Here is a 278,713-nt window from a genome sequence, read left to right as displayed (position 1 = left end):
TGGGTGCCTGTCTGTGAGTTCAGACTCAACCAGTAGTCTGTGTCTCCAGATGGCCATTCCCTAAGGCATACCTGCAGGCCGGACTGAATGAAAGAATTGCAGCATCTTCCGTTCTTGTGTGCCACACCTTGCAGCCTCGTTGACTGCGTGACCAGGCTTCTTCTTCCCCAGTCTGCTCCTACCAAAAATATCATTACTGAAGGCTGAATTTGAACTTCCAGCTGATTGCATCCATTCTGTTAAGGATGTGTGCCAGTTACCAAAGGGTCTTCAGAAATGGTCACTCTCACAGCTCTTCTTGTCTCAACAACTCTCAACTCTATTTGCACTATTTTTCCTTTCTATAATTGTTCCACTGAAGTGACAACTATCAACTAAGGGAACACATGGTGGGGGGGGGGGGGGGGGGTGTGGTGTGGGGTAAAGTTATCCTACAATACTTTTGTGTTTCTGGTTCTCGTAAAAGGTATTGAGCACTAAATGAAATACTCAAGCGCAGCAGTTGCTCTCAGTAAGAGACTGTGGGAATGGTCAGTGCAAGTTGGGACTGGTCCAAATACGTTACAATCTGATCCTACTGGCGTCATCTAGCTACATAGTAAGCTCAAAAAAACTCATCGTTGCATTTGCAAATTTAAGATTAAATATGAGGCATACTACATTATCAGTAAGATATTGACTTTTTTTCCCTCTCTTACAAACATTCTTTTCAAATGAAGTACTCTCACAGGGCTGAAAGAAAAAAACATAGAATAATAGTGTTACCAAATCCTTTTTACTATTAAAATTAAATGTGGCAAATATTAAACAAGGAACTTAGCAAGGTATTTAAAAGGTCAAATGGTTGTCAAAAGCAATTTGTCTTGATTGATGTTTCGGCCTGTAAGTATCTCTCCAATGCACAAAGAATCTTTATGTTCGGAAAGGTGTGTATACCCAACGGCAGAGATTAACAGGAAAGAACCCGACTTACTGTCTGCACATTGCTTGGTCTCTGAGCCTTGGCATGTGCCTGAAGGTGAAGCTTTGCAAAAGCAGAAAGAAACATTTCAGAGCTGGAACATCTCAACGTCCGAAGGTTAATCTCATATTTTTAACAAATCTTCATAACCATTTTTGCTCATCTCTCTTCTGAAAATTAAATATATAGATGCAAGTCACAAATATTTTTATGTATTGAATGAATGCAGTCAATAAAAACGTGGATTTTCAAAGCAAATTCTTGTCTATGAGTTGTGATAGCAGTAACACACTAGTCCAAGTTAAAGCTCAACTTAATTCTGCAGGAACAAAAAGTCTATTTTCTGGATTTCATGTGAAATAAACTGGGTTAATCTCCATCCAGTTGCTATTTAAGAGAGGGAGAATTATATTCAATTTGCATCAAATGCACCTGACTACAGTATGATCTTCTGGAGGTTCGAGTCAGATCAGGTTTGTGAGAGAGTGATGAATAGTGATTTCCTTTGGGGAACATTGCCAGGAACCTCTTATATTGAGTGGCCAGAAGCAGAAATTGTATTTTCTCTCTGCACTGGTAGGCATCACATGAAAGAAAGAAATTTTAATAATTTAAAAATCTAGACATACAGGACATTTCAGCCCATGAATCTGGGCCAGCCAATTTACACCCAATTAATCTACACCCCCGGTATGTTTCGAACGGTGGGAGGAAACCAGAGCTCCCGGAGAAAACCCACGCAGGCACGTACAAACTCCTTACTAACAGTGTAGGATTTGAACCCTGGTCCCAATTGCTGGTGCTGTAAAGGCGCTGCGCCAACCGTGTCACCCATCTGCGACTATAAATGGCAAGCTTCAGGGAAAAAAAGTAAGCGTTGCTTTGGGAAGTGGAAAACAGACTGCAGAGAACATGTCGGCAAATTTTCTCTTCTTAGATTTTGTGCGATAATTCCTGCTTTATGTCCTATTCCACTGCAGAGTTTCATCTTTTGTCAATTTTTCGTTGTTTTGGGACTAGCTTCTCGTGAAAAAGGATGAGTACAAAATTTGAAAGGGAAGAAATGAAAAATTTCTCTAAGGCACACATAACAAAAGTGGTTGATGTGTGCTCGCTTCGGCAGCACATATACTAAAATTGGAACGATACAGAGAAGATTAGCATGGCCCTGCGCAAGGATGTTATTAAAAAATTTTTTAAAAAGTGGTTGATGTAAATGCAAATCAGTAGAGACATTTTCTTTGCTTCTTTGCACTAAATGCAAAACATTTATCATTTCCTGGGTTTCAGTTGCATTGATGTAACAACCATTGAATTCCTGAGCCCAGAAACAAATTTCTGACCCTGAAACCTATGAAGAATCTTCCTTTGCTTTGTAATTGACAATAGCACCAAATCCAAACATCTCTAAGTGTTGGGACTTTCCAAAGATCCAATTTGTCATTAAAGAATTTCCACCAGATAATCCCACCGAAATTGGTTAAATATCCCCCCTCATGAAAAGTCAAACCCAATTATCTGGAACTTGAATTCAATAGTCCAGTGCTGAACCTGCAAGAGTATTAAGTGATCTTGATTTGACAGCTGACAGATAGACACCTCACCAGCAAACATGTCTGAGTTTCAACGAAGATGACACATCTGTTATTCTTCAGTTTTGAAGAATCTCTTTTTAAGAGTGAAATTGAAGAACTTCAGTAACAAACTTATAATAACTCCCATGTAACACGTACTTAAAACTGAAAATTTTCCGAGATTTGGCTAAGGAAAATTTTAAAACTGAAAATTTCCTGTTGAGAGAGAAAAAGGGTGTTTCCTCTCGCATTTTCATAAGAACGAGACAATGTTCGAGATAAAGTCTTTAAATTGCAGTGAAAGAGAAAGGTAGAGAAAACAACAAGCCTCCAAAAGGGTATGGGATTTGTAGATTAATTGGTATATTCGGGGCGGCACAAATGAGGCTGTTACGGCACTCTAACTTTTAAAAAAGTTTTTGCCATGTGTTGTCACTGAAATAAACAAAGAGCAAAGTTAAAAAGTTTCAAACACTTACAGCTTCAGTTCCATACTGTACACTTTATGCATATTAATCTCCTTCCAATTTGAACTTGTGAAAATTGTTCCAAAAGAACTCTTAAATAGAAATATCTTGTGCATATCTTTTAAAACTACGGCTATGCACTAACCTGAGCTTTTTATCAGTTTGTATGTCATGATCCTTTTTACCTCATTTCTAATTAATGCACCTGTTATAATTAATGCTTCAATTTCCAATCATTTCGCTGCTGAAATCGCCAAGAGACAATGTATATTGAGGAACTGCAAAGAGAACGCTGCAGTGCAGGGGGAGAAACCAGTCAAGAACAATAACGAAACCGGAGTCAAAAGAGAGACCAGCTACATCAAGAGTGGAATATGGATAATGAGGTCAAAACCGCTGAAATCAAGATGGAGAGGGATGGAGGGGAAAGAGAAAATGGTGAACCAAAGAGGATGCCATCACAACTGTACTTAAGGCTATTTTGCTGTTGCAGTAGAGGAGAAATCCCGATAGAAAGGATTCAAAATTGTAAAGGGAAAGATGGGCTTTTGTTTGGGAGGCAACAAAGTGTTTAAGGAAAAGAAAGAGTTTCTTGGTAGGACATTGGGGACTGTTTATTGGAAAAAAAATTGAAGAGAGAAGAACAAAAATTTTAGAGGAAGGGATGTAACAACCAGTTTTGAAAAGTATGTTATCAGATCCGAGGGAATCATTGGGCACCGTCAGCAAAGTGGGAGTCAATGGAAATGACAATGGGGTAAGGAGGCCTCGTCAAAATGGTGAACTGAATGAGCCATGATAGGAAATAAGAAAATTAAGGGAATTTATTAAAGAACCAAATTTGGAGTGTTGACTGCAGAAAAGATATTAGTGAGATTGGGAGAGGGCAGAGAAGATTTACTGGGATGTTGCCCGGACTTCAGGAGATGGGTTGCGGTGGAGGGGGGGGGAGGGGGGTTAAACAGTTTGGAACTTTTTCCTTGGAGCATGGAAAAATGGGGGGAGATTTGATGGAAGGTTTAAAGTTGTGGGGGTATATATGGAGTGGGTGTGAGTGAGCTCTTTCCACTGAGGCTGGGTGGGGTGCAGATTAAAGGAGAGGGGTTGGGGGTCAGGGGGGAAAATGTTTCTAGGAGGTATTGAGGAGAACTCCTTCACACAGAGAGTGGTGTGGAGGGGGCTGTTAGTTGAAGTGGCGAATGCGGGCAGGTATATCGATAGGAGGGGTATGGAGGGCTATGGATTGAGTGCAGGCCAGAGAGACTATGGTAGAATAATAATTCAGCACAGACTAGAAGGGCTGAAGGACCTGCTTCTGTTCAGTAATGTTTTATTGTTCTAACCAGTGAACATTCATATACAATGATGCAATGTATACAACTGAATGAATAAGTCTGAAGTATTTAGCATGAATTTAAAAATTTACCAAATAATGTTGAAACAGGCCACTCTGCCAAACATGTCTAAGCCAATGTTTATCCCTATTTTACCTTCTTTCATCCCTAACCATCTAATCCAATTAACAAAGTCATCTACATTTTTCTGCTTTGTTTACTTACCTAGATTCCCCTTGGATTTATCTACATCATTCATCCCAACTGCCCAATGAGGTGGTGAGTTCTAAATTCTAGCCAATGGCTGGTTAAATAATATTTTCCTTATTCCCAGTTCAACGTATTATCTTTTGGCCCCTGGACAATGGAAAGAAGATGAGGCTTGTTTTGCTTTCCAAGTTGATTCCAGTTTTGGCTGAGGCAATTCATGTTTAATTTGGTCCAGCTGAATTTTGGAGTATGAGAGTTGTGTGCCAAGAGCACTCACTGAAACCAAAGGAGTGAGAAATAAAAGGCACATGAAGGGAACAAACCGAGTTGGGACAGGAGTAGATGTTTCCACTGGAGAAGGACATACAAGTTATAAGTCAGTCAATGGTCGAGCAAAGGAATGGATGTAGAAATACAGTGGTGGATTAAGGCCAGAGTCTTGAAAGTTGTCAACTTGAAAACAGTTGTCCAAACTGCATAGATCATATTTCAAGAATGAGCTCAGCAGAAGTGCGGTTATACAGGTGGGGAATGTAAGCCCATGAGGGAGGCAAGGAAGTCATCGGAAATGCCATGATGATTGGAGCAGAGCCAACAAGTTAGAAGGGTGAGAAATAGCCATGACTGGGGGTGGGGGGAAGAGATAGGTCAAGGCGTTGGCTCTCAACCAGTGGTGGTGTGTCGCAGGGTGTTTCCATGTGGGTCTTTAAAAATGTTAAATAAAATAATAGTTAGATAAAGATGTGTTTCTTATAAAGCTGCCTTTGACTTGAAAATATTGCTCAGTCATTGCCTCTAGTGGGCTACGGCATGTTAGGGCTGGAAAACCATGTGGGCCTTGGACAGAAAAAAGCTGAAGAGCAACATTAAAATGAGGGTAAAATCATTCAAAAGAAAGTTCCCATAAAACTTGCTGCCCAATAAAGCTGCCTAAATTTAAAAATCTGAATGACATTTTAACTAGTTTCCAACAGGGCCATCTAAAATCAATATAATTATCTGGGTCAAACTGACCAAATGAGAAGTAATATCGTGCCATAGGAGCCGACAGCGCAAGGGTTTTATCCCGAATAGTCATGAAACCAGCTTCTGGTTTACTGCAGGCCAATGGAATCATAAAGAGGAATCCAGATACTTCTCATTTGGCCAGTTTGATTCTATCTTTGTAATTCGTTGTATTTTACCCAGTTGGAAATTGAAATCAATTAAAATGTCATTTATTATTTTTAAATTTTGGTTCAGTAAATATGTGGGAGTTTCATTCTACAGCTAATCAATCGCCCATCTACACTGTCGCCACTGACCCCACATTCCTCAGATTTCACTTCCATCCCCAACTCAACAACCCAATTGGCCAGCAGTCTTCCAAATAAACATTTCAGTTAAACATCCATTGTCATTCCATACAACACCAATAACAATTTCCATTCAAACCCTTTACATACCACCAATATGAGCCCTCATTTCAATCCTATGACATCAGCCTCCATCTCTACTTGTATTCCTATACAGAGCTGTGATGCTCATCTTCCCCCTTCATCCCTTTACCCTACGATGAAATCTATAACCTCACCAGGATAAGCAACCCCTCACAGAAGTTTCTATCTCACAACCAAGCTTCACACCCTCTTCTGCTCAATCCTCATCAATTTCCATACCCTCGAAAATGCCACTTTTCCATCTCAACCCTCCCACTGACATAACACAATCCTCCTGTCTAAATGGTCATGCAGGCAAGGACCAAAAAGACAATTTATCCATTGCCCACTTTTCCAAAAGAGAAAAATCTAAGCATTCATTACATGCCCTTAACATCTTATGATGTTATGCACTGTTTGCATAACTCCCTTTCCAAAGCCGAAATGTTCCTCATCAGGAATTTGGATAATGGAACTGCATTCAGCTGGCATTGCCCAAACTTAAGGGTAATTATGATGTGCAGTCAACCCCATGCAATTCTCCCACCCTTCATTAAAGAACTCACCGGATGGTGGTTTTGTCAGTGCCCGACAAATTGGAGGTCATAACTTACAAATTTGATATTCAGTACATCAGGTAAAGTGCTGGAAATACTCAATATGCCAGAAAGAATTTATGGAGAGAAAACTGATTTAAGTTTTCAAGTCAATGGCCTGTTCCAAACAACCAAGGGATAGCTGTCACCCTTACTAAGTGAGCCCACAATGTGGATCAGATGCCAACTCCATTCTCCAAGCATTTTAATTCACAGAAAGTAGGCAAAAGCAAGATCATATTATTCAATTCTCAGAGCAAACATTTAAAAACATAACAGACCCTCACGTTAGCCGATTTCTCCTTGAGGAAGAAGGTGATCCATAATCAATGACAAAGAATAGCTTCTAAACTCAACGATTCTATTCCAAATTCAGCCAAGTCATTAACTAAATTAGGAGTAAATCATGCCTTTATTTCTCTCAGTCAGCTTTCCACTTACATTCTCCGCAAGGCTAGGTTTCCTGTATACAATTCCATAACAGAGTCATCACTATTCTCCTTTTGTTTGCAGTTCCCCAACACCAGGATCGTTGTTTGAAAAGGGAGCACAAAATCATTGAGGACCCCTTCCACCCCATGCATCTTTCATCTACTCCAGTCAAGAAATAGATACAGGAGGATCAGAGCCAGCACCACCAGGCCAAGGAACAGATTCTTCCCACGGGCAGTAAGAACGCTGAACAACCAAAGGAACTGCTCCCTCTAACCATCCCTCCTTATTCACATTCTCACATTCACAAAGCAATATTTATTTGTTTGTATATATGAATACTTGTCCTGTGTATGTATTGTTCGTCTGTACGTGTGTTATGTCTGGTTATGTGTCTGCATGTTTTGCACCGAGGACCAGAGAATGCAGTTTCGTCGAGTTGTACTTGTGCAATCAGTTGACAATAAAGTTGATTTGACTTGACTTGCTCTTTAAACCTACCTCTTGTTTCATTTCCGATTTCTTCCTAAAAGCCCAGAATTTGTACTCAATATTAATGAAGAAGAATCATGCCTCAGTGGAGAGCACCAGAAGAGATACTACTAAATATAATAGCTTCATCACCATTAGCAAGGACCTGTTAAAGAACCTTATGCAAAAAAAAAATCCTATCACATGATGGTGATCTGTGGGTGGGGATTGATGAGGTAGGAATGGTGGCAGAATGAACATTGTGGGAAAAGATTGGGAGGTTGGTGGGTTAGAAATTGGCCATGTTGAGAGTAGTGGAATAGATGATATTGATGGTGGGCTGTATTGATAGAGTAGGAATTGGTAGGCTAGCATTTGATTGGATGGTAATTGGTAGAATAGACATTGCTTGAGTTGGGGGATTTGTGGGTAGAGATTGGTGGAATGTTGATTGTTGGGGTAATTTGGTGAAATAGTGATTGGTTGGGTTGACATTGGAGGGACAGAGAATGATGGGGTGGAAATTGATGTGGTGTGTTTGGTTGGATAGCTATTGGTGGGATGGGATTGGTGGATTAGAAATTGGTGAGATGGTTATTGGTGGGGTAAAAATTGGTGAGATGAGTATTGTTGAATAAGTTCTGCCGACAAGGATGGAAAAAAACTACCTCAGTCACTTATCTAGCTAATTATAGCTTTAAAGAACTTTAAATGCTTCCAACATTTGAAAATAATTAAATATGCACAAAATCAATGAGAATATATCGTTTTAAATGATTGCATATTTCTAAAAAAATGACAACACAGATTTTCAAATTAATTAATTAGAATGATTCCAAAAACATAAATTAAATAAGACTTACTCTAGCATCTGTGGTTGGGAATGCTTTGAAATTTGGTATTTTTCTCTGTCCACCGTTGGAATGCCCAGTGGTGGAATCCACGATGAGTGGCTAAATGGCTACTCGAGAGTTAGGGGTTTCTATGTCCATGTATGCAGACATGGAGATTCCACACTTGCTGGCATTTGCACAAGGTAGAATTGTTGGCATTTTCCTCAAAAATCTAGACTACTATTTACTCTTGTTTTTAACTTATACTCTGTAGGGGGGAGCTTTCTAAATTGCAGATTTTATTAAAGTTAATTATTGTTATTATGGAAAACATAATCCCACACTGAGAGCAATTCTCAGAGTAGATACACAAAGGCTTCTTTGTTGTCCGTGTCGGGCAGGGCTATTCACCACATTCACAGTGAAACGTGCTCTGATGTAGCTGGGGATGGCAATAGCGTAGAATTTATGTTGGTCACATTCTAGTTCCAAATAACACTATTTTTTATTTTGTCATTAACGTCAAAACAAAAGCAAGTTGCAAACCTTGTGTATGAGAATTATTTGGTCACATGGCAGCAATGCAGGAGTCTTTGCAAGAGGTTATTCCTGGCCACCTTCAAACATTCTCCAGCATAGTGTAGTTCGTGCTCTGAGTGTCAGGGAGAGGTGAAAATTGGAAGAGTGGAGACACTGATTCAATCTGCATCCACATTAAATACCATTTAACTTCACTGGGCAACAAAGAGTTTTCTTCCTGAACACTTTTGGATGTATTTTATTTATTTTGGGCTACTGATCATGAAAATCACCTTAAAGTTTTCCTATCATGTATCATTTTTTAGATATAACCCATTTCTGTGATTTCCTGCAATATTTTAACCTGCTTCAAGCATATAAAATCGCGAAGTGCAGCATGTCATTGAAAATTCAGTTTTTGCACTGACACTTGGACGTCTTCCCTGCTGATCTTGTTGAAGTCGGTGACGAACGCGGTGAAAGGTTCCAACAGAACATTGCGAATGTGGAAAAGCGGAATCAAGGCAACTGGAATCCATCATTGCTGGCCGACTATTGTTGGACACTGACACGAGAGGCATCCGATGGCGAATATAAATGAAAATCAATTGCAAATCATTTTTAGGTCATTTGAACTTATGCAATATGTCAGCTTTAAATATAATAAATTCAATAAAAGTTCATTTAATGTTTCTCCAATTTCCTACATGATACAGAAAATCTGAAATGATCTTTGTGTTCAGCTTCAAGTTTTGTATTGTGATCCCCAATATTTTTCAGGAAGCAAACCTTTAGAAAATAATGTTTTGTCCAGTGTATTCTAGTCAGACCAATATTGGTCTGACAATATAGGTTGACAAAGGCTTCCGCTACAAGCAGCTGATCGTTTTGTTTAACTCATAATGTAGGGGTTGGGGGAGGGGGGGTTGGAAATCCACTGTTATCATAAAATTTCATCTAAAAGTGCACAAAACGCTTCTGATCACAGTGTATGGTGGGGTGGGGGGGGGGGGGGGGGAAACGACACAGTAATTCATTCTTCACCTTTATATATTCCGCCCTGCTCTCAAGCCCTCAACTCTCATCTTACACACATTCCAAGTTTTGCATCCATAACATGCACACAATAGGAATATTCCTCCCTCTCAGTTGCTGGAGAAGAACTGCTACCAAATGGCAGGGGGGTCTATAATGTGTATCAGGTCCAATCAGATGAATAATTATGGTGCGACATGTTGATTAAATAGAAATCCTTGTCTTTGGTCTTGGTCCAAATTCATGCGTTAGGACTAAATGGGAGCATAACTAATGTTCTCATTTTCTTGATGATTACAGTCATTCCTCACTTGAGTTCTAATAATTGCAGTGAACATAATTGTGAAGCAATGAGCCATTCTGCAACTGTATCCCCAACAAACGTGCAACTAATTGAGGATCCCTTTAAATAGCACATGGTGAAATTGGTCTTACTGCTGTTTCATTCACATGACACTTGAAGTGGTGCTGAGCTAGATGAATTTGTCAGGGCAAACATCAAATCAAAATGACATTACCAACTGGCCACTCCACATACTTCCAGTCTAATATGCATGTTCCCCATGCAGTTCAATAAACAACACAATGTGTTCTACAACCATGTGATTGTAATTAGTGATCCTTTAGGGACCTGAAGGCAAAAACATGTGGCGCATTAGATGATTTTTTAGGTAAATGCTGTACCAAAAATAAATATGATAGCCTTGCCAACATCATCTACATTCTAAGAACAAATAAAGAAAGCTTTTTTTCTAATTGAAGCAAGAGTTAACTGATTCAGCCCAATTTAAAAGTTGTTCAAATTACGATGAGGTCTGATTTATCTTAGCTTTCTGGCAGAGTTCAGGTGATGGTCAGAAAGCTGAAATTACGACAGACTTCCACAAATTTAAACTGTAATTGTTTCCCCAGACCATGAACCTGACTGGGACTAAATATGATATTCTTAACTAGATTCTGGGAATTTTCATAGGTGAATTGAACCAAGTTCTCCGTGACCTATGGACTAAAACAGCAAGAAAGTTGACGAAATCAGGTGGGTTTTTTTGGTGATTCTACTGAAGCATGTGAGTATATTTGAATGCAAACCGGGCGACAGTCAAATCATGCATCTTAGATTACCTTCAGGCATTGAATATCCATCTCTAATAGATTGTTTGGAAGTATAAAGAATCTACTCAATAGTGCAAGGCAGAGAATTTGAACCAGAAACTGTAATCCAGCATTTTTTGGAAATGGAAAAAGAAATAATTCACAGAAAAATGATGCAGATAGGTTCATGGTCAATGGTGTTGAACTTCAGCGGAACAGTAGAATCAGATAGTGGTCTCCCACAATGCTAAATCGTAAGCAAAATGCTTTGAATTTAAAATAGTATGACTTTACTGCCACAAAACAGAAGAGGGAAAACAACTATTATTATAATAAAGTAATAAATATTTTATATTATATTATATTTCTGTGACAATTATGTGCTGTGTGATAAATGCATCAAGTTTGTATGTATGCACATTGTGGGCCAGATAAACACTGTTTAGCCTGGTTGTATGTAAATGATAATAAACTTGAACTTGATAACTTTGTTCAAAGTGGATATCCAGAAATATAAGGGAGAACATGCAAAATATGAATTCAAAATTCTGTGCATTCCACATAATAAAAACAGAGACCAAAAGGATAGTTCTCTCTTTATGATTAATAATCCTGGATAACAATTTTTTCAAAAGATTTGTTTCCTGAATAAAAATGGGGATATTGATAGACAACTTCAAGCTGAACACAAAGATCATTTTAGATTTGTTATATCATGTAGGAAGTTGGAGAAACATTAAATTAACTTTTAATGGATTTAGCATGTTTAATCGCATAATGTGCAGTACCTATGAGCTAAGCTCTCAGGTTGACTGCACATATTGCTCAACAAATGTGATGAAACCAAAGGTTGTCTTGGTCACCAATTTTACAACCGACGTAGAAGTCATAGGCTTTGTTTAATAAGTGCAGTCATGTTGCGTCTTTGAGCCTTAAGCTCAAAATTAACAGAATGTATCGCAGCTCTTGTGACATTGACAAGACATTTCTGCTGTATTGAATCTTCCTGAAAACAATAAATGCTATTGTTACATACACTCATTATGCTATTGCCTGAAGAACATGTACATCAACATATGTTCAACCTATAACCAATGTAATGCACAGCATCTGTATATGTGAGCTGCTTTTATAGCCTGTCTGCATATATCCTGACTAAGCATGCCCAGACTTAAGACAACATTTGCATAGCACCTGCACTGATTGCATCCCAGGCATTCTCGGACTGACCAAACAGCTTGCATTGTGGGCAATATACTGGTCGACTTAAAATATGACATGAAAATGCATCCCATAAATAAAACAACTATCGACAGAATTATCATTCTCAGTTAAGAACAAAGTGATCTGTTCTTTAATCAAGGTAACAAACTCTGATTTTTTTCAACAACATTGTGTTAAATCTCCATCTATAAGATGAACGTACCAAATATAAAGAATGGTCCGATATAACCCTACTTTTATATTCCGCCTGTAATACTCTTCCTTGTAAATGTGCCAATACTAAAAAAAAATCTATTCTGGAAAATGAATCATGTCAAGACGAATAAAAGGAAAAATCCTTCTCCATAGGATTGACCCTTCTCCAAATATCCACCAAATTTAAGTCTTTCATCAGGGCCCCAATTTGTACCGCCATCTTTGATTTCTTTATACTTTTTGGAGATCTATCTAATAAAGGATCCAGAACACAATTGAAATCTCCCCCAACTAAAATATTTTCATTATCTTGATTTAACAACAAAAAAGCATCAGAAATAAAACGCTCATCCTTATGTTAGGTGCATAAACATTAAGCAAAGTCCAAGATTCAGCAAAATTTTTACAATTCACCCTTAAAACCCCCCCAGCGTTTCTGTCCATAGATTGTAATTCAAAAGGCAAATTCTTATGAATTAAAATCACTAAACCTCTTGCCTTGGAATTAAATGAAGAAGAAAACACATGACCAACCCAATCGCTCTTCAATTTGAGATGTTCTTTTTCAGTCAAATGTGTTTCTTGCAAAAAAGCAACATCAATTTTCATTTTCTTGATGTTAGCCAAAACTTGTTTTCGCTTAATTGGGTTATTTAACACCTGAACATTAAAAGTTGCAAATTTCAGATTAGACATCCCTACAAATTAGCAATATAATCACTCACTACAAATCGCTCCCCTTATAATATCTTAAAATCACTATCCCTCCCCTAAATATTTTTTTAAATTCCAAAACAAAATTTTTTATTAACCAAAAAAAACTACCCAAAGGTAGTAACGCCCTAAAAAAAACTGGGTGTGGTAAACCCTACTAGTGCCATCCACACCCCCCCAGCCTGAAATACATTATTTACATCAACATAATCAAATATAATAAATATATTCAACCCATTGACTCCAATCCCAATGATTGTTCCAGGTCTTCAATGTCAATAAGACTTTGAGTTAACACTTCTTTCTTTCCATTCTTCTCATTGCTCCTATTCTTCCCATTTCCATTTCCATTTCCCTTCCTTTTAGACGACAGCAGTGAAAATCGACCATTTCCTCACAACTCTGGTAGTGAATTAGCAAAAATTGATGTATCATGGTCATTTTCAAAAAATTGAGATTGAAAATTACCATAAGACTTTTAACACTGCAGGGTAACAAAAAGCAAATTTGTAACCCTTCCGCCACAACATTGTAGCCGAATTGAATTCCTGACGTCGCCTAATAATCTCCCGACTCAGATCTGCGTAAAAAAAATACCGTTATTTTGAATCGTCATTGGAGTTTGACCTTGTCGTGCCTTCTGCACCGCCAACCGTAGTATCATTTCTCTATCCTGATATTTCAGATAATGAATTAAGAATGCCCTTGGCAGTTGTCCCGGAAGCGGTTTCCTCCGCAAAGCTCTATGTGTTCAGTCCAACTCTAGGCCTTCCGAAAAAACTCCTTGCCCAACATCTCGGGAATCCATTTCTTAAAAAATGTTATTGGATCGGAACCTTCAATATCTTCTGGAAGACCCACAATCTTCACATTATTTCTTCGACTTTGATTTTCCAGTGAATCAATTTTTTTCAATAATTCCTTCTTCTGAATTCCCCAATCCACAAAAGAATCTTCCACTTTCTCCATTTTTTCCCTATTACGTTCAACCTGATTTTTACATTCGAAACAAGCTGTTTCAATTTTTTTAAAATTTTCTTGCAGTGTATCCACGGATTTAATACATTTATTAACATCACTTTTAACTGTAGTCATATCTTCAGACATAGTATTCATTTTAGTTGTCACTTTCAAAAATCCTTGAATCATTTGTTTAAACATATTATCCATTAGATAAGCAATCCCTTCCAAAACAGCACACCCAGACTCCATTCCACATTCCAATGCCTCTCTTTGAGGCCTACCTTCTCTAGTCTCCACTTCCAGTTGCTCCTGTGTGGTGCCCAGTAAAGGTAAGTCTTCTTCCTCTTCAAATGTCGTTGGTCCCTTTCCGGTGCAGCTGCAGGTCTGAACACCCGACGACAGCACCCCGACCACATTGGGACGCCGCCACTCGGGCCCCCCAACAGCCCACACCCAATCCAACAACTCCCGAACCCTAGAGACACCACGTATGCCCGGTAAGGCCAAGGACTGCGCAGGTGTGGCTTCCAACACCACTCTGCACGCCCCCAGCCCACCCGACAGCAGCGTGGGCTCATGGGCTCCTCTCTCAGCCGAGTCGCCCGTGCGCCTGGCATCACAGGTGCGTGGTTCGGCACCAACAGAGCTCATCGTAGAGCCGGCGCCATCTTGCGAAGGCAGGATCGGCACCAGCATCATACTCAGCCGGGCAGGTGTCCTCTGTGCCTTGGGAATTCCCGGTTGACTCCGTGGCTTCAGTTAAGCAGGTAGGCCTAAATTCTTCAGCACTCTTAAAAGGTAGTTTCTTCTGCAATTGAGTTTTTGTTTTTTTTTTACATTAGTAGCCATTGAAACCCACTAATGTTCCAAAAAATAAGAATACAATTTTTAATCACTTTTATAAACTTTAAAAATGGGTACTTAAAAAACTAGCTGAGGAAGGGTGGGATCGCACATCTGTCATCTTGCCACGACCCCCGCTTCCTCCATTCCTATGCAGATCATGACACAAAGACAATGACTTTCTGCTTTGTGACATTCCTCTAAAACTATGCAAAGCTGATTAATACAGGTGAGATGTCTTGAATTCATCTAAAAAAAATGTTTTTCTAAGTTTCTTGGGAGAATTTGTGAGAATATTTTATGATTTTATTTCTCCTTTTGAAAACAATGGCCTAATATTCTTCAATTTTATTTTGGAAAAAAAAATGTGCTACTTTCTTTCATGTTGCCTTTCTTGTTTCAGGGTCCTTCATTGACTAGAGTGTAATTTATCAGTAGAAAATCATTGCTTTTGACTCATGATCAGCTGCAAAAAAAACTCATTTAAATTTTTTTAAATGTAGACATACAGCAGGGTAACAGGCCATTTTGGCCCATGAGTCTGTGCCACCCAATTAACCTACACCCCCAGTAGGTTTTGAAGGGTGGGAGGAAACCAGAGCCCCCAGAATAAACCCACGCAGGCACGGGGGGAATGTACAGACTCCTGATACTGCGGGATTCGAATCCTGGTCCCGATTGCTGGCGCTATGAAGGAGTTGTGCTAACTGCCATGGCAATCGTGGGGTTTTCCACAAGTTTGCCAGCTTGTCCTGTTCCAGTCCCAGCTGCTGCTGCTGACTGTAAAGCTGTTGAACTGATCTCTCTCTCTCTCACACACACACACACACACATATATATACACACACACACACACACACACACACACACACAGCCTGTTTGACTCTCCCTGCTTACAAAACCACATGACCCTCTTAGAACATCAAGTTCCCCTCCAGACAATCTGTGGCTCCAACAAGTTCTTTCATCTGTTGCCTTTTAGTAAACAATAATCCATTAGTGAAGTCTCTTGGGCACTCTACAAAACTTTTGCAAAGGCTGTTGGCTTCGACATGTCTAACATGAGCAGAGATCCAAGATTTTAAATAAGATCTTTTTTAAAGTGTTTGTATGTGACCTACACTAAAAGAAAACCTGCCCCAATTTATCTCCCAAAAACATATCTATATTCTGTCACACCAGGGTTTTCAATTTTAACTTCTTTAGACAATGCACTTGATTAAAATGCCCTGTTGACCATTGAATGAGTGAGAGCAACTGAAGACTACAGTAGAATAAGGCAAGTTTGATGATAATCTGCTGACAGCTACATCTCACAATGTGCCTTGATGGTCAGGTTTCTTTCCTCAACTTCCAGTTTTGATTATCAAATATCACTGGAATTTCAAGTTGTTATTGGAACATGTGGAAGCAGATTTGACCGGATTTTGCCTCAGTGAGAGTCAGGAAATTAGAGGAAGTTTATCATCAAAATGAAACAGGGTGAATTGGAGTCAGTTCAAGTATAGAAATAATAATTAAGAAAGAAAGCAAATTTGTCCAAGAGAGAGATTAAAGCAAGAAGGAACAAGTAAGAAAACGGTGATCTGAATCAGATTTCAGAATTCAGATTTATTGTCAGAGACATTACATTCAACCCTGAGATTCCTTTTCCTTGTGGAAGCAGCAGAATTACCCCTAAATAGTAGTGCAAAAATAAACTGTACACTGAGTACACATATAAATAAATAAAATAACTGTAAACAGATAAAGAATGTAAGCAAATGGATTGTGCAATATTGAGAGAACAAAGAAATTCAATCAATAATTTTTTTCATGAACATTGACAATTTGCAAATAAAATATCAATGTTTTTGCTGAACACATGCATCTTGGTTTTTGCAATACCGGTCATCATTGATAAATAATTTGGATCTATTCTTATTTCATGCATTCCTTCCGCATTTCTGTCATTACAGTGCACCCTGTGCCATAGTCTGATATTTGGATCCCAAACCCCACAGCTTGGTATATGCAGAGATGAATTTCCCCTAGCTGTGGTGTCTAGAAGCAGAAGGCACCATATCAATACAAGGAACCAGACATCCAGAGAGTAGTGAATCTTTGGAATTTCCACTTTATGTATATATATATATATTCATATGTCACATATTTAAGACATAAATCATTAGAATTTTAAATGTTAAGGTAAACACCTTTGTTAAAAGTTGATTTTGCCAAATAGCCTACTTTTTAAATATTTTATTTAAGTGTTAAGAAAATATATTAACAATATTGAATATACAATCATAGAAAAATATTCATAAGGTCCACAAAAATAGGAAAGGAGAGTCCCTCTTTTCCCTGCACCCCCTCCCAAGATTCGAAACAAAAGGGGACAGACAGCAGGGAATAAAAAGAAAAAAAGAGCAAAGAAAACGCAACAGGAACAAGGTTCGACATCTCAGAATCGCATCATTTTAAAAGTATAACATTTCTAATAAGGAGTGTACTAATTGACAAATATCAAAATATATATACAATCTGGGCATTTAAATAATCCAAATAAGGTTGCCAAATTTCGACAAACATACTATATCTATTCCTAAGACTAGAAGTAATCTTCTCAAGGGGATATAACTTTGTACTTCCAAGCTCCAATGATCAATGTGAAGTAGGGAATCAGATTTACCACTATATATTTTCTGGATATTGACAATGCAATTTTAATAAATTTAGATTTACTTCTGGAGAAGTTAACTTTTATAACTGCCAAATTCAATAGGAGAAACAATTCTGGGTCTAGAGGGAAGTTCACCCCTACAATTTTTGTCAACACTTCTCCCAATTCTACTCAAAAGGGTCAGAATTTTGTGCATAACCTGGTGGAATGTAAAAAGGTGGCAAAATCAATGCCACACCTAAAACACCAATCAGATAATTCTGGCTTATTTTTATGTATCTTTTGAGGTGTGAAATATAATTGGTGCAGAAAATTGTAATGAATTGTTCGAAATATAGAATTAATTATGTTAGTTATACAGACTGATCTGATCAGCATTGTGGATCAATTGCAATGCCCTAATCCGATTCCCATCTCCCCCTCGATCAATGTCATCCAGATTATGGCCTTTGATCTTGGATCAGAGCATATATATTAGAAATAAATTTGGTTGCATTCCCCTTTAGAATTAGAATTTCCCTGTCTGAACATTGGTAGGACCATTAATGTTCCCCACTTTTCCCTCAAAAAAAGATTGCTCTTGGAGATAGTAGAAGAATGTGATGTTAGGTAAATTATATTTATTTTTAAGACCTAAACTGCCGCTGTTGATCATAACAATCTTCAATGCATCTGATACCATGTTGGTACCAGATAGCCAAGACTCTATTACCAAAGTCATGGGTATTAAACTGTTTTGAGATAGAGGTGTCTTGGAGGATAATCCCTCTTTTAAACCCACAAATTGTTTAATTTTATCCCAAATATAAATTACATGTTTCAATCATGGGTTATTTGTTTTGCTAAATACCCTTTTTTAATTTTTATTTTCTTTTTATCGTAAGCCAGAGGAATTTTAAGTAATTTTATTTCTTCTAAATTTCTTCCATTTCATTTTGCCAGTTACAAGCCCAATTTATTTTGTCAATGAACTATGACTCCATTTGGATTGAACCCACGTTTATATCTTTTAATAAAACACTAGAGCTTTCGATCTTTTACAGTCAGAACTCTATAATCAATCCAATGAAATGTTGAAATAGAGTTTGTCTTTTTTTTTATGTTGAATAACACCGACTGCAGTTTTCAATTAAATGTTCTTCTCGTGGGTTTTAACAACAGAAGCATTGTAATCAGGCATGTTGTACCTATTTGAACAGGACTTCTGGGAAATATATGGTTTGGAGTTTTGTATTAAGGTTGCCCAGTGAAACTACAGTCGTATTGTATTACCCTGTCTCCTTTAAAGCCATTTCTCTGACCTCTAGACGGGAAAATTGCTTATAATCTTTCACTAAAGAAACACATCTACCTGGCAGCAAATCTCTCTTAACACTGTTCAGAACTGGATAAATATTTGTATTCACCGCTTGGGCTGCGCAGATCACCAATCACTACTGAACACAGCAGATGTTCATTTCATTAAAATCAGGCAAGTTTTACAATGGAAGAGTGATTCACTCTCTGAGGTTACTACTTAGGAGATGAAGACAAAACACATATTTTACCCCGTCACCCCAATAAGAACAAAATAGAATCTTCCTGAACAGAAGGAGGATATTCAAGCTCTCATCTCTATGGCAATTGGAAAGAGTTGTTCAAAATAGTCCTACACTCAAACCATTCCCCACAACCCAGCAAATTGTTCTTCGAGGATACATAGAACTGCCCTTTGAAAGGCTTTACCCATTTTTCAAATAATGTATTCCAGACCAGCTGTATGAATAAAAATCTTCATTTGCTTCCAGTTGAAATGCCAATTATTTAAAAACCATATCACAGAGATTATAATGAAAAAAAAGGAATTAATGACCTTTTTCAGGTGAATCATTCATGAAACCTCAACTGAATACATTAAACCGAGAGAAAAGGTGACAGGAAAATGAAGGCAGGCGAAGAACGGATATGAGAATAGAATGGCAGTAATCCATCAAGAACTCTTGGGCCTCCTCCTGGCATATAAATAGTAGCTAGATTAATAAAAGGATAAGGTCGATTAGGTGATTAATTCATTTGAGCTGGAGCACACAGCTGGGATATTTAATGAGTACTTTGCAACAGTTTTCACCAAGGAAAGGGATGTTGCCAAAGAAATCACAGTAGAATAATTTAGAAGTGGGTTGAGGGTTGGAATAATAGAGATAATAAGTAGGGTGAAAATGGCTAGGGAGGTGGGATTAGAATGAGTGGCCAGGCTTAATGTCACAGGACAGACATCCTAGGTATCTAAAGGAGGTTATGGAATTTGCCGAATCAATTTTTTTCCCCCGATACAGATAAAGGGGTCAGATCATTGGAAAAAGGCAATTTCGTTCCCAAAAAAAGGTGCAAGTACGTGCTGGCAAAATACAGATTGGTCACGTTCACCTCAATGGAGGGAAGGATTTTAGATGCAATTAATTCATACTTGAAGAAGTTTATAGATGGCAATTCATGCTTGACTAACCTGATGGAATCTTTTGATGAGACTATGAAAACTGATGGAGCGTATGCAGTAGATGTCATCTACAAACTTTTTTTGTGAAGGCTTTTCATAAAATCATAAATAGATGTTAGCAAAATGAGGCCCATGCAACATGGTTGCTTAAGTAATGGAAATTTGTCTTTACAGAATTCACAAATTGCTCCCCAAAGATTTGAGATATTAATAACATCAGTGGACAACAATTTTTTTCAAAGGATGTCTCCCTGAAAAAAAAATTGGGTATTATGATAGATAACTTCAAACTGAACACAAAGATCATTTCAGATTTGCTGTACCACGCAGGAAGTTGGAGAAACATTAAATTAACTTTTATTGAATTTAGCACATTCAATTGCATGAGTTCAACTGACCTAAAAATGTTTTGCCGCTGATTTTCATTTGTACTCAACATCTGATGCCTCTTGTGTCAGTGTCTAACAGTAGTCGGCCAGAATTGTTGCCCTGATACCATTTTTCCATGGTCGCAATGTCCTGGTGAAACCTTTCACCATGTTCGTCATTGGCTGCACCAAGATCGGAAGGGAAGATGTCCAAGAGAGATGGCAGAAAATGAATTTTCAATGACATGTTGCACTTCACGGTTTTGTACGCTTGAAGCATTTTAAAAATATGACTGAAAATCACAAAAATAGGTTAAAAAATGGTATGCGATAGGAACATTTTCAGATGAGCAGCACAAAATCCATAAAATACACCCAAAGGTCTTCGAAAACCAAAATCTTCGTTGACCAGTGCACTCATTCTCATGGAATTTATGTGAAAATAAGTAAACAGCCAAATAATGCTCCTTCAAGAAACAAAATAAATGAACAGAATGGACTATTTTCGAGGAATACAAATCTTCCATAATGTGTGAATCCCCGGTGAAAGGGTCAGTGGTACTCCGGATAAAGAAATGAGTGAAGAAGAGACATTGTTAATAGTCTCAGACTGTTGGGTAGTGATATTCCACAGAAGTGAGGATTTTTTTAGACATACAACAATTGCTTAAATAGGGGAAGTATTTATAATAATATAGATAAAACTAAGCCTGGAGTGAGGAAAATGCATTTTTTAGCCTCTCTTTGCCAGGTATTTTTCAAATGACTCAACATGGATCTCTTCCAGATCAGTATCCTTTCCTTTGGTACGATGAATGTAACAAGACATTTGGAACTCGTGCCCTCAAATGCAGAACACCACCAGTCACCTCAGCTCCCCCAACCCTCTGCTATTTCGTACATTCTCGTGCCTCTTTCACTCCTCCCCATCCTTGATGGAGGTCAGGTCTCCCACAATGGGTCACTTCTGACAACATCCCAGAGTTGTCATTGCCGCTATTCAAACAGCTTGCGGGTGCCATGTCCACAGGAAATTCCCACTTTGCCTGCTCCTGCTACTCTGTGGGACAGCTAAACTATTCTACTCGTGGGGTGAACCAGGAGCTCGTGAACAATTTACTCCTGATTAGTTATACTCTGCGAGGCCAATCATTGTTTGCAATTTTATGTATTCCTATGCACAAGTAAACAGAAATTGTTGGATTGTGCAAAACTACATGAATCATGATTTTTTTTCCTTTCAGCTTAGGGCACGAAGCCCACTGTCAATTAATGTCAATAGCATTGACTGAGATCTGGTAAATTTGGAGAGTGTGGTTCGACCTGTGGACTTCTGTGGTTTATTTGACTCAGTACCACGTTATTGCTATGGATTTATGCAGGGACCCATGAGGCCCCTAATTCTATTTGGTAATATTTAAATGTGCCTAACAAATTGCCCTCCTTCCAAGAGTTCATCAAAGTGACCATCTGTGCTGGCACCAAAGCTAATGAAATGAACTAGAAAGGACGGGGTATGAATTCTGATATGCGGCAAAAGCCATAAAAACAACTGCATCATTGGATGTGAGTTGTACATGCTGTCAGAAATCACTGAAACAGTTGACAGCTACATTTCATGCAAGTGAACTTTGAGTTAAGGGATGTTGTTTTACTAAAATTACTATAACGTAACTACAAAATGAATTATTATTATCAGAATGTAATTGCAATTAAATGAGTATGTTAAAAATTAATGACTTTAGAGAGAATGATCACCATTATAATAATTACACCAATCAGTATAACTTTGGTAATTGCAGAAATATGAAATGTTTTCCTGACATTTTTATATTGATGTGAGCAGGCTGGGGGGGAGGTGGGGGGGTCGATGGTTAACTGTGCATTACTGATAATACCACAAGATAATGAGCCCCGCTCTGGGATTTTGAGTAAACTAAATCCCATCAGTGAAGTACTTTCCATCACACATCTTGTGCATAATACCTTGTTCAGGACAAGAACAGTGGAGCCTTTTTTTTTAAAGTACATTGATTGGATCTCTTGCATACTTAGTTAACTTATTTTCAGGAATTTTATTTCTGGGAGGTGATGAAAGGAGTGTTTTGATAGAGGTACCATCTTTCAGGGGAGCCATTAAAACAAAGCCCCTTTTACTGCAGAGGCAGATGTAAAACATTAAGGGTTTTCCTGACTTTCCAACCAGCCTGGAGGATACACCATTCACTTGCTGTGAATAGTGTGTCTGCCATAGGTGATACAAGATGCTTTGAGAAACTGAGGAAATGGTAAGCTACATCTTTTAAGATTGATACCGTTGAATGCGTAGCGATTTCTTCCAGTGGATGGACTATAATTAAGTGTTGGTTCTAGACCAAAGTACGTCAAATTATGACAAATGTGCATAATACTGGACTTGCCACTAGGCTCAGACCACTAACAGCATGCAACTGTTGATTTAAGAAGTGGTGAAATTAGAAGTGAAAGATGGGCAATTGGCAGAGATGATGTTGCAGCCCTTAATTCTCAAATGATCTACTGAAACATTAACATTATTTATGCAATTAATCAACTATGCTGTTCATGGCTATTTTTGCCTGGTAAGGGCATCATGTCGCATAATGAAGTAGTGCCACTTAGCATTTTAAAAAGGCAATAGTGAACACACTTGGTTTTCTGCCTCATTTGCAATGGGATTTTTTTTAATTAACAAAAGTAATTGTGAGGAGAGACATATTTCTTTTGTTTTTTTTTTGCAGGAAATCATCTTGTTGAAATCTCTGAGGCCTTCTGGCACTCTCAGTGGGTGTAATATCTTTGACTCAAATCTCTCTTTGATGCCTTGAGCTCCATGCCTTGGACTTACTTTCGAACATTGTTGCTATTTTAAATTTAAATATTGCTGAGACAGGGAAACAACCCACGAAGCAGAATATGATTTTCGTTCTTCCAGATTAAATAAAACATCTCATGTCAATCAGATGTTACTATTTTATTTACCTAGTTTTATATGCTGCAGGAAGAAGTTTTACAGCTTTCTCCAGGTTTTATAGCTTAAGTGTTGCGGGAAAAAAAGTAACTGCTACGTGCACACAATAGGAAGTTAAGTCCCTGTACAGTTCTGAAAAATAAATGCTTGATTATTTAAGTTCTGTCAATCAAATAGCTGGGGAGTCGAGTCATTGTTTCTAGAAATTCTTCTCAGATGTTTACAAAGTCTCCTCAAAGTCCCTCATGGAGTTCTTTTCACCAGTACCTTTGAGGGATTTACAATTCCTTCATTCTCTTGAAAACAGCAAAATCTAGCCAGATGTAACCTGATAATAGGCAAAAGCCACGGGCCACATGTCAACCACTGACAAACGTTACCCCCAAATTCATGATTGCATTAGGCAATGAGATGGTGGGGTGGCCCTGAACAAACTAATTGTGTTCAAAACAATTAAGAAACCCATGTTTAAGCCCATCGAGATTTTAACCCCTCTGGTTTGTGAAAATGGGGCTGTAGTGGAGTTAAAATCATTTCATTTCTATCCTGGCACAGAGCCCAACCATGACTACCTGGAGCTTTCCTGCATGGCTGAGTCAGATGAGATCATCAGAATCCATGTAGGTCCTAGTACTCAATGTGTGATAGTTATTTGTCATAGGCAGAATGCACTAGCTTAATCCTTATTGCAGGTTTGGGCACATAGCCCAGACACATAACATTCAAAAAAGGAAGAAAGAAGAGTGAACATCCACCTTTGTTACTTGTATATCTTTCTTCCTTTAACTGCACATTAATTAGCACCCAGTCTCAGCCAACATGTTTAGGTGATTCTCCCTTGACATCCACTGCTAAATTCCATTCCAACTTCATTTTCTAAGTTCACTAATGGTGCCATAAATATCAAATAAAGCTGAGACTGAATACGGAAAGGAGATTGAAAGTGTCAAGAGGAAATCTTCTCCCTCAACGCCAATAAAACAAAGGAGTTGATCATCGACTTCAGGAAAAGTGGTGCAGAAGTGGAAACAGTAAATAGCTTCGAGTTTCTTAGATAAACGTTTCCAATGTCCTGACTTGGACCAAAAGGAAATCAATTATCAAGAAAGCAAACCAACACTTATTTTTTTCAGAAGACGAAGGAAGTTTTAAATTTCCCCGATTCTCTCAGCAACTTCTACAGATGCACCACCCAAAGAATATTAGCTGGATGGATCCCAGGGTAGAATGGGAGCAAATCTGTCCAAGATTGGAAGAAAGTCAAGCAAACTTCCCTACCCTACATCAACACCTCCCACTGCCTATGACATACAGGCAACAATATTGGAGGACCCATCACAGCCCAGTCACAGTCTCCTCTCCCTCCTCCCATTGTAGATGAAACCCACAGCGGGGCTCTCAAGTCACTCTTGTTGGGTACAAAATTATCTTTTTCATTGTAATTGAATACCCTATGCCCTTGCCCTTCTTCTTTGTATATCGGTATGCTCTACTCCCTTTATACTCTACTGGCTGCGTGGCAAGGCACAATTTAAATTCCATCTACAAATTTGCCGACGACACTATGGTTGTCAGCTGAATCACAGATGGCAATAAAGCAGCATATATGAGAGAGATAAATCAGCCATTAAAGTGGTGTCACCACAACAACCTTGCACTCAGCATTAGCAAAACTAAGGAACTGGGATAAGGAACATCAAATTCCTGGGAGTTGACATCTCTGCAGATCTCTCCTGGGCCCTTCATGTCAAACCAATCATGAAGAAGTCTCGCCAGTGCTTGGTTTGGAATTTGAGAAGATTCGGTATGTCTCCAAAGACTCTTGCAAATTTCTACAGGTGTAGCATAGAAAACATTCTGTGTGGTTTCATCATTGTCTGAAATGGAAGTTTCAATGCATAGGATAGGAAAAGGTTTGTAAACTCGACCAGTGCCATCATGGGCATTAGTCTTCACTCCATTATGGACAACTACAAGAGGTTCTGTCTCAAGAACACAGCCTCTCTCAGCAAGGACCCTCAACACCCAGGCCGTGCCCTCTTCTCACTGCTACCCTCAGGAAGGAAGAACAGGAGTGTGGTGGTACATCACCGGCCTACTGCAGGAGGCAACCTCTGTACCTGCAGGAGTGTGAGGAGACAGGACAACACCTGGCCGGCTGCCAATCAGTTGGCCTGAATGGATCGAGCCCCACCCAGACGGGAGTCAATCACCCTCCGGGATATAAGCCTGTGCCAGCCTCCCGAGGCCTCACTCAGAGTTGCTGCAGCCACAGCCAGCCTGGCTCTGTGGAGGTTTTTGTGGATTAAAGCCTGTTGTCCAGTCTTCACCTTGTGTGTGTCTGATTCTGTCTAACAGTGCACCACAGTATGGATTGAAGCCTTGAGGTTCATAACCTAAACTGATGCTACAGTGCAATAGAAAGCAGGCTAAGTCAAATGAATGTTTGACTGAAGGGGATGGTGCATAAGAAAGCATTTTAGATTTCTGGACCATTCAACCTATTTTTGAGGAACTTGGGATCATTTAGATGAATGGACAAAATACAAATGTAACAGGTACGATTAATGAATCTGCAGGTGGCATAGTTGATAGCGAGAATTATAGCCTTTGCCGAGTTGACAAAATTGGCAGAGAAAAAGCAGCTGGAATTTTTATAATTCAAGACAAATAAATGTTAAGGTGATCGATTTTGAGAGGATTAAAAGTGCTGGGATATACAATGAATGGTACAAATGAAACCTATGGAGATCGAAGAAAGCGGAATCTTGGTGTACATGTCAGCAGGTTGAAAGAAGGTGTACAAGGTACTTGACCTAGGATCTGAAGCATAGATCATATGTTAAAACCATATAAATGATCGGTTAGGCCAGAGCTGGATTATTGTGTGCCACATTATAAGGAAGAGTGTCATCACACCAGAGGGAATGCCAGGATTCACCAGGATGTTGCCCTGGCTGGAATGGCGGTGCTGCCGGAGCTGCTGTTAACAGTAGCAGTGCCACTGGTGCGGATCCCAGGAGAGCGAGGAGCAGAGAGACACAGGACTCTTCAACAAGGTCCTACTGCCAAAAGAAAGAAAAAAAAAAAAAAAAAAAAAAGAAAGAAAATAAAAAAACAAGGTCCTACTGCCCAGTCCTCCTGCCAGCGACTCCTCACAAGCTTTAAATGGCCTGTCAAAGGAGCCCACAGTGATTTACTTAAAATCCTGCGACCTCAGGGTCTGGGTCCATGAGGGGGTGCAGACTCCGGGGACCAGCAAACTGGTGCAAGGCACCAGTAATGGGATGAACACCAGTAATGGGGAGAACACCTCCTGTTGGGGAGAAGCAGGGGAGACAACCCGAACGATGGTGACCAGCTTGGGACACCGTGGATGAAGGATTCATTCCAGGCTGCGTGCTGCTGGAGCTGGCTGATGGAAACCAAGGAGACTGCCTCATTAAATAAAATGAAGGAACAGTTCAATGGTTCTTTCCACAGTAGGTCAGAAGTGATCATACTGATTAGACTCGAGGGGACAGATGGCCTACTCCTGCTTTAACCTTACATATTCTATGTTCCTCTATTATGCATATCAACAGCAAATCAAAATGGCTGTGTATCATCTCGGCATAGTTAAGGAAGATTTTTATGACTCTCATCTAAAGCGGTAATGTAAACTTTCAGTCAGTAAGTTAATCAACAATTCTTTTCTTTCTTATGCCTTGAAACGTACCAAAATGTACCAGGTGTTGTAGGTTAATTGTGTGTAATTGAGCATCATGGGCCAAAATGGCCTGTTACCGTACTGTATATCTAACTTTAAAATTTGACATACACTTTGTATTAACACATAACCACGAATTAACACTTTGATTCCTTCCTTTTGCGGGACATTATTTCTGTGTTTTTTCTCTAAAGCACTGCAAGTTGACTCAGTTCATAACTATATTATCTGAGATCATAGTGTTCCCCACAAGGTCAGTAGTGAACCGATTATTTGCACTGTGCGATATCCGTATTATGGAGTCTAATAAATTTGGTTGCAATTGGAACTGCAGTAAAAATAACATGGGTTACAATTGTCTCTCAGTAAGCTTTCCAATGATATTAAATTTAAACCAAAGTTGATTCTATATCTTCCTTTTACAATTATCACCATGTTCCATTTTATGTTGGAAAGGAACCAAGGAGTTATATAGTCAGTGAACGGGGTGGAAACAGCATATGTCTGCCTAGAAACTACCAAGAGTTTCCAACTCTGAACAGAGGAAAATTGTTTTAAACTTTGTTCTGGCACAATAGATTAAATAGAAAAATATGTATGTTGGTTGTTGGCCTACCAAATAAGAGTGACTCATCAAGAAAAATTACTTCATTGACAGCTGCATTTTCTTGGACCTGAATTTCTTTCCTGATACTGTATATACATATCATTAAAGTGAAATTGGACTTAGGCATTGAGATCTGCACCAGTCCTGTCCAGAAGCTTGGCATCTTGGGGACAGTTCTGTGGCTTAATAGTGGTCCAAGCTCAAAGTGATATTTTTGGTCATTTGAATTGATTAATAATAATCTTTGAGAGGAATGGGTTGAATCACAGGTGAATCATGGACGAATCATCTACTTGTGACATAAACAGTCATCTGAGTGAAAAGGAGTGAGGAAAATGAAAAGTAAATGTTTTATTTGATTTCCTAACTGTCCAAAGTTTGTTCATGTTCCCTACTTCAGTCTGGTTTTTTTTTCCTCAAGAATAAAATAAGACTACAGGATTATAAACCATATATACTGATACAGTTAGGGACCTTGATTCATTGTTACTCGTTTCATGGCATGTTTATATTGTGTTGACGAAAAGTCAGGATTTTATTAATCCAATATCATTATTGATCAAAATTTTTAAAGAACTGCACATTTGGTAAACTGTACTGAAGTGAAGTCAGGCATAATCAGTTTCTCTGCAAATGGGGATCACTCCATGTTCAGACACAAATCATGAATTAAGACACCAACATGACCTTATGATCTGCAGATTATAAGTTCCTCAATATCTATCTGAACGTCTCCTGAACAGAGCCGGTTATTTTGAGATAGAAAGTTAAATGAAAGATACCTTGTCCTTTTGCTAACTATACAATTCTGCTTTCCTAACATTCGATCTCTTACAATAGATCGGTTCTAAATGGTATGATGCATAAATAATCATCGTTCTTTCCTTCAGAGTAAACCATGTGCCTGAAAATGGATGGGATCTCACCTACTCTCTCTTTCCCCACTCATTGGGAAAACAGAAATCATCAGTTAAACTTATGCAAACAAAACACAGTAACTAACAGATTGCATTTAAACCAATATTAAGACTTGAAAAAATATTCAGATGTTTGCCATTCTCCTATGGAACCTGTGAACTTTTACATTTGAAATCTTAATGAGCCTCTTTAATACTACCTCAAAGGATTCGTTCCAATACTGAGAAACATTAAGCGAGTCTGCTGCCAATGGCCACTTAGCCCAGAATCCAAATCTTGCTGAAGGGTTCCGGCCTGAAACATTGACCATTCTTTTTCTCCCACTGATGCTGTTCGGACTTCTGAGTTTGGTGTGAATCCTCAAAATAGAGTTGTTTGCCTTACTGCAGACAAAAGTATACTGCATACTGGATTACATTTTTAATGAATAATTATGTGACAATAAAAGGAACATTTAAACCTTTGAACAACTAATTGGAAGCTGTCATCTCTGCAAATAGGATTATTTTCATTCCGTACACTCGAAATGAATGTTGCTTCATTCATTCAGAGTATAGTTTATGACACGGCACAGCGGGACTTCAGTCTTGGCCACAAATACTGGAGTGACGATTTGTTGCCCTATCCTACTAACTCTCTGCTCATAGGCTACCGAGACGTTTGCTGGCTCACTGAGGTATCACGGAAATCAAAAATTCATCAAGCTGCAATCCAAAACAAGGATGACCTTCTAAAAACTATATTATTATTGCTCCTACTTTGTACAAATTGGTAAATAACGAGATGGTCCAGTCCCACCAAAATAATTACAAACAACCTATTTTTCCTCGTTTCACGTGGAAAACATAAAGATGTTAATAAATTAACAGCAAATCAATCTCATGTCATTTATAAAATGACAACTGGCATATTTAGATAGCCTGTAATTAATTCCGCAACATCCCCATAACACACAGAGATTCAAGGCAAGTAAGGAAGTAATCTCTTAGTGACTCATTATCAATGAAACTAATGTTTTGGCTATTTGGTCTCTAAATGCTGATCTGTTGAATCATTGTCCTCTTTGGTTTGTTAGTCATTACTGATGCCTGGTGTTAATATGATACAGAATCATGCTTGATTGAGTCTTGATGTAAACAATTTTATTTTCCTATCACTTGATCCTGGCATGGACTAAAGGTTAAACATGTCACTGGAGAGGAGATATAATTGTTGGAAGAATGATCTCATCACCTTCGTGTATTGAAGTGACCATCTTTCAAGACCAAAGGACGAGAGAGGATGAAGCGCAAGAATAGATCATGAGAAGGTCAGTCTTTTATCTCCCAAAGTAACCATATAACTGTTTACAGCACGGAAACAGGCCATGTCAGCCCTTCAAGTCTGTACCGGTTCACTTGAACTCCACTAGCTCCTCCGCAAACTTCTGAGGAACCTGAAAAGCTTAGAACTGAGGCCACGAAACATGAAAAAAAAAAGGAAAATCTTCTTGGCTGTAATTCCAGTGGACTCAAATTAAAAATTAATACTCTGTTTCCGAATGTTTTTCAATTTGAGAAAGCAGAGCACACATAAATAGTCCTTTTGTCATTTTTGCATTTCTTATTAAAGATGAGGAATCTCTCTGCCCCACTGGTGTCTGATTTTTCTTTCTCTGGGGACAGAGATGCCCAACATGGGATAAAATCCGTTTTTGCATATTTTTCAAAGACTACATTAAGAAACAGCTATTCCCCAGGCATTGGAGCATTTGCCTGCTGTAAATCTAGTAAAAATCCATGGTAATAGTCCATGTGTGACCTGCGCCAACTGGAAAGTAAAGCATAGAAAATGTCCTTTCAGGGTTGCAATTGGATTTAGACATTTTGTGCAATCGAGTGGACCACTGGCAAATGAACAGTAAGAAATGTAAAATAATGCATATTTGTCAAAAAATATCATTCAATCAGTGGAAATGAGCTCTGTGCCATAATTATCAATGTATCCTTCCAAAAAGAAGCTATATAAATTCTTGACTATTCTTTGGCTTGGCTTCGCGGACGAAGATTTATGGAGGGGGTAAATGTCCACGTCAGCTGCAGGCTCGTTTGTGGCTGACAAGTCCGATGCGGGACAGGCAGACACGGTTGCAGCGGTTGCAAGGGAAAATTGGTGGGTTGGGGCTGGGTGTTGGGTTTTTCCTCCTTTGTCTTTTGTCAGTGAGGTGGGCTCTGCGGTCTTCTTCAAAGGAGGTTGCTGCCCGCCGAACTGTGAGGCGCCAAGATGCACGGTTTGAGGCGAGATCTGCCCACTGGCGGTGGTCAATGGGGCAGGCACCAAGAGATTTCTTTAGGCAGTCCTTGTACATCTTCTTTGGTGCACCTCTGACACGATGGCCAGTGGAGAGCTCGCCACATAACACGATCTTGGGGAGGCGATGGTCCTCCATTCTGGAGACGTGACCTACCCAGCGCAGTTGGATCTTCAACAGCGTGGATTCGATGCTGTCGGCCTCTGCCATCTCGAGTACTTCGATGTTAGGGATGAAGTCGCTCCAATGAATGTTGAGGATGGAGCGGAGACAACGCTGGTGGAAGCGTTCTAGGAGCCGTAGGTGATGCCGGTAGAGGACCCATGATTCGGAGCCGAACAGGAGTGTGGGTATGACAACAGCTCTGTATACGCTAATCTTTGTGAGGTTTTTCATTTGGTTGTTTTTCCAGACTCTTTTGTGTATTCTTCCAAAGGCGCTATTTGCCTTGGCGAGTCTGTTGTTTATCTCGTTGTCGATCCTTGCATCCGATGAAATGGTGCAGCCGAGATAGGTAAACTGGTTGACCGTTTTGAGTTTTGTGTGCCCGATGGAGATGTGGTGGGGGGGCTGGTAGTCATGGTGGGACATTTATCTAGATCAAAATGATCAGAAATGGCATGAAGCACAATTGTCGAAAAAGTAGATTTCATCTCTTCTGATCCATCGAGCTCATGTCAAATCAGTTTCCACTGAAAAATTGTAAAATTAATTAAAAAGACTGCTTGGATGCTTTTAACACACACAAAGAGGGATTGAAATTTTACCTCTATTCTTGTCACGGCCACACTCAATTCAGCACAGCTGCTTACATTAATGGTAAAACATCAAGACGCTAAGGCACCAGTCAACATGCTGAGACTGTCATGGGGAAAAGAAACTGCAGAGGAGAGGGAGAGAGCTCCATGGTATCAGAGATCGATATAATGTAAGATCAGCTCATCAATGCAATATAGGCCAGGAAGAAGTTCTATGTGCTGGGGGCGCTAGAAGACTAAAGAGGTCTATCTGGCCTGAGGTGCCTTGAATTCCATCTCACAGAGGAGAAAGCTCATGATCAATGAAGCTGCTGTGCAAGAAATTTTATGACTTCACAAGATACATCAAGGTAAGGTGCAAACCACCAAAATCACTCGTCACATAACGCGTGTGGCCATGCATATGTGTGCACACACGCACACAAGAACCAAATCCAAACTGCTATCTAGTCTTTACCACCCAGGAACATACCATCATAGGAGCAATTTAATCTCATGGAGAAATGAACTGGCATTCGTGAACAAATTTTCACGAAGTTGCTACCTGTGAATATCTCGCCACTCTCCTGCCACAAAGAGAGGGTGCACCTGAACAGCGAGCATTGTCCAAAGGCAGGTGCTATGTATTAGTAAAGAGTTCTTCTGCACAGGCAGAGAGATGCCACAAGTTTACAGAAATGATGTCTCCATGGTTAGAGAGACTTGTTAGAGAGATATGGCCAAGGTCAGTGAGAATGACTGTGATCTTCAGTTCTACACAGTGACCAGTCCAAACAGGGAAGTGTGGCTGAGACATCAGTGAGGCCTACATGAGCTGCAGTATCTTCATAGAACCTCTGGCAATAGGCTCTTACTGAATGAACATTTCCATGTCTTCTGCCCCTGCCTTAGTGAGCTATTAAATGCTTCCAGTGGCATTTCTGCTTAGGTACCCGGTGAAAGTGCAGCTCAGCTGCTATAATTGTAGCAATAGGCACTCCTTGGTCGTATCAGCAGACTCAGTAGAACGTTTGAGCTGTCTGCAGTCAGCTCTGAAAGTGCCCTGTGAGATCTTTTAATTTCACCAGAAGATCATGGGCAGATCTAAAAATCTAGCACGTTATGGTCTCCTTCTCCATGGACTAGAGTTAGTGTCCTTTCTGTCATTTTTAACTCTAATTCAGGTCACTATGCGCTGAACCTTATGTTCCTATGTTATTTGATGGATGACTAAATTTAGGTAAACATGAATCTCACCACCTTGGTCCATGACCTCAAGTATCCAGTCCAATTTCCCGATTAAAGCAATTTTACCAGATGTACAATTTACTCCAGGTAATATCAAGTTGTGATCGTGCTGCTTTGATTAAAAAAAACACCATTAAATGATGACACCCATAAACTTTGGAATGATGGTGATCCAGTGCTTAACTTCAAGTGTAGCACTTAATCTTTATCACGAGAAATAGAAATACACTGGAGGTTGGCTCAATGAGCTTTGCTGCACAGGAAAAATATAAATAGAATTTTCACACTAAAAGAAAATAACTGGAAGGATAGAGTTCATCAAAGAGTCAATTTTACATGGTTGTGAGGGGGGGGGGGAGGAGGAGGAAGGACAATATTGATGAAAAATATTGTCTTTTATTTTCTCTAAAAACACAGAAATACTGGAGGAACTCAGTTGGTCTTGCAACATCCATGGGAGGTAAAGATAGATTACGAAGTTTCGGGCCCGAGCCCTTCTTCGTCAGTAATATATCTTTACCTCCTTTGGATGTTGCGGGACCAACTGAGTTCCTCCAGCATTTCTGTGTGTTTTTACTACAATCTCAGCGTCTGCAGACTTTTGTGTTTCACTCTTTTATTTCCTCATCTGATTTTGTATAAATATGCTAATTTTTCCTAGTAAATAAATGAGTGTAATATTTTGATGTTGCTTTTGCCATCAAACAGGCTGTTCCTAAATGCTGCTCCATTCTGGCAGATACATAAACTGGTTTACTTAAGTTTGACTTTTCATAAAATGTTGATTCCGATTCCATGGCCCACTCTACTAATGTTAATTCAAATAAACACTAGATTCTAACCATTTAATCTTGAGTTTCTCATCAGTGTGTTGGTCAAAAATCAGAACAATGATCCATTTTTTCCATTGGATTTGGCACATAACTGCAGTTTCTGAAGCCAATCAGATTAGATAAAATTATGTGTTTGCATTTCTCCTCAAAGCTAAAGTGGGGGACCTGGAATTAATCGTGGGTGGAATGAACCATAAATGGAATTGATGTCTGGCCTAGACCATTGCCACAGGGCCTTATTTCTATTCCGTTTCCCCACAATTGCTTTCATAGGCAACCTGCCAAGTCTTGAACTCTGACCCGAAGTGAAACCATATCATGGCAACAGTTGCTGTATTATTTAATTTGCAAGAAAAAGCGTGCATTTGTTCCTACAGCACAAAAAATATACAAACAACAGACCTAATAGTTAGAAGAGTAGCTGTGCTAAGATACAATTTACCTTGTTGCAACACAAGATTGGCAAATGTTCAAAAATGTAAAAGCCAAATCCACAATTTACAGATGAATGGCGATGTAACAACAACTCCTTTACAAAATGGCTAAAAACATTGAGAATTTGTTTTGGATGAGGATTATCAACATTTCTTTTTAAAAGATAAGATTAGACCTGACCTTTTTAACAATCTAACATTAAAATCTCCTTTCCTTTACCCACTTTGGCACCTTGATTGTATGAATGACAGATGAAAAGCTGTGCAATTTTGGATAAGGTCTGGGAAATTCTGTACAGTCAGAGGCACTTACTTCAATACTGCATATCAAACTGGAAACTTGCATCTGCTCTTGCTGACACATGATACTTTTATAATCCAATAAACCTCGTGTGAGATATGCTCTATGAATTTTAACATTACTATTGAGATATTCCTGAAAGGTTCAAAAATAGATAGTTTAAAGTATATGATGTGATCATAATAATTCATAAAAGTGAAATCCTCCAATATTTGTGTCAATAATTTGTTCTTTGTATTCAGTGGCGAGGGGTGTGTGTGTGTGTGTGTGTGTGTGTGTGTGTAAGCTAGAACCCTTTTCTAGACCACTGATAGAAATTTTTGTTTGATGGGAAAATATTTTAAGAATTTACACATTTTTTTTCACCATATTTACATATTGCTTGTTTATTCCATCAGTGGTATTTTTCATTTGCATTTTATGCATTCTCCTCAATCCAATTGTGTATTATATTTAAAACCGTATTTCTTTTAAAAAATACACTCATTAAATAAACGTCCTCCTTGTGACTGCAGGATCACTGCCATGTTGCAACGGGAAGCAGCGCAACATCGCAGCCCCACTGGCAGTGCTGACCTGGCTCCTCCCTACTTCCCTGGTAAATCCCTCAATCATGCTTCTAAATTTAACCATTCCAATGATCTCCTGCCCAGCCTCTGATCCTTCACACCATCTAAGATCTTGAGCTCCTCCAGAACTCAATTTCCTGTGTCTGAACTTCCATGATGCTGCTCGCTCACTCAACGGTTTCCAGGAATATCAGTGGGAGAAAACTCTTTCTGGAAAACTTGGGGACAGTCTCTAGCAAAAGATACCCAAATCTCAGGCCAAAATTGGCCATGAGAGACAAGCTACATGGTTAACCTGTGTCCCCTGATTTGCTTGCTCACCTTCATGGATGCTCTGTTCAGCTAGTATAGGAGTATTGTAGTTGGGATGTTATGGTAAAGTTATAGAAGACATCGGTGAGGCCAAATGTAGAGTATTGTGTGCAGTTTTGGTCACCCAACTTCACGAAAGATATCAATAAGATTGCAAGAGTGCAGAGAAGATTTACAAGAATGTTGCCTAGACTTCAGGAACTGAGTGACAGGGAAAGGTTAAACAGGTTAAGACTTTATACATGGAGCGTAGAAGAAGAAGGGAGATTTAATAGTTATTTAAAATTATGAAGGGTTAGACAGAGTAAATGTAGGTCGGCATTTTCCACTGAGGCTAGGTGAGATATAAACCAGAGGACATGGGATAAGGGGAAAAGTTTTGGGGGAATATTAGGGGGAACTTCTTCACACAGTGAGTGGTGGGAGTATGGAATGAGCTGTCAGCTGAAGTTCAATCTAAAATTGAGTCTAAACAAAAATGAAAGTCTCCTCCTATCATAATATTGTCATGTGCCTCTTCTAAATTCAAAAAAGTTTCTTGAATAAATCTCTCATCATATAAATTTGGTGCATACAGGTTCAGAAGCGTCCATAATCCCGAAAATATTTGACAATGTACCATCACATATCTCCCAGTAGCATCTATTAGTACATTTTGTATTTTAATTGGAATATGCTTTTTCATTAAAAATGCCACACCTCTTGCCTTGGAATTAAAAGAAGAAGCTACTTACATGTCCAACCCAATCTCTCTTTATCTTCAAATGTTCTTCTTCAGTTAAATGAGTTTCTTGCAAAAGAAAAAGCTATATATACTTCCATCTTCTTAATATGTTAATGCTCTTTTCCTTTACATAGGTCTGCTTAACCCATTAACATTATAATTTGACTGTATTACTCATCTTAATAGACCACTATTTGCTTCGCCTCTACCTGTGAACCTTCCTCTCACAAATCCAGTATGCTTGCACATATCTCCTAAAAAGAAAAAAGAAAGAAAAATACAAATTAAAGTTTACTTATAACCAAACTTGTAACTCTGTATAAACAAAAAAAAAACCCTCCCCAGTAGGTGTTGCAATAATAAAGTCCAACACCACCTCCCTCTATTTGATGGGCCGTGACTGGAGTCACAATTATCCACGTGATCCAATAGAAGTCAGAACCTCCTACCCTCCCCAATCCCCCACCCCAGTACATTTTCCTTTCATTCCTTAAATCTTACTTAAAAGTTTATTTAAGAAAACCATAGACTAAACAAAGATAATAAAGCTGAAGATATTTAGTATACAACATTCTAAATTACTTTGCCTTATGAAAACTACCAAAGGAATTAAATTCTTCATCAAAGAAACAAAAACATCAACCAACCTTATTCTTCACTCCTTCTGAACTGTTGGAAGATGCTGTGCAAAATCTTCAGCTTCCACAAAGGTCAAAAAGTCTTCACTTTCATTCTCCATCAGATATGAAGATCTTCAAGGGCACTGGATGGCGTAATACAAACCAATATCCTTTCTCCCATAAAAATCTTCTAAACCAGATTAAATTCTCCTCTTCTTTTTAATAAATCTGTGCCTATATCAGCATAAAATAAAACTTTGGTCCCCTTCATACTCGAGTGGACCTCCTGTTAATCTTGCCTTTTCTGCTAGCAAAGATAAACTATTCTCTTTATCTTGGTATCGAAGAAATTTAATTATCACAGATCGTGGATTTTGATTTGGAAGCTGTTTTGGTCTAAGAGCTCGATGTGCTCTTTCAATCTCTGCAGGACACTCCAAACGTTCAGCTCCCAACATTTCAAGAATCCATTCCAAAATAAAAAGCCAATTAGGTCTTGTTTTTCTACACTTTCTTTCAGACGAACTATCTGCTGTAAACTTTTTATTCTCCATAGTTAAAACAGTGGTTGTATCTTCCGCTCCAGTCACTCTGTCTTCCACATGTTGCATACCTTCTTGCAATTTTTTAATTGAACCTTCTAATTTGTCCAGTTCTTTTCTTCATTTTGTTTACAGCTTCCAAAACTTTATTTATATCTCCCTTTACATCTGACAGTAATTCAATATTAGATATATCAGTAGCTTTGCTCTTGGTTCTGCTTCTTACAATTTTTTTTTAACATTACCTCTTCTTCCAGCTGCTGCTTTCCTTCTTGGTTTTCATCCTCTTCGCTGCTAGATGCCTGCGAGCCCACGTCACTTCTGGTTCCGTCTTGGACGCCACCTCTCTGTTGCTGCAGGAGAGCGACGCCAAAAAAAGCTCCCGCAAGTGGATCACTCACCCGGAGAGCAGATCAAATGCCAGCTCCCTGCTTCTCACCAACGGTAGGCCTCAAATTTCTTCTTGTCTTCTCTTCACGTCGGGCTCCAGGTAAGGCTGAAACCGTTTTCTTTTTTTTTTTGGAGACATGTTTAAAGGTGTTGTAAATGTATTTAAATGTGCTTCAGTAACATTGCTTAGTTTAACTTTTTTATTACAGTTTTTCCAGGAGGGTTACGTTCCACGTCCTAACCCTAGAGCATCATGTGATGTCCCCGCCAAACATTGTTGCCTGTTGTGCAGATCATCTAACCAAGATGAAGAAAGGAATGGCATAATGTGGGAGAAAATATGTTGTAAGCCATAGATAAGGCAATGAAAGTCTTGGGAGGTAGAACACATAAGGAGGCAGGAAGCCCTCCAATGCCACCTCTTCTAAGTAGTGTCCAAAGGATCACTGTGCCACATGCTGATCAGCTGATGCAAGCCCAAAGCCGAATTCTTCCCCAACCACATTGCCAGCTGTTTCAATGAACCACTTCCCATCACTCAACACCAGCAATCCATCCCCAATCCTGACATGAATTTGCTGTTTTGCACGCTGAGTACAGATGCAATCTTATGCACACATCCCACAGCTGACACACAGCCAGATATTCATCCACAATAAATCACATTATGCAAATAGATTGTGCAATGCTCACTGACACACTTTCACCTCTCTTGCTTGACAAGGTGTCACACAGCTGGATGAGCAGGTGCAACTGTCTGCCCTAACCCAGAAGGAGAAGGTTCTGTTACTGCTGACGTTTTCATCAGCGGTGATGACAGCTACTGGGTGGATACGGCAGCGTAGCGCAATACAAAGAAAGAGGCACGGAAGCCAGTCTCTCAGGATATGGTCCCATGTGATTCGTTGATGTTTTTACAAAACATGAAATCAATTCAGTAATTAATTTATTTTGGAGAGATTACTTTGTGGTGGGTTTTAGTTCTGCAGCTGACTTTGTGACAGTCAGTGAAGAATTGCTGAGGGCTGGTGAATTGTGGCTGTAGTTACTGTCACCATACTCAGATCAGTTCTTCATTTAAAGGCGCAAAACACAAAGGTCTACAGACACTGTGATAAAAGTAGGAAGAACACAGAGACTCTGGAGGAATTCAGCCAGTCTCGGAGCGTCCGTAGATATATGACCGATGTTCCCGTCCGGAGCTCTTCAAAGAATAAGCAAAGGACAGGAAGGCTTGTAAATGAAGACTGAAGAATGGCAGAGAGAGGGGTCCAGGCCAACAGCCAAAATGTGTCGCCTTTCCCCCAGCTTTGTCTCTCTCTCTTCCCTTCTCCCTTGGTCTCCTTTCACAGAGCCAAAATCAATTCTCGTCTCTCCTCGTATCCAATTAATGGTCTGTTGGTCAGGACTCCTCCCCCTAACACCCTTCATTCTTTATTCAGATGCCTTCCTGTTTTTTTTGCTTATACTTTGAAGAAGGGCTCAGGCCCGCAACATCAGTAATACATCTTTACCTCCAATAGATGCTGGGCTCCTCCTGTATTCCTGTGGGCTTTTACTTTTTTTAAAGACCATCAGAAAGATCTCGAAGGCTTCTGCCTCCCATTTATTTTTTTCTTATTCCTCCTCCTCCAGCCCCATCAGCTTTTTCCTCACCTTATGGCTGGTCCTGATCTTCATGGACTTATTTTTTTTTTAATCCAACATAATTTATTAAGAAAAAAATAGTAATTGACAAACAAAAGGTTCTTGTCTTTCTGAAAACTGTAGCCACTTGCTGATTACATCCAATTTTGTTTCCTCAAAGTTAAAATCTAGAGATTGTTGAAGGTCTCTTCACCTTAGAGTTGCTGCATCTCTTATAATCTCATTTTCCATGTTCTTCTGACCCTCTGAACCTGCAACAGCGGAAACAGGGCCTCTGGGATCCTATCTGGAAAGAATTTTCGATTGGGTCGAAACGTGATCCCCAAGCAGCCATGATGGGTATTACTGAGCCCAATTTTTGACAATCTTAAAAATTATGGGGTCAACATTTATACATGAGGGTGGACCAAGGCACAAATTCCAATGTTAAGAAAATACAAAAAAGTTGTCGATTCAGTATATAACAACAAAGTTAATCATATTTTGAAGGGCTTTTTATATTCAATATCCCAAAGCAGGACTAACATTTATACATGTGAAAACACAACACTGGAGAAACTCAGTGTATGTTATCTTTGGCTTGGCTTCGCGGACGAAGATTTATGGAGGGGGTAAATGTCCACGTCAGCTGCAGGCTCGTTTGTGGCTGACAAGTCCAATGCGGGACAGGCCGACACGGTGGCAGCGGTTGCAGGGGAAAATTGGTTAGTTGGGGTTGGGTGTTGGGTTTTTCCTCCTTTGCCTTTTGTCAGTGAGGTGGGCTCTGCGGTCTTCTTCAAAGGAGGTTGCTGCCCGCCGAACTGTGAGGCCGCCAAGATGCACGGTTATATAGCAAGGATAAAGATACATCACCAATATTTTGGGCTTGAGCCCATCAAGATATGAGCAAAATGTCGAACATAAGGTTCACGCACCTCCCTATATTTTGCTCATACCTTGATGAAGGACTCAAACCCGAAACGTTGGTGATGTACCTTAACCTTTGCTATACAGAGTACACTGTTTGACCTGCTGAGTTTCTCCAACGTTGTGGTTTTACTTCAATCATGGTGTCCTCCATGCTTTACTCCTCACATTTATACACAGCTGTGATTCCTATGTACTTTACCCTTAATGTTGTGGTCAGAAGTGCTGCAGCCTATTTCCACCCAAAATCCGATAGGAAAATGACTAATCAGATTTTTAGTTATTTTAATTGAAGGATAATTGTTGGACGAGATGCTAAGAATAGCTCCAAATCATGCTTCAGGGAGACTACCCAACAATAGAGAGGGCCCGAGTTAATCTTTTCATCCAGAACTGCTCTGGCCGTATTGGGCGCCCTCTACTCCACTGGAAGCCCACGACTTTAATAACCAGACACATTCCTCAGTCGCACCTTCAAAACTGTCCAGTCCAATTTGTCAATCACGACCCTGCCTTCTCTGACATGCTGAATATCTTGAAAAGCTTCCCTTATTATGAGCACGACCAATTTCACAAGACCAGATGTTCTGCTAACTGGCCTATTATTCCCTCGGTTTCTTTCTCTCCTCTTTCTTCAGCAAAGAGCCACCGTGCACATTTCCAATCTGGGTTTAAATGTGCCACCGTCTGTTTTGGAAGCAGAAGAATTGTGAAAATTCACTCCAGGTGCTTGTAATGTTTTCACAACTTTATTTTAATATCCTGAGATATAATCTGCTGAATCTTTTTTCTCTTTTTAGTATCATTAGTTTTTTTTTCATTACTGTTACGAGTTATTAATCCCATCTCTGATTTATTATTTAATTTAGAATTTTACAGCAGGCTATCACCATTTTCAACTGGAGCATTATTTAGAACATTTGGTTAAAGCATATTTTCATTCTTAAGATCCCAAATTTTAAGGGACTTGTGCTTCTCCTTCTAATTGTGCATGTTATTTTATAATGATTTTGATCTCCTGGCAAATTTCATTTCATCCCTTCCTTTCTCCACCTCTTGTAGCTTTTCTCACATTTTGATGCTCTTTTCATCCTTCTTATTTTCAGTCATTCATGAATGTCTCATCACCGTTCTCCATTATTGTTCAGTAAAACCCCCGGCATCCAGCACCTGTGGGAATTAGTAGATGCCGGAGAAGTGAATGGGCTTGAGATTGCATGTCGGGGGTTTCCTCCCGACCTCAGCACCGAACTCAGAAGCCTGCGCTTGGGGACTCACGTGACGCCCTGGTGATGTCAGGGCCCCCCAGTGCAGTTATCAGCCTGGTCTGGGCTGGGAATATAAGACCAGCTAGGCAGCCTGCAATAAATCACTTTTTGCTCACTGAACTCAACCCGTCTGGTTGTGCGATCCTTCAGTTAGCAGTGTAGCTGCCGCTACAATTGGTGACCCCCGACAGGTTCAAACATCTTTGAACCCAACATGAATGACCCTTCGATCAACACTATAGCCATCAAGATTCCTGACTTCTGGGTTCAGGAGCCGGAGACCTGGTTCAGCCATGCAGAGGCTCAGTTTCACCTCCGCCAGATTTCATCGGATTCAACCAAGTTTTACCATGTGGTCGCCGCCCTGGACCAGGCCACCGCCAAACGAGTGCTGCACCTCGTTCAGCACCCACCCGCGGAAGATAAGTACGGGGCCATCAAGCGGGTGCTCACCGACTCCCTAGGCCTCTCCAGGCACCAGCACGCCACTCGGATGCTGCGCCTCGATGCCTTGGGGGACAGAACTCCAATCGAGTTGATGGACGAGATGCTCACGCTCATGGGCGATCACACAAAGTGCCCACTCGTCAAGCGCATCTTCCTCGATCATCTGCCTGAAGGCATTCGGCCACTACTGTCCCAGGAGAGCTTCGTCATCCCAAGAAAGGAGGTGTGGCTCAAACGATACCTGGAGGGCTCAGCAGTCCAGCAGGTTATGAGTCACGGGCATTCCAAGCCTTCCTCTAGCACTGCGGTGGAACACCCGGCCCCTGCAGGGGCCTCAAAGAGCATAGCCAGAAGCAAGTCATCCACTTCAGGCCTCTGCTTCTTCCACCAGCGCTGGGGAGCCAAGGCTTGGAAGTGTTGTCAGCCCTCCTCGTTCCAGGGAAACGAGCAGGCCGGGCACTGTTAATGGCTGCGGCAGCTGGCCAAGAACACAGCCTTCTCTACCTGCAGGATTCAGTCAGCGGCCGATGCTTCCTCGATGACACCGGGGCCCAGATCAGTGTCATCCCAAACACAGTCATCAAGTCCCAAAACCGGCCTCAAGGACCTCCCCTCCATGCAGCCAATTCGACGGAGATCTGAACATATGGAGACAAGACCGTCCACTTCCAGATCGGCCAGCAGAAGTTTTCATGGAGGTTCACCGTTTCGTCCCTTCCAACCGCCATCCTGGGTGTTGACATCCTCCTCGCCCACAGTCTCCTGGTCGACATTTGAGGTAGGCGACTGGTAGATGCCCATACCTTCCAATCCGTTCGCCTCAATGCCTCCCGCACAAAGCAGCCACAGATGGCCACGGTCAGCACGCCCAAGGACGAGTTTTAGCGTATCCTGGATGAGTTCCCATCCCTCCTCAAGCTGCAGTTCTCCGCTGCCTCACCACGCCATGGGGTGTTTCATTACGTCCCCACCCAAGACCCGCCAAGGCACACCGGTTCCCGCTGGATAATTCCAGTTAGCGAAGGAAGAGTTCTCGCATCTGCAGGAGCAGGGGATCATTCGATGCTCTGACAGTCCTTGGGCCTCACCACTCCACCTGGTCCCGAAAGTCTCTGGTGACTGGTGCCCCTGCAAAGATTATTGATGGCTTAATAATGCAACAGAACCTGACCGTTATCCGATCCCTCACATCCAGGACTTTACAGCCAACCTGCATGGCGCGAGGGTATTCTCCAAGGTCGACCTGGTATCACCAAATCCCTGTGCACCCCGAGGACATACCCAAGACGACCATCATCACCTCCTTTGGCTTGTTCAAATTCCTTCGCATGCCATTTGGGCTCAAGAACGCTGTCCAGACCTTCCAGCACCTTGTGGACTCAGTGGGCAGGGATTTGACATTCTTGTCGCCAGCAGAGACCGGGCACAACACAAGTCTCACCTGCGCACCCTCTTCTCCCGACTGACCGACTTCGGCCTAACAATCAATCCGGCCAAGTGCCAGTTCGGGAAAGAGTCCATGCAGTTCCTGGGCAATACCATCATGGCTGAAGGAGCCACACCTGCCGCTATGAAGGTCACTGCAATCAGGGAGTTCCCACACCCGGACAAACTCAAGGGGCTACAGGAGTTCACGGGTATGGTCAATTTCTATAACCGCTTCATTCCAGGCACTGCGCGCATCACGCAGCCGCTCTTCGCCCTCATCACAGCCAAAGAAAAGTCACTAACCTGGACTCCAGAGGCCAGCAGGGCATTCGAAGTCACGAAAGATGCCCTCACAGAGGCCACCCCTGCTCGTACACCAATGCAGCGACCTGCATGTGGCGCTCTGCTTCGATGCCTCTACCACAGCCGTCGGCACCATCCTGGAGCATCAGGTGAAAGGACAATGGAAACCATTGGCATTCTTTAGCCAACTTCTTCGCCGCCAGAGCTCAAGTATAGCGCTTTCAATAATGAGTTGCTGGGCATGTACTTGGCGGTGCGTCATTTCTGCTATTTCTTGGAAGGGAGGCCTTTCACCATTTTTACCAACCACAAACCCCTCACTCAGGTGCTCGCTAAGGCAAGAGATCACTGGTCGGCCCGCCAACAGCGTCACCTCTCCTTCGTGTCGGAGTTCACCACCAACATTCGGCACAAGGTGGGGAAAGACAACGTGGTCGCCGACGCACTCTCACGATCAGCCATTTGTGCGCTGACACCCGCCTCGACTTCAACCAGCTCGCCCAGGACCAAAAGTCTGACAAGGAGATGCAGGCCTTCAGGACTGCCATCACGGGCCTGCGGTTCCAGGACCTCCCGACTCCTCATGGTGAGGGCACCATCCTGTGCGATGTCTCCATGGGCACCCCGCGACCAGTGGTTCCCCAGCAGTGGCGCAGGCAAGTCTTCCACCATATCCATGACCTTTCCTACCCTTCCATCAGGTCCACAGTCCGTATGGTGGCAGAACGTTTCATCTGGCTCGGGCTTTGGAAGCAGATTGCGGACTGGGCCAGAATCTGCACCCATTGCCAGCTTTCCAAGGTACACAGGCACAACAGAGCGCCCGTACAAGATTTTGAACACGTCCGGGAATGGTTCAGCCACATACATGTGGACATTGTCAGACCCTTACCCATTTCCAGAGGTAACCATTACCTTTTCATAGTGGTAGACCACACCACTCATTGGCCCAAGGCGATCCTGATGCTAGATACCTCTATAGACTCCTGCTCCCGAGCACTTTTGAATGGCTGGGTTACCCAGTTCAGCATCCCGAACCACCTCACCAGTGATCGGGGCACCCAGTTCACCTCTGCGCTCTGGGCACAGCTTACCAACAGGCTGGGAATCGAGCTACATCACACCACGGCCTATCACCCACAGGCCAATGGGCTAGTGGAGCGATTGCACCGCCACCTTAAGTCGGCACTTATGGCCCACCTCACCTGCCCTGACTGAGTGGACGAGCTGCCTTGGTTGCTCCTGGGCATCTGCTCGACACTCAAAGAAGACCTACAGGTGTCATCAGCCAAGCTGGTCTATGGTGCCCTGCTAGCCCTACCCGGCGAGTTCGTCAACGCACCTCACAACCCCCAGCAGTCACCGCATGGTCTACTTTCCCGCCTCCAGGCCCAGTTGGACTCCTTCACACCCCCACCGCCGCTCAGATACAGCACACGGGCCTCTTACATCCCCAGCGAGTTGTACTCCGCAGAGTACATTTTTATCAGGCGGGGCCCGTCCACAGGACCTCTACAAAGACCATATGAAGGGCCGTACAAAGTCGTCCACCGTTCAGGATCTACTTTCACACTGGACATCGGTGGTAAGAGGGAACTGCTTACAGTGGATAGGTTAAAGCCAGCCCACCTTGACCCCACCAAACCAGTAGTTGTGGCCCAACCCAAGAACCGAAGCTGCCCGGCAAAAAAGGGCATTGGCGTCAGTTCTGGGGGAAGCCTGGGGGGCCATACGCCATTAGGCAGGTGAACCGGCCCCGCTGGTCATGCACACAGCAGAGCAGCTGGCCAAATTTGCGCTGTCGGGGGTTTCCTCCCGACCTCGGCACTGGGCTCAGAAGCCCACTTTTGGGGACCCATATGATGCCCCGTTGACGTCGGGGGCCCCCAGCACGGTTCTCAGCCAGGTCTGGGCTGGGAGTACAAGACCAGCCAGGCAGCCTGCAATAAATCAGTTTTTGCTCACTGAACTCAACCTGTCTGGTTGTGCGATCCTTCAGTTAGCCCCCGCTACAGTGGAGTATTTTATGATGAGTGCAGTAAGGGGAGGTTGATTGCAAGAAATTATTCTTGAATCAAGGGATTTACCGGAATGTTGTCTGGACTGGGGGGTGTGAGCTACAGGAAGAGATTGGACAAATTAAAGATGAATTCCCCTGAGCTGGAGGCTGAGGGGAGACCTGATGGAAGTTTAGCAGATTATGAGGGGTATTGAGAAGATAGGCAGTCAAAATGTTTTACCAGTGTAAAAATGTCACATATTGGAGGGCTTGTCTAAAGATGAGGAACAGAATTTTTAAAGGAGATGTATGGGGATTTCCCCCACCACCACCCCCCCCCCCCCCCCACCACCACCCCCACATACACATGATGGCAGGTGACTGGAACAAGCTGCCAAGAGTAGTGGTGGAAGCAAATGCAATAGCAGCTTTTAAGGGGCTTCCAATTAGACACATGAATATGCAGGAAATAAAGGGTTTGCATCATATGCAAGCAGCAGAGCTTTGGTTTAATTTGGGCATCGTGTTTGGTGCAGATATTATGAGCTGAAGGGCCTGTTCCTGTGCTGTTCTGTATGGGTACTTCTCAAAAATGTAATTTGGCTCTTCTTCTGCTACGTTCCCTCTGCTATAAATCACCGCTCCACCCAACTTGTAACCATTAATCTGGCCCAGCCACTGCATCCTAATTCTAGTGTCCATCTCACTCCAAACCTTTACCTTAGAGCACAACCTTGCCTTGGCTGCCATATCCACACTCTCTAGCTCTCTCTCTCTCTCTCTAACTATTTCTTTCTATCTCCATTTCTCTCTATCTAACACTACTGCTCCTTTGAGATTTACGACAACTCTCTACCCTAATAAGCTGGTACCAAAAACCAAAGAAAAAAACCTGTTTTGGCCAATTTCAGGAAAATCTTTGGAAAATTCCTCCCTGACTCCCTAATGGCCATCAAGCAGAGCTCCAGGAGATCACTGAAATCTAATAACTTAATCTAATAACTAAAATATCAAAATTGACCCTCACTCTCACCTCGCTCAAACATCCTCTCCTCTCGCTCGAAAACCCGCTCCTCTTGCTCGAACTCCCTCTCCTCTTGCTCGAACTCCCTCTCCTCTCGTTCAAACACCCGCTCCTCTCGCTCGAACTCCCCCTCCTCTCGCTCGAACTCCCGCTCCTTTCGCTCGAACTCCCTCTCCTCTCACTCAAACTCCTGTTCTTCCCTCTCCTCTTGCTCGAACTCCCTCTCCTCTCGCTCGAACTCCCGCTCCTCTCTCTTGAACTCCCTCTCCTCTCGCTCGAACACCTGCTCCTCTCGTTCGAACACCCGCTCCTCTCTCTCGAACTCTTGCTCCTCTCTCTCGAACTCCCTCTCCTCTCACTCAAACTCCCTCTTCTCTTGCTCGAGCTCTCAATTCTATAGTGACTCTAAAGAGACTCCATTCAAATCTTATACAATTTTTTTTTATTTTAAGCTTAGTATTACATTCAGGTCAGACAGGGTTACTCACATTGTGAAAGGATCTGTCAAAACCCAGTCCGAGTGGGCAGCAGGCACTTCAACAGAGCAAAGTAATATATATCTTGCTCAACCGCAGTGTTACATCAACCACCATTTACGTTTATACAATGCTTTCAGTGTTCCAAGGCACTTCACTGATTCATTGTAAAACACTGAACCACAGAGAGGATGAATAATGTCACTAAGTCAAAAAGATGAGTTTTTAAGAAACAAGAAGTGGGAAGAGGGTTACAGAGAGAGTTCCAGAAAATTAGAAAATATCTTAAAAAGGGCCTAACAATTGGATAAAGAAATAAAATTTGCCATTTCTAAATGTATCGTATTTATGAACAGCTGTCACACAGACATGGTATCAAACAAGCATTAATAAAACGGGATTTGAAAGACAAACCTGAAATAAAAATGTAATTTAATACCCCAAAATATTTTACTTTTTTTCATGCCTAGCTGCCATCTGTAGTTTGATTAATGCCAGTTTGCTAAAAGTTTATTAAATAGACTGTCTGTGAATATAAACTCAGATGATACGAGTACCACAGTGTGACAAAGAACAGAAATGTCTCACGTAGGTCATGTGTGGTTCATTGTTTTCAATAAAAAGTATGACACATTCTAAACTTCTAGGGCTGGACTGCATTGCCCCTTCAGGCATCGTGTTTGGAGTACATTGCATCTGTGTGGTATATGTCATTAGTGGTGGTCTGACTGTACATAGTGCAGGCAGCGTTGCAAAAATAGGTTGCGATAATTGTATTTTAATTATGTGTATGTCTCTTTTAAACCTTATTTAATTCACTAACCCTTAACACAAAATAAGAAAATGTGAAGTAAAGAAAAAGAGGCAACTCACTGTTGGCCCAAGAAATTCCAACTCAAATTCAAAGGCCTACATTTTAACCTGCTTCAATTCTTGCAAAGGTGACTCTGATGCTGGAGTTTGCAACATAATAATTTCAATGATTTTTTAACATTATATTCAACTCTATGCAGGTAAAATCAAGATTTTAATAAAATGACAAGTCAGAAGTCGAGTTTAATTGCGACACTCAGGAACGTCTGGATATCTCAACAGTAGGAATGATTGAGAACCTCAGGGCACAGAGTTGACAGGGGAAGCTGGAAGAGGGGGTGAGTGTGTAGTTTTTCCACCTCCAATCAAGGATGCCTGTTGGAGAGTACGTTGACAAAGAGCCTTTATGATATCCACGGAAATTACCACAAGTGGGACACAGATGAGGAGGTGTTGATGTGAAGTGTTAAAGGAAAAGAAAGAAACACAAAATGTGCTTTTGTAATGTATGTCTGTAGTTAATTATTTCAATCCATTGGGTTCAAAAGTGATAAAAATAGATACATTGAAGAAGGCCACTGTTATGTATTAATGTTAAAAGTTCACAGAAGCTGTGAGAGGAACATCTTGACAGTTGTATTCAAATCTTTGGTCTTACTTTAAATAGGCTCTGGTCAGATAATCATACTGCTCTAATTTTAGAAAACAAAGCTTCAAATATTTAACATTAAAGCTGTTCTTTATAGTTGTGTGCTTCAGAAATAGCCCGCGTACTTTACATATGACACATGATGAAATTTTACTTACAAAGGTGTCTTTTAGCATAAGGAACTAAAATGAAATGCAATTAAAAAAAAATCAAATTACTGGAAGGCTTTCTCCAAAGTGATTGGGGCTGATAAGCTTGGACCAATACACGAGTGCCACTAAGTTCCGAAACTGCCATTAATTTTCTACAATGCAGCCTGTGTTTCACACCAGATAAAACCCTGCGATGAAAGTAGATGGAACTAATTGATGGAACTAGAGTTAAACTGTCCTTAACAACCCAATTAAATAAACAGGAAGCGATTGCTTTTTAATGGCATTTAATTTGAAAACTGATACCAATAATGGAGCACTCAGCAGCATCTGATTTCAATTTCCGTGCATTCTGGTTAAAAAAAAAGTCCTTTTAATAGGTGCAATGATGCCCAGAACAGGATCTACAAGGGCCTCATACGGAGCGATTGGTATAGTTGTGCCTTGGTCAGTGATTGATGAAACCTCAATATATTATTCCTGCAGTAAAAATACCAAATAATCTGGGAATATATGCACAAAGAGAAAATGATCCTCATTTAGTTTCTAAACCTGGAAGGAGACAATAACTGAATATAATTATTAATTTTCAGTAATATTGATGACTATAAGCATAAATCATATTTATCACTGTTGGAAAAGAGCATCTGGCTCTTTCTTGTGAAAATAGTCATCTCGGATCGTTTGTAGCCATTCCTGAGGTTTCTCCATGCCAGGTTATCAAACTCTGCGCACTCACCCCATCCTCACTTTCACACTTCGAAGAACCGTCAGAAGAACATCCTTGTCTCGGAGCAACAATGAAGCTTGAAATCAATGTACAATCATTTCTTTCTGCAAACCTGGTTACTAGAGGCAATTAAATTTGCCATTGAGATCTGGAGGAAAAATAACGTACTTTCAACCAGCCATCAACAAACCTGCAAAGAGAGGCTTTGAGGATTGGAGAGCACCATCCTGCTTCACGGGCAACTAGGTGCATCTGTGATAGTACAGATCTATCACCAATGTACATAGTGTATATAGTTACTGTATCTAGACTGTGCTTACAGCGATTGGCTGAGAGCTAAGCCACACCTATTGTTTGGGCCTTAAAGGGTTGTGTCCCTAGCCAGGTCGGATCATTCCGGACTGGTCGGCCACCTGTGAAGAGCTCCGGTCTTTTGCTAATAAAAGCCTTGGTTTGGATCAACAAGTCTTTGGTTCTTTCGACGAGCTCTACAGCATCATTGAAGTCTAATTTGGGGTCCACAAGTTACAAATGCCACAGAACTGAAAGGTACAGTTGCGATCTTGAAATTCCACCAAGTGGCTCAATTTTGGGCTATAATTTGTGTCAAGCCATCCCACAATGACATTCCTTCTGGATCCTCCTTGTCTCTAAGTTCTCCATGTGCCAAGACATATGGAGGGACATTTAGACATACAACACTCCTTTGGACTCCATTTCCCTGATCTTCATTGACTCATGAATGATCCAAATGAAGCAGTAGTCCCTTGTGCGGAAATCACCTTCACAGGTTAAAGAACCCCGACTCTGGATGGTCCAACACTGCAAACTGGATTTAACTTGCCTGTGGCAGAACTTCTCCTTCAGAACCCCCATCCTCCTATCATCCCACAAGCCACCTAACCGTCACAGTTGTGATTCTCCTTTCCCAGCTACAATCTGAACTCCAACAAACGAATGCAACTCCAATATTAGGTGCTGACCCAAGGTTTAAATAATCTCGCCAACTGGTGCCCCACCTCACTATAGGCCTCTCTCCCTCACAAGCACCTGTGACTCGTGTGTTGGAATCGCCACCAACCTACTTGTTTACCTTTACTCAGCACGCAATGACAGAAACCATTCCGATGCATTGCAATTAGCATCCTGGGCATTAATAGAATTATTTTCAGTAACATCCTCTCAAGTACAATGCATTAGTCCACCAAAACCTACTTGTTTAATGCTGTTGTTAACTTCCCGTAAGGTTTCTAGTTGACCATTTCTTCTGGGATGTTGAGTATAAATGGACACACTCACGATTATATTTCACTCAGTTACCTTCTGATTAAAAATATCACTCCTGTTTTTGAGTGAAAAGGACTATCAAAGAGAATAGAAGCTCCAACAAATAGTCAGCTTTGATATTTTTTTAAAATAGATGTTGCTACACTTTTCTTTACAAGTGAGCTTTGTCAGTGTTCTTTGAATACAACTTTTAAAAAGGCAAATGATACACTTTCCTTATGTGACTTTGAAAAGAATATCTTATGCACATATATCGTGTATGTCACCGTATAAGATGGTATTTGAACCTTAAAAATGTCACCCCAAAACTAAGGGTAGTCTTATAAGGCAAGTATAAATTCTAGTCCTTAATATCCTGTGGTCGCAGTTTCCCTGACGGAGAATTACGAATGTCAACAGGTTCACTGTTAGCAATCCAACAAGTAGGTTGGTGGTGATTCCAACACACAAGTCACTGATGTTCATAAGGGAGAGAGGCCTGTAGTGAGGTGGGACACCAGTGGGTGAGATGATAGCTCAGTGGTTAGAGCACTGGTCTTGTAAACCAGGGGTTGGGAGTTTGTTCCTCATTGGAGCCTCATTTCTGTGAGGGGCGCTGGACAAAGTGACGTCACTCTGTCTTCCTTATGGTAGACAAAGTTAAAGAATTTCTTGTATGTTACATTCTAAATATATTATTACTTGACAATAATGGAACCTTCACTTTTACTGTGGGAAACAAATCAACATTAACATTGTAACAACTCATATATGTCAAATGAAGCACATGTCAACAAAAGAAACTCTTATGCATTTCAGTTTGTGTTTGTCTTCAGCCTTTAAACCTATGTACAATCAGACATGAATAAATGCGTTGACATCGCTCCCAATCAGCTTTTTAATCATGGAATTCAGCACAGGATCACAGCAGCTGTCTACGGATGCACTGAAAACCTGCTGATAAACAATGGATTTTATTCCCCCGGTTCTCACTCCTTTAACAGCATCTCTCCCCTGTCAGTGAGATGGTTGGTAAAGGACTATTGGGGCAGTAAACTCTCAGTAGTAAGTGCCAGACTTGGGGTAGTCTTATACAGCAAGTGTAGCTCAAAACTAGTATTAAGTGAAAATTCTGGGGTCATCTTAAACACCAGTCATCTTATAAACTGCCATATATGGATTTCTATATGCCATATAGGACAGCCTAAAGAATTCTCTTGGTGCCTGCCACATTGACCACCGCCAGTGGGCTGATCTCGCCTCAAACCGTGCATCTTGGCGCCTCACAGTTTGGCGGGCAGCAACCTCCTTTGAAGAAGACCGCAGAGCCCACCTCACTGACAAAAGGCAAAGGAGGAAAAACCCAACCCCAACCCACCAATTTTCCCCTGCAGCCGCTGCAACCGTGTCTGCCTGTCCCGCATCGGACTTGTCAGCCACAAACGAGCCTGCAGCTGACGTGGACTTTTACCCCTCCATAAATCTTCGTCCGCGAAGCCAAGCCAAAGAAGATAGGACAGTGGTTCTCAACCCTTGTCTTTCCACTCGCATACCACTTTAAGTAATCCCTATGCCATCGGTGCTCTGTGATTAGTAAGGGATTGCTTAAGGCGGTATGTGGGTGGAAAGAAAAAGGTTGAAAACCACCGTTTTAATGGTCCCTAATCGACTCATTATGTGCATGGTTTCATAACTCCAAAGGAAATAGGCCAACGACAATTTTTCTCAAGCAAAAATATTTCAGTAACAATTGGGTCTAGAGCAGTGATGCTCAATCTTCCCTTCCCACTCACGTACCACATTAAGCAATCCCTTACTCATCACAGAGCACCGATGGCATAGGGATTGCTTAAGGTGGAATGTGAGTTTGGGTGGCAGTTCGAAAACTACTCGTTTAGAGGGATACAAAGTTAGAAACACTGCCTGTCATATTCCTTTCAAGTCAATTTAGGAGAATATGTTTGCTCTATCAGTGTGGTGGATACTTTAAGTTGATCAAGCGATTTGGAATGTTTAGATTATTTAGATGTTTCACCTAAAGGTGCGCCACAATTTACAATCACACCTTCGCTAATTTTGTTAGGTCTGTTCAGCTGAATGAAATCAATTTACAAGTAAAGCAATTCAGATAAATAAATAACACAAATCATGTCAACAATGAGGGATGGTCATGTGACTTTGATCAGCAGGACAAATATTACCGATCACTGCTGATTAATGGGAAAAATATTGTATTAAAGTATGAATAAGGTTCCCCCTTGTTATAAATGCAAGATTGTTATTTGTATTTACAAAATCTCACACACTATTAAACCAATAAAGGAGTTTGTGCATCTTCCCTGTGACCCTGTGAGTTTCCTCCAGGTGCTCTGGTTACCTCGCATGTTCCAAAGATGTATGGGATAAGAAGGTTAATTAGTCACATGGTGTGGGCTCATGGGCTGGAAGGTCCTGTTACCGTGTAGTATCTCCAAATTTTAAAATGTTTTAAATTTAAGTTGAGTTGCCTTTCTCTTCTTTAACTTGTTCTGGGTTCTCTGTTCTTACCTAATGTTTAAGATAAAAACCATTCATTATACATTTTGGAAATACATGGCTTGTGGTCGGAAAATAAACTCAACTCTTTTGTCAGATTTAAGCCTTAAAATATAATTAACTCTAGGAACAACAAAATGTAACAAATGTTCATGAGGAAACCACCTCAGGAGAGTCTGTTGGGATCAGAAATCAACAATCGTGTAAAATACACCTTCGAGACTGTATGGATTCCAGAGAGATGCAAATGACCTAAACTTTGATTTTCAGATTGCCTTTCCTCTGATTAGCACCTGGAGAATATTTCTTGGCATTAGCACAGGAAGTGGAGCTGGGAACCTATGTTACAGAACTCCCTTCACCTCAATGTTGCCTTATGATTTAATGAGTGGTAAAAACACAAGAGTGACTCAAATTATAATTAATACCATGATGTGGGGAAAGCATTTGGAGGGTGAGGTCTGATGAGTTGAGTTGCCTTTCTCACCCTTGACCTTTCTTACATTCTGATGCTGAACTGAACTATTATAACAATTATGTCACCCTCAGCTCTTTTCCCCTCCTCCTGACAAGCGCCAGCACATGCTGCCAGGGTGGTCTATCAATGCCCAGCACTGTTATTCCATTTGTTGGATTTCCATTAGGTAATGTAAACAAAGTAAGTGTTGCAGAAGTGCATTAATATATGAACTGAATCAGACCGCCGTGTCTGCAAATACTTGGAGTTCAGCCTTTTGTGACATTTCAAACAGGCTCTAATCTGCTGCTTCACAAGCACAAAATAAGGAAATCGAGGGAAAACCCAGTTAAAGAAAATAGTTGGGGTGGCATTCACCCAGAATTTCCTGATCAGTTTTTTTTTTCCTCCCTGGTTCTTGAAGGCAGTTGCCTGCTGATCTCCTTCTTGTCAGCAAACTTCTATGCACACAGCTGAGAGTCAAAGTCAACACTTAAAGAGCTCTCTCCACGGCAATGAAAATCGAAAAGTCCTCAGATGCTGGAAATCATGAATAAAGTCTCCCTGGCAGCAGTATAGATGGCGGAAGGATGCAAAATTCTTTGGGTCCGAGAGTCCCTGACTTAATGATAAGAGTCATTTGAGCCCACATGCAATCAGTGGCCTGAAGCTCTATGGGGTGGGTCTCTTGCAGGATGGAAATGCAATTGGCCTGTTGCTCCACTGCTTGGTTCAGCCAGCAGTCTATCAGCAATTCCATTTCATACTGAGCCCCTCAACTATCAGTTAGCCATTGTAGGGATAGCTGGTGATTCCACATTGATTTGAATGGGATCACTGGCCTTTAATAAAAAGGCAAATGAATTTGATGCTTTAATTTTCATTTACTTTGTTTTCATTATTATTAATGTTTTAAATAATTTTCATAACTTAAAATGTCACTTGCAACATTTGTGATATAATCCTTTATTAATATTTCTTTTAATTATTCAAATGTTATTACAACATTTTTCATTATCCCTTATTTTCCACGATACTGTAAATCTCCTGGAATTCAGCACCTATGGGGAATGTTGATGCTGAACAAGCAAATTTTTCCATTGCTTGAGATAGCATGTTGTGTGATTGGCGAACTAATGACAAGGTGAGCCAATGTTAAACTTTCAGATTCTTTTTTACAAGTTCATTTTCTGCAGTGCTTTTAATGTCCGGTTTACTGGAGGCTGCCGGTTGCTAGAATTCCAGATAACAGGAGTTTTACTGTGTTTGAAAGGGAGTGGAAAAATCTCTTTGCTGTAACCAAGTGGACAAAGACTAAGCGTATGCTACCTGTAGAACTATTGTCCCTCACAACTCACTCCACCAGGCAGAATGGCCACAGCAGTGAAGCCAACAGGAGCTTGGCAACGACCAGCATTCCAAGAGAAATCAAATGAGGCCAGATCTGGAAACAGTGCACTCTGGACCAGCAACTATTACAATATTTAGAATAGGGTTTCAGCTTCAAGGACAATCAAGAGTGAAAATTCCACCCAGCGTTGAATTAGTTTTGAGATGTGTTATCTTTAAATCAACTGCTTAAATTCATTTTCTTATCATCCATCATAAATCAAGTCAAGTTTATTGTCACCTGATTGTACAAGTACAATCTGACCAAATAGTGTTCTCCAGTCCCCGGAAAACATGCAGATACACAACCAGACATTATACACATACAGAGAGACAATACACTTGCAGGGTAAGTATATCATCTGCTGTAACTTAACATAGCAACAACATAATCAATGATTAATATTTAACATGGTTGACAATGAAGAGTAGAATAACAAACTAATTTCAGATGACCAGGGACAGGTTAATAAAATTGCCTGACCTGTGGCAGGTAAAATTAAACTCAAAACTGTGAATTGATTCATTTTGGTAGACAAATAATATAAATTAGTCCACCAAATTTGGAAGCAAAGCTGCTGCCAGTGGCCTGGGTTTGAATCCAGCACGGGCTGTACGGAATTTGAACTTTCTCCCCGTGCCTGAGTTGGTTTGCTCTGGGTTAGAAGGTTAATTGGTCACATGGGTGTGTTTGGACAGCGTTGGATTGGGAGCCAGTTACTGTACTGTGCTGTATCTCTAAATTAAAATAAACTGTTATATGGTTCCATTCTGAATGAAGATGACAGTGGAGGCATTCAGGGATAAATGCCAGTCAAGTTGAGAAGTCTGTGAAAGTGGGATATATAAATACCTTGTACCTTGGAGATAGCCTACCTATGCAAGAAAATTATGTTGCCACTGTTTAAATCTTTTGGCAGTCCCTGCTAAAGTATTATATAAAACTAAGAGCATTGCATATTAAAACTAATGAAAAAATCTGGGAGATGTGCAGAGGATACCTCAGTGGCATCAGTAGGGATGGTGTCATCCAGTGTGGCAACTCAGGGTGTCACCCACCTCCCCACCCATGAATCTCATCCTGTACCAGACCATACAGAATCCTTAGTGATGTTTTTGTACTAATGTTACTTGTACATCACTGAATAGAATGGCAATAGTTGTAACTTGCTTAAATGTAATATTTCTTAGATTATAAAACAAAATTGTTTTGTAAAATCTCTCTATGTTGAATTACATTGTTAGTTACAACATGATTAGTAGCTGAATGAAAGCATTCTTTTAAATTTTTCTCCTTCTTTTCCTTAAATTACAACTTCATTCTCAGAAAAGTTATTGATCTAGGTTCACAAATAATAATGACCGCATATTGTAGTCAAAACATTGGAAAATTTGACAAAAGCAGCAACTAAGAAAACACCAGCAGCAACAAAAACAACAGCGCTTGCTGGTGCAGACGAAACCACGTGATTCAAAGCGTTGTTGTAATTGGGTAATAATGACAGTTCAAAAACTAAATTAACATTGAGTTTTAGCCTTGTAGGTACATGTAAGCTGGGCTTACGAAAAATGTTTTTGTTCTTGTAACTAACTACAGGGATAATTTTATTTAAAATATAATAAATTTCTGCCAAAACACCACACAAAAATTTTATAGGCAGTAATTTTGGAGTCACCCCCTCTGATGGTGTCACGGTGCGATCCGCACGCCCCTAGTGATGTCAGTGGGATACATTTAGATCTCAAATCTTAAGAGAATATTTAAAATGATAAGTTAGGGGAAACAGTTTCCAACTGGGAAGCGTCAGTAGTCAACAAATAAAGATTTAATGTAATTGGCAAAAGTATCAAAGGCAAAATTTGAAGTGACTTGTTATGATCTGTAATTCCATAGAAAGCTACAGCACCAAAACAGCAAATTTGGCCCTTCTAGTCTGTGCCAAAACATCATTCCACTTGTCCCATTGACCTTCTCCCATTCCATAACCCGACAGATTTCTCCCATCCATGTATCTTTCCAATTTATTCTTAAAACTTAAAATCAAAGCCGCATTCACCACATCAGATGGCAGTCCATTCCACACTCCCACCACTCTCTGAGTGAAGAACTTTCCCCTAATGTTCCCCCTAAACCTTTCCCTTCTCAGCTTAGAACTGTGACCTCTCGTATTTATCTCCCCCAAACTAAGAGGAAAAAGCCGACTCACACCCACTCTGTCTATAACCTCTCACAATCTTGTAAACCTCTTAACACATCTCCCCTCGTTCTTCTTCGCTCCAAGGAATAAAGTGCTAACCTGTTTAATCTTTCCCTGTAACTGAACTCCTGAAGACCCAGCAACATCCTAGTAAATCTTCTCTGTATTCTTTCAATCTTATTGATATCCTTCCTGTAGTTAGGCAACCAGAAATGGAGACAATATTGTAAATTTGGCCTCCAATTTCTTAAATAACTTCAACATAACATCCCAACTCCTATACTCAATACTTTGATTTATAAAGGCTAAGATGCCAAAAGCTTTCTTTACAACCCTGTCCACCTGTGACACCATCTTCAGGGAACAATGCATTTCTTTTCCCACATCTCTTTGCTCCTCCGCACTCCTCAGTGCCCTACCATTTTCTGTGCATGTCCTACCTTGGTTTGCCCTTCCAAAATGCAACACCTCAAACTTGCTTGGATTAAACTTCATCTGCCATTTTTTGGCCCATTCTGCCAATTGGTCCAGATCCCTCTGCAAGCTTTAAAAATTGTCCTCGCTGTCCACAATGCGTCCTCTCTTTGTGTCATCAGTAAACTTGCTGATCCAATTTATAGACAACAAGAAACAATGGTCCCAACACAGATCTTTGAGGCACACCACTAATCACAGACCTCCAGTCTGAGAAGCAACCATCCACTACCTCTTTGTTTTCTCCCACACAGCCAATTTCAAATCTAGTTTACAATTTCTCCATGGATACCTGCTGTCTAGTGTTGAAACGGTAATAAGAATAGATTAAATAGTAACTTTCAAAGTGGAGTAGATAAATGTTTAAAGGGAGAACATTGTAGGGAATGTCCAGAAGAGGGGAAATAATCTTTCATAGAGCTGGCTGCAGGCTGCTGGCCACTGCAGTCCAGGAATCACGCCAGGCTGCGAACTGCTGGGGACTGGCTGAAGAGGTACCAGATATCGGAACAGTGGTCTGAGAGGATCCTGGAGGTGTGCATCTGGAGCTCGGGTTGCTGATGGTCTAGACTGAAGGCTGCGTGGCTGTGCTGGAGATAAAGCCATGGGCACTCAATGACTCTAGGGCTCTCTCTTTTGCTTCTCCTTCTCTGAGAGTAACGGGCACTGGGCAATTTCTGCCGATAGTGAATCTTTCCCTGCCTTATGGTAGACTAAAGGAAATTTTGTGTAATATCACATTACAACAAAATAATCTTGAATCTGGAATTAATGTTTTTTTACAAATTTTATATAAATCATGAACTGTAATATTTACTAATTTACACTTATTAATGTTTAGTTTTTGTTGGTATTCCCATGGGAGGAGCATAAAGCTTGCACATTTAATACTCAGAGCAGGGAAACAGGCACCCGTAGCAAATGGGAATTGGCTTTGAACTTCAGCACTTGTACAATATCAAATGAAAGTTAGTTATCATTGAAAAGTTTTTTTCAAAAGGTATATCTACCATGCTCAACAGCCATATCTTTTAACAGAGATGACTGCATGTTTTCCTGAGCAGTATAAACCGTGGGTGTACATTCGAGGACATGGTACACTGGGAAATATCAAAAACAAAAGAACAACAGGACATCTGAAATTCATTGAAAAGATGCATGCAAGTGGATGCATGCAGTGTAATTTGATCCTGGCTGATGAGAACCTCAAGTAAATGACAGCAGAATGCCGTCAACTACTCAGAGAAATTCAAGGAGGAAGCATGTAACTTTGTGATTAGAGTCGCAACTCTTGCAAATCTCTGATTGGTCTATTTATTCGCATAAGATACTGCAAGACGGCAATGCTTGAAGTTACAATATCTACCATCTTCTGAAGATCCAAGGATGCAGAGAACAATTTTGCTCTCTGCGACAAAAAGCAACCTAATAATTATCAGTCACTAAAACGGAACCATCTCTTAACCAGGGTATACAATGCCCTCCTGTTCACAGTTGCTCCATCCACCCTCCCTTCAGTTAGACTCATCCAAAACTAATACCTAGTTGAATTGAATTTTTTTGTGTGCTATATAGGCCAAGTCAACCCAAACTTAATAGGTTGTGTACTAATAAAACAAAGAGGTGCAGGGTATTTTCTTACAGTAAGTTGCATAGAGTGGCATGTCCACTTTGCAGTTAGCACGACGCTATTAAACCACCAGCGACTTGGGAGCGAATACGTCGCTGTAAGGAGTATGTATATTTTCTTTGTGATTTCCCTGGGTCCTCCGGTTTCCTCCCACTCTCTCGAACATTTGCGAGTTAATTCACCGGCATGGGTCTTAATGGACAGAATCAGTTTCTATCATGTGTCAAAAAAACTCAAAGAGAGCAAAATATAGTGATCTAAAGACAATGTGTGGATACAGAGAAAAGTACAGTTGAACTGTGCGGGGGCATCATCTTTTTACCAATGAGAGGTCCATTCAAAAGTCTGATAACGGCAGGAAATAAACTAGCTTTGAATCTGGAGATTCATGTTTTCAAGCTCATGAAACTTCTGCCCAACAGTGGGGGAGGAAGAGATTATGGTAATCTGACTTGAACAAAGTGCCATTCACTTTTTCACCCGTGCTTGCCGACCTCCATTTTAGAAATTTTCCTTGTAGTTTTCAAATTATCACACATCTTCACAACTTCATGTCCTCCAGCCTGATGAACCCTTTTACACACCCTCCCTACATTGTTTAAAGGAAGAACATTGTAGGGAATGTCCAGAAGAGGGGAAATAATCTTTCATAGAGCTACAGTAAAAACTGTCATTGTCTTCACCCTGCCAGGTGTCAGTGCCCTAAATTCTGGCATTCTCCCCTTAAATTTCTTTGTCTCTTCTCTCAAGTACTCTCATCATCTAAAGTACTCTGTAGCATTTACCTTTCTGACTGAGCTTTTGCTCATTTGTCTAAATATACAGTAGAAGTCCGAAAATCTGTATTCTCAGGCAGTACTTTTAAAATTCAAATTTAAGGAGGAATAAAGAAGAGATGAACAGGTTAAATTTTGATGGTTTATTCATTAGCAAATACAGCCCACTTCATTTATCAAAACAAGCAGCTTTAAAGAACAATAAAGTCAACCAGAGTGGTTGCTTGCCTCCGCTGCACATCTGTGGTGCTTACGCACATACTCACGCACATTAAAGCCTGCTAAATTTTTTTAAGTTTGAGAGTTTTCAAAAAGTCTGGAATCTCAGATGGCCTGAATTTCTGGCATCCGGATTTTCGGACTTGTACTGTTCGAGTGCATCGGTGCAGTTTACTATGCCAAAGCATCATATTTTAGGCATGAAAGTTTTTGTTTTCTGTTCCCAATCTCCAGGTCTATATTTCAATGAGATGAACCACTGAGCAGAACCAAAAAAAAGAATGAAAATAAAAATCTATGTTGGAAATTAACAGCTTCAGGTGCCGAAGGTCAAGCTGGGCAGGTAGATTTTACACATCTGCTCCAAGTTGTTTTGTTGCTTACATTTCCTGACGGAATGGTATTGACGTTTAATATTAGTTGCTTTCAAACTGAAAGGGTATCGGTTCAGATTTCAGCATCCTTGAGACAGTTTTTACTGTTTAAACTGCTGTTGAGTTTCCTTTCCCTGCACCAGACTCATTGGCAATTGGATAAAAATGGAGGCAAATTTATAGCCAGACAGTATTGCTACTTCCCTGTCTCTTTGATTCCTTGCAAATGTTCTCACGAGACAAGCATAATCGCCAGGAACAGTGTTTCACATCCAGTCCATAAAAGGAGCAACTACTAAGCGTTTAAGTTCAGCTCGACGGTTGGTCTGGAGCCACATAGAATCCTGGGTGGATAAGGAGAGCATGTCTCTGATATATAGGGAAGGGAAAACATGCTTTTAAGAACCACATGTTTGACTTTTGATGCATTGTTGTATCATGTGCTGTGTTTAGTTGAGAGTCAATTGATTTCAGAGCTTCACTTCTGTTACTCACAGGGGAAGTTGGCCCAGGATTAGCAAACCATAGCCAATGAAGCTGGAGAATTTTGTGGAGATGGCAATTGTGATGTTTTTCCAGTGCCTTAAGATGTCCGCTGTACTTAGGTAATGCAGACCTCAAAACCAAGTGGGAGCACAGAGACAATTTTTGCCCAAAAGCAGGAGTCTGAGGTCTTCATCAAATAGATTCCTTTCCTCAATCAACCACAAGCTATTGCTGGCATATTGATCTTGAGTTCAATTTCAGCACGGGGATGTTTACATTTGCCAAGAGGTGGCTCCCAAGATGTGGTTAGTTGTCCATGTTTTGTAGAGCAGCCATTCTCGACGGGAACCCTATGCCCCTGCCCTAGGGGCCGCAGCACATTTAAATTAAAGCCTTGCTTTCTTTACACTTCACGTAACTTTATGCTTTTTTAAGTAGTCAGAAGGAGCAAAGTACAGAGCAAACAAAACTTAACTGCTTCACACTGAAGGGGCCCATAAACAGAGCAAAGTCCTGGTGGGGGCATATCTGAACAAGCTGGAAAAAGACTGCTCAAGGGTCTTGCCGTGAATCAAAGAGCAATGTGGTGCAGTTGGGGTGCAGACATCGAGTGCAAGGCCCAGCTCATCGAATGAGCTGACGATGGCTTTGATCCCAGGTACCAACAGTGCAAACTCGGGGGACACCTGCACACTGAAGCTCAGCTACCCGGGTCTGGAATGTAGTTGCTGAAGAGTCATAGGTTTCTACAGCATGGAAACAGAACGTTTGGCTCAACTTGTAGGGGAATAGTTTCCCAAGATTAGCTTCCCTCTTGCAGGAGGTTTGTTGAAGGTGAAGTGCAATGGAAGAAAGATTGGAAACATGTTTGAGCAATAACCTGGCTTTGATTGAAATAGCTTTGCCTGAGATTGTTCCTTCTGTCGATTGTCAGTGTGACAACTTGGCCATAGGAGGAAGAGGAATGTCTCCAAGAAGCCAAACGTGAGGAGAGTTTTCCAAGCTCACTCCCAACTGATAGTCAAAGGCCATGTAGAGTGGTTGATCCTTCTCTGTCCATTTCCCATGGAGTTGGCTCAAATTGAAAATCACACCCACTGTAATTGCAGATGGACTGAATTCACAATGTGCCTTGAAAAGCAGCTTTTCAGCCATAGAGAGGAGGTTGTTCAGAGGGACAGCAGAGAGACCCCGCTCATCCAGATCCCAATTGTCTTCATGTGTAGACAAGATCCCAATTGTCTTCATGTGTAGGCAATGCTTACATGTCCCACAAACATTAGCATGCTGCCAGCCCGCTGAAATTATTAAATGAGGCTAATTTCCCATTGGTGTAAATTGGAAGAAGCTTTGTGTTCATGAGGTATATCGTGGTTCTGCAGACAAGGCAAATATGCACTGATCACCAAATATGAAATGGTTGCCAGTTGGCAGAAAGCAACATGTATTAACTGGCCCTGTGATAAGATCTTCAATCAGGATTAAATCATACCAGGATGTTTGGAACTTGCAGGATCACTGGAGAAGAAGAAGAATCAGGGAGGTGAGAGAAAGGATACCTATGGAAAAAAGAGGCCCGGATCATCTCAACATCACGAGGGCAGCTCAGATAGTGTGTAATGGCACTGATTTACCCCAGCTTACCAACAAATAAAGAATACACTCACTCATTTCTTCCAGCACACCATGAAGTCGACTTTGTAACGTCTTTACAGCGCCAGCAATCAGGACTGGAGTTCGAATCCCACGCTGTCTGTAAGGACTTTGTACGTTCTCCCAGTGTCTGTGTGGGTTTTCCCTGGGGGCTCTGGTTTCCTCTCACCATTCAAAATGTGCCAGGGGTGTAATTGAACAGCATGGAGATGCCCTGTTACTGTGTTGTATGTCTAAATTTAAAATTAAAAAATTTAAACACCACCCAGCTGAGCTCCTCTGACCTTCTCATTAGCTCCTGACACTCTCACTCTCCTCCACCTGCATCTGAGATTTATTACCTGTATACTGACGCTTAACAAACCCCGTGCATTACTCTCACGCATCGCATCGCTTACATCATCAGCGGGAACCAGCATTGCTCCTGATGAAGGTAAGTAAGCGACCGTGACAGCCCCTCCTTCTGCCTCCGAGCCACACAAGGAGGCGAATGATTGGAACTGTCCCACTATGTAATGGTCCAAAGGGCTGACAGTTCATCCCGACCTCATAATGCAAGACAGGCAATGCCCGGACTGACCGGCAAGGATGTGACTGACTGATTCCTACGCAGACGTGGACCGTCAATACATGCTGGCTTCAACCTGTCGAAGGAAACCGTGTCAGTTAATCACTCATGTGATTAATTAACCTACCATTCCCCTACGTCTTCAGAAGGTGGGAAAAAACCAGAGTACCCAGAGAAAACCCATGGGGAGAACGTACAAACTCCTTACAGACAGTACCAGGTTCATACTCGGGTCACTCACAATGTAATAATGTTGCGCTAACAGCGCTGCCCATTATTTCTAAAAGAAAAAAGGGAAAACTGAAGGTTAATCAAATTTTTTAATAAATAGAGAAGAGAACCTGTACGGTAGATTAAAAAATAGAAGGAAGTAAAAGAGAAATGAAGAAATATGTGGAAAAGGATTGTTAAATTTGAGGCGGAGGAAGATTAGGTATTGGGCACATAAGAGCAAGGGTCAGGGGTCTCTACAATCAGGGAAAAGAGTGAGCTGCCCAGAAAGTCACCAGTCTAGGCTCTAAACAGGATAGGAATGTTGGTTGAAAATTATAACTTTGACCCAATTTTCACCCAATCCCAACAGATGAATGGTAAGGGATTGTTTAAGGGAAGGGAAGGTTGATAACCACAGTGCTCTTGACCCAATTGTTTCTGAAATATTTTCCTTGAGAAAAATTGTTATTGGCCCATTTCCTTTGGAGTTATGAAACCATGCACATAAGACAATGAGATATGATTAAAACAGTGGGTTTCAAAACTTTTTCTTTCCACCCAATCCCTTACTAATCACAGAGCACCTATTGGCATAGGGAATACTAAAGGTGGAATCTGAGTTTATGGGGGCAGTTTGAAAACCACTGATCCAAAATCTTCTAGTGACCAGCCTTCACCTCATTTAACTTAACATGGACAAACTCTGTGTGGCTGATTGACCTACAACAACAAAGGCCACCCATCTTCCTCATTGGCTAGGACAACATTGCAAGGATTAACCTGCATCTTTTATGGATAAATCCTTGATGCACACTCAAGTGTGGGAGAAACCCTACAGTGGCATTCCACATCTGTAGAATATTTGTAAAGAGAGGAGATCTAAGGTGCTAGAACATGAAATGATGTAATAGATGTGTTGATGGGAGGCAGGGAATTTTGTGAACTGGAAGTATACTTCCCCCTTATTTGCACATTCTCTACATTTGATCTTAGCCAAAAGGCCAAGAAGCAATTTTGTTTTGTACATTCTCAAATAAAAATCATCTCAAATAACATTGTGTACATTCACGGTGTTTTTCGCAAGGAAGGCGTCCAAGTGAGAAAATAGATGTGGGAGATAAAGGCCAAGGAATTGTGATTTAACCCGGAGATAGATGAAAAATGATTTAGACCCAGATCTTTTTTATTAAATTCCATTCCCTGTTTAAAGAGATGCCATGGATGTTTTCATAAACTTCTAAATCCACATTCCAGAGGACAACTTCGCTGAGATGCTAAAAATCTGAGCAACATTCTCTGATCTGCCCAAGGAGCAGCAGAATTCTCATTGTTGCTCACCTGCTTGGAAAATTTCCACAGCCTTTGGGGAAATACCTTTTTCAGATTAACTAAATGGGTAAAAGAGCACTCCTGTTCATTTGGATTCCTCAGAGAAGTGTTATTGTACATGAATTAAATGGCCAAATTTAGTTAATTCACGCGATTAAATGCAGAGGGGGAATTGAATCGCTTTTCTTTTGAAATCTGTTGTTTCAATAAAACGCTTTTGTGCTAGTCCACAAAAGACCCCCATTCTACCTGAACTCACAAAGGCCCAGAGGCAGCCAGGTGGTGAGACGAGATCTCACACAACAGATAGCAGAGGCTTTCATTGAACAGATCCTTCAGGCTGTTTCTCACTCCTCAGCAAAAAGAGAAGTTTGTTTTCAGTCAATCTGTTGGAACGTGATTATTCCAAATCCTAATCTAACCGTGGGATGAAAAAAAAGCAGAGGTGTGTAGCATGGCATTTATATTTTGCAGGCAGCACATGAAGGTTTTTGTAAATTCCCTGTGAAATGTGACATCACTGATAAGCTCTACAGCCAGTCTTTGAACTGCTCCAGTCCTTGTGTGGCAGAAATTCACACAGAGGTGATAACAAGGGTGCTGTTGAGGTTTGCTACAATGAATTGGCTCTGCTAAGTTACTTTGAAGGAAAGGTGAACTTTTTCTTTCCACCCACATCCCACCTTAAGCAATCCCTTACTAATCACAGAGCCCTGACGGCATAGGGAATGCTTACATTTGAGTGGAAAGAAAAAGTTTGAAAACCACTGAGATTGGGGAACTCAACGGGTCAGGCAGCATCCATTGGCCGAAACAATGGTCAAGGTATCGAGACTCCAGTAGGGAGGGGAGATAAGAATACATTGGCAGGAACAAAAGATAAAAGAGGGGGAGGTGCAAAAGAGGGGGGGGTGCTAAGAGGTAATAGGGTATTGGACAGAAGGAGAGGAGGTGGAAAGACAGAGAGAGGCCGCAGGGATGGGGAAAAGTTAGAGCAAAAAGGAAGAATTGGAGTATGTAGAGATGGTAGATTGCCAAAATGACTGAATTCCATTTTATTCCATAGAGAGCATACTCCTTCCTTGGTAACTAGTTACACTTACCAAGGAAGTAATAAACATATCAACACAGAACAATCAGCTTATGTACAGAATGATCGTTGCTCCCAATTATATTTCATATTTCCCATTACGGAGATACATATTAGACTAAAGATATCAGTCAGTTATGAACCTTCCTTAGTTATTGGAGCTGCACCGTTCACATGCTCACTGAATGACAATATGTATTGTTCCCCAAAATCCATAGATGGATCCAAGCCACTGGAACATGAGAGACTACCTGAATGAACATGTTACTTATTTTTAACATCTGTATATGGCAATATGTATTGTTCCCCAAAATCCATAGATGGATCCAAGCCACTGGAACATGAGAGACTACCTGAATGAACATGTTACTTATTTTTAACATCTGTATATGGCAATATGTATTGTTCCCCAAAATCCATAGATGGATCCAAGCCACTGGAACATGAGAGACTACCTGAATGAACATGTTACTTATTTTTAACATCTGTATATATTTAATGCAATAAAAACCACAAGCCTGCACAGGCCAAACTTTAAATCAATTCTACTTCTCCAGAGATAAATATCTGGCTGTGACTCACACTTAATGACGCAGCAAATGCAACTTAAACTTGTGGATAAAGCCTAATTAGGATCAAAATAATGGAGGATTCAGAACCGCATGATATTGAGAGGACCTCGCAACACTCAACTCTTCAATTTATATTTTACGTGCATAGTTTTTGCAAACGTCCAACTCTCGATCATATATTATTTACTTCTGCGTATTCGGAATCGTGCACAAAATTATCTTTCTAAATGAATTCTGTATGCTTTCAAATTATCTCCCCTTTTGAGACTCTAAAATGATAGGGAAATATAGATGTCCAAACATGTTCAGCTAAAATTAGTGCTAATATGTGCCAGAGAGCAACATTTTCCAAAACCTAATCATCTCTTCAATTGCAAGTCGATCACGTATTCACAGATTAGATGATGACTACTCCATCACTGTATGAATTAAAAAATTACATTATTCTCTTAAATATTAAGGATCATTTTTCACTAAATATACTAGTTAAATCATTGTAATAAAAATAGGAACTAACTTTAAACTTTCCACCCATCAATATGTCCAGCCAACATAAGGATTTTGTCGTAATGTCTTCGTAAAGACCAATAAAAAGTTACATTCCTAAATATCTGTATCAAAATTTCATTAGAGAATGGTGCTCAACTCGAACGAGTGCAAAGATCACTCGGAAACATAACCATATAACCATTTACGGAGCGGAAACAGGCCATGTCGGCCTTTCGAGTCCGCCCCGGTTCACTAGAACAATTCCACTAGCTCAAACCTCCCGCTCACCGCCACGAATATGCTGTTATTGTTTTTGAATGCTTCTGTTTCTTTGCCCTTCCCTACTTCCACTTTTAGCTGTTGGGCTGCACCATCCCTGTGATCCACGAAAGAGAAATTCCCCAAGAAAGACGTAACAATACAAGACAAAAATCAGTGGAGGGTTCTGACCTAAAATGTTGACCATTCGTTATCTTCCATGGATGCTGCCTGACCTGCTGAGCTCCTCCAGCAGATTGTCGCTTGTTCCAGATTCCAGTGTCTACAATGACTAGTTAAATAGCTTGCAGGAAGGTGTTGATCTGGATTTAGTGGTCCTGAAAACAGCACCATACTAAGATTTAGTGTGCTCTAGTTGACAGCATGGATCTTACTTCTTCTGATGTCAGCTGCTGTCATCTATTCCAGGAGTTCCCAAGTAACATGCAGCACTGATTTCCTGAAGGAGTCCCTGGAAGTATAAAGTATAATCATTAAATTAATTACAGGTAAATGAAATAAAAATCAAGTGAGACTAAGCTGGAAGCGGAAACATAAATAAATGGTTTTAGAAAGCAAAAGCTAATCTTTAATTTATATAAAAAATCATTGGATTTGGAAATAATTGTTCTGAGAGAAATGGTATCAATATGTAATATTAGTTCAAGGGTAGAGACATTTAAGCCACTACTAATAGTATATCACCCTGTTCAAATCAGTAATGCCTTCTTCATCTTTTTGGCTCAAAGGTAGTATTGTGACAATTCATTGATCATTACAAGAATTGGATCTGCAAGTTGTGTATTTATGTGGAGGAACAAGGTATCATTTCCTGCTACTTGTGGATTCTCGTGAGGACGTCAGTGGGACAGCCCACGAAAGAAGACAAGGGGCTCAGCACGATCGTGTTCCTGGTGCGCTGGCGGCCTGTCAGAAAGCCTCATTTCAGTTTCAGAGAACATGAAGCAGGCTAACACCAAGATGCAGAGTTTGGAGGCCATCCTTTCAAACATGGAAGTGTGCACAATTTTGTTCTCCAATTTCTCCATCCAAACATTGTAATGTTGGAAGGTCCTGTTGCAACTTCTATTGCAGGAAAAGCCATCTGACTCATGAAACTTCATACTGCTGCCATGTGAATCCAGCTAACTACCATGCAGGCATCATGGTGTGGATTGAGGTCAATCGATTTATCCTACTCTCTATTTCACTATTTACTTTTCCAGTTATGCCACATTCCAAATACCATCAAGTCAAGCTGTAACTGCACAGAAGCCCTGAAAGATTTACTTGACATTTTACTGTCTTTTGGAACTTGAAACAAACATGGAAAGCACAAATGGTTTTTGGACTTGAACCAACAATTAGAAGGCATCTATGAGTAACTAAGAGACCGATCGATAAACATCTCAATTAAACGACCCAACCCAAAACAATGACTGACCATTTCTTTCCATGGATACTCTCTGACTGACTGAATCCATCCAGCTTCTCGTTGTTTCTATTAAGAAATAGACAGTTGAAGATCTCATTCAATAACATTGGTGGGGAGAACTAAATGCTGCATTCAATCATTGAGCTCAAACATAGCCGCATTAGTCAATGCTACATAATAATGGCCTGGTCTGCCTGTCCCAGACAACTGCTAAATGTGCAGAAGCATTAATATTTGCACCATTATAATTGGAGCACAGATGACTGGGCTCCATTTAATCTTTATGACTGTAGTAGGAGAAAGCCACTGATAGCATAAATGCAATTACAACAGACTCCGGGATGGTAGTTGTAAGTGGACTATTGCACACATGTTCAGGTACTTAATACTCCACTTACAAATCAAAGCAAAAAAAAAAAAAGTAGATAGATACTCCATTTCCTGTTGAGAATACCATAAATGAGATCAATTCAGGAGAAAAGAGTCAAGACATGACAAGATGAGTAATGACAGAAGACATATTCAGTACAAAATAGATGAAAGATTTAGAAAGTGACGGATGTACTAACTGGCGTAAATCATTTTCAGTTTGTTGTTCATCTATAAAGTCACGGATGCGCCGAGAGCAGCTTTGTTGTTCAAAAAGCTGAGCAACTGCAGAGTTTATAATTTGTCAGCGCTGACCTCCCATTCATTGTGGGAAATGCCCACTTTTCTTGCACTAATTTCTGATTATCTGTCTCGTACAGAAAGGAAATGTTTATCTCTATCAGGTTGGAAACAAAGGTAGAAAAACAACCATTTGAAATCTTCAAACATTCCAGTGAAAAGAAAAGCTGGCTGTCTAAATTGGTTTTTTTATTGGCAATAATAACTAGAATGTTAACATATTAATAAAATTGCTGAAAATATGCAGTACTTGCTTTCCATACTAATGAGAACATAACGCTTCATTGTAAATTGAAGTATGGGATTGGTATATTTGCCACAGGGTAATATCAGATCTTTGATGTAATTCTCATCTCATCAAGCTCAATATACGTGATTCTTCTCAATGTTCATCTAACTTAGCAACCTGATCTTCACTAAATGTGGTTCAAGAATACTCTGCAGGACCCAGACTCTGCCATGTGCTGGCTCAGTGAAGTTTGGAGGGGCACATCAGCAGGTGGTTCGGATTGTGTACTGCTTCTGGTGTTTGTGTTTGGCCTCTGAATGCTGCCTTGATAGACACCAGGAGCTAGGGTATGTTCCTTCTCATGTCGCGTGATCACAGGCCAGAGGTTCTCAATGCATTGGTGAGGATGTTACACATTTATAAGGAATCCTTGAGAACTCCCTTGAAGCATTTTCTCTGCCCTCCTGAAAATGACATGCCCCTGATGGAAGACTCATTTTGAGATCTAGTGTGAAGCAGGTGGGTGATTTGACCTGCCCACCTAAGTTATTTAATGCTGGACACACAAGCCTGAGAGAAGATGTTAACACTGGACTGCCTTGTGCTGCTAACGGATGTGGAAGGTATTATTGACACGGAAGAGTGGGAGCTCTCCTGTATTTTGGTGGGTCTACTCCAGGTTGTCCATGTGTCCAAAACATTTGGTTATCAGGGGAAACTTCTGTAGAATAGAAGACCTTTGTCTTCTGAAGATAATGCAATTCCATCCTTTTGCATAATCAGTCAACTCCGGTAAGAAGTGCAAACTCTGCCGAACAATTTGCGTTTGCTGTAATCTGCCAACTCTGCTGCCGATGTATTTTGCTCTCATGAGAAAGGATAGTTAAATCGATTGATGCCTCCCCACAGGCAAAGAGACTGCTAACGCTCAGAGTTTATATTCACTGTATAAAGATTGGTAAAAGTCCTGAAGGGTTGCCAATGTAAGCAGAGGAGTATCCACCGTGAGTGTAACATTACTGCAATCAAGGCATTCCCGAAAGAAAAGTGGTATTAAATTCAATGGCAGTCAAGAAGTTAGCAAGGCTGTGACTATACTAATTATCACTGAAAGTTTCATTTGAAAAAGAGAAAAAAAATCTTTCAGAATAAACTAAGGGGCAGCACGGGTAGGGCAACGCTGTTACAGTTCCAGTGATCGGGACTGGGGTTCGAATCCCGCACGGTCGATAAGGAGTTTGTATGTTCTCCCCATGTCTGTGTGGTTTTCCTCTGGGTGCTCCGATTTCCTCCCACCCTTCAAAACGTACCAGGGTCTGTAGGTTAATTGGACGGCATGGGCCAGTGGGCCAAAAGGGCCTGTCACCATGTTGTATGTCTAAAAAGTTAAAACAAATACATAAATGACTTTCAAAAAATCATTGCAGTTATTGCATGTCCATGAAAAATAATTTTACAATTAGAATAATTGAAACCCTAGGCTGCTAGCAACCAGTGTTGGAGATGAAAGGCAGCATTACAACACTTGTTTGGAGTGTGAAAATGAGGATTTAATGATGACCCTGGGTATGCACAATTAGTCTGTGGCCAACATGCCAATAAAAAACCAATTTAGACAAACCAATATGTTTGTGCTGAGATTAAATTTCTCAGGGTCATACGTAGTCAGCTCCGTAAGGCACCTGAAATGAGTTTGGACCTCAATTATTCAAATTGAGGTTCTACACTGACTTGAGGGTCCACTTGTGAAATTCGTTAAGCTTGTCGGAGCTTCCGCTGCTCAATAGGCCACAGGAAATTACTCAGACATTAACTGTGGTGCTTCTCCCTGTTCCACACAGGAGTGATGCTTACGAAGTTTTAAACCAATATGAATTTTAAAGTGAAGCTATGAGAACTCATGCTGCGTAAAGTCTCAGAATTTGTTCAAAAATGATAGATTAGTATTATTATCAAGTAGCTCAATTGAGTTTTCTTTATTTGAGGGATCAGAAAACCGGTCTGGGTCAAAATAGAGATGGATAAAATAGGAGAGAAATTAGCAGAGGAATTTATTTATAAATGGGATCCAGAGTTAATAATTGGTGTGAAGGAGGCACCTTTTCTTAAACACTTGATTACCATTTGGAACAAGATAAATAATCAAATGGGAACAAAAAGAAGGATATCACCTCAAATGATCTTATATCTTTTTCTAAAGATAACCAATTTCTAAATATCTGGTTTCACAACGGTATTTAAAATGTAGAAAATTGTTATGAACAAGATCAATTGATATCATTTCAACAGTTAAGAAATAAATATGGAATTACTCGAATAACTTTTCAGCTATTTTCAAATGAGGGGTAAAAAATGTATTTACCGGCTTGTAGTGAGTTGGATGTTCTTGTCACGAGAGGTTATACTAAAGAAAAATTGTTTCTGCCATGTATCTTTTATTACAAGCAGGTACTAATAAAAAGGGAATTCATAAATCCAGACAGAAATGGGCAGTTGAATTAAATATTACAGCTGATGAGAAAAATGGACAGAACTCTGTATGACAAATATTATAAATGTTAAATACAGTTTAGTTCAATTCAATTATTTACATCATTTATATTTAACACCACAAAAATTGCACAAAATGAAATCAGATTTATCCGATACATGTTTTGGCTGCAGTGAAGAAGTCGGAACCTTTTGGCACTCAGTCATGTTCTAAAGTTAGAACTTTTCGGATGGATTTAGGAAAGCTTTCAGAACATATTATTGGTACTGTTATTCCACAAAATCCAGATTTATTTTTGTTGGGGAATATAGAAGGAACAAGACCTGAATTAAAACTATAATTTTATCAAGTCAAATTTATCAAAATGGCTTTAGCGGAGGCAAGTGACTTGGAAATCAGATGAACATTTGGGTATGGAAAGATGGCATTCAGAAATTCAAAGTTGAATACCTTTGGAGAAAATTACATATAATTTGGGAAATAAATATTCAACTTTTGTACAAATCTGGAGCCCATATAGGCAAAGTTTAGGGATAAATATGTAAAAATGTACTTCCAGCCTTTTGAGACCTGTAACAACCTTCTTCCTTAAAGTCATTTAATATAAATACTGTAAGATCGCAGTATGTGAGCCAGTCTTTTGTGCAATCAAGATCATTATTATCTTTTCTTTCTTTCTTTTTTTATATAATTCTTTTATAATTATATATTGTTAATATTGTACCTTTTATAGTGGGGTAAGAGGGAGGCGAGGGCAGGCATGGGGAAAGGGTTAATACTATGTAATCACTGCAATTTCTAAATTAAATTAAGTGTTGACTCTGTACAATTATAATTACATGGATGGAAAATTTCAAATAAAATATTCCAAAAAATAATAGATTAGTTTCAAATTCAGTAAAAGAAAAAAAAGATTTTTGTTCACATGCTGATGGCTGCCATTATTTTTGCAATCTTTACACCATTCATTTCCCGCAGTTGTTATGTGTTAAGTGCATGGATTCATTCTGTTCTCACCTGTATACTTAATCACAACCTCAGGAAATGACATTTCACTGCGCAAGTGACTTTTCCATTGGCGAGTTTCTCCATCGCGCGTTAAACATTTAAGGAAGTGGACAGAACGAGGGGGGCTCAGTGAAGCGATCTCCCATTCTGCATCCGGTCTCTCCGATGTGGAGAGCAGAGCACTTTCACTCTGCCTGCATCAGGGACAGGGATCTCCCAATGGCCAACCACTTCAGTTCCGCACCGCACTCCCATACTGGCATGTACTATCCTACCAAGACCACCTTTAGATTGAAGGAACAACACTTAATTTTCCATCTGGCATTAACCAGCTCGACCTCTCCACTTTCTGCTAGTCTACCCTCCGTTCTCCCTCTCTTTCCTTTTCCTTTGTCTTCTTTCCTCCAGCTCTCTGCCCTCTTCCCTCCCTGCTTGCTGGTGTACCCTCCCTTTCTTATCCATCTATTGCCTAAGCAGCTGCTTTACCGAGAACTGTGTCAGAGCAAGAGCTCAGTCGGGGGGTGGGGGGGGGGGGGCACAACATAATTTGCACAACATAAGATTTTTGTGTCCACTGACTACTAAAATTTAGAGGGACCATTGTCCAGGAATATCATAAACTACTCCGAGACCACCAAAAGATCTGTTTGCACCTTTGAAGTATATAACCTGAACTATGAATATTAATTTACATGTTCTTTTTCACTTATTATCTCTTTTTCTGTCTTTGGCAAACTGTGGGAAAATAATTTGTGCTCTTATCATTGGTGAATCTTGCATATCTGTAACGGCTGCAGTCTGGAAGAATTTCAGCGCATCTGTTCATATGACACTAAACCATCATGACTCTTGTTTAGGGTATCCAGGCCACACAATGATGGGCATTGGATAGGGTGAAGATTGCGAGGAACTCTGATGCAGATGGTGGTGCTGCCAGCTGAACGAGAGTAGTCAGTTTCGGAGACTCTGTCGGGAGAGATGATTGTTCATAGCAGATGGAGCACCCTGCAATCGGGGGCAAACAGAATGGAAAAAATGCCAGAAACACACACAGCAAGTTGGGAATCATCCACAGAGAGAGAAAATAATCAGACAACATCACAGTTGAAATTTTGGATGAAATTTTAAGAGAACTTGCCACCAGTATAGAAATAATATACTGTAGTTAAATGCAAAATAATTATTCAAAGAGCACATCCCTTCTGTTTTCCTAATGCACTAACACGCACTGATGGAAATATTTGAGGGTTGAATTTCCACTTTCCATTTCACAATTACCTTTGTAATAATACCATCAGTTGACTCATCTAATAAATATGGATGACCCTTGGCTTGGTCTGATTTGGTCAGTGCTGCCCAATGGGTATTTTTTTTAATTCTTCTGAAATATTTGGTGTTCAAAACAGCAAAATGTCACTTTCCTTCCATGCCGTCTTCTTTTCTGTCATAAGACCCTAATTTTCACAAATATTCTCCATCCCCTTAATTCTCTGGTTTCTTCCTTTACCTCACAATCTAATACAGGTTCTGTCTGTTCCTCAGTACAGACTGAAGACTTTTCTCCACAAAGTAATATACAAATATTTAACTTTGTTTATGTTCCTTTTGATCTGGTGTTAGACTGTGCCCCATTGCCAGATTCAAATCAGACTCTTTTCAGACAACTGCATCTCTCTCATTAGAGAAGGACAGAAAAATTATGTTTTTCTTTATACTTTGATCCTAATGAATTCCTGGCATTCAGTTTTGTTTTTCTTTGGTTTATAGTAAGACAAGCACAAGCTGTGATTATGGAATAAATTGAGAGCAAATATTTAACGATTTGTGCCTAAACCAGCTGTATGGACATAGATTTTAAAATATAACGCAACATCCTGAAGCTGTTGGTGCTTTGACGAAATTAACAAATGTTTGATCCCACATTCATAGGAATACTTTCAGAAAATCATATACTTGGTAAAAAAGATCCCTACATGGGAGTTTTAAATAAAGTCTTCTGTCATGGTGCACAAAGACTTTTAAGTTACGTGCTTGTACTATTGGGTTTCTGCATGCGCTAGAATTAATTTAAAAGGCTGATTTTAAATAGCAATACTTTAGACTTGGAATGGCTTGGATTAACTCTCAGATTTCAGATCTAGAAGCTGGTTGTTTAACATACCCTAGACATGTCATAAAAACTCAGCAGAGTTTTGAGTAAATTAAATGAACAACGACAGCAGTATGACATATGTCAACAGTCAGCTTTGTTCAGAGACCAATAAAAAAAAATGATATCGCTACACCAAAATTCAATTTTTGAAAGAACGAACATTTGATACTTCACAAATAATGAATCATTTCAAGAAGCAAACTTTGATCATTTGGATAACTTCTGAGACCTTTGCTGGAGTCTATTGCCAAGCAGAGAAAAATAACCACTGTCTCCTTCATAAATGTGCTCTATAAACAGCTTCACTTTTTTGCCATTTCAGGTAATGCCGACAACTTCCACTGGAGCTTTGCTGGGTCCTGGAAAATGTTAAGGACATTTTTTTTTTAAACAGGAAGAGTCTAAAATATTAACACTCTCCAGAGCTCAGTGGTGATAAACTTTAAAAAAAGTAGCTTGGCAAGACAACAAAAAAGATTGCCATTGAAGTGACACAACTGCATTCTGCAGTTCCAGCAAGGAGCATTATGTAAACTCAGACCAGGCTTAGTTCAAATAAGCATCAGGCTCCTTCAACTATAAATAGTTCAAGGCAAGTATTGAATAAAGAGAACCTCTTTGCAAAATGAGTTAGGTGCAATTTTCTTTTCTGTTTAAAGTTGCTGAAACAATTCCCATACAAAAATCTTTTCAAAGTTACCTTTGAATTCCCAGAAACACTATAACTGACATTCACACTTGCCCAAATACGATTGCCTGTTATAAGAGGCACTCAGTCTGTGTTAAATGCATGCCTCCTGCTCTATTTGGCTTGGTTCCTTCATGCATCGAGAACCCTTCAAAAATGGTGTGCAAAGGGCTCATTACAACATAAAGGTTGGTGACTAGTTCATCCCTTCAGGCTCCAAATCAAGATGGACAATTTTGTTTACTGTCTGCTACAATTAATTTCTGCCTCGATGACAAACTTTCTGCTGGTGCTTAACTGTTTTGTTGTGCTCAAGTGAACTTTTATTTTCAGCTGCAAGTTTGATAAGAGGAAGCAGTCTGGATGCAGGAGGGAGCTGGGGTGTTCAGTGGGGGGGGGGGGGGGATGTTGTCTGGAGGGAGAAGGTGAGGGGGGTGCAAATTGGCACAGGAAGCTAAATCCACAACCAATCTACAGGAGCATTTACGTCAACCTTGGCATCACCAAAGAGGAATGTGTTAAGTGTCTCCACTTCAACAGTAAGGCATTCTGAGCCTCAGACTAAAGTACGGACACCAACTCCAGTAGCCATCACGATGGCCATGGCAATTCACTCCATGATTATCTACAGTGCATGTCATTTTTCTATTAGCAATTTCCATGAAGTCATCGATGATCATTGTATTACTGCTCCAGTGGATGGAACAAAGCAAGAGAGACCATAAAGCTTTGTTCTCATAAAGGGCCATATATTGCAACCATATTTTTTTCATTCACAAGAGGTGGGTGACGCAGATGGTGCCAAAATTTATTGCCTATTCCTACTGGGTCCTGAGAATATCACAATGAACCATCTTCTCCTGAAGGGACTCTCATAATGTTGTTGGAGAGGGAAGTCCACATGTTTAAGACCTAATGATAAAGAAGGATGTTTCCAAGTCCAGGTGAAGCATACCTTGTACAGAAAGCAGCAGGTGTTGGTAATACTCTTATCGTTCCAAGTGTGGGAGTACACAGGTTTGGGAGATGAGATCTTCAAAGCAGTCATAGCAAGCATTGAGATCCACACAGTTTGCATCAAAGTTGCACCAATGTTTGATTTCTTTTTCAGGAGGCAAACATTGCTGGCAAGGCCAGCATTTATTGCCCATCCCTAAATGGCTGTGAAAGGATGGTGGTGAACTGCCCTTAGCTTCTGCTGTCATACAGGACAGAACCTTTGGCCCATCAAGTCCATGTCAGCTAACAGACCCCTTTCTGTACTAATGCATTTTATTTTCCTGATATCCTCATCCAGATTCTACCATCACATTCATCTGCACACGAGGGAAATTTTCCAGTGGTCCAACAACGTCCAAATCTGCATCTGTTTGGCGTGTGGGAGGAAACTGCAGCACCTGAAGGAAACCCACATGGACAGAGGAGGAAACTCCACTCAGGCAGTGGTGGAGGTCAAGATTGAACCCTGGTCTCCAGAACTGTGAGGCAAGCAGCCATGGGAGCTTTTTTGGTGGCGGAAGTTGCACGTTTTGAGAGAAACTAGCAGAGTACCCTAGGAGTAATCAGGCAGGCAGAGTTGCCTTGGGTGGCAAAACTTGTTGGAGCTGCACTGGTTCTGTTAAGTATGAAGTATTCATCACACTCTATGCTTCAATGACTGGCAGACGGTGGAAAGGCTTCAAGGTGTCAGGAGGAGTCACTTGCGCCTAACCCAAATACCCAGCTCTTGATCTTTTCCTATAGCCACAGTATTTATGTTCCAGCTGTCGCTAAGTTTCTGCTCAGTAATGGAGTGAATGAATATGTTGAATGGAATGCTAATTGAGCAACCAGCTTAATAGAGGAGGCTGCGTCAGGAGCACTGGACGCAGTTGATGACTCCTACAGATTTATAGATGAAGTTTTGCTTCACTAGGAAGGCCTGTTTGGGGTTCCAAATAGTGGTGAAGGAGGAAATGGTACAAAAATCCATGTTCCTGATATGGCCTCCTCTACATCGGACAGACTGGACTCAGACTGCGAGGTCATTTTGGTGAGCATCTTTGCCCTCCCTACTACAACAGCAGGGACCTTCCAGTGGCCACACATCTTAATTCTACACCCCATTGCCACACCAACATGGCCTCGACTTCGCCCATTTCCATTGACCCTCTCCCCCAGTCTTTCTCTTATCCCTCTGAGACCTTTCCTCCGGCTCCCCACTCCCTCCCATTCTCCTATCGGAGAGCTACCCCTTTACCCTCTCTCCCTATCTCACTGAAGCTGCTACCCTCCTAACTGCATCCACCTGTAACCTCTTACCTGTTCCCCTGTGCTCCTCCCCTTCCTCCTTTCTCCCCTCTCCTACTGCCCCATCTCCTGCTTTCCTTTTTATTCAGTTACCTGCCTGTTTTTCCTGATTCCTGACAAAGGGGTGAGGCTCGAAACATTGACTGCTTTTTACCCCCCCCCACCGCCCCAGCATCTGCAGATATTCTTGTTTAAAGCCAACGACCAGCTATGGGGATGGCAGAGAGAAGGAGAGCCTGTGGGGAAACCCAAGCTACCATGGTGTGAAAGTGTAAACTCCACACTGACAACAACAGAGGTCAGGATCACTGAAACTGAAGGGTCACTTCATTTCTCCACTGTGTTGCACTGTTGGAGACATCTTCAAGGACCTAACCTAAATCAGTTGCACTAAGCCATGACCTGGAGACATTACCAAAATCAGCTGTCCAAATTCTTTGAAGACACAATTCATTCCTCCTATTTATAGAACAAAGGGCTCTGATCCATGTTGGATGAAACATGAAAGTCTATAGACGCTGTGGTTTTAGTAAAAACACACCAAGATGCTGGAACTCAGCTGGTCTTTTCAGCATTTGTAGGAGACAAAGATGTATTGCTGACATTTCAGGCCTGAGCACTTCTTCAACGAATAAGCCAGAAGCAGGAAATCTCAGAAAGGCTCAGAATTCAGACAGTGCTGGCTGGGGGAGGAATCCAAACCAGTGATTCTCAACCTTTTTCTTTCCACTTACATACCACTTTAAGTAATCCCTACGCCATGGGTGCTCTGTGATTAGTACAGGATTGCTTAAGGTGGGATGTGAGTGAGAAGGGAAGGATGAGAATCACTGCTCTAGATCCAATTGTTACTGAAATATTTTGCTTGAGAAAAATTGTCATTAGCCCATTTCCTTTGGAGTTATGAATCCATGTACATAACGTGTCGATTAAGTACGATTAAAACAGTGGTTTTCAAAATTTTTCTTTCCACCCACATACCTATGTTGCGGAGGTTGAGGGGCCCTGTCTGTGTCGATGTATTCCACCATCTCAGGAAACTGTTCACACACACTCTATATCTATGCATATGCCCCACAGTGGTGCACTACAGTGAGAAGTATGTATTCTTGCATGTTTACAAAATAGTTCACATTATCCTGACTATAAAGCAAGGGGGCATTGACCTTAATTTGATAGAATTTGCCATGCAGATTGAAAGGGAGAAACTAAAATCAGAGGATTGGAAAACCAGTGGAACAAAGAGGGCTAGAGGGGTATGAGAGGAACTGGCAAAAGTTCATTGGAAAGGCAGGCGGGACAACAGAACAGCAATGGCTGGACTTTCTGAGAGAAATGAGGAAAATGCATATTCCAAAAAGGAAGAAATAATTGGAAAAATGACACCATGTGACTGACAAGTCAAAGCCAAAGAAAGGGCATATGAGGAAGCAAAAATTAGTGGGAAGAGACTGGACTGGAAAGCTTTTAAAAAATATACAGAAGGCAACTAAGAAGGTCATTAGGAAGGAAGGAAAAGATTCACTTTGGCTAGCAAATAATATCAAAATGATACTCAAAGTTTTTAAGTATATTAAGAGCAAAAAAAGAGGCAACTGTAGATAGAAAATGATGCTGGAGAAATTGTAATGGGAGACAAGGAGAAGGCAGGGTAACTAAAGAAGTATTTTACATCAGCCTTCACCGTGGAATACACGGGCATTGTAATGGAAAGGCTACAGAGAAACTTAAATAGATCAGGAGAATAGGCAAAGAAGTGGAAAATGAAATCCAATGTTGGAGAGTGTATGGTCATGTACTTTGGTAGAAGGAATAAAAGGGCCGACTTCTATTTGGATGGGGAAACAATTCAAAATTCTGAGGTGCCAAGGGACCTGGCAGTCTGAAGGTTCCCCTCCAGGTTGAGTCAGTAGCGAAGAAGACAAATGCAATAGGAGATGAGAGCGGGGATGTGATGTTGAGGCTTTTTAAGGCACTGGTGAGGCCTCGCTTGGAGTACAGGGCTCCTTATTTAAGGAAGGATCTGCTAGCATTGGAGAGGGATCAGAGAAGATTCACAAGAATGATTCCTGGAATGAAGGAATTTGCACAGGAGGAACTTTTGACAGCTTTTCGAACTGTAAACCTTGGAGTTCAGAAGAATGGGGGGGGAGGCATCATGAAAGTATTTTAAAAGTTGAAAGGCCTGGATTGAATAGATAGGGCATAGTTGTTTCCTATGGCAGACAAGGACAAGAAGGCAGAATATTGGGATTGAAGGGTGCCCTTTTAAAACAGAGGCGGAGGAATTTCTTTAGCCAGAGAGTCTGGAACTTGCTGCCATGGGTGGCTGTGGAGGCCAGGGCATTGGGTGTATTTAAGGCAGAGATTGATAGATAGCTGAACAGTCAGAGTATCAAAAGTTATGGGGAGAAAGGAGGGAAGTGGGTCTATGCGGAAGAATGGATCAGCTCAGGATGGAATGATGGAATGGATTCGATGGGCTGAATAGTCTACTATTTAAAATTTTTAAATACAGCACGGCCCATGCTACCCAATTACACGCAATTGGCCTACACCCCAGTATGTTTTTTGAACAATGGGAGAAAACCAGAGCACCCGATGGAAACCCACCCAATTGATGCGAGGAGCACATACAAACTCCTTACAGAGAGCACAGGATTCCTATCCCGATCCTGGTCACTGGCGCTGTAAAGGCATTGCACTAACCGCTATGCCAAACGTGCCACCCCAATTTGGCAGCAAGTTGATGGGTATGAGAGTGGGTTGCAGGGTAATTAGTTGGGAATGGAATGGATAGCACTGCTCTGAGAGTCAGCCCAGTCTTGATGGGCTGAATGTCCTTCCATGGCGTTAGGAAATATAATAATTTAAATGGCACATTGGCAGCTAAACGTTAAGCTAAACTTCGCTGAGATCATTGTGAATAATGGGAGTCTTCGTTAGATTTTTAATATTTCATTGTTAATTCTATTCCATTGTTTATGATTTTTTTGGCGTTGTTTAAACCATTGATTATTTGCTCTGCCTTCAAAATACATTGTGTAATCAAGCAATAAAATTGTCTAGATTTATAAAATAATTGACGTATTAACAACAGGCTATTTTTGCACTATCAAATGACATCACAGAAATCTATTTTATAATTTAGTTTTATAAAGAAGAAAAAATGTCCAAAGTTTGCTGGGATTTTCCAGACTGCATTTTGACCCACCACCGTAATTTTTGCCAGCAGCTCCAGCAGTTCCACTATTCATTATCATGACTTAATGTTCAGGAACATTGTGTCATTTTGGTGGCTTTGAAAATGTGGAGTAGTTAATCTTCCCTCGCTTTCTGACTCGCTGCACCTTTCCCATGTTCAGATTTTATTTTTTTAATTGAGAACATTTGTGATACATGTATACTCATGTAACAGTCGAGTTTTTTTGGGCCAATTCTTTGGGTCAAATTTGAGGAAGGGTATCAACTTTTACACAGGTCGCACTTTTGACCACGATAAGTACCTGCCTCATTCGAGGTGCCGGGAGCTCAGATGGGGGGGGGAAAATCAGGCCGTTGAGATCTCCCATGGGTGGGCGGTTGGGGTGAGGATCCGCAATAAGGGTGTTGGGAGCTTAGATGGGCGGGCAGCCGAAGCGAGGGTTCACGGTCAGTGCGTTGGGAGCTCGGATGTGCGGGAGACTGAGGTGAGGGTTCATAGTCGGGGCATCAGGAGCATGGATGGGTGGGTGTTGGGGTGAGGATCTGCGGTAGGGGCATTGGGAGCTTAGATGGGTGGGTGGTCGGGGAGTAAGGAGCTCAGATGGGCGAGTGGACGAGGTGATAGTTCACATTCGGAGTGTTGGGAGCTCAGATGGGTGGACAGTAGCAGCCAAAAAAATTGAGGCGGGGGGAAATTTTCGACTTTTATACAGGCTAAGCAAGGGGGGGGTCGACCATTACACAGAATTGACTTTCTTTTCTTCTTTCTTCTTTCTTTTCTTTGGCTTGGCTTCGCGGACGAAGATTTATGGAGGGGTATGTCCACGTCTGCTGCAGGCTCGTTGGTGACTGACAAGTCCAATGCGGGACAGGCAGGCACGGTTGCAGCGGTTGCAAGGGAAAATTGGTAGGTTGGGTATTGGGTTTTTCCTCCTTTGTCTTTTGTCAGTGAGGTGGGCTCTGCGGTCTTCTTCAAAGGAGGTTGCTGCCCGCCGAACTGAGAGGCGCCAAGATACACGGTTGGAGGCGATATCAGCCCACTGGATTGATATGAGTATCTACGGTATTTTTCGCTTATTCCCTCATTCTTTCATTTTGCTTCATTCCACATTATAAATTTGTTTACAGTAGTGATACATCAACAGTTTAATATTAGTGAGATACTGTGCACTTCCAACTACCAATATGTTTAAAGTTAACTCATTCCATTTTACTTATTTGACCATTATTTTTAAAATTGATTGATTTTGAATGAGAGTAATAAACAGTAAAAGATTGAACAAAACATCTGAATTTCTACAGTGCCAAATGAAATGTTGCTTTAATCAAGTTTTTAAATCTGATTTCATCAACCTTACAATCAATCAACATGCCAAGAAAAACGAACACCATAGGTTAGGTCATGGGATTCAACACAAAGGGTCTATGAATGCAAAATAAAATAGAAGCAGCTGTTGGAACTCCACCATTACGTTGTAATCGGTCCTATTTTAAAAAAACCCAAAGTGAATTGTAATCTGAATCAGATTACTACATGTTATCAATGAGAAAAGGTTGCAACGGTAAATATTAATTTTGGTGTGACAACTATTGGTAATATATGTCAAAATATCAGATTTGAATGACAAAGTTAGCCTCTGTAGTAGAAGTAATGTATAAGCTAAAAGAACAATAGAGCTGATAATATTTAGTCTATAGGTGGAGGAATTTTGCACCGGTTATGCTGAATTAATGGCTGTGTGTTTACTTGTGATGCGATTTACCAAAACTATCATATGACGTGACTGAATTAAGCAAGTGAAGAATCATTATTAATTTTGTACTTACCAGTTTTTATTAACAAGGCATTTTAAAAGTTGAAATCTAAGTTCACTTTAGCTCATGTCGCTTATCAAACTGCATATAATACACATATGGCCTCCAACAATTGCCACATCATCATCCAACATGCCAACAAGGGAGCCTGTCCATTGACTGAAGATGTGTTTAAATAACTTCAGATGAGCTCACTGCACAATGACAGTTAACATGTGCACCATTTTTTTTTAAAAACCTCAAATTAATTCAGCCTTGCAAATCAATGATCATTTGATTTTTGGTTTCAAACCTGGTAGCGACTTTGCCATTTAATCTGTCTTCTCAACTAGAAGGTGACTTAAAAAAGCACACACAACAAAAACTGACTATTCCCTTCACAGTCCTGGATAATGTGACATGCCTCCATTGTTCTGTTTTGCAAAAGTTGGCAAGGACTTTCACATCTTGGATGGAGAGGGGAGTCTGGAACAAATCAACTCCTGATTGAAGTATTAGGATAACCCACAACTCCAACGACAGTATTTCTCGAAGTGCGTATTTTTAGATGGCAAATAAATAACAAGACCAAGCTGCAATTCAATTTTAAAAGTCGGATAACCATGTTTTCTAAACTGAATGTGGGAACACACAGGGTGAGAGCATGGTAAAGCAGTCAGCTTATAAAATCAAAATTATTCTTTAACTGCTCTCTGATCCTCGATTCTCTCCTCTCCATCAATTCCCTTTTTTTCCTCTCGCTGATCCTCTTTCCCTCACTGACCAATATCTTCTGCCGCCCTCTTATTCCCTGTTCACCTCCAACTCGGATCTCGTGTTCACTTTCCCTCTGCTATGAAAATCTACTTCCTTCGATCTCCACAGTCCCAGCACAATTTCATTTCCCCACCACCTCTTATCCACCACTGATCGCCAATCCCCGTCCTATTCGAGGAAAGCATTTGCTGGCAACCAAGAGAAGGTGTGCTTTCAGGAGAAGGTCATGGACTCCAACCTGCCAAGTGCGCAGCCACAGCACTGGAGGCTGGCAGACGGATCTCTCTTTGGGGACCACCGCACACACAAGGATGTGAAAAAGACCTCGTGCTTTTTCATGCCACTCCCACCATCGATTGACGAGCAATGAATGGGCTGCACTGTAGGGGCTGAGTTTTGTGATCAGGGAACTTTGTTGGTGATCTCTTTGCTTGAAGTGGAGGGTTAAGATCAAGGTGCACATTGACTCTGAGCCCTTAGATCAACCTTCTTTTTCCACTCACACTCCACCTTAAATAATCCCTTACTAACCACAGAGCACCGATGGGATTACTCAAGATGGGATGTAAGTGGGGGAAAAATATAATATTTAAGAGCCTACCATGTTTGAATAGTCATAATCTACAAGGTTGTAGACCAAGAGCTGCAAAGTGATAGTAATCTAAAATCAATTTTGGGTAGAACGGACAATTTCAGTACCGTAAATCTCTCTGGTTCTGGTCTCATGAGTAATCCATGGGTACACTCTTGGCTCTAATTTTTTTAATTAACATTTTTTTGAGACCTGATTTGCTGACACTGGCAATAACACATTTAGAGGCTGTTATGCCACTTTTCTTGGTGAACCTCAGAGTCCATGCACTCCATATGGTTGATAAAATCCAGGGCTTGCCTCTCATTTACTGAGTTTCATAAATTATTGTTTTTTTCCCAAGTGATGTAATGTTGAAACTACTTAATTCAGGATGCATCTGCATTTTTAATATCCTGATTTCTTGTTTCTTTTGATTCGCCGAAGCACTTGCCCTCAGGACAGATGTGTTTTGTTCGTACCCCTATCTGACATGCTCCAAAGAACAGAAGCATCTCATGAAATTCAAGAAGGATGAATTGGACATTGCTGGCATTCTCTTTCCTCATCTGGAAGACACTCCATCTGCAAGTGTTATTTGCCACCAAGTTCAGGTAAACCGAATCAAATGAGAGATGCAACTCGTGTACTTGAACTCCTGACCTCCTGCAAAGGAGTCAAGTTCTCTGGCTTAAACTAGTGAGCTGTCAAGTCCTTTTGTGCTTCATTGCAGGCAGTTTACTTAATTCTTATTAGGTCTGTTAATTGTGGCCCCATTTCCCATGTGTTTTATTCGCAGACACCAATGGACAATCATCCAATTGGAAAAATGAATAAAATGTAAACATAAAAGAGCCCCCTATCTAAATTATCTTGTGAAATAAACATAGCAATGTTTTTTTATAAATTAACTGAAAACTCGAAGGAAATGTTAGATTTAAGAGGCAAGTATGTGAGACAATTCTGCAAGTTTGTCTCCAGTCCTCATTTCTGTCGGGTTTAGCCTCCAGCAGCCAAATGGCACCAATCTAATTGCCAGAAAGTCAATACATCTGGCCACATTCCTGAAACGACACTTCTAATGGATAGCCTTGCTGTTTCAGCGTGGAGCTCCTTTCAAAATGGGACAATGTCTAACTTGCTTATAGTACACACAAATAGAAATGCTCACTCTAAATTTGAGAAACAAGTCAGGGGACATTAAAACATCGGTCCAACGATATTGAAGTGCCTTGCCCTTTGTGGCTTCGAGGGAAACATGAAAGTGTGAAACATCTCAGAGACATTTAAGATCAAAGTTCATTACTCCCATTCATCCCTCTCCATTCCCCCCCCCCCCCCCGCCTCCCCATGAAAGCTCAGTACGGGTTTTAAAAAAACCTATATTGGAGCATTTCTGTAAATTTACTCTGTAATGTACACTCCAGAAAGGTACAGAGACAAAGAGTTACATGAAAACAAGGTGGTTTCAATGAAAGCTGAAAGAGTTCATTCAGCATTATTCTAATTCAGTTAGCATGCCTCAGAGAAACTCTGGTGAAGGGTTCTCCAAAGTGTAAATATTTATGTAAGGCTTTAAAGTGGTTGAAATAATTTAGAATACAACATATATCTCTCAACACTTGCTACTTTAATAGAACATTAAAGCCCTTTTTATCCCTCCCAATTCCCTTAAAGTTTTGGGGAGTTTACAATTTTGAAGTCATAAACCATGTATTTTAAGACGGGGGAGCAAATTTGTTCTACAGAGTATAGAATAATACAGTACCTTCTCCGTGGATTGTCACCTCGTGGTGGTGGAGATCCCGAGAGTGATGCTGTCTGGAACTGTGTCCCATAGTGGTAAGGTCGAAGGTGAGGTGCCTGACAAAGAACAATCCAACCAAGTCCTCAACGGTGGAACAGGCAGACAAAATTACTCTGAACTCGACAGCTGTGAAGGCAGATGAAGGCTGCTACAAATCCTACAGCTCCAATTGTCGTGGTTTCCATGCCATTGGAACTAGTTGGTTGATTTGTGAAGTATCACGTAGTTCTTGAAGTCCAACATCAAGTACACGTTAAACAAATATTCGCACAGGTGTCTTCACTCTGTGGATTAATGGAACAAAGGCCATCATTCTCGACTACGAGGGACAGCCACGACGACGGCAGCAAATACAATACACTGAGATTCACAAAACTAAATGACAGTTTCTTTTCTATTCATCTGGTAAGCACAAGTAATTCAAAATCAGAATTTATTGTTATGAACAAGTTATGAAATTCAGTGTTTTGCAACAACATCAGAGTGTAAAAATTTGTATTATGAACCACCTTACAACATAAAATTTTTTTTAAAACGTAGTGCACAAAAAGTAAGGCAGTGTCTTTGGTTCATCGATCGTTTAGGAATCTGATGGCAGCTGTCCTTGTGCCATTTACTGCTTGTCTTTAAGCTCCTATACCTCCTTCCCGATGGTAGCAGAGCAAAGAGGGGTCTTTGAGGATAGAGGCTGCTTTTTGAAGACACCACCTCATGTAAATGTCCTCGATGGAGTGAAGTCTGGTGCCTGTGATGTCACAGGCCAAGTTAACAACCTACTGGAGTTTATTCTTGTCCTGAGAGTTGGCGCCTCCATACCAGGCAGTGATGCAATCAGCCAGAATGGTCTCCACTGTGCACCTGTAGAAGTTTTTGAGAGTTTTCAGTGACATACCGAATCTCCTCAGACACCTCACAAAGTCTAGCCGCTGGCGAGCCTTCTTCGTAATTGCATCAACATGGAGGCTCCAGGACGGATCCTCAGAGATGTTGACTTTCATAAGAGGTTACTGAAACAGTCTGAAAAGTAGACAGTGCAGCTTGCTGGGCTAATCCAATAAACTACAATTGCTTCAGGAGCAGGTCCCAACACTGTAAATGAAGCATCTCCATGAACTGGTAACGTGCAGCACTGGTAAAACGCTTCACCTTGTAAGCCAGATTTCATCCTCCTTTGCTACTTGCTCTCTGTAAAATACTAATTGACAAGCTGAGTACCAGTAAAGTCTATGAATGTCAAATAGGGAAACACAAAAGCTGCAGATGCTGGAACTTTGAGCAGTTAAAGAACTGCTGGAGAAAATCAGCATCCATGTAGTGGAGAAGATAGGTCAAGGTTTCGGCTCCGGACCCTTTATAAAGACAGGCATCAGAATGGAAAGTCTGCAGAGGCTGGGGTTGTAGCACAATAGACAAAATTTGTGGAGGAACTCCGCAGGCCAGGCACCAGCTCTTAGAAATAAAGAGGACTTAATGTTTTTGGCCCAAGGCCTTCATCGAGGTGTGGGCAAGAGGGAGGCAGGTGGCTAAAAGAAAAAGACAGGGTGGGGGGGAAGAGGGGATAGAATAAAGAGGGGCACAGGTTAGTAAGTGAGAGAATAGAGGTGAAAAGTTGAGAAGTGATGGGGTTCACTCCTAAAATGAAGAAAGAAGGGATGGGGGCAGTTCTGGCTGCAGTCAGAATAATCCCCCTAATGTAGGTGCAGCACATTAAGATCCTGCCTCCTGTGACATGTTGTACAGATTTCAGGGAGGTCTGTCAAACTTTTCTTATTGCAGATTTCTTCTGTTCATGGTCTCCTCATTACAGTCAATGAGAAGCAACATGAAAGTTTCCATGGAGAATGGGGGAAAGGAGGTATATGAGAGACAGAGAGAGAGAGAGAGAGAGAGAGAGAGAGAGAGAGAGAGAGAGAGAGAGCGCATGTCCGTCATGACTGAGTTGCCTCACTTCCCCACAAGGTTGTCCAGTCCCACTGCTGTCGGCTCCATACAGACTTTGAACAGCCTTAAAGGAGCCCACGGTTTTATTTAAAATCTTGTGACCACGGAGTCTGCACCCATGATGGCAGCGCCTTTGAATGGCAGCAGCCATAAAGGATTGCAGACACTAGGGAAGTGGAGAATTGGCGCAGGGCACAAGTAAAGAGGGAGACCAACTCCACCCCCCCCCCCCCCCCCCCCGGAGAAGGAGAAGCAGTGGAAACAAGCCACAGGACAGTGACCACAGCAGCAGACCAGTGAGTTCTGTGGGTGAAGGAGGTGGGCTGCTGGCAACTTGAGGCGAGGAGCCCATGGAGGCTGGAGGTGCGGGCAGTGCAGTCAAGGGACCGCTGGAGAATGGCTCAAGGCTGGCTCAAGGGCTACCAGGTATTGGAACCAGGATGCCAAGGGTGCTGAAGGGTTCCTAATTGAATCAAAGGTTCAGATCTGGAGCTTGGGTTGCCATTGTTTTGGACAGGACTCTGTGTGGCTACGGGAGCTCTGGAGGAAAATCCGTGGAGATCTTGGGGATCTCTCTTTTGCTTTCTTTCTCTAACTGTAAGAGAAGCTGCAGGCAATTTCTGCCAATGGCGAATCAGTCTGCCTTAGGGTAGGCAAAGCAATTTCGTGTAATATCACACTTTTTATTACATGACAATAAATTGAATCTTGTGGGTGGTTAAGAAGGCATATGGTCTGCTGCCCTTCATTAATCGGGCGATTGAGATCAAGAGTCGTGAGGTAATGTTGCAGCTCTATAAAACTCTGGTTAGACACTTGGAGTATTGCACTCAATTCTGGTCACCTCATTATAGAAAGCATATAGATGTTTTGTAGAGAGTGCAGAGGAGATTTACCAAATGATAAGAAATTTAGAATGTTCTGACAACTTTTATTGACCATTTAATCATGATCTAACCAGATTTAACAGCTTGTAACAACGTATCACAACTGATAATAACATTTAATAGACCGTGGAAGGCTCAACTCAACTTTAGTGCGGATTTATTTAAGTGAGTCAAGGACAATAACAACATTCTAATGTCAGCAATTATAAAGGAAACTAGTCGCTACAATAACATGGTGTGGAGCACGTTTTCACAAATTGGTACCTCGTGGGGTGAAAGGCCTGTACTGTGCTGTAATGTTCCATCTTCTAAGATATGGGATATGACAGAGGTTGCAATAGTTCTGAGTGAATGGCATAAAAAGTAGACCTGGAACAACCAGGGGTGATATTTCAAACACTCAGAGCATTAAACAATGAGGCTGCAAGATATGGTGAGCAAAATATTGATGTTAAAATGGAATCCATTTAACTGATACCCTTTTGGCATTTGTGTTCAATGAAGGTCAGAGGGTGCCGTCAAAAATTCAAATGTAAGCCAGTAAGGAAGATGTCGCCTGGTTTGTGTTGATGCTGAGAAATGTCAGATGAACTAAAAACAACATATGGAGGTGTCCAATCCAATTTTCCGATGGGCACAACTTTACCTGGAAATGCTTGTGACCTTGACTTATCCCAGGTTTGATCACATTTGCAGTGAAACTGGTTCACGCAAAGCAACACCAACAGATCTAATGTCCATTCTTGGAGCTTTCCCCTGCTTTACCACAGAGGCATCGCTACTAACTCCACATTTACAATGGCTGGCCTTTCCTCCGCATCAACTAAAGGTATCCATTGAATCTGTCATACTCTGGATCACTCATTAAAAAATATTATATTCTAATAAGTTCAAATAGTGACATTCAGCCCTATGTAATGATAGACGTCCAAAGGTCAACTGGAGGGACTCAACAGGACAGGCACCATCTGTGGATGGAAAGAATAATTGGGTCCACAATCTGATCATGTTGGCTTGTTGCTAAAGTCGAGTTTCTGGTTTGTACTGAAGATTTGTTTCACCATCTTTGCAACTTGCTTCCAAACATACAAGCTAAAACCTGGATCATACCTGACAATCACAATCCCGGTTTAAGTACATAGAAAGATAATCAGGAAGAGGCAAAGACCACTCAAACCTATTCTATTGTTCAGCAAGTCCCTGGATGAACTAGTTTATAAAATTTTCTCCAAGTGCCAATATTCCTTTGTGTCCTTAATGCCCAAAATCTATTTGTCACATCCTCAAATTTATTTGAAGCTCGAGCAATCACAGGCCTTTAGCTGAAAGATCTACCAATATTCTTACAAGAAAATCTCAGCCCTAAATGGGACCAACTCCCTATCCTGCATCACAAGACATAGGAGCAGAACTAGGCTATTCAGCCCATAAATCTAACCTGCCATATAATAATGATCTGATCCATTTTTCCACTCAGCCCCACTTCCCGGCCGTCTCCCCATAACCATTGATGCCCTGTCTAACCAAGTACCTATCAATCTCTGGCTTAAGTGCACCCAATGACCTGGTCACAAATTCCACAGATTTAACACCCTTTGGCTGAAGAAATTCCAACACATGCCTGAAGTTATGCCTTTTTGTTTCCACTCACACACCACACAGTAATAATCCCTTACTAACCACAGAGCCTCTCTAGCATAAGATGCCAGAGAGGCTCTGTGGCTAGCAAATGATTACTTTAGGTGATATGCAAGTGGGAAAAACAGTTGAGAACCATTGTCCTCAACTCTCTTACCATGGGAAACCACCTTTCTAAATCTACTCTGTCCACCTGCAGAAGGAACCAGATTATTGAGATTTTTAAAAAATGGATTTGATTTCCAACTTTTTCCTGACTTGACAAAGGGTCATACAGGTGCTAACGCTACTTTTCTCTCCATCAATCCTGCCTGACCTGTTGATTAGTTCCAGCTTTCTCAGTTTTTATTTCACAATTAATTATATGTTACCTTGTGCTCGATCAGTCACTGAGCCTGCATTTCGATCTGTGACGTCCCACCTATTCATTATGTTAAATGATTCTTGCTGAATCTTTTCAATCTCTGTTCTCACAAGCCTATTATTTCAATCTTCACAGTGGTTCACCAAGGCCAAATAATCAGGAGGAAGGAAAGAGAAAAAATTCATAAAGGCAATAAAAACACTTTCCAAAACAAATAGTTTCATAACTTTGTAACACCTGTGAAACTATAAGTTTTCTTGATATACAATGGATTTGCTGTTGGACATTTGGTGCTGGAGATCAGGGCTGGTCATACTTGCTTAAAGTAAGAGCCACATACAATAAACTTCAGATGTTCGAGAGCCACAAGACATGAAGAAATATTACAAGCACGTTTTTACTCATATGTGCACATTGTTTTAAAAATGTTATAAATATTAAATACATGGACGTAATGATATTTATTCATGTATGTAGTCTTTAAACTGCTAATTTGTATTAGTTTCAATAATCAAAAAATACACATATACAGGTAGATACCAAATATTTTCCATCACAAGCCACACCCACTAACACTACCTTCCTGAGCACTGGCTCGTGCGATTCCTGCCACAGCCAACATATTTCCAGGAGCCGCACATTATAGGTCAAAGAGCCACAGGTGGCTCGCGGGACATGGTTTGTCCACCCCTGCAATAGATGAAGAGACATCCTTGCCTCATTTTGTTAAGTTCTTGAAGCCCTCGCCCATTGAAGCCAACCACAAGGCCAGTAAACAGAAGGGAAATCAGGCAATTTGATCCCTGCCCTATTTTGTGGTTCGCTGCATCCACCTGTACCTCAAGCCCTGCCAGAAGTTAGGAAAACTGTCTCCAAAAGGCCTTAAACTGGGTATTAAATGTTCTGGGGACAAAAAAGCTGATTAATCTCTGATCTGGATTGTGGTCATTAATCTCATATATCTAACCACTGAGGCTAATTAGACTCCTGCTGTTGGTTTTAACAGCTGCCTTTTGTTTGCTGTTCAGTAGCTACTTTTGAAAAGTTTACTTATCTGCCTGTCTAATAGAAGAACTCTGTCTCCAAACTAAATATCCTGCTGTCATTCACTTTCTAGATTCACACCCACAGTGGGGATTTGTTTTGGTCAGTTGATTGCTTTTTGTGGAACATGTTTGACGGTCTCTAATCCTAGTGTCTGCAAGTATAATGCCAGTAAAAATTCTATACTATGACAAAGGGAACTGTGAGGGGGAGGGGACCGGGGAAGGGAACCTGCTCGGGTGAGGGAGTTTGGGTTGGGGAGCGTTAGGGTGAGAAGGGATCGGGAATGGGGACCCTTGAGACTGAGAATGGGGACCCAGGAGGGCGAGGGGGACCCAGGAGGGCGAGGGGGACCCAGGAGGGCGAGGGGGACCCAGGAGGGCGAGGGGGACCCAGGAGGGCGAGGGGGACCCAGGAGGGCGAGGGGGACCCAGGAGGGCGAGGGGGACCCAGGAGGGCGAGGGGGACCCAGGAGGGCGAGGGGGACCCAGGAGGGCGAGGGGGACCCAGGAGGGCGAGGGGGACCCAGGAGGGCGAGGGGGACCCAGGAGGGCGAGGGGGACCCAGGAGGGCGAGGGGGACCCAGGAGGGCGAGGGGGACCCAGGAGGGCAAGGGGGACCACTCTCCCAGATCAGCATATGTACAATCTGCTGTTAATTGATGTCAAGTAACAACACAAAGCTGGAGAAACTCAGCAGGTCGAACAGTGTCCTTTATATAGCAAAGATAGATACACCATCAACGTTTCAGACTTGAGCCCTTCATCAAGGTATCATACCATGACTACCAGACCCCCCCCACATCTCCATCGAGCACACAGAACTCAAAACGGTCAACAAGTTTACCTACCTCGGCTGCACCATTTCATCTGATGCAAAGATCGACAACGAGATAGACAACAGACTCGCCAAGGCAAATAGCGCCTTTGGAAGACTACACAAGAGTCTGGAAAAACAACCACCTGAAGAAACACACGAAGATCATCAGCGAGTACAGAGCTGTTGTCATACCCACACTCCTGTTCGGCTCTGAATCATGGGTCCTCTACCGGCATCACCTATGGCTCCTAGAACGCTTCCATCAGCACTGTCTCCGCTCCATCCTCAACATTCATTGGAGTGACTTCAACACCAACATCGAAGTACTCGAGCTGGCAGAGTCCGCAAGCATCGAATCCACGCTGCTGAAGACCCAACTGCGCTGGGTGGGTCACGTCTCCAGAATGGAGGACCATCGCCTTCCCAAGATCGTGTTATATGGCGAGCTCTCCACTGGCCACCGAGACAGAGGTGCACCTGAGAAGAGGCACAAGGACTGCTTAAAGAAATCTCTTGGTGCCTGCCCCATTGACCACCGCCAGTGGACTGATCTCGCCTCCAACCGTGCATCTTGGCGCCTCACAGATCAGCGGGCAGCAACCTCCTTTGGAGAAGACCGCAGAGCCCACCTCACTGACAAAAGACAAAGGAGGAAAAACCCAACACCAACCCACCAATTTTCCCTTGCAACCGCTGCAACCGTGCCTGCCTGTCCCGCATCGGACTTGTCAGTCACCAACGAGCCTGCAGCAGACGTGGACATACCCCTCCATAAATCTTCGTCCGCGAAGCCAAGCCAAAGAAAGAAGAATACCTCAATGAAGGGCTCAAGTCAAAACTTTGGTGACATACCTTTATCTCTACTATATAAATGACAGTGTTTGACCTGTTGAGCTTCTCCAGTATTGTGTTGTTACTTCAACCAGTGTCTGCAGACTTTTGTGCTTCACTACTTTATGTCAATGTGATTCCCAAGGTAAAACCAAGGAGATGATGGTGGACTTCAGGAGGAAGTCAGGAGAATCCGTTTCAGTCCTCATCAAGAGCATCAGTCGTGGAGACGGTCAAGAACTTCAAATTTCTGGGTGTCAACAATCACGAAGAAGGTTCGCTGGGGGCTATACTTTGTGACATGACCAGTGCCAATCCACTGGCATTGGCCCCCTCCTACCAAATGTTATTGTGACCACCCCACCCACAGCACTAGTGCCCAGGCAATGTGTTTGGAGGGAGGGGAAAGTGTGACGATGGCGCACGGAGGTCATTCATGGTAGGTATGGCACACGCCTCCCACCCCACTGAGTGAGTCTTCCAATGTCAGTCTTTGCCCCCCCCCCCCATTAGACTTGTTCTGATGCTAACTCTGCTTTGTGAAGCTTTTGAGGAGATTCGATAGGTCACTGAGACTCTTTAAAAACCTCTATAGGAGTTACCATGGAGAGATTTATGGCCGGTTGCATCACTGTCTTGTATGGAGATGCCAACACTCAGGACAAGGACAAATCTCCAGGGGGTGTTAACTCAGCCTGCGACAACACAGGCACCAGTCTTACCTCCTCTTCTAGATGTCCTCGATGGAATGATCTTAAGAAAGCAGCCTCTATCCTCAAGGACCCCCACCACCCAGACCATGCCCTCTTCACTCTGCTACCAGCAGGAAAAAGGTACAGGAGCCCGAAGACGAGCACTCAGCGGCACAAGGACAACTTCTTCTCCATTGCCGTCAGATTCCTGAATGATCAATGAACTAAAGACACTGCCTTATTTTGACTTTTTGTGCACTTTTTAAAAAAATATTTATTCTGCAAGGTGGTTTTCACTGTGATGCTGCCACAAAACAACAAATTTTGTGACTTATTCATGTCAATAAATTCTGATTCTGATCAACATTTCCAAAATTCAGGAATCCCAAGGGATCCCAGTGGAACTCACTGACATTCCACAGTTTTTTTTTAAAAGCACGGACCATTGATGGTCTTTCCTGTTAATTGGCCAGCAGGAGCTGCCCTGAAGGGGGGACTTCTAGAAACAAATTTCAGCTCTCTTGACAGGTCTATCCAGATAACATTGCCAAGCCAAATCATAGCAGTGCCCTGGAGCGACCTAGCCTAGATATTTCTTGGATCAGTTCATCTATTACAGAGAACTGACATTTCTGAAATTCCACAACCAATGCGTCATTTAAAATGTTACATTTCCTTATGCCATGGAAGGACATTCAAACCATCAAGGCTGTGATGACTCTCAGAGCAATGAATGCCATCAGTCCCACTCCTTACTAATTAGCCTGCAAGCCACTCTCATACCCATCGATGATGCCATACTGGGGCAGCACTGTTGGTGTAGTGGTCAGCACAGTGCACTTACAGTGCCAGGAATAGGGACAAGGGTTCGAATCCAGGGCTGTCCGTCAGATTGTGCACTTTCCCCTTGTCTGTGCAGGTTTTCCCCCGGAGGGCTCTGGTTTCCTCACACCGTTTGAAATGTACTGGGGGTGTAGGCTAATTGGGTGTAAATTGGGTGACATGGACTTGAGGCCAGAAATGGCTTGTTACTGTGTTGTGTCTATATTTAATTTTTAAAACAAAAATTATTCAAAATTTAAAAAATCTACATTGGGGTAATTTACAAATTAACATTTACAGCACACCTTTGGGGGGAAAAATGAAACCCCCATGATCACAGGAAGAACATGCAAACCCCACACAGAGAGTCCCAAAGGATAGAATCAAAGCCTGCTATTGGAGATGTCAGTATTTACACTTCAAGCTAAGTTTCTACCCAGCACTTTGTATACGTCCGTAGATTAGAAAGAGGAACAAAAGCAGAATTTTTGACTGTACGAAGCTGCTCGATCTCCTCCTTCGATTGCATCTCCTTGCATTATTCCCATTTTCCTTCAAGAATTCTAAAGATTTTCAACCTTAGTAGTGAGTACATTTCAACTCATCTCAATTCTGAAGGTTAATCTCTTATTCTGAGACAGTTCTGGGCTCCTTGGTGAGGGAAACATCCTCCCGGCATCCAGTTGTTTGAGTGGGATCACTTCTCATTTTCCTAAAGTCAAGGGGATATACATTTTAAAATGTTACATGGCAAGAAATTTTTTTCCGGTTAAGAATACAAAAATGCTGGAAGAATTAAGCAGCTCACACAGCATCCATAGGAAGTAAGGATATAGAATCAACGTTTCGGCCCTGAGCCTTTCTTCTTCAGGGCAGACATCCCTCGAAGAGATTTCGCAGAGGACCAGCTGAGCCGCCGTGCTTCACTTCTCCTTTCAGATGCTCTGCGAATAGGTGACGCATGTCTGTGTGTTTTGGGGATGGGTGGGGGTAAGCGGTGGATGGCTATCCCAACAAACTCAGTTAATGTCCGCTGGAGTTAAATCTAGAACAATACCTGCTTTCAGGAATAGAAATTATTTTCCCACCATTTCAGAGGTTTATAAAAAAATTTCAAAAGATGAACGAGAGACAGGAGAGATGAGAATCTGGTGCAAAACTCCATCTGCAGAAGGAACTCAGTGGGTCAAGTAGCTGCTCAAAAGATAGGAAGAATCCCTACTCACTGAAGAGCGATTTTGAAGTATATGGAATACCAGTCATTCTATAACCTACACAACAGCATAACTTAAGTCCCTCCCAACACAGAAGAGGGTTCAAACTTTGAATACCTAAATTCCCCCAAAATTTGTTTGAAAAGTGCATGAATATTTCTCCATGGGTTTGGTCAATCAGAATGAAAATCTCAAAAATAAGTTTCCTGTGTTTTATTACTTCAGAATAATTTCTGGAATCATGGATTGCAGAAACAAGCCTTTGATCCAGCATTAATCTGTGATCATTTTGGAATATTATCCGATTGCCAGTAACCCACATCTCAAAGTGATCCAGCAAGATTAAGAACTCAGAGCTTTTGATAACTGATCAGATTAAAAAATGACTGTAACAGAGGATTGTTTGATCTCTAGACATTACAATTGATCACTGCAAGTTGAAAATTTAATTTCACATCAGTATTAGTTCATTTATGAGTGGACGGTGTGTTACATTTAACACCTGGAGGAATGGTCATCCATACTTAGGTTGGATGATGCAAAAACCCCTTGGCATTAATTTATAGCATATAAAGCTGAAATTCTCAAATCCAACATTTAAATAGTGATATTATAAACAGTGCTTTAAAAAAAAGTATCTATGATCTTTAGCCATAATATTGAAATGGGCTATTCCGCTCGAGTCTGCCCCATCATTTAATTATGAACTGATCAATTTTCCCCTCGGCCCCACTGCCCAGCCTTCTCTCCATCATCCCTTTGATGTCCTGACTTTTGAGCCATTTGGCGTCTTTGCCACTATTACTGTTCGACACATTGCAAACACCTGTGGAAGATACTCAGAGAGCGGCTTACATGTTCCGGTACTTGAACAAAGCTTGCTTTGAATTCAACAACTAATCTAAGAGTACCAAAAAATAGGAACACACATTTGAACAAAGGTGATATTTATATTCGTACGCAATTACCCATTTCAAAACACAACACATCAGTTGTATGACTGATAGCTAAAGCCTTGATTTATTGTTTCCACTGGTGGCAAAATACAGCTCACGCAAAACCTGACATTTTATAGCGCTTGGAACATTTTATGGCCTCTCAGATAACCAGCATCAACATTGGGTTGGTCAACAATTTTACAGGATGTCAGGGAAAAAAATAACATTTAAATTAAAAAGGATTCCTTTGGCATTTAAAAGAAACATTAAACCAAATTTTGGTTATGTTTTCTTTTGCCTTTTAATAATGCATCCAGCAGTACTTAACAAGAACAACCAGCATAACATAGAAGCAAATCGTTCATATAAACATTCGTAGCTTTAACTGGCCTTTAGCCATTTGAAAAACCACAACAAAATAGAACCTTTTGTAAAAAAAAATCAATAAATTAGTTGTACATCGTGTTATGAAATTCATGCACAAATTTCAACATTATGTCACAGGATGACAAATGCTTTATAAAAATATAAAGTGGTGGAATGTAGATAAGAATGAACCAAGCACCTGACCAAAACAAAGCAGCAACACTACATTTCGGTCTTGCTTTCCTGTAAGCAGAATATAATACATCATCCAATTATCTGGGCAAACAAATCTTGTGCTGTTTCCTTTTCCTTTCCATTTAAAGTACGTGCTTATTAATATTTATCACCATTATGAGTTGGATATATTCTTGAAGTAGTGTGCTTTTACAACTAAAATTAATATTGCAATATGCTGAATATTGGCTCATGTTTAGTCTAAATGGCCAGCCCTATCATTTTTGGAAATACAGGTAGTCCTCGACTTCCATCCGCACATACGACCAAAATGTTTTTTTTAAAAATCTTTATTAAAACTACTGAACAAGTACATATTTTATATTAAAAATACTGTATACAGTGGTTCCCACTCCTGGTGGCAGCCCGAGGTAGCCCTGCTCGCCGGCGCCTGCCCTGCTCCCCGACTTATATTACAACTAATCCTTTGGTCCCCATTATGGTCGTATGTTGGGGACTACCTTGTACAGTTAGCCCTTTGGTATTTGTAATCTAATTTTGGGGAGTTGTTTGGTTTTATTTGCTAAAGTACACTTTTAAATCATTGATCTGGAAACAGGTCAACAATATGTGAGCATTACTCAGGATACTATTTAGGCTATTGAAAAGGAAAACGCACAAGCTACATGAAACATGAACAAATACACTGCTGTTAAATTCAGATCAATTTCAATGCTAGTCAGGATTGGGCATATTTCCAGGAGCATGAGTACGACAGATCCGATGAATGGTATCAATTTTGGGTAACAAACAACATTCCAGCCTCAGAAATCTGGGTCTGTCACTTCTTCCCATGAAGAACCAATTACCATGTATAGTTGTGTAATAGTCAAATTTTGTTGTCCATTAGGGTAAAATTTAGACAGTTGATGATTACACTCCATACTACTTTTCACCATGGTAATTACCTGCATCGTTCAAGGCACTGGGAGTTCCAATGGCAGGCGGTCAGTGGGGACCGAATAGTAAGTCTGTGTTTAGGGCGGGCATCGGGAGCTCGGATTGGGGTGGATGGCATAGGTGAGAGTCTACGGTCAGGGCTTCTGGAGCTCTGGTGGGAGGGAGCCTGGGCCAAAAATAGGGGGGAGGGGGTTTGAGTTTTACATGCGGTACATAAAAAATACCAGATTTTTGGAAGTCAAAAAAAAAAGGGGGGGAGCCTGCTTTTACATGAGTATATACAGTATTCTTACTTAAATATGTTATTTAACTAACAGAAGGCAAGATAAGAAATATAATTATTTGAAATTGTGCCATTCAAATATTGCAGTTTTAAAGTTAGCCCCCCTAGTGCACAGAGATAGATACATTTAGCCTTCTTAGATCAGACGTGCTGTGTTCTATAATAATCTGCCAATGACCGGTTAAGATATCCTCATTTTGATTTGACAAATAAAGCTCAATAATGGAGGTAATAAAACGAGGATATACTTCGGACACAAGACCAGTTTATGGAGAATTATAACATGGAAAAATAAATGAAGATAATTGTTCACAGCCCTTAAATAGTCCCTGAACATTTATGTCTATTACATGACACCTTATTTTGTAGTAATTTAGAGCACGATCATATAAAAATAGGTTAAACTTGTTGCAAAATAATGCAAAGCAATATCAGCTTCAGAACTATTCTCGTCTGATGGAAAATATTAATCACTTTAATTTCACATCTAAACACGCATTCATAAGCCATTGGAATTCATTCTTCTAGAGTTTCAAACAGATTTCTTAAGCACAATTTCAGTTAACAAATAGTTAAATTCTTCTGAATATGTGGGATGACCAAGCTGGTATCACACCTTCAAAATGAAATTCATGCTTCTTTCAGTTAACATTCTATCACAGAGTGGATTGGTTATCTAATAGTGAGATTAAGAGTTCTGTGGCATGGTCCACGATAACAATCTTTCTCTCACACATCGATAATCAAAAGGGGGTGATCTCAGACTTCCAGAGAGAGGATAGAGACCAAACCCCTGTCCACATCAACGTTGTGAATATTGCCAATGCACTGACCATGACCAACTATGATGCAATGGTGACCTTAACGCACCATCTACTTTCTTAAATGACTAAGGAAGTTTGGCGTGCCCCGCAGCAACTTCTATTGGACACAATACTATTTCAATAGCCTAAATAGTATGTACTATTGAAACCATACTTGCTGACTGCATCACAGCGTGCTATGGCAGCTTCTCTACTCAAAATCCAAAGCTGCAGAAGGAGGCAATTGTAGCTCAGGGCAACATGCTAATTTCCTTACCCCCATGGACTCCATCTGCATCTCCCACTAGCTTGGAAAGCCAGCCAACATATTGAAGGACCTGTCACACTCTGGTCTGCTCCCTTCCTCACAGGAGGGTAAAATCGCTCACCAACAGGCTTAAAGAAATCATCTTCCCCTCAGCTATCAGACTCCTGAATGGATCCTACAGCAGTACTCAAATGCTGCCCTTGCTTGGTATCAATTGATCTTTTATCCACTGCAACGCTACATTCTGTAATTGGGCTCTTTAATTAACCAATTATACAGCTCATTGAAGAACACTTCTAAGTGTACCAGGTATGATGTGATAAATAAGCAAAACACTGAGACATGTATAATAGAAATTAATAACTTTGGTGAATATGAGATCATCTATGTCTATAGAAGGTATTGTATGATTAAGGTGAGAATAATTTGCTTTAAATTGTGTGGAAAATGCTAATAATTTGTTGTAAATTTACATTGAGGCAATTGTTAGAATAAAATATGAATCTATTTGAGATTAACTTTTCTTAATGTGTTCAATAGAATAGAAGTTGGAAGGGACTTTCAGCCATTACACCCCTGTATAATCCTGAATATATTTGCCCTTCCAATGCCACACAGATTCCTGCCAGGCCCATTGCCTCCATAGGGCAGAGGATGGATGCCAGAAGGGGAAATACTGACATTTCGACATCCCAGGAGGAGACTTATCAAGTTAGACAGCAGAAGATTAAGGAAGATGTTCATAGAGTCTTTGGAACAGTTATGGAATCTGAAGGAAGTTTTTACTGGTCCCTCCAACACCACCAATGAATTTTGGCAAAATGCTGTTAAATCCCTCGGCGATTACTACAAAATTGCCCAAAGATTCCAGGGGGAGATGGAGAAAATGAGCAAGGAAGCAGACTTTTTGAATATTTGCTCAGACAATACCCACTTGCTCCACCCCAATCACACTTAGTGAGTGGACAAGCAAAAGGCCGATGAAAAGATCAAATTAGAATGCAGAAAAGATGCAACTGCAAATAGTTTTCTTGGTAGATCAGCACATATTGCCCATCAGAAACTCGGAATCAAAGTTGTGTCCTGATTGGAGAGCAGCAATATGACACGTTCTCCTTATCCAAAACCTCAAGTGAAAAATCTATCTGCTACTTCATACCAAAGACCTCTTTTCTGGACAAACACCCCTAATTAGTCAGAGCTATTACAGTCGGTCCCATTCCCATCTTGCAAAAGCTGCACATAAGACAAGAAATTCAAAGATTAATTGTTTTCATTGTTACTAATTACCAATTAAATAAATTATTCCCTGAATAAGAATAACTTAAAATGTTTTCAAAATGTTACATAACTGAAGTGCTAGGAATTGATGCAGAAACAAGTTTCAAGAGCATTTAGTTATTTAACAAAAGTTGCTTTCATTTTCTGGTTGCAATAGAATCACCTTTTTATCCATACAAAAATTAGTTCACTGTAAATATATATAATATATATAATATATATAAAATATATTTATTCATATTTGGGTATATTTACAAATATAGCCAGCACTTAAATTTCATGCTGGATAACCTTTCCAATATTACAAAATTAACAATTAGGCAGAACTTTCTTCTCCAAGTCTTGGCCAAAGTCCAACCAGTCTGCTTTTTATGGAACATAAATTGGTCAGGTCATCACAAAACATTTTGCTTAGACTTATTCTGTCACTTTGAAACAGAACGCATGCAGCTGAACACTTCTTCATGAACAGCCGACTGCAATCCTTGTTTTCATTGCAACCATCTCCAACGAACGTTCTATTCTGGTCTCCAATTCCTTGAAGAGATGCGAAACGGGGAAGACAACATTTAAAGGCAGTTTTGCAAGAATTGGCTTTTTTCCATTCATGTTTTAATGGTTCCATTTATGTGCTGTTGATACTTCGAAAGACATGGATCGTTGGGCATGGGGTCAGAGAATACAGAGTCATCACCTGATGAGTACGAACTCCGAGTACCTGGATAACTGGGTGAATACTGTTCTAGTGGTCCAGAGAGGTCCAAGTATTCCTGCCGATAGAAAAGGAGAGCGATTAAATGAAATTCTGCATTGCTACTTTTATCATGTGTTCCGAGTTCATTATGTTAAGCCAAGGCAAATGTCACAACTTCGCAGCAATAATTAACATGATTGCTACATACCTCCAAATGGAGGTAAATGTTAAATATTGTGAGAAAACACTATTGAGTGGGTTGTCTGTTTGGGTTTTATTTTGAAATACAAAGTATGAAAAGTGACTATGGAGATGGTATCTGCCCAAATTCCATAATATTCCACAATGTATTAATGCATTAACCGTTCCAGAAAACAAAAGTGAAAAATTAACATCCAGTCGATGTTCATTTCAGTCTAGATTCTCCAACCTGATACACTTGCCACAAATTTCAATAGGTCATGCTTTAACCATAAAACCGATTAACATATATTGCAAAAATGCATTCTGCAGGTTTGAACTATAATTGCCATGCACACAGTGACTGGCTTAAGTACAGTAATAGCTTGAGCACCTGAAGTTAACACTAAAAGTGCTCAAGGGGAACTTTGTAATTCAAAAACCAGTTGACTTTATAACCTGAAAACTAGTTAATATTTGCAATGATCATTTGTTTTAAAATAAATACAGTACAAGTCTGATGTTATCAACGAAGAATGGAAGATTTTATACTTTTCTATGGCAACAATGATGGGTTTTCCTTAAAACACAATTTAATTGTGTACCAGTTCTCAGGGCCAAATCATACAGACCCTTTGAAATAAAATCCATTGTGGATTGAAACATCCGCAGGAATTCATCTCTTTTTATAGCTCTTCAGCTTCTCTCTTCAAGGATAGGAATTGTTGATGCCAACTCATTTGAAACATTAAAATATTTTTCTTGGAAACAATCAAGATAATGATTCACCCAAGTCTCCATTATGTGAATTAAAACCCCTGGCACCCGGCACTTATGGGGATTGGTAGATGCTCCAGATAAGTGAATTTTCTGGTTGCTGAGGTTATGTGTGGCATGGATTGGGGAACTAAAGGAAAAGCACACAAATTTTAAACTTCCTTATTTTTTTACCTATTTATTTTCTGCAGTTTTTTTTTTGCCAGTTGATTGTGGCTTGAATTCCAGATAACAGGGGTTTTACTGTATAATCACATGCAACTTCCCCATGAGGCACAAAAAAAGAGCTGTGTTTCCTTAACATAATCCATGTGAATGAAACAAGAGGCATTAAGCTATGTAAATAAGCAAACAAACAACTAATCAAATTGAGAGGCATGGCATAGGGATTAGCCCAACACCTTTACAGCGCTCGCGATCAAAACCAGGATTAAAATCCCACACTGTCTGTAAGGAGCTTATACGTTCTCCCCATGTCTGCGTGGGTTTTCCCTGGAGGCTCCAGTTTTTCCCACCGCTCGAAATGTACTGGACTTGTGTAATTAGGAGGCACGGACTTGTGGGCCGAAATGGCCTGTTAATGTGCTGAATGCATGTCTAACTACAGCCATCTTACCGCATTGGATGTTAAACTGAGAATTCGGTCCAAATCTTCAACCAATTGTTTAAAAGTTGGTCGCTGTGAAGGGATCGCATGCCAGCAATCACGCATCATCATGTACCTGCAGCACCAAGATAGATTTTCCTGGTCATTCCAGTTTGCAGTTAAATTGGCACAAGTTGCAATATAAACAGTAAAATTATTTTTGATATAATTTAGTGAATTTCAGTAGCGAGGGTGAAGCTTATCTGAACTCAGTTGAAGCATAAAAAGGTGATTACATTTCCTTTTCAGTTCTAATCTTAACATAACATAACAATTACAGCACAGAAACAGGCCATTAGGCCCTTCTAGTCCGCACCGAACCAAACACCCCTTTCTAGTCCCACCTCCCTGCACAATGCCCATAACCCTCCATCTTCTTCTCATCCATATACCTTTCCAACCTTTTCTTAAATAATACAATTGACTCCGCCGCCACTATTTCTCCCGGAAGCTCATTCCACACGGCTACCACTCTCTGAGTAAAGAAGTTCCCCCTCATGTTACATAATAACATTGACTATTTTTAGGTGGTAGGCATATGTGACCATAAAGGTGACAGGGGTGGTGGTGGAGGCTGGTACCATAGGGACACTCCAAAGGGTCTTGGACAGACACATGGATATCAACAATTTCCAAGACAGTTAACTTTAATTTTAAGGTCCAGGACAGTTTTCAGATTAATGTACTATTAGTAGGTAGCCTGAAGGTTGTAGCCAGCTTGGACAGACCCAAGATCTTATTCTCAGAAATTCTGTCGATTGCTTTGTATTTTTAAGGAAACCACTTCTAAAATCAAAGTATAAGGACCAAAACTAATTAATGGAGTGAGAGCAAAAGCCATTGTTTAGACATACAATTACATTGTTATCTACTATGTAAAGATCACTAAGACCTTTCAGTCACCTCCAAAACGTGTGCAGCTTTTTGGCAGGTTATCTGCATAAAGAAAAAGGAAGGATTGTTTCTCTTTGGCAAATACTGCAAGAGTCTGGATGTCTGATTCATGGGTGGATGGTGGTCATTTAATAAGTAATCTCAATTCAGCATGAGGAGTGGCAGTGTTTTCATGAGCAAAAACTAAATCCTAAGATAATTGTGAATTGAGGGCAAGATCTTAAAGTGACAATCAAGTTCACTCAATGGTAAAAGGAATGACAAAACTGGCAGTCAGCAGTGTTTGAATTATCCAGATACATTGCTTTCTGCCTTACAAGGTAATTGAGTGGTGGAACTTACAGATCATTGGTACAGTTAGCTGGTTTGTCCATCCTGTGGCCTTCCTTAAGCAGCTTGAAAAGTTCTTCGACAGGAATGCCTGGATATGGAGATCCTCCCAAGGTAAAAATTTCCCACATCAATACTCCAAATGACCACCTGGAACATCAACTGCAATTAGCAAGAGCTTGCCAGAACATTTGCTCTCTTCTCAGTTCTCTCCTCCTGCCTTGCAACACTTCCCACTTATTTCTCCCTTATATTGACACAATGTCCAATGCAATAGCCACACTCTATGTCTGTCTACTGGCAAGTTCTTGAGGAGATTGTATTGCACATGACTATGAAATATTATGTTACAGGGCATCAAAATGACATCTACACTTCTCTGTACCAGAGGCTATTCACACACATTTTAAAACAAGGGCAGTCAGTGGACCAAACATCAGGAGACCAATAGGCATTTCTATTCCCAAGGTTAGGGATTGTGAAATTATTTGTAACATTCATTCCGGCAAACAAAGACACAGCAAATTCAGAAATAAAAGTCTTGGAATTCCTACTCCATATAATTCAGTAACAGAATGCCTAATTTTTATGTACCAAAAAGGTCAGTTTTGGTGGGGTGGATATCAATTTGGAACACCAGCTTTGGTTTTCTCTTCACAGAGGCTATCTGAAATTTTACATCATTCCATTAGTTCAGATCGAGCACCTTTTATTTTATAATGGGAAGGGGGGTGGCAGTTTTTTGCTGTTTTTAAGCAATTTTGAGGCTTGGCCCACTGCTCTGCTCGTTATACACCCACGGCTTTGTGGCCAGGCACAATTCCAGTGCCATCTATGTCTGCCGATGATATCACAGTTGTCGGCAGAATCACAAATGGCAATGAGGAAGCGTACAGGAGGGAGATGGATCAGCTCGTTGAGTGGCGTCACATCAACAACCTTGCGTTCAACGTTAGCAAAACCAAGGAGATGATTGAGGACTTCAGGAGGGAGTCGGGGGAACATGACCCAGTCCTCCTCAAGGGCTCAGTAATAGAGAGGGTCAAGAACCTCAAATTCCTTAGGGTCAACATCTCCAAGGATCTGCCTTGGAGCCTCCTTGATGATGCAATCATGAAGGCTTGCCAGCAGCTATACTTTGTGAGGGAATTGAGGAGATTCAGTATGTCACTGAAGTCTCTCAAAAATTTCTACAGGCGTACCACGGAGAGCATTCTGGCTGGTTGCATCACTGCCTGGTATGGAGGTGCCAACTCTCAGGACAAGAAAAAACTCCAGAAGGCTATCAACTCAGCCTCTGACTTCACTCCATCGAGGACATCTACATGAGAATGGTGTCTTAAAAAAGCAGCCTCAAGAGGAGTCACATGATGGAGTAGTGGCCGGTAGGGGAATACCAGCCCTCTCCAGAAAAGAAGAAGTGAAGAAAATACAAAGTTCATGAAATACAAAACATAACAAATAAAAGACAAAGTTGTAGAGAAAAGAATGAAAATGGCACTCAAGAAGGAAAAAGTAAAAACGGGAAAAAAAGAAGAAAAGATGCCAGAAGAGAAAGGAGAAGGCCTTACCTGCATGAAGAAACAGGGAGCTGTCGTGGAGAAGAGAGCCCCCGTTCTCCGAGGTTGGTGACGACCCCGCAGAGTCACGACCCGTCGACTGCTGGACTGCAAAAGCACAGTGCGCTTACTAAGGAGAAGGAGAACATCGACGGGAGGGGGGCTCAGCCGAGGAGCGGGCAAACACAACGCGACCAGCTGAGGGATGCCCGACACCAGGGCTCTCAGCTGGAAGAAGAGGAAAGCGACAGGAAAGTGAGTGAAAGGAAAGAAGAGCAGCAGCAAGAGGCCCGACAGATAAGTAGCCCAGAAGAAGAGGACCAAAAGCAAGAAGCCAAGCAAGAAGAAGCCCAGTAAAGTGAGACAAGGAACTCATCAGGAAAATCAGAAGAGACACAGATACAAGGAAGAGAAGAGAAAGACAAACACAGGTGCAGACACAGAAGAAGAGGAAGAAGACAACCAAGATCTGCACAGAGAAATAGAAGGTAAAACAAATGGACAGAATATAGATAGAGTATTTTTTTCAAGAACAAATGAGAGCATTAAAATGGTTGACATTAGAATTTAGTGAAATGAAGTTCAGAAGAAAAAGTGAATAGATTAGAGCTGGTCATGACAGAAATAGGGAAAAGATTAGAAAATGTGGAAGAACGAGAAACAGCTGTAGAAATGGAAGTGAATGACTTTAGAAGAAAGTGACAAAAAAGTTAAAGAGTCATGAGAGTTGTTAGCTCATAAAATTGATATGTTGGAAAATTATAGTAGGTGAAACAACATAAAAATAGTGGGCCTAAAGGAAGATGAAGAAGGCACAGATATGAAGGAATTTATAAAAGAATGGATCTCAAAGGTCCTGGGAATTACAGAAGTACAGGAAGGAATGGAAACAGAAAGGGCACACAGAACACGAGCTCCGAAACCACAGACAAGATCCGTTTTAGTAAATTTTTTGAGATATACAACAAGAGAAAATATACTGGAATGGGCAAGGAATAAAATTTGAGAAGACAATAAACCATTGGAATACAAGGGTCAAAAAATATTTTTTTTTTACCCAGACATAAGTTTTGAACTCTTAAAAAGAGGAAGGAGTTTAATATAGCAAAATCGATCCTATGGAAAAAAGGTTATAAATTTATGTTAAGACATTCAGCTGTGCTTAAAATATTTATCCCTGGGGAGCAAAACAGACTGTTCTCAGATCCAGAGGAAGCACGAGAATTTGCAGAACGCCTGCAGGACAGAAGGAGAGATGAAGAGATGCAACAAGAATGAAGAATGGTGATAAAATACATATAAAGATGTAAAAATAATGTATATGTAAGAAGAAGTGAAAGAGAATGGAAGAAAGGAATGGGAAAAAAAAAGGGTGAGCTTTGATATATGTGCAAAAATAAAGTCTTTTCTGGGGGGGTTGGTTGGGAGAGAATAACTGTTACTGTGAAATCATTTGACGCTTGCGAGCAGCTTCGCAATCCAAATGGAGAGGGGAATTGTGGTTGCCGGCAACTCGGGGTGGGGGGGATGGGTGGACATTTGGTACTAATGGAATATTGGATGTGGGAGTTGTTGAAGTATTTTATGTTTTAAATGGGTTGTCATACATTGAGTTTAAAAAGGGAAAACAGAGGTGAAAATGGGGGAAAAGGGAAATGGTGGTGAGGAAGCGGAAATGGGGTGTAAACAGGGTATGAGATGGCCATGTTGAATTATATGACTATAAAATATTAAAGGAATACATAACCAAATGGAAGAGGCTATTAAATTTACTGAAAAAAGAAAAAATAGACATAGCATTTGTGCAGGAAACGCATCTAACTGAAGTGGAACACAAGAAATTAAAGAGAGACTGGGTAGGACACGTAGCGGCAGCATCATATAATTCAAAAGCTAGAGGAGTAACTATATAAATTAATAAAAACGTACCAATCAAAATAGAGGAGGAAATAATAGATCCAGCAGGGAGGTATGTAATGATAAAGTGTCAGATATACTCAGAATTTTGGAATTAGCTCAATATATATGCACCTAATGAGGAGGATCAAAAGTTTATGCAAGATATTTTTTTGAAGATTGTAGATACGCAAGGGAATATATTGATAGGAGGGGATTTTAACCTTAATTTGGATCCAATGTTGGATAAAACTGGACAAAAATCTAGCAAAAAGAATAAAGTGGCCAAATTTATGGTTAAATCAATGCAGGAAATGAAACTTATGGATATATGGAGGAGGCAGCACCCAAGGGAGAAGGAATACTCATATTATTCGAGTAGGCATAAAACGGACTCAAGGATTGATATGTTTTTGTTGTTGGCCCATATTCAAGGGAGAGTTAGAAAAACTGAATATAAAGTTAAGATTGCTATCTGATCATTCACCCCTGTTATTAGCAATAGAACGGGAGGACATCCCACCAAGAACATATAGATGGAGATTAAATTCATGCTACTTAAAAGGCAGGAATTTAGAGAGTTTATTAAACGCCAAATTAAAATGTACTTTGAAATAAATACAGAATCAGTGAAAGACAAATTTATATTATGGGACACAATGAAAGCCTTCATTAGAGGGCAGATAATAAGTTATGTAAATAAGATGAAAAAGGACTACAATTGGGAAATAGAACAGTTGGAAAGGGAGGTAGTAAGTACAGAAAAGGAACTAGCAACAAGGGATGACATAACAAAAAGAAGAGAATTGGCAGACAAAAAAAACCCGAAACATTACAAACATATAAGGTGGAGAAGAACATAATGAAAATAAAGCAAAAGTATTATGAACTAGGAGAAAAAACACATAAAATTATTAAGCCTGGCAATTTAAAACAGAACAAGCTAAAAGAACTGTATTGGCATCAAGGAAAAAGGACAAACAAATTACATATAACCCAATAGAGATTAATGAGAACTTTAAGGAATTTTATGAACAATTTTACCAAACTGATAACAAGGGGAAAGATGATAAAATAGAAGAGTTTTTAGCTAAAATTGAACTGCTTAAATTGCAAGAAGAGGAACAAAACAAACTGATGAAACCATTTAAAATAGAGGAAGTACAGGATATATTAAAAAAGCTGCTGAACAATAAAATGCCTGGAGAGGATGGATTCCCAATAGAATTCTATAAAATATTTAAAGAGTTATTAACTCCTCCTCTCCTGGAAGTAATGAACCAGATAGAAGAAACACAAAACTTGCCAGATTCATGTAAGACAGCAATAATTACAGCAATACCAAAGACGGGGAAGGATCCACTAACACCAGCATCATATAGACCAATATCTCTACTTAATTCAGATTATAAGATAATAGCAAAATTATTGGCAAACAGATTGGCCGACTGTGTACCAAAAATAGTAAAACAAGATCAAACTAGATTTATTAAGAAAAGACGAACAGCGGATAATGTGTCTGTAAATTTATTAATTTAATTCATGCAGTTCAAGGAAATAAGATATCAACAGTGGCTGTTGCTTTAGATGCAGAAAAATCCTTTGACAGGGTAGAATGGAATTATTTATTCCAAGTATTACAGAGGTTCAATCTACCAGAAAAATATATTAATTGGATTAAAGCATTGACGAAGGTAACAGTAAATGGATATGTATCATACCAATTTAAATTAAGTCGGTCAACTAGGCAGGGATGTCCATTATCTCCCTCACTGTTTGGTTTAGCAATAGAACCATTGGCAGAACTGATAAGAACAGAAAATAAAATAAAAGGGATAAAAATAAAGGAGGAGTATAAAATCAGTTTATTTGCAGATGACATCATAGTATACTTAACAGAACCAGAAATATCAATAAAAGAACTACATAAGAAATTGAAGGAATATGGAGAAATATTGGGGTACAAGATCAACGCAAATAAAAGTGAAGTGATGCCAATGAGAAATGCGGATTATACAGAATTTAAAAAAGAATCACCATTTAAATGGCAAACACAAGTAATCCGATACCTAGGTATTAGGTTAGATAATAATTTAAGCCACTTGTACAAATTAAATAAAGAAATTGCAGGAAGACTTAGAACATTGGAAAAAATTACGACCAATATTGATAGGGAGGGTAAATTGCATTAAAATGAATGTCTTCCCAAGGAAGACATACTTATTTCAATTGTTACCAATTCCCTTAACAGAAATTCTTTAATGAACTAAAGAGAATAATAAGGACATTTTTATGAAAAGGGGGGGAAAACCGAGGATAGCGTTAGATAAATTAACAGTGAGGTATAATCAAGGTGGTTTGCAGTTACCAAACTTTAAAAATTATTATAGAGCAGCACAATTAAGGTATTTATCAGATTTTTATCAGACAAGGGAAAAACCAAATTGGACTTTCTTTTCTTTGGCTTGGCTTCGCGGACGAAGATTTATGGAGGGGGTAAAAAGTCCACGTTAGTGCAGAGCTAGATAAAATAGGGGAGAAGGTACCGGAACATTTTCTTTATAAGTGGGATGAAAAGCTGGTACGAGATAAAAGCTCACCAGTATTGCATCATTTACTGAATATATGGAAGAAAATTCACTTAGAAAGGAAAAAAAAACAAATGACCAAATACCAAAATTATTATTGATGCAAAATCAGCTAATCGCTTTTACAATAGATAACCTTTAGAGAATGGGAGAGAAAAGGAATTAAAAGAATAGAAAATTGTTTTTTGGGAAATAATTTATTAACATTTGAATAGTTGAAGTACAAATATGGAATAAGTCATGGTACAATGTTTGCATACCATTGACTGAAAGCCTACTTCAAGGATAAATTGGGAAACAAACTGAGATTACCAGAAGGAAGCAGCTTTGAATATGTGATTACAGACACAATGATAATTAAAAGATTTATAACGAACATGTACATCAAGCTGCAAGAGATGGAAAATGATGAAATAAGCTATAAACCCAAACAAAAGTGAGAACAAAAGTGGGAAGAGGATTTCAACATAAAGATAAAAAATGAAACATGGGAAAAGTTATATTCTGGAACTATGAAGAATATAATAAACACAAGGTTACGCATGATACAGTATAATTGGTTACACAGGTTATACATCACTTCCCAAAAGTTAAAAAAATGGGATTCAACATTATCAGATAGATGTTTTCGCTGTAAGAAGGAAATGGGCATGCAACTTGTGCATGTGAGAAAGTGGAAAAGTTTTGGGAAGATCTAAATCAGATATTAAATGAAATCACAAAAAGCAACATACCAAAAAATCCAGAGGTCTTTCTTCTAAGTAATATAAGTAGTAAAGAAATAGGCCTCAAACTGGATGAAGCGCAAAAAAGATTTATTATGATAGCCTTAGCTGTAGCAAAGAAATGTACAATGTCAACTTGGAAATCGGAAGAGAGCCTGAGAATACAGCAATGGTACATGGAAATGAATAAATGTATTCCATTGGTAAAAATAACATATAATTTAAAAAAATAAAGTCACATTATTTGAACAAATTTGGGAACCGTACATGGAACATAACAGAGAGGGCTTGCCTCGGATCTCCGCCCCCTAAAATGATAAGAAGACAAAATGACTCGATCCATTGTGTAAAAGTAGATGACGCATTTTTCTTGTTTATTTTTCATTGAGTGATGACATTGTTTAATCGTTTTATTGTATATGTTGAATGTTTATTGGTTTTGGAGGGGGTGGGAAGGGGGGAGAAAATGCCACTGTGTATATTTAAGAGGGAAATGTTTGTATGTATTTTGGTTGATATGGTTCACAGTGTGAAAAATAAAAAATTATTTTAAAAAAAGCAGCCTCTATCCTCAAAGACCCCCACCACCCAGGCCACGCATTCTTCACTCTGCTACCATCAGGATGGAAGATGAGCACTCGGTGGCACGGGGACCACTTCTTCTCCGCTGCCATCAGATTCCTGAATGATCAGTGAACCAAAGACACTGCCTTACTTTTTGCGCACTACTATTTTAATTTTTTTAATATATTATTGTTGTAAGATGGTTCATAATAAGTATGTTTGCATTACGATGATGCCACAAAACACCGAATTTCATGACTTGTTCATAAATTCTGATGCAATTATTATTGAATCTGTTTCCCATCTCTTCAATAAGAGTATCAGACCACAATTTCACATTTGAAAATGTGTTCTTGTGTTACATTTCTTTCCTTTATAAGAATGTAAAGTATGTTTAATTGGGAACCCTTTTTTAATTAAAGAGCAAATGAATCTGACTTAAGGTTGGATTTTTATTACATTTACTTAGCAATATTCCATGACACCTTTTGAATGGCTGAACCCGGTGACCTATTTCCTCAGCAAGTTTGATGGATCCCATGTTCTTAAAAGTATGAATTTTTTGTAACCATTCAGATCAGATAATGTTAATTAATTCTTCAATGTTGAAATTCAAAAGTTAGTAAGCTTTGTTCGCTCATAGGGTAAGGCATGTGCTTGATAAGAAAAAGAAGAATTTACATTTGGTCTGGATCTGTAACCTTTAATATGACCTTTCACAGACAAATTGGTTAATAAAAGGTTTCATGGCCAATTGGAGTTACATGGACTAGCTGCATTGGTCATCAGTTTACCATGAAGCCATTACTTTTGCTGTCTGCACTTCCTTCATCCTGAATGATAAAGAGGACTGATGTACTTCTATCTCAGATGTTATTGCTGGTTGGCAAAAGAAGAGAAGTGAGATTCATCTCACGACCGAATGTAATAGACATCATAGACAAAACATCTTGGGTGCAAAAGACAGCAGTTTATGCAAAAATGTTAAAAGCTCTATTACAGCTTTGAATTCACCAATTTTCAGTACAAGGTGGGTACATTTGTAAACATATCAGAAATACCTTTGAATCCCATGTTAAAATGAGCTTCTCTTACCTGGATAAATACATTAAAGATTGCTGCCTTAATTCCCCACCCCACACATCAACACGTGTCTGGTTCTTGGATATAATCCTCAAAAGACTTTAAACTGTACCATGACCGATAAACTAAAAATGTTTTTGTACCAAACCTTTTTCCAAGTAATATAAGCAAATTAATTTTATTTATCCCAATAGGAGAATCACAGTTCCAGGGAATTCTAGGCTACAAATTAGCTGCTAGGATAAAGACTCCAAAAGTAACAATTTCATATTTCCAACTAGTGCTCAGTGTTTTTTTGTTATTTGATTGTTGTAATTATGAAGAAGACTGCTAAACAAGGGGGATCCCAGAAAATAACATCAAATCAAGCACCAGTGTAGCAATATGCTTCATGGCTAAATATTCTTCCCTTTTTAAAAAAAAGATATACACAGGTCATTTCGGCCCAATTTACACCCAATTAACCTACACCTCAGTTTGTTTCGAACAGGGAGAGGAAACCGGAGCCCCCAATGAAATCCAACGCAAGTACGGGGAGAGTGCACAAACTCCTTAGACAGCGTGGGATTCAAATCCTGGACCCGATCACCGGTGCTGAAAAGGCAAAGCGCTAACTGCTAGGCCAACCGTGCCGTTTTTTTACTGATCTCTACTGCGGCATTTATGCTGACCAAAACTAGGACACCAATCTCCATCCTTCATGAGTTAGCTTACAGGAGGGAGATTGAAAACTTGGCTGAATGGTGCACTAAATGAGGGCAAGTTGTTTTGCTGTCCAATCTCCTAAGTATATTGTAGCCCGAGGACCAAATCATATGTGTTCAATTATAATTTTCACTGGATGATGCATCAGTGATGATTCACAATCACTCACTGTATTTCAAAGTATCTCATAAAGGACGTGAGTGACGCAACACAGCCATTGGATAAACTTCCGCAAGTGACGACGGACATGTTTGGTGGGCGTGAGGGAGTGAATGGCTTCATAGACTTATCCGATATTAGTGTTAGGAATGACACTATTTCCCTTGCAAATGAGGTAGACTGCCTGGTAAACCTACTGGAATTCTTTGAGATAGCAACAAGCAGGATTGACAATGGAGTGTCAATGGATGTTGTTCACTTGGATTTTCAGAAGGCCTTTGACAAGGTGCAAAGCTGCAAAACAAGATTAGGTGCCCATGGTATTATGTAAAAGGTATGACAGTAACATGGACTGAAGACTTTTGGAAAAGAGTGGGAATAAACGAGTCCTTAATTCAGTGCAGGGAAGTGTATGGCCATGCACTTGGGTAGAAAGAATAAACTATTCAATAAATGGTGAGAGAATTCAGAAAGTGTCGGTTCAAAGGGATTCGGGAGTCCTTGTGCAGGACTCCTTAAAGGTTAACTTGCAGATTGAGTCGATGAGGAAGGCACATGCAATTGCCAACAGTTTTAGATCCCATATCTAAAGAAGGATGTGCTGGCATGGTGAGGATCCAGAGGAATGATCCCAATGATGAGAGTTTTAACGCACGAGGAATGTTTGATGTCTTTTGGCCTGTTCTCACTAGAGTTTAGAAGGATCAGAGGTCATTTCATTGAAACCCACTAATTATTGAGTAGAGTGGTTGTGGAGAAGATGTTTCCAGTAGTGGGAGTCTAAGACTGGAGGGCGCAAGCTCAGAATAAAAGAACGTCTCTTTAGACCAGAGCGGAGGAGAATTTTTTGCAGTAAATGCTGAATCTGTGGGATTTGTTGCATAGAAAGTAGCAAAGACCAAGTCATCTGTATGTTGATAGGTTCTTGATTAGAAATGTGTCAAAAGGTTATGGGGAAAAGGCAGGAGAATGGAGTTGAGAGGAAAAATACATTTCCCGTGATTCAAATGACCGAGCAGACTTGATGGGCAAAATAGATCAATTCTGCTCTGCTGCCTGATGACATTAACTGCTTCATGGTGGAAGGAGTTGGGGAGCATGCTGAGGAACTTGCAACGGAGGACAAGGAAAGACTCATGAAGGAATAGCTTGCCGCCCTAGTCAGAAGATGACTGTCAAGAGAATTACTGTGAATGCATTACACCATTTATTTCTAAAATAGAAGATAATTTTGTGATTTGCAGAGATAAATATCCTGTGATGAAACATAGCATGAAGGGTGTCCACGGTATTCTTTGTCAGTGGATGAGGGAAGTGGCAAAAATGACAATTCTCGCTTCAACAAGGCTTGAAGTGTTAACAACTGCCTCGACCTATCAGTGCCAATCACACTAACATCATCCAATAAACTCCCTCCATCCCTGCCTCCTCTTCCACCTCCATTGAAAAAAGATCTTGTCGGCCTCTCCCATCACTTTCCAGTGTGGAAACATTTCTGGCTTCTTTTTGCATTCAAAATGGAATGCTTTTTGTTTTTTTTTAAATAAATAAATTGCAGATGATTAGGAATCTCCGCAGAATTTTTCCATTAGGAAATAATGTAAACCTACCTCCAACGATACAAGTTTTCACATGGCATGTTATTAGCCCGAAGTGACAAAATCTGTGTACGCATAAAACTGGTGGCAGTTACACTCTAGCCTGGCAAATCAGTTTAAGTGCCAATAGGAAATGGAGAACCATATTTCCCATTGCCGATAACATCAATACTTACACGTCACTCTGGTGTGTGTAAACTCTGTCAAAGAGAGCTTCAGGAGCCATCCATTTAACTGGCAGTCGACCCTGGAACACAAACACCAAATCAGAATACTTTTGAAATTAAGAACAGGAGATTTAAAAGTGAAATTAAAGAGCATTTTATCAAAACTAAAGCACAATGGAAATCTGCAACTGTTTTGCACAAAAAGATGATGGTAGATTAACTGAAATATTTAAGGCTGAGTCAGCAGATTCTTGTTAGATAAAGGCATCAAAGGATTTGAAGCAGAAGTGAGTTGATGCAGACGAGAAGGAAATTAATTGAATACCGGAAAAGTCATGGTTGATTGACTCAAGTTCCTAACTTCCAATCTTGGTCATTCAACAGCTATAGCTTCAAATTTTGCCAATTTGAAGGATAGAATTCAGAAATAGTTGCGAGTATTCAACTGAGAGAAGAGATAGGGCCATGTGATTCGACAAAACCCATCACCCAAAGATGAAAGTGTGCACACTTGATCAAATGAGACCCCTGTAGGGAAATTTTACTTCCCAACTTTGATTTTCTATTCGATAACAACGGGACCTAAAGAGCTTTGCATTTAGCTTCCAACAGCCCCACAGGCTGGCTGTCTGTGTTATGCTTCAATAGACATGGGTGAACTACCCCAATTATTCCAATGAAACTGACCCTGCAGATTGTGACAGGGTCACGGTCAGGCCAAAGCAGTGTTTTGCAGTCCAATCAAATCATTTACATCAGCAATTACAAACTAATTGCATATTTGGAATTCTAAAAATTATATTTTACCAGTTTTTTTCCTACCAGGTGCAGCTTCCTGCAAAAGACCAGTCCGGTCATTTATTCTAACCTATTTGCTTCGGAAAGGAACAAAGGAGAAAATTTGTTTATAACACTGCAGTTTGCTTTAGAACATAAATTAATACAGGCCTCTTCAGCCCAAAATGTTGTGCTAACCTATGAAAACCTACTGCACCGTCGATCTAATCTTCTCCAATCTCACACCCCATAACCCTCTATTTTACATGTCCACACGCCAAAGAGTCTTTTAAATGTCCTGATTTTCCAGCCTCCATCACTACCCCCAGCAAAGCATTCCAGGGAACTACCATTCTCCGCATAAAGGAACCTGCCTCTTACGTCTTCAAACACTCATCCTAAATGGATGTTCTCTTGTATTAGCTATTGTCACCCTGGGTAAAAGATGCTGGCACTTATACACACAATCTTAATGATCTGTTCACATATAAATATTTACTGTAACTTGATTGAGGAGATGACAAAGGTGGTTGTTGAGGGTAGGGTCATTGATGTTGTCCAAATGGACTTTCATAAATATTTGACAAGATCCCTTATGTAGGATCCATGGAAAATTGATTGTTTGAATTTGGAATTGGTTAACCCAGTGGTTCTCAACCTTTTTCTTTCCACTCACATTCCATTTTAAGTATTTCCTATGCCATCAGTGCTCTGTGATTAGTAAGGGATTGCTTAAGGTGGTATGTGGGTGGAAAGAAAAAGCTTGAAATCCACTGTTTTAATCGTACCTGATTGGTTCGTTATGTGCACAGTTTCAGAGCTCCAAAGGAAGTGGGCCATTGACAATTTTTCTCAAGCAAAATATTTCAGTAACAATGGGGTCTAGAGCAGTGATTCTCAACCTTCCCTTCCCACACACATACCACCTTAAGCAATCCTAATCACAGAGCACTTATAGCATAGGGGTATGTGAGTGGAAAGAAAAAGGTTGAGAACCACTGGGTTAACCCATACAAGACAGAGAATAATGGTGGAAGGGTGTTATTTTGGCTGCAGGTCTTTGAGAAGTGTGCTCCACATGGATCAGTGTAGGGATCTGGTTTGTGATAAATATAAATGGCAAAAAAGTAAGTGGCTAAGTTAATAAGATGACAGATGATCCAAAGATTGCTAACTTTGTGCACAGTGTCAGCGGCTATCAAAGAATACAACCGGATATATCAATTACAATAATGGGTTGAAACATGGCAGATGGAGTTTAATATGGACAAGTTCAAGTTCAAATTTATTGTCAGAGTACATATGTGACATCTCATATGATCTTGAGATTCTTGCTTCTGTGGGTCAGGCAGAATTTCTACATATTGGTAATGTAAACAAATTGAAGTGTTCAAATGCAAGGGGCATATTTACAGTTAACGGCAGGGTTCATTAAGGCATGGATGTGCTGAGGGATCTGGGAGTCCAGGTTCACTGTTCTTTGAAAGTGGCCACACCCGTAGATAGGGTGGTAAAGAAGTGTATGGCATGTTTGTCTTCATTATGCGGTGCAATGAGGAGCAGAGTGAGGAAGTCATGTTTACGGGAAGGATGTGGGGACTGTGAAAAGGATATAGATGGCACGGTTAGCTAGCCAGCAACCCGAGTTCAAATCTGGCACTGCCTGAACGAAGTTTGAGCCTATCCTCAAGTCTGCACAGGTTTTCCCCGAGTTCTCCGGTTTCCACCCACCTTCCAAAACATGTGGGATTGTAGGTTCATTTGGGTGTAATTTGGAGGCAGGGGTTGAAATGGCCAGATTCTGCCTCTCCCGTGCTGTAAATAAAATTCAATTTGAAAGACTGGTCAGGAAGTTTTCTAAACTGAGGTTGGATAAATGCAAGGTTTTTTCTCTGGAGTAGTGGAGGCCAGATTGAAGTTTATAGAATTATGAGGGGCATTGAAGAGATTTGTGTGTATTGGCCTATGTGTTGTGTGGTTTTATGTTAAAAAGTGAGTTTGCCTGAGAGAGCCAAGTTCAGTGAAGGTGGACTACTGAGAGAGTGGGAGACGGACTGAGCATGTGCTGAAAATGATCTAATAATTTCTGGACTTGGAGGATAAACCACCACTGGGGGTGCTGTGGAGTGGAAGGAGGCCCAGAGAATGAGTGATGGTTTGGAGCACAGTTTAGAATGTTGGGATTTCAAAAAGGATGAACATTCCGAACTAAGGCAGCCAGAAGGATCCGGACCAAGCCAGTGGTTCCTCTCTCTGTGAGCAACTCAAGACCACTTCAAATTTTGTGCTCTCTCTCTCTCAAAGATCTTTTGGTTTCAGTTTACCAAACAAACTGAATTTTGTTTTGATCTTTGCTTCAGTTGAGATCGAAGTTTTGTGAGTCTTGTGTTTGTTTTGTGTCTAAGTTTTTCTGTGGGCTGGTTGGAAATATAACTTAGACTTTAATTACATATGTTATATTTAGGCTGGGGAATTTATTAGTTTTACACTTTTATAGAGATTTGCATAGTAACCAGTGGGCATTGTTATAAAAGGGGGGATTTTGAATTAAAGTTTGAAGGTGAATTTTGTTTTGTTAATAAAGTAATTGTTCATCTTTATCCCTGTGTGATATGCCTTCTTTGTGGTTGCTGGTTTGATCTTGTAACAAGTTCATCTCTTTCCACTAGGGTAAACGTGTCACATATTAGAGGGCATGAGCTTAATATTGAGGTTTGGGGCAGGGGTGTCGAAGAAGAAGGGAAAGAATTTCAGGTGATGTGCTACACAATTTTTAAAAGAGAGATTGGTGGGTGCCTGGGACAGGGATAGTGGTGGAAGCAGATTCGATAGTAGCATTTAAAAGACATACCTCTAGACATATATATGTGCAGGGTAGAGAGGGATATATTTCAGTCTAATTTAGGCATCCAATTCAGCACAGACATTGTGGGATGAAGGGCCCGTTCTGCCTTCTATAACATTGTTATGGTTCTTCGATTGGCCTTCAAATGGTACATCAACCTCTTTAATATCAAGGCCAGATGTAATGGAGAGATGGTAACCATGACACTGCAGCATTCGCCCCGTAACTCGGACATGCCAACATAAATTCCACAGCAAGACTCCATAGCAGCACTTGAACTCACAACTCCAGTCAGGTGAACTACCACTAGAAGTTGTTCAATATTAACAAAACAGCTGGAAAACTCAGCAAGAATAAAAGGTTGGTCATACAACACTGACTTGGTGGAAGACAAAACAAAGACACAACTGTGACCTTATAAAGTCAGGGAAAGACAAAATTAGGAGAGCAGCTCCACAGATTTAATGAGCAACATCTTTAATTTGACAGAATGCATAATCTTTCAGCCAACAGCCCAGTTCCTCTAACAACATCTCTAGATATGATCTCTACAAGCAGTTTGGACCGACTGTGGAATTACAGTGATAAATCCTTGCAGGTCCTCAGCTTTGACTCAGAAATCCATTGCCCTCTGGCAGCAGGCCCAATATTGGCATGAAAAAATCCTGCCAATTATTACCCTCAGTTCATGAATTGTACTCCATCCTGAACACAATTTTGAGGAAGCCTTGACAGTCACAAGGACAAAGATGATCCTAAGGATGGGAATCTTCAAAGAGTTTGCTTGGTTGTGCCTCTATTGACCAAATTGGTAATGATAAATTAAGATTGGGTCGGTGGCCAGAACACTGGAGGAAAAGCTGTATTTGCCCTCTTCTCAGCAATATACCTGTCAACAAATCACATGTCAATGCTGCACTGATGGGAGCTTCTGCTGCAGGGTTCTTTGAGAAACCAGGACATAGAACTGGATTAGAGAAAACCAACATGAACTGGCTTTAAACATTAGAATAATGACCATTTTGTGAATATCTTGGCGCTTGCACAGATTTTCTAGTGAAATCCCATCTACTGGGAACCAGACCAAACTATTCTTAGCGTAATTCATCTTATGAACAATGGTAATCCCCACTGAGCTTTGAGCAGTTAGGACATCAACGTATACACAAATTTTCATTTGCTCATGGCAGAAATTGGATCTAAAAGCATGATTTATGACCTGTGTGATGAGCACACAGTTCAAAACTTTATTCTATAAACCCCTCATTTCCTCTGAATTTTATAAAGTTAAAAGTTAACCACAAATGATATGCTTTGCTTTTGCAACTTGTAGCACATCTCCATTTCAATCATGGCCCATTGTAGTTGCTGACATGGTTGTGGTTCTCTGATCTGTCTGTCTGGAACATGGGATGCATCTCTAACCTGCACTGGCCTGACCCACCACCTCCATGATCAGGAAACCTGTGCACCATTAAAACCCAATTTTCCCTCCTGCCCCTTTATCATCCCTGCACCCCCCGCACCCCCCCCCCCAATCCACCGTCATCAATATTCTGGGGATACTGATCAGATGCCATCAGGACCAATCACAAAGTGTCCCCAGCTATCTCAGCAGGTTAGAAGCTGGAGGCCAGGAAAAATTGTACCAATCAAGGCCAACAATCTCCATGCATCTACAAAGTCCCCTTTAATCGTTTTAGTGGAAAATTCACCAAGAATTTCACACACCCTTTATTCAACACCTCCCATAATGGCTGGTTGCATGACGTGCAGAAAACTGAAGGGAATCAACTCATGCCCTACGATGCTTGTACAGAAACAAGCAAGGCATTAATTTGCAACAAAATTATGGAAGGCAATATTTAATACCAATTGGGTTAACAGACATGGAAACTTACATTGGTTGTCTTTTTGTAGTAGTCAATATTGTGGACATCTCTAGCCAGCCCAAAATCTGCTATTTTCATTACATTATTTTCTGTTACAAGAACATTTCTGGCTGCCAAGTCTCGATGAATACACTGAAACAGAAGATGGTGTAACATTTACTTTCATGAAGCAAGGTCCAGGAATTTTCAGTCCCGTAGCAGATGCAAATGCTGAGGAGCAGGTATGAAGGTTTCAACAGTGGCATTTAAGTGAAAGAATTGTGATTATAATAGGACAGAGAATTCCCCAAACACTTCTAACAAATAACAACAAATGTGGCAGTGGAAAAAGAACAAAAGGTGTCAACCAAACACTTTGTGCTCATAACCTTGGGTTGAACAGCTTCTTTTCCTACATTAATATTATTCTCTACTCTCACAATCTTGCACCTTTCAAAAAGGCACTAAAAGTTGAGTTAAATTGGGATCTGTTTACAGAACGTGAACTGAAAGTGGAAAGGAAGCCAGTCAGTGTTAATGTTCTCTTTTAATCTAATTTCAAATCTTAAATCTCGAGTTTAGAGTAATGATGACCAATAAACAAATGTCTTTTCCTAGATTAAGCAAACTTAATACTTACACAAGGATCAAAATAAAGGGTGGCACAGTGGCGTAACAGCTAGCACAACGCTATTACAGCGCCAGTGATCAGGACCAGGGTTCAAATCCCACGCTGTCTGTAAGGAGTTTGTATGTTCTCCCCGCGTCTGTGTGGGTTTTCTGCGGGGGCTCCAGTTTCAGGTCAATTGGGTGTAATTTGGCTGAAAGGGCCTGTTGCCGTGCTTTATTGTCTAAATTTAAATTAAAATCTAAATCTAATTTAAAAAAATTCCCCTCCTCTTTCTCTCCAATGGGTATAAATTTCAGTCAGAAAGAGCAGTGTGAAACTACCACCTTCTGCAAGGGTTAACACCTTTGTATAAATATTTAACTTCTTACCAGCAGTACACAAAGCAGTTGGATAAGCAGATGTTTGATATCCTAATAAACAATCTTCCAATCTAGATTGCACCTGAAAAGCTACCTTTGTAAATTTGTATCAGCTTATCAAATATTTACAATAGATTTTGAATTTCAATGGAATTCAAGGTTGCATACCTTTTGCGAAGCCAAGTATTCCATGCCTCTTGCCACTTGATAAGTGCATGATATCAGGTCTTTGAATGTTAACTGTTCATTGCAGACTCGGTTTATGTCAAATGTATATTCCATGCCAGGGGGACGCCGTGCACGTAAATACTCGCGCAAATTGCCTTTGGCTGTGAACTCAACAATTACATACAATGGGCCTAGACAAAAATAAGAATTGAGGTAAATAAATATGTTGGCAATGTGCTCAGGAGACCGTGCTTTTCAGTTTAAAGACCAAACTAACCAATGGTGTGAACACTAATGAGCCACTTAGATGCAATACATTAAACTCTCCTCTATATTTTTTCCCATACCAATGTATTACTTATTTTTGCCTAATCAAACAAAATTCAGGTTGTTTTATTTTCTTTCTCACTTGAACAATACAAGTAGACACTTTTTTCTAGTTGCTAAATGTACGATGAAGCCATCCGGGGTGAGTTTAGAAGGCCCAAAGCGAATTTACAAAAAATGTCAAAGCATGTTTGAAGAAACTATAATAATTGGTGCTCCTATGTTTCTAATAAAATATGATCTCATCTCAATGGAAGATGTGTGTACAAAAAAAAATGGTACTGCAAAATGTCTGGCATCTGTTTTCTACCAGAATGTTATCAGTTCAGATTTCAGATAATTTTCCTGACCTCAGCATAGATACTTTGAAGCAGTTGGATACAAGCTTGAGTCAAAAAGGTAATTTTCACATTTTAAATAAATAAAATTCTACCCTTTCACTTTGGTCCTGCCTTTTTGTTATTTTTGCAGTTATGTGTCACATTTTAACTCTGTTGTAAAATGAAGCTCAGGCAGAGTGGATGTCTTTTACCTGCAGAATACTAGGGGAAAACAGCAAATATTTTACCTACTGTAAGTCAGATTTCTTTAACATACAGTTAAATGTCCATGCAAAACTATCTAGATTCACTATGATGGAATTTCATGTGAATGGATCATTTTTACAATGGCAAATAAGCAGGCAACCTTATCTTCCACCGTGCTTTTACAATGGCCATTGTTTTGCTTCCTTCAGATCAAAAGACAAGCAAGCATGCCACTTGCAGCCTTGCGTCAATGCCAGTCCTTGCACAAAAGAAGGATCATGATTCGTTGACTGTGGTGTCCACATGGGATCGTATTCTCACATCTGTTAAAAGATTCTAACCTCTGTTTAGTGGCTCTATTTGAATCAACCAAAAACCGAGTCATAACCAAGAGCTCTTATTCTATCCATAAATACTATAGGTCAGCCATTTTCAACAGGGGCTGAAGAACATTTAAGTGGGGAGGAGGGCAGGGACTGAAATCCTTAATAGGAGGCCCCCGCCCAAGGTGTGTTGGGGACCATGGAAATTGAATGGACTAAACATTTTTTTTGGTGAAGGACTTTGCTGTGTAGTTGCCAAACAACGCAAGATTTTATTCCAAGGTTAGGCATTTGAAGACAGCCTGAATGGCCTAGATAAATGTTGAAAATTAACATTGTTCCTTCCTTCAATGTGATTGTGTTTGACCGACATGGAACAAGCTTTGGCAATGAATTACCTTCCTTGTAGTTTTCCTCTTTTGTTCTATTGCCTGCAGTTCTAGGGAATAAGCAGGCAGGCCGATAAGTTTTGCTGCATTTTTTTCTCACGTCTGCAAGCATCCCCACTTTGTTTCGAGTTCTTGTGCTGGGTAGTGAATATATGTCTCCTTCTGTGAGCTTTTATTGAAGAGGGTGTGTATTGTTCATTACTTACACTAAAATGTAAGCTGACTTTTGAGCTAAGAAGTACTTTCATTTTGTAATAGTTAATTTTTGTTACTTTCAGAAACAATTTTACCCACGAGTTTCTTGGTTAAAAAAAATTTGTTGGCAGTATGCAATGGAAATACTTATTGTATGATTTCATTACATCTCTGCAAAACCCTTCTCCGCCCATGTGCTTGATATGTTTGAATCCATTTTCAAATGAAAGCAGGAGGCCAAATATGCTGAACCAACGTTGATAAAGCACATACAAAAAGATTTCTTGCTTTATTTCAAAACCCTTTGGGATAATTGCGAGAGAAGGCCAACACTCAAACAGATGATTTCTGAATCGTCACAGAAATTACAAAAGGGTCATCTTGCATTGTACAAGTGAAATGACTGCAGGAAGTGGAAATGCTCCCTAACGTTGGTGAATCACTGATTTTGTCTTCAGTGTCCATAATATCTGACGTCATGAACTTAAATGCCAAAGATACTATTCAGGCAATTACTGAGTAATTCCACTGTTTCTAGAAGAATTGATGAGATGGCAAGGAACATTAAAAAAAGTCTTTTCATGACAATCCAAGAAATTCTCTTTACAATTAGATGAATCGACTCTGCAAGAGAACGACACTCTTTTTCATGGCTTATGCCAGATTCTGGAATGGAAACTAGTTGATGGAGGAGATGTTGTTTGCCAAAAGGATTAAAACAGACACAAAGGGACTGATCATTTTCAAAGTTAATGACATAAACGAGAACAGTGTTCTGGAAATAGTGGGTTCGTCACAGGCCTGAAAAATGTTATATCTTCAGTCTTTACTGTTCATTATATATTGTTCATTCGGAGAGAGCATTAAAAGCTTAGAATGTTTATAGGCTTCACTTTCAATTGTCGTAAAGACCATAAACTTTATAAAAATCACATCCCCTTTGAGACCGTCTATTCTGGCAGGTGAGTGACGAAGGTTTCCAGACAACTACTGCTGCAAATGGATGTGAGGTAGCTGTCCAAAGGAAATTGCCTTCATCATTTTGTTCCCATCCAGGACATGGTTTCCTTTAGAACCATAGAACATTAGAGCACAGAAACAGGCCCCTTTGGCCCTTCTAGTCAGACCTTTTTGTTTCGCTTAGCCCCGCTGACCTGCACCCAGTCTATAGCCCTGCATACCTCTCCCATCCACTAACCTGTCCAAATTCTTAAATGTAAATTGAGCCTGCATTCACCACCTCTGCTGGCAGCTCGTTCCACACTCCCTCCGCTCTCTATGTGAAGAAATTCTCCCTAAACATTTCCCCATTCACTCTTAATCCATGTCCTCTGGTTTGTAACTCACCTACCCTCAGTGGAAAAAGCCTATCTACATTGACTCTATCTGTCCCCCTCATAATTTTAAATACCTCTATCAAATCTCCCCTCATTCTTCTACACTCCAGAGAATAAAGTCCTAACCTGTTTAACCTTTCCCTATAACCCAGTTCCTGAAGTCCAGGCAACATTCTAGTAAATCTTCTCTGCACTCTTTCTATCTTATTGATATCCTTCCTGTAATTAGGTGACCAAAACTGCATACATTACTTCAGATTTGGCCTTACCAATGTTTTAAACAACTTTACCATAGCATCTCAACTCTTATACTCAATACTTTGATTTATGAAGACCAATATGCCAAAAACTCTCTTTACAACCCTAACCATCTGTGTTCTTTCTCAAAACAAGCATGGAGAAAAATTAGTTGATATAAATACGAACGTATTTATCTGGATATCTTTGAACAAAACCTTACAGGGGCAGCACGGTAGGGATAGAGGTTAAACCAACGCCTTTACAGCATCAGTGATTGAGATCGGGGTTCGAATCTGGCACTATCCATAAGAGTTCGTACGTACTCCCCACATCCACGTGGGTTTTCTTGTGGGCTCTGGTTTCCTCCCACCGGTTGAAACATGCCAGGGGTGTAGGTTAATTGGGCAGCACAGACTTGTTACCGTAAATTGAAAAACATTCAAATTTTAACACAATAATCTCATTAATAGTAAAGAAGGCATTGTTTCTTTGCTTGAAAAGCTCAATCTAATGGAGCAATATCAGAATTTTACAATTTCCAAATCTGAACACAAAAGCAGATGCACTGAAGGACGATGACATTACTGTCTACGTGGGATACCTAAAACAAATACAAATAGGTCTGCAGGAAAGATTTAATGACCTGTAGAAACCGCAGTATCCCATATTGAATATTAAACCAGTTTGATGAACAACCCACCAATGTTGACCCGGAACGATTAGCGCAATGCCGTTACAGTGCCAGCAATCGGGACAGGGGTTTGAATCCCGTGCTGTCTGTAAGGAGATTGTACATTCTCCCTGGGGGCTCCGGTTTCCTCCCATTCTTCGAAACGTACACGAGGGCTGTAGGTTAATTGGGTGGCACGGACAAGTGGGCCGAAATTTTTTTAAAATTGAAAAGAAATTCAAGAGAGCTTGGTTGATAGAGAGATTATAATTGCATGCCACAAGTTCAATTAATTTAAAACCGATTTTTGGGCTGAGAGTGATCTGCTGGATAGATTTCCAAAACCATGGGAAAAGGCCAAAATATTTTTCACTGCCTTTCCTTCAATGTGATTCAGCAGGTAGTTTCCTTGACAAAATCCAGGAACAGACTTGATATGACAAGAGGCGACCTTCAACCATCACTATCCAATTTGGAGCTTGACATTTAAAAAAAAAACCCCTGCACAGGAACATCAGTCTCAGGGAACTCGCTAAAATTTTCATTTAATAAGAACTATTTTTGAGAAGTTCTTTTTTTAATCTCGTTTTCACATCCTTGAGTTTATGCTCAAGGTTCCCCAATAATTAAACGTGTAAAACCACTGCACTTAAAAATTTTTTGTAATATGTATGGTCTTGTTTTCTTCGTTCCTACTTGTTGACACAGAATGATTTCCTATTTGTCTGTCTGTTCTGAAATCACAAACCGCAGGTTGTTAAGGCTCGTTTTCACCTCACACAACATAAATATATTTTTTTTGTGTAGCCGGTAGGAGCGAATTTCGAAAAGAAACCAACTAAACATGACTGCTTTACAGGGAAGGAGGCCCATAAACTTTGAGCAGAGACCCAAGGGAACCATTAGGCAAAAAAAAACATTGAGAATGGCTGCTAAAGATGACAAAGAAAGTTTTTTTCTACTTTAGAATCAACCTCAGTGAACCATCTCTCTCTTGCTTACCATCTTGTGTGCATGCGCCTAACAGATTGATGATGTTCTTGTGCTTTCCAATCATTTTCATCATTTCCATCTCAGAAACTAGATCGGAGAGATCCTTTTCAGTGGCATCGTCTGAGAAGATGGCAGTTAAGATTTTACATTATTTAAAACAGTTATTCAAACAGGTATTTAGCTAATCTGGAATCACATTCAATGAGGCTAAAGAAGAATTTAATGAACTATGCAGTTCTTCCATTCATTTGGTCGTCTTCAGTGTCTATACTCCCACAATCCCCTCACAACAAGTTCATTTACCTTTTGAAGATTTAATTCCACGGAATTTCTTCCAAGTTTATTGAGTTAGTCAAAATATTTTTAGGTGACCAAATAAATGCAGAGGTCAAATACTGAGTCATTAACCTTTCAGAGGTCCAGCTTCACTCACCACACGAAAAAAAATAAACGAGGTCTTAAATTTCTCCTTTTACCTTTCAGCATCTTTACAGCCACAGTCAGTGCTTCTTTTGGTTTATCCTTGTCAACTCCGACAGCTTCTGCCATCACAACTTGGCCAAAGCAACCTTCCCCAAGGGGTTTACCAAGTGTCAACCTGTTTTAGTGAAAACAGAAGATTAGGTCACTGATGGACTTCAAACCGTATTTTGCTCTTGATTTTTGTTGAAGCAGGTAGGTGAAAAAGACAGATGACACTCCATCAAGGGCATACATCGCACAAGATAAAAACTGTACGAGAAGAATTGTAAACCATCGACTGAAATTAGAGAACTAATTGAACTAAGTATTGTAACTGGAGTCTGGGTTAAATGGCCATTTAAACGTTTTTTTAAAAAATGAATTATGCTCTCATAAAATTCTTGAGCTTTTGGCGCATTGAAATTTTAACTTGTATTTTTAAACAGTGATGTTACGCAAACGTTGACATTTGCATGTAAATCTATTTAAATTCCACTCTATAGAATGTTCAACAGATTTCTACAGTACTTTCATTGAGCTGGAAACGTACCCAAGATCTAATAGCTGACTCCCAAAGCTCTCTTTCACTGCAAACCAGCTCCACCTACATATGAGTTAAACTTTGTTTTCTTAAGTGTGATCCATTAGAAATGTCTACATTTAGTACGTCCCCTGAGGCCTACAGGCAATATGTAGGTTTACAGATTGCAGTCATGATGAAAATAATGTAGGCATTAATTAGAGTACAGTGCTTTTTTACAGAAATCCTTGGTGGTAACAAATAGACCAAGATTATTATTTACTTTCTTTCCTAGAGAGATTTTTCTCACACCAAAACGACCACTTAGAAAAGCAATAAATACCATTTTCATCTTATGAATATTATTTTAGAGGTCAGTCCTGTAAACAATCAAATTCATCCATCCTCCATTTCATTTTTAAATCACTTGGATGTCAACTAGAAATAGAAGCCCCTTTTACACAGAGCTTGAAAGCCGCCTTTCAAGCGCTGTGAAGAATCGATGGGGGGGGGGGGGTTCTAGACTTACCAGTCTTCAATCCACTAAGGTAGGTAGTGTCAGTGATGGAGTGTATTTGACTCAGGAGTCAAATTCTTTTTTCCAGTATGTGTGAACACACAAGCTGGTTTCCTTAGATGGGTCATGCCTACAGGAGCACCGCGATTTTGCGGTATAAAAGGGGCTCAGGGATACACTCATTTTGGCCCCAATGAGATTAGTAGTATTAGTCTCCTTTAGCAATGCAGTGAATACATAGTAGAAATCAGATTCTCCAAAATCCTCATTTATCAAAAAAAAATTTTTTTTTTTTTATTTCCAATAAATTAAGATATACAAAACAAATCAGAAATCCTCATTTATCCGAATTTTTTCCGGAACCGAACTGATCTTGCAGGTTGGAGGAAAAAAAATCACTCGACATGAAACTAAAACAATGATTGTCCTTGTTTCAGGTAACTCTTTCCATTTCTTCCACAGGCGGCCGAAAGAATCCCTTGTCCCGGCGTTATCAAGGAGAGCGACCTCCCGGGCAGGAGTAGGTGCCTCGGGCTGCCAGGCCACAGCGGGGCCTCGGGAGGGGGGGGGGAGAGATGTCGCTTTTTTTTAAAAGTGAGAATTAAACATTATTTGAAGGCTCTTGTTGTTTAACCACTGTTACAAGTGATTTTCTGTGGCTACTGGGCTGTTTTTAAAAAATGACCAGTTCTCCAGAAAAAAAAATGTTTATCTGGTCCTGACCATTTCAAATAATCGGAATTGTCCTGTACTTTGACTAGTAAAATTAAGTTGATGTACATCCCAAAAGGCTCTACTTACTCTATTTAATGCAGTCTAGGATTCACCAGCATGAAAATAAAAATGTGTATTGCCATCCTCAAAAATGCTTAGTAATTCAAACATTCTGCTAAAGTGAAACCCAACTTCTGCCCACTTCTTATTTTGTGGCTTTAGTTGTTAGGGACAGATTTAATATGGCATGTCTTTGATGCTTGCTATAAAGGTGTGCAGGCCCTGTTGAATGAAAATTGAAGGGCAGCTTTGATAAAAGGTGAACCAAAACAACTGCTATTGGGGAGGGGGTGGCAGTGGTGGTGGTGGAGGTAGGTGAATAGAGAAGATGTCGAACTATTCAAGTTTTTAGTTAATTTTTTTTTTTGTTCACCGAACCTCTCAATATTTAAATACTGGCCCGCTGGTTACTATTGTGAAGACTGTTGATCAGAAATGATCACTTTCAACATTTGTGTTGATTTCATTCCCTCTCCTCTGTGCTAGGAGTATTAAACAATACTGGATCAGGCAACTTGAATACCACTGATCCGTCTTCAAGCATTATTTATTATTTGGAAATTTGAAGCAATACCAGTTTAAATAAATCAGTGCCATTCCCATGAGGGCAAAGGTTCACAGCCAAATAAATGCCACATTGACAAATAGGTGATATTCCTCAGAACGAACGCCCAATACATGATAAAGGGGCACGTCAGTGCAGACATCCTGGAATACCAATACAGCCTTCCTCACAACCATAGCACCGCTCATGAATGCATTACGGAGGAGATGCGTTCATTTCTGCTTGTGAATGCGCATAATGATTTATGAGGGGAACCAGAATTAGATTTCGTGTGTCTGCAATCCTTTGTTGTGTGATCACTTAAAAAATAAAATGAAACATCCAGAAGATTTATAACAGAATATTTTTTTTTTGGAATTCTTGCTTCAAGTTCCAGTCCAGAGTTTGAATACAACAGGCTGACACTTTGGTGATGCACTGCAAATCTGGTATCTTTGGCCTGGTCTTCTAAAGGAACAGCAGAGTCCCTTTGTGGGTAGACATCGAATGACAAGATACAGAAGTTTCTGGAGATCTGACTTAGCAAATTCCAACCAAAAGAAAAAATGCAGATGCTGGAATATGAAGCAAAAATTGAAAAGGTCCCTGAAATGTGAACCGTTTTCTGATTCCACTAGTCGAGCTCATTTCCAGTAGTGTTCTTGATTTATGCATACACTAACCAACAGATGACTGGCGGAAATGCATCTCAAATAATCAGATGCACTGCATGCATTTTCAAACTCCTGATGAATTTAACGGCAGAGGTTAACAATTAAAGAACAATGTCCCACTTACTTGTCTCGTGAAAATTCCCACTTTGGGTCTTCTGGGAGTTCATATTCTGAAACTCCAGCCAGCATCGGCGCATCTACTGATGAAAGTCGTGTCATGATCCGTACAAGGGGAGTGTTTGAATTCATGGAGGAGCTGGAATCAGCTGAAACCTGCTTACATCAAAAAAAAACAAAATGCTGATATTTCCCACTGCCGCCATTTGTCCACAAGGCTGTTGTCCACGTCTGCCACCAATATTGCAACGATACAGATGCAGAGGCTAAATTTAGTAAAAGAAAAGGAGGCTCATGTCTAGAGGCAATTTATAGAAACATTACAGTCTGCTCTCAACTTTGGTCCATTTTGCCCGACACGGGAATCTTGGGCCTTCCTCTCTGGTCAGAGACTGCCTCTAATCCCCATCATTAACACCTACCTGAATAATTCTTCTCAGGTGGTCAAATCTGCCACTTAACCTTCACAAAGGATTGTTGTATGCATGGCTCAATAAGTGAAGGAAAATGCATTTTCAATTTTGGATTTTGGGAAGCTGAGCAATTACAGCCGTTTCCAAATTTACCGGATACATTTTGGTCTGTTTACCTAGTCTCTGTTTCTTTTATGGTCTATGATATCTTTGGCTTGGCTTCGCGGACGAAGATTTATGGAGGGGGTAAATGTCCACGTCAGCTGCAGGCTCGTTTGTGGCTGACAAGTCCGATGCGGGACAGGCAGACACGGTTGCAGGGGAAAATTGGTTGGTTGGGGTTGGGTGTTGGGTTTTTTCTCCTTTGCCTTTTGTCAGTCTCTGTCGAAAAAGACATCATCTCACCGGGCCATTGCACAGATGCCAGTACACGTTATATCAGATCCACTGACCAAAAATCACGACAGAAAACCACCTTTTAAAAAAAAAATAGCTTAAAGTATTTTAAAAGCCATCATCTAAATAGGTTCATTTTTCAAACTTGTAGGTGGACATCTCAATCTCAAATTTAGGATTAGAAAGAACAACTATGTTGAAGATATTTTTCAATTTTCAAAACTTTGCCACAGGTCAGTGGGAGAGTCAAGATTTAGGGGGGAGGGGGCGGAAAAAAAATTATAGCAAGTTGACAAAGTTTACAGATGCTAGCATAGAATAACACAAAAATGCTAATATGCCGAGGGAAAATTAATGACAAGGCCATTTGACCCATGGTGACCCTGCTAATAAAAAGAACTGCCTTGCCTAATCCCACCTTCCAGCATTTAGCCTGTAGTCCTGCAACTTTTGGTCTTCATGTACATTTCATGTTTTAATGTCATGAGGCTTTCTATCCTCACCACCATTTCAGGATTTCAAGACCCTAGTAACATCAGGTTGAAAAACATCTTTCCACATTCCATCCCCTTCCCCATTTTAAATACGTACTTTTTTTTAAGCTACTTGCAAGGCAATTTCATCTTTGCGTCAATTTGTACACTCAAGTCTCCCCTAAGCTTCACCTGTTCCAAAGTGGTTTACTGTTCTAGCATAACTTCCCTGCACTTAAATTCTAAACAAAAATCCTGTATACCTTAACCACTTTCTTAACCTGATCTGCTTCCTTTACAGATCCAAGGACAATTATTCCCAAGTCATTCCCTTCATACCTCTCAGTGATCTCCCATTTAGTCTTTCTTTTGCATTATTGCACATCTCCAAATGCATGACCTTGCACTTCATAGATTCACTTCCATTCAGTATTTCCCTGTTCTTCTGATAAAACTATTGATAATTTTTTGCTTCATCTTTGCTGTCCAAACACTGACTTTTGCACTTTATTGACTTTTTTCCTCTCTGTATTACTCAGTTTGTTTACATTTCTTTATTTGTTTACATGTCTACATTAAGTACAATTTCTTTTTTGCACAACCAGTAAGTGGTAATAGTGCCTCGCCCACAGGAAAAAAAAATCTCAGGGTTATACCCATGTACTTTGACAATAAATCTGATCATTGTACATTAACAATACAGTACAGTACAGGCTCTTCGGCCCTCGATGTTGTGCCAACCCATATATTCCTTCTTAAAAAGTACTAAAACCTCACTACCCCAGAACCCTCTATTTTTCTTTCATCCATGCAACTGTCTAAGAGCCTCTTAAATGCCCCCAATGTTTCAGCCTCCACCACCATCCCTGATCCCTGGCAAGGCATTCTGGCACCCACAACTCTGTAAAAAAAAAACTTACCCCTGATGTCTCCCCTAAACTTCCCTCCCTTAACATGTGTCCTCTGGCGTTTGCTGATCCCGCCTTGGGAAACAGATGCTGGTTGTCCACCCTACCTGTACCTCTCATAATCTTGTAGGCCTCTATCAAGTCTCCTCTCATCCTTCTACGCTCCAAGGAGAAAAGTCCCAGCTTTGCTAACCTTGCCTCATAAAACTTGTTCTCAATCCAGGCAACATCCTGGTAAATCTCCTTTGCATCCTCTCCAAAGCTTCCACATCCTTTCTATAATGAGGTGACCAGAACTGAGTACAATACTAAGTGTAGAGTTGCAACATGACTTCTCTACTCCTGTATTCAACCTCTCTAATAATGAATCTCAGCATTCCATAGGGCTTCTTAACTCTCCTATCAATCTGCGCGGCAACCTTGAGTGATGTATGGATTTGAACCTCAAGGTCCCTCTTTTCATCCACATTCTTCAGTAACATTCTACATTAATTGTGTACTCAGCCCTCTGGTTTGTCCTTCCAAAATGCATCACCTCATACTTATCTGGATTGAAATCTATCTACCACTTTTCTGCCCAACTCTGCAACCTGTCAATATCCTCCTTTACCCCTCGATGGCTTTCAGTTCCATCCACCACCGTCACCAACCTCCATGCAGAATACTTTTCTTCCACTACTACTTTCTGCTTTCTTCCTACAAGCCAATTTTTAAAATCTACACAGCCAATGTTCCACTGAACCCATGCCTCATGATTTTCTGGAAGGGTCTCGCATGGGGTGCCTTGTCAAAGGCCTTGCTAAAATCCATGTGGACCACATCTACCACTGTACCCTCATCAATTTCTTTTGTTACCTCCTCAAAAAACTCATTTAGACGTGAGGCACAACATTCCCTTCACAAAGCCATACTGACTGTCTTTGAGTAGTCTGCACTTCTCTAAATACTCATAGATCCTATCCAGCCTCCTCCGCCTCCAGGCACATGTGGCCTCCTTTATCCTTTAGCGGCCCCACCTTCATTCTCGTCATCCTTCTGTTCTTCACAAATGCATAGAATGCTTTGGGGTTCTCCTTCGACACACAGGGGCGAAACTTGGTCAGAAAGGGCAGAGGGAGAGATGGACCGAGTAAAAGTGAGGACAGTTGTCAAGGGTGATGAAACTTCTGAAATCTATGCAAGAGCTTGCAAGGACTGAAACAGGGAATAGATTGTTTTGATAATACATTCAGCAGAAGCCACAACCTTTGGGGGAAGGGAAGCAGATTTTGATTCCACATTTATGGTTATTTTTCTTTTTTCCAGTTCATTACACTAGTTCACTGGCAGTGTTACAACCACCTATGGCACATTTGGTTGTAATTTCTATCATCTGTTTTAACCCAAACCATTGACTGCAGATCTTGGAACACACATGCTGTGAATGTTTGTAATCGAGCACTTTAATCTTCCAGACAAGAATTTTTTCCACAACTTCATCTTACATTTAGTTTTCTTTTCCTCTGAACATGCTGTGTGAATTGCATTCACATATAGAATTACATTCATATATACAATTACAAAGCAATCATGTGCTTTGTGTAGAGGTTCCCTGTATTAAGTAAAAAATGCCAAAAGCAGTAAATGATGACTTACATGGCATGAAAAATTATAAAGGTAAATGTTAACAAAATATTTCCACCTGCTGCTCGCCAAATCTGCCATCTTATTTAAAAAAAAGAAAATAAACCAACTTTCACAATCATTTAAAGGTATACGGTAAAGGTTCCATTATTGTCACGTAACATACATGAAATTCTTTAACTTTTGTCTGTTGTAAGGCCACTTGTCCAGCGCCTCTCATAAGATGCTCATTCAAAGAGTTCATTTGCCCCTCATAAGATCCTCATTCCAACTTCATTTGCCTCAATTTATTCATTTAAATGAAATCAAATCGGGAAAATACCAACTTAGTGAAACCAGATGATATTTTTTTAAAAATAAAGCTCCAAAATCCAGCTTTCTAGTTTATCTCCATTAACAGTTCAAAATTAATCAGGTATCAGAAATTTACAAAATGTAAATGAATCCAAAACTGAACATTTTTGGAATTATCCTGAAGGCACATGTTGATAAGCAACTCATTTTTCAAGAAAATCACTACAAGTATATCCAGCAAGGAAAAATTTCTGCATAGAAGGTCTGCAAAAACTACGAGCAAGTTCCTTGCCCAGCAGAAATTTCCCAAAAAATCCAAGTAGTTAAGCCATTAAATACAATTTGAAAATAAATTGCTTCCACTAATCAATGTTTGATTCCAACTGAAAGGAATGAAGTGGTTTCTTATGCCAACTATATAAAATAATCATTTTTTAAAAATCTTAATAGGCATCCTTAATGAAGCCCATTTTAAAAATAGCTATTATTTACACAGTTAAGACTAAAGGAAAAGTTAATGATGCATAATTTGGGGTGACATCTGGCAGTGGGAGGTGACAGAATGAGGGCATTTACAGAATTCCTTTGGTATTATCACATCCTGCACCATTCGCAAGTAGACTTCACTACTTTTGAACTAAAGGGGCACACCAATATTAAAAATGAAAGCTAGATTCTGACAGCAAATGTCCCATATGTAATTTTCCAAACATCAGTTTCAATGTTTAACTGGAAAACAGGAAGCTGAAAAAAAAAGAGAGATTTGGCAGACATTTGGAACCAACTGATAAACAGCTTGGAACCTATTTAAAAGTTTTATTTATAAAACTCATGATATCATGACTTGATCATTTATGATCAGCAGGGATCTGGAGCAGCCAGAGGAACATTTGCTCACTTTGGTGTAACTGACAGCTCAATTTGAACTAATATTTATTGTTCTTCTCTTGACTAAATAAAGAAGATGTAGGGACTCAGCAGGTCATGTGCATCAATGGACAGTCAATATTTCAGGTTGGGTTAAGAGCAAAGCCAACACTGGAATGGACTGGGAAAATGGCAACAAGGACAGTGGAATCAGATCAGGGACCTGAAAATTTTGTAAATTTTGATGACCTCACTCCCTCCAAAGTTTCTGCCTTGCTCCTTTCTTTCCCGGTTTAGAATTCGCTGTATTTGACTGCACTCTCATGGAAAGCACTAAATGGGCAGAAGTGTCCAGCTGAAAGGGACATAGGAAGTAGGCATAATTTGGCATCCCGGTCACATTTCAGCGATTTATTTTTTTAAGGTGCAGTGGGGCTAATGTATTTGTCCAAATGACTACACTGTATTTTAATTCTTGGATGTAGAAACTAGAAATATGTTAAGATGAAGAAAAAGTCTGTCAATTATCTCTTAAGATGTTAACTCTTGCCAGACACTTGCAAGTTTATATAGTAAAATCCCCATTATCTAGAATTCAAGCAACCGGCAAAGAAAAGTTACGGGAAAAAAAGGTTAAAAAAAAACCCAAAAGTTTAAAACTGGTGCCCCTGGTGGTTAGTTCACCAATCACACAACACACAATCTCAAGCAACTAGGGAATACACTCATCCAGCATCTACCAATCCTCTTGGTGTTGGATATCGAGGTTTTATTATAATTACCTGATAGTCAGCGAACACCAGGTAACAGGCCCTTCAACATGCTGACCAGGTTGGCATACTGGTATGCCATATCCTTCTAAGCCCTTCCTGTCCATAAATTTGTCCAATGATCTTGAGAATGTTATTATTGTGCCCTTTTCTAGTTTCCTCATTCCAGAAAGGACTAGCTTGGGTGTAAAAAGTTGTCTCTTGTGCGTCTTTTTTAAAAACTAGATTTTGGCACTCACAGTCCATACCCAATTAACTTGCATTTTTAAAAGATAACAAAAGACCATTTTCTTTTGCAACAATGATCAAGACCATTAAATGCCAGAAGATAGAGTGAGTGAGGGATGCAAGGCACAGCTTTCTCTGTCACGCTTGGAGCAACATCACAGCTTTGACACAACATGGACAAACAAAAATCAATTTTGTACTGCCGTAGCAGTGTGAAGCCAAACAATCTGGAGGTACTCACCAGGTCAAGCAACATCAGTGGGACAATAAGAATCAGTCTTGATGCAAGGTTCTGTTCCAAAATGTCAACCATTCTTTTTCACCCACTCGTCCTGCTCAACCCACCAACTTCTTCCCAATGGATCGTATTTTGGCCTTTTAGCAGATATTGCATATCTCAGTTGTATATTAAACTACCTAATCAGCCAACAAAACATCTCAATCAAAGAACAACAGCACCAACTCAATTAGTTTTGTGCCATATTATTGATCGATGTTATATCATCCACTCCAAATTTGATCAAGGTAGTTCAAACAACTAATCCATCTGATACTATCCATTACACTTTGTTTGCTTCATGTGAAACATAAAGATGCAAAATTCAGGTTCACATCTTCCACTCTTGAAAGTCTGGTGAACTAGAACTCCACTCACCCTACTAACTCAATGCAGAGTTATCTGGTGGTCAAAGAATGCCTAAATACCATATCAATATGCAAATCACCGACAGCCCATTGATATGCCACATTGATAATTTAAGAATTAAAAAAGAACAAGTTTATTTCCAAATGTTACAGAGGAAGACAAATATTATTCTGATAAAAATCAGGCTCTTGGGGTATAGCAAAAGAAATAGAGAGATTTGCAATTCAACATTTCCCGCCAGAACTCTCCAAAATCTGAAGACCCTTCCTCAATGCTGGATGATGTAATGATGTCACATGGGCAGACGTGGTGGAGAAACAGGAATTCCAATCCATTTTCCAGCATTTGCATTCATTTCTTGCACATGGAAAGTCACTGCCTACTGCACATCAACAATTGAGATTCAATGTCAACAAACAAAAACTTTTGTCTTGAAGTGTTCTTTAAATTTCCATTCCATGTTGTCTAAAGTACACATTAAAAATAATTTATAAAATACAAACATTGTATACATGAGCAGAAAACTAAAAAAAAAACGTTTTTGTTCTCTTAATTTCATGGAACGGGCAACAACTGGAACAATTTTTCTTGGAGAACTGCATTCACTGTGTACGTGCAATGGGTGGGTATTGAATTTGGGAGTTAGCAATGAAAATGCAGGAAAAATCAGAGGTCTATTTCAAATAATGTTTTGGTTACCCTGATTCAGGGAGGAAAACATGATTGTTCATTTCTGAGATATGAATGGGGTGTCTCGCAATAATGAGTGAAAACGGATCAAATGTCAAGTAAAGATTCTTGAACTCTCTTATCTACTTTCTGTTACCTGTCTGCGCAGAGGGATGCTTTTGGTCAGCTTGTGCACCGTCGGCTGGGCATTGAAATCTGGCTTCTTGGCAGTACTCCTCATGCGGCAAATAACCACCGTCAGCACCATGCATGCGATTACAAAAACACCAATGCAATAGATAACTATTTCCAGGTAGTCAGGGGAGGTCAACCCTTTTGGTTTGTCTTCAGGAACTGGATTACACGTAAAGAAATAATGGTCAGAAGTTAGCACACAGGTTCACACAGAAAGCAACTGAAATAGAAGTGACACTTACGAACAATACTGACCCTATCAGCCCAAACGTTTTCAATAATAAGAAAAAAACCCAAAGGCCATTTAGATATGGGTAAAATGTACACTTAGCACGACACGGAGCTATTTACAACTATAAAACACCTCGGCTTCAACAGAATTCAGTTATCAAATGGGTACGGTACCACTCTTGTCGGGAAATAGCACAGCATCCTGAGGTACCAAGGGAGAACTCCCCATTGATCCGCCAATGATGTGGTCCCGCCAATATTCATCCCAAACATTTTTTGCTGAGACTTGGTTGTCTGCCAACATCTTTAAAATCACACTATCTCCACAAAAAGAGGGAGAAAACCAGGAGATGAAGGAAAAAAATAAAACAAAGTCGAAGTACTGGTGTACTATTTATTGCATTCGACTCTAGAACGACATAGGGTGTAAAATATATGGGGGACTTGGAGCAAATTAACATTGTTCTATTTTAGCAATACAACAAAACTGAAGGAATCCTTTTTGGGAGAAAAATCTTCCAGCTCTTTTAGCTGTTGGGACAATACTGATAATAGCAGTACTATATATGCATAAAATAAAATTCAAACAAAATTGATAAATATTAATTTCTTGCTTTCAGTGATGAATAGAGATGTTAAATTTAAAACTTTAACATGCTCTGGTGCAAGGTCCAAGACTCATTCAGCTAAAGGGTTAATCCTGAACCAGGTTTTGTTAAAGTGATACATATTCTCTACAGTTTGTGTGCATTATACAAGCAGAAAACATTCAACATGTTAGACAGTGCCTTTATAAAAAAAATCATTAACTTGCATTTACAGAACATATTTTAGCTTAATGAATGCTACTCAAGCTTCTGCCATCCATAATATCTAGTTTTGCCGAAAGCTACCAAGCATTAATTGCCCTCAGAAATCGTGAAAGGCGAAGCAAGAAGCAAATAAAACCAGGAATAATCCCAGATTCCCAGTGAAAGCAAAGCGGCGCAAAGGTTTTTGCATGATTGTCTGTGAAAATAGCAAAGGTTTGTAGCATTCTTAAAAGAGACAATCGTGGTCCTTGGAGAAAAACCTTAACACTTCATTCAAGTCAAACAGTGTGGTTAACAGGTGGCTTTCTCCAGAGAGAAAAGGTTGGCTGGCATTCCATCCTACCAATCCGATAATCAGTGTCTGACAGAACTGAAGTTTCAGTAGGGAATTACTGAGTAGGTGCAGGACTGATAATTGAGAAAGTTTCATCTGAACTTAGTTGTGTCGGGACAACTTTCTTCCTGCCAATTATCAGTTAAAGATACCACGGATGGCCATTTCTTAAGAAAGAGAAACAGCATCAGCTTTAACATGCTCAGTAAGACTTTCCATACCCTCTGCTGCAAATGAATCAAAATCTCATTTTGAATGCATGCAATCAATGAAGAAATAAAGTTGATTCATTGCATGAATTCCCAAGAAGTACACTGCTCAATTATTGAAGGGGAACTGGCATTACAATGATGAAAAGACCAATTATCAGGGCAATCCTCCCCTTATTTAATCAAATTTATTATAAATATCTCAATCATACATAATGGATTTTAGAATTTCAGTTCTCTTGCCAGTTCCTCCACAGAAAGCAGTGCCAATTTTGCACTAGGTGAAGATTAACCATTGTAGGAAAGCCGTATGTACCTGACTGAACTGTCAACCATGCAGTGTGATGAGAAATCCCAATAGAATTACCCGCCAAGCATGTATACTCCCCAGCATCCTCAAAAGTTACATTCCGCAAATAGAGAACCTCAATTTCTTTGTCCGTAGTATTAACACCGGCACTCTAGAAGAAAAAGGAAAGCAAAAACAAAAAAAAATATACAAGCAAGACATCATGAGACATTTGTGGACAGGGACAATAAACCAACAGCAGAGGTGCAATAACCTGATGGAGTAATGTACCTGTCCACAACCCTTTATCCAAAGCTTGCACCCCACTTCAAGCTTATTGTATGGAATAATTAGATACCCATCACCATCTTAACTCACCGTCTACGCATGCAAATTTAACTCATGGAAAAATAGAGCCACAATAATATTTCTCGTTATAATTTTTGTCATAAGATAAAGGGGATGAAATGAAAGACAAGGCAGAACAAATGGAAGTGTAGAATTGTCTGAAAGAAAAGATGCAACAAATGTTTTTGCAGGAGAATGAAAAATTGTAGTGCTCAAAAAGGAATTGACTGTACAGTTAGTTTGGCCACATATTGTGGATATTTTTCCATGTATACCGTGCATATAGTTGCATCTTGGAAAAGAAGTTAAAGAAACCATTAATGACCCAAAGCACAGATTCCAGAAGTTGCTTTCAATCTTCCAAGCATCTCCCAGCATGAATCAGCTGTTCCCCAAATTCATTTACCATGGGCAGAGCTTTGTGATTTTTGGTTTTGCAGTTCTGTTACCTTTTGGGGAGAATTGAGCAACAGTGAGCCAAGCAGACTGATTGACAGCTCCAATATAATTGGAGACCTTACATATATATTCGCCACTGTCCGCCTCAGTCACATTGTATAGATTCAGCACTTCTGCATTGGAACTATTTATCCCCGAGTGCTGGAACAAACCAATAACAGAAGATAACAATATCATTGCTGTTCTGGTATGAACAGAGCTAATATCCCACCACCAGCATCAGTCTCCATAAGAAATATAGTTATGAAATTGAGGAAATAATTTTATTTTGGAATAGGTTCTAAAAATGTGAAAGAAAAATTAAAAAAAAAATAACTGGATGGACAATTCTACATAAAAAGCTCATACCATTTTTTGGGGCATATTTTAAATCAGTGGAGTGCCTTTTTTCAGCAAAAAGATCTGACTGTCAACAGAAAGCTTCTAAAGATTAATAACTGCCTTTACCACTTTGTCCAGACTCTGACCACTCATGGAGCCCACCTGGCGGAGCATCCAATTCCCTTAGAGTTCCGAGAGTTAAGATGGGAAGTCTATAGATTAGCCCTGAACAGGCTCAGCTTCTCCACTTCAAAGGAGAGAAATGGCTCTCGGACAGAGAGGCAAGTTCAAGGAAATGAACTGAAGTGATTCGAAATCAAGCCTTATTTGTTCGTTTCCATATAGTTTTCATTTATTTTAAAGCTTATAAATATTTGAATTTAAATAACTTTAAAATAATATCATTTTTATTTGTTTGTAAAACATACTGGACAATGAATATTTTGCTTCCTGAACACTTTTGGATGTATTTTATTGATTTGGGGCTGCTGATCACGAAAGTCACCTAAAAATAATCATACCTTTTAGACGTTACCTATTTTTATGATTACCTGTCATATTTAAGTCTACTAGTATATTGCCCACAAAGCAAGCTGTTTTGATCAGTCCTGGCATGCACTCAGTGGAGGTGTTATGCAAATGTGGTCTTAGGCTTGTGTTTGCTTAGCCAGGATAGATGCAGACAGACTATATAAAAGCAGTTCACATATAAAAATGCTGTGCATTACAATGCTATAGATTGAATACATGTTCATGTACATGTTCTTCAGGCAAAAGCATTGTGAGAGTACTTAACGACAGCATTTCCTGCATTTGGACTTCTTCCCTGCTGATCTTGGAATAGTAAAAAGCATAGTAAAAAGTTTCACTAGGACATTGCGACCATGGAAAAGTGGTATCAGGACAAATGGAATCCACCAATGCTGGCTGACTATTGGTGGACACTGACATGAGAGGCAACAGATGCTGAGTACAAACAGATAATAGCAGGAAAACATTTTTAGGTCAGTTGAACCATGCAATGTGTCAGCATTATTATGTGATTAAACTTGCTAAATTCAATAAAAGTTAATTTAATGTTTCTCCAGCTTCCTATATGATACAGCAAATCTAAAATTATCTTTTTGTGCTCAGCTTGAAGCTATCTATCACAATCACCCTTTCTTCCCCCCAGAAAGCAAACCTTTTGAAAACAATTGTTGTCCAGTGATAGATATTCATTCAGTTGACACTCTTCACAGCAGGTTAGGGCTGCAGCTCTTGCTTACCCAGCTACCAAACCTGAGTGGTGGAGTCTGCAATTTTCAATACTGCTCTGCATAGGCCCTCCTTGATCAGAGTCAGCTTTGAGGACCATTGTGCCACTCCAATTATGAACATATAAACGGGGCAGGAACCATTCGTTGGGATGAACCACCAGATGGGCTATTCTAGAGGTCAACGGGCCATTTATTTTGTACAATGCCTTAATCTCAGTTGAAATAAATATAGAAATGTATTCTTGCAGTCATGAAAATAAAATTTTGGAAGAAAATCTATCAAGTTAAACAACAATTAAAATCAGAATTGGGTATAATGCAAAATAAATTGGATATCTGAAGATATTTAAAATATGGATATTCCTTGCCCTCAGTGATAACAAATGTCACACACAATGATCAAGTTCAGAAAACCTTTGAATTCTCAAACCTTTAAGATATTGAAATAAGGAACTCCATCTGGTCCATATCTACTGCCATTCTTTTCAACGTGCTTCAGCCATTGTATATGGGGCTGGGCGTCACTGAAAACTTTACATACAAATTCCACATCACTTCCAACCAGTGCTGTTTTGTTAGCGGGTAATCCTGCTTGAAGAATAGGCCTGTGAGGTGACCGCTCTGAAATATTTGAAAAAAAATGAGTGTACATGAAACTTTGCATAAATATTTTTCACATTTTCCAGATTTTATATTTCATTCATACAGTTATAACAGGAGAGTATTACATGTTTGACAAAATAAAGCTTGTTGTGGAGTTTCTCCTCAACCCCCCAACCCCTGTTATCAGAGCCCAGTATTATTGGATAATTGACGATATATAGCTTCATGTGTTTATTAAATCTGATAAATATCAATTAATTCAAAATTCTCTGCTTTGAGGCCACAGACTGGAGTTGTTTCATGCAAACATCAAGTTGTAAACAAGCTCAGTGATGGGCTCCATTTGCATCGAGGACGTCTCAGAGATCAAATGCTACACATTCAGGGCTATTCAGAAACCATGGTTGGATGCAGTGGTCCGTCCACTTCTCAGAACTCAAGATGCAACCTTCAGGACAGGAGACAAGTTGGTACCAAGATCAGCCAGGGCCGAACTCTCCCATGCAATCTGGAAGGCACAATGGGGGTCCTGACAGAGGACACACAAGCAGCCGTGTTACAGCAACATGATGTGCATGTGGCAAGATATCAAAACAATAAAAGATCACAAGACAATTTTGGAAGTCAACAATAACGGCTTGTCCCTTCCTACAGATTGAAAAACTTCTATGCACAGTTCACTGAGAGGAACAAGCTGACGCTAAAGAAAGCCCAGTTTTGTTTTGCGTAGCCATATAAGAAGTGAGGGGAAACCCATCCAGGATGAATCCACACAAGGCAACCGGAACAGTCAGCCAACCCGATTAGGAACTGAAGGACTGTGCAAACCAACTCACCGAGGTCCTTGAGGAGATCTTCAATACGCCATTGCAGCACTCCATCATCCCTGCAGGTTTTAAGGCAGCTACCGTCAACCCAGTACCAAAGAGGGCAACAATCATCTGGACTAATGACTACCGCCCAGTAGCACTGACCCCCATCAAAGAGACACAGGTCCCATTTCAATTCGCCTTCGGACAGAACTGTTCCACTGATATAGCCTTGTCCCTTTATCTCCACCCATACGAGGATTATGCTTCATATGCCTGGCTGCTGTTTCTTGACTTCAGCTTAGCATTTAATACAGTCCTATCACAAAGGGTGGTGGAGAAGCTGTCCTTGCTGGGACTCAACACCTCTCTCTGTAACTGGATTCTGGACCTCCTGGCGAAAAGACCAGCCTGGATTGGCAGCAGAACATTAAACATCTTCACGCTGAGTACTGGCGCACCCCAGGGCTGTGCTCAGCCCACTCCTGTTTACGCCACTGACCCACGACTCCAATACCAGACCCAGCATCAAGAGAGTCATGTTTGCAGATGTCAATGGCAGACGTCGGCCTCATTGGCAACAATGAAATGGTGCAAGAATAATCACTAGAGTCTCAATGCGAACAAGATGAAGGAGATGATTGTGCATTTAATAGCTCAGTAATGGAGAGAACTGTTCCTCTCTCTGCTTAAAAAGTGACCTATTATGGACACACAACTCCTCACTTGTCAGGAAGGTGGAACAGCAACTGCACTTCGATGGTAGACTGAGGCAAGCAAGGCAACCGGCCATCATTCTGTCCACTTTCTTCAGGAGCTCTCTCCAGAGTATCCTAGTCAGCTGCATCCGAGTGTGGTATGGTTGCTGTAAAGTACCTGACTGAAGTTCAATCCATTGGACCATAAAAGCAGCAGAGGTGATCGATGAGGTCTCCCTCCCCATCCCCATATCAACACGATTCACTAGAATCATTGGTTAAAGAGGGCTTACAAAATCTGTAAGGACCCCTTACCACCCAGCAAACAGCATCTTTCAGCTACTCTCATCAGGAAAGAGATACAGAAATATTAGAGCCAGATCCACCAGGCTGAGGAACAGCTTCTTCCCATGGGCAACGAGACAGCCGATAGACTGCTAAAACAAGTCTCCATGCTGCTAGTATTAAATAATATTCATTTTTAATATACAAGACGTACATAGGTTCTGTGCATATGTATAGTTTGTAATGAGCATTTGTGCTGTTTTTGCACTGTGGACCTGAGAGCGCTGTTTCATCAGGTTGCCCTTATAAATAAACTTTAAAATAGTAAAACTAAATTACATCAGCCAACTTTATGGCATAAAATAACACAGAAAGCTACCAATGTTTTGAATTGCCATTGCAGCTTTTATTTGAAACAGCATAAAATTATGTTCTGCCACAAGGAAATAGAATTTTAAAATATGAAGTGCATAGATTTTAATAAGACCATTCTCTTGCAGTTTTTCCCATTACGTACGAAACAACATCCTGCTTCAATAGCTGGGAGACTTGTAAAAAGAACCTAGTTTAAGAAGCTCAGAAATGTCTTTAAACTTTGGAAGGAGACCACAGAGTAGCTACAGACCCCCAAAGAAAACACTGGAGGTACCAACAGAACACTTTTAAGGAAGTATGTGAAGTAATACAGTACATTCAAGAATCAACCCACCATATATATTACTTTTACTAGCCTGCCAGCATTTCTAAATGGGTGTTTTGAATTTGCCAGATTCTTTCACAAGCAAACATTTTGAGTGCATTGCAAAGAAATAGCGCCCCTGGATAACAATAAGGCCTTTGATACAGTCGAGCATATTTGGCAAGATGCTGGCATCTACTGGGAATTCATTCACGGGGCAACCTTGCCCTGTTCTCAGGCCACAATTAGCTCTTTTAAAATGTGGTACAATCAGTCAAATGTTCTCCTTCTCACATTCAAATGTTAGATGTTGAGCGTTAAGTCAAGGATTTTTATTCTAATCTAAACATTCCATGTACCTTCCTGTTATATTAATGCTGTCGAACTTCTTTCAATTTTTTGAGAAAAATAAAAATTCTCACCTATTTGCATGCCAAACTTTTTAAGAATGTAAAACTCTTTAGCTCTTCAAAAATGCTGCTTAAAATTATAAGAATTTACAAACTTAAGACATTTTATTAAAAATATATTAATTAAATGTTGACGATGAAATCAAGATGTTGACAGCAGCTCTGCCACTGGTACAAGACATAGCATCCTCGTGGAGTCCATCCAGCCAGTCTGACTACTGTCAACACCGTGCAGGCTTTAAATGGCCTGAAAATGGAGCCGAAGGTGGTTTTACTTAAAACATGCTGTGACTGCAGGGTCTGGGCCCAAGAAGGCGGTGGTGTGAGGGGTCACAGACTCCAGGGAACCAGAGGACTGGAGCAGGGCACCGGGAAATAGGGAGAACACCGCCCCCCCCACCCCCCCACCATCACCACCACAGTTTGAGAAGTAGAAACAGGATGGTGACCACAGCAGCAGGCCCAGTGAGGGAGTTCCATGATTGAAGAAACGTACAGGCTATTGGCAACCTGGGGCGAGGAACCCACGCAGACTACAGAACGTTGGTGATTTCAGTCGCGGGAATTCACACCGGGCCGCAGGAGTATGGCTCAAGACTGGCTGAAGGGGCACCAGGTATCAGAATCAGGAGACGAGAGGGCGCTGAAGGGTCCTGATCCCATCAGAGCTCGGGCTGCTGATGGTTTGGACGGGAATCCACGGATACTTGGTGACGCTGCGGGAACTCTCAGAAGCACCTCAGGCAATTTCTGCTGATGGTGAGTCCATCTACCTTACGGCAGAAAAGAAAAGGCAAATCTCATGCAACATTGCACTGTTTTTGTTCCATGACAATCTTGATTATTTGAGTGGCATGAAAGACCAAGAGGCTGCTATTCCTGAAATAGATCCAACGTAAATTAAAAACAAGCTGAAGTGGACAGTTAACAACCCATGTACTGCAAATTTCTGAAGATTTGGGGAAATAAGAAAACTACATTCTTTTCTTCTGATTTTACAAAAAGTTTAAGTAGTCCATTGTGATTGGGTAGTTAGAAACCATGTTATATTTGACATCCTATAAAAGTAACCCAGCTGGACAAATGCTATGCGAAGTCTTTAAAATAGAATTAGATTCTCCATCTGGCATTATCTTTGGCACCAGCTTTGCATTTGATAATCAGCCCCACCAGCCTATTCAGTATACGGAGATGTGCAGCAAGTAGGAGAATGATCCCACAGACCAGCAAAGCAACCATCTACGAACATTTACACACAAGCCCAGCCACCTCCATCCCCAACCAAGGTGAAACAAGAGCCTGGAATTCATCAGAATTGACGCTGGATTCATCCGCTTTAAAATGCACAAGGCAGGAAAATGATTTCTGCTGCAGCCCTTTTTTCATTCGTTGAAGATTACTTTGTCACTGAAGATCACTGGGGCAGAGAAACGAGTGTAGCTGTCGCGAAGAACTCAAAGATGTATATGCAAACCTGGGCTTGGATCAAATAACACTTTCATCAGTCTCGTTTATACGATGGACGAGAACCTGGCTACTTGACTGGAGATCTAAAAAAAGTCCTTGGGCTTGAATCCGAATTGGATTGGATCTGGTTGGGTCAGATTCTAATGTTATGCCCAAGTATATTCCACTGCTTTGCAGTGCTATCAGGTGGCAATAATTCTCTGCCAATATTCAGACTATTTTGCTCCATATAAAAGGACCAGATTGAATAGAGCCCCTTCTATCTGCTCCATCTTTAAATAAAACCAATCTCTGATCAGAATATCTATAGCTTCCATACGTCTTGGGAAGAGATTTCTAAAATTCATTCCCTTCTCAATGGCAATTGGGGATACACAGTAAATATTATCATGATTGACAAACCTTTTAAGATATTTGAAGTTGCGTCCATAGATTAGCAAAAACCAGTGGACGTAGCAAAACAATTAAATACTGTATATTCTCGACTAATCGTTGAATTTTTTTGGACTTCTTTTACAGGCCAAAAAAAGTGAATGGGGCTTGATTTTTTACATGCATCAAACTTTTGACCTTGGTAAGTACCTGCTTTTTCAAAGCATCAGGAGCTCAGACAGCTGGGGCTAGGTTGGGGCATCAGGAGCTCGGATGGGCGGGTGGCCTGGGCAATGACTCGTGGTCAGGAGATTAGATACACGGGTGGGGGGGGAGAGGACCCGCAGTCGGGAGCTCCGATACACAGGTGGCCTTGGTGAAGACCCGCAGTTGGGTGCTTGGATATGTGGGCGGCCGGGGCGAGAACCTGCAGTTGGGAGCTTGGATGGGTGGGCAGGAGGGGCCAAAAATAGTTTGGGGTTCAACTTTTAAATGGGTCATATAAAAACATCCAATTTTTGGCCCAAAAAGAAAAGGGGGAGGGGGAGGAGATTGACTATTACACGATATCGAAGATTACATGAGTATATAACAGTATAGCCCAAGATTACACCTAATTGGAGTACAAAGAATTGAAAGTAATATCTTGCTTGGGTTCAGGATTGGTTAATGGAAATAAGAAGGAGGAATAAACAGTCAATTTCAGTTTGGGGAACTATAACTACTACAATGAAGGAGGGATTGGGGCTGGGATCACCTGTATCAGTGATTTAGAGGACACCAAATATAATGGATCCAAGATTGCTAATGCTACAGAGCATGGTACCAACATGGATAAACAGAGAATTCAAGGGATAAACAGAAAGCTAAGTGAATGGCATGACAAAATGCAAGGTCAACCACTTCAATGGAAAAAATAGAAAGATCGAATATTCTTTAAATTGCGTTCAGAGGAAATGTCCGTCCTTGTACACAGATCTCTAAAAATCAGTGGACTGGTAAATGCAGGCATTAAGAAAGCACAAGGTGTATTGATCATTGTAGCAAAAAGACTCCATCAAGTATAAAAGTAAAGGCATTTGATTGCAACAGCAAAGGCTAAATCCTGGATACTGTGTAAAGGAGTAATGTCAGATTGTTCTTGGAACAGGGCTTGACCAATGAAGAAAGCTTTAGCAGACAACATGTAGATTCATTTATAGTTTAGGTCACAGTGATTCTCAACCTTTTTCTTTCCACTCACATCCCACTTTAAATAGTCCCTATGCCATTGGTGCTCTGTGATTAGTTAGGGATTGTTTAAGATGGTGTGTGGGTGGGAAGGGAAGGTTGAGAACCACTGGTCTAGTCCCAATTGTGGCTGAAATATTTTGCTTGAGGAAAAACTGCCATTTGGAGTTATGAAACCCTGCACATAACAAGTCAATCAGGGACGATTAAAACAGTGGTTTCCAAACTTTTTCTTTCCACCCACATCTTAAGCAATCCCTTACTAATCACAGAGCACCTATGGCCTAGGGATCACTTAAAGTGTGATGCGAGTGGAACGAGAAAGGGTGAGAACTACTGATCTTACCAAAACGTGCAGAATTCTTCCACAGGTCACTGACTCAAAATAAAGTAAAAACACAACACTGGAGAAATTCAGTTGGTCAAACGGTGTACTTTATATGGCAGAGATAAAGATACCTTATCAACGTTTCAGGATTGAGCCTGGAGGAGAACGGATAAGGCCATTCTGAAAGATGCAGCCAAAGTGCAACACCCTGTGTATTGATGTAAAATTAATAATTCAGAGCAAAAGCCTTTGGGCAGAGGATTCATTATTAGATTTTGTACTCCTGACTCAAAGTAAAGATTGATCATTTAGGACAAAGACGCAAATATTTTTTTTTCACCCTCAGTGCAGAAAATCCTTGGAATTCTCTACCCAAGAGAACATTGGCCACTCAAATATTCAGATGGAAAGGGGCAGATGGATTTTCAGGAAATCGAGAGATACAGGATAAAGTGGTGCTGAGGTAAAAGATTAACTGTGATATGACTGAGTGGTGGAGAAGAGACAAGGAGTTGAATTCTCCTCTTTATTTTCAAAAGGGTAATTATCATAATTCCAATGTTCATTTTACTTTTGAAACTCGGGTCCATTGGGAAATTTTATAGAGTTCAATAGGCCAATGCAAAACAAAGTTCAAATTGTAAAAAAAAATCCTTCTACACATTTAAACTTAAACACTCTACTGTACTAGAGCTGTAGATGGGGCAATATCTCTGGAAAACTATTTCATTTTCAAAACAATAGATTGTTTTCCTAAGGATAAGGGATATGTGGATAGAACGTTTTTCATTCCACTTTCTACAATTAAACATGCCTGCTGCTGACCAAAGCTGTCAGTCTTCAGGGGGAAAAAAAACTGAGGGCAAACTAAACTAATTCCATTGTGTTTGCTCAATGATGTGAAGTTGAGAGTGACTGGAGGGGGCGGGACAAAATATAAATGAGGCAGCTGGCTGGCACTGGTTCTGCCACTAATTAAGTTCATGGAGCACAGCCAAATAATAGAACTCCTGTCAGCTACATGTCATTCTTGCTTATCTCCTCTAAATGTAATTCCAAACTTGACACACCATACTCTACTCCCAAAACACAGGGACTTAAAAACATCATGAGTAATTGAACATTCATAATTTAAGATGGTAATCTTGTGTAGGCAATTCACAACCATTTGGCATCACTAAGAATCAATAATTCTACATTTTAGATCTAAGCCCTGGAATTATTATTATGTGCTCTCAGTTCATTTTCATTTTGAGTGGGACTGTCACTTTAAGAGAAAAAAAATCAAGTTGCAAGCTTTGGAGATTGACAGCAGACTGGGACAGTGTTCTGAAGTGAGAGGCTGCAGAGACCATGTGACCAAAGAAACAGCACAGGTAGCCCCCGATCATTCGTACATAGAACCAAAAAAGAAACTGTATGAATTTTTTTTTAAATAAAGAAACAATATGTAAATTTAAAAATTGCACTTTTGAGGAGAAAATCTGGGCCTATTTATGGAAAATAGTGCCTATGGCAGGGGTAGCCAATCTCCCACGAGTGCGGCCTTTGGTGGCCGCCATGTTGTATTTGACAAACGTTAAAACTGACACTCAGGGTCAGCATCGTGGTGGGGGGGGGTGCAATTCGTGGGCCATGCCACCCCCCCACTTGCCAGGTCTGACGCTGCTGCCGCCACCCTCTAAGGATCCGATGCCACCCCTGCATTGAAGTTGTCGCTGCCACCCCCAACCCCTTCTGACGCTGCTGCCGCCACCACCCCCGACTCGGCTTGAAGTCTCCAAAAAAAAATTAGCACCCCCCCCGCCCCCCCGCCGATTAGATTTTTTTTGATGCCAACTCTACTGAAACTGTATCTCAAACTTTATAGTTACATCACAAAATATGGAGCAAGTGAATACAAATGCGAAATGTCTCCAAATCTAGGGCAAATTTTAAAATTAAACTGGAGAAACATAAAAGCTGCAGATGCTAGAATAAGGAACAAAGAATCGCTGGAAGAACTCAACAGGTCAGACAACACCCATAGACAGAAATGGTCAATGTTTCCGATCCGGGCCCAAAGAGGTTGATCACTTCAAAACTGAATGTTAAAAAAATGAACTACCGATACCCAAAATTGAACTACTGACACCTTAAAATACTGAGTTTTCACTTTGCTTTTCATTCTACAATAATAATTTGCAAGCAAATTATTTGCTAACTTTAGAAACTAATATTGTTAATGTACTTTTCATTTTTAAGGCTTTTCTATGGCACTACTCCCAGACATCCATCTCAACTCTGCTTTAAATTTAGCTGCTAAAGGGAGAAGAAAAAGTGGCAATTGAGGGCCTGAAATGCAATTTTCTTACTCCAGGAGTAAAAGAAAGCAAAACAAGCAAGGGGGTGGATAAGGGTGTAAAATGATTGGTAGTCAGCTGAACTGCTCAAGTCAAAATTATACCAACAGCCTCCTTTACAAGTCACTTGGAATTGATTTTTCATTTGCATGATTCACCTGAAGTACATTTGAATGTTGTGGAGGGCTCGGTAATCCCGTGAACTGGAACACTATTATTTTTTTTTAAATCTTTCTTTCACATGCTGAATCGCTGTTATTTTCCTCGTGCCTCAAATCAGAAATAAAAATCTGTGAATATTTAGCTGAATTCAGAGAATTGTTAGTCTTAGCCCATTACTAATATAATTGAAGGAACACAAGGCATAGATTTGCCTTGGGCATTGATGCAAAATGTGTCACAGGAAATCCATGGCTCCTTTTAGAATTCTTCTTTTTCTTTGGAAAGGCAGGCATCCAATTTCACGAATTGATTGTGTGCCAGGATCCAAGGTGAATTTACAACCCATCATGGTTTAAAAACAAAATAGGGTGGGCAGTGAGGTGATTTATCACTTTAACCTGATCACTGAGAAAGCTCAGCCCATGATAGAATTGAGAGCCTGCAACCTTGCAAGGGTTGGTGTCCTCCTGTTCTTCAGAGCTCGCCAGTGCCAGCTAACCACTAATCTTTGAGCAGGTGGCAGGCAAGTAGAAGTTAATGGCCCAATCCCAATACTGAGGCAGGAAGTATAAAAAGGGTTTCAATAAAAAGAAAATGATGGATGCCAGATTTTAGAGATTCCAGTCAGCTAGAAGATCATTTTGAGACACCATTAAGATCAAACTGACCTGACTAATATTACATTCAGACATCATTAGAGGGTCTGGAATGTCTGTGATCACACTAACCTCCACGTGACTAATATTCATGGTAATTTCCGTCATAAATAAAACTACTATTCTACACTTTAACCACTTTTCTCAATGAGTTTCAAGTCTTCACAACTGTACCTAGTTAAAAACATATAATAAATTATTTACTTTTGTAAAGTAACAGTCTAAGTTTGACATCTTTAACTTCTCTGGAGCACATTTCTTTTGTTAATTTTAAAAAAAAGACTTGGGGTAGGATATACACGACTTAGTTTAGAGTTTATTTACTTCACTTTCCCAGCATACGAGACAAGGCTAAGTATTGTGGTAAAATGGAGCCGTATTTCTGTCCGCCCTTGTTCAATAAGCTCTGAAATTTTCGAGAGTGTGGTTGGCAGATGATGTACAGAGCAAAATGGCATAGTAACTTTTTTTATTCTAAAACATGTAAATAAAGGTGCAAAAGAAAACCCTTTTGAAATCCCACTGCGGAAACATTGTTTTCGGAATATTACTGCAAACGTTCTGTCTTTACTGCATAAACTATTTAAATTGAATGATTAAATACAAGCCTTTATTTGTGTAAAATTTGCAATCTGGATCAGCTTTGTAGTAATGTACTTTCCATGGAAAAGACAGTGTGGAATGAAGGTTTCCATTACAGTATGAAGATGAAGGTTTTAAAACAGCTACAAGGGAATGAACAGTGCACCTTTACAGTCTACATTGCAAAACATTGAAACTGAAAATAAATAACAATCTGGATATTTGAGCTTGGACTTGTTAGATAACATTAAAATAATTGCATTTTCTGCAAGGCAATTTGCATAATTGCTTATAGCTATACATCCACAGCCAGGGTGTAAATTACACATCTTCAGTTGTCAGTGGATTTAATAAAGACTCTTTATTCAACAAACCACCCGAGAGCAGGGTTTTGGTCCTAGTTTCTTCTCGTTTTAAGCCTCATGCTCCGAGGTAAAGATATTAAAGTCAGACTCATTACTGTCAGGATTTACTCAACAACGCTACACGGGCCTGTCAAAATTGCATGTTGGGTTCACTCAGCAGTGAACCATTTAGAAACTCTCAGGCGTCCGCAAAATACAAGCACGGCTTTGTACTTTTGTCAAAGAAGCTGTCTTTTCTCCTTGATCCACAAGGGCCAAGCTTTAAGTGTACTGATGATAAAGTTATAACGATATTAAAACAACTCCAATCGATGCAAAGCTCACATGGAGCAGGTGAGCAGTTTGAGAAAAAGCAGGCGATCTATTCCAGAAGGGCAAAATCAGTTCAAAAGTAAAAATAATGTGTACTGCATGGAGTACTCACTAACTGTTCATTAAAGATGCCTTTACAAATATCAAATTTGCTACATCTACAGTATTTAGCTTTAATTAAGGTGACAACTTAGCATTTTAGTGAAAAACCAACTATCTTTAAATATTTTTAATTAGAAAGCACATGATTACTTGCAGAGGGGAAACTTCACTGGATTAAGCATTAAACTGCTATCAAGTTTCAAGTGCAAGGTCTGTTCTTGCTCATCTGTGGCTAAAATCAATAATTATTCCTTCTTATCCAAATTTCTGTCTACCATTGCCCAGCTGAATTTTTGGCTCATCACCTGCTAAATCGTTCACTTCTTCCAGAGGTGAATCTGAGCTGAAAATGTACAAGTGAGACAAGTGCTCTGCCTTCCTACATTAATGGCCTCAAATAACTCATCATATTGTGGAGAATGAGGATGGAAATATAATCTCTTGCTTTTGCAATTTTTTAATGCCAGAGGCCAACTGAGAAATTATTTCCATTCCAAGGTATTAGAATAATTATTTCAAATATGCTGGGTGATGTTGTTTTTTGATGATTGCGGCTGTTCTCCGATGGCAGCGTTCCCTGTAGATATACTCAATAGTGGGGAGGGTTTTGCCAGTGATGTCCCAGGCTGTGCCCACTACCGTTTGGAGGGCTTTAAGCTTGGGGATATTGGTGTCCCCATACCAGACTGTGATACAGCCAGTCAGCACACTTTCCACAACACCTCTGGAGAAATTTGCCAGGGTTTCTGATGTCATACTAAAACCCCCACCAACTCCTGAGGAAGTAGAGGCCCTGACATGCTTTCTTCACGATGCCATTGGTGTGTTGAGCCCAGGAATGATCCTCCAAGATAGTGATTCACAAGAACCTAAATTTACTCACCTTGTCCACTTCTGATCCCCCAATGATCACTGGATTTATACCTCTGGCTTTCCTTTCCTGAAGTCGACAATCAGCTCCTTAGTTTTGGTGACATTGAGTGCAAGGTTGTTGCTGGTGCACCATTCAGCCAAGTTTTCAATCTCAATCCTACATGCAGACTCACCCCCCCCCCCCTTTCCTTTATGCAACCCACTACCGTGGTATGTTAATTTTGTCAAGCTCACTGAGATGTTTGAGAAGATGGCAATGAAAATGTTGTACAGTAAATTGAACACAGACACTGACGATATCTGGAAATATACAACTATGAAAGCAAACAGATTTCTGGGAGATACACAGCATGAAACAAGTTCTAGTTGTCATGGCTATGCTTTAAAATCTAAAAATTACAATACTCAAACCTAGATTTCCCTTCGAGAACATCTAGGCACACAGACAATGAATAGAGGGAGGGGGAGGGGGAGGAAAATTAAGGAAGAGACTGGATCAATCCCAAATATGGAAGAATTGTTAATGAGGAAATATAAAGACAGGAATTTTTTGTCAAAGACTGAATATACCAACTTGAGAATCTCTAAAAGAAATGAAGCAAACTTAAAATTGCAACAATTTATAATAGGGGGAAGGACCAAAGACATTAAATCACACGAGAAGCACACATTTTGAAATATCTCTTTCAATTAATGGTGCTAAAACATTGGAATTATCTTCAAAAACCCGATGTTCAAATTGTGAATGCATGTTGTAATGGAAGCATTAGAGAAACGTGAAGATAAATTTTGATTGCTGAATATTAATAACTTTTGTTTCCTCAGTTTTGATTTTTTTTTACTGCTACAAAAAGTTGGGTTTTTTTTTTTCGCTGTGAACTAAAGCAGATGTTTAAACCAAAGCCTCAAATGACCTACGAAGCTGTATGCTCTAATTAAAGAGATTATAGCAGTTCGTGCCATTAGTACATTTGATACTGGATATAAACAAAAGGGCATTCTGAAAATTCCTAAACGGTTCACTCACATATGTATTCAAATATTGCTGCACATTAAACAAGTGCAGTTAGTTCAGCCACCCTCCAATGCAATGCGAAAACTAACTGAGGAAGAATTAGTGTTACAGTTCAATATTGCACCATTCTCTTAACAGGGTGCTGAATTATGAAACTCACATCAAAACTAAAAATGTATTAATAACCCTCATCGTGCGAAGCATCTCTGCGATGGGTTGAACCTTTGATCTTTATTTTGGAATGCAAGTTCAACCCACAATTGACATCTTGGCTGACCAGCTGTATCAGTGATTTTAAATAATGCTCTTTTAAGAAAATGTGGTTTTTTTTTTAAATATATAAAGTTTTCATGTCAAAAAGAATTAGATTAACTCATCTTGAAAACAACCAAGTTGCTACTTTTTAATTAAAAAAAAACTTTTAAAAATTTACATTTTTTGAGCTTGTTGCCAGAGTTCAAAAGTGATGTTTGAAGTCAACAGTTGGTTCGATATTACGTCACTTAATCAAGATTTGATCAGCACCTAATTTTCTGCCCAAGCACAACTTAGAATTTAGAATTTGAATCATCCAAAAAGTGAATATTATATTAAAAATTACATGGTAGCCAAAATATCTTCAGGGGTGAGAAACGAGATCGAACTTTGACCCAATACAAAAAATATTGGGATCTCAACGTGTTTCATTAATATTGCCCATCTTTAAAAGGCACCCTGGATTCACTTTCCAACTTTGCGATTCAAGAGTCACACAGGTCTTTAACCAAAAGCAGCCAGGTTTTCTGAGCAATGTCAGACTCTGCACCTCCTCCTCGTTCACACAGACACCATCAAGAAATTCCAAAGATTAACCTGCCCCGACCGATATTAACGATACCACCTTAACATTAACATCATTGTGCCATCAGATTTGTGCCAAGAATCTTTTTTTTGTCTGGATTGGCATTCTCTTAACATTTGGAATTAAATACTGTCAAAATATTCCCGAATAAACAAATCTTTTGGGAGTAATTGTTAATTTGCAACCCAGTGAGAAGCAATCCATTCCAACTACACATCCCATGGCTTTGAAATTTGGTAGCATCCCACAGATTAAAGCATTACTCCCCTCTAAGTCAATTACTTCACAAATAACATTGCATCACAAAGAGCACATTTCCAAGGACCCAAGAAAGCACTTGATTTTAAAAAAAGTGTGGGAAAACAAATGAATTTGTTCCCTTGAATGCCAATTATGCTGTTGAACATGGAATGTGTTGCTTTAACAATGAACAAGAGCTGTGCACTTATTCAGAATGTCGACACTATATTTCGTAAGTTTCAACTGACAAGTACTCTGTAGTTCACCAAAGAAATGTAAAATTGGATAGATTCAATGAATATTTCCAGACTGTTTTAGCAGTTTTTTAAAAAAAGATTGCAATGCTAATTCCCAAATTATCAAACCATATGTTATTGCTCAAGTCGAAGTTATCCATAGCTAGAAATAGGTCTAAAAGTTTGAAGCCTGTTGGTTCCTGGACTAAAGGTACCATGTCAGTTTTCAGATACATTCATTATTTTAATAAATATGCACAATGCAAAAAAAAGTTGAAAAATAAATGTGAACTTAACAGGAAGTTTCAGCAATACCTCATCAAAAATATTGACTATCAAGTTATGAAACAATATTCAATGAAATGCTTGATTTACCTCTGCATTTTGGCTGCAGTCTTTTCATGGAGTGCTTCCATTCTTTTAAAAAAAAGCTACATCATATTCCACACTAACTTTTATGTAAGTCACATAAAAGCGCAATCCATAAAAATCATAAAAGCACAAATTGTGCATCACAGAAGGAATCAAATTTCATGCCTTTCACAATGAGGTCCTTGACTGAGCAGGGTTCACATTACTACTGTACCCCAGAATAAGGTGGTCAAGTGCAAGCTACAAACATTGTCATTTAAAATAAAAAAAACTGTAGCTTAAAATTACTCTATTTCTGTTCTCTCGACCATGAATAAATGCACACCATGAAGTCATCACTTGGCAGAGGACTAATTATTTACATACACCTCTTCAAGACGCCTTATAACAGCGATTTTTGAAGCAATAAATAATGCTTGGGATAAGAAAAAGATCATTGTTTAGCTGCTTTGTGCAAACTATAAATCTTTGCTTGTGGTCATTTTTTTTTCAAACTGCATTTTTCCAGCAGGAGGTAAGTGCCAATGCACTTCACAACCTTTTCTGCTGAGTGATGTATTTCTGCTCCCTTCTAAATGGGTCATATACAAGATTTTTTTTAAAAAGCAGAAAAATGGCAATAAACTGAATATTTTTAAAAAAACACTTATTTTTGTTTAAAGCAAACTATGTTCTACGTAATTCAACAACAATTACTGGTAGGGTAATTCTTTATAGTTGTCTTGCACGGAAAATTCACACACAAAATTAAAATCTCAAATTCATTACCAAGTACTGCTGTTCATTTCCACTGCAACCAAAAGATATTAGAATCCTACACTATCAGTGGTATCATGTTCAAACTTTGAACTTTGTGCAGAACTATTTTTACACACGTTACATTGACAAAATAATTCTACTCTGCCACAGATTCTAACATTTAGCACCTTGGTGATTACATGTCAACTTACCTACTACGTCAAGATGGTATGTATGATTTATGGATCCATAAGGATTTTCTATCACACATGTATAATTCCCCTTATCAGATGGAACAGCACTTTCCATAATAAGGCTCCAGTGAGGAGGTCGAATCTGTTTTTTTTAAAAAAAAGTGATTTTGTGAGAGAAATGCCTGCATTTTATTCATACATTAAATATTTATAAGCTAAATATGAATATTTGCTTTTGCCTCAATTTGGCCTTCAATTGAATGGATGGTAATTACTGGAAACATACATTTCCATTTTGGACCCAATGGGCTATAACAGAAGATGTTGCAATTGAACATAATCTCCATAATGTACTACTGCTGCCCTGTTTTCTTGGTTCTTGTTAGGTCTTATAGAATTTTGCTGAATAATGGGCAGTAATTTTGCACTTAATGGTTAGAAATCAATAGCCTGACTGTAGTTCCCTCCTTTGTCTCAAACTAACAGATGGTGCAGCAAGGATTGTGGCAGTCAGAGGTTCCCACCAGTTTCAAAAGGGCACCAATCATCCCGGAACCCAAGAAGAGTAGAGCAAGTGGCCTCCAACGACTACCAGTAACACTAACTTTTTCTGTAATGAAATGCTTCGTGAGGTTAGTCATGGCCAGAATTAATACATATCTAAGCAAAGATCTGGACCCACTGCTATTCACTCATCGTCACGATCGCACCACAACAAAAGCAATATCGCTGACACTCCACTCAGCTCTGGATCACCTCGAAAACAGCAATTCATACATACAGCTACCCCTCATCGACTGCAGCTCAGCCTTCAACACCATTATTCCCTCAGTGCTAGCCAAGAAGCTACAAACTCTAGATCTCTGTACCCTCCTCTATAACTGGATCCTTCGCTTTCTCATCGGATGACCGCAGTCAATATAAATTGAAAACAACGCATCCTCCTCACTGATTATCAACACAGGCTCACCCCAAGGATGTGTGCTTAGCTCACTGCTCTACTCTTTATACACCCATGACTGTGTGACCAGTCACAATTCCAATGCTATCTACAAGTTTGCTGATGGCTCCACAGTTGTCGGCAGAATCACAAACGGCAATGAGGTTGAATGGTGTCAGGCCAACAACCTTGCACCTAACGTTCGCAAAACCAAAGAGATGATTGTGGACTTCAGGAGGAATTCATGGGAACATGACCCAGTCCTCATCGAGGGAGAGAGTCAAGAACTACAAATTCCTGGGTGTCAACATTTCCAAGGATCTGTTCTGGAACCTCAACGTTGATGAAATCACAAAGAAGGCTCGCCAGCAGCTATACTTTGTGAGCTGTCTGAGGTGGTTCAGTGTGTCATTGAAGACTCTCAAAAACTTCTACAGGTGTACTGTGGAGAGCATTCTGGCTGGTTGCAGCACAGCCTGGTACGGAGGTGCCAACTCTCAGGACAGGAATAAACTCCAGAGGGTTGTTAACACAACATCACAGGCACCAGGCCTCACTCCATCAAGGACATCTACATGAGCCAGTGTCTTAAAAAAGCAGCCTCTAACCTCAATGACCCCCACCACCCAGGCCACATCCTCTTTACTCTGCTACCATCATGGGAAAAAGTACAGGAGCCTAAAGACGAGCACTCAGCGGCACAAGGACAGATTTTTCCTCCCCACTGCCATCGGGTTCCTGAATAATCAATGATCCAATGACAATGCCTTTCTTTTTGTGAACTAACATTTTTATTATTATTTTTATTGTTGTAAGATGGAATGTTTGCACATGATGCCGCCATTAAACTCCGAATTTCAGGACTTGTTTGTGACAATAAATCTTGATTCTGATATTAATTTCTAAATCATGTTGATTTTTTCCCCCACTGTGCCAGAACTTCAACCAGGTACTGAATGGCAGGAGACAGAGCAAGGTTAATTATGAGATACAGTCGAATGTTATCCTGCAAGGATCATCATGGTGCCTCAGCTATTTCAAACATTGATTAATGATTTATGCATTGGGATATTTAGCTTAGCCTGTAACAAGGAATAGACTCTACTATTCAGGTATTTATTAATTGTGCACGTGTGTTATTCCTGCTACAATTTTCCCACACATTTCTATTAATCGTGTGTTAATAAAAGTAACATTTGATTGCAAACCCTTGCATCCAGACTTAACTCTCTCGAACCTGACACTTTCTCAACATAACAATGACAGTGAACTGCCAGTAGTCTCCTAATTGCCCGCTTCCAGCCCCCACACTGACCCTACTGCCTGCTCCCACCCGACAGCCATCATTTCAACTTTGCATACAAGACCGGGGGAATATATTTGAGCCATTTTTTTGGGGGGGGGGGGAAGGAAAGAGTGGGTTTAACACGTCGACAGATACGGGATGTTGTACGTGATACTAGACGCCGATGGTGTGTTACACGTCCCGCCTCTCTTGCTTGCGGAACGCCAGCTTGCGGTCTAAAATGACGCACAGTGACGCAGCATTATGCCAGCTTTGTTTGGTTCCATGTAAACGGCCAAAGCCGGCTTAATGCCAAGTCCTCTTCATGGCAATATTGTGGGGTTTCTGAGTAAAAAGGATAAAACTAAAATTTTCAGGTCGATGATTCTTCATCAAAACCAGAAAAGTGAGAAAACAAACAAGTTCTAAATTGCGGACAGAGAGCAATCACGTTGCATGGCAATCTCAGTCTCCACCCTATTACAGAAATCAACTCTCCTCCCCGTAACTTTGTTTTCTTACTTTTCCAGTTCAGATGAAAGGTCAATGAACTGAGATTCCATTTCTCTGCAGACGCTGCCGGACAACTAAAGCATATTAATGCAGAAATCTGAAACAAAGCACTAAAATGATTAAGTTATTCAGCAGGGCAGACGGGATTGAGGGGAAGATAAGAAGATCCTGATCCTTTGTCAGAATTGGCGAGAGATTTTAAAAAAAGTTGCAGCCTGAGAGGCAGGGGGAGGGGAACAAAACTCTGAGATTAAATTTATATGAAAAGGCACTGAAAATGTCACTTGAATCACAACTGACAACTGATGTAATAGTGGTCAAGATTTGACAATGTTAAACTTTGAACTCAATATTGATTCTGAAAATGTAATACAATGAGAATATTGATTTGGTCGTTTCAGACACCAGACAAGTCTGCAAAAGAATTTAAAATTAAGCAATTGCTTTGAATTCAGTATCAGACCATGTTCAAGAACAGATGCAAAATCAACAAAATGCACCTGGTTTCTCAACCATTTCACATTTTATTGATAAACTTTATACTCAGAAATCAGTGGGCAGATAAAAGGCTAAACTTGTGTTTTCCACACAATGTCTCATTCACAGTGTGAGGTCAATCCTGTCAGCTTCTCATCACATGAAAACAATTTTCAAAGTGTTGAGAGACAAGTACCAAACTACTATAACTACATTGTGATGTCCACAGAAACGAGTGAGTTCCTTCACATCCTGAATCATTAATTATTTGTGAGCCTTCCCTGCCATCTTCTAATTTCTAACACAAATCCATAAAAATGTGGCAACCAAACGTGCTTCACGGAGTTTGCACAAGACAAATTTTACCTCTGTTCTCTCCCAATGAACGAACCATTGCACAAACCAGACTAAACATCATCTGCGGTCGCTTCACGTGCTGTAGGTTTGACGGCTGGTGTCCTTCTTTGTTTGATTTATGACCGATTTGACACTTATTGTTGAATGAGAGGTTCTATCTTACAGAGAGAACTTTTGGCAGATGCATTGCCCTGTTGTCAAGAAATTTAAAACAGCGCACTGAAAGGCAAGAAACCTTCATCTGCTTTTGTAAACACTGCTCCTTACTTTCTAGAGTTTACAGTACATGGCGATATATGAAAATTAAAGGCAGTATAGTGTCAAGATACTTAAACAGTTCTGGCACACACAAAATTTGTGACACAGATCATGAATTCTAATGCCAAGACAACTATTTCATGCAACAAGTGTGGTCTGGATACGCCACTAAATGAACTCTAGTGGTGGTTTGATGAAAAAAAAAGTTTCAGATTGTACATATCATTTACTGCATCATTGCTATAAGAAATCTTCAAATGTATCACATGACACTCAGAGCAATTGTTTTTTTTCTTTTTATACACTTGGATAATCCTCAACTTTGCAAAACCAACTTTATTACCCCTTTAACCAAACTTCATTTTCTTCTGCATTCTTTCCTGCATCATGGAGCCCAGACTCTCAGACATTTCCTCCAGAGCCCTTCAGTTTCTCCGCCTCCTCCTCATCCTTGAAACCAAGCACTTTGATCAAGCTTATGCTTCTCTCTCAATCACCTCCCTTGGATGTGGAGTCAATTTTGGTTGATGCTCATTAGATCAACTCAGGCCACATTAAAGGTACTTCATAACTGAGAGTCACTGTTGTACACGGGCTAGACTTGAGCACAATTATCTACTTTAATAAGGTAAAAGGCTGCATGCACAAGTGTAAACTTGCATGGTCCCACTGCTTCTGCCAAGTGCAAAAACCACGGCTCTGAATCCAGCCAATCACCTACACCACAAACCTCCGGCAGAATACTCCCAGAAGGTCAGTGATAATACAAATTAATTTTCAAGATTTCCTTTTACATAGAACTGCTTTAGAGGCCAATTTACAATAGATTCTCCAGGAAAACTCATTTTTCAATTTAATGACTGTTGAATATCTATAAAGTTTGTACTATTATAAAGAAGAGGCATTGATCTTACCTTGTACGAACCAATTCGATATTCAGGTTTAAACTCGCGACCATTTTTTAACCATCTCATAGTTGGTTTTGGATTCCCTGCTGCTGGACAGCGAAACTTTACGGTGTTGGCAGCTGGCACAGCATGCAATCTCTTTTCCATCTTGTTAGGCTGAGTCCAGTATGGGGGACCTGTTGTAAACAAAAAAAAAATTTCAATGCTATTTGCATTTCTCTGCAGCAAGTGAAGCACCATTAATTTAACAGAAGGATTGGGATGGAAAGAAGGGAATTGGTGCATCGAGTCCAATATTGGCCAGCACTACAAGATTGAGACTAGAACTAGGATTTTGTGACATCTTTCAGCTACAGTCTTTGCTGAACCTCAGTCACCTGAACATTTATAGGCTAAAAGTACAGTCTGGCCAAAAACAGGCCACTACATTGTAATTTTGAGGAGCACAAATAATTTGACGTTAAAAAAAAGTCATATTGAAAGTCTGGAATGACAGATTCTACTATATACTTCATACGTCGCACATCTGTAGCTAGGAATGTGGTTTTCTTGGTTTGGTCAGAAGTGGTGAGAGGCCACTTAACAGTCTACTTAAATACAAAATGAGGCAGGAAAATGGGCACCCAAGATCTCTGGCAGGATCATCTCTTCGAGTTGCAGATTTTCCTTTTCTAATTCCCTTCCCTGACCCACGGAAGGGACCAGAAGCAGCTTGCCATGACTTCGTAGCTGGGTCGTTAATATTCACTCTGAAATCAAACCACCACTAAAACGGCCTCGCTCCTGATTTTAACTTTCAATGACAATTGGCAATTAGAAATTGATGTGGTGGGCAGGAAGAAAATTCAAAATTAGACATAAATGAAGGCGATTTTCCACCTCCTGCAAGGGAAACAACAGGTTGCTCTAGCCTCAGGTTTTGATTTTCTTTCGACATTGATAAGAGATAAAGCTTTATTAAAACAAATTGTTCTGGTTTTACTGGATGCAGCAAACCTCATGGTTCAGAGGCCCTTGCGGAAAACACTGTTTCCTGCTGATGTGTGCATTGCATGCTGTTTGAAGTGAGATTCCAGAGATGTGGCAGGGTTGCACAAGCTCTGAAGTAATGAGGAATGCATTTGAAATACAAGCATGGAAAACGACTGGAAATTCAATACCTCTAATCACACAAATAAATGACCTCCAATACTAGAAGGGTGCACACAGATCTCTAAAATAATACATTAACTTTATGGGCTTCAGTAATCAGTACATACATTGCACAATCAACCCATGCATTTTTATTCAAAAAATTGCAGCAGAGCTTGCTATTTGCCAACTCCAAATGAAACCTTTCAATTCTTATTCATTTATAAAAATTCTCAGCCAGAAGAGTTTTCAAATACATCCTTATCCAAAGGAATGGAAAATCTAGTTTGTTGGTACATTTGTTTTAATTTATGTGAAATTCCATTTCGAACTGCAACCTGAACTTCCTGAAATAAATCAAGCTAATGTGGAATTTTTTTTTAAATTGGCTTAAAACTTGACCTCATTCCATTTCCTTTTTGGACCTCTTCCTATGCTCCTTTACAATAATGAAGTTTTCCATTCTACAGTATTTTCATCATTCACGATGAATCCAGGCCAGACAGATATTAGTGGCCCAACATTTTGGCATTTTCTGATTTACAGAAATCGTGGCTTTTGTTTTACTCTGAAGAAACTCAACAAGAAGTTTACAAGCACGACAATAACAACAGTGATTTGTTTTGAAGACGAATCAAATAGCAATTTCTCCTGCATATTTTTATGTAATTGTTGAACCAAAGACAACCAATGATCGAAAGCAATACAATTTCAGGCCATTCAGTTTAACTAGATCCAAATGCAAAAGTATACATACACATTCCTGTCATGTTAGTGAACTGAGCTGGATACTCAAAAGGAACAGATATGATTGACTACCCTTGAGAAACTTGTATTTACACACAAATTTGACATTTTGAATTGAGAACGATGAGTTTCACTTCCCAGTTTCTCCAGACTCAACAGCTTTTCTGCACTAATGTTATTCTTGACTGGCAAATAACTTTTCTACTTTAATTCATGGTATTTACTTAACCATAAATCAGGTTACAGTGTGCACTCCTCACCAAGTGAATGTGCACTTTTTCAAAAATGTGATGAATCCAACCATTGTACTTGTATTAAACATTAATATGTGTTATTGCGCGGCTCACTGTGGCTTTGGGAAAACGAATGTTTAATAACGCCCTATGATAAAATTGAACAAAGTTCTAATGCTAAAGGCTGAAATATTTCATCCAAAATAAGGTTATTCCTTCTACATTTTTTTTCGTAAGTGCCCCTCCTGTTCAAAATAAGGTTACTTTAATTATTTGATTTCAAAACAGGATTAAAAATGGCATTTTCACACCAATTCCTTCTTTCCATTCCAAACACACCCACCTTAGCCTTCTGTATTAACGCAAGAGGAAGCCGAACAATATGCTCCCATTTTAGTACAAATATTGTACGTATCAAAAGGGCAGAGACCAAGTCTTGAATTTCCACCCATCCTTGCAGTGGATGAAAGAACAGCTCACCTTTCATTGCCACTCGAGTCGTGGTGGGATATGCACAAGTGGAGATCTTTGAAGTTCAACCCAACTTAAATTCAAAAATGGTACCGAATGTTCATAGACCCAAAACTTTCCCCCCAAAACACCAAGTTGTTATTAACAGAAAGAATGTTCATAATTTACATTAAACAAAACTAGAAAATAAATGAATCTATTGGAAAATCTAGAATAGTTTTGCAGAATGAATTTTCCTCAAAGCAGAAGTTAATTCAAGAACTTATGCAAACTCTCCTTTACAACTGTATTGTTCAGTTAACCACGGTCCAAAAATACTAAATGGAAAATTCCAAAATAAACAATTCACAAGTTTTAAATTGTGTGCCGTTTTGAGTAGCATGAGGAAATCTCGTGCCGTCCCGCACCAGGACATGAATCGTCCCTTTGTCCAGCGCATCCATGCCGTATACTCTACCCACCAATTAGTCACTTGGTAGCCATCTCATTTATCAGATTGGTATAGGGTTCAGTACTATTCACATTTCAGTCATCCACTGGGAGATCTTGGAACATATCCCTCACAGGTAAGGGGCGGGGGGGGGGGTGGGGGAAACACTTCTTTAAAAGTCAAAATTATTTCTCACTATATTTGGAAAGAAGGTGCAGAATCCTGGTCCAGTACCTCTTTGTTCAAGAACAGGATTTTTTTTCCCTCAAATGGTTATCAGGCTCTTGAATCTCCATTTTCTACCTCACCCTAACCTACTCTGGGACCACAAAAAGAACTGTCAGAGCAAATTATTTTTTCTTGCACTAAATGTGAATATTTACCATTTATATTTACATCCTTCCATTCTGGGGTAGAGGAAATCCCTGGGTTACGAATGAGATCTGTTCCTAAGCTTGTCTTTAAGTTGAATTTGTCGGTAAGTCAGAACAAGTACATACGGTTCTTATTTAGCGGCAGCTAGTCAAATGTTTGTCTTAGAGTATAGCAGTGATTTTCAAACTTTTTCTTTACATTCACATACCACCATAAGCAATCTCTATGCCATGGGTGCTCTGTGATTAGTAAGGGATTGCTTAAGGTGGGATGTGAGTGGGAAGGGAAGCTTGAGAATCACTGCTCTAGACCCAATTGTTACTGAAATATTTTCCTTGAGAAAAATTGTAATTGGCCTAGTTCCTTTGGAGTTATGAAACCGTGCACATAACGAGTCAATTAGGTACAATTAAAACAATAGTTTTCAAACCTTTTTCTTTTCACTCACATATCACCTTAAGCAATCCCTTACTAATCACAGAGAAGCTATGACATAGGGAATAGTTAAGATGGTATGTGAGTGGAAAGAAAGTTTGAAAACCACTGGTATATCGCATACCTTCTTTCCTTTCCCTGCATATAAAACTACTGGAGCCAATTTTTTTGAAGTAGGCATCAAGGGAGGTTTGTACAGAGCATTTCTTTGTCTTGTCACAAATGGCCTTGTAGTAGCCGAGGCCCTCGGTAACTGTACGGTAAACTTTGGTGAACCTCTGTGTATGAGAATCTTGCTCCTCTAACTTAGCCATCCCTGCTTCAATGAGATGAAGGGCTTCAGCTAACTCTTCCATCAAAACCTTTTTCAGTTCTGGAGTTTTTCGAGTCCCAGTCTTCTTCTGCAAATGCTATCATCTGCTGTTCTAATTGTATACAACCTTCAATGGTCTGTTCTTCGAAATGGAAGTCTAGTAACTCTGCAACATCATTTTCTCTGATGTCTAACTGCAGTTAATTACTAATATCAACCACAGCCTGCTTGGCTTTGGTGATGTCGTCAATTGTAAACCCCTGAAAAGAATATGCGAATTGGGGGCACAATCTGTTCCACACTTCTTTCATATTTGACTGCCTTACTTCATCCCAAGAATCAGCAAAATTTTTGCTGGCATTGTAATGTTATAATTCCTCAGGAACTCTCTTGAACACATCTTGGGTAGTCCAGACCACTTGTGAGAAAGTCAGCCATAAATAATAGGCCTTAAAAGGAAGCTATGACTCCCTTATCCATTGGTTGAAGCAGTGATGTGGTATTGGGGGTAAAAATATGACCTTTACATTGGGGTGAAGGTCATCTAAAGTAAAAAGGAGTATCTTGAAAGGAATTTTCTTGGCCAAGCAATAACGTTCAACAGCAGGGATCAAATGATTCAAGAGCCAATCTTTAAAGATGGCAATTGGAACCCAAGCCTTTGTATTTGCCTTCCAGATAACGGGAAGAGATGCCCTAATGATACGGCAAAGTACCCTCAGATTTAGGGAGCGACACACAAGCAAAGGCATTACCACCACCCCCCCACCCCCCCAGCAATAACGTGAGCCTATCCTTTGATGCCTTATGCCCTGGTGCACTTTTTTTCCTCTCTCAAAACGTAGGTCCTTTCAGGCATTTTTTTCCCCCAAAATAAGCTAGCTTTGTCTATAATAAATATTTGGTCTGGCAAATAACGTTCCTCCTCCCTAATTTTTTTCCACCATTTCAGGGAAATGACTCGCAGCATTTACATTGCCACTCGCTGCTTCACCTTGCTCTTTAATATGGTGTCAATTTGCCCTCACTTTGAAACGAATGAACCAGCCCTGACTTGCAACAAACTCTTTCATAACAATCACCTTCACTTGCTGCACGCGCAGTTTTTAAATCATCAAAAAGGCTTCGAGCCTCTTTGTCTTTGTCAGTGAGGTGGGCTCTGCGGTCTTCTTCAAAGGAGGTTGCTGCCCGCCGAACTGTGAGGCGCCAAGATACACGGTTTAAGGCGATATCAGCCCACTGGCGGTGGTCAATGTGGCACTACAGCAAGGCTAACAGGCATGTTACGCTGATTTTGATCGTCTACCCAAATTATCAATAGCTTTTCCATTTCATAGTTAAACCACTGTGTTGCTTAGTAATAATTATTGCTTTCAATGGGGCAGGACTTTCACATGCTCCATTATTCTCACTTCATCCTTAAAATTGTTCTGATGGCGCTTTTCCATTGACCGATGGCATTTCACCCCTTTCCGTTGCTTTATTATTTCCACTTTATTTTCGATTGATGCATGACATATACTCGTGCGGACATGCTGCTCTTCTTCAGAATGATATGCTTTCTCTTGGGTTTTTTCTTTGATGCATCGGCAGCATTGGATTTACGCTTTGGAGGCATGGTTACAAGGGTAAATAAGAAAAACATTTAAGCTAAATACAAAGTTACACACTCACAGCGTTAACAGCAACGTGATCCGACTTAAAATGGCGGATTGCATTCTCCTTCCTTGATCTGACAAACTGCTGAAGAATAGTCTGTTTGTAAGTATGTGATGAAAGTTCTTACCTCAGGGACCTACTGTCATTTAATGTCCAGTATTGTTTTTAAGTACAAGTTACCTGTTTGGCTGCAGCAAGAATTTTGGTGCATATATATCTTGTACTTCTCTGTATGACAACAAACTCTATCATTTCAAGTCCAAAGTTCTAATTTTATTTCAATAAAATTGTATGGCTTTTAAAACCCATACAAAATGATAGCCTAGACATCAAACTTGCAAACTCATTTGCAATTGTGGTTTTATACTGAATAACAAGACATAAATATTGGCATATAAAGTATTAATTAGCCCTGGGAATAATTTAACGATGGAAGGTAGCTTTGAATCCACAGGACATACCTCGACAAGACAACTCTGAAGATTAAGCATGCCATTAGCTTAAGCCTTTCAAATTAGTTCACTTCAAACCTTAATTAAATCAGTTATTTCTTTGCATCCTTCAGATGCAGACCAATAAATACTTGTTGGTTGCATTTGCAACAGTACTAATTATATCAATAGATAGCAAATAAATAGTAGGATCTGTTCAATATCTTGATTTGATTTCAAGTCCAGTATTGCTCTAGATGATAAGAATGGAGGATATGAAATACAGTAGAATCCCTGTTATCCAGAATTCAAGCAACCAGCAGCCTCAATCAACCAGCAACAAAAAAACATGGAAAATAAATAGGGAAAAAATATGAAAGTTTAAAATTGGTTAGCTCGCCAATCACGCAACATGTAATCTCAAGCAACCAGCAAATTCATTTATCCAGTATCTACCAATTCCTAAAGGTGCAGGATACGCGTGTTTTACTGTATTGTGAATGGCAGTTGAGGATCTGGTCCAAGTGCTGCCTCAAAGATGAGCTTAACAGTCAAGGCCAACACTTCAGCGCATTACTTGGGCACGACTGCTGCACAGGCAAGATCAAGTGTAATAGAATTCTTGATTTACTCTTTTACCCTAGAGAAAGTATACCAGTCTGAAGAACAACTATGTCCCCACGAGTAAATGTGAAATACAATTTTTAATTTGAGATTTGGTGAACAATATCAATTAGTGTTAAAATATTTAGTAGCAAATCTAGTATTTCCCATGTTATTTTTCTTCAATATTACTTTTATTTTTCTGAACATTTCTGGCTTCTCGTCTCCACTGAACATTTGCACTCTGTACCTTGAGATTACTCAATCTTCTGCATATTGTACTGTGGAAAATACAAACCAAAGAACCAAAACCAAATTCACGATTGGAGTTATGGGACAGTTGTGTCTATTCTATAATTTAAAGGCATTTTTACTCAGCCACTGAACAGCAGAAAATTTCTGCTCCAGTGGGAGTGTAAAACATCGGGACGGAATTTTTTATGCAAATTCCATCCCGTGATCTTTCCACTCATGCAGTGTAAATTAACCGCAGCCACTCCGGATGAAACAGGCCTCCGACCAACTCCGCAACACAGGAAGGCTGTGTAAAAGTGCCCCTGTGTAAAAATGCCCTGGGCTAAAGGAGATGATCTAGATTTCAATGACATGGTGAAGGAATCCTAAATTATAAAATGAATGCTCCCTCTGCCTTACAAGTTCTTCAGTAGTTTCCATCAGTTGCCACTACCATAATTTAAATAAACAAAATCTCTAATGGGGAATATACGTTTTCTGACGCTTTAAGGAGCTTTATTTCTTAAAGACCCACCATTATTTTATTCATAGCATGTTTTCTAAATTACAAGCTGAAGCCAACTTAAATCAGAGACAATGGCTCCTTTGTGTTGAAGATAATACTTAGTGTAATAATTGTGGTTCTACAGTGCCATGTTACAAAGCACATTGTTTCTTGTGACTACACAGTAAAGGTACAACCATTGTTCATTATGGAGATCAACTAATGTCTCTCTTTTACCATTATTTCCTTTTATCATTACGTGTCAAACTCCCTGCCACCAAATATCAATAGTATAATTACTTCAAAGGACAAGGCCTCCTTATGATACCAAATACAATTACTTAATTACATGAATATAGGATTCAATGAATTCTCCCCTTTGAAAATAAGAATTAGCATTAAATTAATTTTGGGTAATATTTCCGAGACAAACATATGGAAATTGACTATTTGGCCAAATGCATCCATGCCATCCAACGGGTATACATCCATATTCATCCCATAGAACAAAAAGCACAATAACTTTTGAACAATAGCCCTTCAGCCCACCATGTCTGCCCTGAGCAGGATGCTAAATTAAACTAAATTTAATCTGCTTGTACATGATTCAAATTCACCGGATGCCTGTCTACAAGTCTTTTAACCGCAATCTTATCTGTCTCCACTCTTATCCCTGGCAGCTATTCCAAGCACCCACCATCTTCCAGCACTTGTCTCATCACCTTCAATGTCGAGCAGATTCAGGTCTTCATTTTAAAATGTTATCAGTCTCTCAGGCAGTGCAAATCAGATTCTCCTCAATTTGGATTAAAAAGGTCTCCCTCACACTCCCTTCTACATCTCTTGCACCTCATCCCAAAATTTATGTTTTATCTACTTCTGAGATAATGTGGATTGCAGGAATCCTTTCTTACCTACATCCTTCCTCATTTTATACACCTTGTTCGGGTTTCCTTTTAATCTCCACTACTCCAGAGAAAGCCAGCACCAACCCCCCCCCGCCCCACCCCCCCACCTTCTATGCCCAATTCCACAAAGTTCATGCTCGTTGTCAGAGTACCAGCATCACATGGAACCCTGAAATTTTTTTTCCTGCAGGCCAGGTAGCATTTCTACTCATTGGTGGTGCAAAAAAACCAAGAAAAGCTATACATGTAAACAAAGAAAGAAGTGCAAATAAACCGTGGAATGCAAAACAATCAATACTCAACAATAATGTACAAAGCAAGAGCCTTTAAATGAGTCCCTGATTGAGTTTGTTGTTGAGGAGTCTGATGGCGGAGGGGGAGCAGCTGTTCCTGAACCTGGTGGTGAGAGTCTTGTGGCATCGATAGCTCTTTCCCGGTGGCAGCAGCGAGAACAGAGTGTGTCCTGGATGGCGTGAATCTTTTGAGATTGCTTCTGCTCTCCATTAGCAGTAGTCGAAGTAGATTTTCTCAATGGTGGAGAGAGTTTTGCCTGTAAGGTATTTGGCTGTGTCCGCTACCTTTTGCAGGGCTTTCCAGTCAGGGGTATTGGTGCCCCATAGCAGGTCATGATGCGCACTTTCCACTGCATATCTGTAGAAGTTTGCCAAGGTTTTCTATGTCATATCAAACCTTTACAAATTCCTTAGAAAGAAAGTAGAGGCACTGATAAGCTTTTTTTCACAATGACATTTGTGTGTTGGGTCCAGGAAAGTGACTCTCAGGAACTTAAATTTGCCCACTCTCTCCACCTCTGAACTCCACCCGCCCCCTCACCCCAACAATGATCACTGGATCACACACCTCTAGCATTCCTAAAGTCCGCAATCAGCTCCTTGATTTTGGTGGCAATGACTGCAATGTTGTTTTTAGTACACCACGCAGCCAAGTTTTCAATATCCCTCATGTATGCTGACTCATCACCCCCCCATTGTATAACCCCCCCCCCCCCAACCGTGGTATCGTCAGTAAATTTATAGATGGCGTTTTTGTCGTACCGAGCCATTCAGTCATGGATATAAAATTAGTAGAGCAAGGGGCTAAGAACGCAGCCCTGTGGTGCTCTGGTACTGATGGAGATTGTGGAGGAGCTGTTCTTGCCAATCCTCACTGATTGTGGTCTGGAGATGAGGAAATCCAGGATCCAATTACACAGTGGGGTATCGAGGCCCAGAACTTAGAGTTTGCAGATAGGTTTTGAAGGGATGATGGTATTGAATGCTGAAGAAGATATATTATGGTCAGTACAAAATAGTTCTATTAAATATTTAATGTAAACACCGCAAAGGAACTTTGGTTATTAAATGTTAGTAAAAATATTATGACAAGATGCATGGCAAATTGTTCTGATAAATCAGGACTAAGAAAAATGTAAATTTCATGAAGTCTTATCAAAGAGAATTCAAGGAAAGTACCAGCTTATTGCACTACGAATGCACTTTTGACAGCAAGCCTCAACTTTTCACCGCCAGCATCTTTTCTTGGATAGCAAAATTAATCACCAGTTCACAATAGTAATAAATTACTTTAATTCCTCACTGGTGCGGACAATGTACACAGGCGTTTAAGATGTGGCTTCTCTTAAGAATATTAGCAAGGAAATAATGAGCGATTTGTCACCACCAGACTGAACACATTTTTAAGCTTCTACAAATAAGTGGAAAGTCATTTATGTTTGCAGCAGAAGTATTTTCATGCTGTCCTATGAGGGACAGACTAAGTAGGGTGAGATCTATGCTAACTGAAGAATGAGGAAAGATGTGACTGAAAGATACAAGATTTTGAGGTTTGATATCAGAAGTTGATCTGATCCTTCCCCCTCGGTGGGAAGTAAGAGGACGAAATTGGTTATTTAGGAATGGTGTGTAGGAAGAAAATCAATTTTGGAAAGAACAGAAGGGAGGAATTGTAAATCTTTGAAATTCTTTACCCATGGAACGATGGATACTTAACTACTGCAAATATTCAGAAGTAGCATGACTAGTTTTTTTGGACTTTAAGGTTTGGAGAGCAGTAAATTGAGGTTAAGGTGCAGGCTTGTTAAGCCAAGCACCTTTCCAATTGGTTGCGTTCAAAGTGTCCCATGTTCCCTCTTAAATATATTTAATGAACCTGCCTCTACTGCCCTCTGAGGCAATGAATTCCACAGATTCACCACCCTCTGGGTAAAGAAATTCCTCCTCATCTCGGTCCTAAATGGTTTGCCTATTATCCTCAAACCATGGACCCAGGTTCTGGATTTTCCCATCATTGGAAATATCCCATCTGCATCCATTCTGTCCAGTCCTGCCAGAATTTTATAGGTCTCTATGAGATCCCCTCTCAATCTTCTAAACTCCAGGGAGTACAATCCCAATTTGCGCAATCTTTCCTCCTAAGTCATTCCTGCCATTCCAGGTATCAGCCTGGTGAATCGCCTCTGCACTCCCTCCATTGCAAGAACATCCTTCCTTAGATAAGGTGAAATGGTGTGAAAATAGCAACCAGAGACTCAATGTGGACAAGACAAAGGAGATGATTGTGGACTTCAGGAGGACCAGGAACGAACACCCTCCACTACCCATCAATAAATAGTGGAGAACACCAAGGTTTTTTGGTGTCTACTTAACTAGCGACCTATCCTGAACAAACATATCCTCACTTGTCAGGAATGTGCAACAGCGACCACTTCCTGAGAAGACCAAGGCGGGCAAGGCTACTGGCTACCATCCCGTCTACTTTCTCCACGAGTTCCATCGAGATTGCCCAGGCCGGCCGCATCATAGTGTAGTACAGTTGCTGTCATGCATTGGATCAGAGGTCAATCCACAGGACCATAAGAGTGGCAGAGAGGATCACTTGCATCTCCCTCCATCACCCACCCCCCAACCCATGTGATCTACTGGGATTGTTGTCTGAAGATGGCTTGCAAAATCAGTGCAGACCCCCATCACCCCACCTGCAGCATTTTCTAGTTTCAATAGATTGTATTTATACAATTAGATGATAATAAACTTTAACATGACCACTTTAATAGTCTGATGAAATCATAGCTCATCTACTGAATAATAAGTGAATAAACCGTTGTTTTCAATTGCATCTCAAATCTGCAGTTCTTAATGATAAGTGAGAGGGTTTGATCGCATTAAATAGCTTCTGGAAGTCCACACTTTTTTGCCAAGTCACCCTATCATGGCTGACAAACTGGACAGGATAAAGGGTCTCAAAGCAGTCTACAATTACTGGTCAGAGCAGGCGCATTCCAGGATAATTTGCAGGGTAATTTAAGTGCTTTTATTCCTTGGAGTATAAACAAAATTAATACTATACTTGAAATTAAAGTTTTCCAGAACAGGTATAAAGATTGTTGCACAATGGAAACATTTTGTGTCTTTAAAAGCAATTTTTGTTTACTACTAAATTAAAGACACCTCTAGGACCTGATTTGCTTGCTTAATTCATTCCACCAATCACTAGTCTGTCTCTTTACTCTGTACTTACTTATCTTGGTTGTCTCTCCTGACCCATCAATATCCTCTTCATTGTCCCCTAAGGAAATAGCATCTAGAAGAAAACCATAATCTGTAATTCGCCCGGGATTACAGAAATTCAAAAGATGGATATCGCAAAGTATTTCTGAAGCATTTCTTGCTGCCTACCCTTCCTCATTTCATCGCTGACACCCAAGGAAAAAATAATCCCATCCCCACTGATTTGCGGCATTAATTCGGCTACATAAAAAATTTAATACATCTGTCCAGTGGCACTAACCTCCACCATTTTGAAATGCTTCGAGTGAATGATAATGGAATGCATCAAAGCGTACCTGCTAGCCTCATCTCCATTTCTGTCCCCTTTCCGCATAAATCTCAATTCCTCAATACATTTCCACCTCATGACCCAACCTTCATCAACTTCAGGGACTGAAAATTCCAGCAATTCACTATCCTCAGAATTTCTACACTATTCTTCAGCCTCATATTCAGTGGCTTTGTCCTCTTGTACCAGAAGTTTCCCTACAAGTAAGAATAATTCAAGATCTACCCTGACAAGCACCCCCTCCCCCACATAGGAATCATACTTAATTGAATAAGGTCATCCCTTATTCTTGTCAACTCCAAGGAATTCAGTGCCAAATTGTTTAGCCTCTCTTGATGGGACAACTCTCCAAACCCAGCCTAGTGGATCTTCTTTTAACTGCATCCATTGCCACTATATCCATTTTTTGGTAAGGGGGACCAATTTGGTGTGGCCTCCCCAACACCCTGAAACCCTCCCTGTTCTCAAACTCAGATCCCTTTGCAGAAAAGACCAACATGGGTTTTTTTTTTGCCTTAACTACTTGGTGGACTGGCTATCATTTCATTCACCAGAACATCTAGATTCCTCTCAACTTACTCATTTGCAGTCTCTCATCGTTTAGATAACTTTACTCTTTTCCAACATTAAATTCCACTTTGTCAGGTTTTCAACCAATTTTTTTTTAAACCACTGTAGATACATAATGTACTCATAACAACAGCAACACCCACCATCATTTTTCATTCGCTCCTGCAGGTCATTGTCCTAAATTGTAAACAGCTGAGGGCTAAGAACCAATCCTTGAGATTGTTACTGAAAAGAATGCATTTATTCCAACTCTTAGTTTCCTACGTTGCAGCCAGTTTTCAGTCCGTGCTGACTCACTTCCTCCCATTCCTTGGGTTCTTAACTTGTGCATCACCCTCTTCTGTGGCATCTTGTCAAATACTTTTTGTAAATCCAAATTTAGAGGTTCCACTCTATCAACCCTTCCTGACACGTCCAAGTTTAGAACTGCACATAAATGACATTTTAAATCGACTGTATAGATTTATATTGTTCCTAATTATTATCTTGATATCTAAATAATCTCAGCATTGCCCAGTGGTAAGGAGACAGAAGATGGTTGCAATGACCTTCTTGCTGTACATCTCCTTTGGTCTGTTGGTCTGTGCTCCTCCCCTCTTCCTTTCCTTTATCCCAGCCTCTTAATTCAGGCACCTGCCAGCTTTTCACTCACACCTCGAAGAAGGATTTGTCAGTTGCAAATCTTCACCTTCTATGGATGCTACGAGCTCCCCCGGCACTTCTGCAACACTCACAGCGTTTTTCATGCAATACACCTCTACACCTCCTGGCTTTGATAACTGGACCAAATTATGGAATTGATATTGTGAGCTCACCAGGGCTCAAGTGCAATCTCGAAGTAAGGAAGTGGGTTAAAAATCAACAATTGCCTTGCCCAGAGGATCCTTCCCTATGAAGTATACTGTTAATTTCTTCATTGTGAATGCCTCTTGCAAATGAACTTTGGTTTACTTTGAAACGATGAAAAACTGAAATGATTCATCTAATTAAAATGCATCCAGCTGCAAGATCTGACAGGTGGCAAGAATTATTTGGTATTACTGTGCCCTATAACATAGCAAAAAAATGGACAAGTGCCAAAACAAAACAACTCTAAGGACAACATAACCTTTTTTGATCCTGGTCCTCTTGCAGCCCCTCAGTGTTTCAGTTTTTATTTGTCCATAATGCCAAGTATAATTCTTCAAACCCTCTGCATCACTAACGCCAGTTCTAACCAGAATCCCACCCTGCCCCCACCACCTTCAACCTCTGAACCGAAGAATGGAGAGACAACCAATATAAAGATGAAATAATAGTCACCTGGAATGTTTACATGATGGATACAGAATGACTGCTGACTGGTCTAATTGTGGTAGTGGTACTAATGTGCAAAGGACCCAACCCCAACCCACCAATTTTTCCTTGCAACCGCTGCAACCGTGTCTGCCTGTCCCGCATCGGACTTGTCAGCCACAAACGAGCCTGCAGCTGACGTGGACGTTACCCCTTCATAAATCTTCGTCCGCGAAGCCAAGCCAAGAAAGACTAATGTGCAAGTACTCTCTGACCAGACAAGTATTATTGTCGTCTCCTGACTGTTCCCCAGCCTTAGTCCAAATGAAAATGCTGGAGAAACTCAGCATGTCAGTGTCCTTTATGTAGCAAAGGTAAAAATACATCACCGACATTTAATGGGGGGTTGGGGGGGCGGGAGGCAGGAGGTGAATGGTGGAGAAGGGAGGGAGAGGACAGTAGTGAACAGGGGGAGGAGGGATGGGAGAGAGAAATGGAAAGGGGAAGGTGAAATAAGGGAAGCAGGTTAGCAGAAAGCAGAGAAGTCGACATTAATGCCATCTGGTTGGAGAATGCCAGACGGAAAATCAGGTGTTGTTCCTCCAATCTGCAGGTGGTCTGACTCAGAATTGAAATGGTTGGCTACTGGAAGGTCTCTGCCACTGTAGCAGAGGTGTGAATTGAAGCGATCTCGCAGTCTGCAACCGGTCTCTCCGACGTAGAGAAGGACATAAAGGGAACAGCCTATGCCATAAATCAATCCTGTGGATACACAAATGTGGCTTCGCTTGAAAGGCCTATTTAGGGCCCTGGACCAAGGTGAGGGAAGAGGAATGGATGCGTGTTGCACCTCCTGCAGCCACAGGGGAAGGTGCCGGGTTGGGGAGGGAGGGTGAATAGGTGGGAAGGGATGAATGCACTTGGGAATCATGGAGGGAGGGTCCCTATGGAAAGTAGAGAGGGGAGGAGAAGGGAAAAATGTGTCTGGTGGTGGGATCCTGTCGTAAGTGCCAGAAATTCTGGAGGATCATGTATTGGATGTGGAGGCTGGTGGGTGAGGACAAGGGGGATTCTATGTTTGTTGCGTCTGGGGGTAGAGGGGTCCAAGGCAGATGAGCGGGAAATGAAGGAGATGCGGATGAGGGTGGTGGAGGGGAACAATTTCTGCAGATTTTCGCGATTTACTTAGCCCAAATGAGGTTCTGCACATCCTCTCAAAGGACATTGTACTTGAAGCAAATCTCCTGATCTGCTGTGTGCACTTCAGGTTGAGAGGTTGGGTTGTTTGGTGGAGGCTCTGCCATGCAAGGAAAGGGGATGGAAAAGAAAAGTTGCAGTATGGATCAGAATTAATCTGACTTGAGGTGATGCCCCATTTTGGATATAAAAAGCAAAAAAATTAAAGTCAAAAGTCACATTTGTCACTAGACTCGCTGATTATTTTAACTATGCCAAAAGTTAAAGCATGTGATACAGCAAGTCAATGGAGCAGAAGATAAATGATCCTTCTCGGTGCCCTAATAAGGAGCGAATGCATCAGGTGCATTGCAGATTGATACAGAATAAAACACAAATAGTAAAAGTAAAAAAAAGTGATTAATTAAGAATTCCCAGTAAAGCATTATTTGTTGAGTTCCCAGAATATTGGGCATATGGTAACACAATTATATGGTAGCAAGTCTGGAGGTAGCCCCGAAGCAGTGTATTGACCATTTTCCTTCATGGATGCTGCCTAACTTGCGGAGTTTTTTTCTTTTTACACTGGCAATTGAGCTGCTTGACTTATTTATTTGAATAATTCCCACTTGCACCTGCTGCTTTTTGTTTGAAACATGTTAACCAACGTTTTATTGCTGAAGCTCGTGAATCCTGTAGATAATTTTAAGGCAAGGCATTAATAACATTGGTACCTCTTCCAAAATCCACAGTTCCATGCACATCAAAACATCTCTTTAAAACACAAGAAAAACAAATCAACCCAAAATCCTTGTGGCTCGGGATCAGAAGGAAGGATTGTGTGCCAGAGAAGGAGGCAAGAAATTGGCTGCATCTCAGCTCTATTGAAATTTTGTTACTTTCAATTCAAGGTGTGAAGTCCCCTCCCCTTGTCTCACTCACAAACTTATTTGTGGTGCTGCAGTGGGGAAGAGCTTTTTTTTTTAAAAAAAATGAATTACTCTGCGAACACGATTGAAAGATTCTCCAGCTACTCGTACCCTTTCACCTGTGCCCTGTTCTCTCTGAGACATTGTTGAGAATGACCAATCTTCCCTTGGCATTTTGGCTGCAAAACTAAAAATATTCTTGACCATTCTAGCTCCTCTGCTTTGAATGGGAACATTATCTTGAACTACAGCAGCCATTACAAAAGATACTTTTGCTCTGCCTGTGGTACAGCCAAGCCTGCAAGTGACCAGGAAATGGGGGACAAGTTTTCAAAGCTCATCCAGGGAGGAGCACCATGGAGATGGATTCACGCAAGTTCCTGATTCGAATTGTAATGTGTCGACAAGGGGCAGTCAGAAGAAATAAGGTGCAGAGGACATAAAACACAAGAGCGGGATGAGGCCATAAAACACAAGAGCGGGATGAGGCCATATATCACAGTTCAGTCAATCTGTTTAATTTATATGACTTTATTCTCAGTTGTATTGGGGGAAGGGGGGGAGATAGAAAACAGACTCCATATGTCATATTGGTGTTGAAAGAGATTGTATTGTTGATTTGAATTTGTATGAGTCTTTGAAAATCAAAACTAAAATATTCAAAAGAGTATCAAAGAACCAGTATGCTGACAAGAGGAATTGCATGGGGGAACCTTCATATTTTAAAAAAAATCAGCTTAATTCAGTAAAATTCCTGTTATCTGGAGTACAAGTGCAGACTCGAGCAACCAGCAAAAAAATTGTGAGGGAAAAAAGGTTAAAAAAAAATACAAAAGATTAAAATTGGCGCTTCAAGCAGTTTGGCAATCTCAAGCAACCAGAAAATTAACTTATCCAGAATCTACTAATCCCCATAGGTGCTAGATACTGGGAGGGGGGGGTTTACTGTATACCATATTTTTTCCAGGCCATGCAGTACAAATTACACAGTGATCTTGAGAGGCCTTCATGTTTTTAGTTCAGTCCTTGAAATTGAACTCAATTATAAAAGTGCAGAAAAGACAGAAGTAATTTTCCAGCAAGAATGACATCCATTACAAGAAATCCATCTTAGACATCTCACTTTAATTAAGCTGTAATTACGGTAAGAACATTACTTCTGGTCTTTTAGGTTGCAACAGGGAACCGCTGCAATGAATCACCAAGTATTGCTTGCACCACGCTCCACAAGGACTGGGCAAGGCAATATGATACGACTTGTGTCTACATCCCATATGATAAAGTGACTGCAAAATTACTTTTAATTACACTCTGGGTGAAAAAGCCTTGAGCAAACAACATTTCATAAGGCGAGGTTCTTTAGAGACGTGAAAACAGTAATTATTCATTGAACACTCCCTTAGCAATAAGCTCCATCTCCCTGCTGTCAATACATTATTAAAAAAACGAGTAAGTTGTATTTTCAGAGTTCTTGTATAGAACTATTTCATACTTAGTTGAACTTTTCTTCACTATTGCTTTGGCTATTCTCATTCCATCCCAACCACAACTTAAACAAACAAACTATATGCTAGCAATTAGATATTTAGATTTGTTCAACATTGCTTTCACGTATTCTGCTCAGGATTAATTTTTAAATCAGAAAAACTATAACAAATTCTATTTTACAAACACAGTGACATTTCCAGAATTTTGTGCTATTACTTTACATCCAAGGAAATACAAAGAATTTTCACCTCAGAGAGAGAGAGACAGAGAGAGAGAGAGAGACAGAGAGAGAGAGAGACAGAGAGAGAGAGAGACAGAGAGAGAGAGACAGAGAGAGAGAGACAGAGAGAGAGAGAGAGAGAGAGAGAGACAGAGAGAGAGAGACAGAGAGAGAGAGACAGAGAGAGAGAGACAGAGAGAGAGAGACAGAGAGAGAGAGACAGAGAGAGAGAGACTGAAGTGACAGAGAGAGTGACAGAGAGAGTGACAGAGAGAGTGACAGAGAGAGTGACAGAGAGAGTGACAGAGAGAGTGACAGAGAGAGTGACAGAGAGAGTGACAGAGAGAGTGACAGAGAGAGTGACAGAGAGAGTGACAGAGAGAGTGACAGAGAGAGTGACAGAGAGAGAGCAGCACGACTAGGTTGGGCAGGGGGGAGAGATGGCAGCACGACTCGGACGGGAGAGGGGTGAGAGAGACAGCAGCGCCACTTGGGTGGGGGGGGGGGGAGGAGAGACGGCAGTGCGACTCGGGCAGGCGGGGGGAGGAGACAGAGACGGCAGTGCGACTCGGGCGGGTGGGGGAAGGAGAGAGAGACGGCAGCACGACTCGGGCGGGTGGGGGGTAGAGAGATGGCAGTACGACGGGTGGGTGAGGGGGAGAGAGACGCCAGCACGACTGGAAGTGGGTGGATATGGCAGCACAATTCGGGTGGGCTTAAATCTGGGCCAACTGGCTTTTGTTCTGAAATCCGGAAAAATCTGAAATTTGGAACACACTGTCCTCCAAGGGTTCCGGATAAAGGATCGTGTACCTGTATCATGATGAAGTGTAGCACTGCCTACATAATGAAGTTTGGCAGCGAATCAACTGGCTTGGAGACAACTCCGATTGCCTTGCACAAGTTATTTTCAATTGAAGCAATATTTTCAAATAGTATTAATTTGTCTGTTATTTTTATTATTTATGAAATCATAAAATTAAGCAGTTACTTTCCTGACAATTTTCCCCTCATTATGCCCAACCCTAATCCATTCCTTTAAAGACCATGGCATAAAAAGAAATTGAATTCAACTGAGTCCAAATTAAGAAATCTTGGTCCATAAACACACAAACCAACTGGCCCATCCACCCATTAAAGACACAAAAGGTGGCAGGGTGCGGGATGAGGAGGGATGGCAAAGTGGAATTGTACATTTTTGTATGATGTGAATCATCACCACATTCTGCATGTAAATAGAATTCCCCATTTGCCTGACATTGATAAACCAGAGGATTATTTGGCCTCTGAGTCTGTTTCTGAACAACCTTTCTCCACCTATAAATTCCATCGATTCCAGTAAGCTTCATAATAGTTTTAACTTTAACTCAGTGTACATGTTTTCCTTATGGCTCGATCATCTTGTGATATATTTCAATATTAAAAATGCAAATAATTAGGTGTACATTTAAGCTCAGAAAAACATTCAGACTCTTCAGTGAACAATCCCATTATTAAATTTAACCCAATTACATGTGCTATGAGCTCATCTTGATTTTGAGTGGAGCTTCTTACATTTCTTGCAGTACCAATTTAGATTAGGGAGATTTGTCAAATGTTCTTACTGCAATATTTCTGCATATTTTATTAAAATGCTACTTTTTTACCCAAACATGATTCAATCTCGCGATTTGACCTTGCATTCTTTGTTGGCATGTCTATCTTTTAGTTTGAACATTATGTCAATCTGCTATATTAAAAATTCTGCATATTTTTCTAACACAGTGAAGTGTCACATTAAAAAGGTGAAATGTCAGACATTAAAACTTATTCAATGAAGAGGCAGAAGATTTGACAATAAATCCAAGATGGAATGAAAAGCAATTCAATATAATGTTACAACTCAGCAAGTAAAATATTTTGTAACAAAAGCCAATTTGCCAATTTCAGTACAACTCCAATTATCTGAATTTGAATTATCCAAAATATTTTTGAACCCAGGAATGACGTCTGTTCGCCTCCAAAAAATTTCAGATAAATGAAGTTATTCGAAACAATCTGAAATCTTCACCGGTTGAAAAAGAATTCACCCGACATGAAATTAGAACGACGATTGTTCTTGCTTCAGGCAACTCCCTCTCTCTCTCTCTCTCTATTTCTTCTTTACCTACCCCATTGGTTTTTCTCTTCAACTCTCCCTCTCAAACTGGGCGCCACCGTCTCGCAGCCGCAAGAGGTCGGAAGAATCCCTTGACCTATCTTATCAAGGAGAGTGGCTTCCCAGGCAGGAGCGGGGATATTGGCGGGGAGGTGTCGGTGGTTGACGGCAGCAGTTGGGAGGGGGAGTGTGCACAGGCGAAGACTGGGTCTGTGCGGGCTCCAACATCGAGATCCAGGATGCAAAGCCAGAACAGTCCCTGCCGGAATGAGCCCACAGGGAGACAGGAGGCTGCCGACTCACCAGTGAGCGTTCCACCAGCCCATGCTATCAGGGGAAGTGCAAATTACCAAAATATAATGCAGGCATGTCTGATTTTTAAATATTACACCATTAAGTAACAAAGAACATCTTGCAAGTATAATCCACTCTGTCCTTTATCTGAAAGTTTGGGAGAAGGACTAAGGGGTCTCTGATTTTGCTAATTTTTACATCTCACTAAAGGAAAGAGGATAACAGGCTCTTAAAAGATTTCCTCTTTGGCTATAATTCTATCATCATGGATTTGGCACAAGCAGACACATTTACTGTAGACAGGAAGAAGCAAATATTCCAACTCCAAAAAACTATAACCACAGAGACAGGACACAAGTGCCAAATACTACACTGCATGTCCACTGTGTACAAGTAGTATTTATAGGTTTGTATTCATAATGCAATCATGTGATTTTTAACTTTCAGACACTTCCATCTGTTTAGACCATCCTACTGATGGTCTAAAACTGAATAATTAAGGTGGGTTTTTTTGGGTAATTCCAAGTGCTTTACAATTAGATAATTGTAAACAAAATGAAGATATCCTCTCATGGGGAATGGAACCAGGAGCAACCAGGTTGAGAGGCAGTTTGCATTTCAGTAGAGAAGTGTTGGAAAGCTCCAGCATGCGTGTCAGCCTGCTCTGAACTCCTCTTTCACCAGTGAACCCAGGGGAGCGCCATGATGTATTGTAACTGAGAGGCCAGATGCACTTTACATCTGACTCCTCAGCTTTCTGCCAGCCATTATTGCTACAGTGAGCTTGAGTGGAATTGCCACATGGTCATTAGAAAGCAATTGTTTTAAAAACTTGTTTGAATTAACTTTTTAAAAAAAAAATCAACTTGCATGAAATATATGTGGTTTTATTTAGTTTTCCATTAACATCACAACCCAATGCCATCAGAGTTGAATCATGTTTATTTAACTTAGCAGCGAAGAACATAGAAGTAATAAACTTTATTCAACTCCATTAAGGGTCACTAAACGTCTCTAATTCACTACCTTGAGGAAGAGACTTGACCCAGATCAACATTGACCATCTCCAGGACTTGCCCACAATACCCTCCTCCGGCAGCTTGATGCTGCACCTGTACAGAAAGGAGTTCTTTTCTTTCCAACAACTCAATGCCTTGGAGTGAATGCAGGGAAGGGAAAGGGAGATCAAGGCAATTCCTTGACATAATCCATTGATTTTCCATCATACACTGAAACACAGCATAGTTCACACATAACCAAAAATATTACTCTTTATAACAGATTCATATATACCAAACCTAGTGCTACAAATACCCTGACAGAATTTTACCATATCCAGTATTCACCAGTCTCCTGTGGTGCACCCAGTGGCATTCTAACACGAGCAAGATAGCTGAGGGTTTAGGAATCCCTCCAGACATTTTAGTGAAAAATTTAGGCTAACCATTTGGTACAAAATGAGGAACAGTTGTGCTATTGAATGTGCTATGATGAAGGATGATGGCCTATTTGCTCTAAGGTGGATGCAAAGGATCATAATCCATAATGTATTTTTTACACTGTAATGTCGGGGGGAAAAAAATTAACGTAATTACTGCCCGTGTGGTTGATCACACTTGGGCACCTTTTTAGACTGCAAGTACCTGAGTGGTTGGATGTGCAGTAGAGTGAATGACCCCACAATGAATTTTTCTGGTACGACTTGTACTGCAGGCTTCCTCCAAAAAATTGCAAGGGTCCTGCAGGGTAAATCGCGGGGCAGGAATTAACTCCAAGTTCCCGCACGTTCCTTTTTAGACAGCCCGGGTAGCAGCAAAATTCCTTGACTATGCCGTTACACGCCTGCAGTCTAAAAATTCCTTATGGTCTCAAAGCAAAGTTACTCCTATGGCTTTTGGTGAATATTAAATCCTCAATTAAATAGAACTAAAACAGGTTATCTAGCACTTATCACAGTAGTTTTTGAATTTGCCAAATGCAATTTGACGCCAAGTGCAAATTGACACTTGTGTTTCCAAATTAACAATTGACTCCCCTTTCAAAATACTTAGCAAGCTGCAAGATCCTGCATTAATGCAAGATGGAGGAATGCAAGACAGTTAGAATGAGAATGCCCCATGATCTTGCTTTGTCCTTTGAGAAAATCATGATAATCTTCACTACATTTTTCTACTCCATCCCCAAAACACTCAAATGTCCTGCATTCCAACCATTTATTGAGATCCCTCTTGAGTATTTATAATAGCAAAGGAATATGAAAATCTGCAGACACTGTGATTGTAGTAAAAACACACCGAAATGCTGGACGAGCTCAGCTGGTCTTTTCAGCGTCCATAGGAGACAAAGATGATGTAAAAGCCGGCTGAGTTCCTCCAGCATTTTGGTGTGTTTTTACCCCATTTAGTTATTTCCAAGGATTCATAGGAATGAAGAAATTCCTCCTGAAATCAGAGCTAACGACAAATTCTATCCTGAGACTACATGCCTCCTTCCAATCAACAGAATCCATGCCCAGCATCCTAAAGCGACTGATAACAGCAAAGAACTCCACCGATTATAGACCCAATCTGGTGAGTTCAAGCTTCCCTTCCTTTTCTTGCTAAAGCATTGATTGTGGCTTTTGTCCATCGGGGGGGGGGGGGGGTGGGGGGGGTTGGGGGGGGAAGGATGTGGGACTGCTACACTTGGGCACAATTAGAAAAATACTTATTATTCTGTTCACAACTAGTGGAGAATGAAAAAGCAAATCTCCCTGACATGGAGCACACCAAGACCATCTGAGATTTCTCATCCACGTCACTAAACTTCGGATGGATGAAATTGCAAATTTGTTTGAACACTTTATTTGTTAGTATACATGAGGATTGCAAAACAAGGAGAGAAATATCGTTGCCTTACTGAAGCAACTACATCAAAGATCATTTAAATTTCAAAATAGAAAATCACATTTTTCTGCATCGTGAATTTGTTTTGTTTCTCATGGATAGAAAGGAGGCTCAACTTTAGAATTTGGGCAGATGAACACAGCTCATTGTACTCACCTACAACACCAATTTTAGAACACTTCTGTTCAGAATGATCATTATACAATTACATCTTCTTGGGCAACTCCACATAGGCGAATTATCTTCACACCTCATGTGTAGCTTCAGAGACAACTGACCCACAAGCAGGACTGGTGGTGCTCAATGACTTAAGTGAGATGGAAAACACAAAAAGTCTGCAGACACTATAGCTGAAGTGCAAACAACGCTGGAGAAACTCAGCAGGTCAAACCGTATATTTTATTCAACTAAGATACATAACCAACGTTTCGGGCTTGAGCCCTTCATCAACAATGTCGGTACGCACCCGAACAAAGTAGAAGGTTTTTTTTTTAAATTAAACTTTAAATTATAAATACGTTTTAACTTAAATGAGATCTTACTTGGATCAGCTGGAACATCATTGTTTAGCTGACAGAGAATGGCAACAAACGTTTGGGGTCAGTTAAATTAGAGCCTGTTTATTCATAATTTTAATTTTTCAGACTCATATAGAACATTATTATATACATAGTATTTTAAAATTATTGTGTTTCATGATTGCCCAAATCTCACCCCCTCCCCACTGCTAACATTAAAAAAAAACAAATGTCCAGAAAAGAAGGGGTGTTTGAGCATTATTAATTACTCCATATTTTGATCTTCAGGAATTCAATGCTATTTACCCAACTATATTATTTAAACCTTTTCGGGGAAGTTAATTATATCCTTAAGCCAGTATGATTCAAATAAGGTTGCCATATTTTAACAAACACGTCATACTGATATTTTTTTTTCTGGGGGGCACAATTTTGTATTTCCATATTCCAGCGAGTAAGTGGGGGGGGGGGGGGGGAGTCGGACTTCCATGCAACAGCGATACATCTCCTGGCAATCCTCACGATATTTGGATATTTTTGTGCAAATAATCAAACCGTCAAGGATAATAACAAGCACGACCGTCATCCTGTGACAAATTCAGTTAAAAAGCACCAACCACACCTTCTTCAACATTGCTGAATCCTTCAATTGCATTAACTCAGGTTTTTAAAAAATGTTTCCATTAGAAACCAGAACCCGAGTTCATGCAAAGGATTCAGCAATGTTGAAGAAGGCCATGCACTGTGGTTGGTGATGTCCTCTACTTTTTTAACTGAATTTGTCACGGGATGACAGTCACGTCCATTATAATTCTTGATGGCTGGAATGCATACTGCACTCCGTGGGTTTTATAGGCCACAGCAAACTAGAAGGGTGGTCAGATGAGGTGGATCCTTGCGATGACTGTGGCTGCCAACAGGGAGTCTCTCTCAATCAGACTTCTGCTTTCTTAAAGATGATAAAATTGTGTCGGGGATCCTATCTATGGAGTCCAGAATCTCCTTCATTTACTAAATATTTTTAAACTGCTAGAATGATTTCCATTTTTATGAAATGGGTGTATTTTCCATCACTTATTTTTCCTGACAAAGTTGCAAAATGTATATTAAAACAGGACAAAGAATATTTCTATTTATAACTAACAAAATTAAAGTTCCAACATTGTGCATTTGAACAGAGGTACAAATGAAACAAAAATTGCACAAATAATCATTAGTTTGCTTACCGATTTTCATCAATTTAATGAAGATGTACACAATTCAAAATGGGTACACTAATTTTTAATCTGCAAATGCTATTTGTAAAATTGTCAGGGAGAAGATAGAAACAAGGAAATGAGAAAAACAAGCCTGGCATTGACATGCTAGACAATGGCTTTAACATGAACTCAAGGAAGCCTGGAGCACCTGCCTTCTGTGATAGACATCAGACGAAGTCAGCTTTTTTTTTTAAAGTCAAAACTTTAACTTGGCTCAGTTTTATACAGGGCTAAAGTTTAATTCATTAAAATCTGATGGATACTTTAAACAGGCTTCACCAGACTATGTTGCAAGCGTTGCAAATCCAAAAGTTTTGACACATTATCTATAACTGTAATACATTTTTGCTTAATGTTCATGCAATTGAACTGACAATTCCATATTGTTGATGCAATGAATGTTGACAAAATTTCATGGAACTGATGTTAAATGGTTACTGAGATTGATGGTGCAAGGGAGAGGCATTAGCACAGTCGATTGCATTTCTACACAGCCCTTGTACTGCCTGGCTCAGGAACTTCTCCAAACCAATTCATTCCATGAAGACACCAGCATTCATTTAAACAGAAACAACAAGAAGCAGGAACAACTCGCTATGAAAGTCTTTGTAATGGTTCAGTTCCCTTGAAGAAGCCTAATCAGTGATGTTCACTGGTGGGTCATTTTTTTTAAAAAAAACCAGAATGAACATTCATTCTTTGCTTCAGCTGTCTTTGCCACTGAACAATGAAGGATGATATTCCATTGGTTTAACTTCACGACAACATAAGACAAATTGACAAATGACTTCACCACAAATAAATAAAACTACATCTCAGATAACTACCAAAAATGCCTTTAATGTGACGGTAGCAGATGAGATCAGGTGATTGATTAAAATCCACAATTAGGGATTGCCAAAGTTCTGTAAGAACTTAATTTGATGAAGGCCTGAAGCCCGAAACATCGGTTCTGTATCTTTACCGTTGCTACATAAAGGACACTGTTTGACCTGTTGAGCTTCTCCAGCATTTTGTGTTTTTACTTCAACCACGGTGTCTACAGAATTCTGTGATTTACTTACAACCAGCTGGAACCAGACCTCTGACCAACTTTCTTAGAATTACTGAGTGATGACCCCAGATTTAGGTTACTGAGTGACTATCCAGAGCTGGACCAAAAACGACAGATGGAGCCAGACTTTTGACTGACCATCTGAAACCAGATACAGTCACTCTAGGGGGATTTCAAAGCCCCAAATATTAACTGGGATTTGTTTAATTTGACATCATGGTCGGTCCAGATATGATGAGACAAAGGGCCTGATTCTGAGCTGTATTTGCTCATTTTTGATGTTCTGTATGAAGAAATTTCTTCTCCTCTCAGGTCCAAATAGCTGAAGCTTTAATCCCAGGACTCTGACCACCATATTAAATTCTCCAGCCAGGAACAAAAAAAGATTCTCATCAACTATCTTATAGTGCCTCTAAGAATTTCATCTGCTTTATTGGGTACACAACAAAAATATGATAATTAGCCTTTCCGATTTACTGCTGTTATGATCTAGTGTGTATTCTCCGGTTGTCTGCAATTCAAATTTAAGGTTGTGGTTGTGCAATTGGCAATTTATGGTGAATATTTAATAAAACAACTACATACATAGGTCAGGGGCACTAGCGGTGATTATGAAATCTGTTCTGCAAATGAAGAGGATAAATGTAAAAAGACCAAAAACTTCATTTACATCTTCCCTATTTAATTCACAGCAACACTGTGGCATCAAAATAAAACTGACTGCACACAGAGCAGAAAAAGAGATCATTAATTGTACAGCTTCAGTCTGAGGTAATAAATATGAAGCATATAACAGAACAAACCTTATCCTATAAACTGGTCATTTCAGAAGTGTTTCTTGCATAATATCTTTGAATTGTTAAAACATCCTTCGCCTTTTGAAAATGCATATTCTTTTGTGCTCTTTTATATCCTAAGCAATCAAATACTACTAAACCGGTAATGTACCTCGATAAGGATCTATCAATCACACCTTTAGATCGCACAGCTCGGTTGGAAAATTCTACTTTGTAAATGTAGGGAAAAATAAATTGTTCCACGGTTCTAGACACAATGCCCACCAAACCTATAATTTAACAGTTAAGTTCCAAATAAAACAAAAATCTGATCTTAAGGGCATTATAAATTAACATGTCTCAGTGGTGTGTGGAGAAAGCAAAACATTAGGTTGTAATGAACAACATGGTCACATTTCCCTCTGAATCCAGGAAAATACTCATTCATACATTAACAGTGCATTCGTTATGTTCTACGCTTTTCAGTAACCAAGATTCAATCGCCTCCTTCGAGTATGTTTGATCAATTCACATAAGCAAGATTGTAAATCCACTGATAACATGCTTTCTCAAAAAATGCACATGATTATTATGGAGCATCAACAACTTTGTGAATATCAAAATGGGCTCCAGGGAAAAGCTTGGGAACCATAGCCCAGTGAGCCTGACATCTGGGGCTGGTAAGTTACAGGAGAGCATTCCGAGGAGAAGATGTAAATGCACTTGGATGGACAAAGGCTGATTTGGGATAGGCATCATGAGTGTAGTGGGAGATTGTCTCTCACATACCTAATAAGAGTCTTTTGAAGGTGTGGTTATGAAGGCAGCGCTGTGGATGAATGGATTACAGCAAGACAAGGTTCTGGAACTGGAAGGATCCATGGTGAGACAGCGGAATGGATGGAAAACAGACTTTATGGAAGAAAGCAGATTGTGTTGATGGCTGGTTGTTTGTGCCAGGTTAGAGGCCTGAGACTAGAGATGAGCCACAGGATGCAGTGCTGGGCTCATTACTGGTTGTCATCGATATCAACGATTTATATGAAAACATATAATTAGCAAGTTTATGGATGACACTAAAGTGCCTGGTATTGTATAGAGTGAAGAAGGTTGCCAAAGATTGCAGAAGGATCTTGTTCGTGCAGGTGAGCAGAAGAATGGTTGATAGAATTTAATGCAGAGAAATGTGAGGAGTTGCATTTTATTCGGTCTAAAATGGGTAGGACCTACACAGTGAAAGGTTGGGATCTGGGGAGTGTTGTAGAGCAGTGGAATCTAGTACAGATACATATTACCTTGAAGGTGGCATCACAGGTAGACTAGGTGGTCAAAAGGCTTTCAGCATGTTTATATTCACTATTCAGAGTACGGGGTACAGAATTTGAGAGGTCGCAGCTGTACAAGATGTTAGTAAAGTTCCATTTGGTGCGATGGGTTCATTTTGCTCACTGTGCTTCAAGAGGTCACCAAGCCGGAAAGGGTGCAGGAAAAAAAAATCAACAAGAATGTTGTCAGGGGCCTGAGCTATAGAGAGAGGTTGAGCAGGCAAGATTTTTATTCCTTGAAGTGCAGAAGAATGAAGTGCGATCTCAGAGGTGTACAAAATAACGAGAGGAATTGATTGGGTGAACATTTTCCCCCCCCCCCAGAGAAGGCAAAATTGGTGGGGGCGGGGGAAGAGAGATTTAACAGGAACTTGAGGGGTAGTCTTTTCGTTTGACACAGAGGGTGGTTTAAACAGGTACTATTGCTACATTTAATAAAAAGTTGGATGAATTAGTTCAGGGGGATATGAGGCACGTGCAGGGAGATGGGAAATGGGCAAGTGGAGCCGAAGGGCCTCTTTCCATGTTGTACGACTTGAAAATATTCATTGGTGAACTTTGTGTCACAATATATTTTTCCCCATTGTTAATCACCAATTTCTACACCCACAATTTTAAATGCATTTTTTTCTCCTTAACTGGACAATTAAGAGTCATTTTTCATTCTAGTTGGTCTCCTCACAACTGCTCCAATGCCCCCAAAGTGGCTGTCATTGGAACACACTTATTCTCATTAATGTTCTGAAGGGCTGTAAGGATTTACACTTTATAGGGACTATACGGCCAACTCTTTCCTCTTTTCTCATGATGTTCCATCAACGTACATGAACTCTGATCATGAAAAACAACTCGGGTCGTCTGGAAATTTGTACAATTTAGTTGTGAAACTGGAATCCACACTGTTGCACCAAGTGGTTTAATGTGAACTTTTACAGTTGCTTTTTATCCAATCCCATTCTTTTTAAGGAAGGAATTGATAGGCAAACAGTAGAAAGACTAGTATTTCAAGGCTACGCTATCATGTTCAAATTTGGTAAACAAAAAAAAACACTTGCCTGTTTTATTTTTATGCAGCACTGATTTGACCCTATCAACTTCACAGCTGTCAAAATGAAGTCAAAAGAGGCTTTAACCATGGTTTATGTTTTAAACCATCTATTGTGCATTTTAATAACTCTATTCAGTATCCACTGATTTCATAAATTATTTCTCTTTTTCATTTCCACTTTTTTGTACCAACTTACTTTTAAGAGCAAAAAAAATGCTGCATATTTAACATTCGAGGAGGTAAAAAACCATTTAGTTATCAAGTAAATAGTATATTCTTGTACACTGATTATCTCAACTAACGCTGTCACAGATACTGTCCAGAATATATGCCAGTTGCATCAACCTTTTTAAAATTAAATATTTAAATTTTTGACATAAACTTCCTCAAAATCCTGAGGAATCAGTATAGTCACCCACATATGTATTTTCAATCAAATATTTCATAATGTCCTTTTTAAAATAAGCATTTAATATATAATATTTCTCTGTTGACTTTCTCCTCCCTAAACAGTCCTAACTTTTGAACCATAATGATTTTACAGCTCGATGCTTAATTTTCTTTTGGAATTTCTGCTTTGTACCAAAGGAAGCATCTATCCATTTTACTTTTGGTTCAAAGAAAGCATTATAATAAAACAGCCAAAAACTAAATGAAAGTGGATTATTCTTTCCCAATTTCACAGACCAAACTTTTTTTTTTTTAAACGTTGCTCAAGCTCCATCTTGGGAAAACTTGCAGGTGTAAGTAAGTGCAAGCCAGATGCCCACTGCAATTCCCTCAAACAGAAGCATGACCCAAAGGACCAGGGGCGTCAAAAACTCTTCTACGATCAATTTGACTCTGGTATTTTCTTTCTACAAAGATGTGGTTCTCTGCTCCAGGCTCGGTTTATGGAAATTAAAGGGAAGGCTAACGCCTTCAACACATATTTGATGACCTCTCAAGAGCTTATCGTGCACAGGCATCCCTTGCTTTATGTCTCATCAGGCAAGTAAAACTACACCATGCAACACTCAGTCAACATCAGAGCAAATCCAAAGCTTTGTTTATACTCTGACTCAATTATTGGAGAAATATCAAAGATCAACTTTTGAACAAGTTGGGCAGAAATACATGCTTTCAAGTTCAAATTTATCACATACAAGCCCAAGATTCTTTTTCGTGTGGGTGACACAGAATTACTACTCATCGGTAATACAAAAAACTACTCACAACAGATATGTATACAAAAGAGAGAAATGTAAACAAATTGGTTGTGCAAATAAATATTCAGTAATAATTAATTTGCAAAGAAGTCCATACACTAATCTCTGATTGAGTTTGTTGAGGAGTCTGATGGTGAAGGGGTAGCAACTGTCCCTGAACCTGGTGCTATGAGTCTTTTGGCGCCTATACCTCTTCTTTGATGGCAGTAGTGAGAACAGATGAAGTCCTGAGTGGATCCTTGATTGCTGCTGCTGTCCGACAGCATCGTTCCACGTAGATTTTCTCCCTCCTTGACTGATTGCCCCTTTTTGTATAGCTTTAAACATGCAATATAAAAATTAGATTTTTTAGGGACGCATATTTGTATCAAGGTCCAATTGGAAAGAGATGCCTGGAAATTAATTCCTAATCAGGAATTAAAGAGTAGAGAAATAAAATCAAAAAGTACAGTTGCTGAAAACCAAAAACAGTAAATACTGGAAACACTCAGCATGTCAGGCAGCGTCCGTGGGAAGAGAAACAGAGTTAACGTTTCAGGTTGAAGACCCTTCCAAACTCTAAAAGTGAGAGGAGGTGCAATCGTAATGAAAAAGGGTACAGGAATAATAAATATAAGTCATTGCTCCAGTCCTTCTCAGGCTCGCTGCTGCAACTCTTTTGTTCAATGCATTGACATCCATATTGGTGCTGTTTTCTACATTCAAATCAAACTCAAAAATATCAGTAATGTTGCTGCCAATTTTCACCCATCTATCTTACTCCTTTCCATCTCTCCATCTCAGTAGATTGGCTAGCAACAAAGATCCATTGCATGTCCACAGCCTCCCACAGTTAATTCAAGCCATTCCACCAGGCCTCCCAAGAGGATTCAATTCCATTCTCCCAGTTCCTCGAGCACCTTCAAGGATACTCCAATGAAAAAATTCCCATTAATAGTGCCTTTTTTTTTACCTTAACCATGGCTTTCCCGTTAGTTGATGGAGCATTCATCCACATCTCATCCATTACCCGACACTTCTGCTCTTAGTTCCTCTCTTCCCAGCCAGAGAATGGCGTTACCCAACCCTTCCTTCATCCTCTGCCCCACTTGCCTCCACATTCAATGATCTATCTTTTTTGCCAACTTCAGCAAGATCGCAGCACCAGAGATTTGCCCCTCCCCTTTGCGCATTCCAAAAGGGATTGCTCTCTTTGCAACTTCCAAGCCTGTTCTATCATCTCCACCAACAACTGCCCATCTCTCACGCAGCCACCAGACCTGCACTTTTACCTTGCCCCTTCCCAACCACCATCCAAGGATCCTTCCAGGTGGAGCACCAATTCATGTGCACTTCTAAACTAAATGTACTGCATTTAGTTCTTGGGAAAGAGTCTACTCCTCAGAGGAACCAAACTGAGATGGTGCAACTGCTCCGCAGAGTCCTTTGGTCTAGTCCACAGAGTGACCCTGAACTTCTAGTTGCTCATTATTTTGCTTCTCCATCCAACTACCTCTAAATAATTCTGTCTACACTATTCAATATGTTTGAAGAGTAATCCCCTCGTCTTCCATCTGGACATGTTGCAGCCTAGGGGTCATATAATATGAAATTTAATTACTCCACATTACTCTGTATCCGACCTGGCTCTTTCCATGGAAAATTTGTTGAGGATTCCAAACATGTTCCTTAAGGATTTGGTTCTCCATAACAGGTCTGTACCACAACTTTTCTATGCCCTCATCTATTAACAGCTAGCTTTGTAAACAAGCTATAAGCACAGCAACCCCATCAAAGATATTCCTCGTTACTCTTCCCGACATCTTCACTGCAATTTACTAACTCGTTTCCTCACTTTTCAGTCTGATGGAGGATCTTCAATGCAGCCGTTTCTCTTTTCACAGAAGCTGCCTAACTTAGTGAGCACAGATTTCTATTTTCCTTTATGGTTTAAATGAGAAGCTGTGATATAACTTCATTTCAGAAGTTCAGATCCATTGGCTTTACTGAAAAGATTCTGAACTCCACTGTACTTTTGGAAATAAATGGTACCAAGAAGTGGTAATTTTGCCTCTCACACAGGAAAAAGTATGGCAGGGTTGTATGTGATGTCATGTATGTACTCTGAAAATAAACCTAAATCTGGAAATAGCTATGACATAAATGGGAAATATTATAAGCAGACCTCCCAGCCTTTGGCCCTCCCAGCCAGAATACTTATCAGAAGGGAAGATTACAGAGGCATTTTGACAAAAATTAAATGTAGGATCTACACCTGCATCTGCACAGGCACTTGGATGAACAATTCTCCAATAAAAATCAGTTTTTAAAATCTTTCTGTTACGAGCTTTACGAGATCAGTACAAAACTTTGAAGCCACTCTCAACCCTGACTGTGCCCTACCCCCCCATCAATCCTCCCTTGTCTGGATCTACCCAATACTTTCTCGCTCCTGCCTCACCATGCCCCTCACCGCCTTACACTGACCATCACCCCTTTAACCTCCCAGGGTCTCGCCAAAACATCAGCCTTCCCTTTATCTTCATTCTTGCTCGGGACACAATAATTTGCTACACTATGCAGTCACAAGACAAGGACTTGAACTCTAAATTCCCCACAAGGTGAACTTGTGATTTCATATGTTTCGTTTTGGGCAGCCGCCAAGTGGAGGCCAGTCATTTCCCCAAAGGAAAATGGAGGGAGAAATTTTAATTTACAAGACTGATAGTTTCATGACAACTACAGACCTCAATGTTTTCACTGCCTTTTAATGTGATTCAGGAACACTCCCCAAGACCAGTCCTCTCCTTGACCTCAATAGATGGTAGGGCCAAACTGGCATGAATTTGAGCTCCCAGTTTTTAATATTTCACAATTAACTACAATGGCATAACCAACTTGTGGAATGAAAAGCAAATATTTTAGCAAGTGAAAGTTTCCCTTACATAATGTCGAAAGATATACAATGTTTACAAAACTCCAATTATCCTATCAATCACAAAATGAACATTTGATTCGAGACTATTTTTCGTGTTTCTTCCCTACTATTCTTCTTTATATAATCGAACGATCACAACAGCTTCCTTGACCTGTCATTCCCCGCACCAAGATGTCATTGAAACATGTCTAAAAAAAAATGCTCCTGTTACGAGCAGGAAAAAAAAAACAAAATTTATTAACTAGTGATGAGAACCTAACTTCTGTGAATATTCTCAGATTGCCTCCCAGCAAAAATACTGACTGCAATTTCCCCTCAACTGTCAACATACCCATGGACATAAGCCTTCATTCAATTAATCCATCAATCAGTTCAGGGAATCTCATTTCATCAAAAAAAGCATCTTCGGTAAGAAATCAGAACGAGATGCTGCTTTGATATTGTCAATTGTAACCAGTCGCAAAATCCACCAAGGTCATTAATTGTCAGACTAGCCACAGAATACCTGACATTCCTCACTGTTTCCATGAGATTTTGCCGTAATTTAAGGTACCTTATCACCTTAAACGGTAAACTTTAACACCCATACATTGAAAAAAGCTGATGTGGACAACCAAACATTGACTTCACATTAATGCAATCAGTCTCAGCATCGAAGATCAGATCTGTTTTGAGGAAGCATATCCAAATTAACTGCATCGGATGCTTATTTAGTGAAACTAGGACAAGGACTCAGGGTCACCAGCAAAATAACGAGCAGGTTAAGTAGATAATAGCACATCAGAAAACTGCTGAAAATAAATTACAAACTCACTCCCTGGTGAAGGTATTGAAGGAAAAAAAAATGCATTCACCTTTTCTCATCTATGAGAAAAAAAATGAAGGCTTGCAAAAACATAGGCAAAACTTGAAAATGGAACAAAACTTTATAAAATAAAACTATTGGGAAGTATATATTTTTAATCAGCCACAAAAGCCAAACTTCAATTGGTCAAAATCTTTGCAAATAAATGAAATTTGGTGGCTTACAGACTTATTTTTTTACCTGGCAGATTAAAATAAAGCTTAGAAAAGATTAGAATCATTTGACTATTCAAATGAATATTAATTTACACATTTATTTTCCATTGATAATATTCATAGCAGATTTAGCTTTGAAATCAAAGAAATGTAACTCACCTTCTGCTTCTGATGCATCATCAGATTTAAACTGTGGCCGTGCTAGAATTATTGCTGCCATGTTTAACATGGCCCAGTAGACTAAGTAACAACTAGGCATTCTGTTAGTGAAGATTGATAAAGTGGTGCAGGAGCTCCATCTTGACACTAATCCCATCTGAATTCTTGTATAAAGGCATTAAAAACAAATGTCCTCTTCTGAATTGTCCACTCCTCACTTGAACGGCTGCAGAAATAAGAACGAGCCTGTCAGCTGAATGTTTGTGCAAGGGCTTCAATTCATGGAGCAATAGTTCTCGCTCCAAATAGTAAAATAGTTATTTTTACACCCAGCTCTTTAAGTGAAAGTTGCAAAAGAAACTTAGTATCTTTAAAAAACATGTTTTTTTTTTAAAAAAGGGACTGTTCTACAAAACCTTCAGTTCTTAATACCTCAAGAGAATTACACTTGGATTGATTATGGATTCAGTGAAATCTCAAAAGATTTCAAATTCCAGTGAGCCTTTCTGAACTTTCTTTATTCAGTTTATCCTTTTCTGCTCTTCCTGCCATGAAGATTTAAGAATCCTAATGGAAAATAAGATTAGAACTGCTCCACTAAACATACAAAGTGTTTTGCCAAGATTATCCGAAAGTAAAATGACTGCATGCAACCTTTCAGTCTTTTTTTAAAAAAAACAGTTGGCATTACAAATGAGGTTGCAAACAATGAGCGGGGCTGTCCTGCACAGCACGGGAGCAGCAAACAAAGTTGCACAGCTCGAGTCAAACACATTTTGACCCAAAGTCAACACACTCCTCAAAATATAAAGCCAAACGTAAATATGAAGCCAAACGTAAAAACCAACTGAAGGAAATCAAACCTGTTGAGGAATAAATTATCGGCCTCCAATCTCTACAGTTAAAGACGTGTTCTAAACCCAATTTAGAAGCTTCTCTGACCAAATATCAATTGCTTCATTACAAAATATGAATGAAACAATTCCAATATTCACTGTATCGATTTACAATGAAATAATTAAATTAGTTCATCCTGCACTTCTCGCCTCACTAGAGTCCCTTCGTTGATCAAATTAAGTTGCACTATTTCACTTCAAGGGTCTCCAAACACATCTTGCTTACGCGATGAACATAGAACTGGAATAGAACAGGTCATCTGCAATTCAAACATCAATACACCTGTACTAGAGAAGCAGAACACTCTTGCTACTCCAGATTGTTAATCAATGACATTTTAAACAGGAGAAAACTTTTCAAGCAATCTTAATAGCAGAAGTTACCGGGTATGTGCTTCTGCTAATAAAGTTTAAAAATCTGCCATATACGGTTATGAAATAATGTTTTCACATCGTCTCCTACCTACTCTTCTTCATTTTCCCTTTGATGCTTATTTAGTTAGAAAAAACTTTCACTGGTTGGTTACAAATAATCAAATCTAGTCAAGGTCTGAAGTGAGGAACTCTCCCCCATGCACTGGCGTCCAGCTATATATAAAAATGACATCTTAATGCTTTGGAAGTTGGCTTTTTCACGTTACATGGAATTCATTTCATCCTGATCAAACTTAACATTCCAGCCCAACTGCAGTTTTCAGTTTTGAACTAACATTTTTCTCTTACCCACTTCCACACAGTGATTGCCCTTCAAGCAAATTGCAGCTTAACATCACAATTGAGTAAATCTTTCTAAACTGACGAGTTAAACTAGCAACTAAACATTGTGGCAAGGCTTTAAGGAGCACGTTGAGGGAGTGGGGTAAAATCTCTCAGAGGTGTCGGGGTTGTTTGCTCTCTGCCTGTAATACAGCGACCCCCCTTTTTATTGGAAAGGGAGCTCTGTCTCCCTCCACAGTCGGCAGTGGGGAGGAGCTGTCCGGTTAACGTGATTGATGGCCTGAATCTGAATGCCACCCGTTCTCCCAGCAAAGTTCACCTGGCCAAACAACACGGGAAAGAAAGGCGTGGGGCGAATTCCTGCAGATTGCTGGGCAAAGGAGGAGGGAGGGGGTTGCATTCCTTCCAGCCCGGTCCGAAAACAAAAGCGAAGGCGGGGAGCTTTTAGCCGGTGACTTCGCGGGGTTCTCGCCCCCTGCACGAACGGAGACCGCAACTTCGGGCTCCCGGCAGATTTACCTGCAGTTAGGACATGTCCCACGGACGGGAAGGTGGGCGCCGTCCGGACACAGTCGCCCCTGGAGGACTCGGATCCGACTGCCAGGGGGTCTCCGGGGAGGAAGGGAGTGGGGGGGGGGGGGGGCAACTCACCCCGCTTGGCTCAGTGTAAACATGCCCCGGACACACACATCCCGCACGCTGTCTCCGCAGAACGAACGGGGGGCTCCATCTCTTTACCCAAGTACAAACTTTTCGCTCATAGTTGCAAACTAAACTTGATCACAAGATATTTCCCGGCTCTTGGAAGCAGCGAGTCCCCGAATTCCAACGGGTTCTGCAGCCCCGCTTGGTTCACCCTCGAAAGCCTCGCAACGTCTGCAAATCTTTTCTCCCCCGCCCCCCTCTTTGGTCACACCCCCCCCCGCCCCCCTCTTTGGTCACACCCCCCCCGCCCCCCTCTTTGGTCACTCCCCCCGCCCCCCTCTTTGGTCACTCCCCCCGCCCCCCTCTTTGGTCACACCCCCCCGCCCCCCTCTTTGGTCACACCCCCCCGCCCCCCTCTTTGGTCACACCCCCCCCGCCCCCCTCTTTGGTCACTCCCCCCGCCCCCCTCTTTGGTCACTCCCCCCCACCCCCTGCTTGTAATCTGAACCCGTCCCTGCATCATTACACAAGTGCAGCGAAGCGCCTGTGCCAATCCAATCAGTGATGTTTCACTCTGCGGGCCGGCCGGCCGTGCCTGCGGCTCCTCGACCTCGCAGCGTGGGGAACAGTCGGCTGGCGGGCCCCGCAGCCCAGCTCCGTCCCACCCAGGAGCTCAGAGACCAGTGGATGCTGCATTCGTGTCGCAGCAGGAGGCCACAAGACAATGGGGGCATTCGCTGACATCTACCTGTTGGTGCAGAATGCACCCTGGTGCATTCTCCTTGCACCCTGACATTAGCAGACCGCATTCGGTGCTGGTGGGGGGGTTGTCCACTGACAATTCAGGGAGTTTGCTCCTTTGGTTTGAAGGACAACTATCAATCAACACAGCTGCTCATTGAGGCAAGTTGAAGTGAGGCTTGAAATTTCTTCAAAGAAACAGGGTGGAAAGTAAAACAAAAGGGGTGTCTGCAATTTTAAAACCCCAATGCAAACAGTTCTTCCACAATGAGGAGCTGACTCCACTTCTGAATGGAACTATAAGCTCTTCACTGATTTTGATTGGCTGCTTTGAAACTCTTTCAATGTCCTATTGAAGGTGAGTGGTGCAGCTAATAAGCCCATTATTGAGCCCTTTCCCCCCCACTCCCCACTAGACTATGAATGGACAGAGAGGCACCGCACAGCAGATTAGAACGGAGTGCAGTAAAGCCATCAGAGGCTCAAGGGGACAGTTCAAAGAGAACAACGGACAAGTCTTATCCATAGAACAGGGACAGACAAGGACTACATTCAGCCTCTCTTCATCTCCCTGTGGGAGATCCATTTTATTTTGTCTTTTGCTGACAAAATAGCTCAAGTTGCCTAAACTCCCGAAAGACCATTGAGGCTTCACTTAAAAAAAGGCTATTATAAATTTCATACTGAAAAGTCAAGAGCCAGTAAGGGGAGGTGGAAGGTTGAACAATTGATTTTCTTTGCTCTCCCTGGTTAGTTTGTTTACATTCATCATCTGTTTACCATTCTTCCTTATTTACTTGTTCAAGCTGTGTACAGTTTATTTTTTTACACTACCAATTAGCGGTAATTCTGCCGCGCCTGCAGGAAAAGGAATCTCAGGGGTGTATGTGAACGTCCTCTATGTAGTCCAACAATAAATCTGAACAATACACTGCAGAGATATTCTGGAAGTGCATTTTTACCACTTAAGAGAGATGCTAATGCATTTGTCATCCAATTGGGAATGCAAAAAAATATTGCTCTATCCTGAATATTTTACTTTCCAGCTTTTTTAATGGAATATTATGATTCAAGTCATGATGTTCATACGGAAGAGGGACCAGAAGCGATAGAATTTTCTCTTCCCTTCTGCAGAATGTGAAGAATCATTTGAGAGCTTTCTGAGAAAGGCAGCGTCCTTCTTCCAGAAAATATTTGGCCAATGTGCCACTCCTTAATATGACAGAAAGAACAAGCTGGCTACTCAGCCACTAGCTGCACACCAAGTGCTGGAGGAACTTAGCGTTTTCCTCGATGAAGGCTTTTCAGCCCAAAACATCAATTTTGGGTGGCACGCTTAGCGTAGGGGTTGGTGCAGTGCTGTTGTGGAGCCAGCGCTCGGGACTGGGGTTTGAATCCTTTGCTGTCTGTTTGTACGTTCTCCCCGTGTCTGCGTGGGTTTTCCCCGGAATCTCCGGTTTCCTTCCACCCTTCAAAAACTTACTGGCGGGTTGTAGGTCCATTGGTGGCATGGGATCAAGAGCCGAATTGGCCTGTTGCCGTGCTGCATGTCTAAATAAATATCTATAGCTTTCCACAGAGGTTGCCTGGCCTGCTGAGTTACTCCAGCTGTGTGTTACCCCAGTTTTCCGGCCTCTGCAGATTTCTTATTTATTCAGCCATTTGAAGCATCACAGTTCACGTCTGATTCTTTGGGGTCCAGCGCACATGCTCCAGCTCACAGGAACGTGGAAATTGACCGACTTGTCACTGTAACTCCCATAGCGGAGAAATCCAAAGCAAATTGGTACACAGCCTTCATCATCATCTAGCTGAGGTTAATTATCTCAACACAAGTCAGGAATTGAATCTGATGCCATTCTGACACATTTCATAATTGAATTGTTAAAATTTTATAAACACAAAGCAGAAGCCAAGATTTTAAAAGCAAAATCTTGCATTTTATCATATCATTAAACAGAAGTTTACTATCAAAGATCAAAACATCAAGTTTCAGAGTGGTTTCGTGCAGCAAAGGTATGATGTAAAGCCATGCATTACCATGACCAGGTCTAATTTAACCACATTTTAGTATGCGATAAAGAATGGGACTACAGTACTTTTTTCTGGGCTTCAAGCTTACAATGGCAGACGATGCCACTACATTATCCAGTCATTCAGGCCATGGTGCCAGACTGTCTGAGCCAGAGCCTATTCCCACACAAAAAAAATATAGCCTTATAATCTGCAATTAATTACTTCAAGAAGTATATTTTGACAATATGGGAGTGAGATGAGAAACAAAAATTGGGAGGAGCACTCAAAATATTTCTAAGCATTACTCGTTGGTACTGTACACTGTATGATTTTCAAGATGCTACATAGGGACCCTGTGGTCACTCAATTGTGTGGCCCTTTCTTAGTCCAAGGCCTTAAAGCAATTGCAACAGTGCTTAAATGCAGAGGAACTGTTGTCACGAACTCCGCAGTGAGAGACTAACAAATTACAAGTTGCACGTGCATATGATAGCACATTCCAACCCAAGATGGTAAATACGGTATTTTTAATGAAACACTACATACAAGGCTGGTGCCATATAAATAGAAAATATGCATGTTTGGACCCCCAACTCGATCCCATTTTGTTCCAATGTAACATCTCACCCAGAAAGGATAGCTAGCCTGATTGTTCGATAAGAATAAATTTAACATGTTTAATACGTGTAAAAAGACACAAATCAATCCAATCTTTATGCAGCTCAAACACGCACACACAAAACTGGCAAACTGTGAAATGATTGGCAGACATGTTTTTCTGGGACCTTATTTGAAGAACGTCATTAGAAGTCACATGATACCAGAGCTGGCAAAAACCCAGTATAAGGAATATTAGAAAACTGATGACTCCAAACTAAATCGGTAAAGGGTGCCCTTTATCCTGCAATTCAATATAATGTGGGGCAAGTTCCATTATTCCTTTACATTTATGGAAACATTAAGATCAAAAGTTGCTAAGTGCTGCAAAAGGCAGCAAGAAATAGCTTCAGTGAAACAAAGTCTGTCTAGGCTGTGACTGTAGTAAATGCACAGAAGCGCTAGATTCCATAGCATCCACAGAAGGCAAAGTTGGACTGTAAAACAAAAGAGGCCGGCGCCTAGATAGAGGCAGGGCTAAGAGGGAAGAAGGGGTGGGGGCATAGGCCAACAGTCAAAAGGCCACAGGTGGACATGGTTAGGAAGGCAGGAGAGAGAAGCTAAGAATTGATTGGGGAAGGTGGTGGCTCTGTGAAAGCAGAGCTGGAAAGAACAGAGGGATGGGGAGAGGAGCAGGATGAAAGAGGATACAAGGATGGCGAATGAAAAAAGGTGGGCTTGTAAGTGAGCCAAGCTAATTATTTAAGTGATTGGAAAGAAGGATGGAGCATGGTGCTAAGAAAACTCACCTGTGTTTTCGAAATATGTTGTTTGGAGCATTGACATTCAAATCAATGGGCGATGCAAATTATCCTGTTGTTGAGGTTGTTTTATCAAATTTCAGTCCATTCACAGCCAGTGATGAGAGCAAGAAATCTGAACAGACCTGCTGAATTAGTCTTTGTACCAGTTCCTGCTTTCCAAGCAGTGTTAGTTTTTCTTACTCCAGATTCTAGCACATGCAAGTCTCTTGTGTCTTCAAGCAGCTTCTCACCAGTTAGCTGCAAATGGCAAGTGTAATTTTCTGATTTCCCTTTGGCCATGCTTAGTATCCACACATTGATATTCTTGTCATCAGAACGCAGTGTGTAATTAATGTTCCTGTATTTCTGAAGTATGGTTTCTCTGAACATCAATCCTCATCAAAACCACCAGCGTTGAGAATCTTCCCCCAAGTTTAACTTCTATTGAATAAATTAGAAACAGTCCCTTTTAGACAGAGATCCCTCTAAACTGGCGTGTCAATGACCCATGTTTAAAGCCAGGTCGGGTCGGAGTGGCGTGTTCACTCTGAACAAAGAAAAACCAGTTCAGTGCAACCTTTTACACAGGGATCAAACATCCCGGATCAAAACGAGGCGGGACCTGCAGCATTACAGCGTTTGGCCGTCCCAGGAAGGCCTTTTACACTGGAGCTGATGCCAAATGCATCAGCTCTGATACTACCTACCTTGGAGGGTAAGTACCGGGATGAAAATGAAACCCCTCCCCCCATCCTGGTTTCATCACGTTCATAAACGATTTTATACATTAAATTACACAATTTACTGAAAAGGTAAACAGCTTAATTCAGTAAATATATTTCAGTTAAAGCACACATAGTAGCCAGAAATGATTTCATTGAAGATATCCCAATTTATATTGGTGGCTCATTAATATCTCAGTAGTCGATCTACATGAATTTTTTCTCACTCTCAAAACACGTCCATCTTTTTGACTAACAATCCAGTGGAATGCCATCGAGTATATTTGATCCTGTGCAGCTAAAGACAAGATCACATATGCCTACATATATCAAAAGAATCACTAAAACCACAATTAAGTTGATCCTGCTCCTATGGTACAGGCGGCAGAAGGAGCTAGACTTGGTTTTAAAACTCAAGATTGTGTCAAAGATATATGTACAGTCAGTATTTGAATCTTTATTAGTTTATTCATTTAAAAATGACAAATGGGGGGGGGGGGTAACTACGGATTAACTACAGAACAACATGATGACATCGGAGAAGTATAAAATATCTTGTGTAAGAGAATTTTATATGCCTAAAGAAATCTCTTGGTGCCTGCCACATTGACCACCGCCAGTGGGCTGATCTCGCCTCCAACCGTGCATCTTGGCGCCTCACAGTTCGGCGGGCAGCAACCTCCTTTGAAGAAGACCGCAGAGCCCACCTCACTGACAAAAGACAAAGGAGGAAAAACCCAACACCCAACCCCAACTCAACATTTTTCCCCTGCAGCCGCTGCAACCATGTCTGCCTGTCCCGCATCGGACTTGTCAGCCACAAACGAGCCTGCAGCTGACGTGGACTTTTACCCCCTCCATAAATCTTCGTCCGCGAAGCCAAGCCAAAGAAAAAAAAAAGATTTGTATACATTTTGTATTCAATATTAATTTTGGACATACTGTAATATGAGTTAGAGCTTCATTATTATAATTATTATAATTATAGAATTTGATGTCCTGAATAATTATGGTTATGGCTTCTAATTTACAATTGATATGAGATAGATATATATATATAGGATTTGATTTATGTTATCATTAGTATACCTTGTGTAAAGATTTCATTCAACTCAATAAAAAATGTTTTAAAAAGAAAGAAAAAAATGAACAACATACACATGTAGAGCCCTCCATAATGTTTGGGACAAAGACACTTTTTTCCTTTATTTTCCCCTATGCTCCACAATTTTAAACTTGTAATCAAAGGATCCACATGTAATTAAAATATGCATTCCAGATTTTATTCAAGGTTATCTGTATACATTTTGGTTTGACCATGTAGAAATTACAGCGTGTCTTTTTTTTATACATAGATCCTTCATTTCAGACACCATAATGTTGGAGATTAATGCAGATCTGCATGAGGTGTTCCATTTTGGGAGGGCTAATCAAAATAGGACATAAGTGGTGAATGGTCGGGCACTGAAAAGTGCAGAACAGAGGGATCTAGGAATAATGGTGCATGGTTGCCTGAAGGTGAAGCCACATATGGATAGCCTGGTGAAGAAAGCTTATGGTATATTGGCCTTTATAAATCAGAGCACTGAGTATAGGAGTTGGGATGTTATGTTAAAATTGTACAAGGCATTGGTGAGGCCAAACTTGGTGTATTGTGTACAGTGTTGATCACCAAAGTATAGGAAAGATATCAACAAATCAGAGAGAGGGCAGAGACTATTTACTAGAATGTTGCTGGGGTTACAAGGTCTAAGTTATGGGGAAAGGTCAAATAAGTTAGGTCTTTATTCTTTGGAACGTAGAAGGTTGAGAGGGGATTTGATTGAGGTATTTAAAATTATTAGGGGTATAGATAGGGATGCCGTGGGGAGGCTTTTTCCTTTAAAAAAGAGGGATATACAAACAAGAGGACATGAGTTGAGAGTTAGGGAGCAAAGGTTTAGAGGAAACATAAGGGGGGGAACTTCTTTACTCAGTGATGGGTGTGCGGAGCGAGCTTCCAGACGAAGTGGCGGAGGCAAGCTCGAAGTTAGCATTTAAGGGGAAGTTACATATGTATATGGATGGGAAAGGTATGGAGGGTTGCGGGTTGAGTGTAGGTCAGTGGGGTTCGGCATGGTCTAGAAGGGCCAAGTTGGCCTGTTTCTGTGCCGTAATTGTTATATGGTTATATACGGCTTTGTGATTAATCAGGTATATTTAAAGGCAAGATTATTTCTACAAAAAATTGCAGTGAATGGACGATAAATAATGTGCATTACATTAATCTCAGTCACTTACATCTGGATGGTCCCAAGCCCAATTGTCAGGGGAATGACCATATCATTAATACTTTGTTTTGGGTACAGCACTGTGACTACATAAAGCTACTGTTCAAAAAATCTTTCATTAAAGAAATAAGTTTTCTGAATAAGTGCAGTAATGGTGCTACCATGTAAACCTATAATAGATTGGAATTAAACATGAAAATCTGCAATCGCTGTGATTTTAGTTTACACAAAAATGCTGGAGAAACTCAGCAAGTCATGCAGCATTTTTTATGTGGCAAAGAAAAATATACATTTCCAACGTTTCAGGTCTGAGCCTTTCCTTAAGGTATAAGCTTGGTATGAAGTTACGCCTTTGAGCTTCCCCTTTCATGCCACCCCCAGTTCTCAGACCCCACCCCCGATCTCCCTCCAACTCCACTCTGAACTCCCCTATTCTTCCCACCTCCTATCTGTCAGACCCTCTCATCTCCTCCCTGCTCTCTGAGCTCCCCCTTTCTTCCCAACCTCCCTAACCCTCAGATCCTCTCATCTCCCCCAATTCCCTTCTGACCCCACCTAACCTCCAACTCCCCTCCCTGCTGCCACCACCTTCTGACCTCCCCAAACCTCCACCTCCACATCTGATTTCTCCAAATCCTCCATTTCACCCCCCGCCCCCACCACCACCACCATCTCCTTTAAGAGCTATCTCCTTCCTCTATCACTTCTCCGTATATTATTCTCATAGCATCCTACCTACTTATTACCTCTTGCCTGTGGCTCTGTGATCCTCCCAATGCCCTTCATCTCCACCATTTTATTCAGGAATCAGCCAGTTTTTAGCTCATACCTTGAGGAGGGTTCAGGTCCAAAACATTGGTCATGTATCTTTATCTTTGCATCATAAAGAACGCTCTATCAACTGCTGAGCTTCTCCATCATTTTTGTGTAAACCACAATAGATCTGGACTTATTTTTCTTAGAATGAGAAAAATAATCTCCGATGAAATTAAGGACCATTTACAATAAATATTAAAAGTGAAATGTGAAAGTCTGCAGACGCTGTGGTTGATGTAAAAGCACAATGCTGGAGAAACTCACCAGGTCAAAGCGTGTAAAAGGGTCTCCCTTTATTCGTGGTTTCGCTCTCTGCGGTTTCAGTTACCCACGGTCCAAAACTGATCCCACTGCCCCACTCTCTCATCATAGCCCTGCATCAGGCCCAAATAATCCCACTGCCCACATTCTCCCATTCCTGTATCTGTCCCATACTGATCCCACTGCCCCGCTCTCTCCTCACAGCCTCGTGTCAGTCCCCACACTGATCCCACTGCCCCGCTCTCTCCCCACAGCCTCGTGTCAGTCCCCACACTGATCCCACTGTCCTGCTCTCTCCCCACAGCGCTGTATCAGTCCCCACACTGATCCCACTGCACCACTCTCTCCCTACAGCCTCGTGTCAGTCTCCACATTGATCCCCATTTAAAAATAAAAAAGTTTACTGATACACTACAGTATCCCATATAGCTTTGCAAAGTATATAATATGGTTTTCACACAATGTCCACACCGCATAATGCCCAATTTCTCAGAACATATCGTGGACGTTAAGTGGCACAAAGCCTGTAGAGGGTTCGGTACTATCCACTATTTCCGATATCCACTGGGGGACTTGGAACATATCCCCTGCGGATAACTGAGGACTTGTACTTTATATAGCAAAGATAAAGGTGCATAACCAACATTTCAGGCTTGAGCTGTTCATTAAGGTATCAATGCTAATATCTATAGAGTTTCTCCAGCACTATGTTTTTACCACAATAAATATTAAACAGCTCAGTTCAGAATCACAGCTCCTATGGAGTGCCACTCCAAGAATCACAGGCAGAATGTGGAACAATTTGGGCCTTTAGTGAATCATAGCTTTTTCACCATGAGAACAGTGTACAATTGGTAAATAGAAATTTGAGTCTTCAGTTCAAAGAATGTTTCAGTTGTGAATATTATGCACAGATAAAGGTGCAATGTCATTGGGGCTATTGTGTCTTGGAAGAATTACAAAAAAATGTTTAAAAATTGATAGGATTCAGCCATACAAAAGATGTTTGTGTATCAATCGTGTTCTTTCTGTTGAACTGCTTTTCTAGAATGTTGCAATATTGGAAAAACTTATCAAATGTCTTTTTTGAAACATTTTACCGAGATAAGCTATTTACTAACTTAACATTCTCAACAAGTTCAATTTATTTCTCAATGAATCTACACCCTCTTAAACAGAACATACTAATACTGAATCTGATCCTAGGATCCAAATTCACCATCTAATTTCAGAATTTGATAGCTTTAGATTTGCTATTTTCCAACACAAACATCTTTTGTATGGCTGAATCCTATCAATTTTTAAACATTTTTTTGTAATTCTTCCAAGACACAAGAGCCCCAATGGCATTGCACCTTTATCTGTGCATAATATTCACAACTGAAATATTCAAATTTCTATTTACCAATTGTACAGTGTTCTCATGGTGAAAAAGCTATGATTCACTAAAGGCCCAAATTGTCTCACATTCTGCTAATTTACTCTCACCAAATATTGCCCCAGATATTCAATCAATATAAATCATTCCATGAAGCCAATTTGATTTCTTTCAGTCTTATCATTTACTGCTCCATCCAGTGGCCCAGCCAAGAATAACAGTTAAAAATACAATGCCAATTCATGGTGTCAAAATACTTCTTGTTATCACTTTCAACAATTCACGTACAACAAGAAGAAAGCAAAAGCTCAATAATGATGATCTCCCTCTTGAAAAGGAATTACATTTTCATAAAGGTTAATCTCAGCAAACACTTGCAACTATGGTTGATTCCCACCTGCAGGGCATTTCCCTGAAAAGTTGACTGATCTCCAGCTGCTTTTTGGTCCTGCTGAATAATTTCCAGCATTGTCTTAATTTTATGCTTAAATTAAATAAGTTCCATAACAATTTAAATGCAACATTCCATGTTCTTTTCATTTGACAGTAAGTGTTAGTGCAGGGGTTCCCAACCTTTTTGTTCCTCTGTATCCCTTGGGCATTTATATAGGTTCCCATGTACCCCTAAAAATTAAGGATTAAAAAAAACACGACCTTGTGCAATTGGACTCCAGATTACAACATCATGTATTGTCCAGTAGTGGCTATTCTCTCAGACCCAATGTACCCCCTGAAAAGTGCAAATGTACCACTGGGGGTACATGTACCCCAGGTTGGGAACTCCTGTGTTAATGGATTGCTCAACAATGGAGAGACCTCTCTTACATTGCTTGCAATATTTAAAAAAATAATAATAGATTAATTTTGTAGAGTCCAAAAAAATTAAAAAGTGTTATTTTGATATTTGTCACATTTATCAAGAAAATAAGAAAAATGTGCAGGCCAAAGACAATTCAGTAAGATCATGGTCCCAAATTTTCTCACTTCTTTGCACTGTGTCATGGTCTGCAAGGCAACAAATGTTTCAGTGAAATAGCCTCTTATTGACTGGAACTCGAGAGAATAAAGATCCATTCTACCCAATTCCTCCTCACAAAGCAATGCTTTAATAAGTTAGAAAACGAGTCCTCTTAGGCACATTTATTATTCCTTTGGAATTGAGACTAAGATGGTATTACCACATAACCCATATTAATTCCAACTCCCTTGCAACAAAAGCTTTCCTAGCTTTTGGCTTCCAAATTACATGTATGAGGTGTTAAAACATTTACTCATGGCTCTTCATTTAAGGATATTTTGCATTTCTCCTACAAAAAATAAGCAAATTCACATTTCAACACACTCCACCTGCCTTCTTCTTGGTCAATCACATCATTGAACCAATCTAAATCACTTTTTAGAGTTTATTCTCCCAACTGTGTTAACAAAAGGAAGGATTAAATAGGGTCAGAACAGATTGGTTCTCTCTTTGATATGGATTGCAAAACTGAGGCCCAACCCCAGATTTTTGCATCAACCCATTAGCTAGATTACACCAATTCAAAAATTCCCCAATTATTCCTATGCTATTTTGTTTTAAGTAATCCACTTGTTAGACTGACATCTCTGCAATCACCCGAGTGCCAATTTTTCATAATCTCTTATTGCATTCAGAAAATCCCAATATAATTTGTGGTGCTATTCCTTTTAAATCTGTCAGTCTGTCTCGCCTCCAGAGTCATTCTCTACCCTTCCTTGATGTATCGCTGGCTTCAGCTTAATAACAGATCAAAAGTATCTCCAGTTGCAGATAGTTACTGTGAAGACATGGCCAGGGATCACACCATTCAGATAGAGCCGCAGATGTACTGCACTGTAATCCATATCAAATCTAGTTTTACAAATTGATTAAACGATATCATTTATTTAGGCTTTAAACCAATTAATTTCGTCTCTTTAATAAAATATCAATTATAATTTTAAGCTTGCAAAAATAGTTACAGAATTGTAATTTTAATCCTTCCCTTTCTTAACTGAGTTCAGTCCCTACTAAAGTGACGGAAGATGGTCTATTTTAAAAAGGAAATGCAACTCATTGGCAACTTTATATCACGGTGGTACTGACTCTGGCCAGTATCTCCAAACAGCTGAGACAAGCCCTGGCCACCGTCTGGATCCATCTTATCTCCTGAACCATTTGGACAGGTTTGCTGCAGAAACTTTCTCACCCAGACATTTTAGTGAAAGGCTGTGCTTGCTGGAAGCAATTCATACAATTGTCGAATAATAATCCAGCTAATGACTTAAGTTTGTTTATTATTAAGTTGCTATTCAGAGTTTGATACAACTTTCCACTAACAAGTTTTTAAAAAAAAGGCTATTGAAGTTTGGTGAATTAAATTCTAACCACTATGTTCGACACAGATTTACATTTTTTTCTCTCAACAAGGACGCATGTTTATTGTGGGAGTGCAAGAAGCTCAAAATGGTTCCAAAACTAACTTCTACATTTATGTGCTACCTACCTTTAGATTATGAATTCTTCCCGTTGCATTACAATTTCCCTTTACATAATACCCTGGAGATGGATGAGAAAATGGAGAGAATCTGACCTCAGGATCTTGCAGAAGATCCTGAATGAGAACATACCCAGTCTAGACCAAATACCTTGGCAATCAGTGAATGCAAAACACTTATAAAATAAAATGTGTTTTATCTAGTGCTTTCACCTCAGGATGCCTAACAGTTTTTTTAAAATATTTGAAATAGACTTAGTTCTTTAATCGTGACTGAATAATGGCTTATTAAACAGAACTGTACACATACTTGCTGAAGATTTCCAGGTAAGTAAAACATGCAACACAAAACCATATACAAGAAAAATAGAAATGGAAGAGAAAGGAAGTAAATATTCACAGATGGTTGAAGTGCAAAAATGTGCTGGGTCAGTAGTGCAGACATATCTTTCGTAGTCCTGAAGAAGTGTATGGTTAGGAGTGTATGGGCAAGTTCGAGCGCCTGTTAGCAGACATCTTACGACAAACGTGGCACGCCATAGCTCGATTCCTTAAACAGTAATTGGATGAGCAACAGAGAATGTTTTAGACTTGCTTAAGACACTACGTTACTGAGAAAACTTTTACTTTTACACTTCAACATGGGAAAGAGCCTTGATTTCATGTTTCAGTTGAAAGATGGAATCAAGCACATCGCCAAAAGGTTAGCCTAGATTAGGTGTTCCATCTTTCTCAGAAGGACTTGAATCCACACAATCACTGAACCAATTCCTGCTCTCACTGTGTCCAGGAAAACACATGTGCATCCATTCTAATGTACCTAATGCTGCTATAATAATTTAGTCCATTCCATGGCTTTGAAAAGATGCAACTACAAAAAGGACAGAAAAATATTTGAAGGCAATGAACGCAACTCCATTTAATAACTTAGTGATCTTTACTTTTGTGTTTGACACCTGATAAGCATGAAAATTAATCATTTTCAATGGGAACTCTACCTACATATCTACAGAAATGCCTCCTGCAAATGAAGTGGAATATCCTTTGACCCAATTTATCCCTGCCAAGTCAGCTAGTTCCATATTCCTCTGAACATTTCCTATCCATCCCTATCTAACTGCCTTTCCAATATTATAGCCCCTACTTCTACCATTTTCTTTGGCACACTTTTTCCATAACCCACCAGCCTCTGTGTGAAGAGGGTGCCCCTCAGGTTACTCTTAACTTTTTCTCCTCTCAGCTCTCGATGGGAGGAAGGCCAGGGCATCGGGAGCTCCGACAGGAGAGTGGGCAGGGCATCAGGAGCTTGGATGGTTGGTCGGTTGGGGCCAAGGTGAGAGTCCGCAATCGGGGTGTTGGACGGTCTCAGCCAATAGATTTCCGTGAGCCACACATTATTTGTCAAAGAGTCGCATGTGGCTCGTGAGTCATGGTTTGACCTAGACCCTCTCGTTTTAGATTCACCTACTCTGGGAAGAAGACGACAAAAATTTGCCTTATCTACGCCCATTAGCTTCCTATACTCCAGGGAGAAATGTCCCAGCCTAACTTTAAAATTCAAGCCACCATCACCCCCCACCACAAACACCTAGCAACATTCTCGTGAACCTTTTCCAGCTTCAAAATGTCTTTTCTACAGTTAAATGACAAATAAAAAAGTTTTCACACATCCAAAACCAATGAACAAGTTATTATTCCACAATTTCTCTCAGTGTGAAATTGGCACTGCATTTTAATGATTCACGATGAAGCCATCCATTCCATGCACTGAGGAAATTTAAATTAATAATTAAGAATTAGACTGAGGTATCAGTCAAACGCCCAGCATTTCTCTATCAGAATGCATCTCATTATGTGGCAAAGACTTGATGTAATTATCTAAAGTGAAAGCAACTGCGTCCCTTCCAAATCAAAAGATTGCAACAATCCTTCAGTTGACTAATGAGCTTCTCACACCTAGGCAGCAGTACATATTCTCTCTAGCCATGAGAAACTTCAGAGGTAGAATTTGGAGCAGAGAACAATTTGCTGAAAGAAGTCACCAGGTCGAGCGGCATCAAAGGGAGAAAATTAGCAGAGATCAAGACGTGATCCGACCTGAAATGTCGACCAATCTTTTTCTCCCACTAAAGTTGCTCGAACTGCTAAGTTTCTCCAGCAGATTGTTTTCTAACATACATTCTCCGTTTTGCAGTCGAACTTGATAAAAGTAAGAGGAAAGTTTTTAAATGTATGTCTGGTATATTTGCAATAATAATGGATGAATAATTGCATCAGCAACTGACATTGGATTCCCAGTGAATTGACATTAATCAATCTGTAAATACTTTGAGTTTTGACTGAGAGGGGATCTTGTAGAAGCATATCAAATTATAAAAGGGACAGTCAGAGACAGAAAAATTGTTTCCACTGATAGATGAGGCGAGACAAGGGAACACAGAATTCAGGGATTTAGAACAGAGACGAGGAATTACTTTCTCTAGAGAACAGTGAATCTGCCGAATTCTCTGCCCAAGGAAGCAATCGAGGCTGCCACACTAAATATATTTAAGACACAGATAGATTTTTGTGTACTAGGGAAATTAAGGTTTATGGGGAAAAGCCAGGTAGGTGGAGCAAAGTCCTTGGCCAGATTAGCCACAATCTTATTGAATGGAGGAACAAGCTCAATGGGCCAAACAGTCAGCAACCACTTCATGATGACCAATTATAATAAAGTTCCTCTCAGGATATTTATTCAAATTACATATTTTAACAGAAAATAAGGGTGAGTATCCTGATGCATTTGATCTCCACAAAGATCTGCATTCAAATGAGATAATGTCAGTAAGATCACCTTTCAACACCATCATCCCCTCAATGCTGTCAACAAGCCTCCGCACCCCAAACCCCCCCCCCCCCCAGCAACAGGATCCTTGATTACCTCCATCCGATGACCACAGGCAGTACGAATTGGAAATAGTGTCTCCTCCTCACTGACAATCGACACTGGCACACCTCAAGGATGCGTACTTAACTCACTGCTCCACTCACTCGGCGCCCATGGGCACAACTCAAATGCCACCTACAAATTTGCCGATGACATCACGGTCATCAGCAGAATCACAGACGACAACGAAGAAGCGTACATCATGAGATACATCAGCTGGTTGAGCGGAGCCACAAAAACAATCTGGCACTCAACATTGGCAAAACTAAGGATTTCAGGAGGGGGAAAGCAGAACATGGTTAAGGGTGAAGAACTTCAAATGCCTGGATGTCAACATCTCTGAAGATCTATGCTGGAGCCTCCATGTCGATTCAATCACAAGGAAAGCTCATCAGCAATTATACTTCGTGAGGAGTTTGAGGAGATTTGGTATGTCACCAAAGACTTTTGCAAATTCCTTCATGTTCATAACAATAAATTCGGATTTATATTTCACAAACTATCAAGAGTCTTCCCAACAATTCATCTAATGGCCATTAAGATGACAAGTTTTAATGACGATGCGAGATGAAAGGTCAGAACAGGAACACTCCAGCATATATCTACATAACTTCACTCCATTGAGTAGGCTGGATTGTGCCTCTGTGTCCAGCCACCTTTTATCTGCTTCTATGCAAGTTGTTTATTTGAGAAAATATCTTGGTCTTTTTTTGGTTTGTACATATGAACTGGCGGCCTGAACAGTGTTATGTATTCATAAGCCATAAACAATGTTGTCTTGCATGCCCCTGAGCTTATGCTCCATTTGATATTGTCTTGGCTGAATCTGGGGGGAGTTGATGAGAATGTGAGAAGTGCAGGTTATGAAGAACATTATTAGAAAATGGGATTGACCTCTGAGCTGGTAGACAATGGGCAGAAATGATCTCCTTCTCAAGAAAATGCAGTAAATATGGCTGGGTATGTCATCCATTGCTGGGACTTAATTATAGGGCCCTGGGTGTCTCCAAATATACACCCACATTTAAAAGCCATATTGAACTATAAAGAAATCTGGATTTATACCATAATGTTTATCCATGTGGTTAGCTAAGAATGTTTTTACTATATTTGCATCTGAGTTGAAGAAAAAAGCTTTTATGTTTAGCTTTGTGTTCCCACATGCAGGAATTGTAAAAGAAACATTCCTGGGAGCATTGTCTTCCTATGAAGGTCAAAAAATTAATAACAATTTTTCACCGTCAGTGCAAACAAACAAAAGTCAACTTAAAAGTATTGCTGATTAAAATAAATACATTACAATAAACTATCCTGGAGTGGCAGAAAACCCTAGAGTTTCTCCAGTATATTACAAAATCTAGAAGAGATTCCAAAAAAGTATATGTGGAAGAAATGAGAAACTACTGTCATTTAAAAAAAATGCTGACATTCAAAGAAGGAAATTTATTCCACCTTGATCCTACCAAGTATTTCTGCAATTTGTAATGCCTACTCCTTCATAGTAATTGATTATATTGCCATTGTGCATATTGGAAGGGTGCACAGTCACTTTGGGCCATGCTCCGAAACGGCCTGGATTTTGAATACAGCAATGACAATATTTTAGCTTAATCTAAAGTAGCATATAACTTGAATTAGACACAAAATTCCAAGTACACATCTAATATAGCATTACACGCTTTGGGACTTTTTAATAAAAGTGAGATTTTTGATTTGATTCCATGTTTCTTGTTAAACCAGTAAAAGAGTCATATCACTTAAAGCTGAAAGAAGTAACAGCCACAAAAAAGACCTGGACAATTCTCAGAATACATAAGGTGTCAAATTGCTTAACGTGTTTTTGAGGTTTCCATACTAAAATTGAATGCGTTTCGAAAGTCACAAAATTTCACTGAGGACAATGCGTGGAGCATCAACATTAAGACCCAAGGCCGAGGTGCTGGTCTGAAATGGCAGTCATTTGCTGATTTTTCCCTCCCTCATTTTTCAACTGGCAAACTTCACCTTGGATCATCCTTCTTGAACATCAGCAGAATAACATCAAAGAGAATATTTTTAATATCAGGAATTGAGTAACCGTCAGGCCAGGCAACAAGCCGTTTACAACCAAAATGAGGAGAAACCTCATCACTCGGATGCTTGTGAACTTGCCATGCTCCCTACCATCAAAGGTTGTTGAGGCCAATTTGCTCAGAAAGGGGGTTGGATCTTAGCCCTTATGGCTAAAGGGATTAAGGGGTTTGGCGAGAAAGCAACAAAAGTCCAAAATTCCGGCCTGCTCAGGGATTGTCTGGTCTGGATTTTCCATATTCTCGGACAGAACTATTTTTGTTTTCTTTTCTTCCCCACTCCCACAAAAGAAATTGGATGGTACTTTTAACATTCAAATTTAAGTAGAAATAAAGAAGAGATGAACAGGTAAATTTTGATAGTTTATTAATTAACAAATACAGCATACTTCATTTATCAAAACGAGCAGTTTTAAATAAAAATAAAAAAGTCGCTGTACATCTATGGTGCTTACAAATGTACACACACAAAAGCCCGCTAAATTCAAAAAGATTGAGAGTTTTTGAAAAGTCCAGATTCTTGCACAGTCCAGATTTCTGCCATCCGGATTTTAGAACTTCTACTGTACTGAAGTGGTATAATTAGCCATGATTGAAGTGGATGGTCCTGCAGCCTCAAAGGCCTGTATAGCCAAAACAGTTGCACCTATATTGTATGGAACCAAAGGAAGTGGAGATTTGAGATGAACCGGAAAGAGTCTTAGAGAGGTGCAGCATAGACGCAAGCCTTTCACCCCACTGCTTCTACACTGACCAGCATGCCTATCCACACAAATCCCATCTGTCTGCATTAATTTCACATCCTTCTATGCCATGCAAAATGCCTCTTAAATGTTACTGTTTCCACCTCCATCATTTCTTTCGGAAGCTTATTCAGATATCAGCTATTCGTTGTGCGAAATATTTAGCCCTAGGTCTGCAAAGGGAAATAAATGGGTTAAATGAGTGGGCAAAGGCCTAACAGATGTAGAACAACATTGGTAAATCTGAGGAAAGAATTGGAAGGAATCACATTGGAAGGAAGCACATTGGAAGGAATCATACTCAGTGGTTCTCAACCTTTTTCTTTCCACTCACATCCCACTTTAAGTAAACCCTATGCCATCGGTGCTCTGTGATTAATAAGGGATTACTTAAGGTGGGATGTGAGTGGAAAGAAAAAAGTTTGGAAACCACTATTTTAATCATGCCCCATTGATTCGTGATGTGCACGGTTTCACAACTCCAAAGGAAATGGGCCAATGACAATTTTTCTCAAGCAAAATATTTCAGTAACAATTGGGTCTCGAGCAGTGATTCTCAACCTTCCCTTCCCACTCACATACCGCCTTAAGCAATTGTGGAACATTGCCAAGTTGAATGTAATAAAGTACCAAATTCTTGCCCAAACATAAATCTGAATATATATATAATTCATTTGTGGTGTTAAATGTAACAGAGATGGATAAAATGACATTGAACTAACCAATACCTCACATTTATTGTACTTTTCATACTCTCTCTACATATCTGAATCTATCTACGTTCATGTATTTGCTTATTTAAATCTACCTCCCACTTTTGTCTTGATTTATGAACTCCTTCTTTTCGAGCCTTCTTTTGTAATAATTTATACACCTCTGAAATAAATTTCTTTAGATCTCTGCTGGTAATACTAAACCTTGACCAAAATAATCTTGAAATTGTATGGAAGGTTAGGGCACAAGGGAAAGTTCAAAATTGAAGTTCTTTCGAGATCACAAAAATACAGAACTAAAAAAACTTACCTTTCACTTCCCCCAGTCCAAAAATCCAAATTGAACTGAATGAGGTCTCAGATCCAACACGAGAGCCTCTTGACATATGAAAAGACAGTTGATAGCCGAGGACAAAGCTTTGTGACATACCAGTCTGGGACTTCCACCTGATCTGCTGAAGCCTGGACTAACTCCTCCTAAATTCAGAATTCCAGCTTCAACAAATAAAATACTGTATATTATCTCAACACGATTGATAGGCTGGCTGAGTAAATTATGTAAAATAGCACATATTCAATCCATAGATGGGTAATTCACACAGTAATGTGTAAAACTACCGAGCGCAAATCAGTGAGCAAACCTGAGAAAATAAATGATTTCTGTTTGTTTACCTCACTTACAATCTTCAATCACAACTCAAACCATTTGTGCAATTGCACCCCACTCCCCCAATAGATCAGCACTGAGATGTCATTTGTAGCCCCTTTTCCAGTGGCACCCTGTCTGAGGTATTAACTGGAAATTTACTGGGACAGGGTCCAGTGTAAAGGGAACACTGTTCGAATGCCAGTGTCCAATGATGTCATTTCACGCCAGGGATTAACTGTCTCTACCCCTACTCATATCCCTGGTATTTGCTGGCGCCAGTATCCTGATAAAACCAGTGGAAAAGGGACAGCAGAAAGTCTCCCATTTCCAGTTGAAGGTAGAATCCTCCAATCCCCAGGGATGAGTGTGTTCAGTGGAAAAACAATTACAGGTACACGATCCTTTATCTGGACGTTTAAAATCCGGAAAGCTCCAAAATCCGGCAAGTGGTGAGAGTGGCGGTAGTGCAAGTCGGGCGGGCGAGAGACTGGCAGCGCGAGTCGGGCGGGCGAGAGACTGGCAGCGCGAGTCGGGCGGGCGAGAGACTGGCAGCGCGAGTCGGGCGGGCGAGAGACTGGCAGCGCGAGTCGAGCGGGCGAGAGACTGGCAGCTCGAGTCGGGCGGGCGAGAGACTGGCAGCGCGAGTCGGGCGGGCGAGAGACTGGCAGCGCGAGTCGGGCAGGCGAGGGGGGTGGTTGGGGAGACAGCAAGGCGACTGGAAGGGAGTGGGGGTTGATACAGCAGCACAATTTGGGTGGGCTTTCTGAAATCTGGAAAAATCCAAAATTCGGAACATACTGTCCCCCAAGGGTTACAGATAAAGGATTGTGTACCTGTAGTGTCCTATTTAAGGGTGGCCCAGTGGAAGCGGTGCACAGGGCTTCCTATCCTGGGACACTGCATGGCCAATTAACTGGGATGCCAGTAGAAAAGGGGCTTATGTTTACTATGTTACATAATATATTCATAGCATTACACAGTACACATCTGGAATTTAGATATGCAGTTCAGATTTATTGTCAGAGTACATCACATAAAACCCTGAGATTCCTTTTTCCTGCAGACATGGCAGAATTACCACTAATTTGCAGTGCAAAATATAAACTGTGCACTGAATAAAACATGTAAAAAAAGAACTGTAAACAGATAACGAATGTATAGAACAGAAACAAACTGACAGCAACACAGAGAGAACAGAAAGAAAATCAATAAAGTGCACAAGTAAGAGTCCTTAAATGAGTCTCTGCTTTTGTAACTAATGCATTTCGTCTTGGGGCTCAATACATGAATCGAGCTTCATTCTGTAATCTGCATCATAAACTCTCAAAAGTTAATAATAAATCAATGCCCAATAATAAGATTGGGTAACGGTCACACTGTACTTCATCATTATGCTCAAATGTTAATGAGATACTCGTTGAATTTGCGATAGATATTAGGATATAATGCTGTTACCCTTCTGATGGGCATGGGATTCTGAAGCCTTATTGTTTGCGATACTGTAAAGACTTCAACTGTACATAGTGCGTGTTGTATCGAGGTCATACTGAACAAAAAAATTATGGTGTCAGCCTGGATAAATACGCAGATTGGCCATAGTTTGAATCCTGATATTTTTATTACTCTAACAGACACCTTCTTTACATGTGGGATGAACAATTGTCTGCAAAAACTAACATTGCCAAAAGCACGCAGTAATGTCATCAAAAGCATACTCTGCAGTAACTTGTCAAGATATTTGTTTCCATCACATATGAAGATGGTCAGATCACAATCTCCGCATTTATTTGCCTGGATCAGGGTTGTAACTTAATCCATATTACTGATGGACATGAAGAATACAAGAAAAAAGTGCCACTGGCCATTCCTGAGCCAGTGAACAACGAGGCAATCAGATTAAATCAACATTCCCAGTCCAAGGCATTGTGTGAGATGAACCTTTTTCATTTTGTTCCCCAAATTAATATCCAAAACAAGAATTGAAAATATACGAAGGTGATATTTACTTAAATAATCATAGAAACACAGCTGAGCAAAGCAAAAAGAAGACACTTTATTTTTAACAGATCGACCAAAGAGTCAGGGTCACATTGATTGTTCTGGTGTACGACGAGCAGAGCCATAGCCCTCACAATACCATCTTAGTAGGTCATGTTAGAAAACTAAACCAATGTAAACTAAACAATACATTGTTGTCTGTATTAATAAACACATGACTGAAACAATTACTGTAGGAAAACACAGAGAAACAGAATATACTACCTGGACACTGCTTCAATTCAGTACTGAGATCAACAACACAGCTATGTGACCCTTGAAGATAATGGCAGCCCATTAGTTAAAATGTAATTTTTATCTTGTGCACGGCCTTCCTGATAGTTTAGGGCACAGGTTGCTTGCTAAGCGGCATTTTCTCGGCTCCATGATGAAGTGCAAATCTTCAAAGGACTGTAACCATATTGAAAAATGCACAGGCTCGTGAAATACATCCGAGAGGAAAACTGTTCTTAAATCACAAGATAATTAAGGAAAGGAAGATAATTCATCTTAATTCATTCCAAGTGCTCTCCCAGTGCACTAATTCATCCAATTATTTCACAGCTCATGGCAGTTTGTGGGTTTCCAGTGCTTTTTCCAGGAGATTGTTCCATGTATTGATCGTTCTTGTATCAATAGACCTTTGCGTCTTCAGTTCTAAATTTGTTTTTTGTTAGTTTGTGCCCGTACCCCCTATTCTCACAGTTTGATTTGTATTAATATTTTGAATTCTGTACCATGAAAAGTACATTTCTCATTTATTTATTTCCATGATGCAAAGTCATGAAGGACTGATTTCTGTGAAACAAGAGAGCCTGCAGACACTGTGGTTCTAGTTAATGCACAAAAGGGCTGGAGAAAGTCCGCAGGTCCCTCAGCGGCCACAGAAGGGAAAGGTAAACAGCTGCCTTTCTTTTAAACTAATGGTGGACTTTTTTCTCAAATAAATTAGTTACAAAAGGAAGACCGTTCAAAGTCTCTTCACACTCTTAGTTTTGTATCCATACATTTCCATCACTTTACATCGATATGTTCACTTTTATTCACCAGGATTGCCACCACAGTGGCAATTTGTCATTATTCCCCTCTTGTTTGAGGGCTTCCCCTCAATTCCCAGTCATGAAAGGACTCCAGACTGTGGTCCTTCCTCACTGCACCCTCATGGTGGCTGTGCCAAGCCTCAGTGCGTCCCTCATATTCCTGCAGCCTGGTCAGCAGCATTCCTGCACCTACTTCTCCGTGCGCTGAAAGACCAGCCGGTTTTCATTTCCATCTTGCGACGAGTGACACCTGCACCATGTACAGCAGTATCGAGAACACCTGATGACCAGGTTCTCCCTGACTGAGAGGGAGCACGACATCCACAGACCCAATTCCTGCGATCGGCTCTAACCAATTTTTGTTCATTCCTTGGGCCTTCCAAACCAGATCCCCAACACCCTCAGGTAGTCAGATCTGACTATAAAGAGGATGGTGGACTGGTCAGACCAGCTACTGAAGAGCATTGCCTTGCTTTTCTTCTGGTTAACCCTGGCACCCAATGCAGACTCAAAGTGGTCACAGATGCTGATCAGCCTGTGGACCAATCATGCGTCTGAGCATAAGATGGTGACATCTCTATATACAGGGAGGCTTTGACCTGAGTGCCTCCACTGCCTGGCAATATCACTCCTCAAGCCCTCATCCTTCCTGATAGATTCAGAAAACGGCTCTATGCCACACACAAATAAACCTTAATGGGGAAGCTGTTTCCCATCCATTGATTTGGGCGGTGCTACCAATGTCTGGATACAGCAGTTTAATCCAATTTTGGCTTCCTTACCCAAAGCCCATTTTGGAGAACACACCCATCAGGTACGTGTCCAATATCTGGTTGAAAACCTTCTCCTGGTCTAAGCTGACCAGGCAGGTGTCCTGCACATAGGCAGTTGTATCTCTGAGCAGCACAAAGCGGTCAGAGATTTTCCTGCCTGGAAAATTCTGCAAAATGAGTTTCTGTGATGTCCTGCTCTTTATAATTACTGTACTCCTAGCTCTGCATGGGACCTGGTAGATATTTACAGACTAGATTACTTTCTAACAAACCAGATATATAACATCACACTTGAAAATTCAGGCATAGTGGGTCTCAAGAAAATAAATAATCACACAACATACAATGCTGGTCAGTATTTTGGGGTACCTCAAGCATATAGAATTGACCTAGCAGTTCACAGATAAGATTCATTATCAACCAACTATCCAGCGCAAGATCAGTTACCATAAATATTTAGGCAAGGACATCAAGAGGGCTGTAAAAGTCAAGATAATAAGGTGGAGTTTCTGCCATTCAAATCTAAATAATATAGACCGGTTCGGCACTCACATTTTGTTCGAAAAAAATCAAGGCTTTTGTAGCCCTTCAGACATTTTGGCACCTGCAGTTTGGCACTGGATATTTTGGTGCTCACATTTGGCATTTAATTGATTATATTTGTAATTAAATGTAACAAATATAAAATTATTACTTTATTATTTTATTTAAATATTGATGGACTAACATCTCCATACTCCTGTCTCCCCACAGTGACATCTCCACACTCCCCTCTTCCGCGGTAACATCTCCTAACTGTTGGCGCCATAATGTCCAGAACCAATCTGTGGGCAGCAAAATGTCCGGCGCCAAACTGTGGAGGCCAAAATGTCCTAGACCCATATATATATATATATATATATATATAATATATTTAACAATATAATTTTAAACAGTGCTTAAGATGAAAGGAAAAATCTTCCAAATTTCTATGTTAGCATCATATCCCCATGCAGTGACCTTAGCCATCTTCCTAAAACAGTTAACATTTGGGAACAGTGAGATAGGTTTAATTATTTACTGTATCAGATCATTTTTGCTCAAGGACAACACAAAATGTTCAAAATGTAACTTAAATAATTATTTGCAATGGAACAACCACAATATAAGCAGTGAAAGATATTCTTAGTAAACTAAATTCATTCCAATCAGAACACTAGAGTCAGCCACAGAAAAAAATAGACTTCAGTGATACAAACAAAACAATTTTTTCTGAAATGAATGAAAATGCAAAACGTTACTGGAATTGCTGCCAGAAATTTAAAAAAACCCACAGAAACATAAATACCCTCATTTCATCATCCTTCAATCCCACATACTTCCCTTTTTCCACAAATATGAGCTGCAGGAGTGGGCAACTTTTTAAAAAGAAACTCACATTCCACTTTAAGCAATCCCTATACCATAAGTGCTTTCTGATTAGTAGGGGATTGCGGGGGAAGGTGGTATGTGGGTGGAAAGAGTCTAGACCCAATTGTAACTGAAATATTTTGCTTGAGAAAAATTGTCATTGGCCCATTTCCTTTGGAGTTCTGAAACCATGCACATAACGAGTCAATGAGGTACGATCAAAACAGTGATTTTCAAACTTTTTCTTTCCACTCACATACCACCTTAAGCAATCCCTTAATAATCAAAGAGCACTTAAGATGGAATGTGAATTTTTTAAAAAAAGGTTGCCCGCCCCTGAGCTCGAGAGACCACACAAAAAAGATGGGGCACATTGTGGCATTAACGAAGAGAACAACAGCAGTCACTGCTGTGTAACAAGGGGCCGTTTCTGAGCTGTAGAACTCTAAGACCTAACCTCGGAAGTTTACAATCACAGCACTGAGTGAGGTTACAAGGATTATCATCTCTGGGCAGCCTTGTCCCAGAATCTGAAAGCTCCCCCCCTCAAAAAAAAATGCAACCATGACAAAAGCTGACAGAAACAGACAGAGGCAGCAAAAGGAACTTGCACAAATGAGCAATGACGCTCAGTCAGTTCTCCAAAGGTTTGACTATTGACGGTGCTCCCTCTTCTGATATATGGCCTGCTTTTCCTTCCAGAGTTGATCATCTGAAATCAATCTTTTTTTTAAAGAGTTTAAAAAAACTTACATTCATTTTTTTAAAATGTTAGTACTGAAAAGAGTTTTCTGCATGGTAGAATGCCTAGTCCTGCTTCTGTTCTTCATTGCTGAGAACCAGCGTCCACCATGGAGGAAGTAGCTCCAGTGCAGCGGCTGCCCAGCTCTCTTAGGTAGGAATAGGGAAAGCCAATGCTGATGGAATCTTACTTCCAAAAGCACCCTTAACCAATCTTTGGCGCATTCAAATGGTGTCATCATCCAAATGGATGGAATGGAGAGGAAAGTTGGCGCAACTCATATCAGACTAACTGAAAACTGCTGGATCAACTATCGTGGATACCGCCTCTCATTTTCATCGTCTTTAAACTATGAAGGCGACAGACATTCTGCGGCACGAAAGTAAGAAGCAGTGTTCTCAAGGTCCTACTCATTAGCACCTTCCAATGAACTGGAGCGACAGAGCGTTATACGGTGTCCAATTTCAATGGGACTCTCAGTACAAACACAGTGTTTGGTCTTCCTTGAAGTCCACCATACTTAGCACTTATGAAAGATTCTGGGTTTCTCGATCACAAAGCACCACATCTGTTTTGCTGGGGGTGACCAGCAGATCCAGGAACAAATCATTGTCTCACAACACAAATGTCTCAATAAGAAAAAAAACCCCAAGATCTATAGACATCAAAGGCCAAGGTGTGATCATAGTGCGTGGCTGGTGGAAAGATGAAGGAGATCCAGCAATGGTAGACTCTTCAGTGACGTCTTAATGTACTGAAAACCAAGAATGGGTGGGGGGGGGGGGAAGAACACCTCAAAGGCATAGAGGTAGTCAGCATCCACTGGAAGGAGAATTTCAAAGCTCTATTTAACTGAGACGGAGATTCCTTAACTTGACACAAATGACCTTGCAGTACAGCCTGGCAAGATGTTGAAAAATCAATGCAACAGCCAAGAAATAATAAGACCCTGGAGCAGGTAACCCCTGCAAAAGAAGTATTTCTGGTGTGAATTTTCCATTTTATCTCTCTCTTTTGGAAAGGGGATATCTGAGATGCTACAAGATGTGAAGAAAAATGATGTCTAACTCCAATACTAAGAGGACCCTTCCTGCTCTCTACCATCAGGGAAGTCATGGCAAGGATCGTCCCAATGGCTGAAGAACGCCTCCCAGAGTCATTCTGAGGATTCTGTCCATTTTGTTCATCTTGCAAAAAATCTAGGATGAATGCAGAAATCATGCCTTCATTCCTGGGGGTCAACATCTCCGAGGATCTGTCCTGGACCCTCCACCCTCCAAGGCTCGCCAGCGGCTAGACTTAATGAGGAGCTTGAGGGGATTCGGTAGGTCATCGAAGACTCTCAAAAACTTCTACAGGAGAGCATTCTGGCTGACTGCATCACTGCCTAGTATGGAGGCACCAAATCTCAGGACCAGAAAAAAACTCCAGAGGGCTATTCACTCGGCCTGCGACATCACAGGCACCAGACTTCACTCCATCAAGGACATCTCCATGAGGCAAAAATAGCAGCCTCTGTCCTTAGAGACCCTCACCACCCAGGCCATGGCCACCCCACTGCCATCAGATTCTTGAATGATCAATGACCAAAGACACTGCCTTAATTTTCATGAACTATTTTTTTATATATATATATATATATATATATATCTGTGTTGTAAGATGGTTAAAAATACGAATGTTTGCACTGTGACGATGCCACAGAACATCGAATTTTGTGACTTCTTCATGACATTAACTTCTGATTCTGAAATCTAACTTCACAAAAGATGACCTGCATGAACATTTTCAAATTTGGCTGTGCTTGGAAATTCATTACTAATCTACGTGCTTCCTAATTTGCTATATTTGCCACAATTTCTGCTTTTATTTCAGATTTCCAGCAGAAGCATTTTTCTTTGTTTTTAAGAAAATATTATCTTCGTCTGGATATTACGGTTCTTGGGCTTCAGACTGTAATTCTGATCTGACCTGCAAAGAGGTTTCATGGAAATTATCACAATGAAAAGGAATAAATGGGTTTTAGTAATGTACTACAGGTACCATCACGGTGGCCAGTGGAAAGCTCGCCATATAACACGATCTTGGGAAGGCGATGGTCCTCCATTCTGGAGACGTGACCCACCCAGCGCAGCTGGATCTTCAGCAGCGTGGACTCGATGCTGTCGACCTCTGCCATCTCGAGTACTTCGACGTTAGGGATGAAAGCGCTCCAATGGATGTTGAGGATGGAGCGGAGACAACGCTGGTGGAAGCGTTCTAGGAGCCGTAGGTGATGCCGGTAGAGGACCCATGATTCGGAGCCGAACAGGAGTGTGGGTATGACAACGGCTCTGTATACGCTTATCTTTGTGAGGTTTTTCAGTTGGTTGTTTTTCCAGACTCTTTTGTGTAGTCTTCCAAAGGCGCTATTTGCCTTGGCGAGTCTGTTGTCTATCTCATTGTCGATGTCAGCCACAAACGAGCCTGCAGCTGACGTGGACTTTTACCCCCTCCATAAATCTTCGTCCGCGAAGCCAAGCCAAAGAAAAGACAGGTACTATGTACTGAATCATCATCTGTTACTTAAAAATATTGGTCTGTGCATTTCAGGACAGCAAATCAATAAAATAGCTGATTAATGTTTTTTCTTTGAGTTTTCTGGTTTTATTCACAGTCTATTCAAGAACTATTCCAAAACTAGAATTAAATTGCATTAAAATATGGGTGGCAAGGTTAGTGCAGTAGTTATATCTGCATGGGTTTCTTCAGGGCGCTCGGGTTTCCTCCCACCGTTCAACATGCACAGAGGCTTTAGGTCAATTGGGTGTAATTGGGCGGCATAGCCTTGTGGGCCAAAAGGTCAAGACAATGTTAAAGCCATCCAGATGGAGGGTGCCCAGTCGGAGGCATTGTTCTCCCACTTTGCTGGTGATCTCAGTCTGGCAGTGCATGAGACCATGGACAGGCACTGTCAACAAGAGACTGGGACGGGAAATTAAAATGGGTGGCCACTGGGAGATCCACACTATTGCGACGAACAGAGATGAGGTGCTCAGTGAAGCAAATTCCTAGTTTGCACCCTGTCTTTCTGATGTAGAGGAGACCACAATGAGAGCACCAGATGCAGTAGATGACCCCTGCATTCACATGTGAAGTGCTGCTTCACTTGGAAGGATTGATTGGGGCATCGAATGATGTTGGGAGAAGGAGATGTAGGCACAGGTGGAGGGTCTCCTGCTGTCACAAGGGTAGGTACCAAGGGGATGATTGGTCAGGAGGATGAGAGAGTCACAGGGGGGAGAGATCCCTGCGGAAGGCCGAGAGGGGAATATGTGGCAGATGGCAGAAATGGCTGAGGAGAATATATTGGACACGGAGGCTGGGTGAGGAGAAGGGGAATCCTGTCATGGGGGGCGGAGTAGGCCAGGACAGTTGAGTGCGTAATGGAGGATATGCGGGTGAGAGCCAAGTTGACAGTGGTAGGAGGGAAAGCCAAGTGGTTTGAAGAAGGAGGACATCGCTAATGATCTGACATGGAAGATCTCTGACAGGGATCATCAAGGAAGAACAAGTGAAAAAAAAAGTATGTAGACATAGAAAGAGTACACGAGGGAAAAAAAAACTCCCCTTTCCTCAGAGCACAAGGCCCTACAGTCCCAGAATAGATTCATTGATCTATTCCCTCTCTTATTTCCCTGCGACCTATTCTCTCTCAAGTGTACTTCAACTCCCTATGATTCTCCAGCCAACCATCTTGGGACAGTCAATGAACTTACCAATCTGCATATTTTCACATGAGGGAAGAAAGCAAAGCACCCAGAGAAAACCTGGATCATCATTGAGAGAATGTGCAATCTCCAGTTGCCTGGAGCGGAGAGGCAGCAGCACAAGGAAAGAAGAGAAGGAAACACAAATGGAAAGAGAAGGAGAAATGAAGAAGGAAGGAAAAAGAGAGAGAGGGAGCACAGAAGAGTGAGAGGAGAGAAAGCAGGGAAGGTAAGGAGATAGAAATGTGGAAAACAGGCAGGCTGCGCTCTTACAAGTAATGTTACTTTGCCAAGTTTTTCAGAGTTTGGAAGAAATTGACTGTTAGTTTTGGAATTTTTTCAGAATTTCATGTTTATACATTAATAAAGTAGGTATGTTTGGATCCAAATTGTTTTAGGCTCTTAAGCAAATACACTCAGTTGTGAAACCTGCTGACCTGTACAATATTTGGCTACCTTTACTTATTTTCTTTTGTAAAGCTGAACACCGGACAGGTATACACTTTAGACAATAGGAAAACAAATTTGAAGCTCATAAAAGCTCCAAAATGCCCACTGGATAATTTCAGACACTCTATAAATGCCCATTTCAATCATGATCAAGATCAAACTTGTGCCAGTCCTAAAAACCAGGACAGGCAAATTGTCAAGGATGAAGGATTGAGGGCTACTGGGTGGTTCTGGGCCAGGGCCTAAAAATCAAGCCCTCCACCAGAGGAAGGTTGCTGGACCAATTGGAGAAGGCTGGCACCTTGGAGGTATGATATTGGATAAAATACTGTATTAGAATGAAATTTATTGGGAACCTAGTGGTATTGTACTGAAAAGATATCGTTGTCCCATTTAAGGCAATGATGGATGGTCCTGGGACAACCTTATCCAATTCCCTCCACAGTAGTTCAGTGGAAAGCAATATGAGAAAATATGTAATTTGACATGCAACTGAAGTACAAGTATTGCACATATATGGCCAAACATTCAGAGTCATGTGAAACTGCACACAAATAACTGTACATTGTTAATCTTGCAGCATTGAAATGAACAGAACTACACCTCCACTTTCTGGATACTGCATTTCTAACATCTTGAAGGGCCAAAAGAAGGAAATAAACCTTCGCTTAATATGCTTAACAAATGGATTTCAAGCTGCACATGATTCAAAAGGAATTCTTGGAATTTCAGAAGGTAATGAGGTCCCTATTTGCATGAAATTATTGACTCACAAGCAGATTATTTAACTGCGCAAACTATTTAAAATGTTTCTTTCAATCAAGAGTAGCTTTTTTTGGATTAATGACCATTTCTTTCAGACTCTATGAAACATTAAGCTTATAAATGTGTACTACTATTCTCAGGGTCCTCAAGGGAATAAATGCTGAAAGCAGCTGTCTTATATGGTTTTTGGCAATCTTAAACTTTCACCTTATTCTTTACATGATGGCAAAATATACTCTAATATGGCAGTAATTAAGCTACTCAAGATCAAGAGTTGTTTTTTGTTTAGAGATACAGCATAATATTAGGCTCTTCTGACCCACAAGCCCAAATTCCCCAATTCACCTGCAACCCCCAATCATTTTGAAAGGTGGAAGAAAACCCACACAGTCCCGGGGAGAACGTACAAACTCCTTACAAACAGCATGGGATTCAAACCCGAGCCGCAGGCACTTTAATAATATTGAGCTACCCTCTATGCTAACCAAATTCTTGTATTAAAATTTTAGACACAACCATTTGAACCTTAAAGATATTCTAGCATTTAGACAATGGATGGGCTGTATCATAATTCCATATTTCTTGTTGTAAAGGAACAAATAAACTTAAATGAAGATTAAAAGCCATAAGTAGACTTTCAGATGCGAACATAATTTACGGGACTGATCTGGCATGGACGTTGAATCCAATCTCGAAGAGTTTTCATGGATTCAATGATCAATGGAAGGGTACGACTTAATAAGCGACTGCCTAACCACAGGATAGGCTAGGGACAATATGGCTGCTGACATACATCAAACTTGGTCTATCCGTCAAGTGACAAATGTGTATCAGAAATCAGGAGACCATCCTGGACATTGTGACTCCAGCAACCTTATTATCCAATCCTCAGCCCCAAGAAATTTCTTCATTCCCACAGCCTAATTACTTGAACTATCCCAGGTGCCTTGAAGTATCTGATATTGGATAAACATATGTTATTGGTCCCTGTAAACTTTGAAAGTGTCAAACTATTAGCATATTTGGTGCGATTATTTTACTATTCACTCTGAAGAACATATTTTTCTCATCTGCCAATTTGTGCCAATAAATGAAGGGAAGCAGTTCAATGAAAAGCACAGGACATAGCTGAGATTGTGTTCCTTGCATGGTCAACATGCAAGGAAATGAGCATGTGTGGGAAGATCTCTTTCTGCAATCTGTTTCACTGTTTGATTATTGGAATAGTGTTTCCATTGCAACCCACTCCTGGTTATTTTGTGTGTCTTTCTGTTCAACTGATTGTGAATAGTGCTCCATTACAAAAGCTATTTCTTATTAAAATATTAAAAGATATCTCATTATCTGCCATACATGAAAAATGAATTTTCAACAGATTTTTTTTATGATCTGTAAGTGCATGTATTCAGTTCCTAATCACTGTATTCACAACTATACTGAGGCAGGGGAGACCAGTGGCCAGTTTGCAAAACTATTTTCGCCTCCAACGTTCTCAAGCTTAGTGCATTGCCTTCAAAGGCGAAATTTTGAGAGTACAGAGTTTGTATGTTCCCATCAGCATCAAAGGCAAGATTAGAAGGTATAGGGAACCTTGGTTTTCGAGGGATATTGGGGATCTGGTTTGGAAGAAGAGAGGGGTGCATAGCAGATAGAGGCAACATGAGGTAGTGAGGAGTGTAAGTGCAAGAGAAACCACAAGAAGGAAATCAGGAAGGCTAAGACATGAGGTTTCTTTGGCAGACAAAGTGAAGGAAAATCCTAAGGGTTTCTCCAGGTACACTAAGAGCAAAAGGATAGTAAGGGACAAAATTAGTTCCTTTGAAGATCAGAGTGGTCAGCTTTGCCTTGGAGCCAAAAGAAATGGGAGAGATCGTAAATGTTTTTTTTCCCCAATCAGTATTCACTCAGGAAATGGGCACAGAGTCAAGGGAAGTAAGGAAAACAAGCAGTGAGGTTATGGAACCCACACAGATTAAAGAGGAGGAAGTGCTTGCTGTCTTAAAGCAAATAAGGGTGGATAAATCCCCAGGGCCTGACAAGATATTCCCTTGGTCTTCAAGGGAGGCTAGTGCAGAAGTTACAGGGGCTCTGGCAAAAATATTGAAAATGTCCTTAGCCACGAGTGAGGTGCTGGAGAATAGCTCACATTGTACCATTGTTTAAAATGCTCCAAAAGTAACCCTGGAAATTATAGGCTGGTGAGCCTGATGACAGTAGTAGGTAAATTATTGGAAGGTGTTCTAAAGGATCTGATATACAATTATTTGGATAGCCAGGGACTTATTAGGGATATCAAAATAGCTTTGTGCATGGTAGGTCGTGTTTAACCAATTATATATAGTTTTTCAGGGAGGTTACTAGTAAAGTTGTCGAAGGAAAGCTGTGGATGTTGTCTACAAGAACTTAGACCTTAGACAAGGTCCCACATTGGAGGTTAGTCAGGAAGGTACACTAGGTATTCATGGTGAAGTAGTGAACTGGATTTGACAATCGCTGGGTGGGAGAAGCCAGAGGGTAGTGGTGGATGCTCGCTTCTCAGACTGGAGGCATGCGACTAGTGGTGTGCTTCAGGAATCATTACTGGGACCATTGTTGTTTGTCATCTAAATCAGGAGTGGTCAAACCGCAGCTTGCAAGCCACATGCGGTTCTTTGACCTTTAATATGCGGCTCAGCGCCAGTCCTCCCCATCGCCTGCCCGACTCGCACTGCCAGTCTCTCCCCCTCGCCCACCTGTCTCGCGCTGCCGGTCTCTCCTTCTCACCCTCCCGACTCACGCTGCCGGTCTCTCCCCCTCGCTTGCCCGACTCGTGCTGCTGGTCTCTCGCCCGCCCGACTCACGTCTTTAATAGTCTGATTTTTGTAGTATTGTATTTTGGTCATAAAAAATGTTTATAATAAGACTGATTTTGTAAGGTGGAAATCTGATTAAAATATCTCTCATTTTTTAGTTTACCTTTATTTTACATATTTGTGTCTTTTTGATTACAGAAACTAATACAAATTAAAAGTTTAAAAACTGCATACATGAAAATATTATTGCATATAATATGCATTTTTAAAAATTTATATAAAATTTTTGTTACAAAATGTGTATGTGACAATAAAAATGCATGTGTGAATTTTGTTCTTGTTCTGTGGCTCTCAAGCATCTGATCTTTATCGTTTCGCCACCCCTGATCTATATTAATTATCTGGAGGATAATGTGGTAAATTGGATCAGCAAGTTTGCAGATGACACTAAGATTGAAGCGTTGTGGATAGCAAAGAAGATTTTCAAAGCTTGCAGATGGATCTAGAACAGCTGGTAAAATGGGCTAACAAATGACAGATGGAATTTAATGAACAAGTATAAGGTATTGCATTTTGGAAGGACAAACCAAGGTAAGCCATGCATGGTGAATGGTAGGGCACTGAGGAGAGCGGTAGAACAAAGAGATCTGGGAATACAGATACATAACTCCTTGAAAGTGGCAAAACAGGTGGATAGGGTTGTAAAGAGAGCTTTTAGCAGATTGGCCTTCATAAATCAAAGTATTGAGTACAGGAGCTGGGATGTTATGTTAAATTTGTAAAAGATACTGGTGAGGTCAAATCTGGAGCATTATGTGGAATTTTGGTCACCTAACTACAGGAACTGAGTTACAGGGAAATGTTAAACAGGTTAGGACTTTATTTCTCTGGAGCGTAGAAGAATGAGGGGAGATTTGATAGAAGTATTTAAAATTATGAGGGGGATAGACTGAATAAATGCTTTTTCCATTGTGGGTAGGTGAGGTACAAACCAGAGGACATGGGTTAAGGGTGAAAGGGGAAAAGTTTAGGGGGAACTTCTTCACACAGAGAGTGGTGGGAGTGTGGAATGAGCTTCCAGCTGAAATGGTAAATGCAGGCTCAATTTATCATGCAAGAATTTTGACAGATACATGGAATGGAAAGGTATGGAGTATTATGGGTTGAGTGCAGGTCAGTGGAACGAGGCAAAAAATGGTTTGGCACAGATTAGAGGGGCCGAGGTGGCCTGTTTCTGTGCTGTAATTGTTCTATGGTTCTAAATAAGTCTGGATGTTTTTTTTATTGTCTGTAGTCTTATGTAAGCAATTAATTAACAGCTGAATAAAGGAGAGCCCTTACAGTTCTTAATTACTTAAATTTATCCTAAGTAAGTGGAGAGACATAAGTTATCCTTTTTGTGGCTTCACTTAAAGCATAAAATACTTATTGGGCTCTCTCCAATAGAGCCACCAGAATTTACTTTGCATTTCAGCCATTCGCCGACATATGTCCGAGTTCCGTTCTGACCGACCGGTCAGATCTTGAAATGGACGCAGGTCGGGCGTACGTTAGCATGGCATGTAGTCCCCACACTATCAGTCCCCACGCTGATCCCACTGCCCTGCGCTCTCCCAACAGCCCACTATCAGTCCCCAAGCTGATCTCAGTGCCCCATGCTCTCCTGACAGCCCACTGTCCCTGTACTGAATTCTTTTATCCTGAGAACTGAGAGATGTTGTGATGTACACAATGCTGGGATACTGTTTGATGGTCACCCAGCTGTTAGCACTAGTGGAGATATGACCAAGCATAATTTCTATATTTACATATATATTTTTTAAAAATATATACAGTATTTTTTTTTTCGGTCATATGTACAGATGGTCATAAGTCACATAGGTTTTAAGTAGGGGTCAGGCTGTACTTCCCAATGATATCAACCCTTTTTAATCTATCCTAAGGAGGAGCTTCAATACAGCGAGAGGTTGTCAAGTTCTATTTACAATAACAGCCACCGGTCACAGATACCTTCAACAAGGATTTATTTGAATTCTATCAACAAGCAACTCCCACAGAAGTCACTATGTCCTTTGACAACATTGCATACTTACATACATAAATTCTTTCTTTCTTCTTCTTTCTTTGGCTTGGCTTCGCGGATGAAGATTTATGGAGGGGTAATGTCCACGTCGGCTGCAGGCTCGTTGGTGACTGACAAGTCCGATGCGGGACAGGCAGGCTCGGTTGCAGCGGTTGCAAGGGAAAATTGGTGGGTTGAGGTTGGGTGTTGGGTTTTTCCCTATACTTCACTGTCTACCTTATGTTTAGATCATTCAGCGCAGAAAGAAGCTTAATCAAAAAAAAATCTCTTCTCAATCAACCAATTTTCTCTCTGATGATTTTGGAATAAATGATTTGTCTCAAGAGAAAAACGACATCTGCCTTATCCCACTCTCTTGTTAGGTCAAGGTCTTCGAGTACTTGAACTCAAGTATTTAATACAAACAGATGTGAAAACAGAGTATCCTGCTTCAGGTTTAGACACATCAAAAGCCTCCATCAACTATTAATAAAGTACTTGGATAAATATCAGATCAAAACCTTTCTGTTGCTCTTTCTCCACAATCCACACCCTCCAGAATCCAGACTCCCTCAAACCCCAACCCCCCTTACCATCATCAACCATCTCTCACAAATCACTTAAGTAAGGAAATAAATATTTGTAGTGTAGACCAGAAATTGAATTAAGGTTCTTAATCTTGTGCTGCATAAGTAACTTGCCTTCAAAATCTTTAACAAGAAAAATCTGTAACAAGCAAGGTATAAGAGGAAAAAACAAATGCAAAGGACTATAGGTTCCAATGAGCACTTAGATTAAGAGCTTATAAAAGAGGCACCAAATCAAATAAGAAATCAGGCATTTATAGACCTGCACTACGAACACAGAAGTAACCATATAACAAAATAAAATAAAAACAATGTACTTCCTATATAATGGATTTTAAATTAAATGCAAATCTTTCCCAACACTTAAAGCAGTGGTTCTAACCTTTCTCTTTCCACACACATACCTCTTTAAGTAATCCTTATGCCATCGGTGCTCTGTGATTTGGAAGGGATCGCTTAAAGTGGTATGTGAGTGGGAAGGGAAGGTTGAGAATCACTGTTCTGGACACAATTGTTACTGAAATATTTTGCTTGAGAAAAATTGTCACTGGCCCATTTCCTTTGGAGTTCTGAAACCGTGCACAAAACGAGTCAATTAGGTACGATTAAAACTGTGGTTTTCAAACTTTTCCTTTCCACCCACATACCACCTTAAGCAATCCCTTACAAATCACAAAGCACTGATGGCATAGGGATTACTTAAAGTAGTATGTAAGTGGAAAGAAAAAGATTGAGAACCACTGACTTAAAGAGTAAGACTAATTAAAATCAGCAAATTTGAAAGTTCTGCTCTACACCTGCCATACATGACAAGGAAGCACAATGTAGGTCATTATGAAGTCTGATCAAAGTAGATCTGAAATTAACATTGGACTGTATGTTTGTATAACCTAACATATAAAAGCAAAAATCAATTTCATTTCCCTAACAAACCAGCTTACACATAAAAATTGGTGAATGCTATATTTATTCTAATCAGCTATTTGTTTCTATGGTGTTCACCACTTATGTGTAAAATTGGTCGGAATTATATCTGTCTGAGATTCATTTTTTTCAGTAATGAGCACTCAAAAGCAGCCAACGAATTCAAATGCAAAAAATCTTAAATATTACTTTCCCCAACTTCCCCAGAATGAAGGAGATAGAATCAGCCAAGAAGAAAGTGCAGATTTTTTAAAAAATCTCAATTTGTTTTCCATTTTATTTGAAACCCTTGTTTATTATTATTATTACTAGGTTAAAGTCAGTTGGATGTAGTAATTCATGTGATGAAACCTCCTGGATTACAGCCAACTAGTGACAACAACCCTGTAATCACCCTAATGTTAGACAGAGCCTCGGTTTGATCGGATCAAAGAATGGCTCAATGCCAAACATCATTTGAGCAATAATGCCCATCTCTGATCTTTGGTAAAACTATTCTATTAAATCACATTTGTCTGCTCTTTCCCCATATTTCTTTTCTCCTTTTAGAATTTACTTTTTTTAAAAAAAAAAGATTGAATCTATTTCCAACATCCTTTCAGGGAATGTAATCTGCACCACGCAATTTGGCTTACAAGTTTGTGCAAATTCCCTAGTTTTAAGTTTTGGGAGATGGATTGCCACTGGGTGCCCCTCATTTAACAATATAATGAGTCCAATGTTCGAGTTCAGTGAGGAAAGGTCTGGTAAAGATCAACCAGAAACTTCAATATCTGTGGATTTGTATGTAATTCCCAAACTCGAGTCAGTCACCTGCCAATTTTCTCCATTTCAGCAAACTTGTATTTCACAGTTAAAAGATTTCATGACCTTATAATCCACCAAGCCGAAACTGCGTTGCCCAGCCCTCCTGACTCAAGAAACTCGCAATCATTTTTTTCTGCTTGCTGGTAACCATCAAAATGACAAGCTCCGTGGATGACAGCACAGGCATTGCAGGTCAACTCACACCATTACTGAGTGCAGCACAGTCGAATTCTTTATCTCCCAAAGTCACAAAAGTCAAAGGCCATTTCATTCTTCAATCACCAAGATGTGTGGCAGTTCTGCACATCTTTATGGAAGGCACTCACAAGGAACAAGAAGAGACCAAGGATAATTAAAAGGCTTTCAACAATGCACCAAAGAGCAATTGCTATTCTCATAGCCACAATAAACTGTTGCAAGAATGCTTCAATGTTTTATTCATATTGAGATAGTAGAGAAAATACACACAAACTACTAAATCCTGATCTGTTTATAATAAAATCTATCTATTTCTTCCTTTCTTTACTAGTTTTGAAGACATCGTGCAAAATTGATTGGGATCACATTTATTTGTAATGCCAAACAGTCATTAACTAGTTTCAATGCTGGAAAATTGCTGATAAATTGCAAGATGCTACCAGTCTTCTTGATTAAATCTGTAAATTGACTGGTTACAGGTTCAAAAAGTTTCCCATAGATTAATTAAATCTGCAAAAATTAAATAATATTTCCACTATTTTTATTTGTAATAAACATTTGGAATTTTAAAATCCTTTGTATTTGTTCTTTAAGATAGTGGTGTCAGTTATAAAAACAACAATTAAATAACGGATGTCATAAAATGCATTCAAGTTATTTAACCAATCACAGTTGTTTTCTAAAATTTGTTCAAATAGAATTTTGAAACCTCTTCCATTCAATTGAACTGGAAGATGTCTTTTTACACTAACTTAGGTAGGATCTTTTCACTTTCATGATAAAAAAATTCAACTTTACTAATGCCAGACTTCAGCTCTTTCTGCAGTCACCAACTTCCCCTCCTCCTTGACCATTGAACCATCCCCTCACAAGCGTTCTCATTTTAATTGCAGTTTGACAAATTAGGTTATGATGAATTAAACAAATAATTCTAAAACAAAATGGAGACACAGCCTTGCACAAGAAAGGGGCTGGGTTGTTCTAAGCCCCTTTCACACTTGCAACTGATCCAAGAATCAAATGCCAATTGGCCTTTAAAGTGGCTGGGGATTGACAGCCTCGACCCCGAGTTCAATCCTCAGCATCTGCAGATGCTGGCGTTGTGATCAGGTGAGTGTGAAAGGGATAATTGCATTGTGGGATTGAAATGACCCAAGTTTTTGCGTGAGTGCATGAAGAAAAGATTATAATGAAGGTATAAACCTTGCCGTGGGAAAGTCGCGGGGGGGGTGGGGAAGAGAGAGAGAGAGAGAGAGAGAGAGAGAGAGAGAGAGAGAGAGAGAAATAAATAGCAATAGTGGACAATTTTTAAACAGCGTGGGAAAATTGGTAGTGCTAAAGCACACAATTTATAAAGACTGTGGGGAGAAAAACCAATGGCGGACCTGACTTCCCAGAATGCCATGCAGGAGACAAACCCGTCTAAGGATGCTCTATGTATGCAGCCAGGCATAAAGGCCTTTCTCTGCTGCATGGAATTCTGGGAGGCAGGTTCATCATCGCTTTTTCCCCACGGTATTTATAAATTGTACGTAATAGCGCTACCAATTTTCCCATGCTGTTTAAAAATTGTCTGTTATTACTATTTATTGCTTGCACTTTCCCACGATAGGCATGATTAATTTTGTTCACATATAAGATAATAATACATTGATCAGGATTTAGGGCAGGTCCACCATCACTCGATACGTCATGACATCACCAGTAGATGGTAGAACAGTCCTAACCCCGGGGATGGCTCCTTGCAAGTGTGAACGCGTTCCCCCATTCCTATCCCAGGACAGTAAATGTCCAATTTAGTGGGATGCAAGTGTGAAAGGGGCACTAGATACAACCTTTCAGCTCCAATGGCTATACCCTGTATTTAATTTTCACAGACCCATACTGAAGGATCTGTATTGGAGGCTTTCAAAACACAGCACTTCTACAGTGTGAAGCAAGTAACAGAACCAAAGGCCCCAGTCCCAAACTCAACCACTGTCAAGAACACATTTCAAGTTTTGAATTCAAATAATTAAAGCAAATACAAATAAGAAAGTAAAAAATAAAAGATTTAGGTTTTACAAAAACAAAACACAAAAGCATAGTGAAATTAAAAAAAGACTTTGCCTGAAATATCTTATTAATGGAGGTATGCAGATTAGCAAACCCTGGAGATTGCTTCTCATATACCGCCCATTGTTGAAATAAAGATGAACAGCCAGTTGCGAAGAGGGTCTGTCCCCTCAGCTCAGTCTGGAACTACCAATGAACTCAGTGGTGATCCTAGCAGCTGAGCAAGAGGTCTGGTACATTGGCATCTGATCTCCACAACGTTTCTAACTACGATGTTGTAGTGCACAGAAACAAAAGCCTCAGATGTACTGAACATTGGAATGCTCATTGGAATGTTCCCTTAATCCAGACTGTTACCCCTGGCCTACTTTGGCATCTATACTCATTATGTTCAATTGGCACTCTTTATGTGAAGCAGACTTTATTCGCTGCTTTCTTCCATAACTCAATGATGCAACTTGCCTTAGTTTCTCAGGACAATTATCAATTTTAAATTAGCATTTGAGCCTACAAAATAGGAACGGTAGTTCACAGCCGTGATATTCATAGCACTTAGGGGGTCAGTTCATCCCACCAGTATCTATTGCCTACTTGTCCGCTTTCAAAGCCTTTTCTCTTCAATTAGATCGGCTGCTATAACAACAAAATAACAGGACAAAAACTTGCATTGTGTCAGCTGCTATCCTTCAAATATATCACATCAATTTATCTATCTTTCAGCTTTTAGGACATCTCCAATAATATCATAAAATTTTAAAAACAAATGATCTAATGTGAAACAGAATTTTGTGTAGCGTGAAAGCCTATTTTTAAGGCAAAATTGATGTTTGTGTCTGTACTGTAGCAAATTCAGTCAAAAGGGTACAGTTGCAATGTTTCCATTATTTATAGAAATAGTGAGGTACTGCAATATCTTTCAAGTATTTATAAATCTAATTTCTTCATTGTTTCAAATTGGTATTTTGTTAGACCATTCCCATCATATTGCAGGCATTCGGCTCATTGAAACTGCGCTGACAGAATTCACAAATCACTGCTCAAAAATTTGAGACAAAGAATAAAATCTGCTTCCACAAAATTAATGTGGGGGGAAAGAAAGTATAATAAAAAAATCAACCCCAATTTTTTCCAACGCATTTCTTGACACACGTGTAGGTGACATTGCTTCCCATTACAGAGAATCACAAGGTGGGGTGTGGGGTGGAATGTGTTCCACCTCATAATGTGGGGTTTGTGGATACTGAAAATAATTCCTCCTTTCATACTTGCATGTAACATTCTGCATATTTTTGGAAGAAATCTTGGCAATGTTAACTGGTTTAATATCACTGTACACCAGCCTTCAATTTAGTATGTAGAAAGACGGGTTTTCAAAGATTAGTATGACAAAGTTGACAAGCAAAGTGCAAAACAAAATGTACATTACTGAGAGCATTCCATAACATAAATATGGCTCTAAATTTACCTGACTAACCTTAGCACGTCCTTTTAAAAAAAAACAATCTACAACCCAAAAAATGAGCAAGTCATAGAATAGAAAACCATGCCTACTTATCATCGGAGAAAACTGCTATTTTGTCTCACAGCAGTGATTAATGGTGAGAAGGCACAAGAGCAGATTTGCAATGGATACAGTGTAGAATTCCACTGTTCGATTATGACAGAAGAGGGAATCGAGAGAGTAAACTACTGATGCATATTTACCAACGGTATTTGCTAAGATCCCTTTCATAGGGCAAATAAGTAATGTGTAAGAGTGTAGAATTAGGGGAAAAGCAGATTTCTAGGTGGCTTCACGACAGAAAGCAGAGTGGGAAGAAAGATAGCACAGGCTCTTAGTACAGGCAGTAGAAAGAAGAATCAGTGCTCGGTCCCCTCTGGTCAGAATTTTCATTAACAATTTAGATTATGGAATCAAATCAACATTTTAAAATATTGTTCTGTTACCAATATCCTTATGGGAACACAAGCTAAACCTAAAGTCTGCAATATATTGGAGAGGAAACTGAGAAACTTGCACAAAGAGAGGAAGACATGGTCAAATGAAGTTAACCATAAAAACATATGAGGAAGTGATTTATGGCATGAAGAATATGGAGGTTAATTTTAACTTGAAAGGTATAAGTATATATGGTGAAGAGGAATAAAGAGAAGTCAGCGCCTATACACATTAATCACTAAAAGATGTACCAAAGTTAAAATAGCGTAAAGAAACGCAAGCAGAGCATTAGCAAGACTGAAGAGAAAAAGAGGGGAACTTTGACAAACCTTGCCTCCACTACACCAGGGTGGCCAAACCACGGCTGGCGAGCCACATGTGGCTCTTTGACATATACGTGCGGCTCGCAGGAATACGTTGGCTGAGATAGAAATCGTACGAGCCAGTGCTTACTATGGTAATTTTAGTGCGCATGGCTTGCGATTGAAAAAATTTGGTATGCATACCGTATGTACTCATGTAAAAATCGACCCCTGATTGTTTTTGTCCCAGGCCGCCCTCCCATTCAGGCTTCTGATGCCCTGACTGCAGACTCTTGGCTAGGCCCTGGCCCCCTGCCTGCCCATCCGAGCTCCTCATGCCCCGACCTCGGAATTACCATCCGGTGCCGGCCGCTTGCCCGCCCACTCGTGCTCCCGACTCTCCAAACGACGCAGGTAGTTTCATGGTTGAAAGTAGTACACATGTAATAGTCAACCCCCTAAATTTTACCCCCAAAATTGGTCCACATATGTGATAGATTACAGGACACTGAGTTTGAAAATTTAAAAATAAAATATCCAGAAAAAAATTGATCCACGTGATTCAACAGGATATGTTACGTGTACTTTTCAATTATTGAAACTACTACAACATAGCAGTTTAAAAACTACATACATGAATAAATATTATTACATACATGTATTTCTTAACATTTGCGTAACATTTTTGTAACAAAATGTGCATGTTAGAGTAAAAACATAGTATTTTACATCTTGCAGCTCTCAAACATCTGAAATTTATCATATGTGGCTCTTACATTAAGCAAATTTGGCCAGCCCTGCACTACACCATAGAACTGCATACACTTCTGGTCACCAAATTACAAATAGGGAGAAGGTGCAGAGAAAAATTAGCTGTAACGAATAAACTTTCTCCACCCTCTCTCAGCTGGCAATCACAGCTTGCGGGTAATTCAACCTTCCTTGGTTTCCATCCTAGCATACACAGTTTCTTCGTTAACAGGCTGAAAAGTCATCAATATATCTATCTCCCACAGATGCTGAGAAGACTAGCTGAGTTCCTCCAGGACTTCATTGCTTTCAGCTATAATCACAGCGTTTACAGCCTTATCGTGTTTCACTCTGGCCCAAGGAGTTCATTCAGTTTTTCTCTCCATCGATGCTTTCTGACCCACTGAGTATAATCAGCAAATTCAGTTGTTATTTACAAGTAGGTGGAACTCCCTAGCATGGCTGGTGATGGAAGCCAAAGGTAAAGGTGCATTTATGGAGAGGCTGGGCAAGCACACAAAGGAGATTTTTACTCTCAGAGATTTAGGCGAGGTAAGATGGGAGGAAATCTCATTGGAGTATAAACTCTGGTATGGACTAATTGGCAGGCTGGACCCTACCATATCCTCCCCACCTGCACAAGATCTGATTTCACAAAAAGGAGCCTTCGCCAATTTTCATCCATTCTGAATACCGATCTTGGTACTTTCCCATGACACGACCTAGATGTTTACTGACAAATCGGAGTTTCGGTTTGTACCATGTGGGGGAAAAAAAACAGCTTTATTTTTAATGACTGCAAGGGAGAGGAAAAAAAATGAGTATGAAAAAACATTATTTCTATTGGCCCAGAATTTTGAACACCATCTCACTGCAATTCCTCTGGAAGTCTCTTCTCTGCCACGTTTTAAATTGAATTTCAGAGATACGGCAGCTCATTACGTATAAAAATGCCATTTCTCAATGAGCAATGAGATGCCATAAACAAGTAGATTAGAGCTCTTGATAGATAAAGGTTTACTATCTGCAAGCAGCTGCAGTTTGACAGGAACAAAGGGACGCTGTTTTCCATGAATACACAGTTGCTACAAGCGAGCAGTTCACAAGCTTGTCACTATCTAACCACAGATACTTGAATCAGGAAAGCTCTTCTCCCTGCTGCAGGTGCAGGGACCTCTCGCCCCTCCCCAATTCACACTTATCTTCATTGTGACCATCATCCTGTACACCAGCCATTCTCAATCTTTTTTTTTTGGCTTTGACCCCCCCCACCCCACCCTGGAATCTGCTCAATATCTGTAAGCCCCCCTTTCTTGTGAAGCAGTCGTCTAGTTTGTTTCTCCTGTACTTCATTTCTGCTGACTAGATAAAAAAACATAAATGGCATTTTATGATTTCAGCCCACAGCACCCCCCTCTCCCAAAATGTGCCTTAACCATCAAGGGCCGTAGGACCACCCCCCCCCTTGAAAATGGCTGTTCTTCATCTGATAGGAAGAGTAAAGGCAGCAAGGATGTGTGGCTAGAGCTCTACAATCTGGCTCAGCTATGGATGCAGAGAATGAAAACCAGCCGGGTTTTGGGACTATTGTCTCCTCGGGTCCCTGAGACACTGCAATTGTGCAGTCACAGCCCACTGATGCAATAATTCCAGTGTCTGCAGGTTCTGTGTTTCACTCCCTCAGCCCACTGATGTTCCATCTTACAAGATCATCAAATCACGTGCCAGCATGGATTCTCAGGCAATGCACTCACCTGAGCGTCCCACAACCAGCCGTTGAGCTTGGTCAGTCGAGTGAAGTAGGACCATCTAGACATCTATCAGATCAGAATCAGAATTTATTGTCACGAACAAGTCATGAAATTCGGTGTTTTGCGGCACCGTCATAGTTCAAACATTCATATTATAACCGTCTTACATTACTTTAAAGACACTAATGCTAGAAAAGTAAGGCAGTGTCTTTGTGTAGTGCGCGTCGAAAGAACCAAAGAATTGTTGATCCAAACCAAGGCTTTTATTAACTAAAAGACTGGAGCATATCACAAGTAGATCGACCAGTCCTGGTCTGGCTAGGAGCAATCCTTTAAGACCTGCCAGTAGGTGGGGCTACACTCTCAGCCAATCATAGTCATCCTACACTACCATCTGTACATAGACACATTGGTGAGAGAATCTGAACTCTCACACTTTGGTTCATTGATTATTCAGGAATCAGATGGCAGAGGGGAAGAAGCTGTTCTTGTGCTGTTCAGTGCTCATCTTTAAGTTCCTGTACCTTTTTCCCCAATGGGAGCAGAATGAAGAGGGCATGGCCTGGGTGGTGGGGGTCTTGAAGATAGAGGCTGCTTTTTTAAGACACCACCTTGTATAGATGTTCTCGATGGAGTGGTCTGGTGCCTGCAGGCTGAGTTAAAACCCTCCATAGTTCAGTCTTGTCCTGAGAGTTGGTGTCTCCATACCAGGCAGTGATGCAGCCAGCCAGAATTCTCTCCACGATACACCGATAGAGGATTATGATAATCTTCAGTGATATACCGAATCTCCTCATACACCTCACAAGGTATAGCTGCTGGCGAGCCTTCTTTGTGATTGCATCAACATGGAGGCCTCCAGGACAGATCCTTGGAAATGTTGACACCCAGGAATTTAAAGTTCTTGACTCTCTTCACTACTAAGCCCTCAATGAGAACTGGGTTGTGTTCCCCTAACTTCCTCCTGAAGTCCACAATCATCTCCTTTGTTTTACTGACATTGAGCGCAAGGAGCTGGTCTATCTCCTTCCTGTACGCTTCCTCATTGCCATTGTGATTCTGTCGAGAACTATGGTGTCATCGGCAAACTTGTAGATGGCATTGGAATTGTGCCTGACAACGCAGTCATGGGCGTATAACGATTAGAATAGTGGGCTAAGTACACATCTATGGGGTGTGCATGTGTTGATAATCAGTGAGGGGACATGTTTCCAATTCGAACTGATTATGGTCTTCCGATGTAAAAGTCAAGGATCCAGTTGCAGTGGGGCGGAATACAGAGGCCGAGACTTTGTAGCTTCTTGAACAGCACTGAGGGAATAATGGTGTTGAAGGCCGAGCTGTAGTTGAAGAAGAGCAGCCGTACGTAATGCATTCCTGTTTTTGAGGTGATCCTGAGCTGAGTGGAGAGCTAGTGATATAGCGATTGTGACGATAGGCAAATTGCAGTGGATCCAGATCTTTGCTTGGGTACGTGTTAATTCCATGACCAGCCTCTCCAAGCATTTCATCACAGTAGAAGTTAGTGCTACTGGGTGGTCATCGTTGAGACAGCTCACACTACTCTTCTTGGGGACCAGGATGATTGATGCCCTTTTGAAGCACATGTGAGTGGGGGGAAAAGGTTGAGAACCACTGCTCTAGATCCAATTGTTACTGAAATATTTTGCTTGATAAAATTGTCATTGCCCCATTTCCTTTGGAGTTATAAAACTGTGTACATCACGAGTCAATTAGGTATGATTAAAACAGTGGTTTTCAAACTTTTTCTTTCTACTCACATACCACCTAAAGTAATCCCTTACTAATCATAGAGCAACCTATGACATTGGGATTGCTTAAGGTGGTATGCGAGTAAAAAGAAAAAGTTTAAAAACCACTGATCTTGAGAAAGACTTTCTCAACCACCTTAAAAATCATCTGGATTCTAAAGTGAAAGGAAGCATAAATACAGCAGCTTGGTTGCAGCCACACAAAGGATACTGTGACTTCAAACCTTGTCTAAAAGGTCGTGAAGTGAGAAAAGCACAGTGGTGCATTATTTTATTCAAAGATCCTATGTTGTATGTTCATATTATTTAATTCTGTTTTACATTATTCTAAACACCTGTGAAATTCATAAATGTGCAGAGAAAACAGACTATTGGCACTTCTTAAAAACTTTCTTGTGCCTTCAGATATAATTCTATTGGACAGCTGCCCGCACCGTCAACATTAAGGCACCCATTGAGTGATCACGTCAGCAGGTAAATGCTAGAGAAATCTCTTCCTTTTAGATTTCCATTGTGAATTTTAAAAACATTTAAGCATTCTGCAGTGAGTTGTGAAGCTGCCCAATCAAAGCTACTAATGTCTCTTGTGTTGTTTTTACACAAACAGTGTGAAGGAAAATCCTTAGGGTTTCTACAGATACATTATCAGCAAAAGGATAGTAAAGGACAAAATTTGTCCCCTTGTAGATCAGAGTGGTCGGCTTTGTACGGAGCCAAAAGGGATAGGGGAAGATCTTATTTGTTTTTTTTCACTCAGGAAACGAGCACAGCGTTGTGGGAAGTAAGTAAAACAAGCAGCGAGGCCATGGAAGTTATACAGATTAAAGAGGAGGAAGTACTTGCAATACTGGATGAGATTGGGATCGGTGTGCTATGCATGAGCCATGGCGGTGAAATTGATGGCAGTAGTTGTATGCAAGGCATCAATGTCACATCTGGACAGGGCGTCGCCATTCACTTTTCCATGTCTGATGAAAATTGTAGGATGAAGACCAAGTGCTGAATCTCTCTGGGCGAGTAGAGATGTGTGCTTGAACTCGCAGCATGCGCAAGAGGCTGATGGTCTTTAAAAATGGTGAACAAACGACCTTCCAATATAAAAAGTGGAAATATTTCACTGCAAGATAGCTGGCCAAGCGTTCTCAACCAAATATACTATACTTTGCCTGAGCTGGCAACAGCTTGGCTGAAAAAAATGCCAGAGGTTCCAATTGCCCACAGACTCATTGTTCTAAGCCTGCTCCCACACCACTGAAAGATGAACCTGTGGTAAGAGATAGCAAGGCGTTGGGCTTTTGATATACAAGCGTCATAGCATTCACAAGCACAGTCTTCAAGTACACACAGCAGCGTCTCCCAAAGTTGATGCTTTTTTGCATACGACTTATTGGATTCTTTTAGTAGTTCTGTAAGGGGTAATAGAGATTCTGCAGCATTGGCAGGAATCGGCGATAAAAATTCATCACGGCTTAAAAAAAATTGCCACTGGCCAAATGTAATGGGTGTAGGAAATTCTCGACTCTCGCACTTTCGATTCATCAGGCAAAATATCATGTTGCGGAACTCTATGTCCCAAAAATACAAGATCAGCAGCGCAAAAAATGCATTTACTGGGATTGGTCGCAATGCCAAACTGATCAAGCCTCTGAAACAATGAGATGAGGTGGAGCTTGTGCTCCTCTGCATCCACACTTGGGATCAGAATATCATTGATGTAAACAAACACAAAATCGAGGCCAGCAAGTACATGGTCCATAAGCTGCTGGAACGTTTGAGCTGCATTACGTGGACCGAATAGTATTCACAGAAACACAAATGTGCCAAAAGGGGTAATTACTGCTGTCTTCGTGACATCAGAAGGCTCAACTGGAATCTGACGGTAAGAACGTGCTAGATCTCTTTTCGAAAATGCATTTGCCATGGAGGTTTGCTGAAAAGCTTTGTAAATCGGGGATGTTGCATCGGGCAGACACGGTAGAATTGTTCAGGGCACAATAATTAGCACAGTTTACAAACAAATGAAGAATACACTCACTCGTTTCCTTCAGCACACCATGAAGTCAACTTTCTTTTTATTATTCACTGGGCACAACACTCCCCAAACACCACCCAGCTAAACTCCTCTGACCTGCTCATTGGCACACTGCCACTCTCAGTCTCCTCCACCTCATGACACTTAACAGACCTGCGTATGCGTGCTATTATACCCCCTGTGCCTCTCCTCGCTTAAGTCATCAGCGACGGCCAGCACTGCTCTTGATGAAGTACACACAATGTTTCATCAGACATGGAAAAGTGAATGGCGACGCCCTGTCCAGATGTGACATTGATGCCTTGCATACAACTACTGCCATTGCGACAGATTTACTAGGATGTTGTCTGGACTTCAGGAACTGAGTTACAGGGAAAGTTTAAGTAGGTTCGGAGGTTATTCCCTGGAGCATAGAAGAATGAGGGGAGATTTGATAGAGGTACTTAAAATTATGAGGGGGTTAGACAGAGTTAATATAGGTCGGCTTTTTCCTCTGAGGTATCTCTGGTGAGATACACAAACCAGAGGACGTGGGTTAAGGGTGAAAGGGGAAAATTTTAGGGGGAGTGTGATGTGGAACTTCCTCACACAGAGAGTGGTGGGAGTGTGGAATGAACTACCGGCTAAGGTGGTGAACGTGGGCTCATTTTTAACATTTAAGAAGAATTTGGTCAAGTACGTAGAAGGGAGGGATATGAAGGCCATGGACTGGGTGCAGGTCCTGCGGCACAGACGAGAAGGGCCAAAGGGGCCTGTTTCTGTGCAGTCGTGTTCTATGGTTCTATGCGCGCTTTCTAAGCACCGCTTCCTGTATATATCGTCAATAGAGGGAAGGAAGAGCCCAGTGATCTTAGTAGTTTTAATCACCCTTCGAACTGATGCTATGATGCAGCCGGCCAGGACACACTTTGTTATGCTCCTGTAGAGAATTGTTAGGATGGCGGCCAATTCCCTTGACATCCTCAACCTACTTAGGAAGTTCCAGCAGTGTCTACACTTCCTAACAAATTTTCATACTTAAGGCCAACAGCAGCTCTCCAGTTCATAATGTGCACTTGATCATTTAACATTTGTAAAATGTGTGCCAAGTCAACTAATTTTCGATTGAGTACTTCTTCCAATATTTTATAACAGCTAGGACAACAAAGCATTATTTCTCTTTCAAGAAAATGATTCTTGTATACAACAGTCTGAAGACAAGACAGTGAAGGGATCAAACTGAAAAAATCTCAGGTGTCTCATCATGATGTAGGACAAGACATACAGTGGAACCTGCAGACAATGGTGTTCCCTTGTACGTCCAAATTCACATCCTTCTTGATGGTAGAGGCCACAGATTTGGGAAAAGATATCAGATAAGCCTCGGGATGTAACAAGCTAGTTATAGTAGTGTGGTGCACTGAGGCAGCAGCAAGCAAGCACAAAACTCAAAGACTGTCCAGTTCATGCCTTGGTGGCTCCCCGTGTGACTGGCTCAGGAGGGGCCAGCTCAGGTTTATATTCAGGTCAGCTGATTGACAGCCGGCCAGGTGGAGTCAGCCCCTTAGGTGGCTTTCCTGCAGGTACAGAGATCGCCCCCTGCAGTAGGCTGGTGGTCATATCATTTAGCACTGTGGATAGGTTGGCAGTCAAGTTGGCTGCTTTAACTTGGGTGGTATCAAACTTCCCAAGTATTCTTGCAGACGCTCCCCAAACAAGTGGGTGGTAATTCAGCTCACTCTTAAATTATACTTTGTAGATCATGGAAATGCTTTGGGAAGCTGGTAAGTAATTCACCGTGGAGCACCTTGTAGCCTTAGCATTCCTGTGGTTGATTCATTTAAGTTTCAAGTCAATGTTTAGCGAGGATACTGATTTGTTGATGGCAAAGGCATTGGAGATCATCAGGCAAATGTTATTTACCACTCATCAGCTGATTTCTCTCCTCCTTGTTCCGCATGCTCACGCTCTGATTTGTTTTCTCAGTTGCAAATCAAATTGAACATTTCAGTGAATATAACATTTCGGTAACATGAGCGAGTTAATTGAGAAAACAGGTGCTGATGACGGGATCCAGGATTCTGCTGAAAGGAACTCTTGCAGTTAAGTGTAAGGCTGAGGTGACTGAGTTCCAAGTATCACAACCATTTAACTTTGGAAGATATGGGTAATAAGACAGAAGAAAAAAAAAGCTGACATGACAGGGAAAGGAAGTAGCTCTCTGAAAGTGGTGGGAACTGGAGAATAAGAGAGAGAGAGAAAAGTTGGAGAAGTCAATGTTAATGCCATCTGGTTGGAAAGTGCCCAGACGGACTATTAAGTGTCGTTCCTTGAACTCGTGGGTAGCCTCAGTTTGGCCGTGTGTGAGGCAATGGACAGACATGCCACTGTGGTAATTGGGTGTGGAATTAAAATGATCGGCCACTGGGATGAGCTTGATTGACGTTCATCAAAAGTAATAATCTTTGGATTGTCCCTTGACATAGGGTTAGACTGATCAGTAATTTGAAAGCATGACTCAAGAGCTGTGTCCAGGTTTTGATTCATAGGGCACAAGACCAGTAACGAGGAAATTTAGGTCAGGATCCACTCACACCAAGCTAGAATTCGGGTCATCCTGGTGAATTTTTGGGTTTTGGGTAGGATCCACTCACACCAAGCTAGAATTCGGGTCATCCTGGTGAATTTTTGGGTTTTGGGTTGGGCTAACTTATACAAAGGCGGCAAAGGTAATATTTTTAAGAAACGGGAAAGTCAATATTTCAGAACAAGGTTACAATTTGTATCACTGAAATAAGTTTAACTGATAAGTAGTTAAAATTGACAAAACAAGTTTGCAGGATTCATAATTCAATGAATTTGATGTACTAGCCATCAGAATAACATGTTTGAACAGTGACCATGAAATAATCCAAGGCGCTTGACATTCTGAAAGGATAGATAAAATTTAAAAAAAACAAATGAGTGGTTTCCCTACCACTCCTCTCCCACTCACCTCTAACCGAAGTAACAGACTGGGAGTTATGGAGGTATTCAGATGTATTGTTAGAGTACATACATAACATCACAAACAACCCGGAGATTCTTTTTTCTGTGGACACAGCAGAATTCCACTAATGGGTGGTGCAAAAAGTAAACTGTATGCAGTGCAAACATGTAAATAAATAAAAGAACTACAAACAGCTAACAAATGTAAACAAATTGTGTGCAATGCAGAGAGAACAAAAGAAAATCAATAAAGTGCACAAGTAAGAGTCCTTAAATGACTCTCTAAGCCTTTTCACATTGGCAGCCCTCTAAGATGGCATGTGAACGACCCATTTTGAAAAACCAGTAAGGTCATTCACACTGGACCAATTAAAAACAGGTTCTGTGCGCCCTTTCATATTACCAACCCGGTATCACAGAGCTTAGGTGGGCCCAATCTCCAGCGGTGACATCCTGAGCGGCACATTACGTACTCGCAGGCAGTGAATGCTTTGTTCTATAAGGAGATTACCCAAACCTCACTCCATCCCCTCACTCTCCAGGTGGGGGAGGGGGAGGGAGGTGTGGGGGTGTCGGTGTTATTCGATGGGTCTCAAAAAGCAAGGACTCTGAATGCAGTTTCGTAGTAAATTATTTTATTTACAAATGACAGGCGTGGGAAAATGTTAATGGAGATAACACACAAATACACACACAGTTTAGAGCGAGCGTGGGAAAGTGGTAGTAGGAATAAAACACATACGAGCTGGGGTAAGTCACACCGGCAATGAAACACATGCATAAAAATGGTATCTTCTCATCCAACAATCAGAACTCCTAGAGGTAATTGAGGATTTTTTTTACTCCATACCACAAATGTTTAATTTGATGAACAGCATGTGGACTATTTGTAGTCATTCCGACAAGTTCCTGATGTTGTTCTCATTCTGCACTCTTTCCATATGTTCGTTAACCGTGTTCTCTGCTGTGATCTCACCTTTTTGCTCTTTCCATTCCCTGCCTCTTTAAGAATCTCCCATGCATGCAAGAACATCATCAGGATGTCACTAATAGAACCCAACACACTGGATTGCCTGTTCACATTGGACCCCCCATACTGGGTTGGGTGCACTCACGCTGGCTGGTTAATTTCCACTTTCAAGTGTCAGTGTGAAGTGGGCTACTGATTGAGTTTGTCATTGAGGAGTCTAATGGTGGAGGGGGAGCAGCTGTTCCTGAACCTGGTGGTGCGAGTCTTGTAGCACTGAGACCTCTTTTCTGATGGCAGCCACGAGAACAGAGCGTGTGCCTTGTGATGTGGGTCTTTGATGATTGCTGCTGCCCTCTGATGGTAGCAATCCCTGTAGATGTACTCAATCGTGGGGAGGGTTTTGCCTGCGATGTCCTGGGCTGTGTCGACTACATTCAGGGGTATTGGTGTTCCCATATCAGACCATGATGCAGCCGGTCAGCACACTTTCCACCACACCTCTGTAGAAATTTGCCAGGGTTTCTAGTGTCATATCAAACCTCCGCAAACTCCTGAGGAAGTAGAGGCAATGAGATCCTTTCTTCACGATGCCATTGTGTTGGGTCCAGAAAAGATCCTAGAGAACATAAATTTGCTCACACTCTCCACCTCAGACCCCCCATTAATCCTCTGGCTTTCCTTTCCTGAAGTCAACAATCAGTTCCTTAGTTTTGGTGACACTGAGTGCAAGGTTGTTGCTGGTACATCATTCAGCCAAGTTTTCAGTCTCCATCCTGTACGCTGACTCATCCCCTTCTTTTATACAACCCAGTATCGTGGTATAGTCTGCAAATTTGTCAATGGTGTTATTGTTGTACTGAGCTACACAGTCAAGGGTGTAAAGTGAGTAAGAGCACAGCCCTGTGGTGCTCCAGTACTGGTGGAGATTGTGGAAAAGTTGTTTTTGATCTTCACTGATTTTGTGGTCTGGAGGTGAGAAAATCAATGATCCAATTATGCAGTGGGGTGTTAACTTCCAAGTCTTGGAATTTGCTGATCAGTTTTGAGGGGATGATAAATGCTCAACTGTAGTCAATAAAGAGCATCCTGATATATGCATCTTTGCTGGCCAGATGTTCCAGGGCTTTGTGTCGAGCCAGTGAGATGGCATCTGCCATAGACCTGTTGCTATGACAGGCAAGCTGGAATGGATCCTTGTCACCGCTCAGATAGGAGCTGATCTGCTTCATCACCGGCCTTTCAAAACACTTCATCACTGTTGATGTAAGTGCTACTGGTCAATAGTCAATAATGCAGAAAGTATAAGAAATGTTGGAGGAGACTATTTTGATATGGAATGAAAGAAATCTAATTGTTAAAAATTGTTTGGAGTAAAGGATGAGTTCAAAGAACGCCCACGGGATAGGGCAGCTTAGTTGCACAGAAGAACTGGATGAATTAGACCTACTCTTGTTTAATGTGTCAAAGTTAATTATAAAAGCATTCTTAACAAAAATAAAAGGCATATAACAAACTTTTCTGTGCAAAGGGGAATATAATTCAGCCTGAAATTAGCTCTGAACCATAGATACAAAGCTAAATTGGCTAAAATGAACTGGAAAATTAGATTAAAAGATTTTCCAGTTGATAAGCAATGGCGAACATAGAGAAATATTTTACAGCAAATGTCTGCTCAACTGGAATACGAGAGCTCAATGGGAAAGTGATGCATGTGTAACCAATAAAGACAATTTGGATAATATTAGATTAAAATAAAATGTATGTAATGATACCTGGAAGAGTTAGAAGCCTGAGGATTTAGAGTTTTGGTAACACATATAATTGAATAAAAGTGATAAAGGGAGAAGATACACTGTGAAAGCAAAGAAAGCATGAAATAAAAACAAAGGTCGCAGGAGCTTCTACAACTGTAAAGAAAGGGTTGTTTCAATAAATGTGTTCTCTGTTGTCAGTGCAAAGTAATGACTAAGACATTAAACAGGTGATTTATACGTCTTCACAGTCCCAGGAATAAACATACCCAAACAGCTAATGGAAGGGAAAAATAAAACAGTTAGATAAGAGAAAGTACTGAGGAAATGAAAATGATTTAAATGGGAACAATTCCTCGAAGGAGGCGGATGCATGAATTGATGATGATTTTCTCAAATTCCCTGGATTCTGAAACAATTTCAGCAGACTGGACGACAGGAATCGTAAATGTGCATTTTTTTTTTAAATAAAGAGACAATTGGGAAATGGCAAAATCTCAGCCGTAATCCTTGCATCAGTTATCAGGAAAATTACTGAAGCTATCAGCCCGCTTGTGATAACTGGACCTCTAGGAGATCATAAAAAAAAGGCAGATTCAATAATGTTACATGCAAAATGTGTTTGACAACTCTAAGAGGAGTTTGAAGTTGTATCTACCAGTGCAGACAAGTGGCAGTGATGAAAGCTCATACAGATTTTGAAAAGGTACCACATGAAAGTATTTCACAAAATAACTCACAAGAGATGGGGCAATAATTAATATGGATAGAAGATTAGTTAGAGGAAATAGAGAGAATAGGACTCAACATTGGCAAGCTGTAATAAGCAAGATGCCATACGAGCAGTATCACAATTTATATCGTTTATAATCGAGGTTGATATATTGTAGACTGATTTTTTCTACCTATCAAATTTAAAAAAAATATTTTTGATGCTTGTATGGAATAAACAACATTCAAAAAAATTCAGATGCTATAAAAAACAGAAAATTAGATGGAACTACTCAACAAGTTAACAGTTTCAGGTTGATTGGATGATATATGAAGGTCATCCTTCATATATTATCCAAGAAGGAGACAGATGGAACCTTTTTTTTAAGTGGAATTGAAAATCTCACATTGAGGTTGGAATGATGAGGCGTAGATGCTATTTGATTTGTATGGATCTATTTTTAAAAAATTGTATTTTACCTTAGAAATACAATTTGAGCATGGGAGCAGATGGTTAAAGGGGTACTGTTGAAAAAAAGATCAAGTTCAGTGGGCTTAAGCATCAGTACTGAGTCTGAGGGGGCTGATATGCTGGCTGCAGGCTCCACTTGAATTGACTGCTCCACAGTTCTTGTAAAATGTAAGAACAGGGCTGTCAAGAAAACCAAACTACGGTTTGGCAATAATTAGGTAAATAATCCCATGAGATAAAATCGAATGCAATCAGCTGTTATATTTCTCAACTAATTAGTCTCAAATAAATCAAGAGGCCAAAATAAACTTTGCAACGTTAATATTTCTGAAACAATTGATATTTTTCGTTTTTGATGAAAGTTTCACTTTACAGACTGTACTTCTGAACACTGCTGAGGAATCCATTTTGAATGCAGCAGTTCTTCCTTGCATCGTGCTATTGGTCAGCAGGCCAATGGGAGATGATGCAATAGCTTTATCAAAAGTACAAAATGGCCTTCAAGATTTGAGACTGGTGCTTGGTTTCTCCTGACAGCTTGGATTGACTGCAGTAGCTATTAACAACTCCAGAGACTCCTTATTCTTTGCAGTTTAGTTATGGTGTTATTTGCCAGAACAGGCAGGTAGGTAACTCATGCTGATACTGATGTACTCCTGCTGCTATGTTCATTCACACCTATGGTGGTTCGGACTCTTCCTAACATCTGTTTACTCTAATACATTTCCCCAGTTATTAACACTTTCTCTTTTGCCGTTAGATTAAGTGTTAACCCAATTTAAATCTCATGATTACACAGTCACTTGAACAGAGTAGGAATTAAATTTGTAAATATTTCCAATTTTAAAATGTAATTAGAGATGCATAAAAAGTTCAAACAATTTATCTTCATTAAAAGTTCCTATTTTAGAAGAGCCTTATCTGCCCTCTAAGATTTCCACGACTGAGGCACCTTAACTCAGGAGCCCATGTTCCATCAGTCCGTCCGATAAATGCCACCATTACTCGAGACAAGGAACGCTGCCAAGGATACCCCAATGGTGATATAAATGGTCTTTATTCACTATAGTGACAGAATTTGGATTCGGTTTAAGGTCACAGAAATTAGGGTAGCCACATTTTCAGAAAGGAAAGGGCCACATTTAACATGGAATATCAAATAACTAGAAATGCCATTTCAATGCATTTTAAAATAAAAAAGGATACAAAGGAGGAAAATAAAGGCCGAGAGAGCTAACAGGAACACTCGCTAATTATCAATGGCACAAGAAATATCAGTAAATGTAAGAACTGAGTGAAGTAATTTAAAATGTTACTTGGTCCACCGAGATTGTTTTTTTGTAAAACCCATTCAGCAAGTTCCATGACCACCATAGCAGATGAATTTTTCTTCCTCAATTCCAGTGTAATCCTTCCAGCAATAAACTTAAATTTCCAGCCCCGACAACATCTTTGTAAATCTCCTCTTCCCCACCCAGTGATATTGTTTATTTGTCACAAAATACCTGGTAGAGTAAGAGTTCTTCTTCCAACAGGTTGGCGCTGACATTATATACAGCCATATAAAGAGCAGAATTTCCATAGGATAGGATTACAAATGAAAAGGAAGATCAATTAGCACCAAGCACTGCTACGGGGTTCATTCAGGAGTGTGACAGCTGCAGGGAAAAACCTGTCTTTAAGCCTGTTTGTGCATGCTTTGACACTCTTAAGCCATCTTCCCGATAGGTGGAGAGGAGAGTGTGCTCAGGGTTTGATGGGTGCCTCTCCTCAGCAGTGTCAAATGCAGCTGGGAATCCATGAAGGGGAGGGAACTTTTTGTTACGTTCTGAGCCACAGTCATTGCCTTCTGCAGCTTTGTCCCAATCTTGTGCAGAGCAGCTCCCATACCAAGCTGTAATGCATCCTGCAAGTATCCTTTCAATGGAGCCCTGTAAAAGTTGTTGAAGGGCAGGGTGCATGCCAAACATCCTTAGTCTTCATGTTGATGTGCCTGTCCCAGGGTCAGGTCATTGGAGATATTAATTCTTGAGAACTTGAAGCTATCTACCCTTTCGACTTAAGTGCTATAAATAAAACAGGCGTGTGCACGCTGCCCCTCTCCTGAAGTTAACAGAGCATTGAACATTACAGCACAGTACAGGCCCCTCAGCCCACACCTATAAACTTACTGAACAATAACCTAAACTTCCTTTACCTCACACCCATAAAACCATTACATCCATGTGCCTATCTGCAAATCTTTTGAAATTCCCTATTACACCACCATTCACCATCACCCCAGCAAAGCATTCCAGGCATCCATTACTCTCTGTGTACCTCTGACATCTTCCCTAAATTTTCATCCACTAAGCTTGAACAGATGTCCCCAAGGAAAATGATGCTGGCTGATCATCTTATCTATGCCCCAAATGATCTTATATGCCTCTATTAAGTTAACTCTCATCCTCTGTCTCTCTAAAGATAAAAGACCTAGTTCTGTCAACCTTGCTTCAAAGAACATTTCTCCAATCCAGCCAACATCCAAGAAAATCTTCATTGACTGTATATTTTGGCTTATGTCGACCCTCATTTTGAGTGTTTTATGATATATCCGGCTTATAAATCAATCCAAATTTTCTGGATGCCTGAGTTGGCCCATTGACTGGTGTATAAGTCAATCCCCTGTGGACTGATCTGCTGGGCATTGGCTGGAGGTGAATGCTATCATGGAGGGTCCATTGAAACAATGCAACTCGTGACGAAAATATGAAGTGAGTTTTAAATTCAAAATTATAGAATTGGCCCAGAAAACCAACAACTGTACTGCTGCAAGGAAATTTGATGTATATGAGAAGTTGATAAAAGATTGAAGGAAGAAAGAAGAGACTTAAAGAAAAATATCAAAAATCCAATGCTCTTTGAGAAAAGGAATCACTCATTGGCCGGAGTTGGAAAATCACGTTGCAGAGTGGGTTCATGAACAGAGGCAAAAGTGCTACATAGTCACATGAAATAAGAACATTTGCACTGCAGTGGGCCAAGTCGCACCCAGAAATCAATGGATGATTTTGAGGCTACAGTCGGCTGGTGCAAATGTTTCATGAACAGGAAAAATCTGGTATTATGACAGAAAACAAAAATTGCACAGAAACTACCAAAAGATCTTGATCATAAAGTTGTAAGCTTTCACCAGTTTATTATACATAACTAGCAGAAACACCTGTTTGCATGGGCAAACATCGGAAACATGGACGAAACCCTCATAAATTTTGACATGATAGGCAATTGAACAGTGGAATGGAAAGGGGTGAAAACTGTCCAAACCAGAAGTACAAGCCACAAATGGACCAGGATTACAGTGGTATTATCGTGCATGGACGACGGGACAAAGTTAAGACCCAAGGAAATCTTCAATGCAAAATTAGACTGAAAATTCCCTGCTGGTATTTTGTACATTTTCATAAAAAAGAATGGATGGATGAAAATAGTGTAAAACTATGGAGAGACAATGTGTGGAACAGATGGCCGGCGGTTATGCAAAGAATGGAGTTTGCTGGCCTGAGATATATTTCGTAGCCACTTAGCTGAGATGACTAAAAGTAGATTAGCACTACATAATACTTTAATGGCGGTTATCCCAGGTGCTTTAAGGTCTACCTTTCAACCTCTCGATGTCTGCTTGAACCAGCCTTTCAAACAAAGTTAGAGGCTGTGATTAAAATCATTCAAAAAGTGCAATTGATGGCACTTTTTGTGGGACACTGACGGCAAAGCTGAAACTACCTCATCAGATACAGACTGGGTTCCGTATGGTGACTGTTTAAACAGTTGAGTATGAATGTGCTTGCCGCCATCTTTGCCTCAGACAGTGATAGGGAGAGTGATTTTGAAGGGTTCAAAATGTGTTGTTATTTTCAATCAAGATCTCAATGAAAATCTGTTGCAGTTGAGTTTTTTTTTGTTTTTCAAGGGTCAACTTTATATGCTGAATTGTCGTGGATTGGATTTTGAGCTAAATTTAAGGTCTCAAAAGTATATCCTGTGTATAAGTTTACCCCCATTTTTTGATTTTTTTGGGGGGTTTTCTTTTCTTTCTTTGGCTTGGCTTCGCGGACGAAGATTTTACAACTCTATTTATATGCCAAAATATATGGTATATTGTTCCTGTAAATGAGATGACCAGAACTGAACACATTACTCCAAGTGTGATCTAATCAGTTTCATAGAGCTGCAACATTATCTCATGGCTCTTGAACTCAACCCCCCTTCTAATGAAGGCCAGCATACCATACACCTTCTTAACTACGACAACCTCAAGAGCTTTGTGGATCCAAGATCCCCTTGCTCCTGCACAATGTTAAGAATCCTGCCATTAACCACATACTCCACCTCAAATTCCAACATGCATCAATTAACACTTATCTGGATTGAACTCCAATTGCCACTTCTCCACCCAAATTTGCATCCTGTCTATATCCTGTTGTAAACTAAAACAACCTTCTACCCTATCCACAACTCAAACCTTTGTATCATCTGCAAACTTACTGATTCACACTTCACTTCTTCATGTGGGTCATTTCTAAAAATCAAAAGTGCAGGGGTCCCAGAATGTCATTAGCCAGTTTTTAATCCAACAGCTATTTGGCCCTTGAATCTTTCCATACTAACCCAACCATAACCATTACCTACTCAGGAACCACCAAAAGAAATGTTTACACGACTGATATATCACTTTGTTTTCTTGACTCACTGCAGCTGTGAATATTTATCTATCCTTTGAAATTTATTATCTCTTTTTCTGTCTTGTGGTCATTTAATTTTTACTATTGTGGTTGGTGTATCTTGCATGCCAGTTTGGTTGCAAGTGTGAATTTCTGTGTATATTATATGTATGTACTGGACAAACTCACAAATTTTAGGATATTTCAATTAAATCAGCATTCTCTCTCATCCTAACATTCTCAATTTCACACATTTAAATGTAATAGATAGGCCGATTCGACCATATGCCCAATACCATATTCCTTAAATGAACTGCTCTGAGCACTCACAAGGCAAATGATTGCCAGATGAACAGAAGAAAAGATTCATAAATGTTCTAACCACCTTAAAAAGAAAGGTGCAACCCTCTCAGTGGTCTCTGAAAATCTCTAGCCTTTGAAATATAATGGCACATGGGTTGGCATTTAAAGCTTTGACTATGAACTGAGGAGCTCAGTTTAAATGGATGAAAGTGCACATCCCATTTCACAATTGACCCATGTGCCTCTGACTTGTCAAACACGTCCTGCCGCACCTGCGACAGTCTGTACACTTTACCTTGTCCTCGTCAGCTAACTCAGAAAACAAGCGATGCATCATTCTCAATTCCAAAGACACAGTCAAAGATGATCACTTTGGGAAGAGGATACCGGCCTCAAAATTTCATAAACAAAATGACATGACACAGTAATTTAAGTGTTGTTTTGAAGTTTATTTCCTCATTTTAAAAAAAATCACAAAAAAAATCAATTTTAGAATCATACAGCTTGAAATAAGCCCCCCTTCCAATTTATTGAAGTCCTTCCTATACCTGGGCACCTCAACAGCAGCTTGTGATCTCACCTTTAAAAGCACCCCACTTTCCGGCCATTGCCTTACTTGCCAACATACTTTCCTAATCAACTTCTGCAAGGGCAGAAAGTTAGTGCAATGCTGTTTCAATGCCAACAACTGGGATTTGAATCCGGTGCTGTCTGAAGGGAGTTTGTATGTTCTTCCCATCTGCATGGGTCTCCTTCCTCCATTCAAAACAAACCAGGTTGTAGGTCAATTGGGTGGCACAGGCTTGTGAGTCGAAAAGGCCTGTTACCGTGCTCTATGTCTAGAAAAAACAAGCTCCTGCTTAATTGCTTCAAAATTGGCCTCACTCCATTTCACAACTTCAACTTGTGGTCCAGATTCTTATTACTCCATAACTACTTTGTTAGCCCACTGTCACTTCAGTCACATGGCCTATCTCATTCCCAAAGAGGGCCCCTCAATATAATGATTGAGAAACCTCTCTTGGACAGATTTAACAATTGCTTCCTCGACTTTATAAATCTCACATTTCAGCCTCCAATCCCTTTCCATCAAAATTAAGCAGTTGACCGACAACTTGTGTTTCAACAGCTGAATTGGATACATGCTGGGTTTCCAAAACTAGATGGCAGTAAGTTGCACATTTTCCAACACCCCCCCCCCCCCCACCACCTCCAAAACTACCTGACTGCAGCACAGGGGAAGCTAAACCATGTAGCTGCATCCCTGCATCTGTGCCATTAACACTGAAATCCCATCGGCGAACTTACCCTCTGCGAACCGTGAGAAAGCCTTTCCAAACCATGGCTGTCCGAGCAGGGTGGTGCCGGGACCAAGCCTGGTGCCCATGCTAACAGCCAGCAGTTCCGCTGCAGCAAAGGTGGGGGGGTGTTGGACCTCTCCCCACCCTGCGTGGGGCATCTATGGCGTCCACTCAATACAACCGTTCAGAATACATACTTAGAAAACATGGTTCGATGCTGCATTAAAACTCGTCTCATTGTAAGTAAACAACGTAGGGGATTGAATCCCACAAAACGCTGCCGGGAAGTTCTGATGCAGTTTAATTTAATTAAATACTGGCCGTGCAGATTTTCACAAAATAAGAAACCCATGAGTTGTGCACAAGATGAAGAAATTCCGACAGTTGCCTGGAGACAAAACAAGGTCCAGGCCACTCAGTCCACATTCCTGCTCCTGGCCCAGCTGACTGGTTAAAATGTCAAATCCATGAACCAAGAACAAATGTGCTCCTCCATTCCCCAATCTATCTCTCCTTTCAAACTGCCTTGTCAAATTGGATTTATGCCAGGTTAGAGCCCCACTCACAAGGCAGCTTGAAAGGGTGCGACTCGGTCAGCGTCGTCCAAAGTTAACAGAGTCCCTGCCCTAGTTCAGACGTAGTTGGGCAACCCAGTTAAATTTGCCCAGGGCGCGTCGACTTGGAACAGCAAAATGGCTGACCCGGTTTCTCCTGTGACATCAGCTCACAGGGAAACCGCGGCTGAAGTCTTTGCGGTGATCGGGGGAGGGGATGGGAGAGAGGGGTCGCTGCCGCGAGGGGGGTGGCAGAATCAGTGGGAGAGGGTGTGCCTGCTGTGAGGGAGGGGGCAGAGGGGTCAGCCGCCGCAGGGGAGGGGGCAGAAGGGGTTGGCTACCACACGTTGGGGAGGGTGTGATAGACGGTGGGAGGGAGACTGACAGATGGTGAAGGGGGTAAACGGGGGCACTAGTTTGCGTGATGCAGCATTTAATGTGTCGTCGCGGGGGTGGGATCCCTCTTAAATCGGTGAGTTGCCAATTTACTGGGGCTATCCCCTCCCCCCTGCCACCCCACCGCAGTTTAAAAGGTGTTGGATGCACCTTGGCCCCACGAATCGCCTCTGGGTCCCAGGGGGGCTACCCGGGGGCTGCAGCTTAAAAGCACCCAGCAATGTGTAATTTGATGCAGAATGTGCAGCCCTGAGTTGATGTCTCTGTTGGGTCTGAGCCCTTTGCTGTTGATACTCTTCTTGCATCAGTTCTCAATCCATTCCCGCCCCCCCCCCCCCCCACCCCCACCATTGAATCCAATTTTACAATCTAGATCTTTTACGTTTCCTGTTCCACTGATAGCCAACGCATTTTGTTTCCATGCAAAGGCAAAATTATGTTTTTTAATGTTAATGCAGTTCTGGGTCCAACCTTTTATTTTAATTAGCAAATGTTCTCAGGGGCAGAGAGGGGAAGAGGGGGGGGAGAGGGGAAGAGGGGGGGCGAGGGGGGGCGAGGGGGGGCGAGGGGGGGCGAGGGGGGAGAGGGGGGGAGAGGGGGGAGAGGGGGGGAGGGGAGGGGGGGAGAGGGGGGGAGAGGGAGGGGGGGAGAGGGGAGGGGGAGAGAGGGGAGGGGGAGAGAGGGGAGGGGGAGAGAGGGGAGGGGGAGAGAGGGGAGGGGGGAGAGAGGGAGGGGGAGAGAGAGGGGAGGGGGAGAGAGGGGAGGGGGAGAGAGGGGAGGGGGAGAGAGGGAGGGGGAGAGAGGGGAGGGGGAGAGAGGGGAGGGGGAGAGAGGGGAGGGGGGAGAGAGGGGAGGGGGAGAGAGGGAGGGGAGAGAGAGGGGAGGGGGAGAGGGGGAGGGGGAGGGAGAGAGGGGAGGGGGGAGAGACGGGGGAGGGGGGGAGGACGGGGAGGGGGAGAGACGGGGAGGGGGGAGACGGGGAGGGGGGAGAGACGGGGAGGGGGGAGAGGACGGGGAGGGGGAGAGACGGGGAGGGGGGAGAGACGGGAGGGGGAGAGACGGGGAGGGGGGAGAGACGGGGAGAGGGGAGAGACGGGGAGGGGGGAGAGAGCGGGGAGGGGGGAGAGACGGGGAGGGGGGAGAGACGGGGAGGGGGGGAGAGACGGGGAGAGAGAGGGGAGAGAGGGACTGGCGCAGGAGGAGTCCTCAGCGGAGAGCTATCGGGAGCCACACAGAGAAGGCTCGAGTCGCCACCTCCCCGCTGCTCCGGAGAAATAATCTTCCCCTTTTCCTGCCTCGGAGTCTATTTGGCAGCCCCCCCCCTTGTTTTTTTTTGCAATATGCTTGAAAGTTTTATTTGACGAAAGTAACGCGACTTGACGTGGACCCGCCTGGTTGCAGCGCGGATGGAAGCGACGCGAAGTGGCAGGAGATGATTCACACTCACCCCAAGTGGAAGTGACAGCTGCGGAGCCCGAACTTCCAGCTTCTCCTCCCAACTCCACCGTGTCCCAGCGCCGTCCTGCCCACGTGACCGGGTTGGCCAGGGGCTGCCCCCCTTCTCGCTTTATTCGCGTGCCCAGGCGGGACATTACAAATGGGAACGACTCCAACGTGTTTTACCCCAGATGTCCCATAGATTGAGCATCAGTCATTCCTCATATTAATTGTGGGTGTTCTTTCTCCCAAACTTTTTTATTAATAACTTGCAAAGTCGAAACAATGGAGTGACCCAAATTTGAAATCCATTTCTCACCTCTGAACTGATATGAAATGTAATAAGTGACATAGTTTCTTTCTGACTTCTTCAGCATATAATGAACTGGGATCCACTGTGTCCTGCATTCAGCCTCCCCCTCCCCCTCCCCCCCCTCCGCCTCCCCCTTCCACCTCCCTCCTCCACCTCCCCCTTCGCTGCCCTCCGCCGCCCCTGCCCCCCTCCGCCGCCCCTGCCCCCCTCCGCCGCCCCTGCCCCCCTCCGCCGCCCCTGCCCCCTCCGCCGCCCCTGCCCCCCTCCGCCGCCCCTGCCCCCCTCCGCCGCCCCTGCCCCCCTCCGCCGCCCCTGCCCCCCTCCGCCGCCCCTGCCCCCCTCCGCCGCCCCTGCCCCCCTCCGCCGCCCCTGCCCCCCTCCGCCGCCCCTGCCCCCCTCCGCCGCCCCTGCCCCCCTCCGCCGCCCCTGCCCCCCTCCGCCGCCCCTGCCCCCCCTCCGCCGCCCCTGCCCCCCTCCGCCGCCCCTGCCCCCCTCCGCCGCTCCTCCCCTCCCCCTCCCCTGCCCCCCTCCGCCGCTCCTCCCCTCCCCCTCCACTGCCCCACTCCGCCGCTCCTCCCCTCCACCTCCCCTGCCCCCCTCCGCCTCCCCCCGGTCCTGTATATAACCCTGGTTTCCCACCTGAACCCTGAACCCCTCTGAAGCCTGTTCATGAACCCTACCTGTGTTGTAAGCTAATGAAAGCGTTAGTTCTCTGCAGTCAAATGTGAGTTTTTATCTACGCTACACAGCATCAGAACAACTCATCGGAAAATACTTCCACTGCATCTCCTGCTTTTACCCCGAATAAACGTGACTGGTTATTGGCAATATTTTAATTTTCTGACTTCTCTCGCCACATTTCCTTCAAGGCATGTGGACGAGAAAAACAAGAGGCCACTCAGCCCTTCCCCTTGCACTCCTGTTCAATACCATCATGACTGATCATCTTTCCTTCCAATTAATTTATTCATGAATGTTTTACAAATTAACAATGGGGGCAAATTAAATATTTTTCAATAATTATGATATAGAAGAAAAAAAGAACAACATTTTTGATGTGCAAGGATACCATATCTATTAAAATGATTCAGGGTACAGCAAAATGATTCAGGGTACAGCAAAACTCTGACAACACAAGTGAATTAAAATTGTGTTGGGATACCAATACAAATAAACCCAATGGTTTGTAAACTCTTTCTGGTATCATCATATACCCAAGCATGCTGGATTATCAGAGTTTTACTGGAAATTATATCCCATATTAACACGTGGATGTTATAATGATCTAGAATTAAAAGTGTTTGATTACACCAGGCATCAAAGATTTTGCGTTCTGACACCTTTGGGTGTATTTGATGGATTTAACTGAAAATTCCTGCACTTTCCTTTTTAGACTGCCCATGTAACAGCAAGTTTCATTGATTATGCCGTTACATGCCTGCAGTCCAAGAACCATAATTGAAGGTCAGGGTGGGGAGGGTGACTTAACTTTTTCTTTGTTAGATCTAGTCATTACTTGGCAATAACATGTTTAAAATGTTATCTACCAGCGCAGGCTTTAAAGATTTCCAGCTCCGGGAATGATTCATTACTAACATATTTGTGAACAAACATCGTAGAATCGTGAATAGATGCGGTAATAACTTCACACTTGAGAATAACATTGATAAAACAGCTACAGATGGCTGTACGAAGGGTACTTTCCTGAGTGTGTAAGGGATGGTTTCCTTGACCAATAAGTTGAGTAACCAACAAGAGAACTGGAAATGATGCAGGATTAATTAATAACCTTGTTATGCGTGGCCCTCAAGAGAAGAGTGATCACAGTATGGTGGAATTTTTCATTAGGTTAGAGAGTGACCTAAGCCATAGAAGGTTGAGAGGGGATTTGATAGAAGTATTTAAGATTATGAAAGGGATAGACAGAGTGGATGTGGATAGACTATTTCCGTTAAGAGGAGGAAAGATTAAAACAAGAGGACATGAGTTAAGAATTAAGGGGCAGAGGTTTAGAGGTAACATGAGGGGGAACTTCTTTACTCAGAGAGTGGTAGCTGTGTGGAATCATCTTCCGGGAGAAATAGTGGCGGCGGAGTCAATTGTATTATTTAAGAAAAGGTTGGACAGGTATATGGATGAGAAGAAGATGGAGGGTTATGGGCATTGTGCAGGGAGGTGGGACTAGAGAGGGGTGTTTGGTTCGGTGCGGACTAGAAGGGCCTAATGGCCTGTTTCCGTGCTGTAAATTGTTATGTTTTTTTTATTAATTCAAAGACTTCGGTCCAGAATTTAAAGATGGGTATAATTACAATGATATGAGAGATGAATTGACTGGGTTAGACTGGCAAAGTACACTTGATGCATTGAGAGTAGATAGACAATTGTAGATAGCTCGCCTGGAGGAACTTCAAAATTGTATGGTGTAAACATAAAATAGGGTAAGTGGCTCAACCACGACGAATGAGGGGAATCGGGGATAACATTAAATTCAAAGAAGGTGGCCCATGCACAGGGAAATCGCCTTTAATTATTCGTATTGAGCAGGTTAACACTGAATTTTATTTGATGCTGTGAGCTCCCATTTACTAGTTTACTACAGGAAAAAAACATCGTACAATTTGTCATTGGCCAAACAACTACTTCCAGGCACTTGGACGAGGAGGTTCACAAAGCAAAGGTACAAGGTGGTTCACAATACTAAAATGGGTTAACAATCCTCCTCAATCTTAGCCTATATAAATTTCCATTGTTTTGCATCTCAACATCAATGGGTAAATGGACTTTGCTTTAAATGCAATTCTCATTTTTTTCTGTCTTAAAATACTCAAAATATTACAAATATGTTCCCAAACTCATGTAGGTGAATAAAGAGCAAAAATGCCTCATGAAAGATGATGAAAAATTACAACAGTCTGCAACAAAATGCCATTACATATAATCATTTAATAATCAGATGAGATAGGAAGTTGCTGATCCAACAGACCACGGCGTAATACATCCTGACACGGTAGAATATGAAATAGGGTTTTATACTCATGTTAACTGGCAAACCAAGTTACTCTCTTGACAAGGCTGTCAGGTAGAGACACAGGGCTAATGATAGGCACTTCCTCAAATTATTAGAGAAGCATCTTCCTGAGACATTCTACTCAATGCCAAGGCACTTTAATGTCTGAAATTTGTCAGTGTGCTTGTTTCCATGCATCTTGTGATTGAATTTTATCAGCTTCCAGGCCCACATTACTGAGACTTCCAATAGCATGAAACACATGTTGTATATTACCGGGACTTTATCTTATTTGCACATTGTCAGACTGGAGCCCACTGGGGAAGCAAATCACTCAACTAAATGCATGGCCCCATCAACCACAATCTACCAACTGTTTCAGTACCCTCTCCCCACCCCCCTTCCCAAAATCATCTGTCATCATGTTCCAAAATTTTAGCTTGCCTCAACTTTTCCAATCTGACCACCCCCCCCCCATACCCTTCAATAACCTCACTTCCAATTCTGATAAACCCATCCCAAACAATACACCATATTGCCCACTCAGTCTCCCAACTCAAACTGCCAGTCTTTTTTTCCTCAATCCCAAATAAATACTGGTTCATGATTTTGAACAACCCCAGCCACAGTCTACGGCCAACAAAATCCTAAACTTGGCGTAGGGATCAGAGGGAATGCTCAATCTGTTGGACCTTAATCCATAGGTACACTGAAATGCAGACTTTTGGACCAGCCGATGGGACTCGTTGTCAAATTACTTCAGATCACCCTAATCATTTCACAGAGGAAAAGAATACCTTGCTCTGCAGCTGGCTATTGCATTTTTTTCCCTATTGCTACAAGGTGCTTGGAATAAGAACAAGTTCAACATATCTTCTCATTTTTCATCCTTTACATAGATTCCTGTCTTCAGTCCAACTAAAATCAGGAATTTATGTAACATCAAACTTAGAGCATCACACAGTGCACGTCAAATTGAAGTGCCGGTCTGCAAATTTAACCCAAATGTTGAATATAATGAGTTTCTGGAAATTGTTTTGAATGTATGCTACGCTACATGTTTACATCAGATTTGGGAGTAATTGGTTTGTATGGCCTATCACTGCAACTGGTTGTAAACACACATTGATTGTAAAGCTATGCAAAAAAAACTTCCATTTCTCATGTGCTTGTCATGAAATAAACATTTTACTCACAATACAGATACAAAAATGATATTGGTGTTAAAAAGGGTGACAAAACAGCAAAAAATTAAGAATTGAACATTTTATTGATGCTTAAAACATGATTTCTGATAAAATTAACACAATGTGTAAATTAAAATATTTGTAGATATTATTTCACAAAGTGCAAGTAATATCTGTTTAATATGTAGGAAAGAAAATCCAGTTTTCACCTTTTAAAAAAAAATGACACTTCTAAAACTGGCAAATCCAAGGAGTGTACTGAAAAAAAAACTTTACCAATAAAATGGTTGCCATGGAAATGCATTTTTGTTAAATTAAAACCAAGAAAGTGGAGTATTATGAAGAGTTAGATACTTGTCTAGACAAGTGAAGAGCATTCAGAAAGGAACCCCCTGGAGTGTTGATGGAGTAAGACTTGGAAGCAGTACAAGGACAATCAAATGTGATAATACAAATACAGATGTGTAATTGTTGGCAGTGTGACAGTGCAAAGTATTGGATAACAATAGAATGAGGGCTTGGGTCCAGAATACTCCAATTGGTCAGTTCTTAATGTGGCAGAGTATATAGATATGTTTTTGGGAGAGAAATTGGGAAGGGTTTTTTAGAGTAGATCACATACAAACACTTTAAAACAGATCTTATTTGAAATACTGGAGCTCTGCCCAATATCGGGGCCTCACAGCTTTTGCAAGAGCTTTGAAGAGTGCTCAAGGGACTTCACTAACGGATTGTGGTTTACAAAAGGCAGCAGATGAAAGAGCATCTGGAGCCAATATTGTCTGGAAAGGAACTTGCTGTTGTAAGAGGATCATGTGGTTTTGCAAACAGAGAGAGTCAAACAGGCTTTCTCTCAGAGACACACACACATTCCTTGTACAGTGTTACAGCTAGCAACAGTAGCTGGGACTTTAACAAGACAAGCTGGCAAGTTTATGGAAAGCCCATTTTAAAGGCAGCCTGGTCAAAGCCCTTGTGGTTGGACTGGCTGTCTAATGTTTCCCTTGGAATAAGAAAAACAAAAAGGAACTCTGTGGTGACCTGAAAGAAAGAGGTAATCATCTGGAGAACCCTGAAGGGGCAAGTTTCATCAGCAAGACACTGGAGTGACTGATGGAAGTACATCAGTTGCGGATAACTGGAACAACAAATCTCTCTCTGAAAACCGACAAGAACCTTCTTGACCGGTAACCATTTACCTTTCAAGCACCAAAGCCTGGTGAACTTTATAAATGTTAAATTCTGTGCACAGTATAAGAATTGCCTGCAACCAGTGAACTTGGAGGAATGAGAAGTGAGATTGGACTGTGAATCAAAGAACTTTTCTGAACTTACACATACATGCACTTAGAATTAGAAGGGGGTTAAGTTATGTTAAGTAAGTCAATAGAGATGAGTTAAAGTTTTATTCTGTTTTCATGTTTAAAGATAATTAAAAGCAACTTTTGTTTAAGTAGCCATTTGTCTCGGTGAATATCTACTACTGCTGTGTTTCTGGGTCCTCTGGGCTCGTAACACTAATCTAGACATTTTAGCTTATGTAAGTAAGGAGCCTAATGCCTGTTCCAGACCTCCTATACAAATTTGGATGACCCTGAACGTACTTAACATCAGATTGGTTGAGTTCAGAAGGAAAAACAGATTATATAATGACTAATCAGCAGTCCACTTAAAAATGGATTCATAACATAGATAATTAATATGGTCTGAGAGTAGATGAAGGGTTACAGACTGAAATGTTGGGAATGCTCTCTCCCAATGGGGCTGAGTTCCTCTAGCAGATTGTATTTTCAATTAATAAGACATCTCAAAATATTTCTGGGCTCCCCTTGTTACCACACGCAGGATGAGCTCTTCCAAATGACCAACCGCACTCATCACGTAACTCCCAGAATGAAGCACCAGTTGATGTTACTCTATTTTCTGCCACTCCACTGTGCTAATCTTGGCTAATCATTAACCCATCTCTATTTCACTGTACCGCCCCAATAGACTTTCCTTTGAACTGCTCTCAAGGTTAATATTGCAGAATTCTTGAGTGTAAGCCTTAACATTCTGATACGGGGAATATCGAACCTTGAGAGCAGCTCAAAGGAACAAATGTCTCAATCTAAAGTTGTTGTGGCCCCGAACTAGGACTAAGGAGGAAATTCTGTCAACATTTTTGTTGAAGATTGTCACCCTGTGCCATCTACTAAGAACAAAAATATGAATAAGGCAGAAAATCCATGTTATTAAATTTGCCTTTCCAAAGCAATTATCTACTTGAATCAATGAAGCAATTGGTGAGTTTGTTAATATCTAAGAAGACCATTGATATTGGGAGTTCAGAATGAGGTACTTGTAACAACAAATGAGAGATAAAAAGCAGAAAAAAAGATAATATATGAAAACTTGTTGTTAAGGGAATATTTGAATTGTTTCAAGACTCATGTTTAGATACATGTCTCCTATTTTGGTAATTTTAGTAAAAAAAAATGCAGGTTGAGCCAAATTTTCTTGAGCGAACATTTTTGAACATAAATGTTTTCATGGTACAGGACGTTTTTTTTAACCCAAACTTCTGCCTGCAAATACTGATCTTTAATTAAATAAGTCTTCACTGCCACTGGCAGACTAAATTTAAACTGAAAATATTCAATCTTGTTAATGTGACATTCAGTTCGAATGTCATTCAGTAGCCAATGAGTCATTCAGTAGCCAATCAGTCGAGTATAGCATCATTTTCACTTGTAGATACCAATTTGACATTGGTTCCACTGCAAACTGTATCAGAGAAAAATGAATAAGATAGATTTGTCATAGAAAAAAAAACCCTCTTGTTCTAAAAATATAACCTCCATTGTTTGGGGGGGGGAAAAAAAGCTGTTGACAGTTACAATTTGGAAATTGTATTTTTCCTCTTGGAAGAGGAAGTAGAGAATTAAGAAAATAACAACATTCATCTTTAACAAACATTTGAAAGCTCTGCAAGGTTAGACTTCCAATTCATTTATTTAATATTCTGAACTAAACTTATACATGAATACACTGCATCTTCAATATCATCGGAAATAATTGCAATGGGTCTTAGCATATAACATGGAATTAAATGCTATTGAATAATTTGGCATTTAAGTTTTGACAGCTCTCCCTTTACATTGAAGGCTTTATTGTAACAGTACATCCAATATTTTGGGAACTGCCACATCAAGGCCATCAACAAATTGAAAAAACACCTTATGTTCCATCTCAGCAGGCCTCCAACCAGACAGCATTAAAATTGGTTTCTCCAATTTCCATTAACCCCTCCCCTGGATTCTCACTTTCCATACTCCTTTCCTCCAGTTCCATACCCTTCCCTTCCTTTTCTTTTTTTAATCGAAACTTTATTTATTAACCTTCCCTTCCTTTTCCTACCAGATGAATACCTTCTTAACCCTCTGCTCTCTCGATTAACTCTCAACTTCTTTCACTCCTACACTCTGTGTCCACCTATTACTTCTTTTTACCTGTCAGCCTGTGCTTTCCCCCCCACCTTTTCATAAAGGCATCGACCCGTTTATCCAGATTCCTGTTAAAGGTTCAGGACCTTCACCCTAAACCTCTTGGTTGCCTTTTACTTCCTGTGGTTGCAAATTTGTGTATTTTCTTGTGTATCTTCCAGCACTTTTGTGTATTTTCTTGTTTAACTCTCATAAATTGTTTTTATGTTGCTTGATATGTATTCACGCCAAACAAAACACGTTGCTGGAGGAACTCAGTATCAGTGGAGGGAATGGAAAGTTGACTGAACATAGAGCCAGAAGACAGCTAATATAGACAAAGAAAATGATGAGATAGATATCAGAATTATGCACAGTGCCTCAATTACGGCTAATGTTGTATGCAGTTCTAGCGCAACCTCCACGCATTCATATTCTACATCCTGGTGAATAAAAGCATGTCACCTGAATTCCTTCTTGAACCCAGTAGATTATACAGGCATTGAGTGTCTCCTGATTTACACTTCTGTCAGAGAATTAATTCTGCTCCAATGTTCTGGTAGCTTGTACTTAAAAATCTCTGTGAAAGTGCTTCCTTTATGGCAAAATTATTATTGATACTGTAATTTGAACATTTCTTTGAAGAAGATGAGTTTTATGGAAACCATCTGGCACAAGACAGACTATTTCAGTTTTTTTTAAATAATCCAGATCAGAAGAATAACCCTCCAATATCTGTGTATTAACAGCTTCCCGCTAACATTTCTATGAAATTACTCAAAATATTTTCTACATTATGGATACACACATAAGGACAACCTTGTTGCTTTGTATTTGTCAATTTTGAAATGATACAGATCTTTCACTGATCTTGAGATCAGTGTTACCTGCCTTCAGACCACGCCATTTCCTCAAGCGTGGTCCTGTATTCTGCCTTCTGCTGGAAGATTGGCACCCAGATGATTGAAGACATTTAGCACAGCGCGCTGCAGTGTAGGTACTCTCTTCGTAAGTGGTTGGCTACACGCCCAGAGTGGTTTTGATAGCTGATGAGGCCAGATCCCCAGGCTCACCAGCTGTCACTAATATTGAATGTAAGCATGCAAAAGGGATCAAAAAAAAGAAAATATTTGTTTTAATATATTAGAATTTCAAAGATACAGGTTTCCTTTAAAATATTAAACAGAATTAAACTTAATTACAAATCAAATGAAAAGGTTAACTTATCCTTCTGCACACAAAGACTCATCTCTATTCATTCTAAATTTGAGGGCTGGGAAAATGGCAGAGGGTTTGTGCAGCCATAAGGTAGAATAAAGCTCAGATTTGTCTTGTGTTTGGATCTTTGTATGGTAACGTCACTGAGGGAGAAAGTCTCATGATGTGTTAAATCTCATCAGCACTATTTTACAGTCTTTTTTATTTTCTCTTCTGATTTTAAGAAAGTTAACCAATAGGATAACCCCAATTTTTGGGCTATTTTTCAGTTTCCAAGGGCAAACTTGATGTAATTTGCACAGATTCTGAGAGAAGGTTCACGACTTAAAGCTTCAGGGAGGTGTTTGTAATGTTAACATTGAAATAATGCTTTTTTTTCCTAGAAAACATGGATAAGACAAGACAAAAGCACTGGAAATATTATAGATGTTAATGACAAAATCTTCAAAACATTCTGCAAACCATAATTTTCAATATTACATTTTCCAAGGCTCCCACGGCATACAGAGTATCAATCAGACACACAATTCAAGCATTTTTAATTTGTCACTGCACAAGATTACAAAAAGTACACTCACTGTGTGCCCAGGTTTATTTTCAGCAAGTTTTAAAATGGCTAGCAGAGCTCCAGGTGACAAAAAATTTCCAAAAGCACAGTACTTGAATTGAAATTTAGTTGCTACACCAGGATTAATGAAAATTAATGAAAAATACAGAATATATCAGGTAAATACAAATGCTGCTCACGACCCCAAAAAAATCCCACCTGCTGTTAACCACGAAGCAGCCTGTTAATCGTTCTCAGAGTCTCAACAGCCAGAAATGAAGCTAGAAGCTCAAGTTACCAGAATGAATCCAATTATTAATATAGTTTGGGACTCTGGTCCTTCAATTGAAGGTATACTGCTCACACATTCTACATACAAACTGAATTTTTTAAAAGACAATTTACCATAATTCTATCACTTGCCATGTCATTTTTACGGAAATGTGCTTTTAGCACATTCATGTCAAAAGACCTTATGGGGTCACGTACCATGTGATATGAGAAATGGAAGAAATGTCCATTTTTGCACTTGTCCTGTGCATCTTCCTTCAAAATCCACCAAACACACAACTCTCATCTCTGTGGGGACACCATTTACAAATTTGCTGACAGTACCACAGTAGTGGGCTGCATAAAAAGAGGTGGAACACGAAAGTCTGCAGACTTGTGATTCTACAGGTCACGTACCCCTTATCCGAAACGCTCGAGACCAGATGTTTTTCATTTTTTTTTTGGATTTTGGAACAAAAAAACCGAAGCAGCACAGTCACATCAGCAGAATACCCGTATCAGTGGTTAAACAACGACAGGCTTTTTGAATGCCAACATGACACCACAAGTGGAAAATTCACCTGAAATAATATTTAGAAATCACCAGAAAAAAACTTGATCATTGCTTACCAAAGAAGATCATCTCCCCGCCACCGGTCCCCAACTACAGTCCATGCTCCTGCCCAGGAGCCTGAGGCAACTTCTTTGGAGAAGGAGTACTCAGCCTGTAGCAAAAACACAGAAATGTTGAAGGAACTCGGGTATTGAGAAAGGGCTCAGGGCTGAAAGGTCAGTAATATACCTTTACCTCCAATGGATGCTGCATAACCTGCTGAGTTCCTCCAAAATTTCAGTATTTTTACTGTATATAAAAAGGAGGTAATGAGTCAGCATACAGAAGATTGAAAACTTCGTTGGTGTACCAACAACAACCTGTCAGCCAATGGCACTAAAACCAAGCAGCTAAATGTAGACTTTGGGAAGGGAAAACAGAGATGTAATAATCCAGTGATCATCGAGGGGATCAGAGGTGGAGAGAGTGAGCAAACTTAAATTCCTCAGAGTCGCCATCTTGGAGGACCTTTCCTGAACCCAACATAATAATGTCATCATGAAGAAAGCATGTTAACACTTTTACTTTGTTACAGATTTATTTTAATCTTTAATTTGTTAAACTCTATATCTCTCATATATAAAAATGTCTTAGATTGTAGAGTTAAAATATTGTATCTGAATTCTTAGAAGTTTGTTGTGGGTGGTTACAGGGGCACAAAGACAACACATATGCATTTTAAACACACATGGATCTTTGAGATAGAAGCCAGAAGCCAGTTTGAGATGAAAATGGATGTTGATTGAGTCAAGAAGATGAAAAGGATTTATGATGGTTCTTAAGATATTGGAAGCACCTGTATAAATGCACGGCCATTTTAGTTCTGAGGAAAGCAGACTTTCAGAGACACAAGTGGATTTTTTGGGGAAAATTTTATTTATCATTTGTATCAATACAAAGTACAAATTCAATAATATAGTAACTTAATAAACCACACAAAATGATACAATAATTTTTTAATTTTCTCCCCGACCACCCTCTCCCCAAAAGAAAGAAAACCTATTTCTATATATATATTATTGACATTAGTGGCTTTTAGCACATTCATGTCAAAAGACCTTATGGGGTCACGTACCATGTGATATGAGAAATGGAAGAAATGTATTTTCAAAATGAGAGACAAAGAGTTCAGTTCAGTTTGGAGAGTACAGAAGTCAAAACCCTGTGACATACAGGGGTTGAAACCTTGTGAAAGACAGGGTTGAGTTACAATAAACCAGAATTGGTGCTGCTGTGTGTGTATGTTACTCTTGGGAAAAGGGGAACACAGAATCAGTGGCTTTTCAAATAAGGAAGACCACTTTGCATTCTCTTTGGAAAAGAGGACAGATTTCTACTGAGTCTAGTTTTGTATGGTCACTTCATTTAACCCTTGTCAGGAAGAAAATAGCCACAATGTGAGTAGAGTCCTGAAGATATGATGTTTAAAAGTGCTTTATAATTATTTTTGAACTGAAAATTTAAGACCTTCAAGCAAGTCTAAAATGAGGCTGAACTTTTAAAGATTGACTTTTCAGAGTAGACCTTAATTTTACACACACACATATAGTGGGGTTAGAGATAAATAAGAAATGTTATGTTGTTAATAGTTTAATTAAAAATTATTATTTTGAATTTACCATTGCTGTTCCTGTGTTAGTGCTAACAAAGTCTCTTTAGTCCCAAACAAAATTGAAAAGGGTTGTTAATTCATAACAACTTCCTCAGGAGCTTGCAGAGATTTGGTATGACATCGGAAAGCTGGGCAAATTTCTACAGGTGTGATGTGTTAAGTGTGCGAACTGGCTGCGTGGTGGCCTGGTATGGGAGTACCAATACCTCTGAGTGGAAAATCCTGCTCAAGGTAGTGGACACAGCCCGGGACATCACAAGCAAAAATCTTCCCCCACCATCGAGAAAATCTACAGGGAACGCTGCTATCAGAGAGCAACAGCAATCACCAAGGATCCCACCACCCAGGACGTGCTCTGTTCTCCCTGCTGTCATCAAGAACAAGGTATTGGTGTCACAAGACTCGTAACACCAGGTTGAGGAACAGTTGCTACCCCACACAATCAGACTTCGAAGCAATAAACTCAGAGAATCGTTTAAGGACTTACTTTTTACATTATTTATTAGTGAATATTTTTTCTGTATTGCTGATTGTTTAGATTTTTTCTTTGTCTACATTTCCCTCTTTTTTATTAATTTTGCGTACAGTTTACAGTTACTGATGAATATAATTTTTGCCCGGCCAGCAGGAAAAAGAATCTCAGGGTTATATCTGACAATAAATTTGTTCAAACTACACAAGCAAGTGTTATGATTCAAAGTTGCTTTATTTCATGTACATAAATACTCAAAATTTGATTACTTTTGTTTACTGTAAAGGCAACAGGAGGAACCACTAGTCCACTGCCCCTACCAAGAAGAGAAAGAAAGCCAAGTTCAAATTTATATTCACCAATCAGTAAGATCATAACTGTCCACTTCAGTACCTTAATCCCATCTTCTCTCCAAATCCATTACCAATGAACAATACCTTGTTCTTGATGACAGCAGGGAGAACAGAGCACGTCCTGGGTGGTGGGATCCTTGGTGATTGCTGTTACCAATGGCTAGAAAGTCCAGAACCAAAAGACACGGCCTCAAGGCTATTTTGAACAGTGGATAGTGAACATGTGGTACTTTCATCTCAAGGGCAGTGGTGGCCAAGTCACTGAATGTATTTAGGGAGGTAGGTATATTTCTTAATAGTAAAGGGATCAATGGATTTGGAGAGAAGATGGGATTAAGGTACTGAAGTGGACAGTTATGATCTTACTGATTTGTGAAGCAGACTTCAGAAGCCAAAATGGCATGCTCCTCCACTCTTTCCTGATAATCTTATTCAAATTAACATGAACTAACTGAACCACAGAAATAAATAAACTTTAGCCAATAAAATATGGAATAATACCAAGTTCATCCTTGCCGTTATAACAATAAGTTCAAAATACAACACAAAAGATGAGGCATTTTGATTTGAAATATATTTGTAACAGTGCCAGAACAATAAGTTCAAAGATATTGAACATTTCTTGTTTCATAAAAATATCACTGATTATGTACAGTACAAATTCTGATTATCTGAAATGGTCGGGACCGGGCCAATTTTGGATAAATGGGTTTTTCAGAGAACTGGTCATTTTTTTTTAAAAAAAGCCCAGCAGCATATAAAATCGTGTAACAGTGTTTAAACAACAGTAAACAAGAAGGGCGTGCTTTTAAAGCATGAAATAACATTTAATTCTCACCAAAAACAACCTGAAAAAAATAAGACAAATTCAATACCAAAAACACAAAATTCATGGAGAATCTGGAGATTTTTCCAAAATATTTTTCAACCTGTAACATCAATTCAGCTCAGGAAAAATTTTGGATAACAGGATTTCTGATCGTTTCTGATATCCCTCAAATCTCCAACATTTTTCAGAGGCCAAATTTACATCATTTCGACTT

At 40.5% G+C, this 278,713-nt stretch overlaps 1 protein-coding gene and 1 pseudogene across 15 annotated transcripts; one reads left to right on the top strand and one right to left on the bottom strand.

Annotated features, from left to right (window-relative positions):
* The first annotated feature begins 2,068 nt into the window (after positions 1 to 2,068).
* Positions 2,069 to 2,159, top strand: LOC138745137 (U6 spliceosomal RNA; annotated as a pseudogene).
* Positions 2,160 to 97,786: 95,627 nt separating this feature from the next.
* LOC138744163 (fibroblast growth factor receptor 2-like) lies at positions 97,787 to 264,730 on the bottom strand. Of its 15 annotated transcripts, none has more exons than XM_069899841.1 (17): positions 264,625 to 264,692; positions 205,095 to 205,529; positions 198,674 to 198,899; positions 164,092 to 164,261; positions 159,366 to 159,489; positions 143,867 to 144,057; positions 141,847 to 141,997; positions 139,131 to 139,333; positions 131,700 to 131,848; positions 128,561 to 128,682; positions 128,094 to 128,204; positions 123,084 to 123,274; positions 121,956 to 122,078; positions 116,442 to 116,512; positions 105,401 to 105,538; positions 104,135 to 104,240; positions 97,787 to 102,637 (listed from the first exon to the last, which is right to left on the bottom strand). In XM_069899841.1, the coding sequence occupies exons 3-17, from the start codon at positions 198,828 to 198,830 to the stop codon at positions 102,473 to 102,475; spliced, it is 2,172 nt and encodes a 723-aa protein (XP_069755942.1). In that variant the 5' UTR covers positions 198,831 to 198,899; positions 205,095 to 205,529; positions 264,625 to 264,692; the 3' UTR covers positions 97,787 to 102,472. The 15 variants fall into 15 exon arrangements, with proteins under 15 accessions (XP_069755942.1, XP_069755940.1, XP_069755939.1 ...); XM_069899839.1 differs by lacking the exon at positions 205,095 to 205,529 and adding an exon at positions 245,249 to 245,311 and having other exon boundaries at positions 264,625 to 264,642; XM_069899838.1 differs by lacking the exon at positions 205,095 to 205,529 and having other exon boundaries at positions 264,625 to 264,730.
* Between the last annotated feature and the right edge of the window lie 13,983 nt (positions 264,731 to 278,713).

This window comes from Narcine bancroftii, chromosome 10 (genome assembly GCF_036971445.1).
Source record: "Narcine bancroftii isolate sNarBan1 chromosome 10, sNarBan1.hap1, whole genome shotgun sequence".
Classification (NCBI taxonomy): Eukaryota; Metazoa; Chordata; class Chondrichthyes; order Torpediniformes; family Narcinidae; genus Narcine; species Narcine bancroftii.
The sequence above is the reverse complement of the archived record's forward strand: the minus strand, read 5'-3'. Positions and strand labels throughout refer to the sequence as shown.

Coding starts and splice junctions, on each gene's coding strand:
- LOC138744163 (XM_069899838.1), bottom strand. CDS start 198,830: ATGGGATTAGTGTCAAGATGGAGCTCCTGCACCACTTTATCAATCTTC. Junction 123,275..128,093: donor AGGCGCATGCACACAAGATG/GTAAGCAAGAGA, acceptor ATTTTTGTCTAG/GCCCATTGTATGTAATTGTT. Junction 105,539..116,441: donor TACACACACCAGAGTGACGT/GTAAGTATTGAT, acceptor TTGATGTTCCAG/GTGGTCATTTGGAGTATTGA.